Raw genomic sequence first — 218,940 nt, 5'->3', positions numbered from 1 at the left:
AAGTGTGGGCACAACAAGCACATCCACACTCCAGAACCAGGCTCCACTCAGTAAGGATGGAGTTTAAAGAAGAAAAAAAAGAGGAGAAAAAAAAGGAAGAAGAAGAAAAAGGAAAGAAATCACCTCTCTCCTGTGGGTGGATAATACAGGCTGAGGGGGAGGGGGGTCTGGATGGGAGCCAGAGAAAACAGAGAGGAGACGGAGTCCTGGCTGCAGGCCAGAGCTGGCAGGCCCGCATTTATGAATTAAATTCACATTTTCACGCGTTTCAATGGAATCCGGATTCCACAGAGGTGAATTCATTCAGAATTCACCTCTGTGGAATATGAGGCTCCTTGTCCCCGAGTCAGGACCCAGACACAGAATACTCACTGCTGTTTTGGTGTTTTATAACATTTAATCCATTAACAGACTTTTTGATTTGCAATAATGAGTGAATGTTAATTGCACATGAACTGGACCTGCTGGTTGGTGGAAGCACAGAGACCTCCAGGCCGCTGGTTTACAACCTTTTCTAACTCATGACCCACTTGGAAATGTCTAAAACGTTGGCGGCCGACAGCCAACCCCTCACCAGTATGGAGGCCAAATAATGCCACAGAGCTGTTCTCATTGATAAAGACCATCAAACTGTAGCAGGAGGAGCTCAACCTGGCTCTTTACCTGCAAATCCATTTTAATAGAACTATTTTTTATTATCAGCGCTCAGTTGCAAGCTAAACAGTTACCACTGTGGCCTCATTATGTTATTTTTTATGCCAAATGTAGTGAGGCCTTAAATATTACTCACACTTTTTACATAATAATGTTGAATTTGCATAAAATACTGTATTCTACATTATTATCATTTAAAAAAATATTCCTTGAAGGTACATTTTAAACGTGTGATGAAGTTGCAATTAATCATGACTAACTGGACACAAATGTGACTCATCGATTCACAGCCCTAGTTTTACAGATGACTTTGTTTCAAACTATTTAAAAACATCCTATTTCATTTTTGTTCTGTTTTGCAAATGATTCATCGGCCTGTTTTATTACGGCACTGGTTGTAAACCGGTTTCATAACAGAAAACAACAGCCTTACTATCCCTTATGAAACCTTCTACACATAGTACAGTCACATTCAAACCTTATAAGCGAACAGTGAAATTTCATGTTGCAGATGTGGACTTGAAAATAACAATCAAAAGCCTCCAGATGAAAACAGTGCGTTCACATGTAAAGCTGAACTTTTTAATTCTTTTTAACAGAAGTTTCTGCCTCTTTCGTTTTCAGTCTGTGTTTCAAACGACCACATTCCTGTAACATTCCCCTCAGGTTCCTGTCTGTTAATATTTCTTTAACCTTCACCAAATTATTTGCACAGCACCTTTACCACCCTCCTTTCTTGATCATACAGTATAGTCTTCATCCTCCATTGTTCCAAGTCCACAGAATTTTTTATTTTTAAATTCTCATGGACGTTTCCAAACAAACCAAACATGTCAGAATGAATTTTGGGGAAAATGATGCACGAGATGTGGTGACTGCCCCCCCCCCCCCACCTCCACCCTCTCTCTTGATGTAACCGTGCAGGCGTAAAGAAGTGTGGCGCTTTGAAGGACTGCACCGTGGACGTGGAGTGAGATCAATTACACAAGAACAACAAACACAAAGAATAAAGTGCCTTACGTGGAGGACCTTTCCCACGATCCTGCAGCCTGCTCTCCATGCTCTCCCTGCATAACACCGGCCACTGAGCTAAAAAAAAAAAAAAAGAAAGAAAAGAAAAGAAAAAAGAAAGAAAGTATAGCTTAAAGCTGAGTGAGGAATCAGACACATTCACGGCTTTGTGACATTTAACAGGAGTGCGAGCGGCGTGCACATTGTTGTAGGAAACATTTATTTTCATAACTGCATAACTTCCTCCCACGGAGGCAGTCGATTTCTGTAGTGTGTGGTTAATTTGTAGCTGCTATTCACTTCATTCATAAGCCCCATTCACAGCCCCGAGACCCCCAAAGAAGGGGTTTCTGTGCAGACCCCTCCCTTTCAGACAGAGCGGCGTCAGCACCAAACCAATACAATCAATGGCTGCACAGATCCATTACCTCAGGGTGGTTTCATGCGTTCATCTCTGCTGGGCACGCAGCTCACTTTGAGCCAGCTGAGGCACAATGAAACAGGAAATAAATGTGTTATTGCACTGAAACGGAAAGTTTTCTGTGTGTGTGAGTGTGTGTGATGTGTGTGTGTGTGTGTGTGTGGCAGAGTGAATATTCATTTCAGCAGCGGAGACACACACAGGACTGTGGTTATACTGTGTAAAGCCAGTGACCTTTCACCTTGTTTGGCTGAAGTGCCCTTCTGGACCAATCAGAGACATCGGATAAGTCGCTTTTTTTATGGTTGTCGCTGGAAATATTCATAGAGTTATTATGTTTTACAGAACATTGTGACAAATCTGTTAGAGCGTTGAAATTTGCATTTCTGTTTTTCCTTTGATAGAAACTTTATGAAGTGTCACTGAGCGCGTGAACAAATCATTCACAGGGGGATTTAAACCCTTAGGAAACATGTATTCATAGACATATGTTGAGCTCCATGCTGCATTCAAGACCAAGAAAATGGATAAGAACAAACTGTAACAATTGTTACTCAACATGGTCTTATTAAATTTCCCAGCAGGCTTAGAGTTTAAATTCATGACCAACAGGTGGTGTTGCTCAGTTGCATAACACGAGACGGAATAAATACTTAATTTATATATATTTTACTTGTGATTAATGGCAAAATAAACAGCTGATATCCATATCATAAATATATATAACAGTACTTTGACTGTATATTGGCTTCATTATTCATTTCTACACTCATTATATTACTATGTAATTTCAGCAACGAAAGCTACACAATAAACAGATAAATCCCTGTATATCTGTTTATTACACTTACTTCTAAAACACACACGTTGAACCATTCATTATGGTTCATGTACAACTCCTATGGAAAACAGGAAATTGAAAATAAAACAGCACAGTATGTTTCCATAAGCTGCAGCAGGGACGGTGAAGCTCTTCATTCTGTTACCTTTAATTGAAACATTTTTTCTCACTGTGTAGCAGCATCGAGTATCACATATCAGCTGCTCTCAAGATCCAACTGTTCAGTGACACTAAACAATGTTTAAAGATATAACATTGGACTTTTGTCCATTTTAAAGACATAGTGTCTTTTTTTTATGGCTGCAGTACTACATCATCATAATATTCTGAGTATTGTTTCCCAAACAGAAATGCAACATTAAACACACATGTGCCTGTGTCAAGACTGATTCTGCTATATATTATTAGCACTTATATACAGTACAGAATATAAAGGTTATAACATAACTTCTAACCATATTAAATTTAAGGTGGCTGTAACATATATTTTTTATAACATGTTCTAAGTATGTGTTGCTGCAATATATTAAATTTGCATATACAAGTTTAATGTCTTTTCGTCTTCCTCCCCATTCAGACCTTTTCCCTCTATATATAATAAAAATATGTATCGATTCATTGTTGTACATATGCATTCAGAAATAAATAGATATTTCAGTGGGCTAGACATGTATAAAGTGTTTTGTCTTTACTTTTAAACATATTTCATATATATGTATGTATGTATTTCATAGATGGAAGTTCAATACATGAACTGTATGCAGATTACATTTGCGTTTAGGGATTTATACACAGATTCAGACTGAAAACACTTGAAATCAAATCAGTGCTTGGGGTGAATGTTTCTTCTTTCTCATGTAAAGACCCATTATTCCTAATCTTTGTTGAAAAAAACAAAACATTTTGAGCTCTTTTTAAAGGTTCATGTCTTCAATAGGAAATAATGGAGCTGACTGTGGAAGTCAGAAAGTGCCAACAGACGGAGAGACACATCCAAGGTTTGGGTCTTTTCATGGAATTTGTTGACCATAAGAAAAATATAGAATAACTCCAGACTTATCCTTTAATTTTAGAATAACCTCCAGATATGTTCCTCCCAGCAGCAGCAGCAGCAGCAGCAGCAGCACATGTGTGATGCATTTATGGTGCTGAAAGGCCATCTGCCAAACACTTCAGACTGTTTAAGGATTTCTATTTCTATCTGCTCTCGGGTTACTTTATTTTCCAAAATATTTTCAGGGCATCGCAACACAATGGCGTCCTTTAGCCAATTAAGAGCGGGTCTCCGGTCCAGCTGAAAGCCTGAGCCGGACGGCAACCTGCTCTCAGCTCAGGTCCTGTAGAGAGAGAGAGGAGCCGTGTCTGTGTCTCATCCCCACTCCCACAGAGGAAATGAACAAATTAAATATAGAAGCGGGTGGGAGATCCACATGTTAGGGTTGTCTGACACCAAGTGTGTGTGTGTGTGTGTGTGTGTGTGTGTGTGTGTGTGTGTGTGTGTGTGTCAGAGGTCTGAACAAATGATGATCCGTGCCTGATGGCTTCTTCCTGGGCAGTTAGGACACAAACACATGAAGGCTGAGTACTCGGTCATATAAACTCCTCTGTGCTGTTGTGTTTTGATTTGTTTGACCATATCTGACATGTTCATAAAACAAAATAAGTCATCAGCAGATTCGGCGTGCTCAACTCCAAAGAATAAGAAAAGTAAATCGGGTGCCAGTCCCAAAAAATCAGCAAAAAGTTTTGACAGCATAAAACAAAATAAAACACTATCACAACTACAATGATCACATCATCATCATTTGACTTTTTTTACACTCACTTTCTCCAGAAAATGAACCATTCATATGAAATTTTATCATAATTGTTTTGTGAAGTCTTGAATTTATGGCTAAAAGTGTTTGGTGAGGTCACACTGACCTTGACCTTTGACCTTTGACAGACAGCGAAGCACCTTCTCCCACAGGCCACATGCCATCACACTGTATAATAACAGCTGAAAAACTCTGGTCATAACTTACAGTCACTGCGCACATTTTTTACTTTGCACTAAAATCAACACTGCCAATTTGTTGTACATTGAATTTTATTTGCTATTGCTATTTTGCTATTTTATTATGTATAGTTTGTTCTTTATATTCTTATCCTATATGTTGTTATCGTCAATGTGTATAATGCTGCTGCTGCACTGTAATTTCCCAGCTTGGGATCAATAAAGTATATCTATCTATTGAATTGAATTGAATTGAATTGAAAACGTTATTGAACAATTAGACAAGTGTTCGTTCGTTCTATCTATCTATCTATCTATCTATCTATCTATCTATCTATCTATCTATCTATCTATCTATCTATCTATCTATCTATCTATCTATCTATCTATCCAACCAACTTTTAATAAATTGAAGTGAACATTTGTAAGATCTGCCAAGACGTTATATCTGATATTGCATTATAAGATCTGGATAGAGGACGACTCTGGCTGTCAGAGGGATAAAAACCTGTTGTTTTACACTCTGATGTGGATTTGTGCTGAGGCAGGCGATTGTCAAGTCAACAACTTGAACCGTAGACGACAACAGTCCAGACTGGAGGTGGAGGTGTGATGGTGGTGAAGTGTTTTCTGGAGCCTTTAGGTAATACCAGTCAATCCAGGTTTGACTGCCTGTTTCATCTCTGTTACTGACCTTGATTTATCTAAATGACAAGATTTACATCTCTTTATGCTCTTACCTATAATGCTGTGATAATGATGCAACAAATATTCTTCCTGATTTGGTTCTTGACCCACAAAAAAAGAAAGACATGAACTACACTACATACTAAAAAGCACAAAGTACAGATGAGTCAGTGATCATAACAACTTTCTTTACGAGCACTTGACTTGCATCATGTGCAGACATACAGCAGTGAAGCAACAGTTCATTTGCAGTCTCCTATAGAGTCTATAATAAAAGTCTGTTTCATAGATTTTCACAGTTGTAAAACTTAGGGAAAAAAAACTTCATAATGAGAAACAGTCCACCTGCTCCAAAAACTATCAACACTTCATTATGTTACTTTTGAGTCAGAAATAGTACATGATTATATAAATAATAACTGGACTGGGGAAGTTTACCTAATCTGTTGATACTGAAATCAAAAACAGAAGAAAAGAACATACAAATGAAAACTTGTAAAACTTGGGTTTTGTTCAGTATAAAATAACTCATCACTGTATAATTGATTATTTGATCACAGGGTAAACTGAGCTGTCTGTGGAATTCATTATTTTATTTTATTGTTGTTGGATGTATATTCGTCAGGATTGAAAATAATGAGTTTCACATTACTGTAACAAGCATTTCTGTGATTTCTGATTGATTTAACTTGAGTGTTTACCTACACTTCAATCACATCTCTTACGGTAGAAAATGATGAATGGGATGTGAAGTGTGTGAGAATGGAACAAATGAAAGGAGCAGGATCAGCTGCAGCAGAGAGGAAGCAGCTTGTGGAGCCGCTGGAGGTGACGCTGCTGCTGCGTCTTTAACCTGCACTGGTGGCCTTTCTGTCAGGATTATTTGTATATCTCAGTTTAAAGCCCCAGTGTGTAACTTATTTGTCTTTTTATTAGCAAAAATCAAATATTGCGTTCATAAATACGTATTTCACTGAAGTCAAATCACACCCGCATATAAATGAAAGTTTTCTGGTACCTTAGAATGAGTTGTTACAAGTCGTTACAAATACATAAGTGGACGACGCACCGAACCGAGGCGGCCATGTTGCGGTGGCGGACCACTTGTTTACATATAATTAGACGCCTGTTTATCCTGTTACATGCAGCGTCTGTTGTCTGTCTGACGTCTGCCCGATTTCACGTGAATGCAACATCAAGAATAGGCTACGTTCCAATATGCCACCGCACCACTACATGGGGGTAATTCCTACACATTATACCTTAAAACAATTTTTTTAAATGTTTTTTTTAATTTCTCAACTCAAATCACCTGTTTAATATGATTCCTCTGTTCAAGGTGACTCCAGCACCTGTTAATAAACACATGCACAGAGTCTGAATCATTAATGAATGACTTTCAGCCAACAGCAGTCACTTCATCCTTTGTCTTCACACATCATGCACACAGACTCATACCTACTCTTCTGCAGGAGTAGGCCATGCTGCAGTGACTGTGTTAATATCATTACAACACATGGGCATAATAAAGTATATGAACGTTATATTGTTCAGTGTCATGAACACACATCATTTTACAAACACATCAATATGTGCTTTGACTTGAAGCATCATATTATATTACCTCCTTGTAGTAACGCTGCTTGAAAACAACAGTATTGAGTTCATATGAATTGAACACTTAAAGGTCCAGTGTGTAATGTGGGGGTAAAACCGTGATATATAGTTTGAAGCGCTCACTCGAACTCACCCCTACCATCAGCAAAGTGACGGTGGCCTCCGAGGACAAAAAAACTTGTTTACCACACCTGGGACGACCGTACAAACATGGCGGTGCAAGATGGCGACACTCTCTAAAGCAATACCATTGCTAAAAGAAGAATTATAATGCTACGAAAACCAAACAAATTGTATTTTATAGCGATAACACCAATATCTTCATGGTATTCAGATTTTGCCAATAAACCTTGCCAGTTATTACACACTGGACCTTTAAGTTTCATCCAAAACATGTCATATTTCAGTGGACTTAAGAGCTCAACACACTGCAACTTCAGAAAACACATGTAAATACAAAAACCACACAAAAAAGTCAGGCTGGAAAGCAGCTGTAGTCCAATGTTTTGTGACTTTCTAAGTGAAAATCTATCTCCTGCTCCAGTCAATCAGCTGCCTGCAATGCATCCTTCTGTTTGCTTTCAGTTGAGTTAATGTTGAATGATGCATTTATGTTTTCTGAATTTGTTTGTGTATTATCTATTTGAATGTATTGTCATAAGCTGCAGTGTATTGAGCTCTCAGGGCCACCGTACCACACATCTCAGACATGAAACTACACTAACAGCAGGTAGTTGTATTAGCTACAATAAGTATCACCATTGATTCTAATGGATCTTTAATTTACCTAAATGTTATCAAAACGTCTTCAATATTTTTGCAGAATAAATCAACATTGCCAATGCTATACATAATTTACATGATATATAAAAATTGAAATTGTGTTTCTCTCTGTTGGCAGTGCTGTTAGAATAAAAATAGAATAAGTAATACACTATATGAGAGGCACACATTTAAATACAAAAGCTAAAAAAGGAACGTAATAAAATAGAAAAAATATGTATGTATAGTGTAATAGGTATTTACTGGTATTTACTGTACAGGTATGGGTTCTGTAATGTAATATGAATTAATTTTCAATATGGATGTGCAAATATGTAGCATTTTTTTATGAAAAGTGCACGCTCCAACACTACAGTGATACAATAAAACTCTACATCGACCCTACACATATTGTTCATATAGATCCCAGCACACTCTGTCCTCTCCTGCAGCACACTGCGGAGAGATTATTTTTGCCTGTCTGATCCGTCCCTGGCAGTCTCCTGCAGATATGTCCAGACGTCCAACACTGATTGTGGCCAGGGGGAGTCATGTGATCATGTGGCTGGAGGTCGTCAACTTTCCACCTCCACAAGGAAACAAAATTCCTCTGAGGAGCGGAGGGACCGGAGAGTTAAGGTGGAGGGGGAAATGACAACATCCGAGGATGAGGAAAAACCACATGGTCCCCGCACAAACACTGCACTCTTCCTCACCTGCCTCTTCCTCACCTGCTCCGTGTTTTTCACAGAGATAACCAGGGAGTGAAAATATGCTTCTCTGTTGTTGTTATTTCTCTTTAGATGTGCAAAGCAGAGTGTAGCAGATGTCAATCTAGTGGACTTCCACAACACCACCACCACCGCCGCCGCCGTGGTGGTGTCTGGGGCCTCGCAGCAGTGACTCTCCTCCTGCAGCGCAGACACGACGTGTGTTTTCTGTCACAAAGTGGTGTGTTTACTTCCTGTGGGAGATACGGAGGAAACTGAAAAAAAGAAAACAGTGGCCTTTAAAGGGCTGCAGTTGAACTCCAGTGGATCTGCGGTGGTGGAATCCAGCCACCACACCCACAGAGGTCAGAGGTCACATTGCAACATAGAAGTCTCTCCCAAGGGCTCTTTGTCAGCACCCTGAACACACTTCTGAGAAAAGGTAAAGTGTCGTATTGAGACAGGCTCAATGACCATGATGTAGTGCTGATATATACACATGGTTAATATCCTCTTACTATTAATGTATCATTAGTTATAAATATAAGTATTTAAGGCTCTGAGCAGGACCTGGTTCTGGTTTGTCTCTCTAGTTTACAGCGTTCGCTGCTGTCTCTCATACAGCTGCAGGGAGAAGGCTCCATCTGCTGGTGCAGGTCTGAGTTCCTGGACAGATTCAATATGAGCAAATCGTAAATTTGAATTTCATACACCCTATGGGTTTTCTTTCTTTTTCTTCTGTTTTAATACTTAAAATACTGGGTATTGTGTTCATTTTAGTGTGAAGCATGCCGTGTTTTCAACACCATATAACTACCATGGCAAGTCCACATTGTAGTGTTAATGTGTATCTGTCAAACCTGAATATTGTTTCTAATCTGAATAGGATTTTTGCACTGGTTTATTACTGTTGAAAATAAACTGTGTGACAAACAACGGTGACACATTTTGTTCAGCAAGATCATTTAAACTAATGAACCTCATTTATTGATGTTTAAAGGTCGACTCGTGACTTGATCAGTTTTTATGTTCACTCACTGTGATGATGTTTAACATCCCTGACAAACTGATCAGGACCAGGCTATAAACTATGTTTTATTTTGCAGAATACAACATTAAAACATCACAAGCTTATTCCAGCCAATTTTCCAAAATCACAGAAGATCACTGACATCATCAGGATTTGTGCTGTGGAATATACTATTTCTGGACCAAGCAGATGATGCCAAGAAAACACCTGCAAACACACAAACCTATTTAATATGCATTTATGAATGAAAAGTGTCATCATGAAAACTCCTCAGAGTTGGAAAATTCTGTCAAAATAGGCTTTATGCCGAGCCCCACTACTTCCTGAGCTTAAACAAGCTCCTTTATTTCATTTCTTACATTATTGGACAAACTGATTAATCCAGGTGTGTCTGGCCATTGTTGTGACTACTGAGGTCAGAGTCAGACACACCTGGATTAATCAGTTTGTCCAATAATGTAAGACAGGAAGTAAAGGAGCCTGTTTAAGTTCAGGAAGTAGTGGAGCTCGGCATAAAGCCTATTAACACATGAGGTAATCAGAGGAGGGAGAGCACAGGAAGACAAGACACTGAACTTCAAAATAAAACACAGCATGAACAAGGAACAAAAGACAAGCTATAAGAACGTGTTGATGTCTGTGTCTGTGAATTGAAAACCGTTTAAAGCTCCTTCTTCCCTCAGTATCTGACCTCTTTCTATTCCTGGTGTTTTGTTGTTGAGGGGGAAGAAGACGCAGCGCCGGCCGGAAACGTTGGTTATTGTGTGGAGCAGACAGAGGTGAAGAAGTGACAGCAACAGCTGCTGCTTCAACACAATTCACTTCAAAGCTGAGAGTGGCTCTTTTCACATGTTCCAGGCCTGTCTGCACCAGAGGATGTTTAAATTTACACTAATCCACATTAAGAGTGTTCAGGTCAACTTCCTAAACACACACACACACACACACACACACACACACACACACACACACACCATACTTATAAGAACTGACGACATTCACTCCCATAACCATAACCTTAACTATCTCTATACATGTCACACACACAGTATATATTTCTTTTTACAATGCTGCAAACACACTGCAGCTGTGTCCAGGTCAGGGGCTGCAGGCTGCAGAGGACATTCACATTCACCAAACTGAGATGAGACAGTCCCGTCTACACTGGTTGAACATTATCACCAGCTGCTGATCCTGGATCACCTACTGTAGAAACCAAAAATACACACAAAAAAAACGTTCTCAGGTTTTAAGAACCTTGGATTGAACGCCTGCACCATGATTTGCTGAACTGAGCTGAACAGGACTTCAACATTTAAAGGCCTAATCCGCTGTGTGCTTATATTGACAGCGCCCGATGAATACTGGGATAGTATCCTTTGTAATGACAATAATAATTTCTTTATAGCACCTTTAACATAACATATGGGTTTAACATAATATGATATGGAATGACAGAAGAACAATGGCAGCTGAAGCCAACGACAGTCACATAAAACTCATAAAAGGAATAAAAAGTAAAAGCAATAAGAAACAGATAAGCTGAATAAAGCAATGCATTGAAATAAAACAAAAAAGCAATGAAAGGAAATAAAAAACAATAGAAAGACATAAGAACATTCATAAAGACAGTGGGGAATAAAATATGGATAATAAGGCCATAAAAAGGAATAATAAAACAATATGAACAGACTGAGGGGGCTAGGGAACTAAAACAACATAAATAAAGTAAGAATATAATAAGATAGGGAATAAAATGTGAGATAATCACATAAAAGCAAGTCTGTAAAAGTGTGTCTTAAGAAGTGACTCCAAACATGCCACAGATTCTGCAGAAGAATAAGACTATTTATTCTGCGTTAAATGAGATTACTTACACTGCTGCTGTGACAACATAGACTATGATATATTGATGTATGATGATGCTGACAGGTCACCAGCCTCTCACAGGACTCGTATAAACAAGCTCACACTCATTCACAAATGAGCCCTGGGATTCAAACCCAGAACCGTCTTGCTGTGAGACAGTAATGCTAACCACTAATCCACTGTGCCGCCTAGAAGACAATTAACAATGGATACAGTGGGTAAAACTGGGTGTAGTATAGGTTTGATTTCAGCAGCACTGAACATTTAACATTTCCATGCATGCATCTTGGTTTTGCTCTCGTAAACGCCTCTGTTGTTAAGGGCAACAGGTCAGTCATGCATGTGGACAATGACAAAGATCAACAGGAGCAAACCGGTGCATGTGGGGCAGTTTTGGTTTCCATGCTCATCACCTCGGCTGGCGAGGAGAGGAAACAGGTTTGTTTTCTTAGAGGTGAAGCAAAGACGTTCTCCAATCACACAGCAACAGCAGCTCCGTCCGTTTCCTCTTCACCAAACCGAGGTGCAGAGAGGGCACGCTTAGCGCTCTTATTTTGGCGGGAGCGTGGACTTTGGACCACAGGGCTCAGGGTGTTTTTTTCCAAGGCAGGAACGAGCGGGTGAGAAGTTCCCATCATGCTTGTGTGTCGTCTGTCTGTGTCTTTGTCACTGACAGTTTATCATAAACCAACAACCTCTGTGTCAGACGGCCTTTGTTTAGTCAGTTAGAGGAGTCTGTTAACGGAGGTTGTTCCTCTCTCAGCTGCACATTCCTGACCAGACCACCCCAGACCACCCCAAAACCTCCACGCCTGGACCTGAGCACAAACACACCTTCACCCAACACCACCCTCCTATACGGCAGAACACTGCTCACTCTCCAACCACAAATGTTCCTCGTTGGCATCTCTCACCATTTTACGAACGTATTCATTCTTCAGATTGAATGTAGCATCAGTGTTGATGTCCCGTTGCTGTAGAGCAGTGTAACGTTAAAAATAGTAACATCATCACTAATGCCGGGTATTTTTACCCAATATAATATACCCATAAAAAAATATTTCTCATCAAAGTATATTAAAATACAACAATACATGGCAAATTGAAGTACACTTCCTTAATTTTCCACTATACAATGTTTCACAAAATGAAAAAAAGGTATCATGGAGGACCCTATAAAAAAATGTCCAAAATTTGTGATTTTTTTTAGTTTTTTTAACAAAAACTTCCTTTAAAAAACTAATGGAGCTGGGACTTTGTCCTTCAGACCACCCATTTGTGGGACATTTGAGCCTTATTTGGTGGAGTAAAAAGAAAAAAGAAACATTTTCAGCATCACCAGAAACGGTCGCCAGATTTAGATACATAAACACTAACGTCGGGTGAAATCCACCCGAACATGTGCCTGCTGAACAAACTAGGGATGGGAGCAGGGTAACATGCCGACCTTCAATGACGTCAGTGAGCAGTATGAAGCTACAGGGACCCATGAAACTCAGCATCATCAACAGCAACATAATGAAAATTATGAAACAATAATTTAATGGGTGAAAATCACCCGACGTTAGTGTTCTAGGGTTAAACCTTGGGGTTGGGACCCCACATGGGGTCGCCTGGAATTCAAATGGGGTCGCCTGAAATGTCTAGTAATTGATTTTTTAAAAATAATGATAAAAAAATATTTTTTAAACTAATAATTATTCTTTTTAATATTATGATTAAGACACCACACACAATCTTTGACAATTGTATTCTATACTTTCACTTTCTCAAATATAAATCGAGTTCAAATAAAATGCAGCATATAAAAATATCTTGATTGAAATTTCTGCCGGCCCTGCGATCACGTGACTGCACGTGGGTAGCCAGAAATTTGTGATGTCAAAATGGGGTCACGAACCAAAAAAGGTTGGGAACCACTGCTGTAGAGTATTCACTCAAGACACAAGTACGGTGGCCCTGAGAGCTCAACACACTGCACTAACACAGTCAGAAGATATCTTCATCGATTTGACAATGTGATTTGACAATGTGCTGAACTAAATACAGAAACACTACATGCAACATACTTTGTTTTACATTTAGGCCCCTTGTATGATTGAATTTGAGACCCGTGCTCTAGATGCACATGGATGTATTGTAGTACATAACATTATATTAAAGCAGAAGTAAGTGGTCCGGTCGTTTTCGCTAATGCTGCGTTCCAGGCAGGCTTTTGAAATCGTAAATTACAGCTTCAAGTCACAACTTACGACTTTGTAGCGTTCCAGGCAACCCACTCGTGTTTTTCCGACCTGTTTTACCGGTGAAAGTCACTATAACGGCCACTCGTAACTTCCGACCGGTGAAGTCGTACCAGATCGAACTGGTACGACTTCACGGTCGGAAAAATACGAGTTTCCTTGAACGCACCATAACAGTCCTCGTCCCTACGTCGCCACATTCACGGAGTCCCTTGGCTGCACACACAGCCCTGCATGCCGTTCTCTCTCCTCATTGGATAAAAACTGTAGGATACGATAAATGTTTTCTCCTCGACTCAGAGCAGAGCAGAGTGACTGACAGACCCGTGTTTCAGACCAAACACTCTATGTAAGTGATTGCTGTCGGAAGATATAACTATTTAAGACTTATATTAACACAAATATATCACTTACTTCTGCTTTAAAACACACTTATTGCGCATGTTTCTGTATTTTCTTATATTTCACATATTTACATTTCATAGATTTCCCCTAAACACTGACATCCAATCTGTCAGGTTAAACTCCAAATTTTACAGATGTTCCCTGAATGCCTCACGAACAGCCTTACAGCTCCCATCACCAGAGTTCACTGTGTAGTGTCTTTATGAAAGGGTTAAAGGAGTTTATAGTTGTCATTGCAAAATGTGCCAGTGTGAGGGCTGAGGGGGCATTAGTTGGGGCCCCACTCGCCCCCCCAGGGGCCCCAAGCATTTGCCTGGTTTGCCTTTCATGACAGTGCAGATCCACAACACCAACGACTTTCTTTCTAGGACTGTTTTTTTTTTTTTGTCTATATTCTCGATCCTGTTTCATTTTTTCCGTATTATTTTCTCAGTCATAACTTGTGAACTATAGGTAACAATAAAGGAGTTGAACTTGATCATATTGATCCAGCTGTTTAGCCATTAGGTCAATCTTCATGTAACTATTTCACATTCCATTTCTCTGAACATTTCTGTCATTATTTGTGACAACATCCAGTATTTTTCAGATGAGAAACAACGCACACCGTAGGTTGTAGTAGTGCTGGCAATGGAAAATACTTGAAGAAAGAAAAAGAGGAACGCCACACACTCAGCTCCAGTTGCAGAGAGTTTTATTAGACTACGTTTCGGCCCGTTTGGCCACTAGACTTGACAAAGGCCGAACGAGCCGAAACATTGTCTAATAAAACTTGGAGCTGAGTGTGCGGCGTTCCTCTTTTTCTTTCTTCAACATCCAGTAGCTATTTGACATATTTGTACTCATCAATTACTCCACATCCAGTCTCTATAGAGTCTTCCTTCTGTCAGCCAGGGGTTGTAATGCAAAGTCTTACCTGCTTTTCAGGCCGAAGCATTTTCATACCACCCATCAAGATTTAATTGAACCAGTACGAGTACGTGTGTGTGTGTGTATGTGTGTGTGTGTGTGTGTGTGTGTGTGGGTGTGTGTCCGTCCACAGCAGCTCTGCCCCTGAGAGAGAAGTGGTGGTGGTGGGCGGGGGGGCTGTGAGGTGGAGGTGGAGGTGGTGGTGGAGGTGGTGGGGGGGGGGGTGCTGCTGCTGCTGCTGTGGGGGAATGTGAGGAATGTGAGAGCAGACTTCTTGGAGTCGACAAGGTCACAACCCAAACAGTAGCAACACTCACCAGTCCAGACAGACATTATCAATACACCGCTCCGAGGCCGGAGGGAGAGACGGCTGCTATCAGTGTTTTCAGTTTGTCTTCTGGTAGTGGTGGAAGGAAAGAGAAGGAGGAGGAGGAGGAGGAGGAGGAGGAGGAAGAAGCTGTACACAGTTCAGAACCGTGTTTCAATACTCGTCTTTTAAATCTGTCCTTCCACAGAACTATGCATTATTTCCCCCAAAACAAATATAAAGCCAGCCCCGAAATCCACAGAGCATCATCCACCCTTCACTACTGTGATACATGCACAAATCACAGGCATAAATATACAAAACTCACCTTTAATCATTGTGATCATGATCATTTTTTAGTCCTCTGGCTTCTGTAGAACAGCCCGGTCTGTGTTCGATCCTGGATTCATCACATCTTTTCCATTTGGTTTTTCCATGTTTGTATTTCAACTTTCAATTTTACACATTTATTCGCAGCTTGGTTTGGTACAGAAGAGTATTAGGGCTGGTGTGGGGGGAAAGTGAGTTCGAGTGATGACCCTTTTTCTCAGAATTCTGACTTTAAACTCAGAACCTGACTTTTTTTTTTTAAATCCTAGACTGGACATCCTGGACATTTTTTCTGTTTTCTCCAACAACAAAAAATCAGTTTTCAATGTTATATCATCATAATCAGTATCAATATAACAACAGAAGGGCTTTTGGTTAAGTAAATGCTTCATATAAACTACTACCAAACAGTTAAAGTACTCCTCTGCATTAGAAATGCCATGTACATGTAAATACTATCATAGTGTAATTATAAAGTATCAAAGAAATACAGAAAGATGCCCCCTGTGACTGTTGGACTATTATATATTGTAGGACTTCATTCCAGAGGATGATGATAGGGGATAATAACAAAAGGTGATATATGGCAGCATCAATACAGTATGTGATATATTACAGTACAGCTGTGGGGTTACATAAAGGTTACACATAAACTAATGTAAATCTACTGATCCCTCCCACTATTATGATAAATGTCTTTATAAAGACCAAACTGTCACTCAGTCCCAGATTCTCAGAAATCAGGAGTGGGTAAGGAGAAGGCTCCAGAGCCCCCAGACTCATAATTGATCCCTGCTCCTCCCACTAAGTGGCCCCCCACCCACCTCCACCACCAACATCCTAAGCCTCTAAATTAATCAGGTAACATGAGTAGCTAATGTATCCCAAACATCCTCCGCTCTAACAACAACTTGCCTCTCACTTCTCCTTCCCTAAATCTGTTTCCACTCTGGCCCCATCTCTAATTGTCATCAGTGCTACAATTTCCTCCTGCAGACAAACCCCTCCTTTGTGTCTCCCGTTCCTGCGTCCAGATTGAGACGACTCAAGCCCTTGTGCCGTCTACAACGAGCAGTAAGACCATCAAACACCAGCCTGTCCCTGGGGGGCCTCAAAGTGCTGCAATCACATTCACCAACACTGGTGATTTCTGCATAAGGCACAAATACATGTGAGTGTGACGGGACATGGAGCCTTTCTGCTCTGTGTTCCTGTCAGGATGAGTGAGAGACCACATTGTGTCATGATGGAGGTGAGGAAGCTGGGACCGATAGAGTCTTCCTCTGATACACTCTCTTCTAGTGTGTATTGCTGCTGTGACCCTGCAACTCCACACCATCCTGCTCCTCCAGGCTTCAGATCAGGGTCAGGTCCACCACCACATCCAGCTCTCCAGCTTCTCTTCCCATCACCGCCACAGTCTAGACCACTGTTTTTCAACCTTAGGGTCGGGACCCCACGTGGGGTCGCCTGAAATCCACATGAGATCGCTTGAAATGTCTAGTGATTGAAAAAAGAATAACTGATAAAAATATATTTTTTAAACTTATTATTTTTCTTTATGTTATTAAAAACACCACACAATCTTAAACAACTATACTTTCACTTTCTCAAATATAAATCAAGTCCAAATAAAATGCAGCACATAAAAATCATGATTGATGGCAGCAATCACGTGACTGCACATGATCGTTGCCAGAAATTTGTGATGTGAAAATGGAGTCACGAGCCAAAAACGGTTGGGAACCACTGGTACTAACCACAGTACTGAACAACGGCATGATGCAAGTAAAAAAAACCACAACAAAAACACCCCACCTTCCACCCCAGAAAATGACCTTTGACACTCAGGTTGCACACTTAAAGGAAAAGCAAGACTTGGAGTGTGTAGATATTTTATTCATCCATTAAATATTTTAATCCAAGCTGTGAACAACTGAAAATATTTTCTACTGCAAAGAAGGAACAAATACTGGAAGTAACCTAAAGGCCACAATGTGTTTACCCATAATACGATGCATCTGTCCAGCTGTGTCACTGCCTGTGTGACAGAAGCACTTGCATAGATATCCTGAAGTCAACCTCTTGGTATCAAATGTCATTTCAACATAGTGATATTTACATATACTATAAATATATAGATATATGTGTGTGCGTGAGTGTGTGCGTATACAACACAGCGCTTCATCGAGAGCTGGGAAATTAAAGGGAGAAGATCCTGGTATTAGTCATGTTTTTTTTTTCTTTTCATTCACCAGATGTTATCACAACTATAGTGACAGAAGAATCAGATGTTAACACCCAGGCTGACAAACACTCGGTTGTCTTTAAGGCAATCAGCTGACAGTGTGTCTGGCAGCGCCCACTCTGACTACAGATTGGCTGTTTTGGAAAACATGCACTTTTCTCTCGTGACAGATTTTACATCAGAGTATTTGGTCTGTGTCTGAGGCCTGAGCACCTTCCTTCCTTTTGCTACGTTATCACCTCACTCTGTTTTTTTCTTTACTTTGTGAATCAAAACCACAGGACTCCTAACTATTTTAAGCGTGTGAACCCTCAGACTCTCGCTCCACGGTCGTCGGTCTGGTCTGGTTCTCACGTCTGTCTTTCAGAGCTCCGTCTTCCCATCGCTGGCCGAGCTGCTGGCGGCTCCGCCCTCAGCTCCAGAGGAGGAGGAGGAGGAGGAGGAGGCCGTGTCTTTGGGCTGGAAACCCAGCGAGGCTGAGTTAATGCAGTAGCGCTTCCCTGTTGGTTTTGGTCCGTCATCAAACAGGTGCCCCAGATGAGCTCCACACTGCAACACAACAGAGACACACAGGTAACATGCTGGTTGCAGTTTGTAATCTACAGTAACAGGAAAGTGGCTAATGCTCTATCCATCGTACCTGACTGCAGGTCGTCTCCACTCTGTGCATCCCATAGGAGAAATCATCCGTCAGAGTTACAGACTCCTCCTTCACCAGGTCAAAGAAGGACGGCCAACCTGAGCACAGGACGGACAGCGACGACTCAACACAGAGCAAAACTACTGGATTCCATCTGAACTTTCACCTCATGCTTCTTTTGTTCACAGGAAACAACATTCAACACACACACACACACACACACACACACACAAACACACACTACAGTACAGATACAGTTTTTATTCATTCTAGCTGAAACTGTGATTCTTTGCCCGAACCTGAGCCAAAATTTGCTGCCATAGGTCAGACTCAGGCCCTGTTTACACGACAACGTTCGTGGATTAAAACGGCAAAATATTTCATGGGTTGTGCCTTTCGGCGACGGCATTTTTGGGTTTTGAAAACGCAAAAAAGTGAAATGTAAAGGGTGAAAACACAAAAGTCTGCTCTGTGTTTTCATCACAGGCATGCCCCAGCACAGGAAAATAACAACAAACACAGACACAGACTTCTGCGTCACCGTATGCACACAGATTTCCTCCCCAAAAACGCTCGTCTAAACGCGAAATAAAAAGTGAGAACGCAACGCCACTTTTGCGTTTTCTGTTCAGATTGTTTCCACGTAGCAGTCCGGTCTCAGGCAGAATGATTTTTATTTTTTTATTTATTCAAGTAATGTTTGAGCTGTTGCCATCAACCCATTAACTAATGGAAAAAAATGTGAATTGTGCGGTTTACAAGTTTATAAATAGAAATTGCTGTTTTGCGCTCACATTCTCATACACCTTATAATGCTGACACTCTGTGTGAACATCAGTCAGTTGTCAGTTTTTTTTTTTTTATTGCAGGTTTTGGGCCGGGTTCGGCCCCAAAACAGCTGCCGTGATTCCGGCTCTGACATATTTTTTGAGCCCAATCAAAGCTCTAATTTTAGCTGCAAGTTTATGTGATATTATGTGTTGATGAGTTGATCCTCCACTTTGGTACAATTTCAACAAGTGGATGAACTGCCATTAAAATCTGTACAGATATTCATGATGCCCAAATTCTCCTCACAAATGTGTTTGATTCAGCTCCACCCACAGGTGTCTCATCAAGATGCTGATTACACTGCGCAGGTGTGCCAGGGCCTGGTCAGTTAAAGGACACTGGAAAATCTCTAGTTTTACATTTAAAAAACAAACATATATTAGGTATTTCAAGGGATACTTCACCCCAAATCGATAATTCACCAATTTTCTACTCACCGTCATGCCAAGGAAGGGTTTGGAGAACTTTCGGAGTTATCAAAACGCTTTAGGAGTTCCAGGGGGGTCCGGCTGGCAACAGATTTTCATATAATGGCGGCAGATAGAGTTCACTTTTGAATCGTCCAAAACACACACTATGAAACATCCAAATACCTCCATACTGCTTGTCTGTACTGACCCAAGCATTAATAATTTAATATAATAATAATAATTTGATCTCTGTTTTTAGCCTTGTTGTAGTAGTAGCTCCCAGTGGCTCTCGCAGCATGTGCAAGATTTGCTGTGAGATGTTCTTCCGTGTTTACATCAAACATCCAATGGTTTACAATGACAAATAAACATATCGCAGCAAATCTCGCGCATGTGCACAAACCTCAAAAAGAGCCACTGGGAGCTACTACTACAACAAGGCTAAAAACAGAGATCACATTTATTTTTTCCAAACAACTTTTCCATTATATGAAAATCCAGCCTGACCCCCCCTGGAAAGCGTTTTGACAACTCCGAAAGTTCTCCAAACCCTAAGTTCCTTGGCATGATGATGAGTAGAAAATTGGTGAATTATCGATTTTGGGTGAAGTATCCCTATAACTGTGTGACTTGGCAACAGAGATACATCGTTTTTTTCTGGAGCTGTGTGTGTGTGTGTGTGTGTATATATTAAATGTCATGAAAACAGGAATATATATATATATATATATATATATATAAATATATAAATAAAAGTGAATGTGAACTCATCCTCATCACTAAGGAGCAACAGGTCCCACACACAGTGGTGATGCTACATGAAGCTGAGTGTGGAAACAGGGCTGTCAGATAGAGAAGCAGCACCCTCTGCTGACTGACAGACTGTTTTCTTATCTAGGGCCTGGAACTGGTCCATGAGCACCTCACAACACACAGGGACAGTTAAAGTGATAAAACTGCACATTTTACAATGGCCTTTTATTGTGGCCAGCCTAAGGCACACCTGTGCAATATTTGTGCTGTCTAATCAGCATCTTGATATGCCTCACCTGAGGTGGATGGATTATCTTGGCAAAGGAGAAGTGCTCACTAACAGAGAGGAATAGGCCTTTTATGTACATAGTTTTAGATCTTGGTCTGAATAACTGCTCTCAGCAACACAAACAACGTGCATGTTCTCTGGTTTACAGAGTGAAAGCACCAACAGATCCAATGGAGGCTTCATGACCTTCCCCAAAACATCCATTTTAGTCACAGCAGATTGAGTCATTCTGTAGCTGTGAGGTTTGTAGCTTTAATGACATAGACATGAAGTCAGAAACAATGTGAAACCATTACTGAAAAAATCACTACACATGAGAGGGAGCGCATAGTACAAGTGAAGCATCCTCCTACTGTGAAGATGCGACACAACCAAAAAAGAGAAAGTGCTTTTTCCTCCGATGAGAGGCGTTGCAGTGATTCAACTTACCTGATCCTGAGTCAAATTTAGTGTTGGAGCTACAAAAGGAAACAAATGTGTCAGTTTGGTTCTGTTAATTAATTATGTGGATTTCATACTTTTAAAAACAACAGTGCAGCTCTTACTTGAACAGCACGGTCCCGCACACAACACAAGTGTAGCTCCCGTCATCTTTATGATCTGCGAACTCGCCGCTGAACGCACTGTGGAGAACAGCTCCGTCAGTAAATGATGGAAATGTGACCGACATAAAAGCTTATTATAGTCAGAAGGAGGCTGCAGTGGAGCGTCTCACCCCTCAGTTCCTCTTTCCTGAGTCACATGGTACTGCTTGGGTGTGAGGCGCTTCTTCAGCTCCTCCTGGGAGAAGCTCACCGGCCATGTCTTCTTTGTCCTTCGTGCTCCTGAATGGGGCGAGGCAGGGAGGAGAAAAAAATACTAACTATACAGGAAGAAAGAGGAGTCGCCATCACACTACTATCCCTGATGTCCAGCTACTCTTCTAAACACAACAATTAATGTCTGTAACACAAAATATAAACAGAAGCAGGTGAACCAAAAGCTCCTCGCTCTAACTTATTTTCTCTTTTCAGATCAGTGTGACTCGTCTCTGCTTCATGCTTCAGGGTAACTGACTAAACAAACGCTCATTTCATTAAATAATAACCCACGAGCGATTAACCCTCTTAAATTTGAATGTATTGAACAGAAACACAAAACACAAACTGCAAACCAAAGCCAAGCAGTGAATCATTAAACTGTTGCGTTAGTCATTTCAGCTGCGTGACAACAACGTGTGACTACGGCTACGGACTCAACAGACGCTGACATGGACCGTTTTAACGCTACAATGTGGATGTGTTGACCGCTGCATTGAGCACCGCATTGTTTGTATGTGACGCAGGTTTCTGCCAACTACAGAGTGTACACTAATGCTACTGCTCTGTGTTTGTGCGTTTAGTCTCTTCAATATCTAACCAGCGGGTCAGGTGTTTGTTTTGCACTATTTTAAATCTGAGGGGAGTGAACACACACACACACACACACACACACACAAATGTCAGTTTAGGTTATAAACAATGGTCCCAGTCATTTCTGTGCTCAGATTTAGAGCTTGGTATGATTTACAAATCCTGAAGCCACTTTGTCCTCCTGAGTTTTGGTGCAGATACAACCAGTTATACACAGGGACCTGTTCCAAGACGCAGGTTTACTGTGGTTTTCACTTTTACTGTTTTTATATCACCGGGAATTAGACTCAAAAACAAAAGATTACCCTATCTGTTAATATATTTTATATCCAAGGAGTATCTGTGATTGATGGCTGATGTATTAGCCAAAACAAACTGATAAGGTTAGTCAGTTTAGATGTCAGTCATGTGTCTCTAGGAGATTAGGTGAAGTCTGTGAGGGTGCAGGGAAAAAAATGGTTGATGCTGATTTATACGTTGACTAAATTATTTTCTAATTGATGTTAACATGGACCTGATCTTGCTAGTTAAATTAGTTAATTTTTCAAATGTATCTTGGTTAAAGTCTGAAAGTTTAACTTCTTTAAAATAAGAAAAATAATGTAAACTTGTGGACTGTTTTAAATGCAGGCTGAACTACTATTCATTGTGAGATGTATTTTTCAAGAACTTCTGGGGAAAAAATACAATAGCTTGAGTGGTTATCTGTAAAATGTAAGTAATATGTTGTCTATAGAAACATGCATACGGTATGTCTGGACTTTGCCGAGATAAAGGCACATATATATGAAAGATTTCAAACGCATAAATAAACAAATGGTCTAAAATACAAAACTTACAGTTTGTATTTAATACTTGTGTTATATGCATTTGTGTTAATGTACGGATCTAGTCAAGAACACATGTTAAAAATAACTAAAATGATTAGCCTTTTGCCGTTAACATGGGAATGAATTGTTTTTCATGCTGCATTAAAATCACAACACACACAAGGAATTGGTGTAGTTCATGTCAGTGTTGTCCAGTAGAGAGCAGCAAAGACCTGCCAACACTGAATGCAAAGCAGTGTCATTAGTTTGCATGCAGAGGTGAAGAGGTGCAGGTGTGTTTTTTTGTTTTTGAGATGGAGAAGCACCTTCCATGCTACACCCAATCAGAATTAGACCTTAAAGGTAATCAGGCAATATCTGATCAAAGATAAGGCAACAGGATTAAGAATCTCACCAAGCAATGACAAGTAGAACTGCAGTGCCTGTGAGTTTTAGATCCTCACTGCTAACAATACAAATCAATAGGGGTCCAATAATCAAACCCTGTTCAGGTTTGGTCCAATTTGGGATCAGTGAAGCATCGCTCAGTGCTGAACACTGATTGCTGTTCCAAATCAAAACGTGAGGGAAAAAAAAGAAGTGAAAGCAGCTCACGTCATTCTGACCACACGCAGACTGGGACAGTAAAGACATGCTGACACACCAGCCAGGTGTTAAGGCTTTAGAGAGGCAGAGCACAGCAGGCACACAGCACCCAGTCAGTGGACCTGAGGGAAGACTGCAGGACCTCAGAGTTACAGGCTGACTCTTGGTTATTAGATGCAGCAGATTGAAGCCCGACATGGCTGCTGGACAGAGGTGCTCCACCCACCACTAGAAACAAACACCCCTCAGAAGGGATACACCAAGGACTGGGCTGGATGAAGGGGGGCAGATAGAGGGAGAGATATGACAACACATGACAACACTGCTTTGTAAGTGAACAGCATTAGAGACGACAAGATGAGGAGTAATTGGTCGCCTGTTTGGAAAGGTTCTGGTTAACAGGCGCGTGGGACATGGACACACACCTAGAAGAACAAAACATACACAGCATACAGAAGTGGAGCCGATGTTGTATGAAAACAAACAATGTCATGAAATGGTCAGAAATCATCATTTAAAACTGAAAGAAAACGTTCAGGGAGGAAACCAGGAAACATCATCACAAATATCAATGTTGAACTCATGGATCCTGCTTCATCAATTTACCTGGAATTACAGTATCTAACATCATATTTCCCAGACTAGCTTTTTTCTAGTCTAGTTTCTGGTAAAAAATAATTAACTACAATTCAAAGAAAAATAGAAAAGATTAGAACCAAGTACAACAAGGATATTAATAATAATAATAATTAATAGGATTAAAGATGTGGAAATTGTACCAGTTGTGCAACTTACACTTATTTTTTTTAAATGTATTTCAGCATGTGATTCTTCAGCACAGGGGGGAGGGGAAATAAATTTAAAGAATTACACTTTGCACTTGATTTTTCATTTCACACTAACTGACACAACTGCAGATTAAAATAATAATAATCGGGGGGGAAAAAAACAAGTGTTAAATGTGCAGCAGTTCAGCAGACAAACACACACAAAAGAGACTGTAGAGAGCAACAGAGATATTATACGGTTAATTGACCAAAGCTCACCACTCACACCACAACACAGGACAAAAGAGCAGTTTTTCAGGCTCCCACAGTTAGCTCATGACTTTACTAATTGACAGAAGCTCCAGTGTGATCATGTGATTAAGGCACTGGGTAATCAGGTTAGGTAATTTAGGTTTATGCACAATTCTTTTCTTTATTTCCCCCTAACAGTTTAAAGAAATTTGTTGATAAATCCTTTAATTCTATGGACATAAATCTTAGCAAAAGTAACTGACCCTGAACCAGTACTCCAGACTCAGCAGCAGAAAATGTTAGTTTCTTGATCCTGTCACTTTTAAGATGAATGCAATGTGCATCAAGTCTTACTGAGCAGCACAATATGCTAATTGCAATGAACTGCAGCAGAACTCATTTACAGCTAAAGGGAAAAATTGTGGTGACAACATTCATGGCCCTAACAGCAATTTTGACCTAAGACAACGGTGAAAGACCATATCGGTCTAATTATTGTTGATACACTATCACTGTATATTAGAGCACAATGACTTCTAGTTTCTTCTGCCTGGCCTGAATCACACACCCAGTGCACTATTCCTCCCACATCAAACTCTAGGTGGTAGCACTCTCCAGGCATCTGCCCAAAACAGTCCATTAGCCTGTCTGAGAGTGAAACATGATTCATCGTGATTCATCAAAAAGCACAGTTCCTCTGCTCCAGAGTCAAGCAGCAGGGAGCCTGGTGCTGTGCACAGTGATCTGAGGTTTGGACATGGACACAGTGACAAACCTCACTAACAGTGATTCTGCCTAGAGGCAATTTTGAACTTTGTAGTGATTTTGGCCACATAATACAGTAGCTAGTGACACATTAAAGGTCCCATATTGTTTCTTGTGTTTCTTTGATTATAAATCAGGTCTAGATTCTGTATCAATACTGTGAAAGTACCAAAGCCTCAGTCCACAGAGAAATCCAGAAACTGAGTTAATAAATCCAGCCGACAAAGCTTCTGTAACTTTGTGATGTCACAACAAAGCAGTAACTGCTCTCAGCCACGCCCCAGGCCCTTTCCACCCAGACCTAACATCTAAGCTTGCAGGATTTGGTCTCTCTGCAGTGTTTACCTGCAATCTGCTCAATATTTATTGCATCACTGAGAAAACAGCTAGTCAGAAGTGATGCCCAGAGCCTCCTCTTTTCTGATTGGCTGGCTGGCTAGACCCCAAGAGAGAAGCCTGAGAGAGGAGATTGTTTTTGGTTCTTAAAACCACAAATACATCTTCTTATGGATCAAGACAAAAAAACAGTAAAAGTGTTGGAAATGTTGATCAATATAGCTTCTACAATGCTAATGCTATGCAATAGATAGATATGCATCACAGTAGATGGATTAAAACATTGTTTTAACACTGTTCTTTTAATGTGCACTAGTCACAGCTAGACATGTGAACGCTAAAGCTAACAGGTTACTCTACCTAGAAGAGCGACGCGCGGCGCAGGACGGCAGACAGAGCTGCTCACAGCAAGACGCACAGCCACGAAGACGCCACGTCTGAGGAGGACGTCCATGAGACTAACAGTCAGACTGAAGAGAGAGAGACAGAGAAGGCGAGAGAGAGAAAAGCAGAGAGAGAGAGAAAGCTGCCCATTTCTGTAGATAAATATTTAATTACCTTGTTAAACATAACCTCTCTATATAGTTAATCTCTATAGATGAACACAGTAAAAGGCACCTGAGAGAATTTTCCCATAATAGAAACTCATATTCAAAGCCAGACAGAGAGAGTGCGAGAGGAAACTCTCACTCTGAGCTGCTCTGTGATAAAAAGCTCTGGCCTTATATGGCAGTGATTCCAGCAGTGTTTTGGGCAGTGTGTGAATTTCATCCTGCAGGAAAACAATTTTCTACCACAGTATAAACAGAGGCTCCACAAAGTATTCAGGCCCTTTCACTACGATACACTTAACTACGCTGTAGATTTCATTTCAAATAGATAAAAATGTCATTTTTACACATCAGTACTTTTGTTAAAGGCATTTCAGACATTTAGTACAATTAGAAATTATATAGCCTAATAATAGCTGATCTACAAATCAAAAAGTAGTCACATAGCTGAGCTAGCCTCAAAATGGGGAGACACCAAAGTCTGACTGATCAGAGTCTTTGTGCAGCTAGCAGGCAGCTAATGCTGCTTTGTTGGTTGCTGTTTGTGCAATGTCTGTGAGAGGAAATAACTGGTCTGTGGTCTGCAATATTAAATACAGTCCCACGGTGAGCCTGTGTAAATGCCCAGCCGGCCTCTCATGTGGGCCGACTACTGCAAATACCACAGAAAACAACAGGCAATGGTCAGCCACAGACACCGTGAGTTTTATGTGTCTCATTCACAAACCTTCTCTTGATTTCTCCATAAAAACTGTGATAATGCCCCAAACCCACTCAAAACTTCTTATTTATTTTTTTTAAACTCGATTTAATTCTGATAAGCATTTGAAGTTACAGAGCTGTTGTTTTCTGTGTAGTTTTCCTTTTGCATTTTCCACCTCACATAACATTTCCAAAAGCTTTTCAATTATTTAAAACCATTCTGTGTTTTTACCCTCTCTATATTTTAGTTAGGGATTACTTAATAAGCAAGCAGTAATGATTTAACATTATAACAAGCCTCAATAATCTGAATAATGATGTTATTGACATCTATGGTAAGGGAAGATGCTCACCAATATTTGAACTCTGTGGCACTCTGTGCCAGCCAAACAAGGCCATAGGTACAAAAATAAATAAATAAATAAATAAATAAGCTAAAGATCGATTACAGTGCTAAATTACAGGTGTGTCAAACACTTTGTTTCACCTGAACCATATGCACATTAAACAAAGACTTGGAAAGATATATCCCTCTGCAGAGACAGGGATAATTACTATTATGTGCATAATTCAAGAAGCAGCTCATTTACACAATGCTTTTAATGAGCTGAGCTGCAGTGACAGACATCACCACTAGATGTCAGCTCATGTAGAAATACCAAATACCTCAGTGAGCTTCACCATTACGTTGCAACTTCACGCGAATAACAATTAATAGTTACTTCTCGATGTGACGCAGCATTTATTACACTGTAAACCATGAAACACTGCGAGTTTCACTTATACTGAACTCTCGCGTTAGTTTAATAAACTTAAACCCCCACTCCACCAGTCAGACAGACAGAGTGTGTTGTTGTGTGTTGTTATCATCTCAGACCTCAGACAGGGAGCTCCAGTCCAAGTCCTGTCCCGGGTCAGCTGACGATGCTCAGCGTAGAGAAACGTCCACACAACCCTACATTGTAGGCTACAACATTGCGTTATGTAACGTAGTGGCACAGTGAGTCCGCCATGTCTAATATGAGCTTTCCACGGCACGAGCCTAAAAATAACAATAAGTGAGTCTTTGTGTTGCGTCTGTTTCTACTTATGAAGTTTATGTAGTTATTCCAAATGTCGTTTAGTTGAATGTTTTGACATGTTATAGTCCTCCTAACCTACAGTATACTCTTTATAAACATACCCCCACCATCACTGTGCCCTTCAACTACACAAACACAAACACACCAGACGGTAGGCTACATACCGGAGGGGAGCAGCAGCAGCAGCAGCAGCACGACGCCGACAGTGAGGTGCAGGGTTCCCGGTGGTAATATGGCGGTGTCACGTCGACTCATGAGCTTCACCTGGAGCAGGAGGACAGGCAGACACACGGTAAAGTTAGCAGGCAGCAGCACACGGAGCTAAGTAACACAACAACAACACTGGTCTGACTCTGCACCGCCGAGAGCAACAGGCTGCAGCCCAGTGTGTGTGTGTCAGTGTGTGTCTGTGTGTGTGCGCGGCTAGAATGACAGGGGGACCTGCTGCTGTCCCGTCCCGCACATCTCCAAATATGGGCAGGACCCCACTCAGCTTCCGTGTTGCTCATACATAGACGCCTCGTCACATCGTAATGCAATAGGAATTCAACCAATCAGCTAGAGTCGTCGTTTCATTGAAGTTGTAAACATTGACTTCAAACCGTTAATATAATACATCCATGCTTCAAACCAACCGAGCATGGATGAGACATGGAGAAGGCAGGAAACAGCTCAGACTGATGAAGGTGACTCAATTATATTCACACACAAACACAAACACAGAGCACATCATGGCCATAATGCACTCAGATACTCTTTTTTAGGTTGCTAAATAGGTTGCTACCAATAAACATCCAAAACATGTTTATGGTCAGAGAAAGCATATGATTTAAGAGGGAATTGTAACTTTAAACAATCTACCATCATTCTACCCTGAAAAGTTTTAGCATCTATTTTTGTGGTGTTAAAATGTGGAATAGACTAGATGAGGATATAAAAATGTGCAATAACTTAAAACAATTTAAAAGTAAGTACAAACATACACTCTTGGACAGCTATAAAGAACTTGACAGCTAATTTTACTCTTTTTATTTATAATCATGGTCTTATTTCATATTAAAGCAATATGTTTTTAATCTTCTGAATTGTATGGAACTACAGATGTACTGTATGACATGAATCACAATGTAAGGGGGGGCTGAACTTGATCAGCTTTGCTTCCTTCAGCCCCTTCTCAAACTTGCACAGTATCATTATTGTTTTGTTTCTTGTTACATAGATTGTTTGTCTTTTGATGTGCTTGTTTGAGACAAATCAAAATCAAATCAAAATCAAAATTAAAATTTTTATTGAGAGTTAAATTGTTTTTTTTTAAAACTGTAGTAAACAAAATAACCAATATGATTAAGTAGTTTTAACAGTTGACACAATTTGGTCTGTGATAATCAACCACCATGAGTACAGTGTAATGATTCTGATTTACATTGTGCATGTTGCTGAAAGCTTAAATGTTTTTGAAAGTGTAAAAACTGGATTTGTTTTTTTTTTGGAAATGAAGTAACTGAGGGAGGTATTGAGCTTTAACACCAATTGAATATTTAAGAAGGATTCAAATGTAAAAAACTGAAACAGTCTCAACATAAAAACTAAACAAGCCTATCATTTTTTTTGTATGTGTGCAAATGATAGTAAACCACAACAAACAAAATGTAAAAACTCCTAATAAATCTTTAATTTGAGCTGTTTGTACAATTGACAAATTACATTAAAACATCTATTTATTTTTTAAATGTCTAGTATATTACACCTCCCCCCTCTGGCTAGCAGGTTAGGGATACTGGTCAATCCAAACATACAATGCAATGGAAATAAAGCTGCATATAATGGTACATACTACACTTATATCAATGTACAGTGTTTACATAAAATACATCAGGAGGAAAAGGATGCATCCATGAGGATGGATTCAAAAGGTGGAGCACAAGCCCGGAGAGGTGGCGTCACATCTAAACCAACATTTACATTCAGCCTCATGTACAGTCAGTGTGAGGTGAGACGCTGCAGCTGCACCGTTCTGCTGGAGTACAAAAATAGATTACAGTGATGCACTAACAACTGGCTTATTTCTTAAAGTGTTCACTTTATTTTTGTTGTTTTACACATCCTGACAAATTGTTTGGAAGTGGATGTAAGGTTTGATTCTCCATGAAATAAAGTTATGACACATATGTAACAGGTACTGTATAGTGACATTAAAATAGTACATCACCATGGCTGTTTTTTTTTATTTAAAAAAAAGAAATAAATATTGAGAAGCATTTGGTTTAATATCAAAGGAAACTGCTACAAAATACCAAATCTGAAGATGTAAAACTCTAACAAAACTACATCTATGGCAGGCCTTACTCACCCTTTGAACTGTTTCTATCTCTTAAATCCAGTATTGTCCAGTAATGCAGTGCCAGTCTTAAAAAAGCACAAATTTAAGGCACTGTTGGGTTTGTCCGCCGCCTACTGTGGCAGATTGTTGAACATTTGAAATGTGCATCATTTGTACAATTTCACACTGCAAATACTGAATCCAACTTTCAATTCACTGCATTGAAAAAAAAAAATGTAATTACGTCGTCTAGCATCTCCTGGATTCTTAGCATTTTTTTTTTTTGTTTGTTCGATTTAGGGGGATGCTGTAAAAACACACAAGCAAATCAGGAATCCCTAAGTTCAGTAAAGTCTCCTTACAGCAGGGAGGGGAGGGTATTTAGAATTGAGTATTACAAACTGTCAACATTCTCACAGTACTCCTTATGACAAAAAAAAGGGAAAAAAAAGTGTAGTAGCGTCATTACGAGAGGCTGATATGATCAAAGACCAGTGGGGGGACTGAGCCGGACCCCCGTCATGACAGGAAACATCTGTGGGATGAGCGCAGACTGTAACCTGGACATGAGCCGTCCTGACCCCGCCGTCTTCCTCTGCTCTGTTGCTCATGTACACAAAGAGATTGACAATAAAAAATACACACCAGCCGTTCAGAACAGGCGTGGAAATCCAATTCAGGTTGGGAAGGGAGAAGAGGAGGGGGATGGGTGGGGGGGTTGCACCACAACTTGAAAGAGGTAAATAATAAATATAATAAGTGATAATAATAATAATAATAGCTTGGGGGATATATTGGATTATATCTGCAGTAGAAAGTTTCAGATGACTGTAAAAAAAAAAAAAAAAAAGTACACTCCCTGATTTTGTTATATCGCTTGAAAAAAAGTTGCGAACATGGGAGCACTGCTGGACGCCGTAACAAAACCCAGGACAAAGGGAAAGAAAAGCCCATACACGGAATACATGGAGCGGCCGACGACACACACACACACACACACACACACACACAAACACACACGCATACACACATACACACACACAGCAGCTGAATCGGCGTTTCTGTGCCGTCGCCTGAACTGTCCCGTGTGCGTCTGTGCTATCGCCGGCCTCCCGGGGAGTGTTTGCCTCTGGATACAGATGTGATACTCTGCTGTGGTAAGTGAGCAGCAAGAAAATAATAATAATAATAAAAAAATAAAAGTGAGCTTATGCTTTGCTTTTTAATACAGGAGATGTAATAAAGCTTGTGCCACCATTCACATGTATTTACAGGACGCCCTCTGCAAATCTGTCCATGCCTTCCTCGCTCGACTAAATAATAATAATAATAATAATAATCAGAATAATAATAATAATAATAATAATAACAAGGAGTACATCGAACATCTTCAGGAAAAATCAACATCCACACTGTGTTGTATTGAAAGCTTACATAGAGGCATACTCTGAAATAGAGGCATACGTTGAAACATGCAGCCGTTTTCATACAGTGCCCAAATGAACTGGTGGGTCAGTTAGTTACACTGTGGGAGGAGGGAGGGAGGGTCGGAGTATCTGCACACATCTTAAATATTCCAGAAGAGCTTCGCTTCCTTGTTAAATCCATGACATTTCTAATACAAAGATTATAGAAAACAAACACTGCAACGCTGAACAGCTTTTCTTGCAAAGATCCTGTGTTGAGAAAAAAAAAAACAACAACGAAAAAAACAAAAAAAAACAAAAAAAAAAGCTCTCCCATGGCACAGACTTAAGTCTTCCCCGTTATAAAGCAGTGAAGGAGCAGCAGCAGACCGGTGCTGTGATGCTGGGAGGGCACAGAAGAGAGAACTCTAAATCTAATGCTCTTTGACGGCGGTCTCATGAGAAGCCTGAAGAGTTGGCCGAGCCGTGCTGCTGGGGGCCGCCGGCCGTAGTGTCCACCGCCGTGCTGGGGTGCAGGCTGGACGCCTTCAGGGGCGTGTTGCAGCCGTGGGCCTGGGGGAAACGCTGGTGGTATCGGTCCAAACGCAGATACTTGACTGTCACCAGCTTACCTGTGAAAAGGAAGAGCAGAGAGAGGGAGGGGGGGGGGGTGTCATTGACCAATCACATTAAGAGCTCTTTAACACAGGCTCAACCCAGTCAGTCAACAGCTAGATGCAGAAAGAGGGAGGAGGGAAGTCTGAAATAATCTGATTTTTCTCTATTTATCATTAGTTCAAGAAATTAAAAGGTGTTAGCTACAAGTCTAATTCCTCCTGGCCAGTAGGTGTCGCACTCACACTCGCCCACTCTCACTCCAACCTTCACTTGTACTGGTCACCAGGTACGCCTCTAGGGAGAGGCTAGTAGCTAAAGCTAAGCTAAGGCTAACCGTATTCAACGAGCAGCAGCTCAGGTGTTGACAGCGACTGGAAACACATCTGCACCGGAAACGTTACAGTACCGACTGACCGTTAGTTAGCATTAGCATTAGCACGATGCCATTTCTCCACAGAGCTATCACGACCTGGCTCCCCCTGAGCTCGGCCTCACGTGACATCAACGTACTAATGCTGTTGGTGCAGAGATCATTTCATGCCGACGTTGCCAACGTAACCAGATGTAAATATTTATATATTTTGGACCCGTCAAAATTTATAAAACAAATATTTATATACTATAAAAAAAATTTCAGTAAAATTTATACGTATTCAGCACCCCTCTAGACGTTCTGTCGATGTATTATTTTTGAAAAATTAAATAGTTTTGATGAAAAAGTTGTAGCTATAACCTTTAAATGGTTTGATTGGAGGAAGATGGTCATTTTTAAAAATCTAAAAACAATCTACGGCAACCCAGATGATTAACTAACTACTAATGTTACAAACCAAACATCAATATAATTTAATGCGTATGATCATTTCAAATAGCTGCAAGTAGAAATCTTTCATGTGGTCCAACACACAGCAGCTATATGTGCTATATATTATATATGAAACATGAAAAGAGGAAGACACTGAAACAAACCCCCACTATGTCTTTCAAACAGCAGTGACACACTGCACCACTGACATCAGACCACAGTGCCAGTCTATTTGCTATTCAAACAGCGTTGGTGCTGGACAGGAAATGACACTGCGCTGGCCTGAAATCAGCAAAGACACTGGCTTTGCATTTCGCACCACTTTGCATCAGGTGTATACAGCCCTGCATGTCTGATTGAGATAAGTGGTTGTTGCAGAAATAAACGCATTTGATGCTTCCTCTGTTTTCTGCAACACACACTCTGTCTCCACTCTCACTGTAGCTGCTAAAATTGATGTTTCCACTTGTCTATGTGAGGTTAGTAACCCAGGTGTTTCCTTATTATTATTATTATGTACAGTAATTTCTCATGCTGCACCTTCTCTGAAGTTCTCTGGTCACCCCTCACAATACACATAATAATTCACCACGTAATCGATTGTATTGACTATTATCCAATCAGGATCAGTTGTAGTGTTGCTGTCAGTGTGATCAGGGTGAAACAGCATGTTAAAGCTCCTCCACCCAAATGTTTCCACCACTGAACCAGGAGCTACGTCCTCACGTCCTGTCACTATCCAGAACAATGGAGCTGTAAAAACAACTTTTCCACTTCTCAACCTTTTTTTTCCCAAAACTTTATTCAAGTTCCTCTGTTTTTTGTTATTTTCGCATCTGCACCAAAGCCTTCCCAATTCCCAATTGGTATGAAGCATATATTGCCCTCCTCTTTGACAGCACTGCCTGCATGCCACCATGTTGGAATCAACTATTCAACAACATGATGATGTGCTATCACGGGGGGGGGGGATCGGACTATGAATGAATGAACGGAACGATATTACGTTTGTCGAGCCAAAAGCCGAAAAATCTATTTGTGGCGGATGTAATGAATGCGTGGGAAACACTGCTTGTTTATCTGGAACTAACCAACTCACTCAGTATTCCTCCACACACTGCGGAGGAATACTGAGTGAGTTGGTTAGTTCCACATAAACAGGAGGTTATGGTTAGAGCGTTAGGGGGGTGAGTCCAAGTAATATGACATATCTGAGCATTTTATTTTTTTAAGAGTATGCAACAGTTACTTTTCCTGGGAATTAGTTACTTTTATAATGTAGTGATTCAGTTACTAACTTGGGGAAAGTAGCCAGCAACTATAACTAATTACTTAAAGTAACGTTCCCAACTCTGGTGATAAGTCTTGGATAAATAAATGGAACTGGACTTCCTCTGTGATTTTAAGTGTTATAAAATGTGAAGTTTACCATCAAACCAGGAGCCGTGAAGTGCCTTGAAGGCTTTCCCTGAGTGCTCTGCAGAGAGACACTTGACATAGACGCAGCCCTGTGGAGAGAGCAGGAAGCACAGAGTTACATCCTGACGGCCCAGCAGCCGCGGGGCTGGATGTGACGTGACGGTTCGTTCGTGTCTCGGCGGGAGCGTACCTCTCGTGAGTTCTTGTCGACAGTGATGTGGACGATGCCGTCATTGTCGCTGCACTTCTCCAGGATGGCCTGCTGGATGGCCACGTCCCAGTTCTCCCCGACCTCCCTGGAAAAAGACAACACGCGTGAGGAGACGTTACGGGCAGGAAGTCAAACAGAGGGAGAAAGAGAGAGACTGACGGCTCATTCAACGTGTGGCAGAGACAGATACTCACATGACTGGGTCGAACATGTTTCTGATCTTCAGACATGGAGTCAGGCTGTTGGGAGGAGAGTTCCTCCGGTCCAGAGGGAAAGCTGAGGAGAGAAAGTGAACAAACTGACATGTTAACCAGAGCCTGTGAAATACTAAGTACAGGAAGCTAAACTGGCTGCATGTGTGTTGTCTTGGACTTTACCAACATGGACCACTGGAGATGTTCAGTAAATTCAACCTGGTTAGATTTAGGCCCATCACAATTATTACATAATCACCTGATTCCAATCAGGCTGCTAAAATCTTTTCCGTTCATCTGTATAAAAACAGGTGGATGAAACTAACAGAAATGTCAGACTGCATCACTATTTCCACGTTTTTTTTTCTGCTACGGTTTAATGACACGAGTGGAGCGTCACAAACAGGAGCTTCATTTCTGATATTCAACAACAGCATTTCCAGAGCATCTGTTGACATCATCATCATCATGGATTTAGCTGCAAAGCCTAAACTCAAACAGATAAGGTTATTATATAAGGGTATTATTAAACTATGTTTAGCTTGTACTATTTTGTGGCATACCGTAAAACACCAAATAAGGGCCTGGGCGTTTATTTGCTTAAATCGCTCAAATCAACAGGCGTTTATTAGGGACCTGCGTTTATTAATAGTGTTCAACCTGGACCTCCTTCTGGGGAAAGAGGCTTCACTCCGTGGTGGCAGGCGGCGGTGGAATGATACGTGCGTTTCTCAAGGCATTACTGTAAATACGGCCAGGGCGGACTCGTTCTCTGTCTCGCTGACCTCCGCGGTCCTGGCCCGCACAGGTACCAGGAGACTGAGACCCCCCGTCATGTCGGTCCTCCGCCCTTACTGATCAGCCGCAAGTTGCAAAAACCCTGCGGACGCCCAGTCTCTCCACTCCTCTCCCACACTTCAGCACCTGTGTTGGCTCGCACCACCGTCCTTTTTTTTTTTGATTGAATGAAGTAGGCCTATAACTAATAATAATGCAACGTATAGCCTAACTAAATACGCGTATGAGTAATCAGAGAACAGTAGGCTGTTTACGCTACTTTTAAAAGGAGTAAAGTCATTTAAAACGAGGAGCGAGCCGAGCCGACACTGTGCAGCCCAGGACGGTGCTGAAGTGCGGATGAGAGGAGTGGACAGACCGGGCAGGAGCAACCAGCTGACGTCTCGTCGGTCCTCGGCCGTCTTTAATGTCACGAGACACCCGCTATATTTGCATAGAATATTTTTTGGCAACCAGAAAAACAATGTTTGACCCGGCGTTTATTTGGGATGGGCGTTTAATATAAAAAATATTTTTCTACACCCGGCGGTTAATTGGGACCGGCGGCAATTTGGGACTCGGCCATTATTTGAAGTTTTACGGTAAGATGAAAAAGTCAATTACATTGTTAATCGCAATTATTTGTACAGCAATTAATCATCATCTTAAAGTAATAGTTCAACATTTTGGCAAATTGGCCCACTGCCATTATCCCTATAGGGATTCACGTAATAGGTTTGTTACCTTTAATTGTCGGTGCAAGCTATTTTTAGAACGGTGGAGCAGAGCCGCGAGCTGCTCAGAGCTACACTACGGGGGCTATTAGGATTTCTTGGTTTCCCTCATCAAACTCATCAAATTTCGTAAATGATGCGAAGACTGCGGAGCTAGTTCAGGCAGATGAGTCGACTCAAGCTGCGCCCACATGCTCATCCAAATAGGGCGGGCTACTTAAACCCCAGAGTTTACCTGCTCAACCCTGTCTATGCTGCTGCTGCTGCTATTTTCTGCTCTGCTGCTGCATACATCTCGTTGCTGCTGCTGATGCCGCCCATGAGGTTTTGCAAACCCACCTCCTCCCCAGCATCCACCTGTGGGCTCTGTCTCTATGATCCCCTGGGGGGTCTGCTTCATTCCTTGTAATGTCTGGCAAACCAGATCATTCAGGAGTCAGAGCCTGACACCAAACCTGCTGCAGCCGCCATGCTCAAGGATGCCTGTGCTGTGCTTCAGCTTGCAATGCTTATACTCAATAAATTATTTGTTCTCATTTCAGAGTTGTCTGACTGAACTGTCTCGTAACGTTGTGTTATTATTAGGGCTGTCAGAGTTAACGCGTTAATCGCGATGAGATTAATTAAAAAAATTAACGCGATTAAATTTTTTAATCGCGGTTAATCGCGGCCCATTTTGTCCTCTGTCTGCTGGACTGGAGGACTGGAGTGTGGGACCTCCAGTCCAGTAGGTGGCGGTAAGGCACCTTCAAGTTGGTTGCTACACTAATATACATATCCACAGCTCCATCCATTGATTTTTTGACGGCTTTGTTGTCAACAAATGCACATGGCCATGTATTGATTTTTTTGAGGTGTCGGTTGTCAACAAATGCACATGGCCAGAAAAATTAATCGTTTGACAGCCCTAGTTATTATCTCATAGCGTGGTGAATGTGCAGGTCACAACTTGTCCACCAGAGCGTTTTGGAGTTTGTTGTTTTTTTTGTTTTGCTCGCGGCTCTGCTCCGCCGTTCTAAAAATAGCTTGCACCGACAATTAAAGGTAACGAACGTACTCCTAAAACTATAGGGATTATGACAAAATTTGCCAAAATGTTGAACTATCCCTTTAACCTTCATGCCAGTGACAGCCCTGGTTAGTTAGCTTCTTAGTGGCTGCACCTGACTGTGACAGTCTGAGCCTCTGACTGTCTCTGTCAACACTCAGTGTCTATTACACCAACGAAGTGACAACAAGACGGTGATTTTATCTCCAGCCTCCCTCTCCCTTCACCCTTTTCTTTCCATTTCTGTCTCAACACTGATATTTATCTCATGTTACTGTTGACATTTACTGACAGAAAATCTGGAGTGGCAGCAACGGTGCATCTGTCAGCTCTGTGTATCTGTTTACCTGTGTTATCTAGATACTTTACAGTTTGAGCGAGCAAACGCTGAGAGGATGTTACCTTTCCCCTGCCAGACTCTCAAGGGCATCGAGGTCTTGTCGCAACTGAGCGAGGGCTGGATCCACCTCCAGACCAGGAAGTCCGCTCCGCCCAGCCGCTGGCTCTCTGTTCGGATCCTGGACTCGTTGGCCGAGAGGAACTTCACGGCTCGCTCCCAAACCTTCTTCATCTTCTTCCTGTAAAAGATCAGCACGTGTGTCACATCCTCCCCACCTGACACATCAGCTACACAGTTGATAGACAGTCTTCGGATCACTATGCTGGCTTCCTGTGACCCAGAGGATAGACTGTTGGTCTACAAAGCACTAAATGGTCTTGGACCAAAATATATTAGAGATTTATTAAATCCATATGAAGCATCCAGACCCATCAGATCTACTGTGTGTTCCCAGAACCTGAACCAAACAAAGTGAAGCAGCATTCAGTGTACCTGTACCATTCACCTCTATTGTGATCACTGAGCAGCTCGCGTCTCTGCCCCACTGATCTCAAAACAACATGCACCGATAGTTAAAGGTAATGAACCTACTCCTATGACTATAGGAATTCTGGCAATAGGCAAATTTGCCAAAATGTTGAACTATCCCTTTAATCATGATATTTGCTATTGTTTACTGTCTTATTTCCTTTAAAATGTATTTTTCTGTGCTGCGTAATTTGAATTGCCTGATGTATGAATTGTGCTATACAAATACGTTTGCCTTTGCCATGTGGCTTGATAGAGAATCTGAATGAAGGATCCAATTAAATGTGTTGTTGATGAGGAAAAACTACATTAATCTTCAGCAAGGACATTTTAACTCTCATTCTTTGCAATTGCTTTCAGAATATCCCCACATTTCATATACCATGCCATATATGACCATGAACAATATTGGATCATACATATTACTGTATTTCATATATCAAGTTATCAGCCCAAGCCTAAAGACAAGCGTGTGGATATCAGGCTTTTTCCTTGAAGGAGGTGTGGGTTGTTGGTACTGACCGGTCCTGAGGCTGGACCAGGGAGTCTCTGACGTGGGGGATGGGCAGGTAGGGCTGCACGTCCTCGTTCTCTTGGCAAGCCTCGCTGTGGTTCTTCATCACGTCTGGACGACAGAAGGTGGTTAGAAGAAAGGATTCGAGAATGAGGAGCAAATACAGTGTTCAGAGAAGAAGCTTTGCTGCGAGATGTTCTTCCGTGTTTACATCACACATCCAATAGTTTACAATGATGAACGAACATCTCGCAGCAAATCTCGGAGCTACTGCTACAACAAGGCTAAAAACAGAGATCGAATCAATTTTTTCCTGACAACTTTTTCATGTGGCGGCTTCAGGACACTTGGGTCAGTACAGACGAGCAGTATGGAGGTATTCGGATGTTTCATAGTGTGTGTTTTGGACGATTCAAAAGTGAACTCTATCCGCCACCATTATATTGAAATCCGTTGCCAACCGGAAGCGTTTTGATAACTCAGAAAGTTCTCCAAACCCTTCCTTGGCATGACGGTGAGTAGAAAATTGGTGAATTATGGATTTTGAGTAAAGTATCCCTTTAACCCTCAAATACAGGACGTGACTGTATTTCAACGGACAGGCAGAAAACTCCAGTGGCAACACAGACTGAACACACAGACGGGCACTACCTAAATCATGTGATAAAACTAATCACGCGTTATTGTTCCTGGATTATTCGCATGCGTTAACTTTGACAGCCCTACTTATTATCCGGTTGTTAAGTCCTGACGTCACAACTTTAATTCCGGGTCCACCGGCATTATCGGGCCCATCGCAAACACAACAAAGTAGCCTACCACATAGTCATGGTCCCATGAAAAACAATGAAAACCAGACATTTTCATGACTGTATATACACAGAGACGTTATCGATATCGACACATATTAAGTTTGTTTATCTGCTAATCGATGTAAACACAGTTTACGCCGAGTAGCCGCTCGGCTACAGGCAGCGTTAGCTGCTGTTAGCCTGGCTAATAGCAGCTAACGCTCATATCAAAACGTAGTTGCCAGTCACGGCAATTACGGTGAAGACGGCTTCTTTTATTCTTTTTTCAGTCGAGTTTGGACTGAGAATTGTCGCTAATTAGACAGACCACGGGACCGGGTTTTAATTTTCAGGTCCGTTATAACTGTAGCAGGTAGGGGAGTGTGGCCCTGATTTCTTTGGAGGCACCGGAGTTGAACCAGTTAAGCACGGCTACACTCGCTACTCAATTTGAATTAAATGAATTCAATCCCTTTTTTACTCTCAGAGATGTGTCATGGAGGAAAGAGGTTATAGATTCACCGGTTCTGCCATTGTTTACAACTTGCTTGGAACCGGAAATGGAATATTTGCCACGCGTGACGCCACGCTCAACAGCCGGATAAAGAAATGTTGTTCTGCCACATGTGTTGGTTCTGAGCACAAAGATCAAAGTGACGATGATGTTGGACACATCAGCCTGTTTCTAAAGTGTGTGTGGTGTCTTCTTACCGATGATCCTCTCCACCATGTCGTACATCTGCCTGGTCTCCTCCTCCTCTCTCCTCCAGCGATACTTGACGTACCAGACCACGCCCCACACGCAGCCCACCACTGCACACACACACACACACACACAGAAGTGACAGGTTAAATAAACACTGCTGCTGGAGTCTGCTGGTAGGATGCTTGGAAACGCGTTCTCACCGAGCGCGATGAGGAAGACTCTGCTGACGACGGTGAGGAAGGCTCGGCGGAAGCGGCACGTGAAGGGCATCTTGGGGTGTGTGGACTCCAGCCGGGAGATCTCGGACACGTCGGTCACGGGATCGTCGGCTGCCTGCCCGGTCAGCCTAAACACACACACACACACACACAGAGTGGAGTGAGTACAGACGACACAGTGAGGAGCTCTGCAGAGCCAGAGATCAGCGTGAATCCTCAGATCTCCTCTCACCTTATGCCGACGTCCTGGCCCGCCCGGATGACCCACTCCAGAGAGGTGAGGATGAAGTCTTCAAACTCTGCATTCTGGGCCTGAACACAACACAGGGTACTGATGAGAGAGGGGACGAGCCGGAACAAACCAGTTCACACTCCACAGGCGGCTGCTATTTGAATACTGCTCATCAGTGATCGTCCGTCCTCTCTGGGTTTCCTTTTTCTTCTGACACCACAAACATACAGCTACGTCTCCATAAAGTAGAACAAGATGGAGGTCGGCAGTCTTCTCCGTGACAGTGGAGCTAATCAGCTGATTAGAGTGTGACATCATTAGGTTACAGTAATGAACTTATTCTAATATACTGAAGATACGGTATTTTGGGTCCATTCACGTACTATTCCACCTGCTTTTTTGACTTGTTATCCGTTAAAAACTAAAGCCAGACCCGCATGCATAATAACCACCACAGCTTCCAAAATACGACCCTGAACAAAAGTGTGGACTCTTCTTTTTCTCTTTTTGATTGCTGTTTAAAGGGGAACCACGCGAGTCCGGTCGCTTTCCCACTGTGTTGCTAACCCTCCTCTCGGCCATGTGCATTTGTTTACAACAAAGCCGGGGAGAAATCAATCAATAGAGCGGTGCATGGCGTTATATGTCATATACGATGTTACGGCATGTATATTTGTGTAGTCCTACAGTATCTGTCATAAACAAGAGATTACGGGTTACAGGGCGTGTTTGTGTGGCGGTGCCGCAGAGATGAGAGCTGGGACACCGGGTCGAGGCTCTGATCTTACACGGTTGGTTTTCAGCCAAGAGACGCTAGGTGGAAGGCAGAGAGCCTCCATTCTCCTTGTAATTAGTTACAAGTCATTTATTTAACCATCACAATTACTCTGAAGCTGTTTAATTAAGGTAAACATTTAGCATACTTCCTCTTTAATGTGTACACTACACCCATGTCTATATGTTGTTTTATGTGTGTTTGTCCCGATGTTGCTCTTTCCTCGTGGTGGAATGAAGAGGTTCTGTGAAAGAGAATTTCCCTAACGTCTAGTCTGGGTTTTCCTTAAATGTAAGCCAGAATCTTTACAATTAAAAGAAATAAAGACATGAAATATTTCAGCCTGTGTGTAATGAATCTGTATAATATCTGAGTTTCGCTATTTGAATTGAATTTGTAAATAAATAAATTAACGTTTCCATGATATTCTGAATCATGGAGACACACTTTATCTACCGCGTTGTTTTAATGCTGTTGCATTGTTTCATCCCATCTGAGTACTGTGATCGATATTTTATTTACCTACTGTATTATATATCTTACTCTGACTGTGTAGTGTACTGTTATCTGTATTTTATTTATTGTATTGTTTTTATACTATGTAGCGTACTGTTAGCTGTATTTTACTTATTTATTAGAGACTGCGGATGCAAATTAGCGGCTCTGTTATAATACGGCATATTTACAACAGTATTCTTTTACACTATTGTTCATCAATATGCACTGTCCCTATCCAAATAAAGTATTATGGATTAAATAAATATAGGACGTTAAAAAGAGCTGCTTCAAACAATAAAACACACTGATGCTCCTCAGCATCACTCTCACATCCTCCCCTCAGACCGTTCTCAAACCATCTGATGAGGAAAACACACTCTACTCCTCCGTAAAGTCCATACACTTCATAAAAACTCAACAAAGCTCACTGCTTACAGCCTGACAGGCAAAGACACAGAATGTCAAGGCCACTGAGATACCCGTTCATCGCTGTGTGAAGTGTTACAGTAACAGTAGTGATGCAGACGGCGTTGGGCGCCGGTGTGGACGACGTACCGCTAGATAGGCGTAGGCCTCGTCCATGGACAGACTCCTGTTGGGACTCCTCTGGTCTCCACAGTCGTGCTGACCTGAAACCACAGCATCAAACCATCAGTGGTGAAAACAAACTGCATCAACACAATGTGTCATCGCATCCTGTTTATCTGCACTTCAGCACTAACATTTACATGGGAGGCTTCGACGGGGACAAAGTTAATATTTTTAACCACAGTACATTTTAAATATTTGGCTGTTCATGATGTAGCGAGCTCTTTATTAGGAACACGGCACTATTACTGGATGGAGCCGTTTGTCCTCTAAACACCACCACACCATGATCAGATACATTCATATTAATGAGGAGGTTCTTAATTAACATCAATGAGTGTGTGTGTGTGTGTGTGTGTGTGTGTGTGTGTGTGTCAAAGTGCTGAATATATTGGAGAGGATGATATGAATGAAGTGGAGCAGCACTCTGGATAAGGAGCTGCTCATTAACGTATCATCACCTGTTATTAGTCAGTCACTCAGTCCTAATTACAACATTAAAAGCTGCGTTCAACCGCTCTGCCTCACTGATGAACTCTCCTGTCTGTGTGACACTGTCAACTTTTCTTAACACATTGGTTTTGTCTGTGCATAGAGGAAAATAATAAGCAAATAAAAGTGCATTAGTTGCTTATTAAATCATTAAAAACACAGAATAACAGCCTAATTAACACACTTAAACATTATCTATATTGTCTAGTTACAGAGTGTGTTTCCACAGTTATCAGGTTGGGTCAGTGTTCCTCTGTATTGATGTAAAATGATGTTTGACCTACCACCAGACCAACAGGTGGAAATGTGTGATGACTCAACAACGTATTTATGCAGAAAAGAATGTTGATCAAACACGATGAGTGTAAATAATCACAGCTACAGTGAGTAGATGTGCAGCAGTGTGTATCTACCAGCGATGTGGGCCAGGTGGTCGTGTAGGTTGAGCAGCAGCTTCAGGATCAGGCTCTTCACTGCGTCGTCCTGCAGACATGAGAAACACACACAATGACAGACTGCACGACAACACAATCCAGCTGCACGGTCCTGCACGCACACAACTATTCAACAACAACGACAAAGTCCTACACACACTGAACTCAAACATGTTAGGAGCTGCAGCTGACAGGGTGATGTCCGGTTGTCATCGCTGATGTGACCTGTTGCCGATGACGACCGCTGGCTAACACTGGGATTAGGATGCACTGGTCCGGCTTTTTCAGTCCCAATACTGATACCTGGGCTCAGCGTATCGGCATATATCAGATGCCGATCAATACCACTGTGGAATTTAACTTTATTTTTTACATTTTCTTATTGAAAATAGTGCTGTTTTTGTACTGACACTTTATTTTTACATTTTTGATTGAAAGCAGTGCTGCTCTTGGGATTGCCACTTTTGAACTGTTTGCACTTCACTAGTGCAGAGCCATTACACTTTATACAAGTTATTTTATTCGTTTTATTGTTTTTCACTATTTGCTGAGTTTGTTGAATTTTTATAAAACAATATTGAAGGTTTGGACATATAAAGAAAGCGACAGGTGTAAGCTCTCAATTTTGTTTCTATCTGCTACAGAGGCTGAGAAATCAATTATTTAGTAGGCGTTGACACTTGTGTTGACTTCAGGTTTTAGGGGGGGTATTTTAACTCATTGAGTGCCAACCACGTAATTTCTCGTTTTTCGTTCCCATGCGTTGAGTGCCAAAAACGAAATTTTTCGTTTTTTGCTTTTTTTTTAAATTATGAAAATAGACACTTTAATACACATTATATGTAAATTTGGGGACTCTACGACGAGGAGAACTGAAATAGATGACGATCAAAGTCACATGACAGCTCATGATCTGGAAGTTTTTATCATAACTCAGCTTCTGCAAACGGAGTTCTGCATGTGGATGCAGCGCAGCTGCTGCGCCGCTGCTCTGCTCTCACCCGCGAGGCTGCAGCAGCTGGGAGCTGAACCAGGAAGCTCTCAGCCCACTGTCCCGCCCGGTCTTCATCTGGAGCAACACCGTGTCCTCCCCAAAGTCCTCCCGCGGTAAAATCTGATGGTCTCTGGGTCAAAGCAGACCGGCACCACCGACCCGTACCACAGACGGACCGCGACCACCGGCGGGACCGGTGTTCGCGAGCTGCTGTGGCCGACAGAGCCTCACGTTCCGCGGCGAGAGGCTGTGACACGGCACGGTGCGTCTGTGTTATTGTTGTTTAGTGGCGCCCCCCCCCCCCGCCCCCGATGGTGGTTTTGTGAATAGAACAACAATTGTTGTGTATATTTATCTTATACGAGCCCTTTGATCCAGAAATGCGAGTGTCTGAAGAGCGACAGACACAAACAGCGCAGCTTTCATAAAAGACGCTCTATCTCCTTTTCTAGAAAAAAAGGAGGGATTTTGGTGAAACCCAGCCATGTTTAGCTTGACTTTTCTCAGGAACGGAGGCACGTAGAAACAAACGGTTTGTGGCCATTTGAAGGATAAAGTTAAACCTTTCAAATGAGCCACAGTATGTGTTGGTGGCAATAATATAGAATACACTATGGCTCTAAAATAAAAAGTCAAATATGGTCTAATTTGCCGGTACACTTGACTAAAACTTTGGAAAGGAGCGCGGCACTCAATGAGTTAAAATGGCCCATAGGTTTTACAGGTGTTTTAGGCCTGAATGGGCTCTATGCACAGCTGATTAATGCAGGTGTGTCTTAGTAGTCACAATGGTCAGACACACCTGGATTAATCAGTTTGTCCAATAATGTAAGACAGGAAATAAAAGACCTGCCTTAAATTCAGGAAGTAGTGGATCTGTGCATAGAGCCCATAGGTTGATAAACTGTAAACCTCACCATGTGGAAGAGAGTGAAGGCATCAGGCTTGATTTTCCTAACTTTGTAAAACCTTGTGTCTGTGTTTGTTATCTACCAACATGCTGCGTGTCCTGCTGATACCTGATGTAGCGCCCGTCACAAACAGAGCTGAAGTGAATAGATGGGTGTCATGGATCAGCTTCATTATCCAATACCTGATCTGTCTATTTAATCAATATCTGGGCCGATGTCTGATCGGTGCGTCCCTAATCTGAACTCAAATCACTTTCCACATTTGCGCCCACTCGTTTTCAGTGACATGTGCAGCACTACAGAATGGATTTGATCAGTTCTGTTTTTGCATTCTAGTTGATATCTAAACAGATTAGCACCAGTGATTTAGTAAAGCCTTTAAATAAATGTGGAACTTATTAATAAAACTCACTTCCAGTTCAGTTGGACTGGTTTTACAGCTTGGCTCTTTGATCCACCTTTGTTTATACAAGGAGGGGAGGGGGGGCTGGACAAAAACATATAGGACACCTCCCCAGCCAGACAGATATGGACTCTTTCGCTTTCCAGTTGACGTGCACATCACAACAAACACCCGACGCCTGCGAGGGAGCAGCGTTCCCGGGCCGGACCAGGAGAGCAGGCTAAATTCATTAACAAGCAGCACTTAGACTGTGTTCACTGCTTACATTCATTACGCTTCCAATCTAATTCCGGGTTTAAGTGTACACACACACTGCATTTCCTGTGCGGTTTAAAAAAAAAAAAAAACTTAACTACACAACTTTATCATGCAGACAAGTTAGAAGAGGTGTCAAGGAGAACGTATACTTACATTAGAGTCGAAGTCCTCGCCGAACGGGTGGCTCTTAACTGTAACAGAAGAGAAAGCGGATCAGTGAGGTTCGTGGGGGGGGCAGAGACAAAAGCCTGCTCATCGACACTGCACTTAAAAAAAAAAAAAGGCGCACGCTGGAATAGTAGAAGGAAAAACTTGGTCTGTTTTACAGTAAGGCCGGCGTGTTTGGAGACGTGAAATCCGAGTGGAGCTCAGACATCACACGTGAGTCAGTGTCTGTACATGAGGCTCGGCCCTTGAGAAAAAAAGAAAAAAAAACCTCACCACATTCAAGCTTGGCACTTTGAGGGCCTGAATTAATTCAGAGCAGAATGACACACATTATATTCTGGCTGTTTATTCATTGAGCAATTTGGGAGCCATGAAAGTCCAACTTTAAAGCCATTTCTCTTCTTTTTTTTTAAGGACTGCACAGTCATATGGGAATACAGTGCTGACAGGCCGGGGACAGGATGAATAATACTATCACTGGTTTGACTGTGTCGGGGCAGAGAATTAGAAATCAAAGCACGAATACACTCATTTTAACTAAGTCCACGTTTCTGTGGATAAAAACATTTAACGCCTTATGACTTGGTTTGTTTCAAATAGAAGAAACTGAATTCCTTTGAGTCTGAGTCCGCTCCCAAATATGCCGCTCATCAAGGAAACCATTGTCAGAAATATGCATCTTATACCTGCATGCTCATCAAGATGCATCATCGTGGGCGTGCACCTTGCCTTGCCATGCCATTCAGCAGAACATCAAAGTTGTAAAAAGATATTTTCCAACACTTATTTAAAAGTTCTTAACACTAACTTTGATTTTAATTGTGCAAATGTTAAAATGATTGAGTATTGTAACCTCTCCCTCTCCTCTCCCCACTGTCTTGTTGATCCTGGTTTGCAAATATCCGTCATCTACCCGGACTCTTTGGAAGTCTGGAGAATGTAATCTGATTCACCGGTTCTTGGGAAGTTGATGATGGTGACTTTAGCGGGGAGTTTGAGCGGAGACGGATGCATCAGAAAACCGTACTAACTGTCTGGAATCTGTTTGGGTCGGGAGCTGAACTCAGATCTGCGGCAACAACACTTCTCGAGAGAGGGATGGATTCATGTTCCTGCATTTAAAGAGCAAATCTAGTGGGTGCACCTGAAGGAGGGAAGAGACTGAAAACAGCACTGTGGACGCTCATCTGAGCTCCTGAGCTGTGTTTGATGACAACACAATGGATGCATTCTGGTTAGTTTAAAGGGATAGTTCAACATTTTGGCAAATTGGCCCATTGCCATAATCCCTATAGTTTTACGAGTAGGTTTGTTACCTTTAATTGTTGGTGCAAGCTATTTTTAGAACGGCGGAGCAGAACCATGAGCTGCTCAGAGCTACGCTACGGAGGCTAATGAGATTTCTTGGTTTCCCTCATCAAACTCAAATCAAATACATAATCCAACAACTCCAAAACGCTCTGGTGGACAAGTTGTGACCTGCACATTCACCACGCTATGGGATAATAACAGAACGTTACGAGACAGAGTTGTTTTCGAGGTAAATTCATGCAAAACAGCTGATGTGTGTTCCCGTCTGGGGCAGTTTTTCAGCAAGCAGTCTCTGCATTTACCTCGAAAACAACTGTCTCATAACGTTGTGTTATTATCTCATAGCGTGGTGAATGTGCAGGTCACAACTTGTCTACCAGAGCGTTGTGGATTGAGTTGTTGGATTGTGTATTTGATGAGTTTGATGAGGGAAACCAAGAAATCCCATTAGCCTCCGTAGTGTAGCTCTGAGCAGCTCACGGCTCTGCTCCGCCGTTCTACAAATAGCTTGCACCAACAATTAAAGGTAACAAACCTACTCCTAAAATGTTGAACTATCCCTTTAAGTAATATATGGGGTCGTCTGTTGTTGTTTAATAGACATGATGATCACAGATTTCCCAATTTTCCTCTTTTCTCCCCCCCAAAAAAGATGTTTCCTGTGATGCTCCTGAAGCTTTCTAAACAACTGCAGTGTGAAGGTGAAAAGCTAAATTGTCAGAAAAAGAAAAATCCCACAACCACTGCACGTGGGAACAGAAGCTCTACTCCAATCTATGGGTTTAAATCGCCAATGCACGTTTAGTCCACGGGATAAACATTAGTAAAGCTGAACTTGCACATCTCGTCAGGTACTTACTGACTGAATCCACCTCCGAGGACCCAGAGCCCCTCATCCTCAGGTACATGAGGCCTAGCAGCAGGAAGAAGAGGCAGGCTGCCGTGAGCAGGAACATGGACAGGTAGTGAGCGCTGAAGCTGCCCGAGGAGGCCACCTCTTCCCTTTTGAATTGCTGCAGCAGCTCATCCTCCGGGACGGACAGCTTCTGCTTCAGCGCCGTCTGGCTGTACGAGTGGTTGGGGGCGGTGTGGTTGGAGTGGTTGCCCCTGTACGGCTGGGACAGGCTGCTGTAGTTGGAGAAGCGCGGTCTCAGCCCGATGCTGTACCGATTCAAGCTGCCGCCGCCGCCGCTGCTGCTTCTGAACGAGCCGTCCTCGCTGTCGACGTGGTTGTTTTTACCGGCCTCTCTTCCGTGGTTCTCGGCGAGGGAGACGTAGATGGACTTCCTGGGAAAGTTGTGGCTCCGCAAACCTCCTCCCGACGGGTCCGAGTCCCTTCTCCTTAGCTCGTCTTCCTCCCCCTCCTCCCTCCGTCTTCCCACCATGTTTAGACTCCCGGGCGAGTTCAGCTCCCTGCTACTAGCCGCCCCTCCCGTCTGAGACCCTCGGCCGACTCCGTGGGAAGGGACCGCCGCCTTCGGGTGGCTCCGTCTGGACTCGAGCCGATCCCGCTGTCGGTCCGCGGCGCCGCCGAGGCCCCCGACCTCCTCCTCGTCCGAGTCTGAGTAATCCCCGGCTAACTTGCTGCTAGTGATCGAGTGAGACGCCCCACAGCCATTTATCACAGAGCGAGAGTTCTTCTCCGTTTCCCCCTCATAATCGTCCTCTTCTCCCGACTCGTCGTAATCCCTCCCTTTCGCCTCGGGGCTGGGTCTGGCACGAACCCCCCAGCCCAGCGAGACCCCTCTCTGTCCGTCCGCACCCGGGGAAGAAGTGCTGCTGCTCAGCGGACTCCCGGCGCCATACTGGCTCTTGGCGGCCGCGGTCGGCGCTGTAACGGGCCTTATCTTCGGCTGGTGTTGAAACCCGGGGCTTCGGTCCGCCCTACCGCTGTGATTGAGGCCCTTTCTTTTCAGTGGAGTTTCGGCGTCAGACTCGTCGGAGCTGAAGCCGAGGACGGAGGACTTCCGGCCCGGTCTCCTGCTAGAGCTCAGGTGCGTGACGTCATGGCTGGCTGGCCTGGGTCCCGCCGTGTTGCCGCCGCCAGTGCCGCTGCTGTTGATGGCCCCGCTGCTACGGGTTTTCCCGGACCGGGAGCCCCGCTGCTGCTGCTCTTCCCGAAGCTTCTTCAGTTTCTTCAGATATACCGGCCGGGTGTTCTCGGTAACCGGGCCCGGGCTGATACCGAAGCGCTTTAATTCGGAGAAAAGCTCCTCATCCGTTAACTGCATTGACGCCATCTTAGACAAAACTCTGGGAGAAGGTTGTGTGGCGGAAGTGACGTCGAGGTGAAGTGGCAGCGGACCAACTGGGCTGCGTTCAAAACCACCGGCCAACTGTTGAAAAACGGTCATAAGTATCAAATTCGTAACTGTTGTGGCGCTTTAAAATGTTACAATTAAAACTACCGTTATTCAGTATAAAATGATCTATATAAAATAATAAAATACTCCAATCTTTCTGAAATTCAGTAGCAAAACGTGGCCTTTTCCCTATGCCTTTTCCATACAAATGTGTCGTTTTCTGCTGTGTATTAACATTAATAATAATAATAATAATAATAATAATAATAGCATACTTAATTTTAACTAACTTAAACGTTTCATAATCATCAATAAACGTGTTTTTCTTTTTTGTAAAGCGAAATCTGACACAATAAAACTTTCTTCTTTTTTTTTTTTTATCATGGTTGATGTATAACAGTCTGCTGGAGAAAACTGAGGGACTGGTTTGCAAATAAAACAAACCATGTAATTGAGTTGGAAGCCAAGCAGAGGCCATTTTTTATGAAGAAAACAAAGGAAATTCCAGTGAGAAAAATTTGGCGACTGCTCAATGTACTAAGCTCATATTTCTTATATAAATTTGCCCTGTAATATATCAAATCTATTAATTTATCATCACCACATTTGAAAAATTACAGTGAAGTCTGAAAGGGATAAGAACAAATGTGTGCATACAATTCATCTGGTGTAGGAGTTAGGAATTAAATGATTTCAAAGTGATTTTATCTAACCCAATTAATGATGATATTAATATAATTTTTGTATTTATTAGTAGTAGTTTCTCATTTTTTCTGTTTTTTTTTTACAGTCTATGGTTTGTACTCAGTTTTTATAAAAGCTCTCACCCCAGAAGCTATGATGATCATCAGAAACACCCAAAACAGTGAATTCATACACAATGGTGAGCATATCAAACTGAAGTAGTTGTAGTTTGAAAATGAAAAGCCAAAACATTTACTCTGATACTTGTAATTATTCAGGATAGAATTACTTCATTTATTTTCACAACTACATTTACACCATAAAATTACAGTATGTACAATGACAGCTATTAATGGCCCCACGCATGCGCTTAAACTTCATCAAAATAAACAGACTGTGCGTCGTCCTCTTGCCGTTGTACAACGTGAACAGATATGGAACATCAGAGGGCTGCAGCAGTAGGCTACAGTCCAATATAAACAACTATTTTTTTGATTACACCAAAAACATTCAACAATAAATTCAATCTGAGAATGGATTAGAATGACAGTTCTGAAAACTCTCTGAAAAATAACTTAGAAAATTGGAAAGTGTTTCTAAAACAAGGCAAGCAGCCATGGCACCAGCTGGTGGTGCCAGCAGGCTCTTTATCATATTAGGTTCTGCAGGGTTAAGACTGATCTGTCTTGAAACATGATGATAATATTCCGGTTTCAAAACAAACTTCTCCACTGATACAGATGTTTCAATACAAAAGCACAATCAGTTTGGGTTGAATAAAAAGAAGCAGCCACCTGGAAATAGTTCACCAATGACATAGGTTTGTTAGAATTATACTGATGAAGACTCCTCTCTAAACCTTTATTTTTGATGAACCACAGGATCAGGACAGGAAAACAGGTTAATCACAGCACAGGCGTATGAGTGGGTTTTTCAGTGAGGCTGGGTAGGATTGGCAGCTTTTCAGTGCTTCTTCATGGAGTCGAGGATACGCAGGATGTGCAGGAAGAGATTGACGATGTCCAGGTAGAGGTTGATGGAGGCCAGGATGTGCTCCTCGGGGGAGAGCTGTTTCATCAGCAGGTGGGTGTCGTAGATGATGAAGCCGCAGAAGACCAGAGCCCCGGCCCCGGCCAGAACCAGCTCTGTGCTGTCACTTTCAAAGAAGAACTGCAGAGAGAGAACAGAGAGTCAGCACGAGGTGAGTTGAGGCTGAAGCCTTCTTTTTTTTTTTTTACAGTTTTACTAGTGTGTGGATGGTGAGAGTAAAGTCGAGGGACTTTGTCTGCAACGTGGATTATCAGTGGATAATCCTGTTCCACCACCTCCACTCGAAAAGTTATCAAAATCTACGTTATTATGAGCCCCGACCAACCTAATTTCAGTAACCTCAATATGTTTGTTCAATTAATTCTGTTAGACTGGCAATGAATCAACACTACAGGCTTAGAACACCAGTGGATTTGTGGACCAATGCAATTAGCAGTGTATGTCGAGTCAGAAAGACAAAACAGATCAAATGTAATAGAAATAGTGTGTGTGTGAATGTGTATCTCTGTGTGTGCATGTGGGGGTGGGAGGGTTGGGGTTTTTTTTGTCGTTTTTAGCCTCTGTGAGGCACTTTGTGTTACTTAACGTATGGAAAGTGCCATATAAATAAAGGTTGATTTGATTCAATTTGGATGCAGTTGACCACACACACAGAAAATGAAGTCATGTCAGATGAGTGGGTAGACTTTAGACCGCTACATTAACTCAAACACCAAATGAACCTGAGGAGCAGCTCAGCTCAGTGTGGTTACACATAATACAAACCTCACTGAGCAAAACAAGTTTCCTTCAATTTGAATGCAATACAAATGGTGAATGTACATTCATTCTAGTATTTCATAAACATAATGAAAATATCGCCATGAGTCATATTTAGCTTTTTTTGGCCTCTAGAGGCTTCAATGCCTAGAACAAGGAAGAAGATGAATAAAGTCTCAGTACTGGAATATGTCACTGCTGTGTTTATAATATTAGACCTCATTTAAAGGGGAACTATGTAAGTTTGGTCTCTTTTCCTCTGTGTTGCTAACCCTCCTCCTGGCCATGTGCATTTGTTTTCACTGAAACCGGCGAGAAATCAATCCATGGAGCAGTGGATAACGTTATTTATCATATACAATGTTACGATGTGTATATTTGTGTAGTCTTATCCGTCATAAACAAGAGATTATGGGTTATGGGGTGTGTTTGTGTCACAGTATCATGGGGGCGAGAGCTGGGACACCAGGTCAGAGGCGCTAATCTTGCAAGTTGGTTTTTCAGCCAAGAGACGCTAGGTGGATGGCAGAGCCTAATTTTCCAATTTTGTCATTGATTTAACCATCACAATTACTCTGAAGCTGTTTAATTAAGGTAAAAATTTAGCATAGTTTTGCAAAAAATCTTGCAAAGTTCCTCTTTAATAATTGATAATAATTCTAAAAAATGTGTGTCTATCTATGATATCATGTAATTGAGCTGTTAAATAGTCACTTTAATTATGGTTCTGTTTGTTTTTGTGCACAGTTTATTATTGAACATACACTTTTTTATCTGTCTCTTTTTCCATTCACTCCCACCATCTTTCCATCCTTTTTTCATTCATAGGAAATAGCTCCACACTCACCCTCATGCAGCCCGCAATGATGAGGATCCACAGGCAGGCGAACAGGCTGAAAGAGTCAGAAAAGGGCAGATACTGTAAGTATGATGGTGGCTCCCTCTAGAGGAGGGACACAGCAACTGACAAAAGCCACTTTACAGTCAGACTCACTCACCCTACTCCCATTTTGCTGAAGTCTCTCTTTGACTGGAAGGTGTAGGCCGTCAGTCCGGCGAACACGGCGCAGGTGAGGAACAAGGCTTGCAGCACAGTGGAGTATTCATAGAAGGACACTGTGGAGAGAGAGGAGCGTCCCGGTCAGGGTGGTCTGTCTACAGGTTCACAGTGTGTGAGCCGACAGACTCCTTCAAAGATTTACTCACCAGCTGTGGCCACAGAAACGGCTTCCAGTAGAGTCTGCACACAACACACAATTACAATTACACACTACAGCTAGGAGGCATTATTATGTCATCAGATTCACCGAGCAGCTGATTCGTCATCACAAAATGAAACAGTAAATATAGAAATAAAAGAGAGCAGTAAATATATACTGAACTCCAAACAGATGTTGCATTCATCTGCTGCTGGATAAACCTAAATGTTACAGTTCATTAAAACTCAACAGAATGGAAATAAAAATACTTACAAATGCAAGCAGCAGGTAGAGGTTGACTGGGTGTTTGTGCCTGAACACGGCCAAGGCCAGCAGGAGGACCAGGGAGCCCAGAGCAGAACCCAGAACCACAGCAGGACTGAGGGAGAAACACAAAACACAGGTTAATCACAGGAGAAACACACAACTGACAAATTCAAAAGGTTATACAAACACACATAACCTACTGTAGCCTGTAAACCCCTTGTATTTATTTTTGTTTAAATGATTTATTTTAATTTTTTTTATTATTTATTTTATTCTCCTCTCATTCCGTCTTTCATCTTATATCTGTTATATGTTTGTTTTTGATATGTGATATACACTACCACAATAATTTTCAGTTCGAAATATCAAAGGAGGTGTGAATGTATGTTAAAATGTAAAATAATTCTGATTATGTTTGAGTATGTCATCGTTCATGTAATGTTGCATGTTTAAATAAAAGGGGAAAACAACACATACATTCGAGCTGTGGCGAAATTATGGATCCAATCCGACTATTATGAGCAGTGGAAAATTGGCAGTTAATATTATTAGTAGGTATTAGTAGTATTGGAGGAATGCTTTACAGTTGCAAGAAAAATGGTGTCTGAGCTGGTGTTATGCAATAATTGTGATCCTCATCTAAATTTCAGTGTTCCTATATCACACAAACCTTTATACTCTTCAGTGTCTTTGAAGCATTTAAAGGTAAGTGAAACCTTTGATTAAATCACTGGTCAGACCTGTTGGGATGTTTTCATGTTGGCATACAGTCATCTTTTTATATCACACACAGAGCTGCATGTTGTGTCTAAACCAATCAACCTTTTGTTTTATTGTCGTCCCAACATGAAGTAACCACCACAAAAAAACACTATGATTTTTTTTTTGTTTTTAGCTTGGATGAAGGTTGTTCCAAAGGGCTATCTAACGTTTTCTTGCCACTGTGTTTTGAATTAAATTATTGTTTATTTAGGCTCACAAGGTTGACATCTATGGTCTGACCTAGGCTTTTGATGTTCAGTGGGCCAAGAAACTGTCACATATCAGTGTTGACTTGACATAAGGCAAAATTCCCATCTCTGTTTGACGAACCATCCTCACCTTGCATGGACAAACTCCTTGATGGTCTGAGAGAACATGAAGAGTGCAGTGGTGGCTGTGGTCAGGATGATCTGCACGCTGAGAAGGCTGTAGACCTTCTTCAGGAAGTCTGATGAGCAAAAGATGCAAAGAGTTGACAGTGGCTGCACCCTCACAATGTAGACTTAATTTGAACCATATGTTTACAGAGGATACCAGCATAGATAGATAGATAGATAGATAGATAGATAGATAGATTTTATTGATCCCAAGCTGTGAAATTACAGCAGTCTGCTGTACTAATGTTACAATTATTTCACTTTCAGTTATTATTTTTACTTGTGCATTTATTTAAATTCACTTGAACGTGTGCAGGTAAAAAAAAAATGGAAGCTAACAACGTCAGGTAGGTAAAGCTTCACAAGCTGCGTAATCAGACCTAAACATAAACAATGATGACAAATGATACAACAATATAGGCTATACATGTTGACAGCGTTGCTAACGGGTTGCAGTGAAGTTTTCACATAGCTACGTGCTGTTTAACTAACACTTGGTTGTATTTTAACGTTAATAAATGATTAACGTCGGTCTGACTCTGTAATAACAACAGTACAATGGCAGTCTATGGTCGCAGTTAGCTGACGTTAGCATCGAGCTAACGAGCTAAGGAGGCGACACAACGCCACGACCCCAACACTGCGGTACTCACCCATCCGTATCTGGATGCTGGCGGTGGCCACGTTGGTGCCATAGTTAAAATCGTCTTCAATAGAAGAACGGGGGTATTTTTCTGTACTCATCTTGTTGCTCTGTCGTTTCCTCCGATGGATTTCGAAAGAGTCTGAGGACTGAGGAGAACACGGAAGCTGCTGCTGCACCCTGGTCGACGTAAGGTGACGTCGGTCACGTGACGCAGCTTTTTTCCCTTTCCAGCCTGTAGGCCTGAAATGTTATATTATATAATACTGAAATATATTCATATACAAAGAAACAAACCACACACCGACAGTAAAATAAAATAAAGGACAATGAAAAACCAATGAAGAAAATTATAATGCAGCATATAATTGTATATTTTTTATATTTGAAGTTCTCGATAGCTTTATTGCTATAATGCTCCACACGGTGGCGCTCTTGAATAGCTCATAGTAAATACCAAACTTCTTATCCAAACAGAAATCTGACCGACTCCATTCCCAAATGGTCACCTTTTGACTCTGAACTAAATCATCTCTTATTAAACATTCAAAAGAATGGTAAATCTTTTATAAAAGTGGGGAAATTTTCTTATTGGATGGATATGTTAATATGTTCCACTGTGCCATTTTCCTTGCTTTTTAAATAAACATTCTTTTTGCATTTTTATTTTAGATACATTTTTGTACTTCTGTCATAGAGAATCCAGTTTTTTTCTGTGGTGTTGCTGTCTATAATTACTGCGTTTCATTTGAATTAGAATCATTGCAACATTGTACTACTTCACCCTCTGCACCTGACAAGCACAGAGGTGAAATGTTACACGTAAGGAAAGAAAATATTTTCCTTTTACTGCATTGCATTTATTAATAATAATCATAATAATCATAATAATTCATTCAAATTGAATAGCGCTTTTCAAGAACCCAAAGACGCTTACAGAGAAACAAGAAGGGTAGTGACAGACGGGGGGACAAGCAAAAGACAACACAAACATGTAGGCCTACAACGACGGTTACAGGTGATGCGGAGGGTTGCGAGGAGAGTATGGAGGGGAGAAGGGGTGAGGTGGTTAGGGGGGAACTTTAATATTGCAGCGACTCTTTAGATCTATAATCAAAATCTGAATTAAATGTTTAGTTATAATGTATTGGTACACTTTCTACAGCTCAGATCTACACCAAGTTGCTTAAATCTGTTTGACATTGAAGATCTCTCCTGGTCATTTAGTATTGTAGCTACTTAGTTGAGATTCTCATTAAATACAAGCCAAACCATATATAGCAGAGGAAAAACAGCTTTTGGGAAGACATTCAACAAAACAGTAAAGCAACTAGTTACAATACACAACCATACAGTGAGTAGAAGTAGAACACACATTTGCCTGCTTGACTATCTATGCAAAAGATCTGTGTGTGTTGGTTGTCACCTGTCAGGCAGTGCATGCCAGCAGTGTGGTGACTGAGCTGCATCATAGTTTTGGCTGCCAGGCTTTTACAGAGGCAGGCTGGGTGTTTGCTGCTATCTCTGGAGTTCATGCCAGTTTGTTGCGACTGACAGAGAGAATTAATGGACTATGTGTTGTCCTATCTTTGTGTTTGTGACTGCTGGACTGTAAACTGAATTGCCCTAGCTATTTGGGATAATAAGTTGTTTGAACTTTGAACTTGGGCAGCTGTGGAGGTTGGTCAGAGCTGTTCACCAAATCTGTCCAGGTTCATCTTCATGTCACTGGCTGGAAAAGGAGCTTGATTCTCCATACTTATCGATGACATTGATTTGTTTTCATTTTATATGAAGCCGTTTTGATTTGTGTTATTCAACTATCCTCCTCAGCAGGTGTTATCATCAGCATGTCTATGATTATCAGTACTGAAGCCCTCAGGGGGTTAAAATCTGGGCTCGTCCGGGATTTGAACCCGGGACCTCTCGCACCCTAAGCGAGAATCATACCCCTAGACCAACGAGCCACGCGTTACTTACAGATGTATTCTGACTTCGTTTCCATAAAGCTGTCTATGCCATACAGATGTAAACTTCCAGGGTTTCTTAAATGCCGTTACTCTGTCCCGGACTCCCGGTCCCGGACATGGTCCCGGGCGGTGGCCTCGGGGCTGCCTGTGACTTTCTCTGCAGTCGATAGGTTTCATTCATCCATGTTTTGCCCCGCCCCTCTCTGCCTCTGATTGGCTCTGAAGTTTTCCTAAACTGGCATAACGTTAATCTGTGCGTCCTTTGTTTCTCCCAGAGCGACCTCACAACCTCAAACATTATTGTTTTGTTTGTTTATCAAGAAAGTGTCGTGTCCCCGTCCCCGGCCATAAACCACCAGACCAGACGCCACCGTCAGGAGGTCACCGAACCGCCTCAACCACCTCTCAACCCGGTGAGGTGTTGGTCGGTGTCAGGTGTCAGGTGAGGCTTCATGTCCCGCGCTTTTTACAGTCTATGGCGGTCGTCTATGATGGCGGTATGTGACATAGAAAAGCACCTCTGAGAGTATGTGTGGTGCTTTACAAAAACACAAGCCTCTTGGTTTGTGTTTTACCAAACTATGACTTTACTGTGTTTCTAAATCGTCTGTTTTTACTAACTTTAGAATCATAGTAGGTAGCCTAGTAGTAGTAAGGGGAAAATTGAGTTGCAGCAGATCACACTCTTGACATTTCATCTAAAAAAAACAACAACACAGATAAAAACAGCACAGTACAACTTTCACACATAGATTAACACTCATCATTAACACTCATCATCAGTGAGTCACACTTTTTATGTTTATCTCAGCCTTAACCTGGTCAGACCAGCTGAGCAGGCTATGAGCTGACCAACACTAACAGTGACTATCGATTATTATTAAGGGATTTAATGGCCTGGGGCACAAAAGAAAATTTTGCTCTGTTTTTAGTAAACAGGGGGGGCGATATCGTCGCCCGGATGGTAGAGGGTTAGTGGGCAAGGGGGTGCCTTTGGTCACCTATATTCCTTGCCTTTTTCTCTATCCTATCTCTGTAGATGCCTTCCATACATGGCAGAGTGATGCGCAGCAATTTACTAGATATGGTTATAATTTCTCTAACCCTCTTTTTCTGTGCCTCTGTGGCATTGCCAAACCAGCAGGTAATAGCTACAAAAAGAAAGGACGCTTTCAATAAAGGCACAGTAGAACATTTGAAGCATTCTCCTTTCAACATTAAAGGACAGGAGTTTCTTTAAGTGGAACATTCTTTGTTGAGACAAAATAAATAGTTATTTTAAATAACCTTAATTGTACAATCATTAACAAAACAGTATGAAGACATTTTTGGTAGTCTAATAGTCGTAGCCTACTGTCATTAGTAATTTCTTATAGCAGGATCTAGTCAAGTAAACAGGATAGGCTACATTAATATGAAACATAGCCTCACAACAATTTAATAATCTTAAAATATTATTAATATATGCTTGTTCACTTTTGGTTCAAGCTTCCTGAACTAAAACTAGAGACCATCTTTGAATAATATTACATTGGATAAAATTCATGTGTAAGGTTGTAAATGTTTTGTTTTTTAAGGCCGGAAGAAAAACAGACAGAGCAGACGTATCAAAGTTATGACTCAATGGCACATGACCAATAAGCGCCACCTCCAAGAAACCATTGCTCCAAATACAGTTCACCAGAGGAGAAAGAAAAACAGTCTGATTCCGTGGTGTAACGTAATATGATTTTTCAGGCATAACTGCACATGAAGAAATCTGCTGCTAAGAGTTTTGTCTTCTTTTTGTTTTATAAGTTGCCACAATAAGATAAAAAGCAAACAAAGTTAAATTTCAGTTTCTGTTTGGCTTTCTCTCTCTCTCTCTCTCTCTCAGTTGGTCTGTTTCAAACCAAAACACACCGTTTAGGACACATGTAATCTGAGACTTGTCAAATCAGTATCAAATGAGCATTCTGCTTTAAGTGTGCCTCCTCCGACACTTCCAGACATTGTCACTGACGGTCGATCACTGAAGTGTGCTGCCTCAGTCGAATGTTTGCAGGGGAAATCCAAAATCATAAAAAGATAAATTAGATTAACTCTAATAAAACCACCTTCGTGTTGTCTCCACCATGCAGGTCAGTGACATCAGAGGTTAACTGAGGTTTTGTGAGACGATATACACAACACAAGATAAAATCTGTTAACAAAAATGCTTATCGTCTGCTTTACGCAAAATAGAAACAGTATGAAACATGTCTGTCTTGTTTTTAATTTGGTGGAATTCCCCTCATCAAACAGGATTTAGTTTCTTTTTCTAGTATAATCAATCTAACACAGCTCTGTCCACTGGCATGATTCTGCCTGGTCAACATTGTTTAGAGGAAACCAGTATCCGCCCAAACTTCAGACGTATCGTATATGATCAGTGAAACAAATCCCTACATGATCAGCACATGTCTGTTTTGTTAGGAAGTTAATCATTTTCATACGAATAATTCACTTAATGATGTAAAATGGACAGAGACAGGCTATCCATAGTCTAACAAACATATCCAAAATAAGCATACAAGATAAAAGTGCAAATAATGTGTTAACATACTTCTGGGTGTCAGTACAGTAGCACCACAACATGGCGGTTCTGCCTGTAAACAAATGACATAATGAGCACCACAGGCAAGATGTTACTTGAAAAGACTTTTTTTTTTTCAACTAAAAAAGTTTCATTGAATTTACAACATAATGAGTGGGAAAGAGTGAAGATGAAGGGAGGGAACAATAATAAGGAAGATAAGACGAAATAAGGGACTAAGGAGCTGTGAGAGTAGGAAGGAAAAAAACAATACAAAAAGCAGAGGGGCTGAGAATGACCCCTAACCTGATCCCTCCTGCTGAAGGTGTGTTGTTGTTAGATTGACTAATTCTTGGCATCACCACACACAGAAAAAGCTTTTTCTCTGCCGTTTTCAACGTCATGGTGAATGTGGGTCGCCCGGTAGTTTCCTAAAACCGTCCCTCCTCCACGAGGAACCAAACCTCTTTTGCCATATTTTACCTAGTGACAGTATGATGAAAATTACTGATTGGCTGATGCGGTGAAGTGGGTGGACCTAGATGACTCCACAAAGCTGCCTCCCTCCACACTTTCACTTTATTCCAGCACTTTGAAAGAGGTGAACACACGTCTCATCGAACTACTGAAGCAAGAGATGCAGGCCACGATGAACTACGCTCTGTGTATCGCTGCTCTAGTAGCAGTTTTCTGCTCAGTGGACTCCAAAACCAGTAAGTATTGTTTTTAATCTACCTGTTATGAATTTTATCTTGTTTTTGGACTGAAGAATTGCAGACACCATATCTAAGGTGAAGCTGCCTTTGTTATGGCGACCCAGGCGACATCACAAATAGGTTAGGGATTTTGTAAACTAAAGCAGTAATCTGTGAAATAAAACTAAAGGCTTATGGAAGAGACATTGTGAGAGTCACATGCTAAAGAGAAACGGTATAAAACGTCTTTTTTTAAGTCGGTGGGATTCCCCTCATCAGTCTGATTTAGTTTCGATTTCCAGTAATATCATCTCTGCTGTGATAGCACCCTCCTCTGGCTTCAGGGAGGTAAACCTGCATCTGAGTGTTTACAGGAAACGGCATCTGCCCAAACTACAGAGGGCCAGTGTCTGAATTCTCAGTGAAATAAATCCTTGTGGATTAAAAACAAAAACACGATGTGTTTGAGGTTCTGGAACATTTCGACTATCGTCCGTTGCATTCTCACCTTGTGATTAGTTTCATTTTTATTTTCTAATTTTATCTCACAAGTAAGTGCGCAGTATAAAAATCCCCCATCGGTTTTCTTTTGTGGCGAGATCAGGTGACTTTGAAGGCCACATTGTTTTCATACTCACTAAACCAGTATTATTATATATCAGTATAATCACTGCTATTTATCAATTGAATATTTTATGTGCACCCAATGTTGTTATAATTATATTATGAGTGTTTTCATCCAGGAAGTACCGTAGCGTCTGGTAAAAAAAAAAAGGACTGTCGTTTGACGTAATTCCCATGTTGCCTTCAGGTCCACCCAAGGTTCAGGTGTACAGCCGTAACCCAGGGGAGTACGGAAAGGGGAACACCCTCATCTGCCACGTGAGCAACTTCCACCCCCCTGACATCTCCATCCAGCTCCTTCAGGATGGAGTGGAGATCCCCAATGCCGTGCAGACAGACCTGGCCTTCAAGCAGGACTGGCACTTCCATCTGACCAAGAGCGCCGGCTTCACGCCCAATGACGGCCAGAAGTACAGCTGCAGGGTCACCCATGGGACGAATCAGAAAGACTACGCCTGGGGTGAGTTGACATCAGTCAAGAAACTGGACAGAGATTCAAAACTGTATCAGCAGGTGATAACACAGCTATGTAGGCAATTAGATGAGACAGAAGGAAGACATTAAGAACTTTACATAATGATAATAAACTTCAAAACAGTCAGAGGGTGCACCGTGCATGCATTTAGATAGATAGATAGATAGATAGATAGATAGATAGATAGATAGATAGATAGATAGATAGATAGATAGATAGATAGATAGATAGATAGAAACACACGAGTGACAGAAATTCGTCTTTAACAGGCTCGTATAAAAACACTAAAAAACAAACAAACATGTTGTGCAATCATGCTAAAAAGAGGAGGGGGGGCTGTTAAAAGCAGCAGCACTGAAACTTCTATTGTAATCTATTGAGATTGGAAAAAAGAAAGAGAAACCTCAAAACAGAAAATTGAAGAGGTCACATGTCAAATCATCAGCCTTGATACACTACACAAAAAAATATAATGTAAATCAATTGTAAAACAGAATATCAATCAAATTGTATGTATATACCACCTTTCAAACAAATCAAGTGTAATTCAAAGTGTTTCTATTTACTTCTGAATATGTTAATTAAATACACTTGTAGATGAGATAGATTATAAATGTGTTTCTGCTTCTTCTTAATTTTTTACAGAGCCCAACATGTAAGGCCCCGCAAAGGCTCAGTTTGGTAAGTTCATTTCTCTGTTGTACAGCGACGCTACTCAACCACCCCACACCAGGAATGTCATTTGATTGCCTCAGTAGATGCTGACTTGCTGTTGTTCTTTTTTCTCTTTCCAGATGACAACCAATATACCAGCCTCAGCAGCGTTTGATCCTCACATCTGTAATCAACAGATTCCCCACAACTTCTCACTTTTCTCTCCATAAATCCAACTATCAATATCTTGCTGAGGGAGATGTAAATGTTCAGTTTCTACTTTAATATGACAGAATACAAGGGCTGCTGGTCATTTAGTCTTTTCTAATTTAGCAGCATTCCATACATTGCTTGCACCTTATTTTTCATCCTTTTCCCTTGTCGTTAGACATTGTGTTTATATAAAATTAAAGCAGGGAATGCTGTTGTTATTTGTGTCTATCACACTTAGATTGATTGAAACTGTTTTCCTACCTAAATTATGCATTTAAATAGGAACTGGTGAAATTAATTATGTGTATGGGCTGTCCTATTTGAAGTAAATAGAAGTGTGTTCAAAAAGTTTGATTTGTTGGTCGACACTTGTAAATTCATTTGTCTAAATAAAGTGTCTTAAAATATACTGATGTTTTAATTTTTTAAACACAAAACTCTACAGGTTATTTATTAAAGGGATTTTGATAAGTATGCAATGCCTTCCAAAGCGTCAAAAACCCTCAGGGTGTGCTTCAGACAAGACAGCTTCCAAAACGGCAAATATTTTTAGCCACTTTGGTCGCTCGTCACGTGGCTGACGCCAAAGTTCGATCGTGCTGGTCAATGAGGAGCCGAAGGACATCTCTAAAGTTAACCAAGGCTCAACTTCTCGCCTGGTGACGCTTTGGACACTATGGAAGTGCGGTGACGGCAGTTGACGCTTTGGTCGCTCAGGTCACCGGGCTCTCATTGAAAATAATTTGACTTTACCAATTTGACCTGTGCTTCACTGGGTGGTCTTAACTCATCCCTTCACTGCCACACGTCACACATGTTCTGAGGAAAATGAATGTGAAAATACTATTCCAGTTAATTTGAAAATACTTTGAATTCAACTTGATTGATTAAAAACACATGGGATGTTGGCTGACAGCCAGAGGACTGTGGCTGAATGTAGCCTACTGTCTTTGGGCAATATTAGTAAATATTCAGAGTAGCATATGACAGTCATTGTATGTAGCCTATCCTGGACCAAATCATGGCCGAGGACTGGAGGATTACTGTGCCAGAAGAAAACAAGCATGTTATCAGGGGTGAGCTTGATATTCACATAGGTATTTACGCAATTAAAGGATATGAATGTCTCTGTCTGTCAATTAAGTATTCCTGAAGTTCAAATGTCTAGCTCCAATTTCACACAATAGCTACATGACAGACTTTTATTTTGGTAGACCAGCATTAGGCCAGGTCTATGGACGGGTGCTTACTAAGAGGTATTCATCTTAAAGTGTCACTACTTGCCCCGTTTACATGAGAGGGTTAATTCCGAATTAAAATCATTTAATTCTGAATTAAAGTTAATTCCGCTTTAAAAAGATCATGTAAACACTTAATTCCGAGTGAAAATATAATTCGGATTTAAACTTAATTCCGAATTAAGTGGGTGGTTTATTCATATTTTAAAGCGGAATTAATTAATTCCTCTATCATGTAAACGTTTATTCTTTTTAAAATTAATTCCGGTCGTTCTGCGCATGCGTATTAACTGACTCGCCGCTCTATGTGTGTGTCGCGCTGATAATTTAACCGTGAAAAGTAGGTTACAACACACACAACATAACGTTACAGCCGCAGTGTTGTGAGTGAATCATGTCGGGACAACCAGGCTTCATGAACCCGCTCCACAGACCCCGGTGCCCGGCCGCCGGTGGCTCACACACCGGGGAAGGCGATCCGGGCAGTGAGGGTGTGTGACGCCTGGTTCACACTGAACGCGGAAATCGCGCGCGAGCCGCGTCCCTCCAGTTCACACCAGATGCTGATTTCTCCGCGGCGGTCGCGAGCGCCTCTGCTCCTCAGCTGTTGTTTACTCACATTCAGAGCTGTGTTTTTTACATCATGGATAAGTAAATAACCTCATATAATTATAACACCGTGTGCTGTGGGTCAAACAACTCCCTGTACTTCACTTCCAAGATGAATTTCACGTCGTCCTTCACTTTACAACAACTCGTCTCTGCCTCTCTCTCTCTCTCTCTCTTTCCCTGTTTGTTTGTGTGTTTTGACCCCCCCGCCCCCCTGCAGCCAGCCTACTCCGTGTCTCCCTATCCTGTGTGTGTGTGTGTGTGTGTCTGTGTGTTTTCATCTCTCTTGATCTCTGTTGAGAGTCTGACAAATATAAATACGGTCGCATTTGTCAATCGCTGTATTTTATTTTGAAAAGTGCTTTATTTTGAAAATTGACCGGATTCTCTCGCTGTTTCATGTGTGACTTCCTGCCAAGATTGACACGATTGCTCGCGGCTCGTGCACAAAATAGAACAGACGCCGAAACGATAAATGCACGGCGCGAGCAATCGCGGCACGTCGCGTCTGGTCTGAACTACAGAACCTGTTAACTTGGCCGCCGAAGGGAAGCGGTCTCCGTTCCGCGGCTATTCGCGGCGCTTCGGCGTCCGGTGTGAACCCGGCGTGAGCCCGGGCCGCCGGCAGCGCTGGGGGCGGTAGCAGTAGCGGCGGAGGGTGCGGCCAGGCTCACACACTCAGGGAAGGGAAGGCCATCCTTAGCCTCGTAAACCAGCCTCTCACGAAAATGCATTTCATTTCATTTCTCAGAGAGTCTGGCCTCATCCCCCCTCTAAGCGTTTGGGGTGGGCGGCAGCTGGGCGGGAGTAGTAGCAAAGACGGTTTAATATCTTTGGTAGTAGCATTGACAGACAACCCCATCCAGCCAATCAGCAAGTTGGTGTAGTGACGGGGCTTTGCACCAGTCGGTCCCTGATTGGCCAACGTGCTGTGTCAATCACAGCGGGCGACGCTGATTGGCTCGGCCTTCTGAGGGTTTCAGTTCAAACGCTTAGAATGGGGATGAGGCCAGACTCTCCCTCGGAATGAAATGAAATGCACTTCCGCGAGAGGCTGGTTTACGAGGCTAGGTTAAGAGGAGAAACTTTCTGCTTCTAAGTTGTTGTTAAGTTTAGGAGCAGCGGAGCGGCTCGCGGCTGCAGCTCTGTTCACTTCACACACTGAGAATGGAGTTTGTTTTCTTCCGGTAGACGTAAATACGTAAACACGTGTACCCTCTGTCCAATCAGAACGCTTCCCGACCTCCAGACGTTGAGCGGAATTAAATAAAGGCGATTTAACGTGTTTTCCATGTAAACCCTAATTCGGAATTATTATGTCCATGTAAACTCGAAGGAAAATATTTTAATTCCGAACTATTTAAAGCGGAATTAATTAATTCCGCTTTAAAAACATCATGTAAACGTGGTAACTGTTCCCTAAAGCAGTAGCCTAAATACTGTCCCTATGCTCCAGAGGTCATAAGATGGCTTCAAGGTACAAACCAAATTGTTTCACAAAACACAACCAACAAAAGAAAACACATTAGGCTATATACAAAACAACAAAACAGAAAGTATTAGTTATCACACAACTGAAAATTTAACAGCAAAAATAATTCAAATAGGAACAGCATAACTTATCTAAATATTTCTATCTCTTGTTACTAATACTTTTAAATTTGTGTTACACATGATTACATGATTTGTAATAGGGACCAAAATATTGCAGTTGACAGACACTGTCATTAAGACACAAACACGATGGAGTGGGCCCTCAAGACTTGCAGTCAGGATTACAGTAAATACAACTGCGCAACAGGAACATGTCGGAGTTATTTCTACCTAGCAACAGCTGCCCACGATTTTTCTATTGGTGAAGCTGGAGGTGACGTAATGCCTCGGGGGGCGGGGCCTCAGCGCGCTCCTGCCCTGGCTTCCTGATTCGTCACTTTAAGCTCCGCCCAGTGCTGCTGTCTCGACCAGGAAACGACCGACGACAATAACACCCAGCCAGGGATACTTTCGCTTTTGGCCGCGGTGAACTTTTGACGTCTCGTTTATTCGAGCGAAGACTAAATAACTTTGTCCAGGACATTAACGTCTCAAGGTGACAGGATGAAGACCCTCGTCGTCGCCGTTTTGGTCGGTCTGCTTTGCCTAATCGACGCGACTAAAGAAAGTAAGTATTTTACTGTAAATACGTATACGGGTGTATTTAGAAATGGCGTAGTGTCGCGGATAGTCCTGAAATGGCAGGTCTCAGCCATAGACTGGTCTCAGGCTTTACTGGTAATGTTAGCTAACCTTCAGTTTACCGGAAACTATGAAGCTTTAACCCTGGAAATAATCCTCCTAAAACTACAGTGAAACTTAGATTAGTTGTGTTTTAGATGTTTAAGTTCAAGTTAATGTCTTTTGTGAAGCTCAATAAGTTATGTCCCTACGTGACGAGAGAAATCGAAACAATTTGAAACCACTCGAAAACCTTATTGTAGTGTTATAACCACCATGGGTCATACTGAAATAATAAAGATACAAAAAATATAATAGACATTTTACTACAACAAAAAATGAAGCAATATTTCATCGGTTAAAATTAAAATGATAGTATTAAATAACACAATGTTACCTTTTTATTGATAGTTATATAATAATTAATAATATAGTAATAGTCTGTATATGTTCTTAAAATATTGTCATCATATCATGTCTGTAAGTTACATGTGTGAAACGTTTTCCATCTCCTCTTCAGTTTCGCCCAAGGTGCAGGTGTACAGCCGTTCACCAGGCCTGTATGGACAGTCGAACGTGCTGATCTGCCATGTGAGCGACTTCTACCCACCTGAGATCACCATCGAGCTGCTCAAAGGTGACGCCGTTATCCCAGGAGGCAAACAGACTGACCTGGCCTTCGAGGAGAACTGGAGCTACCACCTGACGAAGCATGTGCCCTTCACCCCAAACAGCGGGGAGCACTATTCCTGCAGAGTGAAACACTTGGGGAAGACACAGACGTTCGAATGGGGTATGTGTCTGTCTACATCTGTCTAAATTACACAACCACATTACTGTGTTCAGTTTCAGCTTTTGTAAATCTTATGCACCACATGTTTTGGACAGTTCCTATGTACAGACACCATGTAATTATTTCTTATTTATAATTTATAATAACTTACATTTGCTAATTTCCTGTGCTGCTCCTTTTATTTTATCACACCATGTTTTGTCATTCTTTTATTTTATTTTTTCACTTTCTTTTAAATTCAGTTGATTATGGAAATAACACATTTGCATATGTTACACAGGACATAACATACATTTCTGTGCTATCCCCTATTGATAATAATACTTTTACAACACAGGTTATGTAGTTCTTCATATAGAAATGAAACAAACACTTTGTGAGGAGCTCACGCTGCTCATAAACACACATTAGGTCACGTCTGCAAACCACAGCTAGTGAGAAGAGGAAAGAGTGTGTTGAAGATTTGGTTTCATCTGTCATCTTCATTTTTTTGCCAAACAAAAGAGAAGAAAAGACACTAGCCTGTTTAGTCTAATCATTTTTAGTTTTTCTAAATTTGAATCACTAATTAAACAGGTCACATGAACTGAGAAATTCATTCCGAACGATACGCATTTTCTTTTTCCAGCATACATACAAATACATAACATTTTTTCCTTCAGGAATGAAGATGTGTCACTGTAGCGTTTCTCTGTACTGCTCCAGAATCACACTGTAACCTGTACTGGTCCGAGGTGCTAGAAAGTTCAGTCGCTCACTGTGATTTTTTTCCCCTCTCTGCAGAACCAGATATGTAAGTTCTGTGCTCCGCCCTGCTTCAGGTATGTACCATATGTCAGTGTCATCTTTCAGCTCAGTAAACAAACAACTGGTGCAGTAACTGAGTGATTACACACTTTTAAAAAAAATATCCTTTCATTATCACAGGACTGTTCAGGCTCATGACGATGAAGAAATTGGACTGTTTCATCTGAAAACTTTGGTTTGACTCTGAACTTCAACAAATGAGGGAAAATGCATCAATGGAGCTGTGAACAAAGCTCCATGGAAGGATGTGTTGTGTCGAGGCCTAAAACAATCAAATTCTCACAGTAACAAGCCTTAAAATGATTAGATTACATGAATTAGTTCAAAAACTATGTATACTGTCTTTAAAATACAGCTTATAAATCTGTATCCTCCTTCTTTTCCCCTCTTTTATACTCTTGATTTACCTTTACCTGCCTGTTCCTACCAAACACAGCCTCAGAGAGATTGACTAATGTGAAATCAGTTAATTTAACAATCATAAATTGGCTTTGAGTGTCATTTATTGTGAGAAAATATGTTAAAAGAAAAAAACAAACAAACAGATTTTTTAATATAATTGTCAGCAAACAGAAACACACATCCAGTAGGAACATAGAAGCCTGGTCATTAATGGATACTGAATTTAAGTAGTGTCAGTAACATGATAGTATAATTGAAAACGCAGCACTTACATTGCAAATTTGAACACTGGATGAATAGTTGTGCGACAGTGAGCTATATGTGTATGCCAGGCAAACTGCTGATATGTAAATATACTGTATCTGAAGTGTATATGTTCTTCTCTCTGTGTTGGTGTGCAACATGCTAGAAACAAACTTGTATATCTCCTAAATAATGTGTACAAACCAAATATTAAATTAGGTTTTAGTTTCCTTAATGAAGGATTTGTGTATCTCACATGGCTCACGCTGCCATCAGCTGTTGACTTGTGACGTGGTTGTGGCTACCCACAAAAAAAAAATAGCACGAACTTGGAAATCTTGGGGAATTTGATTTATTCATGTTCTGTTAACCTGTTCATTGCTGTGTGCTTTACGCTAAGTTAGAAATGCTGAGCTTAATAAATTACGTTGATTTTTTATTTTGATAGACAAGTAAGTTGTTTTACAGAATTACTCAAAACCAGAGCACTTTGTTATGTTGTTTCTGTGGTTGGCTAGTAGGTAGTATGTACCAGTAACACATAAAAGGTATTAAACTCATTAAATGTATGTGATTTGAAATACATGTGGGTATAGCAAACCCATCCTTGGTGAATGCCTTAAGATAATGTTGAGATTTATTTTTGGTATATGGAAATAAAATGCAATTGAGTTGAACCAATTCAAGTGTTTGTGTCTCTTCATATGAGATCTGATGTAACCTGTAAGTAAACATGATAATGTTTCTGTTGTCACGGGTTGAATCTGAAACTGTCCTTCCTGTTGAGTGCTTTGTGGTCAGAGTCAGAACATATTTCACAGCGTCAGTGTGTTGGGACCGGGAGGGGCCCTGAGCTGCACTTTAGACTTTATAGTTGTAGGTCCAAAGTATTTTTATGTCTGATTTAATGTGGACTATTGAAACCGGTGTTGGTAAATCAGTTTAGATGGAAAGTCCCTGACTCAGGTTCATTTTTTTTATACTGATCACAAAGAGCTGCCACGATGTATGGTAGCCCAGTGGTTCAAAACACAGCAACAAAACAGAAACCTAATGTTCCACAGTTCAGATAAGTTCCTTATAAATGAACAGAACCCAACTCAATTCAGATGATTTAGAAACAAACATAAATACCCTTATACTGGCTGTGAATGATTAACAGCTGTCATTCATGATAACGTATCAAAATATGTCAGGAATCATCTGATAACAGTCGTTGCAGCGCCTTGAAATGCAAAGACGGGTTTATGGTAAATACTTATGAACATAACAAGGAAACAAAAGCAACAGAAGCTGTTGGATGATGGTGTGTGTTTAAATACTGGTTGGATCATGAGAAAAGGTGAGCTCATGTCAGCTGGCTGAGACAAAAGGACAACAGGAAGAAATGTCTGGAGACATCATGTGGTAGGAAGGAGAATGGCAGGAGTGAGAGGAAAACATGGAGATGAGGGGAGGTGGATGGTCTGAGAGAAGAGGCAGGGAACAGGTGAGGGGCCGGGACTATATACTGGTTCTTATTATAACAAACATGTCTATAATGCAGATGTTAACTGAAACTAATGATGGTTAAAACATGTCTGAGAGAAAGACCGCTGCTGTAACTACTGCTGACAGAAGTGGAGTTCAATATATTGGGATACTGCAGGCTAGGTGATATATTGTGGTATTTGTTTTTCTAAAAATCTATTTATAGACAAACTCACAATGTTGTACACACAAACAAATACGGTTTATTTTTATACATTCAGAGTCAGAACAGTTGTTGCATTTCACAGTTCTTTTAACTTAAAACACCTTTTGTCTAGTCTGAACATAAGACTTAAATGCAAGCAGGAGGTTAGGTCTTACATAACATTGCATTTGTTACATTTATATTTTGGGAAAAGTCTCACAGGAAATTAACTTAATTTTTCAGGTAACATGCAACATCTTTCAGAAGCGGTAGCCTACCTTCTTTTTCAAGTCTCCAGCAAAAACCCCTGTAGGCCTTCCTGAACCACCTGCTGGGCTGTATAGCAGACTAAGTACATAGAAGTCGCTGCAGTGTTGATTGGCGCCCCCAATGCTCCTTGATTTTGTTCTATTGATCCAGCTGTGCGGTCCCTGACCCACGTGTAATGTCTAAACTGTAAAACCTTCTAACTATCCATGTAAGGTCCATTATAGTATTGTAACACTTTTGTTTAATTTTTTCCCCCTCATCTCTTCTTTTATGCCATTATGTGTATATGTTTATACCTACAGTTGCTGTCATGTATGTTCACTGTTCTGTTCCTGCTTTAAAACCTGATAAAATATTGATTAAAAAAAGACATAGGAATGTAACTTTTTTCTAATGGGATGCTGCATTCAGGTTATCAGGATAATGTTGTTTTTTTCAGTTTGACCTCATGGTGGGGCTGTTATCTCAGTGTCGCCATATGAATAGGCTACTACCACTATGGTGCAGCACCCGGGTCACAGGTTAAGTGCACAAGAGTGAAGACTTGTCTTATTAGCTGTGACAAGAGAAGTTTGATCTGACGGGAAAGCATCATGTGGTCACCTCAAATGCCTCAACCCTGCTGCTTTAAATGGACAGATCCATTTTCCAGTTTTGGGAAGCCATACGATATTACAAACCCACACTCACTGTCTTGAAGAACTGGCATGACATGTAAAAGGAAGAGGCTCCAAATAAATAAATAAAGTTGCTGCATGCTTTAACAGTCTTATGGTCTGGAGACATAAACAGCAGCAGCAGAAGACCTCCCACAGACACGTCACAGAGGCCACATTCACCAGTTTTCATAATGGGAAGTGAAAGATTGTTGTTGGTGGGCTTTATTTCTGAATGATTTCCAGTTTTTCTTTTTCTTCTTTTCTTGAATAATCCTTGACATTTGAAAAACAGTAAGTGCATTTCTCAAAACAATTAATGCAAATAGCAAAACACCATGGATTACCTGCAAAAGCCAGTCTCTTGCTCAAAACCTTAGTTCATCTCTCAAAAGTCAATGAACATGTCAGTGCCATCAGAATGACAAGTCATTGTGTACGGATAAGACTGTCATGTTGTCAATATAACAGTGTAGCTACTCTGGAGGGATGTTCTGATGTAAACTATGGCTAAGGTTTTGCTGACAATTATTGTAAATTGTAGGTTACACCTTAGTGTATGTAGATTGACTGCAAGAGACTGGACAAGACTCACACTTACACTATAGGCTACTGTAATTTGTTGACAGCACTGCATAAAAAACAAAAGGAGAAATGTGAACATAGGACAATCTCCTTGGGGAAACTGTAGTGCTGTAGGAATACAGTGCAGTCTTCCTACAGTACACCTCATTGTCAGGGCCGTTGCTAGGAATTCTGGGCCCCCAGAATTTTCTTAGACTACATATGTATTATCATTTTTTATTTAGCCTCCTTTGTTTTGATGCTAATGCAACATTAGTCAGCGTCTTATGCAGAATAAATCAGTCATACAAAGATTAGACTACTGGGGTTTTTTGTGGGCCCCACTGGGCGCTGGGCCCCTAGAATGATCATCACCTTTCTCCCCTATACAACGGCCCTGCACATTGTAACATAGTGTTGTGCTCTGGCTATCTACTGTATATACTTGCCAGTTGATGGTTCATGAGATGCACCTTTGAGATATTTCAGAAAACTGTTTGATCATTGGTCGATCTAATGCTCCTCACATTTCCCTACGTTAGAGAAAGTCAAGATTCACCTGGAAGCAATTTACCAATTTATGACAGATTTAGAAAAAAAAGAAGTCTAATGGAGATGTATAGAAACATGCTTGACATATTATGACAATGATAACTGGTAAATTTTCAGTTGCGTTCACACTGTTTGTCAAAGAAGAAAACCTCATGTTCAAAGCCAAACCTGAAGGCCCAAAGTGAACAGTTCATATTGTAGACTGAAACATTGCAAAACAGTTGATTGTGATTGAGCTCCTGCAAATACATCACACAGCTGATTCTTATTTTTTAGTTTAGTTTATCCTGTTTTATTTGTTTTATTTCAATGTTTTAGTCGGTGCACAAAATTATTCTATTTCACGTTATTTATTTGGTCTATTTTATACATTTTACTGTTTTATTCCCTCACGTAGCTTCTTCCTCACCTCAGATCTCGGTGCCCAGCCATGTCTTCTCAGCAAAAGCTAGTGTATGTGTGTGGGTGTGTGTATGTAATTGTGTATCTGTGTGTATATTTGTGGGGGTGGGAGGTTTGGGGTTTTCATGGTGTTTTGTTGTTGTTGTTGTTGTTGTGTGTCTGTGTTTAATTACACTGTGTGATTTTGAGCATGAAATTAACTGTTTCTGAAAGGTCAATTGTGTGTTTTAGATGTGATGTGTGTGAAGAGTTTTGAAAAAGTGTTATAAGTAGCCTATAGCGATCGTAAAAACACTGTAATACACTTTGATCAACATGACATAATTGATTATGTAGGAAACAGCAGATAATTGTAAATAATCATTTGCATGGATGAACCAAAGCATTTGCAACTTGTTCAAAGAAATGAGAAACTGCTTTTTTCATGTGCACAAATGAGAAACGTACCAAAGTGACTGAGAAAACCTGTAAATTGACATGGCTTCTGTCCAATCATGGGCAGTCCCTACCTTTTCCAAGAAACAACTTGTCACATTTCCTGTTTTGCTGTTTCTGCTTTAATTGGTTGTTTTGTTTCCTGTTTTGCTGGGGCAGATTTTCTGATTTCTCATGTGCAGTGTTTTGTTGATTTGTATGATATAATGTGTGTGTTTTTCTTTGTTTGTTTTGTTTTGTTTTGTTAATGACCTGCAGCAAAGAGGCAGTAGGCCAATCAACTACAAGTAGTGACAAGTAGTGAAGTAAAGCACACAATGTTCTTGGATGTAAACGGTAGTAACACCTACCTATGTGCTGACCTGCCAAAATAAAAGTCTGTCAAGCTGAGTGAAAGTGGAACTAGGACTCCAATATAGATAGATAGATAGATAGATAGATAGATAGATAGATAGATAGATAGATAGATAGATAGATAGATAGAACGATAGATAGATAGATAGAACGATAGATAGATAGATAGAACGATAGATAGATAGATAGATAGAACGATGGATAGAACGATAGATAGATAGATAGAACGATAGATAGAATGATAGATAGATAGATAGATAGATAGAACGATAGATAGATGGAACGATAGATAGATAGATAGATAGATAGATAGATAGGGTGAAGTCAGGTAAAATGGGCCACTTTTTGGTAAACGACTAATAAGACCATCAAAAACGCTATGCATGAAATCCATTGATATTTTTAAAAATCGACATAGGTCTCTTAAATGTTTCTGTGTGAAAAAAAAATTAAAAAGTATCATTATTTTGGAATTATGAGAGTTAAAGTATCGGGATATTCCCTCTCGAGGTACGATGAAGGTTCAGGTAAAATGGGCCAGCCGTTCAGTTAAATTGGGCCAAGAGAGAACAACACAGTAATTTTAGCAGAAATCATTAAAATTTTAATAATTAATTGACACTACTACTAAACTACAACACTAAACTTAACATTAACAGTAAAAACATAAGAGGTTGAAGACATTTTTTAATCTTAAAATGCATTTGAAGATTACATGATCATGTTGTTGCTATGCTCTTTGTTAACTGACTATGTTATAGGCTCTTTTACTGTGTGTGTATGTGTGTGTGGCATTATAGATGCCATTTTTCCCCCACAGTGCTAATGGCACCATGAGTGGCACTGACCACCCTTGGATATATATCTAACTGTGAACATGTGTTGCACCATCCAATTCTGTGTAACTTCAGTGTAAGACTGTGTTTTGTATGTTGGCCCATTTTAGCTGAAATGCATGGCTCAATTTACCATGATGCATTAAGGTAAATTGAGCCACCCACAAAAAATGCATTTAAGCTTAGCAAGAATTTTGCATTCTATCCAATGGGGGGAATCACAATGTGTATTATAAATCACATTTTTTATTGTAGATCTGTTTTTCTACGGAGTTATCAACCTTATCAGTTTCAAGTGAAATTTGTTTGCCAGGCCACTTTTCGCACACTTCTCCTCAGCAGGCTGGATATAAAGCATTCAGCAACCAGAGACCACTCAAATCAATTGTTTTTTTTCAAGTACAGTTGTAGCAACAATTTGAAATCATTTACAGCCATTGCCTGTTAAAACTTAAAAAGCTAGGAGGCTCAAACCTTAACTGGCTCATTTTACCTGATGGCCCAATTTACCTGATGTCACCCTAGATAGATAGAACGATAGAACGATAGATAGAACGATAGATAGATAGAACGATAGATAGATAGATAGATAGATAGATAGATAGATAGATAGAACGATAGATAGAATGATAGATAGATAGATAGAACGATAGATAGATAGAACGATAGATAGATAGATAGATAGATAGAACGATAGATAGATAGATAGAACGATAGATAGATAGAACGATAGATAGATAGATAGATAGATAGATAGATAGATAGATAGAACGATAGATAGATAGAACGATAGATAGATAGAACGATAGATAGAATGATAGATAGATAGATAGATAGATAGATAGAACGATAGATAGATAGATAGAATGATAGATAGCCTAGATAGATAGATAGATAGAACGATAGAAAGAACGATAGAAAGAACGATAGATAGATAGATAGATAGATAGATAGATAGATAGATAGAACGACTAGATAGGGTGACATCAGGTAAATTGGGCCATCAGGTAAAATGAGCCAGTTAAGGTTTGAGCCTCCTAGCTTTTTAAGTTTTAACAGGCAATGGCTGTAAATGATTTCAAATTGTTGCTACAACTGTACTTGAAAAAAACAATTGATTTGAGTGGTCTCTGGTTGTTGTTGTGGATGGGACAATGCTTTATATCCAGCCTGCTGAGGAGAAGTGTGCGAAAAGTGACCTGGCAAACAAATTTCACTTGAAACTGATAAGGTTGATAACTCCGTAAAAAAACAGATCTACAATAAAAAAATGTGATTTATAATACACATTGTGATTCCCCCCATTGGCTAGAATGCAAAATTCTTGCTAAGCTTACTTATTTTTAATTTAAATGCATTTTTTGTGGGTGGCTCAATTTACCTTAATGCATCATGGTAAATTGAGCCATGCATTTCAGCTAAAATGGGCCACATACAAAACACAGTCTTACACTGAAGTTACACAGAAATTGAGGGTGCAAAACATGTTCAAAGTTAGATATATATCCAAGGTTGGTCAGTGCCACTCATGGTACCATTAGCACTGTGGGGGAAAAAATGGCATCTATAATGCCACACACACACATACACACACAGTAAAAGAGCCTATAACGTCAGTTAACAAAGAGCATAGCAACAACATGATCATGTAATTTTAAAATGCATTTTAAGATTAAAAAATGTCTTCAACCTCTTATGTTTTTACTGTTAATGTTAAGTTTAGTGTTGTAGTTTAGTAGTAGTGTCAATTAATTATTAAATTTTTAATGATTTCTGCTAAAATTACTGTGTTGTTCTCTCTTGGCCCAATTTAACTGAACGGCTGGCCCATTTTACCTGAACCTTCATCGTACCTCGAGAGGGAATATCCCGATACTTTAACTCTCATAATTCCAAAATAATGATACTTTTTAATTTTTTTTTCACACAGAAACATTTAAGAGACCTATGTCGATTTTTAAAAATATCAATGATTTCATTGCATAGCGTATTGTTATGAATGGGTCTTATTAGTCGTTTACCAAAAAGTGGCCCATTTTACCTGACTTCACCCTAGATAGAACGATAGATAGAACGATAGATAGAACGATAGAACGATAGAACGATAGATAGATAGATAGATAGATAGATAGAACGATAGAACGATAGATAGATAGATAGATAGATAGATAGATAGATAGATAGATAGATAGATAGATAGATAGATAGACAGCAGGAAATGTGACTGACGTGCAGGTTGTTAGGTGTGTCTATCTACCGGTGCTGCAGCGGTCTGTGCAGCTCGTTGTGGTGTAGTGAGTCTGCTGTTTGACTCAGTGCTGTGACGTCACGGGGGGGGGGGGAGTTTCCGTGTTTGAGCAACCGCCGCTGCAGTCGCATTATTCGGGTCCCGGGTGTCGGTGACAGCGGCTGTTCAGGATGAACTCCTTCACGTTCCTGTACGACGTCCCCCCCGCGGTGGTGGAGCGGCTCAGTCTCATCATGGACACCGGGGGAGACAGCCTGGGATGGCGGGGACTGGGTGAGGACATGGTGTGGTGTTGTGTTGTGTTGTGTTGTGTTGTGTTGTGTTGTGTTGTGTTGTGTTGTTGGGACAGGGACCGCGGACTGAGTGACAGAGTGTAAACAGCTGACTCGTGGCCAGTGTTGTGTCTGTCTGATTGAAGAGATAATAGGGTCTTTAATACTCTGCCTATAGGATAAAATACACTTTTATCAGTTTCCTTATGGACATGACTCAGTCTCTTCTATCAAAACTGATGAATATGGTGAACAGATAGACTCGTAGCTTTACTACTGTGTATGAAATACTTGCTTTTATCACATAAAGTAATTTAAACTAGATGATCAAGTGTTACTAATACATTAGGAATGAATGAATGAATTAAAGGGATAGTTCACCCAAAATTCAAATTTCACTCATTATCTACTCACCCTCATGTCGACTAAAAGCTGTGAGAATTTTCGGAGTCCTCCGTTCCTTCTCTGAGTTACGGGGGGGTCCGCGCAGCAGTATTTGTCTATAATGGTTGTCAATGGATACCAACTTTCTTCGTCCAAAAAGACACACCAAAAAACATCCAAATACCTCCATACTGCTTGTATGTAATGTCCCTCTCGTTTATTGTCATTTGCACAGTGTGAAACATGTTTCAATGAAATTCTTTCTTGGTTGTCCACACAAATGCCACCATAGACAATATAGAAACTTAGTAGCTATAAAAATAGAAAGACAATTTAAGAGCAACAATAATAGTAGGCTATAGTAGCCTATAGCCTAATAATAATAATACAAAACTGAAAGCTAAACACAGACAGGTATCGGTTGTACACAGTATTAGAGAATGTTTAGTACTTGCAATATGCATGTAATAATAAATAATGTGCAAAGTAGGCTATTGTGCGTGTGCAAACTGAAGGTGTTGTTACATGAGGTAGTGGTACAGTATGAACTGCTAGTAGGAAGATAGAGTTTTTCAGTCGGAGGTTCTGTATTTCACACCAGGGCCGTTGTAAAGGTGATGATAATTCTAGGGGCCCAGCGCCAAAGTAGTCTAATCTTTGTATGACTGAATTATTCTGCATAAGACCCTGACTAATACTCATAGTAATGCTGCATTAGCATCAAAACAAAGTAGGCTAAATAAAAAATGATAATACATACGTAGTCGTAGAAAAAAGTGGAAAAGTCAGGGGTCCACTTTAGTATTCTTTCAGGGGCCCCAGAATTCCTAGCAACGGCCCTGTTTCACACTTTTTATTTATAAGGCGCTTTTACAGGTGCTCAAAGACACTTACATAAAAATAACAAAACAATTACAATACAGAAACAATGTGGAAGGTCAAAAGCAGATATGACATAAGATAGGATAGAAGAACAATTTACAGACTGAATACCTCACCTAACTCTTTGTGTACACATTGCTTTCCTCTCATGTCCACCACTTTCTCCTATACACTCCAGCTGTCAGGATCGCCTCCAACCAGCTAGAGGTCCGCGAGCTGGAGCGGCTGCAGGCTGCGGGCCGCAGTCCCACCAGGGAGCTGCTGTGGTCCTGGGCCCAGCAGAACACCAGAGTGCAGGACCTGTGCACGGTGCTGCAGGACATGGGCCACCAACGGGCCCTGCAGCTCTTCCAGAGTCCAGCTCCAGGTCGGTGCAAAACTCTTGCTCATGTAATTTTAACATTGTTTATGTCTTAGGAAGCAGAGCACATCTAAAATATCTCTGATGAAGAGCGATTATCTGTTTGTTACCATGTGGCTTTGGGGTTCTTCCAATTTGCATGGGTCAATATTTGATATCAAACATTGCAACATTTCCTGCCACATCCAATGTTTTGTATTTTTGCATAATGCATAGTATTTAGTTGGGCAGTTTTGCAAAGCATATCTGCTTTCTTTACTATACACTGTACCATGACATATGGCAGCTGATACATAAACATAAATTCCAATCATATCATTATATTATAAACCCTGTGCCCAGTGATAATATCATAGTGATATTCAAGTATGACTGTATCGAGACTGAAGATTAGATAATGCACAAGCCCACACATTACAGCTTTTATCTCATCCTCCCTTGATGTAAAGTAACTTTGACATATGGGTTGTGCAGGCGTCCCGTATATAGAGGCTATACAGTCCTCGCTGCAGTTTGAATCCCGCATCTCCTACCGCATTAAGTTCTACCAAGGTACTTACTGTCTCTCCCCCCCAATTTCCCTGCCCAACTGTACTGTACAGTTCATAAAAGCTAAAAAACCCCAAAATTATACTTTACCATTTAGTTTGTGAGATCAGGAAGCTGTTAGCTGCCCTGCATTATTTCCATTGTCAGCGGTTTCAGTACAGCTGTACATTGGCCCCACACCGGAACAATGGGCCTCTCTGGCAAGTTCATATATTCAGCACACTGAAAGAAGACAGAGTTTCTCTCCTTGTAACAGTTCTGCAAACTAAACTCAGGGCAACGGCCAATATAACCGCTTCATACAGTAGTATTTAAATTTTGCAAATGTCACGACGGGATGAAGATGTAGGTAACTTCAGACTCTAATGGTATGTTTTATTTTCCGAGTCTTTACTACTTTTATTTTATTTGAGCTTTTGTGCAGGTTTAAAATATCATTTTTATGTAAGCAGGCAGGATCAGTGGAATTAAAGTATCTTTTTTTTGTGTACGGACCACACACAGTAACAATCTCACATACAGTGATTGTAGTATGTGATATGTGATATGATATGATATGATATGATATGGTATGATATGATATGATATGGTATGTGCTTGTGCAGTAGTTCAGTGGTCCCCAAGCTTTTTCATCTTGTGTAGGCCTACTCCCTGAGCTTTTGTGTCACACCCTCACTCACTTGATGATTCTCCAACAGTGGTCATATGACACGTAACAAGACTAGAATCTTTCTAATTTCTCTCTTTAAAGCAGTAGCTACTAAAGAACTTTCAGTTTTGGTTGAGTTTGGCGGCGCCAGTGGCCCAAAGCGGTAGTGTTTTGCCTGAAGGAAGACTCCATTTCCCATGAGCACTAGCACGTAGCGCCGTAAACATCCTGATCTCCCGGTGCATGGAAATTAACAGAAGACGTCCAAACTAAGTTTCTGTTTCCAGCGGATCATTTCTCAGTAAACACACATACACAATCCGACAGAAAGGTGCCGTATTGCTGCTCCCTCCTCGTCGTGACTTGTGAAAGTGAAACTTAAGTGAGAGCCGGTTTCCCACCATGCTCCTCAAAGCTGCTTAGTGCCAGTGAAGGCGATACAGACCATAATGATACAGACTCCCTCAGGCCATGACAGAGGTGTCATTCAACCTGTTGTAAGTCGATGTACCATCACAAAAGTTCTGAAAATATTATATGAAGGTTGAAATGTCCTTAGTGTTGCTTTAATTTCTACAAAGATATTTTACTCTTATGGTGTATTGTGTTTTTTTTTGTGTGACAAACTTTTTATTGAACAATTTAAACACTGTATTACAAACATAGTGCCATTGCCTTGCCATTTAAGACTTTTTAAAGAAAAAGGAAGAACATACAGTATAACATATACATATGCACATAGTTCTAAATATACAATGACAATTGGGGGGCCAAATATTTCTCTCAGGGTGTACAATGATGGCAAATACGTGTTAACAGAAGTCTTACAGTATCCTTACAGTATCTTGCTTGTTCAGTTAAATGTCTATGATGAGAAACCAAATTTTACACAATTTTACAGTTCATGCGACACACAATGTACCAGACGAACAACTTTTGCAGTCACCAACAAAATATTCTAGATCTAAACTGCCAGCAAGTCAGACCCACACACACTAGCAAACCCTCATTTCTGCTCAAACATGGATCCACACATTACAGCAAACCCACATATACAAACAGATGTCAGATCAAAATGAGCTAGGGTGCTCTTATCTTTACCATTAATTCAGAGTGAGAAACATATTAGACTTGTCTTATGAAACAGCTCACAAAGTTTTGATTTTGAGGGTCCCCAATGTTTACATTACTCACAAAGGTTCCAACAGTCTTAAACCACCACTCAAAAAGACTAAACAATTTAAATACAATATTAAAATGAAATTATAAAACATTTTTTTTAAATGTTCTACATGAATAGGCTACACAAGCCTGACACTGCGCTATAAACACGCAAACATCCACATTAAACTTCTCATTCACTAATGTTGTTTCCAAAAGGGGACAACTGTCAAACCTGGCAACGCAGCTTGTGGCTTTGTTTACAACCTGACCGCAGTGCACGCTTGCTGGTTACGATAGCTCCGCAAAAGACACACACAAGTGAATCCATACAAAGTCTTCACAGATTTGTGTCAACGGTTATTATCTCCCTACCTGTGTTGGCACCATTTTCGTAATGGGCTTACGACATGACTGGGAATGATAACTAATCATCTTAGAAATGAATTTAGAAATGTTTCCACGTACCACCTGCAATGTGCTCGCTCGCATATCACTGGTTGGGAATCACTGCTGTAGATAACCATTATGTGGGTGCCAGTTATAGTAAACCATGTGTCAGCGATGGTACAGTTAAGGTCTGAGGACAGAGATGAGGTTTGAAGATTTAAACTGCAGCAGATGTGTGGGAGTTCAGTGGGGAACACGTTTGTATTGAAGCTGGTGCAAGTTTTTAAAGTTTGTTCTCTTTTTACACAATGGAAAGTGAGATTCACGTTTACGCCAACTTCCTCCAACAGCAGTTAGTTATAGACTTTGTAAATAAATCGCAAGCCCTTGTGACACTGAGTAGGAGGGGAAACGATATGCCACAGGAAATCTGAAGGCCTTTCTGGGTTCCTGCCTGTGGTGCGGGCCTGATGTCACCAAACCACACTGATGCAGTCATCACCAGACGCTCAACTTAGAAAAATGCATGTTTGGACAATGTCTTCTGTTCCAGAGTCGACACCGCCGCCCGCCCCCAGCAACAAACAACCAGAATGCAAGGCCGAAGTGAGGAAGGAGGAGAAGGAGAAGGAGGAGGAGGACGAGAGGGAATCCACCCGGCCAGAGGAGAGCCCCTCGGGTCAAAGGTCAAGCCCTGGTAAGCCAAGTAAACACTGTAGCGGATACCGACGGAAAAAAATCTTATTTATTGTGGAATTCCCCCTTCCACTACAATTGAATCATGACATATCGAGTGGGATTTTGTGGTGGGCGGCTCGGTGGGACTATGTGACATTTGACTCATCTGTTTGCATTGTAGCATTCACCAGTGAAAACCAGTCACCCAGCGTCAGCGTCACCCTCCAAGACATCAGAGAAGGAACCAGAGACTTCCACCAGGAGCGGAGGATCGCAGACGGACACTTTTCTGACGTCTACAGAGCCCAGATCAGAAACCAAACATTTGCGGTCAAGCTTTTTAAAAAGGTTATTACTGACCCTTCTGCCTCTTTACATGTGTTTAAACTGGAAACCTCTGATGTAATACAGGTATCTGATGAAATTCTAATAACATCAGATAATTCTACTTATTTCAAGTGAAAATCTGCTTGAAAGAAGTAAAAAGTGTCTAAAAACAAGCTACTTTTTATTTGATGAGTCAGACGTATGAAGTATGAGATTTGTATTTTCTTCTACATAATAACAATTCTGGTAGGCCACTCCAAAAACTCAAAATCTTTTCAAGAATATTTGTCCTTTTTCTTGTCAAAACGTCTCATTTCTAGTCAAAACTAATCTCTTTCCACTTAAAATAAGACTCATCACCTAAAATTAACTTGTTTTCAGACAATTTTCACTTGAAATAAGTAGAAGAATCCCAGTGAAAGCAAGTTTTTGGACTTGCTCCACTATCAGATTCTTCTACTTATTTCAAGTGAAAATATGCTTGAAAGAAGTAAAAAGTGTCTAAAAACAAGCTACTTTTTATTTGATGAGTCAGACGTATGAAGTATGAGATTTGTTTTGACTAGAAATGACAATGACATAGATAATATTCTTAAGACAAATATGTTGTAAGTATTTTGAGTTTTTGCAGTGTACTCTTGTTTATTGACACACACCAGTGTTTACTGTTTACTGGCCGCGGGGAAAAAAAGCAATTCATTGGGAAAAAGGGAGTGATACAGCACGCCGCGGAGCCTGATGGGGGAGCAGGCTACTGAGTGAGTCGGTTAGCTCCAGATAAACTGCTTTTTCCAACCAGTTGTTACACTGTAAAGGTTTTGTATATATCCAGAAGAGGATTTGGGCTGCTGTTCTGACTTTTTGAGATTAAAGTCAGAATTCTGAGTTTTTGTTTTTTAAAGTCAGAATTCTGATATTTTGTTATTTCATTATCATGCAGGTAGATAATGTGTCCTGGAAGAAGCTGTGGGACATCTTCACCAAAGAAATGGAGGTTCATCATTTGTACGTGACGACTTCTGCTCCTATAATACCTCTACAGCATCTCTCTCTCTGTGTGTCTGATAGTGTGTTCAGTCTATAACGTACTAATGTGTTCCAGGTATCGACATCCTAACATCATAGACTTGTTGGGCTGTTTTTCTGATGAGGACCACTACTGTCTGCTCTATCCTTACCTGCCCGGCGGGTCGCTCTCCCACAGACTACACCAGCGGGTGAGTTCTCTATTGTTTACTATACAGCCTCTGTCCGTTATGACGTGATTCTGCAGGGAGTTCCTGTTTGTGATTTGCTCACCAAATAGCGTCTAGGAAATTCTTTAAATATCACAGGATAGGAAGTGAAAATGTGTTTTTAATATCACAAAACTCTGATGATTATATGGTAAATCTGAGTCAGTTTTGAATAGAAAGGGAATAAAATTCCAATGGGGGAAAAACAATCCCACTAACGCAGTAGCTCAGCTGTCTTGAGTCTGATCTGACTGTATTGTGTCTGTGAACCACAACGGCTTGGAAGATCTATGACGCCCTTCCTCTGAGTCGACTGAAGCAACATTATGCAACTATGCATTATGCAACAGCTGTAATATCATGTTGATATAGGGAGAGTGCCATTGAACATTTGCACTATGTGACTCGGGTTGAATACAGTAAACAAGTGTATAAAGCTTTACGGCGTTGTGGCACAACTCTTTGCACAAGTTTAGGTGTTTTCAGTCAGTCAGACGTCAGACTAGCTAAATGCTCATTTGTAATGGGTGAACAGTGCGACTGCTGACTCCTACTGAGTTGACCTGTAGTAGCAGAGGTCAGTGTGCGGTGATGACCACCTGTAGCTGCAGAGGCTGCTGTAGTTGAAGTTTTTATTTAAAGCAGTTGTAGGCAGAAATCTAGAAAAGAAAGAAAGAAAGAAAGAAAGAAAGAAAGAAAGAAAGAAAGAAAGAAAGAAAGAAAGAAAGAAAGAAAGAAGAAAACACCTGAAAACACGCCGTCCCTCTGCAGCTCTGCCCCCATGCTGGGCTGCAGCTGCAAGACTTTGGCTACAGCCACTTAGCAGAAGGCTAAAATGAAAAGTATTGCCTTCACAGTGAATCTACACAACCTACAATTACAACATATTAAGATGTTATGAGAAAATAAAGTCGGTAGCTGTTACCTGTAGAGGAGAAGAACAACAAACTCTCTACACAATAGTAGTGGTACCCAATACAGCCTGATAAGGCAGACAGGGCAAGGCAATTCTATTTGTATAGCCCGTTTTTACAAACAGTTTGTCTCAAAGGGCTTTACATGGCATCGTAACAACATCTGTCTTCCAAACCTCACATCCACTGAGGAAAAACTCCATGGAAACCCTTTTAACAGGGAAAAATTGGAGAAACCCCAGAGTGAGCAACAGAGGAGGGATCCCTCACCCAGGACGGACAGACGTGTAATAGATGTTGTTACAGACAAGAAAACAGTTTATAACAGAGAATGTGGGAAACATGGAAATGTTAACAAGAGCTGATGGAGGCAGCTTCTGGTGGGAGGAAAGGCAGGGAGAGCAGACCAGGTTAATGGGAAGACTGGGTGGCAGACTGGTTCATGGGAAGGGAGGGCAGGCCGGTTTAACAGCAGGGGGGGGTTGCACGCAGTGGTTGGTGTAGAGAGATGGAGCTCCGGTGGATCTGTGGAAACACAGAGAGAGTGTGAGACACCAAGGCCAAACTACAAAGTGCAACAGATACAGTAATGATAATGACAGTTCAAAATGTGCGGAGAGGAGAGAAGAGGAGAGGAGAGAAGAGGAGAGGAGAGGAGAGGAGAGAAGAGGAGAGGAGAGGAGAGGAGAGGAGAGGAGAGGAGAGGAGAGGAGAGGAGAGGAGAGGAGAGAAGAGGAGAGGAGAGGGCTCCATGTAACCGGATGTGTCCCCCAGCAGTCTAAGCCTATAGCAACTAGCTACTGTAGAAAATGGTTCAGAGCTACCTGAACCAGCCCTATAACTAAAAGCTCTGTCGTAGAGGAAGGTCTTAAGCCTAAACTTAAATGTAGTGGGGAGCATACATCAGTCCGACTGCCCAAAAGTCCGACGGCTCATTTCTCCGACTACCCATTCTACAGTGTTAAGGTTAGGTTTAAGGTAAGGTTAAGGGTTAGGGCTACTTAAGTCGGAGAAGTGGGAGGTCGGACTAATGGGCGCGAAAATAAATGTTGTCGGAGAAACAGTATGGGTATCGGACATGCGCCAAATGTAGTTAGAGTGTCTGCCTCTCTGGCCCATGGAGAGAGCTGGCTATTGTTAACTGGCTAGTGTTAGCATACTGGCTGTGCAGTAATCACAGGTTTATTGTTGCAGTGTGGTTTGGTCCTTTCTGGTTGTAGCTGTCTGAAAGTATCATTATTTGATTGTGCTATGTTGTTGTTGTCACTACACAGGATGGAGTGAACCCTCTGTGTTGGCAGGAGCGTCTCAGCATCATTAAGGGAGTTGCCAAGGCTCTGCATCACCTGCACACGGCCCAGCCCTGCCCAGTCATCTGTGGCAACATCTCCAGGTACCAGACACCAAACACACCCAAGGCCGTCTACCACTGAGGACACCGAGGTCATGACCTCAGTGGGGTTTTTTCCGGCCTAATGAATGAAATGGAAAAAACAAAAAAACAATTAATTTGTGCGGTGAAAGTACGTGGTAGGACAGATGGCGGTGACTGAGTGACTCCTCTCTTCTACATAATAACAATTCTGGTAGGCCACTGCAAAAACTCAAAATCTTTCCAAGAATATTTGTCCTTTTTCTGGTCAAAATGTCTCATTTCTAGTCCAAACTAATCTCTTTCCACTTAAAATAAGACTCATCACCTAAAATTAACTTGTTTTCCAACAAATTTTCACTTGAAATAAGTAGAAGAATCCCAGTGAAAGCAAGTTTTTTGTACTTGCTCCACTATCAGACTCTTCTACTTATTTCAAGTGAAAATATGCTTGAAATAAGTAAAAAAAAGTGTCTAAAAACAAGCTACTTTTTATTTAATGAGTCAGATTTTAAGTATGAGATTTGTTTTGACTAGAAATGACATTTTGATTAGAAATAAGACAAATATTCTTGGTAAGATATTTGAGTTTTTGCAGTGTGCTCTTGTTTATTGACACACTCACGCCAGTGTTCACTGTTTACTGGCCGCGGGAAAAAAAGCAATTCATTTGGAAAAAGGGAGTGATACAGCGCGTCACAGAGCCTGATGGGGGAGCAGGCTACTGAGTGAGTCGGTTAGCTCCAGATAAACTGCTTTTTCCAACCAGTTGTTACACTGTAAAAGTTTTGTATACAAAAGACGATTAGGGCTGCTGTGGGAAAAAAAGTGAGTTCTGACTTTTTTCACAGAATCCTGATTTTAAACTCCAGATACAGTCTAGGAGATTTTTTTTTTTTTAAAACAAAAAATAAAAGTCAGAATTCTGAGAAAAAAGTCAGAACTCACTTTTTTTTGAAGGAAGTCACCCCAAAGATAGTATAGCTATGGTAAAAAAAAGAGTGCACAACCTAGAAACTCGTTCATCTTTATGTTAACAACCGGGACCTTCACATTGCATTTTCGAGCTGAAATATAACTTTATTGCTACTCTTTGGCTGCTCGGAGTGTGAGAGGCTAGGCTCCTGTTTGTAATAGATGGTGTGTTTCATCAGGATTCATTGAAGTTGGGTCTTCTCTGGATGGTCACAAGTGATAATAATATCATAAAGATGGGATTAATCTATGTGTGTAGTTCTTGCACCAGATTGAAGCCTTTTAATATAAAATTTACAAAAATGTCTGTGTGTGTGTGTGTGTGTGTGTGTGTGTGTGTGTGTGTATGGCTTCTCCTCACAGTGCTAACATACTCTTGGATGACGCCCTGCAGCCCAAGCTGTCTGACTTTGGGTTGGCTCGTCTACGTCCTAATTCAGCCAATCAGAACTGTACCATCACTCTGGATAGGAGTCTCCAACACAACCTGGGATACCTCCCTGGGGAGTACATGCGAGACCACAAGCTGTCCTTCAGCCTGGACGTCTACAGCTTTGGAGTGGTGATTATAAACTACATCATATGAGCCGAGCTAAACTTTCAAAGTAAAATAGTGCACTGTAAAAAATATCCTGAAGGAAAACTACAGAGTCTGATGGTGAATCTCTGAGGGACAATGAGGAACATTTTACATATTCAGTAGAGTCCATGGATGTGCTGTCAGAATAAAAATACAGATTTGGCACCTTTACATTGGATTTCCATGAATGTAAATATAGAATAAACACATACATGTAGAAATTACATATAATACCTATTAGAAACTGGAACAATGAAACAAACGAATACAATACAATACAGTACAATACAATAAAACTTTATTGTCCACCATTGTGGGAAATTGTCTTCGGCTCACCATAAAAGAGATACATATTTCATTAAAAACACAAAATACCCCCTACAGATATGTGTAATTAACAGAAATTGATTACTGTAATAAAATAAATAATATAATCTAGATTAGAACATATAATCAGGGATGGGCAGAAATACATCAAAATGTATTTCCAAATAAAATACTAAATACCCAATTTATAATTGTATCAAAATAGGCTACAAAATACTTTTGTATTTTCCAAATATAAATTACAGTGCAAAAAAATGACTGGCAGCCTATGGGATAGAGAGAAGGCAACGTGTAAACAAATAAGTAAAAATACAGATATGATAATTAGGAGAACATAACTTCCGCTAGCAATAATATTAAAGCAAAAGTAAGCGGAATATTTGTGTTAATATAAGTCTTAAATAGTTCCTGTTCCTGTTCTTCCGATAGCAATCACTTCTATAGAGTGTTTGGTCTGAAACACGGGTCTGTCAGTCACTCTGCTCTGCTCTGAGCCCAGGAGAAAACTTTCCTTGTATCCTACAACCTTTATCCAATGAGGAGAGAGAACGGCATAAAGGGGCAGTCCTCTCTGTGTGTGGAGCCAAGGGATGCGCGTGAATGTGGTGACGTAGGGACGAGGGCGGGGACTGCTAACTCCATCGGCTGACAGGGAGTTAGCCAAAACCACCGGATCACTTACTGCTGCTTTAAGGATACAGTAACAAAATCTGTATAAAATTATAAGGAGAAGACATAGAACATATGTACAGTAATTAAGTTAGTGCAGGATGAACAACTGTGCAATTTCATTCAATGTACAATGTCAATGTCAATGTCAATTTATTTATATAGCACATTTCATATGGCAAGCATAAACTCGGTGTGCTTCAGAATAAAAGCAAGATGCAATACATGTGAGTACATATTAAAACAAAAGCTAGTGCATATTAAAACAGAAGCCAATGTGTTAAGACAAACAAACAAAAAAACAAATTAAAGTGCAGGTGTGCAACTCTTTAATAGTAATTATTATGGTAATGTATTAAAGAGTCTGATGGCTCTTGTTGGCTTATTATTACCAATGCATTAATATGAAGGCTCTGCCCTTGTAGCAGCTCAAGGTGAAACTAATGTTTAAATAAGTGTATGCATCAGTAGGTAGTAGGTCAGTGCATCCTATTATATTAAGTGATCCTCATACCTTTCTTTAAAAAAAAAAAAAAAAAATCAGTAACCAGAGCTGTCAAATAGATGTAGTGGAGTAAAAAGTAAAACCTGTCCCTCTGTATTAATGGATATTAATAATTTGCCTCTTATGCTCCCATGTTTCCTCTGACTCCACTATTGGCCAAGAGTGGTTTTTCCCCAGCACTGCTACACAGCTGCTGCAATGTCCTCAACTGGTGCATGTACCATCACTAAAAGTGTTTGCTCTGCTCACTGCCTGCTTCACACTGTTACAATGTCTGCTCTCTCTGGCAACATTATTATATGGACCGAGTTCCTATGAAGATAAATCACTTTGAAGAGGAAATGACTATTTGTTTAACTAAGAGAGCAGCAGCCATTATATTATTCTGTTCAAAGCTGTCCCCCCTACACAGGAGTTGCTGCTCTGTCAGTTACTGTAATAATAATCTGATGTAAACTTCAGTCACTAACATTGTGCTTGCTCCTAGGTGATAATGGAAACGATAACAGGGAGGAAAGTCAGAGAGGATGCACCTAGACAAACACTGCTGGTGAGTCAACACTGAAGTAGCACAGTAATCACTTCGCTTTTTATGAAACCCACTTCCATATCGTGTTTTATAACAGTTAGTCATAAAGACTTTCTATACAGATTCACGAGGATAAGTTTTCTTTTCTTTTTCTTCTTACTTAGTTCATCTATTTTATTAAATTTTCTGATCTATTGATCTCTGAGAAACGTTTCCTCCTTTTGTTCTTACCTCGGTAGGAACAAAATGACAATAAAGTTTGATTTGATTTGATCTAATAATGAAGACTCTCTCTGTGTCTCTGTGTCCCTCTGGTCTTTCAGAGGGAACTGCTGGTCACTGAGGTGGAGAACAGCGGTGGTGTGGACTCTTGTCTGCAGTTTCTGGACCAGGCGGCTGGTCAGTGGCCCACCGCCTTGGTCCTCAGTCTTCTCACTCTGGCCTTGGACTGCACCGCCAGTCGCCACCGCAACAGACCCAACATGGAAAATGTGAGTATAAATAGTTCATTCTGGACAGATTTTTTTTATCTCAAGCAATTTGCCTGGTAAAATAAAGGTTAAATAAATAAAAATAAATAAATTTGGCACCAGTAGGATCTGCAACAGCATCTCAAATCTCATCAAATGTTAACTAAAATACAAAGAAATTATTTTCAGTATGTACAGAAATGAGGGTGTCTGACAACCACAAGGTGCTTACTATTATTTATTTGGGTATTATTTACCGACTTGTTGCTCTGTTCGTGTTACTTTCATTTTGTCTTTGTATGTATGAATGTGTTTTTATATGTATATGACTATATAGAGAGATAAAGATTAGTAATCATATGTTAGAATAAATCTATATGTATATAAATATGATAATATATTAGAATAAATCGTATAGACTATAATGACTAGATAGCTTGATAGATAAGGGGTGGGAGTAAATAAGTTTTACTTCTTCCCACTCCTTTTCGGATATGAAAAAAACAAACAAATAAAAAAATCAAATTATTTTATATTTTTATTTTGTTTATATGTTGTCTTTGCAAAGTTTTTATTTGTTATGTCTGTCCATTTCTGTATTATGTTTTATTTCTTTTAACATGTCCGAAATAAACTAAACTAAACTAAAAACTAAAAAACCAACTGTCCTCAGGTACTTGGGACACTGAGCCAGCTGCTTCCTCCACCCACATGCCCACCTGCCGACCAGCCCCGAAGCCTGGACGACACAGCTGCTGTGAACGGCCCAGAGAGCATCTCACCCTCCATACCCGTGGAGCACGACGAGCAGCTCAGCCTCCCCGGCTCTCTGGCCCAGGAGGGGGGGCCCTGCGAGTGCAGCCAGTCGGAGGTGACGTACCTGAGCGGCTCGGGCTCGGAGGCGGCGGTGGACCTGTACGGCAGCTGGCCCGTACAGTGCAGCTGCGCGGACGAGGCCGGAGGTCTGGCCTGTGAGGACTGCAGGGCCAACGGCTTCACCTCCGACCCCACACAGAACCCTCAGGGTAAGTCTTCAGAAGATACTGCATCACTCATTACTGAGGCAGGATGTGGGAAACTTACAAATCTCATCAAACCTCTTTCCAAGATGTGAGGAAATCCCCCATATTTACTCTACAAGGTTGTCTCATGTCTCAACAAATCTTTTCTTCCATCTATTTTTTTTAAATAACAAACACAAAACAACACATATTCAACATAAATCTGCAACAAAATATAACATATTCAACAACATACATCTACAACAAAATATACTTTTAACGTCATAGGAATAGATCAAAACCTATAAACAGTATGTGCATACAGTACTACATACATGTACTACATATGTCTCACTTTTAATACACGCTCCATAAATTCATATCATAACTCAAATAAATAAATGATTAAATAATTCACTCTACAGCAACCCCCCCCAAAAAAGAAAGAAAACAAACAAACATTAAACTATATAAAATCTTCATCCCAAGTTTTTGTTTCTCCCAATTACTTCCTTTCATTTTACTTAACAAACTTCTGGACAAAAGATGTCACACTCCCCCACTCATCCATAAAGATCCACTCATAACAGTCTCCTGGAGAGTCATCCAAGAATGAAGTTTACGAAGAAGAATACATGGTCAGGGGTAAAGCGTTGCTGTGACCTCACAAAAACACGTTTTTGGCCATGACTCGTGATGATATTTAAGATCCAAAAGGTCAAAGGTCAACTTCACTGGCTTCTTAACATCCAGGTCAGGCGATCTGATAATAAGTGGTCATCTCAAAGTTCAGGTGTGAACGCACCCAAGATGCATTCAGGACACACCTGAGATCTCAAAACTCACAACACCACTCTAACCCTAACCCTAACCCTGTCCCGACCCTATGACCTCTTCCTAGTCCATCAATTAATGCTGTGGTTTTTCGCTATTATCATGGCTATTTCCTTCCTCATGGCCCCATTATTTAATTGTCCTTGTCGATCCTTGTGTACGTATTAATATCTCTAGTTTAGCATGTCCTCATCTGATTCTAACATCAAACTATATGTGACTTATACTAATAGTTCATATTATCCTAGGTTGGTTACAGCCTGTGCCCGTGCTTGCTACTTCAATAATTTGAAGTAGTATTTACCTTCCTCAAAACCTAACCCTACCACCACTCACTAACTGACAGTACAAACTGAGCAAACTGAGAATTGAGCGAACCAAAGGAAAGTAACAAAACAAAACAAATAAAATAAAACAAAACAAAACAAAACAAAAAAAGGACAAAAACAACTCTCCTCGACCTCTGACCCATGCATCGTCCTGAGCTGCGGGGCCCAGTGCCCATGTCAGCAGGGGTGTGTCCAGACATTTTTGATAGGGGTGGCCCAAGTGGGGCACTGACTTATGGTGGGGTGGCATGAAGCGTGAACATGAGCGCCTGCACGCACACAATACGTACTCACGTATACACATACACATACACATGCAAACACACACCCACACAGGCTTTGGCCATACCCAGTTTTGTCTGCAAAACTAATATCTACTTAATTTACTAACACTGCAAGAAAACTAGACCTACTAGACAAAATACAGGAGTGGCAACAAACAATTGTGATAGAAAACCTCAATATTTTATTCTTGAAAAAAAATGACTTGACAAAAGCCAGTATAAAACACTGTATAAAATGCCTCTGACTGGGCATATAGCCCATCATAGTTTGGGGTGGCACCTGGGTTGGCCACTTCCTGAACACGCCACTGCATGTCAGATGGCACTCTCTGCTAGTGAAGGCAACCCTCTATAATTCTTTATAGAATTATATACAGTACAATGATATATGTATATTTTTTTATTTATTGCCACGTTACTATTGTTTGTAGTAATTTTACTTATCAGTATTATTATCCAGCCTTACCCTGACCCAGTTCTATCACACCATGGCTTTGTTTCTGTCATGTGTTGTGACACAGTTTGCCTCTGTGGCCTGTGTTACTTTGACACTTAGTTAAACCACATAAGGGGAACTTCATAAGGCGTCTTGCAAAGTGGCACAATATTAAACATCCTCAAATAAAGTCATGTGCAGTCTTTTATGTTTCTGTAATGTGTAATTGGAATATACTGTGTGTAAGTCAGTCTGATGTTGTGTGTCGTGTGTTTCAGCTGACTTCAGTGCTGCGTCTGCGGTGGTGGTGGTGGAGAACCCAGTCAAGGAGAGGCTGAGGCACAAGCTGAGTCTTTATAACAGAGGGCTGATCCACTCTGGGGAGCTGTTCTCTGAAACCACACTGTAGCAGAGAGACTTCACCTGTTAATACTGTGGCATTACAAGTCAACACACCTCACACCTCACATCACACCGGGACACTTGAGGATGTTCTCATAGCCATCACAGTTACTACAGTACTAAAACACGGTGTCCTGCGCCGGGACGAGGAGGTGATTGGGTGGACGATGTTGGATCTTACAGCTGATTTCCTCCTGTTGATGTCCGTTTTAGCCATTTCGTTGTGTCACAGCACAGTTTTCTTCGTATCCTGTCTCTACATAGATCTGTTGGTTTGTTATTTTTGGTCTTCGTCCAGTATTAATGCAACATCCTGTCAGTTTATTGTAAACGCAACAGCTATTATCCACAGACGGGAGATTTTGATCACCAGCGGTTCTGCAGATAAATATTCGTTCTCATATTTTATACAGTGTTTTATATCAGCTCTTGAAAAGTGAAATAAATGAAACCAGAAACAGTGTAACAAAAATGTATTTTAATTTATTTAACTGTTGACAAAAGAAACAACTAATATTTTTTCTTTTACAAACCATTTTGTATGAAGTCTTGTTTTTTATATATTCCATTTTATTGCTTTGTCACATTTGCATGTTTTGATCTCAAGAGTTACAAACAGTGAATGAACAGGTTTATATTCAAAATCAGAAGTTATGACTGCTGACCTGATGCTGCCACACATCATTCCTCCTCTAACTGTATTGGCTATGGTCAGTTTGTTTTGACACATTTGCATCATTCTTTCTATTTAATTATGTATTTTTTCTCTCTCCTCTCCAGTGTATCTAAAGTATGTGACAGTGTGTGAACATATACACACACATTTTGATGTCAGCCGCTTATCGTTTCAATTTTTCATTTTAGAAACCTGTTTTCTTTTATGTCATTTGATGTGTCATCTATAACACAGGATGTGTTTTACATCCTGTGTGCAAACATCAACTGTGCATACAATTCGAGTGAGTAATGTGAATGGGAGTTTAAGAGAAAATGACACAGAAACAATTTTGAAGATTAGAGTTTAGTGAAATTTAGAGGATTTGCGATTTCCCCCGTTTCATATCACTGTGAATTGACTAGATCTGAGTTTTTGGAGTTTGTCCAATAAAACAAGCAAATGTAACAACTTATTTTCCATTCTTCAATAAAATTTCATAAACGAAATTGATCTGTCCACATCACTCCCATCAGGTTGGATGATGCTAAGGGATTTAAAAAGTAGCTTCTTTTTTTTTTAACATCAGTCATTATCTGTATTGAACATGTTATGCATTAGGCCTACTTCAGAACCAACACTATCAAATCCATTTATGTGCAAATGAAATTCAGTGTTCTATCATTGTGTACCAATGGGAGATGTTACCAGCTGGATGTGCGTCATCATCCTGCTGCCCAGGGTAAATTAAAGTCTTAAAGGGATAGTTCAACATTTTGGCAAATTGGCCCATTGCCATAATCGTTAAAGTCATAGCAGTAGGTTTGTTACCTTTATTTCTATAAATGTAAGCTATTTTTAGAACGGCGGATCAGAGCCGTGAGCTGCTCAGAGCTACGCTACGGAGGCTAATGGGATTTCTTGGTTTCCCTCATCAAACTCATCAAATACACAATCTAACAACTCCACAACGCTCTGGTGGACAAGTTGTGACCTGCACATTCACCACGCTATGAGATAATAACAGAACGTTATGAGACAGAGTTGTTTTAGAGGGAAATTCATGCAAAACCGCTGATCCGCGTTGCCTTCAGAGACAGTTTTTCAGCAAGCAGTCTCTGTGTTTACCTCAAAAACAACTCTGTGTGGTAACGTTCTGTTATTATCTCATAGCGTGGTGTTTGTGCAGGTTACAACTTGTCCATGAGAGCGTTTTGGAGTTTTTGGATTGTGTATTTGATGAGTTTGATGAGGGAAACCAAGAAATACCATGAGTCTACGTAGCGTAGCTCTGAGCAGCTTGCGGCTCTGCTCCGCCGTTCTAAAAATAGCTTGCACCGACAATTAAAGGTAATGAACCTACTGCTAAAACTATAGGGATTGTGGCAATGGGCCAATTTGCCAAAATGTTGAACTATCCCTTTAACATAATGATAAGAAAAATGTTTACCCCAGGATGTCAAAGTCTTTGCAGCTTGGAAAATACTGAAACTGGAGTAAAAGCTTAAGCAGCTTCTTTGTGACACAAATTGGTCACAAATCAAAGTGACTGCAGTGTGTGTTTGTTTTCCAGTCTGTGGAGGTTACAGACTTGGCTGCGTGGCTGCGTGGGTGTGTGTGTGTGGAGTGGACGCCGACTCCTCCTCATAGCTCCATCCTGTGGGCGTGCAGCGGCGCCTTCTCCTGGATGAGGCTGACGAACTCGTGTTTCTCCAGGCAGCCGCGACACTCCTCCCCCCACGACGCCAAAATCTTCCTCAGCTCCAGAACCCGCAGCTTGTTGAGCCCGTCGCTGCTCAGGTCCTTCAGCTGGGTCTCTGCAGAGTAGACACACACACACACACACACACACACACACACACACAGGCGTCACTTTGTGTCCCACCACACATTGGTCAGGCTGTTGTGTATTTGAACACACTTTACCGTATTTGAGCTCACAGATCTGTGTGTCTGTGCTGCTGAGGCGCTGGCAGATCTTCTCCACGGGGACGTGGGAGGCCAGAGGTCGAGACACCGACGCTGTGACGCGTGTTGCTGCATCGCTGCTGGCCCCCAGGTAGTAGCACTGGGATGGTACAGAAACATCCTGTCATTTAGGCTCATGCTGCTTAAAGGGATAGTTCAACATTTTGGCAAATTGGCCCATTGTCATAATCACTATAGTCATAGCAGTAGGTTCGTTACCTTTAATTGTCGGTGCAAGCTATTTTTAGAACGGCGGAGCAGAGCTGCGAGCTGCTCAGAGCTACGCTACGGAGGCTAATGGGATTTCTTGGTTTCCCTCATCAAACTCATGAACAGAAAAGGCTCGCGCACATCCAGAAGTGCAGCCAGGTGCTGAGTCCAGGGAGACGAACATCAAACACTGTAGGAGCTCCCAAATATACAAAAAATTATTGGAGGACTATAAAAAAGGACAATGTTTCGAGCAGTGCTCTCTTTGTCAGGTCAATAAGACTTATTGAGCGCACTGCTCGAAACGTTGTCCTTTTTTATAGTCCTCCAATACATTTTTGTATATTTGGGAGCTCCTACAGTGTGGCGAGTCCCCTCATCAAACTCATCAAATACACAATCCAACAACTCCACAACGCTCTGGTGGACAAGTTGTGACCTGCACATTCACCACGCTATGAGATAATAACACAACGTTACGAGACAGAGTTGTTTTCGAGACTGCTTGTTGAAAAATTGTCCCTGAAGGCAACGCGCATCAGCTGTTTTGCATGAATTTACCTTGAAAACAACGGCAATGGGCCAATTAGCCGAAATGTTGAACTATCCCTTTAAACCTGCAGCTCGTGATGTAGAGACTGATGCACTGCACTGATCAGTGATATCATATAGAGACATTTGATAAAATATCCATAAATGTAATTACTTTTAGAGTTGAACATATCTGTGTCTACATGTCTTAAAGGGAGAGTTCAACATTTTTGGCAAATTCTCCCATTGCCATAACACCCATAGTCATAGGGGAAGGTTCATTACCTTTAATAATCCGTGAATGTTGTTTTGAGATGAGCGGGGCAGAGACGTGAGCTGCTCAGCGAACACAGTGGAGGTGAATGGTACAGGTCCCCTTTCCCTCAAAACTCATCAAATACACAATCCAACAACTCCAAAACACTCTCATGGACAAGTTGTGACCTGCACATTCACCACGCTATGAGATAATAATGTAACATTACAAGATGGAGTTGTTTTCAAGGCAAATGCATAGCTGCATCTCAAAACAATATGCACTTATAATTACCCCTATGACTCTTAGGGATTATGACAATAAGAGAATTTGCCAAAATCTCAAACTATCCCTTTAAAGACAACTCAATAGTCAAAAATTAAATTGCTATTATCTTGTACAATTAGCTTATCTCCGATGTCTGTGCTGACCAGTGGCTGAAAACCAATAAATAAAGTTAATAAGGTGAATCACTTGAGATTTGATACCAGTCTTAGATAAGGTGGCTGCCTATGACAGATTTCATTGTTGTGTTCCTGAGAGCTCACCAGCCTTGCCTCCTTCCCCTGGGCCGCTCCGCAGGCCTGGACCAGCTCCTCCTCCACCAGGGCCGGAGTGAGCTCCACGTGGGCTGAGTTCAGACTGCCATACAGTCTGTGGAGGAAGCTCACACACACTGCACAACACTTCACTGTTAGTAGGGCTGAGCAGCTCTCTCATCAGTTCACATATCAGGTCTGTCAGTGTGAAACAGCCACGAAAGACTGAGTTTGGGTTTACTTGTAACAGCCTACCTGTGAATAGCTATTACAGGTAGGCTTTATTATTCACTGTAGGCTCTGAGCCTCTCCTCTGATTGGATGATGATAAAACACAGCAGATATCAGGCAATAAAACACTCAGAGACACCGAATCCAAGGTTGGATGGCAGGTCCAGGTGGGTGTGACATCACAAAGTTACAGAAGCCCTGACAGCTGGTTTTTTTTTAGCTTGGAAGCTATTGACCTAAAATGCTCATATTTACATTATGAAATGACTTAAAAAATATATGAGGAGTGTTAAAATGCAATAGAAAGAGGTGTATCTCACATAGTCAGTGTAGCACTTTGGCCCTGCACTGGTTTGGGGTCAATAGGTCAGGTGACTTGGAAGCTATTGAGAAAGTAATGCTACCATTTTTTCCCCATAAAATTGTTGATATAAAATAGTGGGAGCACTAAAATGCCATAAAAAGTGGTTTACAACTGCAGGCTAACGAATATGGGTATGCCAAAATTAAGAGGTAAATTAGCCTTGTCCTTTTATCACAGTTAATGATAGTTAACTTAATTAGTTGCACTTTTCCCCCACATTAGGACACATACACTGACTTTTTCTCTCTTTTTTGGATTTAAAAAATGTCTTATATGGACAGAGATCTTTACCACCCCCCCTTAATGTGAAATCCAAAGTTACGTTAAGCCCTTGTCTGTAACTGCAGGTCAATTCCCAGTACCATATTGACACAAATCAATACAATCAGCCAAGCCCACAGAGGAGGGAGGCGGCGCCCCTCGGCAGCACATGCAGCCCGGGCTGACACAGACATGCGGGGCTGTTTTTTTTTTAGGCCTGGAAGCTATTGACCTAAAATGCTCATGTTTACATTATGAAATGATTTTATGAGGAGTGTTAAAATGCAATAGAAAGAGGTGTATCTCACAGTGTAGCACTATGGTCCTGCACTGGTTTGGGGTCAATAGGTCAGGTGACTTGGAAGCTATTGAGAAAGTAATGCTACCATTTTTTCCCCCATAAAATTGTTGATATAAAATAGTGGGAGCACTAAAATACCATAAAAAGTGGTTTACAACTGCAGGCTAACGAATATGGGAATGCCAAAATTAAGAGGTAAATTAGCCTTGTCCTTTTATCACAGTTAATGGTTAGTTAACTTAATTAGTTGCACTTTTCCCCCACATGAGGACACACACTGACTTTTTCTCTCTTTTTTGGCTTTAAAAAATGTCTTATATGGACAGAGATCTTTACCACCACCCCTTAAGCCCTTGTCTGTAACTTCAGGTCAATTCCCAGTACAGTACCATATTGACACAAATCAATACAATCAGCCAAGCCCACAGAGGAGGGAGGCGGCGCCCCTCGTCAGCACATGCAGCCAGGACTGACACAGACATGCGGGGCTGATTGAGACATTTCAGATCAGTTTGAGCCATGAAGGTAACAGCAGTGAACCTGTCCTCACACCATGCTGCCTGACCTTCACAGTTGTCTGCTGTGGAGAGAGTGAAGCCTCTGAAGAGCAGCAGCATGGACAGAGACAGCACCGACATGGTGGCTGCCTGGCTGGTCGGTATAATTAGCAGCGGGAGCCCCGGCCAAGGGACCCCGGCCCAGGAGGAAGGAGAGGCGGGGGTTTCTGACAGTAAAATCAACCCACTTCACTTTTAATCAGGTTCACTGATAAATAAAGTCTGTTCTTTGTATTACTTGTAAAAACACGCTCCCTTTCCGTTTGTTGCCTAAAACTTTCACGCAGACCTGAAAATGGCCAGACAACGTCGCAGTTCTGAGTCTAGGGAACTTTAATGCTTTTATTCTGAAAAGGCTCAACCGGAAGTTGTCGCCGGGAGCGGAAGCCGGGTCGCATGCGCGTGTTCCGGCCGTTTCAGCTAAGTTTTTTCCAGCATGGCCGCTATAGGAGTTCACTTCGGCTACACCTGCGCCTGTGTGGCGATATTTAAGGTGAGTTTAACTCCACCACCGACCCCAGCACACACCGGACTGCTGCTGCTGCTTCACATAGTTAACACGACGGCGGACTCGACCTTTAATGAAAGCTCAGTGAAGAGGCGCCGGATGTAGCTGCTAGTGAACTGTGTGAGATGAATGAAGTCATGAGTGATGGCTCCTCCTAACGTGAGACCACATTACAACTCAGATAATGTTAAATAATGTACCTTTTATCCAGTCCCATACGGTACACCTACGCAGCGCACTTATACATCAAATTGCAAAAAAGTAGAGCCCACTGCACAGATTTCATCTCTCTAACCACTGACGTCACCTTGTGGTCTCTGGCATTTAGTTTATGAGTTAGTTTATTGACTGTAGTGAAACAGGGTAAGTTTTGGAAATAAATCAGACTGATGCAGACTCATTACAAATGCTGCACCTCCTCTTAAAACGCCCCTGCAGCCTAAAGTTGGTTCAACATCACACTTCAATGACATGCAGATGTTGCAGGATCATTATCAGTTTATCCACCAATTAATGATAAGTAAATTGTTAGTTAACATCCTCTGGCACTGATCCTGGTCCAGGCCAGGGCAAAGCTAGGAAAACATCCTACTACTCCCTCAGGTACCTTCAGGTCAGGTGTTCCCAGGCTGAAATCCCTCCAGCTTCTTTAACTTCTTTGTGGTTTCCTCCAGAAACACATCCAAAGTCTTGTTTAGAAACTGAAGCATCTCCTGCCAAGAGGCTGCTGCACCTGCTCCAAATGAAAAACATGCGTTGTCCAGTATAGACTCTCATTCTTCTGGTCATTAGGTGCAGAGGGAGCATTGGTTGGGTTTATTGCTAATTGTTTAACTTCCTAGTCAGGCTCAGCTGTCTTAACCAGGACAGTCCTAATATAATACATCCATGGGACAGTCATACAACATCCACAATACTGCTGCAACTGAATTGTGTGTTTCACGTGTGTGTTGTTTAGGACGGACGGGCTGACGTGGTGGCTAACGATGCAGGAGACAGAGTAACTCCAGCTGTGGTCGGCTACAGGGACACTGAAAAGGTACAGTACAACCTGAAACTGTGTTCCACTTGTCTGCACAGGAGGACTGATCTTTTCCTTTAAGGGATAGTTCGACGTTTGGTCAAATTGCATTGCATCGCATTGGCATTGCAATAATCACGATAGTCTTAGGAGTAGGTTTGTTAACTTTAATTGTCGGTGCAAGCTATTTTTAGAACGGCGGAGCAGAGCCGTGAGCTGCTCAGAGCTACGGAGGCTAATGGGATTTCTTGGTTTCCCTCATCAAATACACAATCCAACAACTCCAAAACGCTCTGGTGGACAAGTTGTGACCTGCACATTCACCACGCTATGAGATATGAGATATGAGATATATATGAACAGAACGTTACAAGACTGAATTGTTTTCCAGACAAATGCAGTGACTGCTTGCCGAAAAACTGCCCCAGACGGGAACGTGCATGAATTTACCTCTAAAACAACTCATAACGTTCTGTTATTATTTCATAACGTGGTGAATGTGCAGGTCACAACTTGTCCACCAGAGCGTTGTGGAGTTGTTGGATTATGTATTTGATGAGTTTGATGAGGGAAACCAAGAAATCCCATTAGCCTCCGTAGCGTAGCTCTGAGCAGCTCGCGGCTCTGCTCCACTGTTCTAAAAATAGCTTGCACCGACAATTAAAGGTAACAAACTTACTCCTGAAACTATAGGGATTATGGCAATGGGCCAATTTGCCAAAATGTTGAACTATCCCTTTAAAGATCAATCATAGACTTGGTTCAGAGATCTTGTCAGCAGACCAAGTGAAACCTGGTTTATGTCATTGACTCTCAAGGTCAACGAACAACAAATATTTAATGTATAACACTGACAGTATATTATTACAGTAAAAAGTCTGTAGTGAGCGGTGTGAACTTCTGAATGAATATGTCTAATAGCTGGACCTCTGTCATTCTGCTGCTCGCTGACTGATTGTTTTGTTTGTCCTCCTCAGATTGTAGGCATCGCAGCAAAGCAAGGACGGGTCCGCAACGCCGCCAACACAGTAGTCAAAGTGAAACAAGTGCTGGGGAGAAGGTGACATACTTAATGCTGTCTTTTCTTCCTAATATTAAAGCTACTGCAGACACCGTTTAATGTTAGCTTGGGTTAGTCAAAATAATATGTCAGTAGGCAGGAAAATGTGTTGTAAATGATCTTGCAGTTGTCCTCGTGCTAGACAAATACAGATTTGTCGTGTGTCACTGAGTGAGTTGTTGACAGTGACCTCTGATTCTCTCTGTCGATGTGCAGCTTCGATGATCCAGAGACACAAATTCACAGAAAAGAGACAAAGTGTCAGGTGAGTTTTTTTTTTAACTTTTTATTTAGATCTTTTGATTTTTCCACAAAACAAAACATTCACTGACATGGGAATAAAAAAAATATAGTATAAAAAGTAAATGAAATACAATTAAAAAAAATAAAATAAAGGTAAATCAAATAGATAACAGATATTTGTACCATAAGGGGAATTTACAGCAATACAATATCAATCATAGAGAAATACAACAATATTATAATAACCCATATTCCTCCATCAGTCACCCAAATACAGAATAACACAGTTCCACCTCTGCTCGAAAGTGTCCGTTTTCACTTGTGGACTTGTAGTCATTGGCTCCATTGTGTCGACCCTTTTTCAGCCTCTGTTTTCTTAGCAATCATTAAAAGTATCCATAACATGCATCTTTGTTTTTTGTTATTTTTTAACCCAAAATTGCTTTGTTTCCTTGATTAAAATCACGAGTAGTTGAGTTTTCATGAGCTGTCCTCAGATCAGAGCATCAGCTCTTGTTGAATTGACCACTGGTTATTTTTATTGTTGTGTTCAGGTGGTGAACAAAGCAGAGAAGCCTTACTATGAGATCACAGCTGGAGATCATCCGGAGTTCGTCGCTCCAGAAGCCGTTGCAAAACTCATCCTCGCCAAAATGAAAGGTAACACGCACACGCGCACACACACACCTTGAATAATCACACACCATTGATAAAAACAGTCATTTAAATTTGCACACTGTGGGAATTTTCTGTCTAATATCGCCTCGTTCCGCTGTTTTTTTGGGGGGTTTTTTGTGTGTGTGTTACTGTGAGACTTTCAGCTGAGACAGAAGTCTTCAGAAGTGTCACACAATGACACAAATAAACTGTAACTGTTGAGGTAGTGATAGACCAGCAGCTCCAGTGTGGTAAAAATGACAGTTTTTATCAATGGACTTTGAACATGTCAATGAAACAATCAGTTCCACCCTTTAACTAAAAAGGTCCAACTCTGTCTTTCATAGCAGACTTATATGAATAACACAGAGACACACACACACATATTTACATACACTTGATAAACAAATGTTAATGGATCCTCTCCGTTTCCACAGAGACGGCCCAGTCAGCTCTGGGCTCTGACGTCACTGACGCAGTCATCACCGTCCCTTTTGAGTTTGCACATGCTCAGAAGCGTGCTCTGAGGTAAGACTCATCACTGTCCACTCTGCTGAGAGAGTCCAGATCTGTCCTTTTGCACCTTCTGATAAGGTGTGTGTGTGTGTGTGTGTGTGTGTGTGTCTGTGTGTGTGTGTGTGTGTGTGTGTCTGTGTGTGTGTGTGTGTAGGGAGGCAGCTGAAGCAGCAGGTTTCAACGTACTGAGGCTGATCCACGAGCCGGCCGCTGCCCTGCTGGCCTACGACATCGGACAGGACTGTCACTCTGGGAAGAGGTAGGAGGAACACCGGCTCACCTTGTTTTTTCTCTTTAGAATAATCAGCCAATCAGGTGGCAGCAGCTGGAGATGATGCAGTTACAGGTCTGCAGCGTCATCAGAGCGAGGAGATGATGTGATCTCAGTGACTGTGACTCAGTGACCGACCGAGTGTGTGTCCCGTCCTGTCCTGGTTTGAGGATTTTCACACTCAGCCGCCGGGTCACGACTGTCGTCACATGTCGTTACGTGTTGTTACGTGTCCCTGCCGCACTTATTGTCGTTTATATCACTTCCACCTCGGCTCAGTGGACTCATTATGACATCGTGACGTCACAACGGTCCGGCCCTCACTCTGACGACGTGTCCTTGTGTCGACAGCCACGTCCTGGTGTATAAGCTGGGCGGGACGTCCCTGAGCGTGACGGCCCTGCAGGCCAACGGGGGGATGTTCCGGGTCCTCAGCACCCACACCGACCACAGCATCGGAGGGGAGAGCTTCACCCAGGCCCTGGCCCAGCACCTGGCTGCAGAGTTCAAACGGTACTAGTAGTGTGATTGTAGCTCCTCCTTTTCTTTCTTTTCTCTTTCCCTCTGTTTTTCACAAATCAATCAATCAATCAATCAATCAATCAAATTTTATTTATATAGCACCTTTCAAAGCAAATAGATGCCGTTCAAAGTGCTTTACATTTTGACTGAACAAATGTATATATAGGAGGTAAAACAAGAAAAGCAAGGAGACTAATGCACGAAGATTAAAAACAACAAGAGAAAATAACAACTTTAAACAACAATACAATTTTATTTTAAAAAAAATAGAATAAAATGCAGGATAAAAATAGGAGAAAGATAACAATAAGAAAGAGAGTATAAAACTGTAAAATAGAATAAAATCACTGTGAGACTATAGCATAAAAACCAGATTAAAAAGATGGGTTTTTAGCCTACGTTTGAAAGTGTCAATGTTTGTAACTCCTCTCAGATCCTCCGGCAGGCTGTTCCACAGCTTTGGGGCATAGTGGCTGAAAGCAGCATCACCAAATGTTTTGGTTCTGCTCTGAGGGACAGTTAAAAGAGAGGAGCCAGAGGATCTGAGGGGCCTTAAGGTTCATACAATAAAAGCATATCTGAGATATAATCTGGTGTAAGTCCATGGAGTGCTTTAAAAACTAATAAGAGAACTTTAAAATCAATACGGAAACTAACAGGCAGCCAGTGTAAGGACTTTAAAATTGGCGTGATGTGTGCTCTCCTAATGGACTGGTTTTCATGAGAGATGTAAGAGGTGTGGTTAAGCGGTGCTGAGGTGGAGATGACCTCACCTGGAGAGGCCTCCTGCCCCTGAAATCAAGGAAAAGACACTCACCTGTGTGTGTGTGTGTGTGTGTGTGGGGGGGGGAGGGTAGCACATGTTATGTTTACATAAATCTCCCTAGACCCGCTAGTGCGTAACAGTATGATGATGATGATGATGATGATCTTAGAGACAATCGCATAAATTTACACTGACAGGTGTTTTTATTTTTCACTTATTGAATCAGAATCAGGGTTGTTTTCATTGCCAAGAGCCAATTACCAATACCAATACCATTTTTACTGTTTGCTATCAGAGATTCTGTGAATGAGGCTACTGGTTTCAGCCCTTCTGAGCTTGTTTATGGCCATCAGGTCAGGGGAGGATGGTGAAAGAGCTGTTGCAGTCGGCTTCCCAGACAGATGCTCAGGGTGGTGTCCTGCAGGATGTAGTAGGGCTGTTCGATTAATCCATTTGAAATCGAAATTGAGATTATTTGGTTAGAACGGTGTTAAAAACGTGAAATCGGAAAAATCGATTTTTTTACTCTAACTAGGGTAGTTACGGTACAGACCCCGTTCATGAATCTGGGCTGCACTGAATTACCTTAATGACTGCTGCCTCCTTCCTCCCATCACGCTCCCCCCCATAGACTGCTCTCTCCCCACACACTGGAAACAAGCATGTCGGCATTCTGCTAAGACCAGCGAGGATTTCGTTGCCAAAAAGACCAACGGCCCTTTTCCACTACACAGTTACAGCTCTGCTCTGCTCTGCTCGCCTCAGCTCGACTCGGCCGTCATATCACTGTGATATGACAGGGATTAGCTCTTCTACAGCTGAGTTCTTCAGCGGGGGCGGGGTCGTCATATAACAGCGGCTACGGCCGTGTCGTCTCGATTACGGACCACCGCGTGGTTTTCCACACAGCAGACATTAACTCAGGCAAAGACGGTAAATAGAGTATCTTTGACTCAGGCGACAGAATAACGACAGTTTGTCAGTGTGTTTTTAAAATGAGCGGTATTGATTCTCGTGGCGGACGTATGGTCGGACGTCGCGCTTGCAACTCTTCCGGTGACAACGCTCTGGCCAATCAGTGGAAGGCAGTCAGTTGACGTCACGTTTTGAGAGAGAGATTTTTAATTTTTGGGCAAAATCAAACAGCCCTAGCTTCAAGGACCGGCTGCATGCAGCTTGTGACCTGGCCAGGAGAACTTTGGAAGCAGCTAAGGGGAAGATGAAAACCCAGTATGACAGGAAAGCAGTGAAGCGGACCTTTAACATAGGAGAGCAGGTTTTGGTGTCGTTACCCATGGGTGGAGACAAGCTGGGGTGAAATTCTACGGTCCGTATAACGTTGTCAGGAAGGTCAGTGATTGAAACACCTGACCGGAGACAAAAATCTCGGCTATGTCACATTAACCTCCTGAAACCTTATTATACTTGTGACGCATCCGTAGTCTGTTAACGTCTCAGGTTGCTGTGGAGGATGGAGAGGGTGAGGATGATGGGGTTGGGTCATAGGCTTAACAACTCCAGCGCCCTGGCCGATCTCAGAGAGTCACTATGTTTACATGAGCAAAATTTCTTAATCAGATTAAAAATTTGAGGGATCGGAAAATCCGAATCCACTGTTTACATGGGCGCAAAATCAAATAATCCGATCATGACGTGCGTACACATGCACCGAGCTTTATTCAGAATAACAGCATTTTGACATGCGCAGAGCTGTCTTTTTCCCTAAAACAACAGCAGAAGAAGAGTTGTACTTCCTGTACTACTACTCTGTAGCAAACAAACCAATAAACGCGGAAGTGGCTCAATTTATCCCATTCAGTACTCAAAATGGACCTGCACCAGATTTTAAGAGCTGTTGTTGTACTCCTATTGTACATCGTTATTAAGCAGACTCAGCAACGTGAACTACTGTTCCTGCCATTGATAAATCTCACCGGACCCATGAAAAGTGCGGATGTGAACACGCCATATATGGTCAATGCAAAACAGCACGTGCATATTAATTAGCCATGTGTGCTCTGGAAATTTGGGGAGTTACGTCAGTGGAAGACGGTGAAGACAACAGACAGGGAGTGGGGAAAGAAGCGGGATTACTCTGAAAGCGAGATACACAGCGATATCGGGTCGGTAGCCTACTACTCGCTCTCTTTTTTCTCTCCTCTCATCAGCTCCAAACTCACTCGTCCACCTCGTTAACTCAGGTGACAGAATAACAAGTCTCAGTAGATCCGTGTGCGCTGCTGCCAGGGTGTTTTTAAACTTAGCGGGTTTGATTCCTGTCGGACGTCACACTAGAGTGTGTAAAAGCAAAAATTAATAGGCAAAATAAATAAGAACCGAGTAGAACCGTGTACAGCCGTGTCGCGCTCGTGGGAAAGGATGTAATGATCGGAATAAGTGTTTACATGGACGTCGTTCGGAATAGCGATCGGCATAAACCACCCCTCTCGATCCGAACAGAATTTCTTTCAGATCGAGCCAAATCCGATCAGAATCTAACAATTGACGTGTTTACGTGACACATTTTTATTCGGATCAGCCCTTGATTCCGAATATTTGTGTCCATCATGTAAACGCACCTACTCAGTCATCTCACCACAGAGCAGAGAGAGGATGTCGTACATCTAGTGGAGCAGTTTAGTCCTCTGTTGATAGAGTGATACACCTGCTTTAACAACGTTAATAACTCATGATGTCGACATTGGCGAGGCAACACCCATTGAGCAGCGTCCTTACAGGATTAACCCACAGAAGTAAAGTGGGCTCAGGTGAGACCAGAGTTACTGTACATGGAGGAAATTGAGGTGGTTGAGCAGGAGTTCTCCTTTAGTCCTTGTTCCCAAGCCTGATTTAACTGTACGCCTTTGTATTGATTACCCAAAGTTAAACAATGTAACTAAAACTGATGCATATCCTGTCCCCAGACTGGAGGATTGCATAGACAGGATTGGCAATGCTCAATATGTGTCTAAATGTGACTTATTAAAGGGCTTGTAGCTCCTCCTTTTCTTTCTTTTCTCTTTCCCTCTGTTTTTCACAAATGAATGGACTGGTTTTCATGAGAGATGTAAGAGGTGTGGTTAAGTGGTGCTGAGGTGGAGATGACCTCACCTGGAGAGGCGTGTGCCTCCCGCCCTGAAATCAAGGAAAAGACACTCACCTGTGTGTGTGTGTGTGTGTGTGTGTGTGTGTGTGGGGGGGGGGGTTAGCACATGTTATGTTTACATAAATCTCCCTAGACCCGCTACGCTAGTCCGTAACAGTATGATGATGATGATCTTAGAGACAATCGCATAAATTTACACTGACAGGTGTTTTTATTTTTCACTTATTGAATCAGAATCAGGATTGTTTTCATTGCCAAGAGCAGTAAAGATCACTTTACAGAGCAAAGAACTTGGCCTGGTGTCATGTGCAGACACAAAAAGGACAAAAAAACTTTTAAAAAAAGTAGCATATGCATATACTATATACAATATAGGATTTATATATAATAGAATAAAATAGAAAAGAATAAAGATAGATTTATACAGAATACAGAAAAGTTATTGTGCAAATTGTTGTAATCGATATCAATAGTGCAGATTCATTCATTGTCTTTTCATGTGAAACACTTGGTGCATGTACATTTTTGGATCAAAATATTATTTCAATTTTCAAGTTAGAAGAAAAGAAGTGAGTGAATAATACCAAGGCACAGGGGGTGTACATATAGATGATACACATTACTCAGAAGGATGCTGACAGACAAGACGCACACAGAAAATAAAACAACTTTAAAGTAAATTGAAAATGGAAACGCTGTTGTGCCCTGACTTGAACTCTGTCTCATGTGTCTGGTTTTACATCTGAGTCGCTGTCTGTCTGTCTGTCTGTGTGTGTGTGTGTGTTTGCTCTGCAGCTCCTTCAAACATGACGTGAGCACCAACGCCCGGGCGATGATGAAGCTGATGAACGGAGCGGACATGGCCAAACACTCTCTGTCCTCGCTGGGATCGGCCAACTGCTTCGTGGACTCGTTGCACGACGGCCTCGACTTTGAATGCAACGTCTCGAGGTGAGCCGCGAGGCCGACACACACACGATGACCTGACGTGTGCGGATGAGGCTGCTGAGTGTAGGTCCGCTGAGCTGGCAGCAGCGAGAGGAGAGGAGGGTATGATGACGACAAGAGTTCATGAATTAAGGAAATGAGCCGAGGCAGAGCTGCAGAAAAGAGGAAGCTGGTGCAGATAACAACAGATGACATGTGCTGTGTGCATGTGACAGACACCAGAGATAAAACACAAAACCTCAAAGGGGGTGAAATCAGTGACGCACTGTGGGTGAATCACATTATGACCCAAAAAACCCCCCCCAAACATATTACCAGAGTGTTGTGTGACTCTACAGCTGTAACATCATGCAGACAGAACAATGAGACAATGAGAAAATATCAAGTTTGGGTAATGAATTAGCATGAGATTATGGGAGTTGTTGTTTTGTTGTCATTGCATCTGAAAATCCATCATCCATTAAAAAAACATGGTTCACAACAACAACATTTTTAGAAATGTGACTTTTTAAAATGACTGTATAAAAGTGAACATAACACTGATACATACACGTAATTACATAAATACATACAACATTCAATAAAACAGAGTGTCACTGAGCATTAGGTCAATTCGTTTTTGGAAATTAGATATTATAACTTTAAAGGTCCAGTGTGTAATATTTGTCAAGGTTTATTGGCAAAATCTGAATATACTACCAATGAATATATTTGTAAAAGTGTATAATCGCTATAAAATAAAACCCGTTTGGTTTTCATAGCCTTATAATTCTTCTTTTATATTTACATATAGTGAGGGTCTTGCTTAGAGAGTGTCGCCATCTTGTCACCCTCATTTTACACACTGGACCTTTAAGTAGGCATTAATGCACATAAAATAAATCATAGATGTAAGCAGGACACAAAGGATAAAACACAAAAGTGTACAACAAAAAAAGTAAAAGGTCACATATTGCGTGTTAAACAAGCAAAGAACAAACACACACACACACCACTGATCCACTGCAGCTGAGTAACAGATTAAAGTCAGATTTCGTGGAACCTCATGTTGGTGATTGACCCATGGAATTTGTGAATCACCTCCGTGATAACTTCACTGTTGTGTTTCCTCAGAGCTCGGTTTGAGTTGCTCTGCTCGTCACTCTTCAACAAGAGCATCCAGCCAATCAGAGCCCTGCTGGAGAAGGCGGGGCTCTCCACCAGCAGCATCAACAAGGTAGCGTGTGTGTGTGTGTGTGTAGGAGAAGAGTGTGTGTGTGCAGCCATTCATGTGCAGCTGAAATGAGTAGCCGACAGTGACCTCATGACGTGACGGCTGTGTGTGTGTGTGTGTGTGTGTGTGTGTGTGTGTGTGTGTGTGTGTGTGTGTGTGGTGTGTGTGTGTGTGTGTGTGTGTGTGTGTGTGTGTGTGTGTGTGTGTGTGTGTGTGTGGTGTGTGTGTGTGTGTGTGTGTGTGTGTGTGTGTGTGATATATGCGATATATGCTTTCTCTGACCATAAACATTTTTTGGATGTTTATTGGTAGCAACCTATTCCAGGCTTTAAACAAAATCTGACCTGTTTTGAATTTGACTAGGTCCTCAAATCTTAAAATACCCGATTTTAAAAACAACGGATTTGTATGATCAAGGTACCCCGCATGATGAACCATCCTTATGACTCTTTTTTGTAAAATGCAAATCTTTTGTAAAGTGCTTTTATATGTGTTTCCCCCATACCTCAACACAGTAGGATAAGTACGGATCAATGAGTGCATAGTACAGCATTTGTGTGTGTGTGTGTTGTAGGTGGTTCTGTGTGGCGGGTCGGCCAGGATCCCTCGTCTGCAGCAGATGATCCGTGACATGTTCTCCTCCGACGTGGAGCTTCTCAGCTCGGCGCCGCCGGATGAGGTCATCGCCGTGGGAGCGGCGCTGGAGGCGGGCATCCTGGTGGGCCGGGACGACCTGGCCCCCGAGGAAGAGGCCGTCACCGTGGACGTCGCCGCCTCAGACATCCTCGTCAAGGTAAACGACAAAAACCCACTTTGAGCGGGTTTTTATCTTTGCATGAACTTGATTTGAAGTCTGACATCACAACGTGTGTCCCCGCAGGAAACGGACGAATCGGGGGCCGAGGTGTTCACCGTCCTCCTCCCGTCGGGCACCCCCCTCCCCGCCCGCAGGCACCACATCCTGACCGCAGGAGGGAAACTGTCCTCCCTCTGTCTGGAGATCTACCAGAGGATGGAGACGGAGCAGCCAGAGAAGCTAGCTAAGGTACAGGAGAGTAAATGTGTACTTTAAAGGGATAGTTCAACATTTTGGCAAATTGGCCCATTGCCATAATCCCTATAGTTTTAGGAGTAGGTTTGTTACCTTTAACGAACCTACTTTATGAGATAATAACAGAACGTCTGAGTTGTTTTCGAGGCAAATGCAGAGACTGCTTGCTGAAAAACCTCTAAAACAACTCTGTCTGGTAACATTCTGTTATTATCTCATAGCGTGGTGAATGTGCAGGTCACAACTTGTCCACCAGAGCGTTTTGGAGTTGTTGGATTGTGAATTTGATGAGTTTGATGAGGGAAACCAAGAAATCCCATGAGCTTCCGTAGCGTAGCTCTGAGCAGCTTGTGGCTCTGCTCCGCCATTCTAACTTAAAATAGCTTGCACCGACAATTAAAGGTAACGGACCTACTCCTAAGTATAGGGATTATGGCAATGGGCCAATTTGCCAAAATGTTGAACTATCCCTTTAAGTTAGGGTTGTATTCTATTCTATTTCATATAAAAATTGAAAACACACTGTTCAGAGCTTGTAGCTGCAGAAATGTTTTTTTCTAAAATTCAGGAAAAGTCTTTTTGGGAGATGCGCATGCGTGGCGTTCGAGTGAGTCTGTTGGAGCTCCGTCATTTTAACTCATCTTAAACTGCTTTTTAAACAAATTCCTATGGTTTTTAAAACGACCTCATGCACAAATCCAGTCTTTTAAACAGTGTACTCCTTTTCGGGTTGCCTGTTTTAGTAATCAAATAGACTGATCGCTCGTTTTTTTAACCAAAACAGTCGTCAGTGCCACCGGCCTGAGCCGCCATTGACGTATGGCCGGCTTTTAGCTGTTTTTACCCCCTTTCTTGTTTTTCTCCTCACCTAACGGGCTGGGCTGCCCGTTTGTCTTAACACATTGGCTTCTGTTTTAATATGCACTAGCTTTTGTACTCACATGTATTGCATCTTGCTTTTATTCTAAAGCACATTGAGTTTATGCTTGCCATATGAAATGTGCTATATAAATAAATTGACATTGACATTTTTATATTTTCCCAAAGCCCCTGGTCAAGTCAGTAGTGCAGTATACAGCTGGTGTTGTTGCTGCTTCAAAAATCTCAAATCTATGTTTATCTCCCAGGGGTGACCAACACTTTGCATGTGATGGTCCATGTGGTGGTTTGTTGCTCTAGTGCGGTTGCCACCACACACACATACACACACACACACACACACACACACACACACACACACACACACACACACACACACAGTCAAGGTTTGCATCTTGTGGTTCTGCTCTGAAGTCCTGTATTGATCGCTGATGTGAAGCCGTCTCTGCCCACTTCCTGCAGAGCGCTGCTCACCTGCTGTGGAGCGGTGGGGGGTTTTTTGGCAGCAGGTTTTTACGGTCATTCCCATGCTCGTCGCTCTGCTGGGTCTCTTCACTGTTTTTAGATTTCCTGTTGGCACCTGCTCTTTTAGAATGAAACCAAACATGTTTTGACCAACCAGCAATATTCAATTTCAAGTTTTTAGCCTCATTATTATCTTCACTTCCACCTCAATCACAAACACACCCAAGAAACAATTAGTTCTCCATTTAATGGAGTCATGTAACTTCTAAAATAATAATTAGAGTCTAGTTACATTGCCGGTTCCCCTCCGCTCCTCTCACCCACACTTCAGCACCCGTCCAGTGTTGGCCTGCTCTGCTGTTCTTATTTTTTAATCTAGAAAAAAGGGAATGGAATAGCAAGTAATGTCTGTAAAAAAAAAAAAAAATGTAAACAAAAAACTTTTGAAATAAAGTAATCAGAACAGTAACGTGATTACTATTAAGAATAGAGTAGAATATCCTTTATTGTCATTGTCACTTGTATAACGAAATTTTAAATGCCAAACCAACCAGATGGTGCAGCCATAAAGATGAATAAAAAAAACGACTGTAAATGAGCATAAATGCTAATAATGAGATAAAACAAAGCAAACACACAAACATACACTAGTGTCACTACACCGAATTAAAAGGAGTAATCAGAAATCAATAATTCAATCACTTTTCCTGAGCAATTTGCAAACACTGGACCAACACAGACTATCTTAAAGGGATAGTTCAACATTTTGACAAATTTGCCCATTGCCATAAACCCTATAGTCATAGGAGTAGTACAAGTTGTGACCTCCACATTCACCACGCTATGAGATAATAACGGAACGTTACGAAACAGAGTTGTTTTAGAGGCAAATTCATGCAAAACTGCTGATGCGCGTTCCTGTCGGGGGGCAGTTTTTCGGCAAGCAGTCTCTGCATTTACCTCGAAAACAACTCTGTCTCGTAACGCTCCGTTATTATCTCATAGCGTGGTGAATGTGCAGGTCACAACTTGTCCACCAGAGCATTTTGGAGTTGTTGGATTGTGTATTTGATGAGTTTGATGAGGGAAACCAAGAAATCCCATTAGCCTCTGTAGTGTAGCTCTGAGCAGCTTGTGGCTCTGCTCCGCTGTTCTAAAAACAGCTTGCACCGACAATTAAAGGTAACAAACCTACTGCTATGACTATAGGGATTATGGCAATGGGCCAATTTGCCAAAATGTTGAACTACCCCTTTAAAAAAAGAGAGAAAATTAAAAATGAAGAATTGTTGACAATTAAAATTTACTGTGTGTGTGTGTGTGTGTGTGTGTACAGATTATCTTGAGAGACCTGCAGCCCAGGGAGGAGAAGCACGACATCGACACCGTGGTGACCATGAAAAGGTACAACCCGCCCCCTCCAGGGTCAGAGCATGAGGCCGGGTCATGTGACTGCTGCACAGCTACATCATCATGTGTGTGTGTGTGTGTGTGTGTGTGTGTGTTGCAGGGATGGCTCCGTTCACGTTTCCTGTGTAGAACAGAGCACCGGGAAGTCAGAGGTCGTCACCATAGCAGCCTCATCATGAAGCCACTGAGCCGCGGTCCAGACCACACATCAGTACAGCGTCAGTGCAATGCTTTTGTTTTTGTTTTCTATGTTTCTCTCAATAAACAGAATCACACTGCAGAGACGTGTTCAGAGTCACTACATTTATTTCAGTTTTAACCTCACAGCAACATAACTTAAAGGACAATTCCAGGCGAATTCAACTCGGGGGTGTATTTTCCTATCATTTTAGGTCTAAAAGAAGGAATCTGAAGATTTTCAGTTTAATCGCTCCTGTTTTGCGGTAGTTGCGTCTGTCCCTGCATCGCCACGGCAGCAATGAATGGGAGTGGATGTAAGTTCCGCTGTTTAGACTGTTTCCATCCCTCAAAGCCGCAGACAGCATCAGATGGAGACTCAAACATGCACCGAGAAGTTTATTTACTTCAAGCAAGCCGACATGTTTGTAAAACTAGATCTAATTCAAAGTCTCCCGGAGTCTCGCACGAGACCCAGTTGCCGTGCTCGGTGTGTTCAGGTGCAGTCGGAAGCTCCCGTTTGTGTCATAAACACAGGAATATCAACTCTTGACTTGCTTCAAGTAAAAAAAACTTCTTGCCGCATGTTTGAGTAGCCACCTGACGCTGTCTGAGGAAAAAAATGTACACTTGAAGCAAGTAAAGAGTTGATATTCCTGTGTTTATGACACAAACGGGAGCTCCAACTGCACCTGAACACACCAGCACTGCAACTTCGGTCTTGCGAGAGACTCCGGGAGACTTTGAATTAGATCTAGTTTTACAAACATGTCGGCTTGCTTGAAGTAAATAAACTTCTCGGTGCATGTTTGAGTCGCCATCTGATGCTGTCTGTGGCTTTGAGGGATGGAAACAGCCTAAACAGCGGAACTTACATCCACTCCCATTCATTGCTGCCGTGGCGATGCAGGGACAGACGCAACTACCGCAAAACAGGAGCGATTAAACTGAAAATCTTCAGATTCCTTCTTTTAGACCTAAAATGATAGGAAAACACACCCCCGAGTTGAATTCGCCTGGAATTGTCCTTTAAGATCAAAACCTGTCAACAGCCAAACTACTGACCAATCAGATCACTGGATAATCATTGCTACAGGATCCCAACAAGGAGGAGAAATAAAGAGTTGAAGAAGAAAGTGATAGATAATATAGAGTGATGGATAAATAATAAAGAACAGTACACTTATAAAAAGAAGTTGAAATGTTTTGCTTTAAAACAGCCTCTAATAAACAAAGGGACATTTTATTTCACCAAATTCCTAGTTTGGTTTTAGTGGTTAGGTTCCTGACCCTGTGGATGCTGCTATGATACAACTCTCTGATGATGATAACTGGAAGTAGCAACTAAACATCAGATGTTTGTTGTTTTAGAACAATGATACACACACTGTGAAATCTGCCCATGGTTATAAATAAACATTTCAGTCAGTTTGACTCATCAGACATGAGCTGTCATGAATATAAACTGTTCATCTTCTACATGCATCACATCACCAGACAAGAGAGATGAAGTGAAACGTCATGATAATCCATGAATTTGTGTCTGGACTAAATCTTGGAAATGATTTCTAGTCTTTGTGTTTGTTTTCTAGTCATGTGAGTGTACTGGTCACATCTGACCTTAATGTCATTATTTACTGTCACGGTAACTGAATGTCATAGTATGTTCACTAGATCATTTTGTTCACGTACTCATACTTATAGCATAACATGCGTGATGCTATTATAAATTATTATAAACCATTTTTAATTATGAAGTTAAAAATAGTTGATTCTAATAATAAAAGTCTTTATTTTATATTTATAGGGAGCTGTTGATGTCAACAAACACGAGGGACATTAAAGTATAAATAATTATACACAAGTAAAATGCAAAATAAACTCATTTTGTTACTGAAAGTTGCTTTCTTTATTTTTATTTTTATTTATTCATATATTGCTATATTCTAATTTACATAAGTTGGTAACACTGGAAAACAAACCAGTCAAGTCAAGTGAAGGCAGCAGGAGTAGATCCATCCAATCTACAGTATGACACTGCTCCAACCAATCCAGCTTTAGACTGACCTTCTATTGAACATATGGACACAGAAATGGCTATAGACATGTAATTAAATGTAGTAATAAATGAAATAATAAATAAGGGAACAGAAATGTACACAGATGAAATACATGTAACCAAAATATTTAGTGTAGAACTACAGAAATACAGCAGTAAATAGATGAATGATCATGGTAATGCACAATTAAACAAATACAGAAATGAAAATGTAGATGTAGAGATACCCCAAAAGATTAATATTGAAATACTGAAAATACATTTTTAAATCAACAACATTTCTTTATTTTGCTTTGATATATGGGTTGAATATTTCTACCTCCATTCATTCTTTCGTTTCTTTATGACCTATTTATTACTTGTTTTGTTTGTCATAATCTCCTCTGTAGAAATGACAAAAAGAAAAACGAACAAACATTGCCTCCATGTTGGTGAAATGTTTTATATGATATGACTATTTAAACATGATTCTGCATCCTACAAGAGTCAGTAATGACACTGATTACACATCTGTCCACACTCAGTCACATCTGTCCACACTCTGTGCAGCGTCAGGCCTGAAGCAGGGGGCGGGGGGGCGAGAGTCTTTGGGTTCCAGTAGCACTTCATGAACATGTGTTTGCATCAGTTCACATCCCATATAAAACACAACAAAAGCTACAGCTTCAATCGTGTGGTCCTGTGTGTGTGTGTGTGTGTGTGGTTGTGTGTGTGTTGGTGGTTTTGGAAGTTGAAGTGGGCTCCCCCCCGGCCCCTCAGCACCCGTGCTCTGGAACGATGCGACACTTGAGGATCTTTAGGTAGTTCTGGACCTTGTTGGAGTCTCGGCGGAAGCAGTAGAGGAGGTCGTAGTCCTTCATCAGACGCCACTCGGCGCTGTCGGACTGCAACGACACCTCGGGGGAAGACTGGCTGCTCACCGAGTTACTGATGATCCCCAACATCTGCAGCTGGAGCAGAGAGCACACACACACACACACACACACACAGCCGTCACGTCATGAGGTCACTGTCGGCTACTCAGCTCAGCACCATCACAGCAAATACACTGAAGAGTACTGTAATGATAGTTTCTAAATGCAGATATACAACAGAGGTTCAGGAGGAAGAATATTACACCCAGAGGTGTTTCTGTTGTTTGGCCTCATTGAATTCAATGCAGTGGACAAAATAACAGAAACACCTGCTATGATTTTCATTCATTCATCAGGTGAACAGCAACACAGCAGTTTGGAGCTAAACTTTGTCATTTGTGTTTCTTTGTAATTCAATATGAATGTGCTGACAAGACACGGCATTCCTGATACACATGCCCTTAATAAACTATACTATACTATACCATACTATACCATACTATACTATACTATTCTATACTATATTATACTATATACTATATTATTCTATACTGTACTATACTATACTATATACTATATTATTCTATACTATACTATACTATACCATACTATGCTGTATTATTCTATACTATAGGCTACTATACTATAATATATTATACTGTACTATACTATATACTATCGGCTACTACTGTATACTATTACTATTTTTTTTATATATGGGCATTTGCTCATATACATTATAAATTACATAAATATATACTTCCCTGAGAGATAGACATGTTTGAAATTTCCTAAATCCATACACAAATTAAGAAAATACCATTATGCCATATGAAAATTCACATTATAACTATTTCTAGTAAATGTATAGATGCTAATTTTACCATGGATTTCATATATGTAATGAACTTATTATATAGAGCTGAACATATCTGAAGCACGTGTAGTACATATGTGACAATAATAAAGTTGACACATACTGTATGGTGACATTACTCTGGATAAAGGGACAGACAGTTCAATATCAGACTGTACCTTCTCAGCCACTTTCTCTACACCTTTGCGCAGCTCGTGCACCATGTCGCTCATCTCCAGAGCTTTGTTGGAGCTGAAGTTGTTGAAGTCGTGCTGGTGAGCCATGCTCTGGTGGAAATGCCACAGAGGATCCCTCCACGCCATCAGCAGCTTCAGGATCACCTCCGTCAGCTCCTCTCTCTGCAGCAGCAGCAACAGGACGCATACAAGTCAGTTCAAACTCAGGCTGAGACTTTGAACTGAACTGAACACCACAACATAAACTGTTCAAACAGCCATGCAGAGGTGAAGTGCACAGAGGACGAGACATCTCCATGACGAGGAACAGTCTGTGCTTTTGAGAGGAAATACCTTTCAGAGAGGTCAACTCACCGCCATTCTCTGAGCGTTCTCTTTGCCATTTGGGGTGAGGATGGTGGAAGTGTGACAGTTGCGGCTGACCCGGCCAATCTGATTCTTACTGGGCAGGAAGTACTGCTCCTGAGAGGACGAGACACGAAAGCACGGATGAAATGTCAGAGGTCGGGTGTCGTCTAAATGTCAGCTGTGGGTCCGATACAAAAGTGATGAATGAAATAGTAGAATGGGCTGCCATCGTTAATAAACACAATCCTGATCACGCACAAACATCCAACATCAAATGTCATTAGGACAGCAAGCGTCACACAAGCACGGGGGGGGGGGGGACTTACAAACTCGGAGTGGAGGTCGTTTGAAATGCCGTGCATCCTGGCTGAGTGTTGGATGACCCGGTCAAACAGATTGGCCAGGGAGAGGGCATGGCACCCAGCCTGGGCGTTGGTGCTGCAGATGGGTGCTGCACCTACACCGGTCAGTCTGCAGAAGACCAGACAGACCGACACCACCCACGCAGCCGACACTATGGGAGAGGAGAACACAACTAAATGAAAGAAAACTTTGCTGCACTTAAAAAAACAATAAAAAACAGAAGCAACAGTCTGCATGTCTACTAACTTAGCAACTGATTTCATATGAGAGAGGAAGAAGGGAAGGTCAAGAAATGAAAGAAATATTGCAACAAACTAATGATGGAGTGATGGGTTGGGAGGAAAAGGATGATGACATGCAGACTGATGAAGAGCGATGCATCGTTCTTTACCTGATCTGACGTGTCCGGGCATCCTGCAGAGAGCAGAGCGGCTTTGGTTTGAGAGCAGGAGGTGCAGGAGGTGCAGGAGGTGCAGGAGGTGCAGGAGCTCTTCTATTCTACTCTACTCTACTCTGTGGCTTCATGTGAAGGTCCCTCACTCACCATTTCACTCTTACACTTTAATATCTGACAAAAAGAGAGGGAGGGAGGGGGAGAGAGAGCGACAGAGAGTGGGCGGGGGCAAAGAAAGTGATGGGCAGCAACTGTCCTGTGCTGTGTGAGTCATAGTGTATGAGGGCATGACATAATAAAAGAGTCCAGACTGGTGGACGTCTTCAGCCTGTGATGTCACTGTAACGTATATACAGTACGGAGCAGTGACGTGTACTACTGTATGATTCACTGTTGCCCTCTGGGGACAGGTCCACTTTCCTGAATGGAAGTGAAGTGAATGTTTTGGGGGGTGTCGTTGTGGAGCTGTTGGTGTGTCTGTTATTTACACCTACATACACCTGTGCTTTTATTATGTTAATTAATTGTGTTGCATTTTCAGTTGTATGAAAAGTGCTATACAAATAGAATTTGATTGATTGATTGATGTAGGACACCCATTTATGTCAATCTAGATTTAGTTTATTTGATAGGGATGATGCAGGTTACTAACATAGTAACATACACCCGTTACAAAGGTCAAAGGTCAAAGGTCTTTATTTGATCAATTTGCACCATTCCAGTGTAATGTAGACAATGTAGACAAAATGAGATGAGACGTTTCTCAGGGACTCGAAATACAACACACACACCCCCCCCCCCCCTCCCACACATACCCACTCACTTATAAAATAAAAAATTATAAAGTAAAAAATTTGATAAAAATAGAGTAAGAATCTGGATAAATTAATAGAAGAAAAAAAAAACACAAAAACGTCAATGTGACTTATGTTCTGCATACAGAGATTATAGCTAATGGTTTCCAACTCTTGCACCTAGTTAGGCTTTTAGTGAAAGAAAGAAAGTAAGTAAGAAAAAAGACATCAAAATGACATACCATTACAATAAAATGTACAATACATCTAAAATCATTCCAAGTCATGACCAATTAAAAATGCATACAGCTCTGATTTTGTTTCAGCCAGACTTTAACATTTTTATTAAAAATCCTAATGTCTCGGGTTAGTTTTATTTCAGTCGGTAGTGAGTTCCACATCTGGGAACCCTTTATAGAGAAGGCTGACTGCCCAAAGGAGGTCTAACGGCGAGAGATTTTACAGTTACCACTTGCTGTACCCAGGTGATACTATCACTATTTTGTCTGCTAAAAAGACTGCACAAAACATCTGGCGCCAAATTCTGCAAACACTTAAAAAACAATTTAAGAAATTATCAAAACTAAGCAAATGATACTGCTTCAGAATGTGACAGTGATGACGCCTTATTGGTTTCTTGTCCATTATTTGTCAAATTTGAGTCTGGAATCCAGAACTACACTCAAATATCTAAAATCCTTTACCATCTCAATTTCCTCTCCCTGCAATGTTAGGCAAAAAAATTTCAGATTGTGGTGTGTTTTTGATGGAGAAGAGCACATAGGAGAAATCTGGAGAAGTTGCTAGGCTATTTTTTTCTGTCTGTATCTTCTCTTCTCTTCCTTCTTTTTTTCTTTTCTTTTCTTTGTTTTAGCCATCACCATCAAAATACAGTAGAACAAAAACTAGTTACATGTGTCTGTCAGTAAGTTATTGTCAGTCATCATAGTAGTGAGGAGGCATTTGATCACAATGTTGAACCCCTGCTCACCAATTTCAACAACAGAACATTTGTCTGTGTGTAGCCTATACTGTTGTTCATTCTAACCCAGACTCTTGAGTCTTCATTTGGGAATAAAACACAATTAAGTTTGAGGTTTGGGTGAGAGTGGGGTTAGTGTTTAGTTATTTGTAGTCTATAGCGGTATGATGAATATACTTTGTATAGCAAACTAGCTTGTAATGCTCCTTGAACTCTTGTGCCCCCTGCATCATCAGCCGACGACGTCATCCCAACAGAGCCTGATTGGACTGTCTGTCTGACACGTCTGGATAGTGGATGCATGAGGTTCACTCAGCAGCAGCCTACCTATGAATGAATGAATGTTTATATGTCGTCCAGGTTGAGGTCGGAGCGCTGCAGGCACTAACAGGAAGAGAAGTGTGGCCTGATGACTGAGCTGCATAGACACTTACAATGACACCACGGGGCAGCAGTAGAGCCAGTTGAATGACGTCAAGCAGATGTGGAGTAGATCGTTTCATTTCCGCTATAAGCTGTTGACTTACTTTCTCTGTGTTGGTCAGGTTTCATTGGATAGCTCATATAAGGTTATTATAGGACAGCAACTGTGCCTGATGTGTTTTGAAAAGATATCACAAACTCTATTGACATTATATTAGTAGATGTTTTAATGTTACTGGCAGTAGCAGTGGTAATAGTTATAGTTACTAGACCACTAGATAGATAGATAGATAGATAGATAGATAGATAGATAGATAGATAGATAGATAGATAGATAGATAGACAGACAGACAGACAGACAGACAGACAGACAGACAGACAGACAGACAGACAGACAGACAGACAGACAGACAGACAGACAGACAGACAGACAGACAGACAGACTTTATTGATCCCAAGCTGGGAAATTACAGCCCAAAGGTCTGAAACCTGAAGCTATAGAATAGTATTAATCCTTTGCAGTAAATGATGGCAAGGCAAGGCAAGGCATCTTTATTTATATAGCGCATTTCATACCAAGGCAACTCAATGTGCTTTACATAAAGACAAAACATTAAAAAAAAAAAGAAAAAAAAGAAGAAGCATAAGACAGAATAAAAACAAACAAAACACTGAAAACAGAGTTAAAAGCAAGAGCAAATAAAAGTAAAATAAAAGAAAATAGATAAAGTTTTAAGTTCTCAGCTATAAGCACGTGAAAAGAGAAATGTTTTTAACCTGGATTTAAAAGTGCTGACAGTTGGGGCTGATCTCAGTTCTGCTGGTAGTTTGTTCCAGTTGTTGCAGCATAACAGCTAAATGCTGCTTCACCATGTCTGGTCTGAACTCTGAGCTCCACTATCTGACCTGAGTCAGTAGATCTCAGAGCTCTACTGGGTTTATACTCTACTAACATGTCATTCATGTATTCTGGACCTAAACCATTCAGTGATTTGTAAACCAGTAGCAGAACTTTAAAATCTATTCTGTAGCTGACTGGGAGCCAATGTAAGGTCTTAAGAACTGGGCTGATGTGATCTGATCTCTTTGTTCTGGTTAAAACTCGAGCTGCAGCGTTCTGAATGAGCTGCAGCTGTTTGATGCTTTTTTGGGGGGAGACCAGTCAGAAGACCGTTACAGTAGTCAAGTCTACTGGAGATAAAAGCATGAACCAGCTTCTCCTGATCAGTTTGGGACATAAAACCCTTAATTCTGGATATGTTCTTAAGTTGATAAAAGGCTGATTTGGTGACTGATTTGATATGGCTGTTGAAGGTCAGATCTGAGTCTATCAGCACGCCAAGGTTTCGGACTTGGTCTTTAGTTTCTAAAGACAGTGACTCAAGGTGTTTACTGACAGCAACCCTCTTCTCTTTATTTCCAAAAACAATGATCTCAGTTTTTTCTTGATTTAACTGAAGGAAATTTTGGCTCATCCAATTTTTGACTTGCTCTAAACAGTGACATAATGACTCTATTGGACTGCAGTCATCTGGAGACAGTGCAAGATATATCTGTGTGTCATCTGCATAACTATGATAGTTGACATTAGAGTTCTGTAGAATTTGACCCAAAGGCAGCATATACAGGTTAAACAGAAGGGGTCCAAGGACTGACCCCTGAGGAACTCCACACGTCATAGCCACTCGATCGGATTGATAACTACCAATGGTCACAAAATAACTCCGTTCCTCTAAGTAGGACCTGAACCATTTTAGGACTGTCCCGCTGAGTCCTGCCCAGGTTTCCAACCTGTCCAGCAGTATACTGTGATCCACAGTGTCAAACGCAGCACTGAGATCCAACATGACCAGAACTGACACCTTGCCTGAGTCAGTGTTCAACCTTATGTCATTTAACACTCTAATAAGAGCTGTTTCTGTACTGTGGTGAGGTCGGAAGCCTGATTGAAATTTGTCGAAGAGTCCACTGGAGTTCAAGAAGTTGCTGAGTTGATTAAAAACCACTTTCTCAACGATCTTGGCTATAAAGGGAAGATTTGAGATGGGTCTGTAATTGGTTAAAATGGTAGTATTCAGTGTTTTCTTTTTTAAGAGTGGCTTGATGGCAGCTACTTTCAGGGGTTTAGGAAACGTGCCTGATTGAAGTGAGCAATTTATTATTTGTTGCAGATCTGTTTGGACAGAGCTTATAATAGTTTTAAAAAAGTCAGAAGGTATTGTGTCAAGACAACATGTCGATGTTTTAAGATGCTGAACTGTTTCTTCTAAGGTTTTTTGGTCGACTGTATTAAACTCTGACATTACCGTTGATTTATTCCGAGGTGATTTTAGGGATTGCATCATTGTATTATTTTGCTGATTTGTGTTGATATTTAGCCTTATGGATTTGATTTTTTCATTGAAGAAGTAAGCAAATTCATTGCATTTTTCTGTGGAAAAGAGTTCTGAAGCTATCTCTTTTGGGGGGGTTGTAAGCTTATCAACCATAGCAAACAGAGCACGAGTGTTGTTGATGCTCACATGATGGTGTCACAGCAGCTCCAATAGAATAGGATTTAAAAAATAAATAAAGATAAGATAACTTATAAGAAATAAAATAAAATAACTTAGGCTAATAGGCCTAGTATTAAGAGAAAAAAACGAAATAATAGGCCTAACATAATCTTTATAAAGACATAAAACATATTTACACAGTTAATGCAGAATGAACAATTGTGCAATGCAATGTAATGTACAAAGTGCAGGTGTGCAAATGTTTAATAATTATAATTTTACTGTAGGGCCTATACAATTAACATGCTAGCAGCCATGTAAATCTCAATCATACGCGTGATTTACAGTGGATTTTATTCTGCTCCATAATTGTTTGTCATCATTTTAACAATCCGTCCCTAACTTCATTTCCAGTGTTTTACTGTTGCTATTTCTACATAGCTAACATTAACAGCTCTTTGCTTTCAAGTCTAGAAAAAGCCTACCTATGTTTAATTGATGATCTGGTAATAATTTCATCATCTATAACAGTAAGGCAACCACACACATAAAGATGATCTGGCTGATTATGATGACATCAGCACAACATACAGTAGATGTGGCTGCTAGTATCGAAATGAGTTGAACAATCTGCAGTCAGTCAATCAAATGAACCATTTCACAGATGGATGTAATTAAATATAAAATAAATTCTGTGGCCTACAACTGTAGTAGCTACTCTCTGCATTGAGTCTGACACTGTTGTTCAAAGATCAGTTTAAAACAGGAGTTTTTGGTCAGCAGGTTTGTCTGGGACAGTGATGACAATGCACCGCTGTAGGTGTCACCCTCAAGATTTGGTTAAAAGATTTGGTTAATGAAAACCTCAGAGGTGACGAGGGGCTGATGCTCCACGTGACTCTGCTGCACGTCCTTACACACACACACACACACAGACGTAGACACAGGAGCGTAGTGTTGTTGGGCAGATGGCCTCGTGTTGTCATATTCAGACTGACCTGCAGAGTAACAGGGTGACTGTACATGCCCATGGGCCAGCACACTCCCACACTTTGGCCTTTTGCTCCCATTTAACTAACTTTGTCTGTGAAGATTGACCAGTAACCAAAACTACTACATGAAGATTTTATGTCTTTCATGTGAATTTTTTTTTTTGTCTAAAAACATAGAGATTCAGTTCTCAACCTTCACTGCCATCAGTACCTACTGTCATTTTGGGAACTCATTAAAAAAAAAAATGTATTAATCAAATTAGCGGCCTCTTTATCAGTGTCATGTGGTGACTTTTACAGAGTTAAAGACCAACTACAGGCATTACTGTTCCTTAATGTTCAGGGAGAAAAGAAGTTGAAGAAAATGAGATAATATTCTATTATTTATTTCCATTGGTTCATGTGAAGAATAATGCGTGCAGTATGAGTGATTTCAGAATGGGGGAAGCTGAGTCAAGGGCTGCTTGTCAAATGCACTTGTTTGGTCATGCATCAAAGATCAGGAATTGTTAATATAAAGCATTATTCACCATGGCATTCATGAACTTTCAACAAATGCTGCTCCGCCCTCTGCTTGTCACGACTTTGTCAACAGAACATGACCACACACACGCACAAAAGTGTATGACTATTTTGGCCATGGGTTATTGTCTGTAATGAAATATCTAAAAGCAAAACCCCTTTCAGATGTGGCCGGTTTTTGGTGTGAGATAATGATAATGATTTCAGAAATGTAGCCTCAAAATGTAACAGAGATAACAGAGGTAATAGGCCTACTCATCTGGTTCTTCAGGCAAAGCTTTATTTGTCTAGAGATGGCTGTGTAGGTTTGGCCATCTCTGTTATATGCTACAAAAAGAAACATTTCTTCAACTTTGAACCAGATTTTGATTTGGAAACTTTGAACTCATACATTCTTATTCTTAACATACACACACGCTTGGGTTTTTTCTCGTAGCCTACATGCATTCTATGATGTATGGGGTGGGTCCATGCCTGTTCCCACAGCCTTATGTTCCCTCAGCCCTATGTTCCCACTGGACTCTCTCTACCTATCTGGACTCTATCTATCTGGCCTGTCTAGCCTCTACCGGGGCTTTTTACTAAACTTAACCAACTCCTTTCTTAATTGCCTAAACCCAACCAATGGTGGGACCAAAGGGCTGTAGGAACATAGGGCCTAATTTTCAGTGACAACAAAAGTTAGAAATGTGGGAACATAAGGCTGTGGGAACATAGGGCTGTGGGAACGCATGACCCCGATGTATGTAGGAATGTATATGTTTGCCTTGTCATTTTGTATGATACAACCATTTAAACGCAGTGATAGAAAATATAAGTAGATTAGTAATTAGTAGTAAGTACTAATTACTTTGATTCGACTAAATAAAGTTTTTTTCTGATGGAGGAAACTGAAAAAAATACATGCAAGTATGACGGTTTTTTTTTTTTTGCAAGTATGACGTATCATTGTGGACGTGTGGTCTATGACGTGTACGTGGACTCTCGTGCTAACTCGGCTACAGAAAGGTGTCCTTGTTTCGCTGCTCGGCGTGTCCCACGGGACAGAGCTGGCGGCGGAGCTCTAACACAGCATCCTGCGTTTTAACGAACAGAACAAAGCGAGGCGCGGGTATTGACTTCACTTCGTTTGAAACCACAGATGGACGCGGCGTAAATTAAAATGTGAGCACACTTTACTGCTGTGGACCCGTATGGACCATGCCACGTAACCAGCCGTGTCTCCGCCCGCTCGTCACGCCCAGAGAAATAAAACGAGCGTCTCCCCCTTTTCCGTTCCTCGGAAGTTTGTTGACAGCGGTGGCGAAACAAAGATGGCGGCGCTCAGCGCAGCAGCAGCAGCGGAGCAAACTGGGACCAAACTGGCACAACCTCCTTCCAGTCCCGTCCGCAGCTCGGATGACGAACCGGTTTCCTTGGACCCGGACCCTCTGCAGGACTTTGTGGTGGATTTCCTGGAGAAAGAAGTCGGCAACGACGTGAAATCCCTGAAGAATGTGGGCAACCTGCTGAAGAAGCTGAGGGAGGAGAACAAGCTGCTGGAGGAACAGGTGATATGTCTATGAGGGGCAGCAGCCTGCAGCCATAGACCTGCAGCCTGCAGCCATAGACCTGCAGCCTGCAGCGGAGGAGTTCATGTTGATGGACTAGAATGAGTCTTTGGTGCTCCGTGGTGTTTTTTTCCACTGTCACATTCACATAGAGACACAGTGAGAACATTGTTATATCCAGATGTAGCTCATAGAATCCCACTATGAGGATTTTGCACGTGTTGCCTAACTGTTTGGACAATGTGCTCTTTAGTTGCAAATATATTCAGTAGTGTTATTCAGCAGTCTTATTTGGCGATGCTGCATTCACGACAGTGTGGTGGTTCATGTAAAATGCTGCTCTGCTCAGCCATTCATTTAACATCCTCCTCAGTGCCCACAGTGCTCTCACTCTCACATAGCTCTTCCTACTAGGAATTCATGTGAAACAAATACATTTTACAGACCCCCAAGAATGTAAAAAGTGCAACCCAGTAAATATGTGTCTTTATTTTTTTTTCCTAGCAGGAAAGTGTTAGTATTTAAGTATTAGCTAATAGCTTTTTAACCCACCTGTTGTCCTAGGGTCAAGGAAGGAAGAAGGGTGGAAGGATGGAAGGATGGAGGAAGGGAACAGATAGAGTCAATTTGACCCAGGAGGACAAACAGGAGCGTTAAGAACATGAGCAGTGACTCTGTATTTTCTGTCTTCCAGGTTCTGACCGTGTCCAACTCGGTGCCTCCTAAAGTCTCTGAAGCTCTGTCTGCTGCCGAGGAGGCCAGATGTTCCCTGGAGGACCTGCAGCAGAAAGAGAGGCTCATCTCCAACACGCTGCAGCAGGTAGAGACACACACCACCCACAGAAACTGAGGGAAAAAGTAGATCTGCTCTGTTTAATAAGATTCATCACCAAATGTTCCTGTAATGTCATTGAACAGAGAGGTGAAACCAGAAGTCCAGTTTCCTCTCTCTTATCACCCTCAGCAGTTGTTTGTCTTGGTTAATGATTTGTGTCTTGCAGCACCTGCAGGGGGCTCAGCCTTGGATGGATAATCTTGGCCAGACGCTAAATCAGGTCGACACCATAGAGAGACACATGAAATACCTCCGCTGCCTTCAACATATAGAAGAACTCAGGTACTGTGGTGAACAGACAATGAATTTATCTTGCACATTGCAGAAGTTTCAGAGATTCTTCATAGGTCTGTTCAACATCTTCGCTTCTATCTTCCTAAATGCAAAGCTATTTGGCCACCTGCATCACCCCCATTTAAAATGATATAATACGCTTTATTTATGTAGCATCTTTCTACACACAGCTACAAAGTGCTTTGCAAGACAAAATAAAAAATGAAGGACAGGAAATGAAAACAGTTTAAAACATTAAAGATTTAATTTTAAGAATGTCATGTAAAATGACAAAAAAAAAGTAACCCTGACTCAAAAATTTGAAAGTGAACTCTGACTCCAACCCCTGTTTTGATATATTTTGGTAGCGAAAGCCCAGATGTTTTAAAGTTTAAAGGGATAGGATTCAACATTTTGGCAAATTGGCCCATCGCCATAGTCCTTACTATGGAGGCTAATGGGATTTCATGGTTTCCCTCATCAATTCAATCCCATTAGCCTCCGTAGCGTAGCTCTGAGGAGCTCGCGGCTCTGCTCCGCCGTTCTAAAAATAGCTTGCACCAACAATTAAAGGTAACGAACCTACTCCTAAAACTATAGGGATTATGGCAATGGGCAAATTTCCCAAAATGTTGAACTATCCCTTTAAGCTTCAAGTTCCGGGCCATCCAGCATTTGAGGTCAAGTTTTGGCCTAAAAGACAGAGTATATCAATGAAAACTCCCATAATTCCTGGAGATGACCTACAGAGAGACCCAGAGAGGCTGGAGAACAAATTCTGCACGTCATCTTCACACAGGAAGACCGTGACGTGGCCACACCAAGAAAGAACCAGAATGAACCCAATGTGAAAGTGAACCTGAGGTGGCCCCCTCCATTGTTGGAGGTGCTCCAGTAAACTAGGACACTGGGATCTAATCCCAGCAGATCATTCATCACTTTAAGCAGGGCAGTCAGTTCAGCACTATCTCTTTCCGAAGCCCAGCAGAGAAAGGGCAGTGAGACATGCTGAGTTTACTATGACCTTTAAAAGAAGCAGTCTCCCTTCCTTCAGTCTGCTGTGGGCTGACAGAAGCAGTAACGTGTTGTTTGCCCACAGTGCTGCGGTCCAGCAGTGTCTGATGACCAGCAGTGTCTGGGAGGCCATCAGGGCGGTAGACAGCATGGCCTCGCTCGACACCGGCCTGAGCCAGTCTGGCTGCTCTCACCTCCGGGACTTCCTCCGAGAAACGCTTCACTTCTGGCACAAGATCATCAAAGACCGACTGACCAGGTGAAACCTCCGTGCAGGGCTTTGGTTTACTCACATGTAGACTGTGTGTGTCCTTACCTTGAGTTCACCATCACCTCTTCAATTCTTCCCCCCAGTGATTTTGAGAAAGTATTGACTCAGCTCCACTGGCCGATCATCTCCCCCCCGACTCAGTCGCTGACGCCCACCGCCAACGGCCAGGAGATCAGCAGTCAGCTGGAGCTGCTGGTGGCTCAGCTCCTGGCCCTGCAGACCTCGTATCCTTCACGTTGAGCTTCTGCACATCTGATGTTTGGTCTGTAGATATTAGGCAGAAATTAAAGCAGAAGTAAGCGATCTGGTCATTTTGGTTAACTTCTTGTCAGCAGATGGAGTCACTACCCCGTCCCTACGTCACCACATTCACGCGCCTGTGTGTGCATCCCTTGGCTGCACACACAGAGAGGACCGCCCCTTTATGCCGTTCTCTCTCCTCATTGGATAAAGGTTGTAGGATACAAGGAAAGTTTTCTCCTGGGCTCAGAGCAGAGCAGAGTGACTGACAGACCCGTGTTTCAGACCAAACACTCTATAGAAGTGATTGCTGTCGGAAGATATAACTATTTAAGACTTATATTAACACAAATATTCTGCTTACTTCTGCTTTAACAATCGTTACCATTATCATTGGCATTTTATATATCCTTTATTTGATATTGTGCTAACTGCTTCAGAAAAGCTACTCTGAAGCAGCTCCACTTAGCATTCTCAACTTTTTTTTTTTTTTTTTACCAAAACTCCTCTCCCAGATTGCTTAGTTTGCCCAAGGTGTAGAAACATCTCAAAGACGATGGAGAGCAGTGGGAAAAACTTGAGATACATATAAAGTGTCTCAGCAAAGTGTCATGACCTTCTGAAGTTTCTTTAACGTCCCCTGACAGCGATGACCTCATATCTCAGAAGGCTTTGGCCTCTGCTCAGGGAGCTCCATCCACGCAGCCTCCGTCAGCAGCCACACCTTCCTCCCCCGCTCCTCCCCTCTGTTTGCCCATCCAGATCATGCTGCTGCCGCTCAGCAAGAGGTTCAAATACCACTTCTACGGGAACCGACAGACCAACTCCCTCAGCAAGGTCTCTCACACAGAAAGCACACAAACACACAGAAATGGTGCTAAGTGGAGTGATATCACAGACGCTCCAACTCGTCCCCTGTCTGTGCTTCTTGCAGCCTGAGTGGTACCTCACACAGGTTCTCATGTGGATGGGGAACAGCTCCACCTTCATGGAGGAGAAGATCCAGCCGATTCTGGAGCGAGCCGGAGCCACCATCAATGCCAGGGTAATAAATACTGCTCCATAATGACTGTCTGACTTTCAAATGGGTCTTTTTTCAATCAGATGTGATCCAGGCCAGACCACTGTGTTATATTCTTGGTACTAATGAGAGGACATGTAAAAAATACCGGTTCCCATGAGCCTCCACGCGCACGGTGAAATACTTGGACAGGTGCAAGACGGACGAAAGCGAAAACATTTGCCAAGAATGTTTTCATTAATCAAGAATGAAAGTCGGAGGTTTAAAGAATCAGATACCGTCGTAGTCCCGACCATAAACGATGCCAACTAGTGATCCAGCGGTGTTAACTAAACTAGGAAGTCTGGGTCGACCACTAAATAATAATATCAAAATAACTATAAAGATAAAACGATATATTTAACGAAAATGGACCCATTAACAAGTGTAGGTAATATAGATTCATCCACATTAATATGAGACTCTTTAATAACCAAAAGCAAACTTCTTGGAGTCTCTTTAATGTATATTATTTTGGATTTGATCAAGAATATCTATGATTTTTTTTGTCTGTTTTGATACTTCATATGTAGATTCTATCATAGATGCTGTATCTACTAATGTAACTAATGTAGCTATATTATATGTAGTTCTGATTATTCTCCTCTTAATGATTAAATAAGGAGCCCAGAAGCTGCCCACTGCAGATATGATGATCAGCTCTGTTTTGTCAGTTGGATTTGTCCACTACTGTCATATGTGGTACAGTATACGGCTGTAGTGATGTGTTGAGGTTGAAGTGTCTAATAGCTTTGAAAAGTGAAAATTAACATGACTGTGTATTTGAATATAAATTCATCTGGTGAAAGACCGAACAAAAATTAAGTCAAGCAGACTAAATGTACGTGTGTGTCCCTCTGTGTCTCCCTGCTCTGTCTCTCTCCTAACCCTCTGTCTGTGTGTGTGTCTGTGTGTGTCTCTGTGTGTGTGTGTGTGTGTGTAGGTGGAGCTGTGTCGTGGCCTGTTGTGTCTGGTCCAGGACAAAGTGGCCAGCGATGCCTCCAGGCTGCTGTATGACGACATGCTGTTCTGCCACTTGGTGGAGGAGGTGCTGCAGTTTGAGAAGGAGCTGCGGAGCAACCAGAACTACCCGGCGGTGCTGCCCGGCCTGCTGCACCTCCTGCTGGACGACGCCGTGCTGCAGAAGTGGCTCACCGTGGAGAGGAAGAGTAAGTCGTTGAGTGCAAGGCCAGTTAACTGAGTTCATACGCTGTGTGGTTATTAGTCAAAGGATGAACTGATGACAATTTCCTGGTGTAAGGTCAAAGACAGAACATGTTCTTGTCCATAACACACAAATTCATAGACTATCACACAATTTAATGTCTAAAAGCATAAAAAGGTGAAAGGTCATTGTGACCTCATAATGTCCTGTAAAACCACGTCTGGCCATTATTCAGTGCTGTGACTCTGGACTGTGACCATATTTGGCAATAATTGCAGTTGACTAACATTCGTCTTTATATTAAAGGGATAGTACAACATTTAGCAAAACGGCTTATGCACGTTCCTGTCGGGGGCAGTTTTTCGGCAAGCAGTCTCTGCATTTGCCTCGTAACGTTCTGTTATTATCTCATAGCGTGGTGAATGTGCAGGTCACAACTTGTCCACCAGAGCGTTTTGGAGTTGTTGGATTTTGTATTTGATGAGTTTGATGAGGGAAACCAAGAAATCCCATTAGCTTCCGTAGCGTAGCTCTGAGCAGCTCACGGCTCTGCTCCACCGTTCTAAAAATAGCTTGCACCGACAATTAAAGGTAACGAACCTACTGCTATGACTATAGGGATTATGGCAATGGGCCAATTTGCCAAAATGTTGAACTATCCCTTTAAACATAATGCTTTAAAATACAAACTGTCACTGATTTCTGTCTGCAGCCTCTTCACTTCACGAGCTGATCACACAGTAAAAGGAGTTTTATAAAATACAATGCAAACATGCTACAAGTACCTTGTTTAGGTATTGTGTTATTCTAACCCTGCGCTCCTCTGTGTACACAGTGGCCGTGGAGAAGATGGACGCCATGCTGTCTGCCGAGGGAGCGTGGAGCTCTCAGTACAAAGACATCAGTGACATGGATGAACTGAAGGCTCCAGACTGCGCTGAGACCTTCATGACTCTGCTGCAGGTCGTCACAGGTCAGTAACACTGTCACTTTGCCTTTATGGAAACGTGTCAAAACATGTGCATCAGGTAATAAACTTCACAAGTCCCCTTTATTCACAAGCTTTCATTAGGAGCATTACTGTCACACAAGACAAGCTGTGGATAAATGATCTGCACTTATAAGTAGTTTTCCTAGCCTTGTTGACCCGTCTGTGCTTTACTCTAATACTTTATCCATCACTTACAGTATACACTCGCACAACACCCATGATGCATTGGGAGAGATTTGGGTTCACTTTGCTCTCATAAAATGCACAACATGTTGGAAACTTTGCTCAGAGACTTTGCCTCATATCGACATTTTTGATGGTCAAATAGAAAAAACCTTTCATTTAGAAGCCAACTATAGCTATGTGAGTAGGGCAGTGTTTTTCAACCTTAGGGTTGGGACCCCACGTTGAGTCGACTGAAATTCACATGGGGTCGCTTGAAATGTCTAGGAATTAATAAAAAAATTACTTGTAAAAATATTTTTAAACTAATTTTTATTCTTTTTGAAATTGTGATTAAAAACACCACACACAATCTTAAACAACTGTATTCTATACTTTCACTTTCTTGAATATAAATCGAGATCAAATAAAATGCAGCAAATAAAAATATCGTAGCTGGCGCATGATTGACGGCCGTGATCACGTGCAGTCACGTGATCGCGGGGTCGCCAGAAATTAGTGATGTCATAATGGGGTCACAAGTCAAAAAAGGCTGGGAATCGCCAGAATGGATCTTTATGAACTGGAGTGTGTGCATGCATCATAAAAACATTACACCACAGCTTTACCACTGGTCAGACTTCACAGGGCAGTTAAAGCCACACAGGATGTAACGTTTACTGTCAGAGAATATAAACCATGTTTGAATCTGGTGTTTTCTTCTTCTTTCTTCTTCTTGTCCTCTTCCTCTCAGAGCGGTACCGGGGTTTACCCTGTCCTTCTGCTCAGCTCAAGTTCCTGGGGCTGCAGAGAGAACTGGTGGATGACTTCCGCATCCGACTGACCCAGGTAATGACGACGGAGTGATGAGATGAAAGATGGTGAGGCTTTCAGTGGCACTGCTGAAGAAGGAGGGAAGAGCAGAGCTCAGGGGCCGTATTCACAAAGAATCTTAAGGTTAAAAGTAGCTCCTAAGGGCCGAATTTAGGAGCAACTCCTAAAAAAAGTGGGCGTGTCAGTCTTAAATTTAGGACTCCTAGTTTTTTAAAATAAGAGTAATTCACAAAGTATTTTATGCCTAAAAGTAGCTCCTAAGTCTGGGAGAGCTTAGAAGTCCTCGTGAGGACTCCTAACTCAGTAAGACCTATTCACAAAGAATCGCAAATGGCTGCAGCCAGGCAAATGTATGGAGGACTGCAAATTGCTGCAGAGGCGGGTGCTGGAGCACCTGCCCCTTTGCCCTTTGATGCCCAACGTGCCTTTTTGTCGGTGTTTTTTTTTTTTTTTTTGGGTCATCACCAACATTTTCGCTATAAAACGGGAGTAGTGACGGTGACGGACTGTCTAATATAGGCGTCACAACGGTCGGACCGAGGTAACTGCGACTGCTACGATGCAGTCGTGCTGATGTGAGCCAAAAATATTTTTAAAAGGTTGGTGGGTACGCTAGACACACACATCTGTTAGTAGTAATAGCTCATGTGATAAGGCTGCTCCCCCAGTAAACCAAACTTATTGTTAGTCTGGGTTCAAATCCTGCTATAGGCCACAAATGTGGGTAATGCATTTTCTTTTCTCATCATTATGATCACCATATAGGGCTGTCAACGAATGTGAAAAATAATATTAAAATGTGGGAAGAAAAAAAACCAGCGGCTGCTTTGCGAGTGGACGCACTGACCCTCATTGCATTTGCACAGCGTCACACTGCAGAAAGTGAGACGCGACAAAAACTGTAGCAGAAAGATGCAGATGGCAGAGCGAAAGACAGAAAGTTCAGAGCCCAACTGAGCAGCAGAGACAGTGGTTTGGACTCGAAGCAATCTAAAAAGCCCCGTCGGACCTGACGGCAAGAAAAAAAAAAAAAAGTGGAGCGGAGCGGCCGGCGGCGAGGAGGAGGAGGGAGGGAGGGGAGGGGAGGGGAGGGGAGGGGGGGCGCCGCCGGCACTCAACAACCAATCACCGTGTTGAGCGCCTTGAATTCGTGCACGAGAATTGACGTAATCCATAGCAACGGGGCGTCACCAGGGGCGTGACTCTTAGTTTGCTCTTAGTGATTTATCCTTAGTAAGAGTAGGTCTCAGCGGCTTTGTGAATAGCTTTTAAGAAAAAACTCCTACGTAAAAACTTTTAGTGCGAGTTAGGAGCACTCCTAGCGGTAAGATAAAAGGCTTTGTGAATACGGCCCCAGGAGTACTGAGAAAATGAGAGAGAGATTCATCTCCTCTCTGACAGTTTCAAGCCTGTTTGTGGCAGAATTGCGAGGGAAACTGTTTAATTCATCTGCTGCTTAATTGTGCAGCTGTAAGAGCTTTAATCCATCTGATTTACTGAAGAGCCTGACATTGTCAGAGTCTATTACTGTGAGGGAATTTAAGTCTTTACGAATCGAGGAACAAGTTCTCACAATCAATATGTCTGCTCTGAAATGTACACAGAGGTCGATTTGGCTGTCAGTTGTATTTATCTGTTAGTACTTTTTGTGTTCTGCACGCTCAGCTTGAAGAAGGGATTTTAATCTAAATGAGACTTTTAACCTGCTTGATTTACGGATATGATAATATAATACTGATGATAGGGATGGGCAAGTCATTCCACCAAGGGCCGCTGTGGCTGCAGGTTTTTGTTCCAACACACTTTGACCAGTCATCTGTCTGAAGACTGAGACCAGTTGATTAAATGAGTCAGGTCTGGTGTGCTGCTGCTGCTGCTTGGTTGGAACAAAAACCTGCAGCCACGACGGCCCTTTGTGGGATGAGTAATGATTGTTCATTTCTGCCTACAGCTTTTGTGTTTATTTTGTCTCTGTTGTTTCTTCTCATTCTTTGTCTAATTATTTTTGAAGAGAGAAAGCATGAGAGGAAATGAATGAAACAGACGTAGTTGAATTAGATTTTTCTTTTTTTCTGTCACCAGGTGATGAAGGAGGAGTCTCGCTGTCCCCTCGGTGCCCGTTACTGTGCCATCCTCAATGCTGTCAACTACATATCCACCATACTGGGAGACTGGGGAGACAATGTGGTGTGTGGAGTTAATTCAGTTTATTTTATTTATTCATTTCTGTTGTTTGGGTCATTTGGGTCATTTGTGAGTTGTTGTTTTTTTTTTTAATTAAAGGGGACATATTTGAAGACTCTTCAACATATATTTGGGTGTTTGTTTTGCCTTCCGGCCCCCAAAATGTGAGAATTGACAAATAAATCTGTAATGTGCAGACTCCTTAGGTTGAAATCCATGTGGTTGTATGAGCTGTTCCCTCAGTTGTCTTCCAGTGATGTAACTAGTTTTCAAATTTGCATAATCCCACCCCTACCTGGTACCAGTAGAAGGGGTGGGGCAAGCAGTGGTTCATTTGCATTTAAAGGGACAGGCACTGAAACCAGCCGTTCTGAACAGGGCTGTTTTGAGAGGATGAAAAGAGCTGTGATGTTTTATCCTTGAGGTATTTTGATCAAAGCATGTCACAGACATGTCTTTGAGACACCTGGGAACTATTTTAATTTGTGGAAAAGAGGCAGAATATGTCTCTTTTAAAGGAAAATTGGTGGAATCATGATTTGATACAGAATCTGATGCGAATCTGATCAGGGATTAAATGTCTGTTTTTGGTACCTGACACTTCCTTGGTCCTCTGTCCTCAGTTCTTCCTGCAGCTGCAGCAGGCGGCCGTTTCCCTGGGCGACGAGGCGGTGCTGGGCGAGCTGGGGCAGATGGAGGTGGGCCGCCTGGCGTCTCTGGAGGGCTCTCTGTTCGAGGGTCTGCTGGCTCTGCTGGACCGACTGAGAGGAGACATGATGGGGAGGCTGCTGGAGTGGACCATGAGAGAAATCATGCAAAAGGCCAAACCATACGGCCAAGACAGGTGAGACGGGGCAGGTTTCTGTTCTGCTTCCTGTGGACTTTTATATTTATAGAAGAATAAACACCAACAGTCACCTGTTCTCTCTTCTCCAGGTGGTTGTCTCTACCGTCCCAGCACGACCAGTCCACCATGTCCCTGTCCAGTTCAGCATGTCCCATGATGCTGTGCGTGAGGGACAGACTGTTGAACCTTCATCAGGTCCTGAGTCTTTCTCTGTTCCAGCTGGCCTGGCAGGGCCTGGCGGAGAGACTCGACAACTTCCTCTACCAGGATGTAAGACGTGATTCGGTGGCACATGCACTATTTAAAACTGCAAATACATTGAAAAACCTCAAACAGGTGCAGGGAAGCAAAAACCACACCTGCGTAACTGCTCTGCTCGTTCCCTCGTAATGTTTGTTATCAAACAGCTGTTATGTTATGTTATGTGTGGTCACCTAGCAACCTGGTACAGTCAGCTCAGTACATGTCCCCGTGTCTCCGGCAGGTGATCCTGTCCAACCATTTCAGTGACGGTGGAGCGGCTCAGCTTCAGTTCGACATGACCAGAAACCTGTTTCCTCTGTTTGGTCACTACTGCAAAAGACCTGAGAACTTCTTTAAACAGTAAGTGTGTGTGTGTGTGTGTGTGTGTATAACACCGTTCTCAGTCTCCTCATCCTTGGAACACAGAAATCCACGACTAAATAGTGGATGATCCTCGTGTCCCTGTCATCATAGGACGTCTCAGATTTATGCAAATACTGTATAATGACAAATAACAATAGAAATATTGTATATATAATAAGTATGAAAAAAGTACAACAAATTCACACAATAAGGTCATTGGTTATAGTGATAATGTGTAAATACACTGTTGCCCATAAAGTTGGAATAAAATATATTTTTTTACCTCTTCTCATGAATGATGATAAAAAGAGGCATGTGTCTGAAACCAAAATTATTCCAACGTTATGGGTTTTATTACCTCCTATTGAAAGATTTGCCTATTTGCAGTTGCTAATTTAATTTAATCTCATGCCTGTTGCTCCGTTTAGAAGAAAATAAAACTCATATAATCAAGATGGTTCTGTTAACGATGGATGACCATGCTTGGTTATCACCACACTGTTGTTTACAGAATAACCAAAAACATGGCGGACCGGAACAAACTATGCATTCAGTGCTTTACGTCAGGCATAAAAACATTACAAAGGGCACAAAAACAATTAAAAAAAAGAATGCTTTAATGTATTTGGGCATTTAAATGCATTTAATTGATGTTGTACGTTGGTTCTGCCTGGCTGCAGATTGTTGTGTGACATCAGACAACTGATGCGCGGGCCGCAGCGTAGTCGGGACTTTTTTCTTCAGGTGGCGTTCGATTGCACTTTTTCAAGTTGGAAGTCGGAAAAATCTGAGTTCCAACTCAAACGCAGCATTAGAAACAGTTGGCTGAGATTGAATATTGGGATTAGATTCACCAGCACCTTGAGCTGTCAAACACTGTCTCTAAGGTCAAGACAGAGTCATCAGGCTCAGTTATATGTGCGTCTGATGTTGTTCCCTATGTTTGGGACGTATGGGACTATTGAAACAAGAAAATGTAGAATGTGGATTTTTAGTGAGGGACATAGTTAACTCCTAAATGTTTTGTGGAAGAAAAACACTGAAAGAAAATATTAATCAGGCAGATAATTTTCATACTAATGTGTTGTATCCCTAAAACATTAAGACAAGTGAAGACAGAGATAAATGAGGAGAACCAGCATTCTGACTAGTTTTGTCTTTCTGCTCTCTCCTCTCTCCACAGCGTTAAGGAGGCCTGTATCATCCTGTGCCTGAACGTGGGCTCTGCTATTCTGCTGAGGGATCTCCTCAAAGAGTCGGAGGAGGAGACAAGAGACGTTGGAGGTATAGAGGATCCTCCACCCGAGTCTGCCCTCAACGAGTTGGGGGTTTTCTGCTTGGCCCCCTGTGATGTGCAGATTCTCCTCAAGCTCAGAGCCTCCTGGCCTGGACAGTGACATTTCCCCTCCCCCGACAGTGTTTGTTGCTAGTGTGGAGCGTGCTGGTCAGAGTTTTCTTAATCCATTTGTAACAGCAGCTTTAATCTTCTTTGTAAACAAGACAGGTAAATTATGTAAATTATATACAGTAAGTTATGGCTGTTGAGACCGTGTTCACCACTGGACAGTCACTCTATGTCATTAATGCCTTGCACTTATTTTTTTGGGACCTACTCACCTGTCACCTTCATTGACCTAAGAAGACCACAACGGTAAATAACACTATACAAGTATATAACAGTTGTCCTTGTAGATTATGTAATAAACCCAACTGACCTGCAATACTCCATTGTTCAGCTGCTCTGTAACTTATTTTTTGCAATACATTATAATAGCAAACTGAAGGAAATGCTTTTTCAAATATCTTTACATAAATTACAAAAAAGTTAACACAAATGGCCAATTGCAACATTTGCTTTTTTGACAATCATAATGCAATTAAAAATGGCACCAGTCACATAGTGAAGAAGAAGAAAAAGAAAAAGTGCTTTATTGCACATAATTTTTTTGTAATAAACGACATTTGTGTACAATATGTTGCTGAAAAAATTAAATTTGTTATTCCCAGACTCCATTTTTGATTATTATTCAGGGACCAACTTATATTTTTCAATGTTTGATCATAACAATAGATCTACTCTGGCCCCGCCCCCTCGGTGTGATAACCCGGAAACGAGCTCCTCTGTTCTCTGCTCTCATTGGCCAGTTCTTGGATTTCCGCCATATTCAAAAATAGTCACGAGTCTGCAGTAGTAGTACTAACATGTATTGTTATTACTGTGTTTAACCCTTTCTGTAACCTGTAATTACCACTGATCTGTGTCGTCGCTGACATTTAAATGGGTGAGAGCGGTGAGGTTGTGGAGCAGCTGAAGCGACAGCCGAGCGGCCGCAGCCTGAAGAGGAGGAAGTGTTCAGCCGAAGATGAGCCGCCGTCCCCCGAGGGCAACAACAGCAGTCTGCGCCGGTGAGCCCACGGTTCTCAGTCAGGCTTTGAACCAAGCCCTTAAAACTGCAGTATCAAAAAACAATAACACCAACATAACCGCGGCTACACGCCATTATTGGCTATTAACCCTGAACAGCAGTTATTGATAAGCTAACAGCAGCTAGTGTGTTTTAGCTCGGTACGTCACTGCAGTTAGCTTAATGCTAAATGGTCCAAACTCTTTAATCGACAAAATTATTTATTTTAAATAGCACAGAGTACGATATAGGTTTTAAATGATATAATTAGAGCTATATACACTGTGTTTTACATTGTTTTTAAGCGTGTGCAATTATTATCAGTTGCGTCGAGCCGCCACTAGATGTCAGCAGAGGCTCAGTGTGGCGCCACCGCCTGTGCCTCGACTGCCACCTGAACCCTTTTATTTCTGCACTGGGTTAAATTTCCTGCTGTTTATCTGCTGTCATTGGTAGGGTTTTCGGCCGCAACATTAAAATCAATATGCCCTTTTTTATTTTAACAAAGTATATTTTTATTTAAACTCTCTATAGCACAAGGATCACACAATTTGGTATGCACTAACACAGTTTATTTGTATGACTCAGCTACACCTGCATTTATATTTCAGAGTTCGTGTAGCATCCTACATCCCAGTAAATATGTTTTGTGCCATCTGCACAGTGGATGTGCCCTTATTTTATTTTTTTTAGGCTCAAGTACAACATAAAACCACTTTCACCATGTAAACAATTGTTAAATTATCAACAGAGCACTTCAAAGTATCAACACAGTATCACCTCATAAAGTAGGCTATTGCAACATTTTAGTGTATTGATATTTTCTTACACCCCTAGTTGACATGTCCATATAATTTTTGCATACTGCATATTAATAGGGGCATTAGGCCTACTAACTATTTGATTACATATTTCATGTTGCTTTTGCCCGTTTTTAGTCAGACAGTTAGAGATCAATGATTTTATTTATTTTTTTGAGCCCGTTTCAAAACGAAACTTACATGCCCACCCCTGTGTATGACAAACCATTCTGGGGAAATCTTGTTCCAAAGATAATCTATATACTATCCGTCTTTGCTTGTTCTAAAACAGTGGCCGTAATCTGACGTCTCATTTCAGCAGAAGGAGAGCATTTCTTGGAAGAGATCAATCACATCTAATAAGAGCAACCAATAGTCTTATGAGTTTTGCTTCAACTTGAAAAAAATTTAACCCAGGCATTCTGTGAGTAAAACTCCTAAGAATTATTAACAACAACAACCATGATGATTAGAAAGTAAAAAAACAGTTCTACAGATAAAGCTCTTAGCTCTTAGCCAATAAAACTGACTCATCTCCATTTATGGAGAGACGAGACATTTGAAATTCCCATGGTAGTGCTCATAATAGTAAGCTCAGTGTGTGGGCATTGGTATCCAACCCTACCTCTGTTGATCATTGAATCAAAAAAATAAAAATAAACGTATCCAGGCAACACAAACATAACCTCTCCAGACCAGTATGTATACATACATGTGACCAGATCTTTAGTGTCCTGGAGTTCAATCATACACAATGAAATTTATTTGGGGGGGTAGATTCTCAGACTGGTGGGTAACATCAGAGTAATCAGTAATGTTTTGGAAAAATAAAGCACTGGGAGCATTTATGTTGGACTTTTCTTTTTTTTTTTTGGAACAGTTTTCCATATCGTGTGCCAAAGTGTCCCAGTGCTGCCCAGTGCCCAACCAGCTCTGCAGACAAACATGGAAAAAACATCACCCCATAGTTGACCCCCCGCCCAGTATTTGACTGCAATAAAATGGCTAATGGAAAAAAAAAAAAAAAGCATAAATGTTGAGTGAGAGAAAATCAGTCTTGAATATTCCCATGTGATACTGACATTAAAATACGAGACTGGCAGCGGGTTTATTGATTTCTGAGTGGTCTCGTTGCCAAACACGAGCAGATAAAGTTCACAGTGGAAATATGTTGCTTGAATAGCAGTTTGCTTCCTTTATGCAGCACTAAATACCTGCACCGTGTGAGTGACTCCTACTGTGTTGTGTTGTGTTCCTGCTTGTGTCGTCCGCGGTATCAGTTGAAAAAGACACAGGAGAGGACATGTGGGTGGAGGTGGGGTGAGTAGAAAGTTCAGTTTCAGATCTAGCCCGCTTTAACAAACAAGGGCTGGGCTAAGTGGGATGCTAATGCACTGACTCACGGGCGGCGGGGTCCACTAACACTTCCCTTCACACATAGGAGCAGAAACAACCTTTGTCCCCCTGACTTGTGGCGGCCAAGGAATGTGTGGTGACATCAATCACGTATTCGTGAATAAATTACACGTATCGGGTTTCTAAAGTGCTCGCCGTACGGGGACGTCGCAGTGTTTACCTTTTGGTTGTTTTTCTTTTCTTTCAGCATCAGTGCTGTTGTGTGTGTCCAAACGCTGGACTGGTACTGATGTGCGTCAGTGAAGAGACGACATGAAGTGACATTAGAAAGTGGGTTGTTGGTGTTCACCCTGTCACACGTGTTTGTTTACCTGTCCTTTGGGGAATAAGTGAAGTGATGAGCAGAGTGCAACCTTTGTTGGACTGCTGGATGGTGACGTCGCTGCGTGTCAGTGTTTTTGTCAGTGTGTGTGGGTGTGTTGTAGGGTTTCCTTTGTTAGATACCGGTCTCTGTCAGTAGAGTACATTATGTAGTTACTTATATCATGGTGAAATTACATGCATGGAGTGGAAAACCACATATCTAATGAAACATAATGATGTCATCGTTTGCGGAGATGTTTTCATTAGTTGTTTTGTACATTGCACAATACACAGGTAATGGAACCAGTCATATGTATATATATCTGCTTCTCTTTGAAGAACCTAGTTGCAGATGTTTAGTTGTTGCTCATCTGTCCACGGGCAATTTACAAAGAGTGAGCAGGGATTTGGTTTCTCTCTTCAAGGCCCATTGAAAGAAAGAAAGAAAAAGAAAAGACAAACTGTTGACGTACTCACTTGAAGCGAACCTGCAGGTTTGTAGCCAGGATGATGTCACCAAAGAACCAGGCCACTGGTCGACCTTTAGTCTTCGACCTGTAGTTACAGGAGATGTGAGAGTGAGATCATATATTCGCTGCATTATCAGGAGCTTTCGCTTTCTTAGAGATTCGAGGACAGAAAAGGCCAGGTTAAGCCTTTATAATACACAGGACATTAACACACACTAAACAAAGATAAACAAAGAGCTCCAAGGATACTAATCAGTCTTTAAGTCTCGATTTGCCAATTTGCTATTGAGATAATGATCAACTTTGTAAGAATGAATTAAGTACAATATCAAGGACTGCACTGACCATATTTTGATTCTTTAGGACCCAGAGCCAATAACGTACTTTAAAGGAGACATATTATGCTGTTCCATATTTTAGAACATCCTTACAATGTTATAATGTTATAATGTCATATGTCCATGCTGAACCTCTGCAATCCACCAACGAGATTTCACATGGTTTCCAGTCTCTCTGAACGCTCGGCGACGGGATCTCAGCGAGATTTGTGCAAAACCTGATGTCAGGTTGTGCCGTGTAATTAGGACCAATGCCCAAATTGTAAGTGATCTGCCCACAACACCTGCCCACAACACAGGGCTTCAGACTACCATTTTTCACTAGGAGCACAGTGGCCCCTAACTTGAAATTTTACAAAGTTTCAGCCAAAACAAAGCGTTTTGCCTTAACCCTAACCCGGGATTTTTCTTGACATTCGTACAAGACAACTGAGGAGTTTTTGGAGCTGAAAATCATGCAGAACTTCTCTGTAGGCTTTCAAAACTGACACAATGGTAAGCAAAAAGCAGTAAAATATGCATAATATGTCTCCTTTAATCGTTGATACTCATACCCTCGGCCTCCTAATAAGTAATTTCTGCCTCATAGTCTCTTTATCACCTGGTTCTACCCTGGTCTTCCTCTGTCTAACGTTAACACTGCTGCAGCCTCGAGTTTCTCTGAACACCTGCTGATGCTCTCTCTCTCTCTTGACAGTCTACAACTGTCCAACGAGAGCAGTATAGCAGTTGAAGGAGGAGGAGGTGGGGTTGAGGGTGTGTGTGTGTGTGTGTGGGGGGGGTTACATCTCACTGGTGGCCTTCCGATGATGAGTTCACTTCCTCAAACCTCCTTTATTACAAATATGCTCATCCGCTCCAGCGCCGGCGGCTTTTACAACCGTTGTTTAGGCTAACAGTGAGATGAAGTCGATGAGCAGTCGAGTGGTTTACAGTGAGATTCCCGGCACGTCTGCTGACACCACAATGACAAATATGCTAATGTGTTGAACTCGGGTATGAAGATGTCATACAGTGAGTGTGTCCTGGCTCGTGAACCAGTGCATGTCATTTTTCAGCAACGTCATGACATTTTTTTGTGTAGTGATTGATGATCAATCATCAAATTCTCCCATTTGAGAGCCTGAAACCAGGATATATTTGAGGTTTGTGCCTCTATGATTAAAAGGGATATTTCACCATTTTGGCAAATTCACCTATTGCCATAATCCCTATAGTAGGGGTAGGTTCATTACCTTTAATTGTTGGTGCAAGCTGTTTTGAGATCTGTGGGGCAGAGACGTGAGCTCTGCACGGCAGCACGCAGTATTTCTGGGCTTTCTCTCATCAAACTCAACAAATACACAATCCAACAACACATTCACCACGCTATGAAATAATAATGGAACGTTACTGGACAGAGTTGTTTTCGAGGTAAATACGTAACCAGAACTACATTACCGACACGGCTGCTCGGCAGAGTGACTTCAAAAGCGAAAGTAGTTCTGAGTATTTGCTTCATGTGTCGTAATGTTACATAATTATACGTTATTTCATAGCGTGGTGAATGTGCAGGTCACAACTTGTCCACAAGAGCATTTTGGAGTTGTTGGATTGTGTATATTTAGTTTGATGAGGGAAACATAGAAATACCATGCACCTCCGTTGCGTTAGCTGAGCAGCTCGCGTCTCTGCCCCACCGATCTCAAAACAGCTTGCACCAACAATTAAAACTAAGTGGCTTATGGCAATAGGCAAATTTGCCAAAATGTTGAAATATCCCTTTAAATCTGATTATGTCGCTCACATCGTTTAAAGATCAACAGAATAAATCGTTATGTTTAGTGGCTAAACGGAGATTAGAGGACACCGGTGCTCAGGAGGAGTGTCACATTAATTCAGCACTGACAGTTAAATCTGAGCAACACCTGCAGCGACCTTTGACCCCTCACTTGTCTCTCTAGGTCGGACACCCACGGAGCTTCTCATTTTTCCTCCTCTCCCAAAAAGCTGTTGCTGTTTTTCCACAACACATGCTGTTTATCCTAAACACCTTACAGGAGCATCGGTGCATACGGCCCCAACATGGGTGGTCCCAGCTGGAACTCTACACCCACCTTAGTCAAACAGAGCCTCGGTCCTCGGTTTCACCCACCTGTCTCCTCATTGTTGCTGATAGCACTTAGTTATGTAAGGCTCTCACACAACTACAACAGTGCTTAACACTTGTGGACTTGAGAATATTATTGTTTATTATTTCTCAGATGCAATCACACCCTTTTTTAAATTTATTTAGTTGCACATGTATAAACCAAACGGTAAACAGTTCATATAGAGTAGGAAGGTAGGTGAGGTCAGAAACCCAAAGAGAGATTATAGAGTGACCCCACCCTGGTGTTACCAGTTACTTATGTAGAGAAAAGCTATTTAAAATACAGTATATAACGATACAAGAAAAAAAAGAGAAAGAGGGAAAAAAAGAAAGAGAGAGAGAGAAGGAGCAGATACAAACATAGTCCAAGTTGCACACCTCATACTGTTGAGATGAGTTGGAGCTTTTAAACAGCTCTCGGTGCAGCAGGATGAGTGTCTTATTATTAAACACCCCGTTAACCTCCACCTCCAGCTTCTCACTCGCTGCTGTTACTATAAATGTCATCAGTTAACAAGCAGCTCTAATAAACCAAAAACCGCCACCCCCCACCCGCCACCACCACACAAACCGCTGTTACTGTTACCGAACCGTAAAATGTCTCACTTCCTGTGGAGCAGCTACTGGACTCAGCGGGGTTGTGTTAATTGCTGCCAGGCCTTTTTGTTCTGCAGTAACAGTGGTCCATTCAAAAGTGCTGATACTAACTGCTGCTGATTGGCACTGTAGTGATGAGTAAATTAACTGTCACACAGCTCAACTGAGTTCTCCGTGGAGCTAAAGCAATTAACAGTTAATTGACATAAAACTGATAATAGATTGCAAGTCAGTTGTCAAGCTGTAAATATTAGAAGATTAAAAAAGATTTATTTGTCACATGCAAGTACAACAGCAGTGAAATGGTGTTGCGACTAATCTGTACTGTGCAAAGTAAGATAGAATAAAAATATATTCTATAAAAAAATAAATAAATATGTAGGCTATATGAGTCAATTACGTGATGCTACCCAGTGTCATGTGGTGTAACCGGATTTTTCCCCCCCCCTATGTACAGGAAAATATATTTGGACTCAAATGTGGAGTTTTTTAATGCAACTATATGTTTCTTGACAAATATTTACATAATTTGTCACACTTTCTTTAGAAAAGAAATGGTTTTAGAATAAATCCTGCTCAGTGAGAAGAAGAAGTATAGTTTTTAGAAGTACATTTAAATCCACTTTAGGTGGATAAAATATTTATTAGGTATTTATCATTCTTTTGTGGTTACACCATGTGACATTTTCAGGGCATTCAGTCTTACTTTAGTTAAAAAAATGGTTTAAATGTCATTTCAAATGACATAAAACCAACATGAATGCAAAGTGTACATTTTAACAAATGTGATGCATTGCATGCATTTTTTTTTTCATTTATATAAAAATATTTTTTTTATTTGTCACTGACCCATATATCTCTAAGAAGAGGGAGAGCTATACATTTTTATCTACAAAAAATCTTGATACATTGGGGTTGGAATATTTTGGCACCTTTGCAGCATCTTTTATCAACCCCATCACTTTGCCCATCTACTATGCTATACGAGCTCTACGTAACATCCTTACCAATATGAAATGGCTAGATAATAAGTGAGTCCAGTAAATGCTGATGGACGACCCCCCCTCTCCACCACCAGCCCATGTTAGGGAGGTGTGAACGGGTGCAGGCAGCGCAGCAGCAGCCAGCAGCGCTGACTGGAGGACAGCTGCTGTCTCGTTTGATAAACGCCGCCTGAAGCAACAGAAGCCCAGTGACAGCATGACTGGAATGACTCAGCCTTACGAGCAGCGCTTGGCCGACACACACACACACGCACACACACACGCACACACACATAGAACAAGTGTTTCTGAGCAGCTCAGCATTCTCTGCATGCTCATGGTTCTGCAGCCCCCCCCCACTCTCCCCCTGTGACATAAGTCTTCAGTATTATAAACTGTTCTGATACCATTTCTGATAAAGCGTGAGTCCTGCATGAGAGTGAAGTTTGATTCACGGCGCAGGGATTCGATGAGCCACGGTTGCGTGATAGTTCCTTTAAACACACTCCGTGGTGTCTCAACATGTCGTCTTCTGTTTGCATTTTCACATCAGTTCAAATATGGGCTCGTGTTCCCAAATTAGTGACATTAAAATTCATCTTACTGGTGGTGTTTTACAGATCGTCCTGGAAGAAACTTGGAGAACCACCCGGTTTGAGATCGGGTGACTGAATTATGTAACGTAGCTGCATATGAAACGATGTCAAATAGGTTGCATGACACGGTTATGGAGAATAGTGGGTTGTTTGGTTGTTGGAAGAGTTTGCATTATGCACACTGTTGTATAAGTGGCATTAATATAATAAAATCAAAAGTCCAGGTCATGAAAAGGTCACACAAAAACCTCCACCTTGTCTTCTCTTACACAGTTTCATAAGTTGCTCTGCTGTGGCCATGTATGGCTGTGTGAGGCACGCCTCTCATTGAAAGGATCTCATCAGTGTGAAATAGCGCTTCAATAAAACAAATCCAGTGTGTTGTTGGTACATAACAGGACAGATCTGGGCTCTGCTTTGATGTTTTGTCTCAGGTCCGTGTGTTGTGTAATGGGCCCCAGCGCAGCCTGATCCAGGCCTAACCTCGTTGTAACACTGTAATAATCACAGGGATTGAAGATAAATTGTTTGACATGAGAGGGATTTACAATACGCATGGCTGCAGTGCTTTTTTGGAAGGGGGAGTGTTCAGACCGGACGATCCCCCCACCACCACCACCACGGTGTAGTCCCAAAAAAGGCAAACCTCTCCCCTTTCAGAACATCTCCCAACAAAAAGACATCTGGGTGCCGTCCAAGGTCTCAGGGAGGGAGGAAGGTGTTGGATAAAGGACTCCTCCTTCAAATGTCACCGGGGTCCTCGGTCTGAGGACGGCTTAGTGGGCTGACCAAGCAGACTTTGGAGGGGGGGGGGGTCATGTTGCCCTTTCCGCTCTGACTGACTGGGTGCATCCCGATCTGGTTTTTGGAGGACCGGCCGGCGCTGCAGCGACGCCATGCTGAGGCTGTGGTAGGTAACGGGAGGTGGATGGATGTTTCTTTCCCAGGACAAACCTCTGTTCTCTGAGTCACAGTTCCCGTCTTATCGCCTCACGAATGCTTTGAACTCACCGAGTTAGAGGCTTTACTCACTCCCCGACCGGGACTTTAGGTCAGGGTGCAGTCCAGCCGTGGTTCACATTCATTTGAAGCTTCTCCGATGTTCTCACAGTTGGGTTGGAGTCATGTTTACTCACAGCACAGTGGGGCCCCCTCTTGAAATAACACTGAGGCCTTGAGAGGCCGTGATGAAGTCTGTAGACTCTGTGGTTTTGATGCACTGTAGTCTGACCCTCCTTTTATCTTCTTTATTTTGATTATCACACAGGTCTCTGCGAAGAGGAAGCTCCTTCACCTTCCTCACCCCGGGGCCGCAGTGGGACTTCAGTCTGGTGAGTACCAGTGTTGGGCACGTTATTAGTTATAGTTACTAGTTACTGAGTTAGAAACTGAGTTACTACATGATAAAAGTAATGAATTACAATTAAAGTAACTATTGTTATCTCAAATATGTCAAATTAGCCTACTTGGACTTCCCCTCCTAACCCCGTTTATCTAACTACTGCACTAACCAATGCACTCAGCCGCTGATCTTAAAGGGATAGTTCAACATTTTGGCAAATTAGCCCATTGCCATAATCCCTATAGTCTTAGCAGTAGGTTCATTACCTTTAAATGTTGTTGCAAGTTATTTTTAGAACGGCGGAGCAGAGCCGCGAGCTGCTAGAAGCTACGCTACGGAGGCTCATGGGATTTCTTGGTTTCCCTCATCAAACTCATCAAATACACAATCCAACAACTCCACAACGCTCTGGTGGACAAGTTGTGACCTGCACATTCACCACACTATGAGATAATAACAGAAGGTTACCAGACAGAGTTGTTTTCGAGGCAAATGCAGAGACTGCTTGATGAAAAACTGCTCCCGACGGGAACATGCATCAGCGGTTTTGCATGAATTTACCTCTATTTCTTTTCTTGAGTCAAGTAACAGCGTAACAATGCATTTTATTGTCATAACAGCGTTGTAACGGGGGAAACTGTAACATTTTTGATTACTTGTTACTGAAAAAAGTAGCACCGTTAGTAACGCCATTATTTCAAACACTGTTATTCCCATCACTGGCGAGTACAGGCCTCATCGCACCGGTTTGCACATCATATTCGACCACCTGCAGGGCACAGACACATTTTAGCTCGTTAATCACAAGTCATAACAACCTACAGCAGAGGGGTGACCAGGAAGTAAATAATATATAATATGAACCAGGTCCACCAAAGCAACAAAAGGCACCTGCTTTATTGGCTCCATATGTGTGATGTACAGCACATGTATCATCCTATGTACATTTATGGTCTGCTCATTTCTCTGACTTGGCTCCTGGTTGACTTCTGTCCTCTCGTGCAAACACACTTGAGCGCTGCTTCCCATCATAACAGCGTCTCTCGGCTTTAAATCTCTCACCTCGGGAGTTTTCAACGCGGTCCAGGAAGCCGTATCGCTGTTCCCTGTCACAGTGATGAAAAGGCGGCTCCTCGCTGGCCCACGGCCACGGTAACCCAGATAAACCACCCAGACTGCAGGAGAAATGTCTGATTTACTTCTGCTTGTTTTGGACATGTTGAGCATCGTCCAGAATATTAAAAAAAACAAAACTAGATTTGAACAATTTGAGTTATTTTTGAGGATGAGTTTGAGCAAATTCTTCAAATTCAATAAGCTAAATAAATCTTAGTTATTGTGATGCAAACTGAGAAAAGACAACGTCACAGCAGCAAAACTCATCCGTCCATGATAAAAAAGAAACTCACAAACTGTCTCTTAGTGCCTGAACCCTACAGGCTAACAATACACCAGCTGCTATTCTTTTCTTTAAACAGGGAAGCGGAGCATAAACAAAGATTTTTGATAAGTGTCCCTCACATTTATTAATTGTGAAGCTCACGTGGAGAGTGGGTGCACGTTTATTTTAGTGTTTTACCTCTGGTCTATTATCCTCGGTGCTGAACAGCTGCTTTGAGATGTAATGGTGAAGCCTCAGCCAAAAACCTCATAGCATGAATTCTTAATTCTGTGTTTCAGCTTCAAACTACTTGTAAAAATCAGACATGTTTCAGATGAACTGGCTGAAACTGTCCTGACATGAGAGTCTGATATTTTTTTTTACCATGATGTCATTCACCATTATGTCATAGCCAGGTATAATGCCATACAATTAACAGCTCATTAGTTTCCCTCCACTGACAGTTTCTTATAATTACAGGTACAGGCCACGGCATCAACCAGCCTTGTGGGCAACTTACTTAGCAACAGACAAAGTGCAAGTACATGTTTTATAGTAGCTGTCTGCACTTTACAGATGAGGTAGGAAATTATAGGCTTGTTTCATGAAATCAGGTTTGTAGTCCAGCACCCAGCCACCTGGAGCAGACTGACTTCCTGCAACACAACCAGGCCGCTGTCGGACCTGAAATGGTTTATTATCACTTAAGTAGTGCTCTGTGGTAGGGATGTCATGATTATAGATTTTTCTGGTACGATTATTGTCAGAGAAATAATCACGGTGTTAGAATTATCACGATTATTATGCATCAATATATTTCACAACACAATTAATGTGTAAAATCAAATATAGTTAAAATACATTACTAATCTCTTATAGGACCAGATATTATTAAGTGTTTGAAAGTAATTTAAGTCATTTTTTATCATCTATACCAAATGTTTAAGTTTATTTTAATCATTTTTTTTTAAATTACAAATGACACACTAACATTTAAATTCCTAATGTGTTATGTTACATAAATGGACCAGCATCTGTGCATTTTCCTTTACTTTGGTGCACATCTGCCGATATGGTTCCGACATAATCTTTTTCTGAAAGTGACGGTATTTAGGAATCTTTACGATTAATTAATTGTGGCGTTTAATACTGCCATTAATTGTGAAAACAAGTAATCGTGACATCCCTACATGGTCAGCTGAACTGATGAATATATACATGCACAAGAGCAAACAGTAAAGACTGAAAATCTGTTTTTACAGAATTTTGTACACAAGAGACCTTTGTCTGTGTGTTTATGTACACAAATAAACAGCAATTACTTTGTTTATATAATTCTGATTATCAATATGGGTGTGTTACTGGGATTTTTACATTTTACTATGCACAAATATCATTTTGATGCCCTCACAACCCTCACAAAGCTGCAGACAAAGCTCTGCGAACCCCCTGAGATCTCTGGTGCCCGAACCCCAGGTTGGGAAACAATCCAATAGGTCATATAAATAAGGGGAAATGGTTTATTATCACTGGAGTAATGCTCTGTGGTTAGCTGAACTGATAAAAATACACACACACACACACACACACACAAGAGCAAATGGTAAAGACCAAAAATCTGTTTTTACTATATTTAGTAGAAATTCAACACAAGAGACTTCTGTCTGTGTGTTCAGACTCTTTCGACTCATTATGTAATGACCGTTGCTGTGGTGTTTGTGCATGTAACCAACCCTGTCAGTCAAATCTGGAGAAGCCACACCCACACAGTCAAGATAAAGCAGACCATTAAGCTCTTAATGAATATTAACAAATGATGCTCTTTTCTTTTTCTTCTCAAATTTACCTTTGAATTGTTACTTATTTAGTCATGAATATATATTGTTTTCGAGAATCTCTTAAAATCAGCGTACAAATGTGTGCAGGCATGTACATGTTTACAGGAGAACAGCACAAAACACGTAATCATGGCATTAAGATAAGGAGGAGCACAGCTTATCTTGTGTGTTTTGTCCAGTGTTGCAGCACTGCTCTAGTTCAACCAGTCAACCAACAACCAGCTCTGTAGCGCAGCTGTGTGAGTATGAACTGACTCACTATGGATTTACTACAAGATCCTGCTCTCGTAACGCTGTTATCACACCTTTACTCTAACTCATTTGCAAACATGAACATAGCAGCTCCTCACCTGTAGTTGGTGCAGGCTGCTGCTTTTAAAGGGATAGTTCAACATTTTGGCAAACTGGCCCATTGCCATAATCCCTATAGTTTTAGAGTATAGGTTCGTTACCTTTAATTGTCGGTGCAAGCTGTTTTTAGAATGGCGGAGCAGAGCCGTGAGCTGCTCAGAGCTATGCTACGGAGGCTCATGGAATTTCTAATGGGATTTTCTAAAAACAGCTTGCACCGACAATTAAAGTAAATGAATCTACTCCTAAAACTGTAGGGATTATGGCAATGTGTGTGCAAAATGTTGAACTATCCCTTTAACAATGAGAAGGACAAACATTAGCAGTGACTGGCCCCAGAATAATCTGCTGATAAACGTGGTGACAGGACTCATTTAAACTGGTTTGATTAGACTGCTGTGTGCAGTTGGTGTGTGTACTCAACCAAAGATCTTTTGTTTTGTTTTGTTTTTTCAAGTATATTTTGGGGGTTTTTAAGTTCACGATTGGCTCTCGTCTCGTCTGGCTGCTGCTCAAACTGCACCTGAGAATATTGTATTGTTGGTGTGGCACTTGTTGAGCCTGTTGGGCGCATTACTGGCACAAGTCTCGCTCACATTGTCTTTGTTTGAGTCAGACGTGTTGTGTTTCAAACATTTCCCCGGCTCGTCCTCTGGCCTTTTCACTAATTGCCTCACAGCAGTCACCAGCCTCGGTCCTCGTAAAATTAACTTTAAAGTCAAGTCCAGTTTTTCCCTCGGCAGCTGTCGGCACCGAGTGTGTGTATCTCCATCTAATACCTCACTCCTCATAGCCCGACCACGGCCCTGCTCATGTGGCCCCGGACCAAAACGCTGGATCAAGGAAATCCAGCCCTGCTCCGATTTCTTATCCTCCTCCACTCCAGAGGAACATAATGACCTACAGAGAGCTGCTGGCTCTGAGAGGCCGGCGCGGCACTGCTGCCCGCCTTTTCTTTTTTTTTTTTTTTTTACAGTCGGCCTTAAATGAAACGAGCTGATTAGAAACAGAAAATAGCGTACAGATTAGAGGAGCGAGCAAAACATGACGAGAGCGGCGGGCATTCCAGGGGTTTTACAGCTGCCGAAAAACACAACCCCATCGCTCTTCTGAGGAATAAAAAGCGAAGTAGGCAGAGGGCCAGCGGCTCTTTATCTCGTGCCAGCCTGCTGCCTTTGATTCACAAACATGGCACGCTTAGCTCATCCACCAGAAAGCATGTGGAGCTCATTAGGTCACCCTTTCAATCTACTCACCCCCCCCTCTTCAGCTCTAATTTACCTGTCACTTATAAATCTAGCAGCGAGCAGCAAAAGGATCCCGGAGGACTCATTGTCTGGTCGCCCCCCATCGCCCCACCTTCCCCCTCGCCACTCTCCGCTTGATTTTGCCAGACCTTTAAATACATCTCTACCCAGGTCTTTGGGCTTTGAAGTGGTGTTTAAACTGCTGTCTGCTGGGCTGGAGCAGGGCCAGGTATAGGTGGGGTGGGGGTGCGTTGGCCCCCGAGGCGAACCTTTTTGGAAGCAGGCGAGGCGAGCATTCCCCGGGCACTTGTTGCATTCTCTCTGACTACATCAGACGCGAGGCCTTGATGGGCTTTCTGTCATGGCAAGAATGCGAATCAGGTTTCCAGCCCAGTGCCAAGGTGGAGCAGATCAAACCAGACTGCCATTTGGTGGAATGCGAAGGTAATTAACAAGACCGAGAGAGTCAGATTCAGAGTTTTTTTTTTTTTTAAGTCTCGTCGAGCAACAAGTTCAGACGGCCAGAGATGTCAGCCCCTCCAGAGTGGCTGGTCTGATAAGAGGCATTCCTGCTTTAATCAGACGACGTGATTTAATGTGGCTGTCGGCCGCCGGGGCGCAGCTGGCTGTTTCACCACAAACATCGATAATTATTGTGGGAAGGATTTGTCCCCGTATCAACAGCAATTTGTGTTCAAACGAAGAATTATTTCCTTTGCTCTGAAGATTCCTCGGCATTCCTTAGACGGCGAGGATTTATTATACCACCTGACCTCGATGACTCGCAGCATCCCCGAGGTGCCGCTCCCCTCCATCCCCGTCAGGGAGTGGACCCCGGCACAGCTGCATCATCCCCCTGTGGATGCATCACACTTTGATGTTGCACTGCAGTTGTCCAGTTATCTTCAATTAATGTCTCTAAATAGTTGATAAAACGTGTGAAGTGAAATTCATTTTTTTTTATTTCATCAGCGTTCTTTGATGTTTTATAAGCTCTCGATGGAGGATCATAAAGGCGTGTTGTAATGCTGCGGTCACGGTCAGAGGTCAGATTTCAACAGAGACCCATCGTGATCCAGGTGTTTTAAGCCAAACTGATATTTTAATTGGCTTTTTTAGGGAAGGAAACACAATACAAGAATGAAAGTGTGGTGTGTTACATAAAGAGATTAAATCATTTTTTAGCATATTTGTGGAAACAGTGTCATAGCCTCAGGAAAGATGATTTTCTGCAGGGTTTTTTTTTTTGACTGATCCGATACCAATTTTTAAAATCCTAAGATCTGCCCTATTTCAGTAAACATAAATCTTAACTGCTGAATTGTTCTGTAAACAGTGGCCCTTTGTTACATTCTTCAGTTCAAAGCTGCATCAACTACTTTGTAAGAATCGTGTTATTACATAGGTGCACAAAGAATCAGTAAGTTAAAGGGATAGTTCAACATTTTTGGCAAATTTGCCCATTGCCATAATCCCTATAGTCATAGCAGTAGGTTCGTTACCTGTAATTGTTGGTGCAAGCTGTTTTTAGAACGGCGGAGCAGAGCCGTGAGCTGCTCAGAGCTACGCTACGGAGGCTAATGGGATTTCTTGGTTTCCCTCATCAAACTCATCAAATACACAATCCAACAACTCCAAAACGCTCTGGTGGACAAGTTGTGACCTGCACATTCACCACGCTATGAGATAATAACACAACGTTACCACACAGAGTTGTTTTAGAGGTAAATTCATGCAAAACCGCTGATGCACATTCCCCTCGGGGGCAGTTTTTCGGCAAGCAGTCTCTGCATTTGCATCGGAAACAGCTGTCTTAGCGTGGTGAATGTGCAGGTCACAACTTGTCCACCAGAGCGTTTTGGAGTTGTTGGATTGTGTATTTGATGAGTTTGATGAGGGAAACCAAGAAATCCCATTAGCCTCCGTAGCGTAGCTCTGAGCAGCTCACGGCTCTGCTCCACCATTCTAAAAGTATCTTGCATCGACAATTAAAGGAAACAAACCTACTCCTAAAACTATAGGGATTTTGGTAACGGGCCAGTTTGCCAAAATGTTGAACTATCCCTTTAAAGAGTAGGTTTCTGTGTCCTGAACAAGAGTCTTCCTTAGTTTACAGAGGGGGCAGACTGAAAACAGACACTGTGCACTGGTCTGAGCTCTGTGTTTGTGTTTGTTGAGGAGATATTATCTCCGACTACAAGATGTGAAGCCGTGGACTAGACAGTGTTTGAGTCTGGCTGTCTGTCTCTGCTGGGCAACTCGCTAGCAGATAACTACACATGTGATGTCATGACAGACAAAGAAAAAGAACAAGCGAGAACCAATGATAGAAGGAAGAATTTTTACAGTAAATATTATAATCAAAGCAATTTTACGGAGGTAAAATTCAGGGCCTCATTTCATCCAGTACGACTAAAAACACTGAAGCCTGTACAGCCTGTAGCTGGAGTCTCTTGACTTCAGAGAGATTTAGAACAGATAACGACACCAGTCAAAACAAACATTAAATATATTGGACAGAAGTTTTCAGCTCTTCAGATATTCAGATCATTATCCATCAGGGAGACGTCCGCACTGTGTTGTATGAGTCCAGCAGCAGATGGTCGGCCTGACCCCCACAGAGCTTTGATATCAACGTCATGGACTCAGTGTCTTCTGCCTCTGAGCCTGAATCTACACAACATCTGTGGCGACTTCTCCAAGCACCTTCCTGCCAGATTCATGAAACCAGAAAGACTGGTTGTGATCTAAAGCTAAAGGCCGGTCACCTTTTTCTCCAGCTTGTATGAAATCAACGTAGCATCATGCCAACTCTGATTGCCTACACAAACATCTGCATGAATCTCCAATGTATACGTATGACCCCCGGGATACCTGTAGCTCCACACTTCCCCTTGTCACCCGCTTTTTGTTTTACTGTCATTTACATGTGAGTGAAGCAGAACAATGACGACTGGGAGAGGGCTGGTGGGGCAGTGGGGGGTAGCTTTTTTTCTCTATGCGCACCTCCTCACAATGCATCTCTCATTCTCTCTGACTAACTCAATACACTCTGTTAGGTCGCACCGCTGCCAACCCCCTCCATGAATGTTTACATTTGATTTGCAGACATAAACTTGTCTGTTTTTTCCTTTTTTGTGGCTTTTATTTATCTCTCTCTCTCTCTTTCTCTCTCCCTCCACCTCTTCCTGTCTGCTCAGTAAATATTTATCCTCCCCTTTCTCACCAAACTGTGTGTGTTGAACCTTTCTTGGCTGGTCGGCCTCCTATCTAATACAGGGTTCGGTCAGAGCGAGCAGGTGGTCAGGTCGGAGGATGGATTTAGCTCTCTTTGAAGCCCCGGCCTCATGATGTCATGGCAACATGAGACGTGTATGTAACATATGTGATGTTGTCTGAGTCATAGCAGGCAATAAACTCCTCAGCAGACAGGGAAAAGCAAAAACCTCTCATTGCCGGTGTCTGAAAGTGTGCGTGTAGCTGTAGCGTCATCAGTGTTCCTGTTGTGTGTAGACTTCATTACTCGTTTTTTATGCAACACACAAATCTGTCAGTCGCTCCCCAGATGAGTAACAATGCAACCTGTGAACGCTCCTCTATAGCCTCAGTGTGTGTCTGTAATGAGCGCAGAGCGGGAGTTGTGTTAGGTTGAGTCAGAGTATTTACATTGAACCCAGGCAACCCTTGGACAAGTCGCTGCTTGGAGTGTGTTATCCTATCTGCGAGCTGCTGACGGAGGGATTTCCAGAGGTGGGAGGAACGGGACGGGCTAATTTTCTTCTCCCTCTGCCCCCGTTGTCTTGTTTTTGCACAGAGATTACGCCAGTGTGGGTTTTTATCTTATGTGTAAGACCGAAGCTTAAGGCAATATTTAACTTGGAGGGAGCTTTCACACTTAGCACGCACGCTTCACAGACAATGAGCTGCTGACCTGCTGAACTGTACCTAACACCACTGTGGAGACTTGTGTTTCCATAACCCCCTCACATCCAGTATATTTACAGCATACAGTACTGTACAAAAGTTGTAGGCACTATTAGTAAAGTAAATGCTTTCACAATAATGCCATAAATAGTCTTTACTTATCGATTAAAGAGGAACTATTTAAGATTTTTAGCTTAACTATGCTACATTTTTCCCTTAATTAAACAGTGTAGGAGTAATAGTGCTGGTTAAATAAATGACTTGTAACTTGTAACAGGGAGAATGGAGGCTCTCTGCCTTCCACCTAACGTCTCTTGGCCAAAAACTAACCTTGCAAGATCAGAGGCTCCAACTCGGCGTCCTAGCTCTTGTCTCTGCTGCACCTGTAACCTGTAATCTCTTTTTGATGACAGATAAGACTACACAAATAAACAACAAGTCATAAAGCGTATTTATTTATCCACTGCTCCATGGATTGCTTTTTCGCCAGCTTCATTGAACACATATGCACACGGCCGGGAGGAGGGTTAGCAACACAGAGAAAAGTACAAAACTTCATAATTATGTAACTTTACGACACATGAAGCAAATACTGAACTACTTGTACTTTTGAAATCACTCCACCCAGTAGCCGTGTCTGGAATGTAGTTCGGCTGCACATTTGCCTCGAAAACAACTTTGTCTCGTAATGTTACATTATTATCTCACAGCGTGGTGAATGTGCAGGTCACAAGAGCATTTTGGAGTTGTTGGATTGTGTATTTGATGTGTTTTGAGGGGCAGGGGACCTGCACCATTCATTGTTCACTGAGCAGCTCGCGTTTCTGCCCCGCTGATCTCAAAACAACATGCATTGATAATTAAAGGTAATGAACCTAACCCTATATGACTGTAGGGATTATGGCAAAATGTTGAACTATCCCTTTAAAACAGCTCACAGTTTTTCAAAGTGCTTGACTGGCAGGTTGTTGAAGCATCTTGCAGAACTTGCTATAGTTATATCAGGACTCTGCGGGGGGGGGGGTGTCATGTCATCTGTTGCAGGACTCCATCTTCCTTTTGTGAATTAAAGGGATAGCACCCAAAATTCAAATTTCACTCATTATCTACTCACCCTCATGTGGACTAAGGGCTGGGAGAAGTTTCAGAGTCCTCCGTGCCTTCTCAGAGTTACGGGGGGGGGGGTCCGCGCAGCAGTATTTGTCCATATGATGGTTGTGAATGGGGCTCACTTTTCTTTGTTCAAAAAGACACACCAAAAAACATCCAAATACCTCCATGCTGCTCGTCTGTAATGTCCCTCTGGTATTGAAGCCCCGACATGAGAAATTGTTCCGAAAAAAAATTAAATAAGTCTATATTTCAAGCTTGTTTGTAGCGGAAGCTTCCAGTGTGTCAGTTCACTGCTCTTGCTGTGTCAGTTCAAATCTCGCGTTTGCACTGACCGGCGGAACAATTTCTCTTGTCGGGGCTTCAATACAAGAGGGACATTACAGACGAGCTGTGTGGAGGTATTTGGATGTTTTTTGGTGTGTCTTTTTGGATGAAGAAAAGTGAGCACCATTCACAACCGTTATATGGACAAATACTGCTGTGTGGACCCCCCCGTAACTCCGAGAAGGCACGGAGGACTCTGAAACTTCTCCCGGCTCTTAATCGACATGAGGGTGAGTAGATAATGAGTGAAATTTGAATTTTGGGTGAACTATCCCTTTAAACTAGTTAGTTTTGACACTGGCTGTAATTTTTGGGTCACTGGGACGGTATTGCATAATGGATCAGAATCTAAACATCTGAAGTGCTGCGTATGTGCACACATGCTTGTGTATGTGCACGTGTGCCACATAGTCAGTTTCCACAGCAGCAGTGAGTCTGTTGTGGTGGGCTGAGGCCCTGAATGAGGGTCTGCTGCGTGGAGGAGAATTACACAATCTTTTGTCATGTGCAGCCTCCCCATTGTGATGCACCCAACTTTGAACAAACCCTGCTATTCAACAGGCAACAGTGGGTCACAGCGCCACCTGAAATGCATGCTGGGGGGGGTGATATTTCTAAAGCGTTTAAGTTGAATTTGTTTGTTTAGCTCTTAAACTTTATGGTTGTGGGAAAACAAACAGTTTGGCCCTGCGGAGAGGAAATGCCCCCACACCAACACAAACAAACACGCAGCCCGGGCCATTCATCGCCAGCCACCCCTGACCATTATGTTTCCATTTTGGCCGTCCTCACCTCACTGGTCAATCAGGTCCTGACATTCTGTGAGTCACTCCGGCCCCCATGGTTAATGGAGCGCAGTGACCGAGGCCTGGGGGTCCCCGCGGCCACCGCTGCTGCCTCCCCCTCCCCTCCCCTCCCCTCCCCTCGGGGGCTTTTACAGCCCTCAGACTGCTGTTCTCACCTGCTAACTGACTCCCATGACTGACAGTCGGCATGCAGGTGTTAAAGTGTCCCTTTGCCTAATTAACCCTTTCCTGTGCTCTGCAGGACCTACAGCATTGATTTACAGCAGCTTTACAATAGAGCTACAGGGGCAATGAGCATAACTGGCCTTCAGGTACAAGTCAGGAATGGGGTGGCACCCAGACAAGGATGTGTACTGCAACACAACGCAAGAGAAATGTTAGTTGTCCCCTTATGCAAGTGCTTTTTTTCCATTAAAGGGACAACAAGGAGTTTCTATTTGGTTATAAAAAAGTCTCACGTTAATGTGGATGAATCTACGTTACCACTTGTTAATGGGCCCATTTTCAATAAATATATCGTTTTGTCTCTATGGTTATTTTGTTATTATTAGTGGTGGTGGAAATGCTGGGCGAGCCGACCAGCGTTTCTTTACTTTCGGTTTTGTGGCGAGTCATGAGAATAACGCCGCCGAATCACCGTTTATGGTGGGAACTACGACGGTATGTGATCGTCTTCCAACCTCTGACTTTAATTCTTGATGAATGAAAACATGAGTCTGTCTTGCGCCGGTCAAAGAATTTCATGGTGCGGAGGCTCATAAATGTAGTGTGAAAACGCTTTGCTTTTCCAAAACTCCTCGTTGTCCCTTTAAGATTAAGGATTTAAAAAGAAATGCAGATGAAGTTGTGAAATCCAGGCGTGTGAGTTTCTGTATTACTACAGTTAGTTTGGAGGCATACCCTAGTCCATAAAAAAATCAGCGTATTCTAGAGAAATGCGACTTGTGTAAGTGTTGACAACAGTCCAGACTGCACACTTTGCATCACAATGTTTATTCTAAAGTCAGATGGTGCAACACTGTATTCTCTCTAATCTTCTCTGTTCATCTCTTTCTACAGAAGCGAAAGCGACGGGAGAAGGATGAAGGTGACGCAGTCAGCCTCTGCAGCTTCGACTTCAAGGTAAAAAAAACACGTCATCATCAGGGTTGTGGTTAACACCTCAGGTTATACAAACCAGAGTTTCCTACATTTCCGGTGTGGTTTACAGTAAATGCAGTACAGTTGAGTTTAGTTTGGAATCGTAAATCACAGCGTTGTGCAGCAGCTGTGTTGTGAAACCAGTCTTCTCGTAGAGAAAGGTCACATTTCACTGGTACAGATGACTCCTCATGTCACAGACCACCCATACACCCAGGCAGTTATCATTCACAGAAAATGAAAGCATTTTTATAGCATTATAGACTGAAGCAGAACCTCCAAAACACTATTTCTATACGATATGTTAATAGACACATTGTTAACAGAGCTGTAAAACAGTTGCCTTGCTGAAAAGGAAGGCAGAGGAGAACACAAGCACAGCTGGCTTGTTAACGTGGCTCCTTATCTAATGTAAGCTGGAGCTTTTCTCAAGCTTTATATAAACGGCCAATCTCACTAACTTCCCCTCATTCTCTGCTACGTTTAAAGTGCTCGTCAACGATGTCCCCTCATGATCTGCTCCTCATGGGTCTGAGGTTCCTTAGCTGAAACCACACAGAGAGACACAAACATGACAACAATGTAACTACAACTACTATGAGCATGTTGTGCTCCACAGCGATGCTAAGTGTAAACAAGCTAGTTTAGTAGTGATCCCAAAACATACTTTATTTTTCATTGTTACGAGAACAACGAGACAGCACAGCATCTCTAGCCAATAAGGTAAGAAACTGCAGTACCAGATAATAAATAAATAACATCATAGACAAATTTGAAATTGAAATTCAGTAGTCATAGCAACATTTGCAAGAGAATTTGTTATATTGGTAACAGCAAGATAGTTAAAGTTGTCATGGCTGGTAGCCATTCCTAATGAAAATGGACCAGTAACATAATGAACATAATGTTAAAGGGATAGTTCAACATTTTGGCAAATTCGCCTATTGCCATAATCCCTATAATCATAGGAGTAGATTCATTACCTATAAGTATCAGTGCATGTTGTTTTGAGATCAGCGGGGCAGAGACGTGAGCTGCTCAGCGAACACAATGGAGGTGAATGGTACAGGTCCCCTGTCCCTAATCAAACGTATCAAATTCACAATCCAACAACTCCAAAACGCTCTGGTGGACAAGTTGTGACCTGCACATTCACCATGCCATGAAATAATCATGTAACACTACGAGGCAGAGTTGTTTTTGAGGCAAATGCATATCTGGAACTACATTCAAGACACGGCTGCTGGGCGGAGTGATTTCAAAAGCGCAAGTAGTTCAGAGTATTTGCTTCATGTGTCGTAAAGTTACATAATTATAAATGATTATTTCATTATTTATTTATTTAATTTAATTACTTCAGTCATTGTTTTGGACCACTGTATAAACTGTAACGAGTCTGTGATCAGGCTGGTTTATAGAAATTCAGGAGAGAGAAAAAAATCTCAAACTGTTATGTTGAAATTATCAGGCCTCTGTTTTTTTGTTTTGTTTTGTTTTTTCAAATTACTAAATGTTTTCCTGTAATAGACCACGCTCTTGTTCTGTGACTGAGAGTGGTGGAAGCGTTTCACTGATAAAGGAATTTGATAAAACATCCTGAAAACACTGATATGCCTGAAAGTTGCACATGTAAACAGCTTCTCCAGTGTAAACACGGCCCATCACCTCTGTCCCATCTCTTTCCTGCTGCTCCAAACGTTGTTCCTGAGGGGCTCCGACTCAGATTAGAGAAACACTGATCCCAGTGCAGATTTGTCTCACGTCAGTCTAGTTTATAGAAACATTTGACGGTCACAAAAAACACCTTGTTGCTCAACCGACTGAATATCGCAGTCCGTATCTAAACTCTGGCTGGATCTGAGGTCTGTGCTTGTCCTGTTTATCCAGCGCGTATCATGAAAACATATCACCGGAAGACGTCTAGATAAAGCCTGTGTTTGTTTGGTGAAGAGCTCGTTGAGGTCGGCTCAGCTGTTTGTTACAACCGAAGCAGGTTTTCTAAGAGATTTGACAGACAGGACTGAACGGGCAGGAACATACACCTCACTGGTGCGTGGGTGTTAAATGAGCGCACCGACACGGTTGCACAAAGATCTGTCAATGCTTCTCACAACTGAACACCCTTCGGCTTCAGGCGTGTCTCACTATCACACCGACTATGTCAGAATTTACTCCTGTATGTGGCGTAATGTCAGACCTGACTTTCTTTGGTGGCTGTCTCTTATTTGAAGCGTGGGAGGGCTGAAGGGGGGACGTCAGCGAACCCCCACAGTTTACATTCAGCCCGTCACTTCCCTCCATCCATCCATTCTGTCTCCATACAGGCTGTGTTTTGTCCTGCGCCCACGGGGAGAGGGATTAGCAGAGAACCTACAGCCTGCACTTCTTTAACCAGTCGGATCAGTTGCAGTGATTTAGCCAAACAATGTTTTTTTGTGTATCTCCTTTTCTAATCGAGCCGCATCCAGCACGGCCTAATCCCTGCACACTCTGTTGCACACGCAGAGACAGTTGTTTTTAGAAATCCCTGGTTAAACATATGGCACGCTGCTGCCCTATAGGTCGGCCTCCAAATGGACCTATGGAGGAAAATCAAGGATTACAAGGAGCGGGCTGAGGAAGTCTGGCTGTCCAACAATTTGGTTGTGCAATGTGCACTGTTTGATTTTTTTTATGTTGTCATGATGAGGGCTGCAACTAGCAATGATTTATTATCCATTAATCTTTTTAGATCAAAGCTTACGGTGGAAAGTGACTGCTTTTTAGTTTATTAAAGTGACTACGAGGAGTTTCGGAAAGCAAAGTGTTTTCACACAACATTTCCCATGTAAGACGGACGAAAGCGAAAACATTTACCAAGAATGTTTTCATTAAGCAAGAATGATAAGATGCCGTCGTAATTCCGACCATAAACGGCGATTCGGCAGTGTTATTCCCACGACGGCCGGGCAGCGTCCGGGAAACCGAAACTAGGAAATGCTCGGCAAGTCGACCAATAAATAATGATATCAAAATAACTATGAAGACAAAATGATATATTTATCGAGAATGGGCCCATTAAGTGTTGGTAACGCATTCATCCACTTTTATAACCAAAAGCAAACTCCTCAGGGTCTCTTGAATCACCAAGTCAATCCACTAAAAATAGCTCTTTTGGGAGCTGATTGTTCACAGCAAGAATTTATCAAATACAGCTTCTGAGAATGAAAGATTTCATGCTTTTCTTTTTTTCATACTCAATGGTGAACTGAGTATCTTTATATTTTGGGCTGTTAGCTGAACAAAACCTTGGTCTGGCATAACAGACTTTCCTATCATCATAACATTTTGTTCACAAAACAGATGAACTGATAAATACAAAAACAGGAAAAACGTCAGAAAAGAGGGAAAAGTTGAGAAATACGCTCATTAAATTACAATCTGCATTTGGCTAATTCACCATCTATCATTTGGATCGGGAGCTGGACTAAACTGTACGTCCTGTAACTATTTGTTCAGACACAGACGAAGGCCGGTTCATGATTTACGTTTACTCATGGAGGGACACCGACATGGTCCTGCCTCCGTTTCGTGCTGTCGTGTCCTCCTGGGAAATAAACAGTACACACGTGACACGACACGTACAAGGCAAGATACAGAAACGCCCAGTTAGAATAGTTGTCTGCAGCCTGTGGAGTCGACCACTCAGACCCCAGACTCCTCACAGCTGCATGTGGTTGTTCTCACTGACGCTGACTCAGGCCAGACATTTACTATTTAGTTGTATAGAGATGGGTTTAAGTCACTGTATGTTTAATTTGACCACCATATTATTGTGATGTAGTATAAAAGTAAAAAGAAATCAATTGGGAAACAGTTCATTGATAAAATAACAGGAATAATGATGATAATCAAGATAATATGATGCCATTAAGGTTCTGTATGCTGGTCTGCAGCATTACTCACATTCAGTTCATATACTTCCAGTCAGAGATATTAAAGTCATACCTACCATGGAATGAAGCTCATTGTTGATTGGCCAACTCACATGATCTACCTGCACACTGACTGAGTGTCCAGCTTCCTGTGTGGGAACCGAAGCCGTACCCACCCACCACAGGTCTGGTCCTGCCCACCGCAGGTCCTGCCTGTCTCTCTCTGGTTGTCATCACAAGAAGCAGTGTATCGTAAATGAGGCAGAGCTAATTCGTTCTATTGGTAACAGCAAGGTAGCTAACGTTATCGTGGCTGGTAGCCATCGCTAATGAAAACAGACCAGTAACAATAATAATAACGTCAGTGTCGATCACTGAGCTGTTATGAGAACAGCCAAAATATCAAATAGCAGGTAACGTTAATGATCAATGCACGTCACTATTTTATACCGCTATGTAAACTGTGTATTTGTCAGAGGCTGTGATCAGGCCACTGCAGCTGGTTAACAGAATCTCAGAACAGGAAAAAAAAGAATTAAAAAAAAAAAAAAATCTCTAACTTTAGTTCAAATGATCATCAGGCCAAATTCAGGGTTTTTGAAATAGTCTATTATAGCGGTGTGTGGTAGAATATAAAAATTCTGCAGATGTAGGTGTGCAGCATTCCTCTCTCTCAGCTCAACTCCCAGTCAGAGAAATCACAGTCATATCTACCATGGAATAAAGCTGATTGTTGATTGGCCAACTCTACGGCGAACCCCGTAATCTTCACTCACATCATCTACCTGCACAGTGCACACTGAATGAGTGTCCAGCTTCCTATGGGGGTGACTATGCCCCCCCCCCCTCACCACCACCACAGGTCTGGTCCTGCCCTCAGGCCATGCCTGTCTCTCTTTTACCTGAGGGGGGAGATTGTCATCACATTGTAAATGACGCACATACATGCAGTTTTGGCTTTGATCACCCAAACTGTAACTTGAGTCGGAATTCCCTGAAAATCTAAGAAGATTCAAAACGAAAACAAAACTAATTGCCCTGTTTCCATTTAACGGGAAAGTACCGTATATGACATTTTGACGTATGTACCAACAAGATCTGTGTTTGTGCTGTTGCTCTGGCGTCATAACTGCAGAACATCCCTGTGCCAATCACCAATCTGTTTTGATTTACCTTTAAAACGGTTTGATATTTACTTGACAGATTGTGTTTTTAGGCTTCTATGTGTGCGTGGGCCCTCTATCAGTCGTATCAGTTTATTCTGTCTGCACAGCGTTGGCGGTTTCATGGCGAGTCTTAGTTACCGCGCCGTGTTTGTTAGCAACCAGGGCAGCGTTGGGCGTGAACGCTGACAAAACAAAAACCTGACTAAAAAAAAAAGAACAGAAAAACTATTGAGTAACCTGGGATGTTAGTCTGGTTTGAGAACTATGGTTTTCATTGTCTCTAGGCTGTGGTGTGATCACTGTCTACTTCTCCCTGTGTCCGTGAAGGTATTTATAGTCCTGCCCTCAGAGCACTAACCTCAGAGATTAATAAGAGTTAATATCACTCCAACATGCCCAAACTGAACAAATGGACTGTCTAAACCCTTTAGGAGGGTAAAAAAACAACAAAAAACTGGTTTGTTAGATTCCCTCTTAATAATCAACACTTGTTCTGTACTATTTAAATTAGACAAACTGTTGCAGATGCTGTATGAAAAACAATGTTCATCATGTGTTGCTTCATTCAGACTTTGAGATTTGAGTCAGATTAATGTAAATGCTCAAGCAGAGAAATTAAAAACACTCGCTCTGTCTTTTTACTAACTTTTTAATTATATATAGGACATATATATATATATATATATAGTAATAAACCACAAACCACTGAACATTTGTTAAAGGGATACTTCACTCAAAATAATTAACCAATTTTCTACTCACTGTCATGCCAAAGAAGGGTTTGGAGAACTTTTGGAGTTATCAAAATGCTTTTGGAGTTCCAGGGGGGGGGGTCCGACTGGCAACGTTTTTTTATATATAATGGCAGCGGATAGTGTTCACTTTTGAATCATCCAAAACACACACTATGAAACATCTAAATACCTCCATACTGCTCGTCTGTACTGACCCAAGTGTCCTGAAGCCGCCACATGGAGAAGTTGTTCAGAAAAATTAATTTGATCTCTGTTTGTAGCCTTGTTGTAGTAGTAGTAGTAGTAGCAGCAGTATGGAGATATTTGGATGTTTCATAGTGTGTGTTTTGGACCATTCAAAAGTGAGCTCTATCCGCCGCCATTATATTAATATCTGTTGCCAGTCGGACCCCCCCTGGAACTCCAAAAGCATTTAGATGACTCTGGAAGTTCTCCACACCCTTCCTTGGCATGACAGTGAGTAGACAATTGATGAATTATTGATTTTGGGTGACGTATCCCTTTAGGTTGGTGATGAAATTCTTCTCATGTCGGTTCCGGCCACAAAATGAAAACCTGTTTTCCGTTCCTACTCACAGGTAAAGAAGAACTGCAGACCTCATTTGTCTTACCTTTGTTGATGATTATTTAAGCAAATGGGAATTAAAGTGAAACTGGGAAAACGTATCAGTGGGCTGTGTGTCTGTGTGAGGGGATTAGGCCAGCATCACTCTCACTGGGTGGGTGTTAATCAAGATGAAATGAGTTTCAAACCATCAAGGACACATACAGCCTCAGGAAATGAAAAAATAACTTGTGCTGAAGCTGGAATAATCTTTTATGTAACACACGGCGCTCAGGTCTGAGTGATAGAAGTCGTTCAAGGCTCTTCCATCACCAAACACCAGATGAAAGGACATGTTTTTTCCACCCTCTTTTGCCTGTTTTCCTGTTTCCACATGACATTAAAGCCAAATGCAGGAGAATCGGTCTGATTGATAACAACAGTGTGAGATGTGAGAGGCCGCTCCACTCGCTGCTGCTTTAGGAAGACGGAGCGTCCACTTCCTGTATGTTCTGCTGCTGCTGCTGCTGCTGCTGACCTCAATCAGCAGAGGGCAGCAGCTCCTCCGCCGCGCAGGCTGCTGTTGTTTCAGCAGCCCCCCCCCCCCAGAGCTGTAATTACACTCTGAGCGTCCCGTACTACTCAGGCCCCCGGGGCTTCAGTCCATCCCTGGCACGGCATAAGGTTAGACAGCGGTGAAGCCCCCCCAACCCCCCCACCGCCCGCCGCTCGCTGCATTACTCATCCGTCTCTCTCTCTCTGTTTCTGTTTCTGCGCTCAGACGGGCATGTATGTGTGTGTTTTGGAGTGTAAATCACGACCTGCGCTCCAGCTGCACCTCAGCGAGACTAAGGGGATGGGTGGGGGTGGGGGGGGGGCAGACAGGCCTGGCCATGTTGTGTTTAGTTTTTTATAGCGGCGGGGCCCAGATGTACAGCTGATTCAGCCCAAGGTCTCCCCCTGTACCCGCGTGAGTAACAGTAAGGCTGCACAGACTACACACAGACACACACACAGACACTTTTAATTTTTTTATTAGATCCTCTCTGACTCCTCAGTCTGCTCAGCCGTCCACCGCTCCCACAGGAATCCACATCCAGATCCTGATTCAGCTCTGATGTGAACTCTCCTGATCCGCGATGATGCACTGCAAAAACTCAAAATCTTTCTAAGAATATTTGTCCTTTTTCTTGTCAAAATGTCTCATTTCTAGTCGAAACTAAACTCTTTCCACTTAAAATAAGACTCATCACCGAAAAATGTACTTGTCTTTAGATCACTTTCACTTGTTCAAACAAATATTCACTTGAAATAAGTAGAATGATCTGTCAGTGAAGGCAAGTTTTTTGTGCTTGTAATAAGGAAGAAAAACTTGCTCCACTATCAGATTTTTCTACTTATTTCAAGTGAAAATCTGCTTGAAAGAAGTAAAAACTGTCTAAAAACAAGCTACTTTTTAATGTGATGTTTCTTATTTTAACTATAATGAGATTTGTTTTGTGACTAGAAATAAGACAAATATTCTTGCTTGAGTTTTTGCAGTGTGTAAGTCCGACTGTGTGTAGTGTACCTGTTGGTCGGCAGCAGATGAACTCTCCGTCAACAAAACGCCAAAGAACGAGGTGTCAACGTCCACACACCTCCATCAGCATCTGTGTTTTATCACCTACACACACACACACACACACACACAGACACACACACACAGCAGCATGAAGCCTGTGCTCTAGCTTCTTCACACCTCGGCGTTGACCCAGGAGGACGAAGCAGAGTCTTGAACGGCCTCGTCCCATTTGCCCAAAACACATTCACACACATTTCGACACCCTGCCTCGCAGTACACATGAACCGCTCCATCAGACCTGACACCTTGTTGTTGTGCATTTGTGCACCAGCTGCGTGCCAGGGTGTGTAAAGGCTTCAGGTGTCTGGGTGAGCCGTCTCGCCATGTGTGTGTGTGCATGAAAAAGAGCCACAGGTTTGATTTTCTACTTTGTCTTTACTGAAATTGTTAAACATTTCCCCCTCTCTGCCCCCCCACTATTAGACCAATCAACATATGGGTGACAGTTGCACCCCCTTCCCCTCCTCCCTGCAGTCTTTCAATATACAGGTTTCAGTTTAAACATCTGGCTGAGTGTGTCACTATTGATATTCTAATTGATCACCCCCCCCCCCCTCCCTTTCAACTGATGAGACTGATAACAGCTCTGTTAGAGTAAAGAGCAGAGAGTGCCGGCCCCCGGAGCGCAGGGCCCCGCTTTGATTAATGAGCCAACAAGAAACAGCAAAGGAAAAAAATGACTTTGTAGTTTAGTTTTTTTTTCATTTGAAGTTTATTAAACAGAATTAGTCGTTTAGTTTCAGAAGCTGATACCAGACATGAGAGAAGATCAATGGGCTGCAGCTTTAATGACTTCAGTTTCATTAGAAGCATCGACTACTGAAACATCTGAAAAACTGCAGCATTAAACTTCCCTTAGTGCCACTGTTAGAGATAGTGATTTATACCTGATTATATGACCACAGTAACGTGATAAATGTTATCATTCTAATAGCTGCAACATAAGAGGCTAATTATCTACATATGCTGTTTTCATTACTGTATTAATGATCAAGTATCAAGTATTTTTTTTTTTTAGTTATGTTGCATCAATCAGCCTTTTAGAATATATTTTAAAAGTCCAGAAAGAGTGAGTATCAAAGCTGAGTTTCACTCCCCCTCCCCTCCTCTCTCTCTCTCTCTGTCCGTCTGTGTGGTCACATGCGCATTTTCTTTCTCAGTTGTATTGATATTTAAATGTTGGTATCAATTAATTAATTTCTAGTCCCGGTCCAGTTCACCAGCCTGTGACCTGTGTCCAGTTCTCAGCTGATGAGACATGACATGTGTCAGTAGAAATATGATGATGATGAAAAGTTGATTTAGCTTGATGAGTGGATTAAATAATAATAAGAGCTGTTGCCACTTATTTTCTATTAGGGATGTCACGATTACTTGTTTTCACAATTAATCACAGTATTAAACGCCACAATTAATTCATCATAAAGATTCCTAAATAGCATCACTCTCCAAAAAAGATAATGTCAGAACCATCTCGACAGATGTGGCGCCAAAGTAAAGGTAAATGCACAGATACTGGTCCATTTACATGTAACATTGAATTGGTCGGAATTTAAAAGTATGCGTGTCATTTGTAATAATAATAATAAAAACAAACGATTTAAATAAACTTAAACATTTGGTATAGATGACAATTAATGACTTGAATAATTCAAACACTTCCCCTGGGGAATATACTTAGTCCTTTATTAATAGATACTGTGTAAATAATTAGCATTGTAATTATTTACTATATTTGATTTTACACATTCATAGTGTTGTGAAATTAATGAATGCATAATAATCGTGATAATCGTAATACTGTGATTATTTCTCTGACAATAATTGTACTAAGACAATGTATAATCGTGACATCCCTATTTTCTATTATCAACTAATTGATTCATCTTGATCTTTAACAACTTCCAGGTAAATTAACTTTTAAAAAGTCCTCTATATTTGCTCTTACTGCAGCACCACTAGTATAACTTTTATTAATAAATGTGGGGAGTCCTCGCTCGTAAGGTTTCTGTCATAAAGAATCAAATCAAAAGAGCTTTTTTTGAGCCTTAAATGCCAGTTTTATACAGAACTTCATTATTCTTTTTAAATCCTAACCCAATTTCTCCATCTCACCCTGTCCTGTATTATGTCAGACAGGGTTCAGCTGTTCTCAGCTTTGCGTTGGCTTCATGGGGGCTGTTTGTGTTGTAAGCTTTACCTGTGACCTTCCTCAGACTTCTCACTACTGTTTTCGGGGGAGTGGATGGAACCGTCGGAGCATGCAGGCAGCCTGCGCTCCCTTCCAAGTAGAAACCCAGTCCCAGTCCCGCCTCATCTGCAGCCCTGCAGCCATGAGGGCCGAGCTAGGCTCCTCCCCGTCTCTCCTTCCAGTATAAAACCTCTCCCCCCTCACTACACCTCAGACCAAAGTTTAGAGAGAGTGTGAGGAGAGCTTTCAGAGAAGCTCTGCCCCCCGAGGCAAGAAGAAGAAGAAAGAAAAAAGGATCAGGAGGGGGAAGGTGTATTTATTTATTTAGGTTTTTGTGACTCTCGCACAGCCTTTTGACTTTCATCGACTTTTTTTTCTCTCTTGTGGATTACTTGAAAAACCGACTCGCCAGGATTAAAAAAAACGGATATCGTGTTTTTACTGAAAGCTATGGTGGCTTACGATGAACTGGGTAGCTTGGTGCCTATCAAACGGACTCTGCAAGTGATAGACTGCCAGAACCAAGCCAACAAAGAGTCAGAGGTGAGATGCTGCTGCTGCTGCTGCTGCTGCTGCTGCTGCTGCTGCTGAGAACATGTTGTATCTGCTCTATCTGTCTCTATCAGTAAATGTTTGACATGGACTCGTTTAGATGAAGTCATATCTTTTGTGTCATGTGTCAGATTGCGAGTGAATCAGCGCCTAACCCTGTTCTTTATCTGAGCCGGGGTGTGCAGTGTGGGTTGTTGTGCGTTGTGTGTGTCCCTGTGGGAGCAGACTTTGAACCTTGAGCCCGGGCGCTTGTAGAACAATGCTTGAGATACTACCTAACCTGGAGAAGTTAATCATTGGATTACACTGCACCTGAATGGAGCTGTAAACAGTCAACTACCACCAGCACCTCCACCTCAGCGGGCGGTGGGATATGGAGAGATCAGGATAAACAGTGAAGCAGCAGGGGGGCAACTCTCAGTCAACAACTTTGCATCCTCTTCATCTAGAAAACGCTTTTTTCCCTTTGAGCTCTGAAGTCAAAGCTCTTCAGGTTGTCTGATGCAAATTGAGCACAGAGAGCATTCCTCCTCGCTACAGATACCGTTAAAGACACGCAGGTGTTGAATAGCCAGGTGTGTGTGTGTGTGTGTGTGTGCTCTCTCTGCACGGACGAAAGCCACAACTTCCTTCCCCCTTTTCTGAGGTTCCCCCTTTAGGATGATGTGGTTTCATTGACGGTAAACCGCTCCATAAAGGAGAAGTCTGACAACAATTTGTGAAGTGAGATCAGAGACAGTCCCGGCTTCAGTCCTGCGTTTTTTTGTTTTGTTTTCTTTTTTGGTTTTCTTCTTCTGTGCTGACCTCCACTCTTTCATTCAAGGCTGCTAGTTGTGCGCTGCAGACACACACTCAGGGACACATCTGGGGATTTAGCTCCCAGCACACGAGGTCACATCAAAGAGAAAGCGCAGGGCAAGCTTTAGGGTTCCCCCTGGAAAAAATAAAAAACACACTTTATGAGGTCTAGGAGTTTAAAGAGCACATATGTGTGTGTGTGCGTGCTTCATTGTTTCACTGATATTTGTTTTGCGGCACAAACCCCGGATCCGTCTGGTTTTCCTGAAGTGAACCAGACTTATTGAAACTCCGCAGAGTTCCTGGGTCAAACTGCCAGGAATAGCAACTTTCCCCCGTCTGCGCTGGTTCACTTTACAGCTGATCCACAATGAGAGGCTTTAGTGGCCTTTTGTTATTCTGGGGCCAGTCCCAAAAGGACAGGAAGGGCATAATGGCCAACACGCTTTTCCAATGTTGACTTTGGGAACCCCCCCACCACCACAACCACCACCCTCCTCCTCGTCCTCCCAACTTTTACTTTTTGTTTTTTACTTTTTTTTTCTTTGTCTTTGATATTATTAAAAGGTCACAAATTAAAAGCAGGAAACCTCCCCAGCCTCAACTTTTTTTTGCGTCCTGACTTGTCCCAGCGTGTCTTGGCTGACCCCCGCCACTAGGGGGCTCGGCCAGGCTTTTGTCTGGCTCTCCCCATGCGGAGACCCCGGGGCCACGGCGGGGACCGTGACTCAACCGCAGCCTGGGCTGTAGCTCCCAGTCAGGCCAGCACCAGACTTAAAGTGGATGTGTTCTGCAGCTGTGTGTCTGCACGGCCCCGCGGCCTCCATGACGGCTCTGTTTCCCAGAAGCGCTGAGCCAAGGCAGCAACTCCCATTTGGCCTGAGTCAGGAGAAAAAAAAATAGCACAGGCCACTGCTCCAACGCTGCTCCATTTCCACAAAATAAAAAGCAAAAGGCTTCATTAGTGTTTGGATCATATTTAGAAAAGAAATGTTTTGTGGGGAGTGCAAACTTTCAAACTGTGGAGATGCTAATTACGGGCTGTGGGTGTCTCATCCTGTGGGCTGAAATCATTACTTCAGATCTTCACTTCTTTTGATTCCTGTGGCCTGTTGTTGTTGGCAACAGGCCCAGCAGTTCTCTCCTTTCTCCCAGCCTCGGGGCTGTGTGAGGGGAGGAGTGCAAGGAGTAGGGGAGGGAGGGAGAGGAGGGGAGGGGGGGTCACCTGGCCCAGGTGTGGTGCTGCTCTCACGCGAGGCTTGTTGAAGAGCCTGTCTCGACTCGCAGCCGCGGAACCCCCCCCTGCGTCGCCGCACTCTGTAAACACTTTCGGGGGATTCACTGTCTTGTTTATGACAGTGAATCCCCCCCCGCCCCAGACTCACACAGAGGGTCTGTTTAACTTTAAACACTCCTGACACACTGCCACACTCTCCCATACTGCTTTGTCTCCACGGGAAAAGGCAGCAGAGTGTTTTATCTCACACTGTTTTGAGTGACGGAACAGATCCATTCTGGAGTGGAGTTGTAGCTGCTGCCGGGCCAGATAGTAGCAGTGTGTGTGTGTGTGTGTGTGTGGGGAGGGGGTGTTGAACAGCTGAGAGCAGGGTCTCGTGCATTCCTGGCATTCCACCAGACCTCCTTCCCCTCTGCAGATCAGCAGTCAGAGAGAGAGAGAGAGAGAGGGTCTTTGTGCTCAGACTCTTCACATGATGGAGCCAACAGCTGCTGCAGCCGCTTCCTGCTCCTCCGTATCTCCGTCCGTCCGAGGGTCCGCCAGTCTGTCTGGGCCCTCGCCCCCAAAGCGGAGAGTGGAGAGTCAATAATTAAAATTAATGACTTGATTTACTGCGTTCGGGTCGCGAGGGAGCGTCTGGATCGGCGGCCGAGGTCTTAACACTTGGCATCTCCGATCGATTTGTTCTCTGTTGTTGCACAAAGAAAGAAAGCACATTTGCTGTGATAAAGCTGCCTGACTAATCCCTCCTTCCTTTCTTTTTTTCTCCTTCTTTCCTCCAAAGGAACCCAGCAACAAGCGTGTCCGTCCTCTCGGCAGGGTGACGTCGCTAGCCAACCTCATCTCTCCGGTGAAGAATGGGGCCGTCCGGCGCTTCGGCCAAACCATCCAGGTAGATCTTCCACCGCCTCCCTGCAAACGGACGCTCCTCTTTGCTGTTTAATGTGTTGTAATGAACTTGCAACATGTCTGACATCTGGGGTTTCCTGTTTTCCCATCCACAGGCCTCATTTCGGGGCGATGGCAAGTCGCCGGGCGTGCCCCAGAAGCCTTGCAGCAAGGCAGCGGCCCCAACACCGCCCAAAAGGAGGAACAGCACCCTGTGGTCGGAGACGCTAGACGTCCACCAGAAGGGGACGTTCTCCACAAAGGAGATCAAGAGGCAGGAGGTGAGAATCTGCACCGGGTCGTTTACATACAGTAGAAAAAGACAAATAAGGGAAAGGAGGGGGGGGGGGGTGCAGCTCTAGACGAATGAGTATTGAGAGTCAGACGCCCAGAGAGCCGTGGATTCTACCTGTCTGCCAGAGTAGCTCCACATATCCCTGTAGTATTTGTGTCAAACGCTACGATCGGTGCCAGAAGTCCTCCAAAAACCCCCTTCTGTCCTGCACGTGTCATAAATCGTATCCAACTGTCAACATCCATAAAGTTTTCACCATGGAGACAGAGAAGCATAGTGAGCGAGCGGCCAGACAGACTCTGGGAGTTTGGACCTCAGTCGTCTGGCTCCGCCGGAGCTTCAGATTCAGTCTAATCACCGTCAGTTGCAATCATGTAATGACATCCTGATTCATGTGTTTTGCTAAAAAACCTTCTCTCTGCTCCTCCTCCTTCCTCAGGCCATATTTGAGCTGTCTCGTGGAGAACAGGACCTGATTGAGGACCTCCAGCTGGCACGCAAGGTTTGTACTTTTAAACCTCCGAGGCAAGAGGGAGTACATGCAAAGCAAACAGATTAAATCAAAGTCTGGCAGGCTCTGGGCTCAGCCCGGCCAGGAGCTATAAAAAGACAGGAGCTATTCCTCCGTCTTTTTTTCTGCCGTACCCCTCTTGCTCCTCGCTCAGCTATTCTTAGCATCTCGATCCCCCGTCGGCCTGTTATTTGTTGTCTGACCGCGTTGTGCTCCGCTCCCGTCCGCAGGCGTACCACGACCCCATGCTGAAGCTCTCCATCATGTCCGAGGAGGAGCTCACCCACATCTTCGGCAACCTGGACGCCTACATCCCTCTGCACGAAGACCTGCTGACCCAGCTGTCCAAGGCCACGGGCCCAGACGGGACCGTGGGCCAGATCGGACGCATCGTCGTCAGCTGGGTGAGCGTCTTTTCATTTTCACAGACTCTTTCACAACTCTTCGCTTCTGTTTGATATTCTGTATTTCAACCGAGGCAGACAGTTTTGTTAACATGTTTCTTCTTCTTTTCTATCTGCAGCTGCCCCGGCTGAACGCCTACAAAGACTACTGCAGCAATCAGCTGGCAGCCAAGGCGCTGCTGGACCAGAAGAAGCAGGACAGGCGGGTGCAGGACTTCCTGCAGCGCTGCCTGGAGTCGCCCTTCAGCAGGAAGCTGGACCTGTGGAGCTTCTTGGACATCCCGCGCTCCCGCCTGGTCAAATACCCACTGCTGCTCAAAGAGATCCTGAGACACACTCCGGCCGAGCACCCCGACACCGCCAGCCTGGAGGAAGCTGTAAGTCCAAGACACAAATACAGTTTACCACAAGAACCAGCATCATCTTAAAATATGACTGAAGTTAATCATTTCATTCCTCCTGCTCTCAGATCACCATCATCCAGGGCGTCCTGTCTGACATCAACATGAAGAAGGGCGAGTCCGAGTGCCAGTACTACATCGACAAGCTGGAGTATCTGGACGACAGGCAGAAGGACCCTCGCATCGAGCAGTGCAAGAGCCTGCTGTGCCACGGGGAGCTGAGGAACAAGAGCGGAACGGTGAGCAACACACACACACACACACACTTCCCTCTAAACAACACATGGCCCCTTTGGCCGCCAACACACATCAACACAGTAGTAGTCAGGCGGTTACTACCTGCTCTCCCCAATCCCCCAACCAACCCATGATATAACCGTACGAGCATGAGCCGTAAAATCTTCCAGGAAACTTTTGTTTTGATGTTTATGTAATATATCAGCGTTCTGGTTCTAATATTTCTCCTTTTTATGATCCCCCCCTCCCCCTCCCACCAGAAACTGCATGTGTTCCTGTTTACCGAGCTGCTGGTCCTGACCCGCCCCGTCACCAGGAACGAGCGCCAGTGTTTCCAGGTTTACCGGCAGCCAATCCCAGTGCAGGACCTGGTGCTGGAGGACCTGCAGGACGGAGACGTCAGGATGGGCGGCTCCTTCAGAGGCGCCTTCAGCAACGCAGACAAAGGTGAGGCGGCGTCCCGCGTCCAAGAAGAAATACTTACACACCTAACTGAGATTTATCTTTTGTCTCCTCAAATATATCAAGTTGCTGATCTCATCTTTTTTTTCTCTCGATCTCCTTCAACAGCCAAGAACATTTTCCGTGTGCGCTCCCAGGACCCGAGCCAGGCGCAGTCCCACACGCTGCAGGTCAACGACGTCTTCCACAAGCAGCAGTGGCTCAACTGTCTCCGCAGCGCCATCTCCGTCCACCGGCCCCTCGCCGAGCCCTCCACCCCCACGCTGCCCGCCAGCAGCGCCCGCACCAAGCGCTGCCCCTCCTCCGTCTCGGCCATCGTCCACATGGAGGAGGTGGACGAGAACCGCCTGCAGCCCACGTCGCAGTCGGCCCCCAGCTCCCCCTGCAGCACCGCCACGCCCAGCCCCACCTCCTCGTCTCCCTCGTCCTGCTCCTCGGCTTCATCGACGACATCGTCATCGTCCTCGACGTCGACGTCCCCGCTGATCTCGTCCACGTCGCAAAAAACCAAAAAGGACAAGAAGTCTCTGTGTTCTTTAGGGAAGAGGAAGGAGACGATGGTGTGAACTGAGCTCACGGGGAGAAAATGGACTCCAGGGTGGACTTTTTCTTTTTGTACATAAATTCAAAAACAGCGCAAGTGAAGCGCGGGACTTGTATTTATGTATGTCTGCGTGTGTGCGTATTATTACAACAGTGTTCTGTGTTACTGTCCTCTTTGGCAGCTATTTACCTCACCCCTCCTTCTGGGCGCATCCCACAGAGATGCAGACTTTGAGGGGAGACGCAGGCCCTCCACACGAGAAAGGGAAGCATAACGAGAAGCAAACACACTTTGCTCACACATTTTTTTGTGTCATAAGTGAGTTTCTTGAAGGTAGAGGTGGTGCATCAAATCCTGTTTACTCTTAATTTGATATTTAAACATTATTTTAGACCTTTTTGGGGGGAGATAATGAAAGTTTTACATTTTTTATATCCTAAAATCGATTGTAGTATTATTTTTTTTTAGATATATCATAAAGCAGCACTGTTTTAGCTTTTAGGTGAAGTTATTTGAAAATTTGAGTGTGTTTAGGAGGGAATAAAGAAAGAGAATCCCCAAACAGATGAGATGTACTACACAAAGCTACACACCTTACTCTGTAAAAGTCTGATTTTTACATTAATGAGATCTTATTTTTATACATTCCTGAAATGACAGATGTTTGGACCCAGACATTTTTTATTTTTTTGCAGATTCTGCAGTCAGAGGCATTAATTTAAATCCCTAACAGATGAGATTTCATTCTCTCTCGGTTAGAACAATAACAAATCATCAAATGTTGAAATCGTGTAAGAAACGAGGAGTTTTGTTTCCACACAAAAAAATTTTTTGAACTGAGCCATGTTGGTTTTTTTAAAGCTGACTTTTCAGAATGAAACACAATGAAACTTTTCAGTGTAGCATCTTGCATGGAGCTGTAGTTGTGGGCACTGCTTGCGCCCGTCGAGGCAGCAGGACGTTTTAACTTGTCCTCAGAGGACGGGACAGTTAAACATGTAAAGGACTTGAAATGAAATGAAACTAGGAGAATGTTGTCAGAAGGCCGAAGAGATAAGAGACGAAATGGATAAAGCTATGTTTTGGAATGTGAAATAGATTGTCACTGCGAGATGTGTAAATCCAACAACTTTCTCTTGTGTAAGTTGAGGTGATATCTTGTCTGTGTATGGATGATGGATGGTAAAACTCAAGTGAGTGTAAACATTGGGAAAAGTATGTAGGGGAAGAGATATGAAAAAGAAGGTTTTTGTATGTGCGCAAAAGATGTTTTTGTCAGTGAGATGGAAAAAAGAAAGGAAAAGAAAAGAAAAGAAAAGGCAATTTGCTGCCACAAACTGTATTTAATAAAAGAACAATAAAAGTCTGTGTAAGATTTGCATCTGAACTTTTGGTTTTGTGTCTTTATGCTTCACTCTGACTTAACATTGGTGAGAAATGAAGGAGTGCCCCTAACGAAGGGAAGAGCAGACCACGTCCATAGATTTATGACAGCTTAACTCCAAACTAAACAGCTAGTTTCATGTAGGTGCCAAGAGAAACATTTCCAGTGAAAGAATTAGTCAGGATTTGCTTTTTCAAACTGCGACATCCCTGCCTGGTCCCTGCTGAGAGAACTTATTTGTTGACAGAGTCTTTACGGGAGGAAACAGCTTTTTATCAGGTCTGTGCTTTTTGGAAGAACTGACAAATGGTCCAACAGACACCGTCAGACCGAGGTCCCAAACAGGTCCATTGTTTTACATTTCTCCTGTGTTTTATCTAAGTTATTTAAAGCTTCTCTCTGGAGCTCTAGTTAAAACAGGTTGGTGTCAGCCAATCAGAAGAGACGAGGCTCTGAGACTCTCTTCTGATTGGCTCACTGTTTTCTTAGTGATTGAATAAAAATAGAGCAGATTTCAGGTAAAACACTCAAAAAAAACAAGTCCTTCAAGTGTTAGAGGGTGAATCTGGGTGGGTGGGGCTTGGTGACTGTTTTGTTGTGACATCACAAAGTTACAGAAGTTAAGGCTCAGTTTGTGAATACAGGCTTTTCTCTGTGGACTGAAGCTTTGATAATATCACAGTATTATACGACCTGGTTTAAAATCAGACTATACATGGACATCTAACTTCATATTGTATGGGGCTAAGCTTTAACAGACAGACTGAGGTTTAGACTGGAGGGACTGCACACTTCACAGTGGTGTATCATTTGGTGATGATTCATCATGAGAACAGTGATCACCAGACAGAAAATATAGACTGTGAACTCTTTAAGTGCAACATATAAAGTATTGGCCAGAATGAGGCAGATTTTCTTCCTCTTTAATTTGTCCACTTGGCTCAACCCAGATGCTGCTTGTGATTTTTATTATGTATGTTATGTCTTACGTCTGTCTCTCAGAAACTGAGACATTCTCCAAGCATTCGCTCATGCTCTCCACACAGTCGCCCATTTACTTTTAATGGAAGTTGTACACAAACCAGCTGTACAGTTAATGAAATGGATGTTGTTAAGTTCCTGGGTAGCCTGTGACGAATGTCAGACAGTAGTGAACAGAAGAGGCTCACAGTGTGTTTAAGCTCTCCTCTTTGGGACATAAAACTTATACATCACTTCAATAAAGTAAAGTATAAAGGAAAAGAACTAAGTGCGCTGTCTCTTTTCTCAACTGTCTCTGCTACAACAAAATCACGGTGGTCACAGCAGAAGGGCGTAAACAAACCATCATTTAAGTCTCGTTATTTAAACCACAAAACCAAAAGTGACTCAGATGAAATGTTGCTAATTAGCTAGCAAAGTTGCAGCTAACATTTAAACCTGGTAATGTCCCACTAAAAATACTAACTGTGCTACAAAACAAGCTAAGAGCTAATACTAAACAGTGGAAAACTGTGAGCTAATCACTACAGTAGGTCACATAAACTGATGGATGTGCGCTTTAAAAATGTTTCCTGTTCCACAAGTTGGATTTAAACCCACCTTTCTCATGTTTCTGTCCATTACTTTTCTTTTTATGTGATTTTGCTACATTCCCTGATCTCAGCCGCTTAACTTGATGAAAACGATGTTATTTTTGAAACGGTGCCCAAAACTCAAAGTTGGATAGCCTAGGCTCCTTCTGATAGCCAAGTGGTATGGTGGTACGATCGCTACCCTACAATTAGGCCCATTATCCCTTGGAAACGCATCCCACTAGGACGATTCCACACCTCACAATCTACATCCAGTGCCAATGTTGAAGTGCCAGTGCCGTAAGCAGCGTGTTGTTAGGCAGATAGGTCAGAGTGATGGATGGGCATGTAGCACATCTGACGTTCTTCAAGGGGATAGAAGAGGCTGTCCCATCAAAAACCTGCAATTAACGTAAGCCTTCACCCCTAATCCTTCCCTGACCTTGAACATCACATGATTTATAGCCATTTGCAGACACTATGAAGCTAAAACCCTCTCTCGACTGCCAGCGGCTCACAATAAAGGCTAAAATGTTAAGTAACATCCAACTTTTCAGAATTGACAATTATCCTTTAACTAAAATTCAATCTGTAAATCCAATTGGTGGGAAATCTCTTTTTAAAATCACTTTAATGAACCTTTATTTTACCAGGAAGTCTCTTGAGATTACATTATCTGTTTTGCAAGGGAGGCCTGGCCAAAATAGCAACGTAAGATAAGTATCAGATAGATACACACAAGAACACACATCATTCATTTGCAACAAATGAAGCACAACAGCAAAGGCCTGAGAGGTCTGAGACAAAACCGCCCCTCTAAAACAGTTACATCCCCTCTGAAACTGTTTCTGAATGTGATGTTTGAAATATTGATATGAAAACAATGTTTCTCTTTCCAAGAAAAGTCTCTGGGGGCCACTGTGGATGACTCTAGATGATCAGGTCTGATAGAAACATGAGAAAACATCTCACTAAGGTAAACAGGAAGTTTACAGAGGACGGCTCTGAAGTCCAGCCAGTTCATTTGTGTAAATTGGAGTCACATGTTGTTGTTCCAGCGTCCAAAATAAAAGATATGAGATACAAGTGAATGATAATAGGACCAAGGGATCAACATTATCTAAAACAGTTACAAAAGTGGGCTGACCAAGATGCTGCCAAGGAACTCTTTTCTGCAGAAGGAGAAACATTTGCTTTTGGTGCATTCAAGGTGAACCTTATTTGATGAAAGCCCATGCAGAGAACAATGTAAAGCTCATAGTGGTCACTGCAGGTGCTGAGTTGTATCATGTCTGAAACACAGAATGTCAGGATAAGAGATATTTAAAGAGCAGTATCCAATCATAGAAAGGTTCAATAGGTGCTCATCCTACTGGTCTGAACTCTTTGTTCCTTTGTCCCTGAGCAGGTAAGATTACTGCGGCTAAACTCCGTTTGTTTGCCTGTGATCCATAAAATTAAATAAAAACTCTTTGTTGTTTATTCGAGTGTTCTGCTGAATCAAAGTTTTAGAGATTAGGCAAACAAAGCGACTGAGGTTTATTTTACGATGCCACACACCAGCTGCTGCTACATAACAAGGCTGCCTCTTTTTTCCACTTTTTTTTGGAGATGTTACAGGTTATGCAACAAACATATGCTTCTTCTAACCAGCACCATAACAGAAAACAACCCAGGCTGAGGAGCAGCCAGAACCCAGAGGCATCAGGAACCTCCTCTCTCAGCAGCTCAGCTGTGTGATTCACAGACCTGCAGGTCAGATTATTGACAGACAGGGAGCTTAGCCTCCTGTCAGTGATATGTCACTGTCGCATCCTTTGTCACTCAGTTATCTCCGTTTTAGAAAATTCCACAAACACACCCCGATGGTCACTGACTGCCCTCCTCATGAAGGATCAGATACCCGGCGGGAAACTGAAACTTCCCTGACTGGTCTGACTCAGGCCCGGTTTCCTTATTACCATAAGTACAATGTGGATGTGACTCCTGATACCGGACATTATGTGTCAAGGAGCTGAGATGACAGAAGTCACCAGCGAAAGAATCAATGAACAGCCTGACTCACTTCAACCGGGCCTAAAATAGATCTAAAATAGATCCTAATATGTACAAGATGTCGTCAGAGTGTTTTACCAAGAAAACTCATCATTTTTCCCACAACTCTTGAACTTGGTCTTTCTTCTCTTTCTTCAGCAGTGTGTTCCTGGTTAGAAGTTTTTGTGGGTTTTTACTGTCCTGGATTAGTAATTAAATCTGTATTACTCAATGTTTTTGCTCATCAAGAACTGGTCAGATTACCAAATTATAGCTCAGCTCTGCAAAGCATTTTAGTGTCTTTTTCATCAACCTTATTCAAAGCACACTGGTGTTTTCTCAGCATCCAGACAAGTTAGTCAGCAACCGGCTGGGGAACAGAGAGGAGCATTTAGCTGGTGGAGACCAACAGGAAAAGGAAAAAAGGAGAGAGGATACTGCACTTAGAGAACCATGAATGTTAATGTTGCTCTGGTAAGTGGGTAAAACTGTTTGGTAATACATACATAGTCAGTTGATAAAAAGTCAAGCTACCTCCAACACCGTAGGTGATATATTTCCCTACCAAGACTACCTAGTCGAAGCAAAATGAAATAAAGGCATTCAAGACATTGGGACAGATGTTTGTTCATGACAAAAACATCCAGCTTCTTCCATGGTGCATGGAGATGGGAAACATTATCAAGAGAATCAAAATCGAGCAATACATGAAGCAGACACAATGACTTCATCTGTCTGTCATGGCCCTGAAGGCGATGACCCTGCTGAAGGCCACCTGCTGAAGCACACTGGTCTAATAAAGTAATGCAATCTGGAGCTTTGACCTCTTTATACGACCTGTGATGGCAGCTACGCCATAAACACAACGCTTTTATCTAGTTGAAGTTGTTCTATCCACCGGTTAGTGCAGCTGTTGTGCAAACCATGTCACAACTACAATGACGTTTCCAAACGAAGACTGTAAAAGAAAATCTAAGACAAAAGTCAGATGAGGAGATTGAGCTAAAATCACATATTAAAGGGATAGTTCAACATTTTGGCAAATTACAGTACGAGACAGAGTTGTTTTCGAGGCAAATGCAAAAACTGCCCTCGACGGCAACGTGCATCAGCGGTTTTGCATGAATTTACCTCGAAAACAACTCTGTCTCATAACGTTCTGTTATTATCTCATAGCGTGGTGAATGTGCAGGTCACAACTTGTCCACCAGAGCGTTGTGGAGTTGTTGGATTGTGTATTTGATGAGTTTGATGAGGGAAACCAAGAAATCCCATGAGCCTCCGTAGCGTAGCTCTGAGCAGCTCGCGGCTCTGCTCCGCCGTTCTAAAAACAGCTTGCACCGACAATTAAAGGTAACAAACCTACTGCTATGACTATAGGGATTACAGCAATGGGCTAATTTGCCAAAATGTTGAACTACTGTATGCCTTTAAAGCAGGTTTCCTCCAGAATCTTTGAGGTTGATGCTGAGCTCCTGTCTTGTCGCAGTAGAGCGAGGACACTGGTCAGTCTAAACCCGAGGGAACTCGTCAACAAGAAGGTCAACATGTAAAGCTTCTGTTGACAAAGTGGTTTGGTAAAACAACAGTAGAATCATGTACACGTGACGTGTGCAGCACGTTTTCTGCTGCACAGCGGGACAATGCCGCTTGTTGAAGGCCCACGGTCCGACCATGTGGGTGCTGAATTAACTCATGGCTCATGCATGTTAAAAAGGCCAAGGCAGCCCCACACACACACACACACACACACACACACACACACACACACACACACACACACACACACACTGCAGATAATATAACAGAGAGATTGTCTGTCATATTAACATGCAGACACACAGGCGAAGCAGCCCGTCTGTTTCCTCCCAATGCAACAACATCTCTTTCATTACGGCTCGTTCAGACGGTCCACGGTGCTGGAAACTCCCTGGGTTTGAGACTTAGTAGATCAATTTACACAGGCCACGCCCACAACCAATAACACAATGAGCACATGACTAAAAATTTGACCAGCAAAGTGGCGCTTGAAGGCAACCTCAGACGACCGCAGGTCAAACAGGTTCACTGCACTTCTCCGTCAAAAACCTGGACTCCCTGTTTGTGTCACAACACACTGTGAGCGGCAGCTTCAGTCGTCACCCTCACGCTGTCAGCTCAGCGTGTTTCTTCTCTCAGATAAATATCACCTCGTCTCTGAGATCCTTTCGCCTCGGGAGATGACATGTGAGGGTGGGAAAGCAAAAGAAAAAACACTTGAGCAGCCATCACCGGCTCACTAAAACATTCATGTGTTTTAAAGGGTTGATGGAGGTGCTGCCCTGCAGGGGGGGGGGGGGGTCCTACATTAAAGCTGTGTTGGTTTGCAACAACAGGGACTTGTCTTAAGCTGACAGAACCCACAGTCGACTTTTACCACTCTTAATCCCATAAACAACAGTCTTATGATGCACAATAAAATGACTGACAGTCAAGCGGGCATGTTTACACCATCAGACCACAACTGAAAAAGTCCCAGTTTTTTTTCCCATAGGCTGCATCGTTGGGTGCATGAGGTTGGTTATGAAACTCGTTATCATTAAATCGCCATTATAGTCGATAAAAAAACAAAACAAAACAAAAAAAACCCGGGGCTCAGGCATGAGCACTCTAAAAGGCAAGAGATGGAGTTTCATCAAAAATAGAAGGCGATGAGGATGAGGGGAGAGGAAGAGGGGCAGGGGGAGGAAGAGCAGGATGTGGAAAAGACGAGGAGTAAATTTATCAGATGAGACTGGAGCTGCATTAGCTGACCATGCTGTAAACCAGGAACTGACATGGAGCTTCAGCCGCAGCAGATACTGTTGCAACGTTAGATTCAACAAGAGCAGTTTAAACCCAAAATGTCTGAAACAATGTCTTTTACAGCGCTACAGGGAAGATGTAGTTCTGTAGGCAAAACAGGACAATGGGACTTTTGATTATTGCAGAAATTAAATTGGGACAATTGACAGTTTATGACACTGACGGGCTCAGCTGAGCAGGATCATCTTCACTAATCAGCCACTTTATGGTGTTTGGAGCTAATGTAATAAAGTAAAGCTATAAACCAACTCCACTAGAGTCACATGACTGCAGTGTCACCACCCCGTCTGTATTAACACAGTGAGGCTGTAAAGGTGATTCTGGTGTCTAGATCAGTTTTCATGTGCACTGTGATGATGTTTAACGTCACTAACATCCTCTGGGGTCTCATTTAGACTCTTATTAGCAATTGGTCTTTTTTTTAAAGACACATAACACTTAAAGGGATAGTTCAAAATGTTGGCAAATTGGCCCATTGCCATAAACCCTATAGATTTAGGACTAGGTTCGTTACCTTTAATTTATCTGTGCAAGATTTTTTTAGAACGGCAGAGCAGAGCCGTGAGCTGCTCAGAGCTACGTTACAGAGACTCATGGAATTTCTTGGTTTCTCTCATCAAACTCATCAAATACACAATCCAACAACTCCAAAACACTCTTGTGGCATAGCTCTGAGCAGCTCGCGGCTCTGCTCCACCATTCAAAAAATAGCTTGCACCAACAATTAAAGGTAACAAACCTACTCCTTGGGATTATGGCAATGGGCCAATTTGCTAAAATGTTGAACTATCCCTTTAAACTTGTGCTACCAGCAGAGTTTATTTCAGCCATCTGATCACACAAATCATAGGCCTATGGGTATGGGAATCTGAAGTAGTGTTAGGACTCATCTCTGTGTCACACAGTGACACTGGGATGTTTATTGTGTGTTCTGATTAGTCAGCATCACTCAGGGTGGAGGAGATCAAGGAGGAAGAAGAAAGAGCCCTGATACGCCACAGACTGACAAACATGTCTGACCACAGAACTGCAGCTACCACACCTGGACACTGATGCTTCGCTCGTCTCTATAACACACTGTTCCACTCCAACAACAAGCGTGCGTGATGTTCACCGAAGCGGTTTTCAATCCTTACAGATATTGCTTTTTGTGATCCGAGCTTTCTTTCATTTCCTCTCTCGGGGGCCCGGGGCTTCGCAGGAATGAGACAGTGACCTCTCACTCTGAGCTAATGGTAGTTTTACTTGGATGTCTCGCGATGCCAAACTCTCCCCGTGTTTCTGCGCTGTGAGTCTGTGGAAGTGAGTAATCGCTCTTTATATGCTGACATTGGCTGCGGTGAAGTGCAGCAGAAGTGCTTTAAGGGCGCACGGCCCGCCAAGAGTGGTGTAATAACTTACAACAAAAACTGATACTCATCAAACATTATAAGATGCATTTTTCCATATAACTCTGAGTGAGAGGGCACGCAGGTTCGATTTGCGAGGAATGCCTGAGCTTTAATTGAGTTTTTCCCTTTGTTACGGGAGCCATCACACAGGAATCTGCTCCACATATCAAACATTCACAAACACATTAGGCAAAGTCTAAAATAGCTGCTGGCTCCCTTCCCCGCTTGCCTCACCGCACTGACCCACTCTGTCAGGTATGAACGCTTCCTGGGTGAGCGCTTTGTTTTAAAATCTGTCACTGGATTGTTTGGTTGTTCTCGTCCCTGTCCAAGCCTCCAAATGTTCAAAAAAAAAAAAAAATTAGCTGGGAAAACAAAGCTCGCTGATCCAGAGGAAACCGGAGAATCTGGGATTATCGCAGACTGTTTCAAAGGTTTGGTGCCTCGTGGCCCCCGCAGCCCCGCTCCCACTGCACCACAAGCCATAAATGGTCCTGCAATGTTTCCATGTCTACATCAGGAGCCACAGGTAATTTTCCATATGAGACGCTCTGGCAATTTTCTGGCTCGGGAACCGGTTCCAGTATGATTTCCATAAATATTCCTTCATGGGTCTGGGGGGAATTAAAGCAGCAACAATCTCACATAATGGGCCTGGTTAAGAAACAGCTTGAGTGACAGCTGGGAGCAAATGAGCCAATCATCAAGGACTCATTGAGACAGATATTAGCTCACGTGCTGTTCCGTTCTGCTGCGATAGAGGATTCTTATCATTCTGGAAAAGGACCTGAGCTTGTGTGATTAAAAAAATAAAACATCACCTTATATGGATTATTGGACCTGGCACAATGAGAAACAACCATGTAGAAAAGGTCAAGAGTTGGTGAACCTGTTTGCTTGTTTTGTGAACACATAATTTTACCTCTTTAGAAACCAGACCTTATCTTTGTAGTTGTGGCTCATATTCCTGTAACATGTAACATCATCGCCAAAGTCATGAACAACTTTACGAAACAACACATACAATTAGCCAAACAGATCCGTCAACTTTATTTACATGAGAAAAAAATACTAATGGTCAAATTGTTAGAAGGCGATATTTGAAACACACTTATTCACATATATTCACAGCGTCGCCATCTTTGCTAACCGTCATCACTCGGGGTGGGAAGACTCAACTATTTAACGTTACAGTGTTCACCACAACATCTGATTAGGGCTAAAAAAATACAAGCTTGTTGGCTTCCAGGCTTGTAATGTGAAATGTATCTCGGTGTGCGTTGACTATCCACAGTTTTACTGCTTTTCTATCTTACATTAGCAAGGGTGCATATCAACATTGACGTTACCATTAGCAGTTGCAGCTAACGCCAGCTAATGTAATTCAAATCACCCACCCCGAGGGATGATGTAAGGAAAGATGGCGGTCAATTGAATCCATAGAATCCATAGAAAGTAGAATGTATTTGTTTTTCCAAGACCCAAAAACCGTCTCAGTGTTATACATCTCTTCTCTCTGTGGCTTGAGTAACAACAGGCCAATGAGAAGAGAGATGAGCCTGAACCTTTCTACTGATTGGCTGGGTGATCTATTACAAATAAAGCAGGTTAGATGGTGGGTTCAGGTGGGCGGGGCTTGGGTCATCTCTTGTTGTGACCTCATAAAGTTACAGAAGTCCTGATGGCTGGTTTTAAGGCTCAGTGTCTGAACATAGACTGTGTGTATTTCTCTGTGGATGAGGCTTTGATACATTTACAGTATTAACACCTTTAAATAGTGACGCTCAGAGGCCCCAAAGTGTGAAATCTGCAGTTCATTTCATTTCTAGGCCATAAGTTAATTATCTTCAGACCTCTCTGTAATTAACAAACAGACACAAAGTATAATTCTCAAGACTTTGGCAAGAAAATGAATAAACATGTTACCTAACGAGTGAAATGGAACCATTTAGAGTTAAACCAGCGAAAAATCATACTCGTAAAAGTGAAAAAATGAACAGTCGCCACGAAAAACCTCACTAATTTGAGCATCTATTTGCACCACACTGCTCTATTAACATTATATAATTGTACTAAATGCTCAGATGACATAATCAAACTTGGCTGAGAAGCTAATCATCACAGATTGCAGAGGCAGCATGCAGCTGCATCCAGGCAGCAGCTCCTCCTCCTTCATAGCATCCAGATGAGAACAACACCTTTCAGCACAGCATCAGGAGCTTCAGCGAGGCCTCTGCTCTGAGGACGCTGTGCACGTTACCTCCGTGCACGCAGCTGAAACACTGTCCTAATCTTATACAGCTCTCACTCACTTCTCCATCTCTCAGTTATGATTTCATCGTTCGATACCAGTTTCTTTCATCGTATCCTTTCCTAAATAAAACACATCTCTAACGTTTACATTCCGATTTGAGGCTTTAGGTGATGTAATGTGCTCTGAATGCAGCTGTATAATAAGTTTAAATTATTACATCACTGAGATACACGACAGAGGGGAAAGGTCAAACTCGTAACAGAACTCCAGGCAAGACTAAAGAAGGAAACTAAAGAAGAAATGAAAGTTCCACCTTAAGGAAGACAGGAAGAAAGGGAATTTCTCATATTTCTAGAACAAAATGTACCATCCGTCGTGCTTTTAAACAATATTACCCTGCAGACAAAATATTGAGAGGCACAGGGGGGGGACCTGGAGCTGAATTTACAGACGTGAGCAGGATGTCATGCCTCCCCTCCAGACCACACAGATCCCTATCTGAGCGCTCTGACCCAGGAGGAAGTGTGTAAGACTGAAACCCCCCGTTCGGTGGTGTTTTCCCCACGCTGTGTGGTCGACCCCCCAAAACGCTCAGACGTGGAACCAAAACAGGAGCTGATTATCAGAATTATGAGCTGGACTTTCAGCCTGATCCCTCACCCCGTCTTTGCCAGTTGTCAAAACCGGTGTTGGAAGTTTCTGGAAAGAGGACAGAGAGTAGGCGGTGAGATCCGTATCACCACAAATCCTGCTGGTTGTATATTATTCCTGATTCTTAATTTACACCTTCAGCTTCTTATTCCATTCTCTGTCTAATCGCTGCAGGGGTCTTCGTTCCTGGAGGGAGGATCTGGAGAAGTTTAAAGAAGTAGGTATTTTACTAAAAATGTCTCCTGGCCTCCTTATTGTTGATGCTTTTGTGTTAAGTAATATCAAATATGACGCAACCGCTGCTATTCCACTGTTCAGGACAAAAAATATTTCCACTGTCAGAACACTGTGAGAACCCAGAGATCCCGTCAGCAAATACAGACCTGGAAAAAGAACAGAGGGAATGTGCTGGAGGCCTGGTCTGTGCTGGTCTGTGCTGGTCTGTGCTCCTCTGTGCTCGGCGGTGCACAGCAGAGTTCTTGTTAGAGCAGCACTGACCCAGGGGAACAGCGCCGCTCTAATCCCATGTGGCTCTGATCTCCAGCCACAGTGTGTCTGCTCTAAGTGGGCTTTGCTCCTCTGTGTGGACACGGATTAAGAACCTGTAACTCTGAATGCAAAGGCTTGACTCGACACATTCGATAATAACAGTTCCTTGTTCTGTATATATGCATAAAGCAGGTGTAAAGGAGTAATTACGATAAAGTATGGTAATATACAATAGTTAAGACATGGGGGTAAAATACAGTTTACCTAAAGGGATTTAAGATTTGACTAATTCCAGGGTACTGATTTTAAAGGATAATTACCATTTTTTACATTCTGGACCTTATTTCTAGCATAAAATACGATCATTTACTCACCCAGATAACTTTGGTGTCATTACAAGTCGTTCCGACAAAATTAGATCCAGCCGAGAGCCGCGTATATCCGTATAATGCGAGTACACAGGGCAGCGCAATGCAGCCTCTAAATAACACATTATCTGCCGCGAAACTCGTTCATTTCACCAATATTTTGTTATGATATGCTAGTGCTATTCCCCTCTGAGTCCGGGGTGGCATGTCATCAACATCCATGGTCTGTAGGTTGACCTACTGACCTCTGACCTGGATGATGTCATCTCTGAGCGTGGCGCGGCTTGTTGCTACCGCTAATGCTACGGTTGGTTTCTGCGTGTTTCCGACTTGTCAGAACAAAATGAGCAGCTGGATGAAGTTCAGCTTCCACAGGCTTCCTCTCCTCAACCTGGACTCACTAAAGCTCCGGCTAGTTGAGATAAAAATGGACCCGAATGCAGAAGTGGAATCATTATTATCAGAATGAGCCGCACGGCGGTCGGAGATGACATCATCCAGGTCAGAGGTCAGTAGGTCAACCTACAGACCCCGGATGTTGATAACAGCTAACCCCGGACTCAGAGGGGAATAGCACTAGCCTATCACAACTAAATATTGGTGAAATGAACGAGTTTCGCAGCGGATAATGTGTTATTTAGAGGCTGCATTGCGCTGCCCCGTGTACTCGCATTATACAGATATACGCGGCTCTCGGCTGGATCTAATTTCGTCTGAACGACTTGTAATGACACCAAAGTTATCTGGGTGAGGAAATGATTGTATTTTATGCTAGAAATAAGGTCCAGATTGTAAAAAACGGTAATTATCCTTTTAGAATCACAGGAAAATCTGAACAGCTGTTCTAGTACTGTGGACAAGGGTCAAAAGTCAATTGACCAACAACAAGATGACTGAACATGTGATCATCATGCAAAACTAAAGACCTGTTGTTGAAAACTGATGTGGAACTGTAACTGTAAACAACAACATTTACTGGAAATCAGCAAAAGCTGCTCGAAAAGATACATCATGTTGATAGAAGATGCTTTAAGGGTAAATAAGTAAGTTAGAGTGTAACGTATAAGGTTAAGAGTTCCCTATTCCTCATTTTACAGCCTCTTGCAACATATCAAAAATAAAAAGCCCCTCAAGAATACAGTGCAAACCATAATGTACTGTTCCTCTGTGTGGATAATAAACAACAAGCGATGTTCATTCAGCTTCCTTTGGTGACTTAAATAACAGAGCAGCTCGTTCTGATTCTTCCTTGTTTGTGTAGCTCAGACACGCAGAGGTTGATTCTCCACATCTGGCCATAAACACGCAGTGTTATTAAGAATATTATGTCGGTGGATATCTCAAGAGCTCTCTTGAAACAAACCAAAGATGACATATTGATGATTTTCCATTAACTTGTAGCATTTTGAAACGCTCCGATCGCAGTTTACGTAAATTTGCCCGAAAGATGAATGTTTTATTGCTTTATAAGAATGTTCAGACCATTGCATTGGACCTAGTAAAACAGCTGGGACAGGGATCAGAGAGCTATTTAAACGACTCCCTACTCTACATCCCTCTTAAAGGTTAAATGAGGTAAGAGAGAGTTACATAAAGATCCATTTCCAGATGGCTGCTCCACTCTCTAACATCAAAGCGATCCACTGTCCTATCAGTCAAACGATGTGCTCCTCTCCCTGTCCACCACAGATCCTCCTTCAAACCTGGATCTCTAAACCCCCTGTTGGAGGCAGAACTAATCCTCTGTGTCCTCACACCCTCTCAATGACTGCCTCTTTTCTCCCTCTGAGCTGCTTCAGGTTCATTGTCAGATTGCCAGCAGATTAGTGATGTAACAGTTTGCACTCGGGCTGATAGTGAGTTAATTTTGAACTATTTTCAAACGTTATCAAAGTACAAAGTGTCAGTGTGATCACTGGAGCTGAAGATGTACTTGATCTGTGGTGTTAACAGCCGATGGATGAACTGCAAGGTGCTGCAGGGGGAAAAAACAGCTATCAGTAACTGTGGGAGTCAGTTTGGCAGAACTATATGAAGATATACGACGATATATTTGTGGTTTAAAGAACACATCATACATCTTCCCTCTCAGCTTCTCTAGTGACAACAGGTCGGTGTCAGCCCATTAGAAGAGAGGAGGCTCTGAGTCTCTCCTCTGATTGACTGTTTTCTAAATGATCAAATAAAATATCACAGATTTAAGGTAAAACACTCAGAGAAACCAGATATCCTTCAAAACTATATGAATGTCATGTGGGCGGGGTTTGCAGCATGGCTGAGAGCAGTGGCTGCTTTGTGACATCACAAAGTTACAGAGGTCCTTTCAGTTGGGCCCAACTGTTCAGATGTAATCTGATCAGATTTTGGGTGATGGATCAAATCTTGAAAATGGATTGTTCAAAACTAAATTCTGATGAATTCTGAGATTGGATTAGGTCACATAATCCAATGTTGGTTTTAATCTGGAACAAACCCTCAGTTCGGGCTGTTTTTTTCAGTAGGACTGGGATAACTTTGATAGAAAAATCAGGATTATTCTGATCCCAGCGGTTTGGTGGATTCAGGGTGGATTTCAGGGACAAAATGTGATTTATTGATTCATATTTTGCACCTGATTTCTAAACCATTACAATAATAAAATAAATAAAGTTAACATTTGATTATTCCACAAATTAAGAACTTTCCCCCAACTACTGGATATTTAAAAGTTTATTTATTTTGCAATTTGAAGTTTGAATTTGAAAAACAAAATATTCACAATATATTTCAATACTGTATTGCATTTGTAACAGCCAGACCAGGTGAGGTCTGGTTGTTAAAAAGACATTGAAGAAACAAAAAACGATACATACACCTCATTTCCCCTCATTTCTACCTGTTTTTTTGTTTTTTTCTGCATACCTTGTAGCCTTCAGTATGAGATGCAGTCGATTTAGACTCATTATCCAGATTTGGTAATCTTTAAAAGTTTGTATCTGGATCTGACTGATCCAATCCATCTGTGCTTTGAAGAACTGGGATAAAAGTAAGACGGATTACGTGATCCTGGATGGCAAAACAAGGGATTTTTAAAATCCGGATCATTTTGATACAGATTACACCTTTTACACAACTGGGCCCAGGCAGGTTCTGAGGCCCAGTTTCTGAACATACAGTAGACTGTGTGCAACTCTTTGTGGACTGAAGCTTTGATACTGATGTTTACACAAAACAGAAATGGACATATCACTAATATGGGGCCTAAGAGGAAGAGTGTACTCTGGGTTAAATGCGTCCACGTATTGAAATTCTTCGACGCAGCGTGGGAACCCTGCAGAGAGTCTGTTACAACACAAATGCAAATGTGCCACCTGTTATTAAGAAGTACACGAAATCAGTGGGTGGAACGTGACGCCAAACACCTCCTGTCAGCGAGCAGCTCCACCTAACGCTGTTGTGATTTAGTCGATCAGTATTGTTAAAGGCCGCATGCCAAACCACTGGGAAATGAACGCCCATTGTTACGTACAGGTAACGTAACAATTCACTCCTCAGGGTGTGGACTAACAAAGAGTACAAACTGGTTGTAATTATATCTCATAACTTGACTTTTTATTACCCTGAAACTCATTTACAACTGTAAATTGCCTCTTTTTGCCCTCTTATTATTTGCATATGAAGAGTAATGTGTCAATAAGTGAACTTAGAAAGTCGGTGTTGGAAACAAATCAGCACATAAAACCTGTGTCAAAGAGTCAGAGATACGCAGTAGGTTCATCACACCTCAGCATCGGCCTGCAGGGTGTGGGTGATGAGGCTTCATGGCTGCAGCTGCACAGACCCACAGGCTCAAGGTCAGAGGTCAAGAGGTGAGAGTTGCAGTTTTAGTGGTAATATGAGACGGTCCCAGGTAGGTGGGCAGGTTGGCAGGTGCCAGGCTTCCCCCGTTTAAACTTTATATGGTGCAGAGGAAGTTATCGTGCCTGAGGTGCAACTGTTTGTAATTAAGTGAGACAGGTTTTGAGGGGGCAAAAAAAACCAATGCGATGAGGATGAGTCACATCAGCTGTGCATGTGGCTCTGATTATCTGTGGTGACACCTGAGGATAAGTTTTCATTCATAAGTATCAAATACTCACTTTGCGATAGAACAATAGAACAAAAGGCGGTTATTATTCGTTTTGAAATGATCACTGCACCAGTAGTTTTCCTACAGAGAGGAAAACATGAGGAAATTTACTGATGTTGACGAATATGTCACCTAGGTTATATCATATATTCTGTTCATCCTCTGTCTCCTTATGGGATGATAAAAATGTATAACATACACATTACCAGTTAAAAGTTTGGACACACATTCTCATTGAATGGTCTGTCTTTATTTATTTTTTTATTACTTCCTACATTATAGATTCATACTAAGACATCAAAACTATAAGGGAACTCATATGGAATTATGAAGTAAATAAAAGTGTTATCAGTCACCTGACCTAAACCCAACTGAGATGAAGTGAAGGGAAAACAGCCAACAAGTCCTCAGCACCTCTGTCAACTCCTTCAAGACTGTTGGAAAACTGTTCCAGGTGACGACCTCATGAAGCTGAAGCTTTGAAAAGTCTAAAATCTAAAACATTTGTTCAACATTTTTTTGTTCACTACATAATTCCATATGTGTTCCTTTCTAGTTTTGATGTCTTCAGTCTGAATTTACAAACTACTAAAAAATAAAGAAAAAACATTGAATGAGAAAGTGTCCAAACTTTTGACTGGTAGTGTATGAAATATCAATTGTAAATTATATAAGATTTTGTATTATTGTAACCAGTATAACAATTTTCTCATTATTCTCCCTCCATCACCCACTGCAGATTAATTCAGTGGTTCTTCAAACAATTAGATCTCCTCACAATCTCAATCAGCCAATCAAATTGTCCCAGTTACATTTTAATTCTGTTCTCTCCTCTCCTGCTGTAGCTGTCACTTCAGCGCTTTGCTGTGACCCCCCCCCCCTCCACTCCATCCACCCACCCCCAGTCTTCACATGCAGTCAGGCTGTCATCATCACTGCCAGATCTTCAGCTTCTCCTCTTCCTGTCTTCAGACCAGTGTCTAGACCTCAGGACACTTTTCACTTATGATGAAACCACAAAAGGGGGGTTGAATCAACAAAGACTTATTGACTTCATTCAATTATAACATATCTATCTTCTCATCTTGGGAAAGTGGTCTCAGGCTTTTTGGCTTTTCAGCTTTTCAGCACCCACTGTATATTATCATCAATATGCTGACAGACTGTAGGTTTATATATGTTTACATATGTCTACAATATAAGCATACATATATAACAATACATTTTCTGTGGGGTATATACAGTATGTCAGAATATGAAACTTTTCCCATTTCTCATAGGTTTTCATGTAATTGTTACACATATGTTTTTATTTCATATGTATATATATATACAGAGATTCAGTCTAGGCACAGAACAGCCTCTGTCTGTAACCGCACTGATGTCGGCAGCTGGACTGTGACCTACTGGCCTCATAAAAACATGTGGTAGCTTTTTCTGAGGTTTTGGTGTGAGTGATGTGGAGCAAACAAAACAAAGCACATCAGTCACGTTGGTCAGCAGTTCAGTGTGTGGTGGAGTAGAGAGCAGAGAACATGTGGGGGTGAGTGGGAGGTCGCCGCTCTGCATCACACAGACCCACACTGTGTTTTCATTTGCCATTTAGTTCTCATTCATTTGCATTCATTTTGCCAGCCCACTTCATGTTTTTGCAACCATCAGACGAGGATCTAATTACAAACGCAGAGTAGAGTACACAAAAACACAGGGAGAGAAATTTGAAGTGTAATCAGCCGTTTCAGTGTCACTTTGATCTAAAGGCACATTGCAGACTGTGCAGGTCATCGGAGTCTGCTGGCGGCGAACGCACCTTCTCCTCTGACTGATGCGATCCAGCTGCTGTGTTGTTGTGTTACTCGAGCTGCGACCTGTCGGTTGTACATGGTACATGAGTCGGTCTCTTTCTCCACTTTGACTTGACTCAGACCTGTGGGACCGTTACCTCTTGACATGGAGTGGCCTCGATCTCGTGTTTGTGTTGGTTGTCTTGGATCTGCTGTCCTGACTCAGACCTGTTTGAGAAAGACTTGGACTTGTGCTGGTCTTGTGTTTTGACTTGTACCGACCTCTGTCTCGTGGGTGTTTTGACCTCGACGTGTCTCGGCCTCGTTGGTGTTTTGACTCATATGTTCTCGGTGCCATGACAGGTCCTGTCCCTGCCCAGTATCCCAGGCCATTATGCTGTGGGAGTTGGATTGCAACATCATGTATAATTTATTATTATTATTATTAACCACCACCACCACCACCACCACTAATGGGGACTTTTTTTCTTTCTTTCTTTCTCATTCTTTTTTTCCCTTTTTTTTCATTTTAAGAAAAAAGACACAATAATCAAGTGGCAGTAACATACAATCCATCAACATCACAAACATAAGGGAGGACAGAAAACAAACAAACAAATCATCATCATGTATAATTAGTTTCTAATAGAATTATATTTTACTGATTCCAATTCAAGCAAATAAAGATATTTTTAAGCAAATGTTTCTCAGTACTAAGGATTTTAGAACTGAAGTTGTATTATCCTAATAGGATAGGAATATAATTGTCATTAATTTCATCTTGGATTTAAAATAAATGCCTTATTTGCCTAACATTGTCTGGCTGTAGCTCTGGACTGGGTCATATCGACTTTATTAATCCAGTAGATTTGTCAGCGGTGATCAGATAAACAGCATTTAACCAATTTCAAAGTAGGACATCAGATTTGTTCTCCTACATTATCACTGCTTAGTGTGTTATGTCATCAGGACTCCAGTCAAACAGATTAATAGCTCCAGTTTCTAGGAACTGATAATTCAATAAACTGGTTGTGAAAGGTGATTTATCAGTGTTGGAGAGGTCAGCCCACTGGGTGTGTTTTCACTTGTTTTTATCTAGGTTTGGAGAAAGTTACCCCCCCCCTCCCTCCTCTATACTTATTTGAGTATGTGGTGCATTCCACATAGGTATAATGGTCATTTACATATAATATGAAGCATCTTGATGTGAGGCTGCAGTGTGCAGGATTTCTTGTTAAATTCCTTTTTACGTCTTTGTTCATATTTTTGTAATAAATATTTGTCGAGCACATTCTCTGACCTGCGTCTTGGCAGCGTCACTTCAGAGGTTTCCAGCACCTAAATACCATTGTCTGCTCTTCAGATGTGGTAACACCTCAGCACTGAGCCTTCGAGGGATTTGGTGTCCAGTAGGAGTCAACACTGATTTATTAGCGGCTTATTGGCACAATGTATTGGAAACTTCTCGTTTTGCCAAGTTGCAGATTTTAAACAGATATTCTGGTGACAGACAGTTGAAATCTGATTTCTGTTCATCTGGGAATACCGGATAAATACGAGTCTCAGCTTTGTTGTTGCATACAAGATGACAAGAATTCAGTGTGGTATTTCCTTTAGTGAGCAGTTTATTAGGTTCACCTGTCCACCTGTGTGTATCCTAAGTCTTATAAAAACATAATTTGAACAAAATACCTGAAATTGCTTTGCAAGGCCTTTATTGTGCAGTTTTACTTAAAGGGATACTTCACCCAAAATCGATAATTGACCAATCATCTACTCACCGTCATGCCAAGGAAGGGTTTAGAGAACTTTCAGAGTTTTTGGAGTTCCAGGGGGGGTCCGGCTGGCAACGGATTTTCATATAATGGCGGCGGATAGAGTTCACTTTTGAATCATCCAAAACACACACTATGAAACATCCACATACTGTACCTCCATACTGCTCGTCTGTACTGACCCAAGTGTCCTGAAGCCGCCACATGAAAAAGTTGTTCAGAAAAAGTTAATTTGATCTCTGTTTTTAGCCTTGTTGTAGCAGCAGCTCCCAGTGGCTCTGTTGATGTTTGTGCGCATGCGTGAGAGTACGGACAGGTATGGAGGTATCTGGAGGTAGTTGGATGTTTCATAGTGTGTGTTTTGGACCATTCAAAAGTGAACTCTATCCGCTGCCAATATATGAAAATCTGTTGCCAGCCGGACGGACCCCCCCTGGAACTCCAAAACCGTTTTAATAACTCTGAAAGTTCTCCAAACCCTTCCTTGGCATGACAGTGAGTAGACAATTGGTGCATTATCGAATTTGGGTCAAGTATCCCTTTAAGTCAAATAACTATTAAACACATTAAAGAGAAACAGAAACAATATGTGTCTGAGTGAGTGAATCAGTGTGCTGCACAGCTCTGCAGAGAAGTCATTTTCCATTGCATTGCAGTTCACCAACACTGCACACTTCATTTAAAGACCCACACTCCATGGGTGCACAGATAAGAACATGTGTCTTTGCTTTTAAAACAACATGCACACTGGAAAAATTACAACTGTGCCCGTCTGAAACGAGCAAAAACACTTTTCTTACACCTAGCGTAGCACGTTACATAAGTGCACTCCAACTTGTCAAAACACTTCTAATGGTCACAATATTGGTTATGTAACAGAAGAGAAGCAGAAGGGACCAGCACATTTTTTTTTTCAAACTTGTGGACATGGTGATCTGAGACGGAGGAGACATCATCAGTACCAACGTGGGTGGCACACAGGACAGCAGAACCTTCATTTAAACGTTGTGCTTGCATGCAAAGACTGTGATAGTGTTTTATTTTGCACAGCACTGCCCTGTAGAAACTGCTGTTGTGCTCTTACCATAATCGTGCACACATTGCACTGCATGTGATTGTTGTGCCTGACTGAACACACTTTATATAAACCAGGAAGTGCAGTTACTTAACCGCCACAGGAAGTGTGAACGATGTGATCTGACGAACCGAACTGACAGTATATTGGCTCTGAGTAACCTGCTGTAAAACTGCTCAGTGTGTGAACACGTCCCGACACATTGGTGCAGTTTAGCGGCCCCGCCCCCCGCCCTCACCGCATCAGCCTGACCCTGCTCTCCTCTGGTCGCTCGCGTGTGAGCCTCCCCTAACCCACCTGGACCTTCTCCATCACCTCAGGGAAACATCGTACTATTCAAGCCATTACTCACCTCGGCGCTGGATTACTCACACCTTCACTACCTCCCTCCCTCAGACACTTACATGTCTTCAAAACATCTTAATGTCAAATAGATGTCAGATCGCCCCACCGCCGCCGCTGCAGCGGATCCTCGCCAACGAACACACCCCGCGCCCGTGACAGACGGTACATGCAGCACCGAACAAAACACAAAAACAATGATTCACCAACAAAACAGTTTCGTAACTTCTGAAACAATAGGTCAAAGCGAAGGTGGTGCCACATCAAGAAGCTCAGACACAAGCAAAGTTATCAGGTTTCTAAAAGGCCTTTAAATATGGTGATCACCACTGTGAAAACAAGGAGTCAGGTTTGACTGCATTATATAACCTCATATAACCTGTTATTTTCCTGACGTTTGGCTGTTTGAATGTTCCACTGTCTGCACTTATAAGGCTTTATGTAAGTTGAATAAAAAGATTAAGTCGTCACTTCTGTCACGTAAAGATCACTGACGTGATATGTTCAATTCAAGGCACTTTATTTATGCCTCAAGCGAGCTGACAACTCACAACACACCGAAGTTCAAAAGTCAAACGGCTCCTGAACTAAACATCCTACAATTTGTTTTTGGCAAATTGTCCCATTGCCATAATCCATATCCATAGCAGTAGGTTCGTTACCTTTAATTGACGGTGCAAGATATTTTTAGAACAGCGGAGCAGAGCCACGAGCTGCTCAGAGCTACGCTACGGAGGCTAATGGGATTTCTTGGTTTCCCTCATCAAACTCATCAAATACACAATCCAACAACTCCAAAACGCTCTGGTGGACAAGTTGTCACTTGCACATTCACCACGCTATGAGATAATAACACAACGTTACGAGACAGAGTTGTTTTAGAGGGAAATTCATGCAAAACCACTGAAGCGCGTTCCTGTTGAGGGCAGTTTTTCGGCAAGCAGTCTCTGTATTTGCGGATGAAGGAAACAAAGAAATTGTATGAGCCTCCGTAGCGTAGCTCTGAGCAGCTCGCAGCTCTGCTCCGCTGTTCTAAAATCAGCTTGCACCGACAATTAAAGGTAACGAACCTACTACTCCTAAAACTATAGGGGTTATGGCAATGGGCCAATTTGTCAAAAATGTTGAACTATCCCTTTAACACCCAGCCAATCTTTATATCATTATCTTAAGTAATCACATGACTTCTATGGGGCTGTTGATAATCTGTAGATAATCATATGTGAGGTATCTTTGTTCAAAATGAGATTTGCATCTCATCATTGGTTCATGTGCTTTTGACAAAGAAGAGTGACCCAGAAAATGAATGAAAAGCATTAGTTTATTCAAGCAGAGCAGATGCTGCTGAGCCTTTTTACAATCACATCTGTATTTTCAGTGAATCTCAGCCTGTCATCAAACACAGTTCTCAAGTTTTTGTGAGTCTGGATAGTTTCAGCACTTTGACACAGACCATCTGTGTGTTCACTCCAAAATAGACCTGTCACACGGGTCCATAAATTATTGCGTTATGAGTCTGTGTGATTGAGAAAAGTCATAATAACACTGGCAACATTTCTCAAGATGATCCGTCTCTAGTTCTTGCATCATCAACATCTCTCTTAGGCAACTGCTCCATTTACAGCCACATGCAGTTCACAGATCTAACAGTTTCATACAGACTTTTCTTATCATGTGGTGATAATGCAGATAACAAGTCATAAAGACTGAAGACATAAAGTGCAAATATCAGGGACAATGAGAAGCAATAGTATAAATCAGGTGCCAGATCAGCTGCGGTGAAGTTTCTCCAGGATCCATCGCCCTGATTGGTCGGTTTGTTTGAGGAAGGGTCCTAACAGTTCCAACCCCCCTCCATCTAAGAACGATGCAGGCCTCTTTGTTCATGGGAACGTTCCCTGCAGCTGAAATATTTGCGTTCTGTGTGTCTTCCTAAATCACTTCCAATCGACTGAATTTACCACATTTACTAATGAGTGCAACTTTTCCCGTATAGCGTTTCATAACGGAAGACAGCAGCTCACACCCCCTTGCAGGAGTCTAGACATTCAGGCTGTTTCTAAATGTCATGATATAAGTGGATGCAGTTTGTTTCGCTCACGCACCATGCAACAGTTCCTCCAAGTCATAAAACACAGATGAACCGGCGGGTCACGCAGTCCTGCTCTCCTCGGGCCTTATTGTGCTTTATGAGGATCTGTGTTATTTATTTCTCATAGATTTCTTTTTTTTTTTCTATCTGTAATTATTGTAATTTAATCCAATAACGTTTTGTACAGTTTGTTCTTTCTGCAACTGCGTGACCTATTTCTGGATTCAATTTACTTAGAGAGAGGATTCGCTGGGTTTTGTTTTTCCCAGCCTTGAATCTGGAGGCTAAGACATGACAGGCTAATGAGCGTTGCGCTCAGTCGGGCGCGAGGAGAAGTTCGGCGGACATGATTGTGAAACAAATAACCACCGTGGCAAATCTTAAAATCACATTTGCGGCAAAGAAGATCTGGAGTATTAGTATTTAGTTGTACGCGCCAGTGATCTCTGTTAGTGTTCCTACTGGTGCGCTCAGCAGATTTCTTTTGTTTGCATCTGAGCCTCTGGAGTCATGACATCACAGAGAAGTTCAAAGCCTGCGTGAGGTGAAGTCGGCGGCGTGCTCTGACTGTACCTCCAACACCTGGATCATGTTGCGTGGTGGTACTCGCGGCTCTCTGGATGTCAGCCAGCAGGCCTCTTTTTTTTATGTGTGTGTGTTAGGGAGATGTTTCTGGGGCAAGTTTTAACAATGTCTCCTTTGTCTGCCGGCGCGCTCACCTATTTCTCCTCCTCTCTGAAGTGACAGAGCAGGTGACAAGGTAAGTACCAGGAGGGAGATAAAAAAAAGAAAAGGAAAAAAAAGCCTGAGATTAGCTTGAAAAGGAGGGAGGCATCCTGTGGTTCATCAGATGTGGAGCTGGGAGGAGGATGAAGACGTGGAAGAAACTTTGGATTTAACAGGAATGATTTAGAGATGAATTCCTCCAATAATCCCCTTCAACTACTGTGAAATATATCAGTGAATATTTGACACCTCTTCATCAAAGCCTGTCCACCCTGCAGCAACTGCTCACCTCGTCATACCCGTTGACTCATATTGGAGGCTAACCCTCATTGTGCTGCTGTTGCCTCATTGATAATTGACTTTAAGAAATGATTGACAGCTGATTCACGCCATAAGCTCTTCAGGAAGGTTGTTCCAAAGTCTAGCGCATGAGGAGACAAAACGTCTGTTGTTTTTCAATTTTTACCCTTTGAAACCGCCACTGGAGATCCGTCTGAGCACTTTGCGCTGTCATGTGGTTTATCTGAGGTTAAGCTGCCCTTGATGTGACCGGGTTTCCTGCCTTAAAAAGCACCAACGAGTTCGGGCAAAGCGGCTCAGACCGACTGTAACAGTTCACCATAAAACTATAAGAATATGTTTCTGTTTGTAGCACAAAGAAGATCATACACTAAGTGCAAATGTCAAAGCCACAATTACAATATACATTTGAAAGCTCATCTTAAATGTCACATATATTTTAAACATCGCCTGTGTTTTATTTGATGGATGAGTAGATGTGTTTGTGGTTTTAAGAACCAAAAATCCTCCCATTGTAGTTTTACAATCCCCTCTCTCAGGCTGCTCTCTGGAGCAACAGGTTGGTGTCATCCAATCAGAAGAGAGGACACTCTGAACTTCAGCCCTGATTGGCTGAATATTTTATGAGTGATTTGAAAAAAGATTTCAGGTAAAACACAATAGCAGAGCTCATGGCTGAGGACAACGGCTGCTTTGTTGTGACATCACAAAGTCACAGAAGTCCTGACGGCTGGTTTTAAGACTCGGGTCTGAATACAGGCTGTGTGTATTTCTCTGTGGACTGAGGCTTTGATACTTACACAGTATTTATATACTTATTTATGAAAAAAAATAAAAATAAAAAAAACAAACACATGGACATCTACTTTAAAGTACATCAGTAAAGTAAAAAAAAAAAGATTCCAATGGTATTTCCTTCAAATATGACGATTGTATGTCTACACTTTGTTAAAGGACTTGTTTCAGCCTGTTTCCACTGGGTCATATCTAAGTTGTGAGAACCCCCTACTGTTTTTTAAAACAAACATGCTTTGTACATTAATCTTTTCTAACACTGGATCCAAAGTCAACACAGAGAGTAAGTCACCCCCCACAGTCATCATTGCTAACTGCCTTGGCATCTCCACCAGGAGACTTTCATAGTTAATTTTTACCACAAAATCATAGGTGGTGGAAGAAGTTAAATTTAAACTCAATACCACAATGTTAAAAAAAATCCTCCATGAATGAAGAGATGAACATGTGACTTCAGTTTCATCAACCGCAGCATGAGCCACCTCTCATGGGATTAGAAACACATTTACCAACATTAATGTTCACATCACAACAACAGCTTCAGTCCACCTGACCAGGCAAAGACTAAACCACAACAAAATAACAAGTTAAACTGAAGCACCTCAAAACTGAATGGTTACTATCAAGGACCGTTGCCAAAATTAACAACATTGTTGTTAATGTAGCCATGACAACAAAGACCATCTAATCATCAGGGAGTGCTTATTAACCGCTATATGAAGTTATGATCTTTTCCAAATCCAATCAAGTCATAACTGTTAGTAAGGTAATAACAGTACCCATGGAAACAATGCTACTGTAGGTGCGCCACTTTCCATATGGTATAGGTGTGTTTATTATGGTCCCATCCGAGGGCTTGTCAGCTATTTTAGGAGACACTCCTATATTACGTATCAGAGCGTTTAAAACATTACCTACATGGTTGTTCAAATTGGAGGATTGGTTGAAATTTATAGACTTGAGCTGATTTTTTCCACTTGTACTTGACAGCAGAGCCATTGTTCACTGATCATTTATGTGGCTTACAAATTGACTAACTCCATTTCTTAACCAATAAACAGATACTGCACACAGAGGTCTGCAGGATAAAACTACATGGACGCCCAGGAACACTGAGAACACGTTCCTTGTTGTCTTTAGAAATAATACATTGCACATTACATTTCTAGATTAAGAAGCTAAAACAGACTCCAAATCTCTGCATCTCAACATCCGTCCCCATCTCCAAAATGTCACAGGCTATTACCTGGATGACATAATGAGGCTATTAAGTCAGGATATCTGATGTAACTGAGCCGACTTGGCACAAGTCAACCGGATGCAGTCGAGAGTTCCTCATCAGTTTAATGACAGTGACCTCCCCTCTACCCACAGCAACAGCACAGAGCCGTTTAAGCGTCCAGTTGGGGGTACAGTGTTTTAACAGGAGCCTGGAGGACTCTCATAAAACAGGAAAAGGAAAACAGCAATGAGAGGCTGAGATTTTCATTTCTCGGCCCGTAGATTGCAATGTTGTTTTTCATTAAATGTTCATTAGATGAAGTCATGGCTGATGGGTGTTATTATCTACAACTATTACAAGGTAGTCATTGTTCATTTCCCTGGTTGCAGCATGGGGGGGTGGTCAGAGTTGCCCTGATTTGGGTTGAGGAGAAGGTTTTAGGGAGAAAAAAAAGACACCCTGTCTTATATAACACACAAACACAGACAAACACCATAAGACTGTGGTTTAGTCAAGAGGACCTCAGTTTAAACAGTGAGTGGGGTGATGACTTCATAGTCCCATGTGTTTATCAGTGTGGGTATTTTTAATTTGTGCATTAAAATGTCCTAGGTGAACACTGGTAAAGCTGAATAAATTTAACCCAGATATTCCAGACACATGTGTGAAATGTCAAACTCATAAAGGCACCCTCTTACATTGCATCTGGGAATGTGAGAAGATGCAAATATTTTGGAAGGAACTAGTAATACATATAATTTCCCAAATAATTTCTAAACCCATTCCTATCTCCCCTAAATTCTGTATTTTAGGCCTCTATCCTGAAAATGTCTCCTTAAAATCACATGAAATGAAATTGATTAATCTCTGCCTTGTCCATTCAAAACGTCTCATTGCCTTATACTGGAAAAAATATATCATGTCCCCCTATTAATCATTGGCTGAAGGAATTATCATTGTGTCTGGCTTTAGAGAAGCTGACTTATAATATGAAACAGACATCATGAATTCAATAAAATCTGGGGCCTTTTCTTACATTTTCTTGAACGCACGGATCTGCAGTGTGCTCTTAACCCTTGAATCTCATTGCTCTACACTGACTCTGTAATCGTCTGTGCTGTTGCTGTGCTGTCTGCTGTGCATCTGTTTTTTTTTCTCTTTTTTTTAATGGCGTTGCACCGTGTGTTTGATTTTATGGCTATATGTATCATTACTTTTTCTTATTTTCCATTTGCTTATTTAGTTTTCCTATTTAGTGTTTTTGTGGACCATGATGGATGAGATCCTTGGTGGGTGGGGTATTTGAAGTTTGTGTTGTATGTTTATGTACACTCTGTATAGCTTAATCAAAATGTCAATATACATATGTTTTTTTTAAATGCTATAAGTAAAACAAATGTTTTACACTTGACTGATCAGCCATCATCAGCATGTTCCAAACACAATCAATGGTTGTTATGAAATGAGTGGAAATGCATCTTGGGACTTCTACCTCAAAGTTTTAGGCCAGTCCAGGCTGGAGTAGAGTTCAAGCTGTGAGTCACGCATCATGGTATAAAAAAAATGAATGGACCTTCCTGAGGGGAACCTGAAGTAGCTCCTCCCACTTTGCAACTTTTTCTGCTCAGCTGTTGTTTTATTGTGTTTGTGGGAAGAGGAAGCGAAAATGAGGAATGATGCCATTTACTTTAAATCAACACATGATTCACTGCATTCTGGTCCGAGGAGACGATAGTGAAACGATAGTGAAATCTTACAGTCTCTGAACGTTAGCTCAACAGTATCTCATTGTAGTATAAATAGATGGCCACACTGTTGCTCATGGAACTGATTAAATATTGGCAAAAAGAGTGTTGCAGTGAAACTTGATTGCATAATAGGGCCTCATGGCTTTCTTAGAGCTACATTTTCCTGAAACTCTTCACTGTCTCCTGCCCTCTGTCCTCCCCTGAAGTGTAGCTCTAATACTTTCTCCTGTGACCTCCATTCAGGAGCTGTCACTTCCCTCCTTTGTTCTGAATTAACTGCCGGCAATCGAACAATGATTGAGTGGTGCAGCTGATCTGTGAGACACGGCAGCGGCGGCGGGCCTCTGTAAGCTAATCCTCGGCGCTGTGGAATAACCACCCTGAGAAAAGTCATGGGAAAACCCCCTCTTTTTTTTTGTCTCGTTCAGCTCGATGCCACAGTGTCACAGCGGGAACAGGTCGGTTCAGATCTGCAGCAGCCGCAGACGTAGCTGTCAGGATAAAGGAGGGAGAAGGCAGGTCTATTGTGGAGCTGATAAGGACTGATTGCTGATATGTCGGGTGTAAGGTGGAGGTCAGATACTGTGTCATTCCTCAACAGGTTGTGACAATGCGTGACAAGTTTTTTAGCTCTAGGAACATCCTGTTTGTAATCCCTTACCCTTGTGTGTGGTGCAGAGATATGACTGCAAAGGCTGAGGATGACCTATACTACAGCCTTCAACACTGTACAGTACAGTATGTCTAATTGGAAAAGTACAGGAAAAGTACTGATTCATCACTTCACCAACACTGAAACTCCATTTACAGAAAATGCAAAAGTGAAAGTATTTGTAATCTTTTGGAAATGGTAGAGTTGTTGCAGAAGTAACAAAAGAAAGAGAGAAAAACAGATTGCTACCAATTTCATTTCACAGTTTTGGGAAGAGGGAAATAGACTTTCACTAAATGCAGTAGTAGGTACAGACTGGCTCAGACTTTTACAGTTCACATGGCCTCTGCTTTACGGTGACGCGTCGTCACTACCTGCACAGTCAGTGATGTGTCAACAGATTCATGGTGGTCTGATATTTTTACTCTGCTGATTTCTGCGAATGTGGCCGTGCTAATGCTGTGGGAGCTTTACTCAGAAACCAGAAGGTCATCAGCTGCAATGATATAAACACTGTGAAATCGCACACATTCGCCCTTATTCTAACCAGGGATCAGGGCGTTCCTGGACAGGAGACAGAGATAGAAAGAGAGAGAGAGAGATCGCTTTACTGTGAAAGTACTCTGAATAAATAGAGGTTCAAAAAATGGAAAGTTCCCACACGTGAAACAAATACGTCACAAAGAGCTGAGAGTTGACAAGACAAACAGGACTGACATCACCCATGAGTTGGCTGCGCGTTGCCAGGATATTAGAGGTATTATTAGAGTATTAGAGAAACACAGGAGATCTGAAATTAAATATTGTCTATGAGGTTCAAGAAGTTAAAGCTGAGTAGGATAAAAAAAAATGTAAGAAAGAACTGGTCTAACAGAGCATCATCTAGTAGAATACCTATCTATCTATCTATCTATCTATCTATCTATCTATCTATCTATCTATCTATCTATCTATCTATCTATCTATCTATCTATCTATCTATCTATCTATCTATCTATCTATCTATCTATCTATCTATCTATCTATCTATCTATCTATCTATCTATCTATGTAAAACGCTTACAATATATTATGCCATTCCTTAGGAAAATACAACTTAAATGAGTAAACGAACAAAGACCCTGATAATACTGGAAGGTAATTTACTGTAGCTATGGTCACACTGCGGATCTGTCAGATGTGTAGTGTGGGGTCAAATTTCCCAGAATAAGAAAAGAAGAAGGGTGAAAAGTGGTTTTCAATTGTGACTCACAGTGATGTGACAGACACAAAGACATAACAAAACCGAGAGACAAAAAGAGGATGAGACATTAACAACCACAACCTCCGTATCACCAGATAAGATAAACTCCTCTCAGTGCGTTTCAGAGATCAGAACAGTCCCAGTCCCAGTCCTGGTCCTGGTCCTAGCAGTCCTTTAATGTCTCTGTCCTCAGACTAAATCAGGGTTACGCTGTTCTCCTCTCTGTACTTTGATGTTCTGTGTTAGGAAGGAGACAAACACTCAAGGTGACTGTTGATATCAGCATGTGACAGGCACAAACAGTCATGCTGATGGCTCGTGGACCATGAAACCACTCTCACAGCTAAAGGCTAACATCGTAGCGTGCTAACATGCTCATTATGAGGTTACCATCTGATTCTATACAGCGTTTATCAGGGCATGGATATTTATAATGATGATAGTATTTGCATCCTTCACCATCACATTTTAGGTAACATTTTCTATTAGCATTGGCACAGATTAGGCTATTGGTAATGCTAGTATAGGTATTTGGTATAAAAAAAAATATATAAAAGCACTGATGGTGTTGGATTAACTTTTCATAGATCATCAAATTATGATTATAATTCATTGAATGAGTGAGTGAATGAGTTTGTCCAATAAAACCACTGATATGAACCTCACTGAGAGATACAATCAAATCTTCATGGTTCATTATCTGGAAAACATGAATTTATGTACAGTACATGTTTGTGCAGTTCTGTTGAGCAGCTACAGAGTTATCACTGGATAACTGATCAGTTAGACCTGCTGGTGACAGAAGGTCAGCTAATCACCAAAGTAATTGGGTTCACCATCCTCTTGTGTACCATGAATGTTCATCTAGAGAGTTAGCTAAGTTAGATTTATCCTACATGATCTGTAGAGGTTAAGTTAAGGTCATAATTTACTCTGAGATAGACATGGATGGCAAGGCAGGGTAGAAATACACCACTTAATGTGTGTGTCATAGCTTGATCTGTCAGTCAACATGATACACCCCCGCATATCCCAGTAGATCTCTGAAACCTGAGTGTCTTTCACATTTCCAAAGAAAGCTACTGAGATACAACATTATTTCAAAAATGTTTAGACATGGTCAACTCACCACAGACATGACAAGTACTGACACAGAACTTTAACTGAGGTAAATGGGACTGAGCGAGACGCCTCATGGCCTCAGGTCACCCACATGTCCACAGTTGAACCACCGGCTTGAGAGTGATTTACTGTTGCACTGAATCCATAGTGACAAACAACTATGGTCTGGGGGTAGGCTATAAGGAGGGTAGTTAGGTCCAAAAGTGAAAGCTGAGTAGATAATAAAAGATTCCATAACAAATAATAAACATTACCTAGTACTACTGGGCTTCTCTGAAAGCTATACATAAAAACAATGGCCCTCTGCATGCTGCTGTAATGTTATGAGGAAACAGAGTGTCATGTGTCATGAAAACCGGTTCATGGAGATAAATGTGCCTTTTAGTGAGCTCATGTCTCGGCCTGGTCTACAGTATGTCTTTTGTTCGGTTTGTCTTTGCCACATGAGTTGAGATGTTTATGACTGATAGTGGGCTTTTAACTGTGGTAATATGTTGAAGAAAAAACCACGGACAAACCAAATGTAAAAAAACAAAACAAAACAATGAGGGCCCAATGGGAGGACGTGATAGTCAAAATAAGTGAGAGCATGGGTGTGCTGAAACCATAAAACGTTGTGGCAGTATAATTTATATACAGCACTCTCCTGAGGTATAGTGAACTCACACATTAGCACTGTCATCCATGGAGCTGCTAGCATTCTGGCGCCAGGGTGGTGGTGCTGGCGGGGGGGCTGGTGGGGGGGCTGCGGGTTTCAGATTCTGTTCAATGATTCAACGAGCTGACTCACACCTGTAACCCAAGAGTCCAGTCAGGGCCTCAACTAGATAGCATGCATGTAGCACATCCTGCTAGCTCTACAACTAGAAATGTTCAGTCCATTGTGTTATTATCAGATTTGAGCCACTCTTCTGCACAGGAAATACACTGTGAACAATCATATCATCAAAAAGTGATGTGACTAACAGGTTAGCAAAGGGTTGTGTATTCATACACCCAGCTAAACCATGATATGGAACTTGTGGTAAATCTTCATAAAGAGAGGTGAACTGCAAAATTAGATAGGCTAATCTGTGATTCATCACCATGCAAACTCCTTCATTCAGTTCAATTCAACAACTTTATTGTCCATCATTTAGCAATAGAAACAGTATTTTCAGTTTTTTTCTATATTATTGTTATTAGTCACTATTATTTTTATTGTTTTTTTCATGTTATCTTGTGCTTTTGTACATTAAATTCTAACATTAATATTATTATAAGGTGGAGGCTTCAGATAAGCCCACCGTGGTTTTTTGCCTCTCCCTGCACTGTTTCATTATCATATATTATGTTTTATCTTGTATTCTTTTAATTTGTGCAAAATAAAAAGAACAAAGAACAAAATCGTCTTCAGTTTAGGACTCGACACATAAAAACAAAAACAGCCTATACAGTATGAACTATACATTCATATAGCTAGGTTTCCAGCACTATCTATATGAGATGTATTAACTATGTGCTGCTTTGTGCAGGGAGTGCAGACAAATGCACAGATAAGATCTGCCTCAGTAAAGTTATTTGGTTCCTCACAATAAGACACATAATGACACAAGAGGACAACTCTGTTTTGCTTTGTTTAAAAAAAAAGTGTTGGACAGGTTTCTACAGTCTAGCCAGTGAAAAGTAAATAAGTTTGTCCTCCTTAAATTTGCTTCTAGGATAAGCTGCTGAAATGTTCTGGTCCAGCCAAGACACGGAGCCTCGTGCAGCAGCTGCTCGATGCATTACTCTACCTTCTCCCCCTCTGCCTCAGACAAAACAAGGCAGCACAGGAAGCCTTGATTAAAACACTTCCTGTCTGACTGGCCTGGAGGATCAAGGAGCTCTGGGATTATTTTGCCCCTGCCACTCTGGGACGATGTCGCCTCTTTGACCCCCCGCTGAAGTTTACTGCTGAAATCAGAGAAGAAGCAGCAGCTGCCGAGCGCTGTCTGGAGCGTAGAGAGTGTGAGGATGTGGATGGACCGTAGTGTGTGTGTGTGTGTGTGTGTGTGTGTGTGTGTGTTCAGGGTATTGAGGTTAAAAAGACAAGGAATTTATGTAATCGGTGGATTTTATCTGTAAAACGGAAAACGCTGACATTAACCCATAAGAACCCAGACCCATTTATCCTTGAAGGAAAATTAAGTGGGGTGAAACACAGACCAAGTTGAATGCATGGAACACATTTTTGAAGTTTTTTTTGAAATAGCGCCACCTATTGTCAGAGATCTGGAATGTTACATATATGTCACATCGGGCGTTTTTGGTAACTTAAATTTTCACTTGAAAATAAATGGGCTTGACATTTTCTTTTGCTCTGTAACACAAATTTGACCTTTTATTTGCATTTCCATAACATATATCAAAATTACAAATTTGCTGGTTACTATTAACACCTTTTTAAGACAAGTTTCACAACAAAAAAGGGCAAACACTATAGAAATGCTCATATTGCCTCATATTGAAGGCTTTAACCAGTTACTGAAGCCTTAAAAGCTGTGCAACCACAATTTTCTTTCCAACTACAAATACCTTGGCATCTGGATGGACAGTTGTCTTAATTTTAAGCACCATATCACCACCCTCATTGCTAAACTAAGAACAATGCTTGGCTTTCTATACAGAAATAAGCACCGTTTTCCTACTCACCACAGGAAAAAAATTGGAGACACTATTTTTTCTCTGTTTTAGACTATGGAGATGACATCTATGGAAGAGCTGCTAGTTCCACTTTGATTCCCCTGGATGCTGTTTACCACTCAGCCTTACATTTCATTTCCAATGATTCATATAATACTCATCACGGCACTCTTTATCAAAATGTCGGCTGGTCATGTCTGACAGTATGGGGACAACAGCATTGGTTTTTATCCATTTTTAAAGCCCTGTCACAGTTATTGTCTCCTTATTTATCATCTCTGTTAACTATGAAATCACAAAACATTGGTACCCACTCACAGAACTGATTGTTGGGTCATATTCCATTCGTCAGAACTGAGCTGGGTAAAACGTCCTTCTCTCACAATGCACCACATGGGACCCTCTCTCCCATCAGTGCAGCAGTCCAGAACCCTTGTCTCAAACCTGGTTCATGACTGTTTGACTGTGTTAACTTTTCTTATTTGTTTCCTAATATTTTCTTATGTAAACTCTCATTCTTCTTTGCTGTATTTGTTGTTCTGTATACAACATCTATTACGCGTCTGATGATCGTCAGTACATCCTGAACACTGTATCCTATTTTGTTACAAAAAATACAGCAAAAAAGCATAATTACATTAATATGGGACCTGCTTGGGATACTAAAATCTTGTTCATTTACTGAGAAAAGTGTCTCTGCTAAATCTGTGGTTCAATTTCCGGACTGATATATCATTTTATTAAATATTGATTGAATTTGACATTATTTTTATGTTAACATTTTTAAATTATGTTTTAAATTGAACAACATAGAGTATATTAATTCAAAATACCTGAATCACCTAATTTAATTGAGCAGTTCTTTCCCATTTTTCTCATTGTGACATAGGCGTCACATGGTATTTTTCCTGACTTTTTTAAGGCCTTAGCCCGATGTGACGTATATGTCACAGCAATATTTTCTTAAGTTGTTTTATATGAGTTTCTTCAAAAAATGAGGTCAGAACAGGTTAAATACAACAAGGGACATGTTATAAAAGGATTTGCATTGTGAAATGGGTGGTGGCTTATTTTATTGACAGAAAGCAAGCTTTTTAAAAGTAGCTGCCTCTGTGAAATGTGCCAACTCTGCTGGCCACCATCTTGGAAATGTTGTCATGGATAGAGAGATTCACAGAGAGTCATGTGACTGCACCAGGATGTTGACTAGATGTCACTTAGGGACTTCATGATTTAAAAGTTCAACATCAATATGTGTAAGGGGCTTTCCAGGGCACTTGAAGGCGGTGTGACACCCGTGTCACCGTGGGTCCTTATGGGTTAAGAAAATCTACATAGATAAACATTTCATGTAACACTCAGACATGAGCGTTGAGTAAGTGGCACTAAACTGGAGTCTCGACGTGATGAGCCTCACGTAGCATAAAGACTGGAAACAAGTCTGGTTTTCCCTTAAGTATAAAAGAAATGGAGCCAAATGGTACTTAACCATGCAGCAGTAACACTTCTCTAACCTGTGTACACACACTTTATTGTGTAGTTTATAGGGGTATAACTAACACAGGTATGCTTTCCAATTGTCCTCATGAGGCTAATGTTTGAATTGAAATCCAATGCGTCCCCATGCTGCCCCTTATTGCCGCTGCTTATGTAAGTGTTGTGTAACAGCAGAGGCTCCTCTGACAGCTTTGATTAAAGTTTTGTGGAGGAGTGTGGTGGCCGGGAAGAGGACCACAGTCACACGTCTTTATTTATCTTCTCCTCTCACTCTGAGGCAGCGGAGGCCGCTCCCTCCGACACTCTGCGACAGCGGGAGGTTTTGGTCTACTCTGGACCATCTCGCTCCAGCAGCTAATGGACCACCGGCCTGCCAAGCTGACTGACGCTCCTGTCTGGGTCTGTGGCAGGTTCACGAGGCAATGAAAGTGTTTTCCTATCCCAGGCTGCCTCCAATGAACAATACAAGAATTTACCATACAGAGGGGAGAGCCAAGGTTGAAGTGCAGTGTGCAGTCCCCTGGATTCCCCTGGATAAAGTATTTACACTGTATTTGTGCTATTTCCTTCAAAACACTGACATAAATTTGGGTCTTTGGATCAGCTCCTCTGCCTTGGATATTATTATCAAAGTGATGCAACAGGCTCAGTATCAAATACACACATGCTCCATTTACACTGAATTGAATTTGAATAAACCTGAATAGAATTAAAGTCTTATGATGAATCCGATTACAATCCTCCCAGTTTCCCTGGACTACATTTAAATTAGTGTCAACACTCTTCCAGCCCAGGAGAAGGTCATTACTTCTGCTGCACAATGAGAAAATGTGAAAATATGCAGGATTTGGTCTTGAATCCTTCTTGTTCTATCCTTCAAACCACTACGTCTGTACATTTCCTTCTCTTTAAGATCACACACACAGTTTGTACCTGTCTGTACATCCCTGGCGTCCCTATAGGAGACACCGTTAAAGATTGTGGCCTGCATAAACAGATAAACACTCGTAGACTTTAGACATGGCCTGACGATGCCTCTTCCAAAGTCCTTCATTTCAGTCATATCTCAGCCTTTAACCACCACATGGTCCGGACCCAGCTGGGTCCTCATGGTTTGAAGGACTCTGGACTGACAATGAGCAGAGCACCACTTTAGGAAAGAATTTTCTAAAGTGCAGATCAGATTTTCAGCTTGAGAAGAGGATGAGGATCATGGGACAGGCCTAAAAAGGTTTCAGTTTTTGATTTGTCAGTGTAACCAAAGCTGCTTCTCTATCAGAAAAGCTCAACATTACACCACTGTGTACTTCCAACAACGGCTTATGCTACATCCACACTGTTACATATGCAATCTAGAGTAAATAACCCCTGCTATTGATCAATTGCAGAAAATACAATAGCCAAGGCTGTAGCATTAAAATGCAGAATTCAGAATGTGTGTCTTTCATCCTTTCCAAGTGGCTCTGATATAACCCCAGAGTTTTCAAACTAACGCAGGGTCAGCAGCTTTCCTAAAAGTCTTTAAAACTAAACTCAATTAGCGTGGATGTTGCCTTAGGAAAGTTTGACTTCAGCATCTTGAATGTCATGAGTGAATTTAACAGAGTCATTTCTGTTTTCATGGTCATTACGTAAACATTTACTGTTTGCAACAGTCGGCTAATTGGCTTCAGGTTTTGATTACCGCTCATCTGTCTTGGGTTTAGTTATGTAACTTGTGTGAAGCTCCTCAGTGTCTTCACACCAGGATGCTCTGTTTTTTTACAGCCCATGTGCCAAATGACACAGACTTTCACCACTGCAGGTGTGTACGGGAGGATTTATCTGGATGTCAGACGTCTGGAGCAGAGTGTGGAGCTCTGCTGTTTTTATCCTGCCTCATACTCGAGGAGTCAAAATACTGGTTTTCAGGCAGAGCTGAGCCCGAATGCTCCCGGGGCGCACCAGAAGCCTTCCATACCGTCACACTGGTGTTATTCTCTGGTTTCTCTGCCTGAGCTGTGGTTGTGGTTTGGTGATTAGTTCTGGCAGAGAGGAGAGAGCATACCGTTCCCTACCCACACTTAGCTCTCTGGGTTGCCAGGTGGAGTCTCTCTTTTTTTTATTTTGGTTTTGTCTGTGGGAGACTGAGAATGGAAACACACGTGACATCCTTATTTTCACTAAAGCTGCATGTAAAATCACTGTGTTGTCTTTTTTCTGTTCTTTTTTTGTGATTTGCATTGAATCATCAAGTCTGGTTTTTTATTTTGTTTCCATGACTTTAAAGATATATTTCTAATCATTTGCACATTGATGTACTTTTTTCATATTTCACCACCTTATTTTGTTTCTTACATGAACAGACTCCAATATTCTCACAGTCAAAGGAAATTCAGCTCTGAAAGCTTTTTAGCACCGAAACACCACAGGAAAAATGAATAAATAAGTGGGACACCCAGCGAGTGGAAACATCTGGCAAGGCCAACGCCAAACAACAGACACTAGGCTTAAGAGAAATGAGAATTAAATTCCAAAGTCAATGACCCGGTTCACTACTACACTACAAACTTAAGTGGTTCTTGTGCGAGTACAGGATTGCACAGTACTGACTGAGCACTGTGCAATCCTGTTGACAATAAAACAAACAAATCAACTTTACAGCGGAAATAAACATGTTTACGGCCCTGAACAAAAACAGTCCACAGATAATTCTCTCCTCATGACGAATCCACAGGGACGAACTTTTATGTAACTCATCCATTAAAAAGTTCTGCACAACTGGAGGTGTGGTCTCTTTGAGTGACAGGTGGGCGAGTGTATGTCTGCCACTTCCACTTCTTTCAAACCTCAAACTTTATTTATTTATTTAGTTTCTTTCATACATATAAAATGCAACACAAAGTGCTTTACAAGTTAAAAGACACAACCCCTCACTCTCACACACACTCACTCATTCACTCACTTTTTCCATGGAGGGCCCCCCATGAGGAAAATACTGGAGCTAGAAGGTAAAAGGAAAGCAAAATGAAATCAACACTAAAAGTAGTTAAAAAATAGTTAGAATCAACATTAAAGGAAATTTGACAAGAAATAAGATAATATTCCTAAAATTTTATCCTGAAAGTTACCAACACAACCTAATGCTATAAGATCTTAATTTAAAGGGATAGTTCAACATTTTGGCAAATTGGCCCATTGCCATAATCGCTATAGTCATAACAGTAGGTTTGTTACCTTTATTTGTTGGTACAATCTATTTTTAGAACGGCGGAGCAGAACCACGAGCTGCTCAGAGCTACGCTACGGAGGCTGATGGAATTTCTTGGTTTCCCTCAGTAACTCAGAAAATACACAATCCAACAACTCCAAAACGCTCTGGTGGACAAGTTGTGACCTGCACATTCACCACGCTATGAGATAATAACGCAAAGTTGGAAAAAAAACAGGAACTGGAGGACCTTAAGGTCAGAGGTCAAGGTAAAAACTAATAAAAGAACCTTAGAACCACCTTGTGTGAGCGTCAGGTACTGGCACGACGGTTCACTTTGAGATTCAAAACCATCCATCTTTATTCACAATCTAAAAACTCATACACTCGGAACTGAAAATCAGAAAGTGAATCAATCTCCATAGACTTCCATGTTAAAGTATCGACTGAATTAAATAGGTTTACATCCTGGAACAAAAACTGTTTTGGTGAAAAGATGGTGACGGCAGATCATCCCACTCCCAGCTCCAAAACTGTTCTTCAGAAATCTGTGGGTGACTAAGGCTTCATCCACCTTTATTAACTTCCTTACCTGAATTGTTTTAACCATCCACCCACAAAGATATTGCAACAATCAAACCATCATTACTGGCAATGAGAGACAGAAACAAAGATTTATTGTCTTTGCTTATTAGCCAACAGTTTTCATACGAACACAACACAACTCATTACTAGAATAACAGCCGTGACAAGGCCCGACACTCCTTCACGTCACACATACAGTCTTATTTATTTATTGTCCTTAGTCTTTGTGCAAGACAGCTGTCCTCCAGCTGCATGCATTGTCTTATTGCTGTGTTGAAAAAACTCCATGGTTACTGTGTAATTTTAGTAGTTGCATGTTGAATGAAATACTGATGTAAGCATTCATAGATACAGGAGTGTGTAATGTGATTTTTTTCATGCAACATGACTTCATTTTTGTGTTGCCAAAATAACTTGATAAGATGCAGCGGTGCAGTGTGATGTCGATTCTATTCGTAGCTCTTTCTCTCCCATTCTCTATCTCTCTCCGTTAAATAAGTGTTGTGTTATTCTGGATTCATTCCCTCAGCACAGACACCAGTAGAAATACACCTCCAAACAGAGGCACACACACCTCATCTGCTGATTTTAGCCTTTCCAATGGCACCAGTGTCTGTGTTGGAAAAGCCGGTTACGTCACACTGAAAACTCCCCTTGTTCTTTTAATAGAGCCCTCCACTTGTATTAGGATGGTGGTGTAGAACAATAAACTCCCTGAGGGGCGCTTAACACACATGCCAGCACAGCAACAATTTAGCACCAAGCTGTATGTGCATAGATCATTGTTTATAAATGGACAAGTTGTCCCGTGTTGTCACCGGGCTGGAGGTGCTCCTCCTCTGCTCTCCGTCTCTTATCCTCCTCCTCATCGTTCTGCTGTCTGCCTCTTCACAAATGAGCCGTTGTTGTCCCCGTCCCCGTCTTGCTGCAGTCGCTGCAGGTACGTCTCGGCCCCGGTGACCCCAGGTTGCTGATGTAGTACAATAGGTACAGTCTGAGGGGATGAGGGTGAAACAGAGGAACATGTGTTTTATCGCCTGTGATAATCTATCAAGACAAAAACAGCCC

The 218,940-nt window shown here is 41.9% G+C and overlaps 11 protein-coding genes and 1 non-coding gene across 19 annotated transcripts; 6 read left to right on the top strand and 6 right to left on the bottom strand.

Annotated features, from left to right (window-relative positions):
* Positions 1 to 17,670: 17,670 nt before the first annotated feature.
* msrb3 (methionine sulfoxide reductase B3) lies at positions 17,671 to 28,603 on the bottom strand. 4 transcript variants are annotated; one of them, XM_085768960.1, is made up of 8 exons: positions 28,389 to 28,603; positions 26,250 to 26,359; positions 23,892 to 24,040; positions 21,679 to 21,787; positions 21,509 to 21,586; positions 21,393 to 21,421; positions 18,681 to 18,778; positions 17,671 to 18,589 (listed from the first exon to the last, which is right to left on the bottom strand). In XM_085768960.1, the coding sequence occupies exons 3-8, from the start codon at positions 23,965 to 23,967 to the stop codon at positions 18,404 to 18,406; spliced, it is 576 nt and encodes a 191-aa protein (XP_085625086.1). In that variant the 5' UTR covers positions 23,968 to 24,040; positions 26,250 to 26,359; positions 28,389 to 28,603; the 3' UTR covers positions 17,671 to 18,403. The 4 variants fall into 4 exon arrangements, with proteins under 4 accessions (XP_085625086.1, XP_085625084.1, XP_085625087.1 ...); XM_085768958.1 differs by lacking the exon at positions 23,892 to 24,040; XM_085768961.1 differs by lacking the exon at positions 26,250 to 26,359.
* A 3,144-nt stretch (positions 28,604 to 31,747) lies between these two features.
* On the bottom strand, positions 31,748 to 50,189 carry lemd3 (LEM domain containing 3). Its single transcript, XM_085768813.1, has 13 exons — positions 48,777 to 50,189; positions 46,592 to 46,629; positions 43,852 to 43,921; positions 42,914 to 42,987; positions 41,086 to 41,165; positions 40,836 to 40,981; positions 40,641 to 40,742; positions 39,147 to 39,249; positions 38,159 to 38,334; positions 35,198 to 35,279; positions 34,983 to 35,088; positions 34,803 to 34,881; positions 31,748 to 32,582 (listed from the first exon to the last, which is right to left on the bottom strand). The coding sequence occupies exons 1-13, from the start codon at positions 50,155 to 50,157 to the stop codon at positions 32,407 to 32,409; spliced, it is 2,613 nt and encodes an 870-aa protein (XP_085624939.1). The 5' UTR covers positions 50,158 to 50,189; the 3' UTR covers positions 31,748 to 32,406.
* Positions 50,190 to 51,141: 952 nt separating this feature from the next.
* Positions 51,142 to 56,112, bottom strand: tmbim4 (transmembrane BAX inhibitor motif containing 4). Its single transcript, XM_085769320.1, has 7 exons — positions 55,972 to 56,112; positions 55,281 to 55,389; positions 54,186 to 54,291; positions 53,920 to 53,953; positions 53,712 to 53,829; positions 53,561 to 53,606; positions 51,142 to 52,074 (listed from the first exon to the last, which is right to left on the bottom strand). Exons 1-7 carry the CDS (start codon positions 56,060 to 56,062, stop codon positions 51,868 to 51,870), a joined length of 711 nt encoding a protein of 236 aa, XP_085625446.1. The 5' UTR covers positions 56,063 to 56,112; the 3' UTR covers positions 51,142 to 51,867.
* Positions 56,113 to 57,856: 1,744 nt separating this feature from the next.
* Positions 57,857 to 57,928, bottom strand: trnap-agg (transfer RNA proline (anticodon AGG)). The gene has a single exon. It is a non-coding gene; the product is annotated as a tRNA-Pro (tRNA).
* A 3,098-nt stretch (positions 57,929 to 61,026) lies between these two features.
* Positions 61,027 to 63,555, top strand: LOC146962919 (beta-2-microglobulin-like). Of its 2 annotated transcripts, none has more exons than XM_085769536.1 (4): positions 61,027 to 61,198; positions 61,992 to 62,264; positions 62,925 to 62,960; positions 63,074 to 63,555. In XM_085769536.1, exons 1-3 carry the CDS (start codon positions 61,123 to 61,125, stop codon positions 62,936 to 62,938), a joined length of 363 nt encoding a protein of 120 aa, XP_085625662.1. In that variant the 5' UTR covers positions 61,027 to 61,122; the 3' UTR covers positions 62,939 to 62,960; positions 63,074 to 63,555. The 2 variants fall into 2 exon arrangements, with proteins under 2 accessions (XP_085625662.1, XP_085625663.1); XM_085769537.1 differs by having other exon boundaries at positions 62,925 to 62,955; positions 63,074 to 63,088.
* A 3,371-nt stretch (positions 63,556 to 66,926) lies between these two features.
* On the top strand, positions 66,927 to 70,133 carry LOC146962918 (beta-2-microglobulin-like). The gene is made up of 4 exons (XM_085769136.1): positions 66,927 to 67,154; positions 67,728 to 68,000; positions 68,784 to 68,821; positions 68,928 to 70,133. Exons 1-3 carry the CDS (start codon positions 67,091 to 67,093, stop codon positions 68,795 to 68,797), a joined length of 351 nt encoding a protein of 116 aa, XP_085625262.1. The 5' UTR covers positions 66,927 to 67,090; the 3' UTR covers positions 68,798 to 68,821; positions 68,928 to 70,133.
* A 7,452-nt stretch (positions 70,134 to 77,585) lies between these two features.
* Positions 77,586 to 95,040, top strand: irak3 (interleukin-1 receptor-associated kinase 3). Of its 2 annotated transcripts, none has more exons than XM_085769371.1 (12): positions 77,586 to 77,717; positions 79,161 to 79,349; positions 82,646 to 82,789; positions 82,952 to 83,118; positions 84,038 to 84,102; positions 84,200 to 84,314; positions 86,521 to 86,639; positions 87,957 to 88,155; positions 90,162 to 90,224; positions 90,527 to 90,694; positions 91,347 to 91,698; positions 93,836 to 95,040. In XM_085769371.1, the coding sequence occupies exons 1-12, from the start codon at positions 77,615 to 77,617 to the stop codon at positions 93,964 to 93,966; spliced, it is 1,815 nt and encodes a 604-aa protein (XP_085625497.1). In that variant the 5' UTR covers positions 77,586 to 77,614; the 3' UTR covers positions 93,967 to 95,040. The 2 variants fall into 2 exon arrangements, with proteins under 2 accessions (XP_085625497.1, XP_085625498.1); XM_085769372.1 differs by having other exon boundaries at positions 91,347 to 91,702; positions 93,846 to 95,040.
* Positions 95,041 to 96,022: 982 nt separating this feature from the next.
* cdnf (cerebral dopamine neurotrophic factor) lies at positions 96,023 to 99,979 on the bottom strand. Its single transcript, XM_085769535.1, has 4 exons — positions 99,841 to 99,979; positions 98,128 to 98,255; positions 96,541 to 96,682; positions 96,023 to 96,431 (listed from the first exon to the last, which is right to left on the bottom strand). Exons 1-4 carry the CDS (start codon positions 99,911 to 99,913, stop codon positions 96,259 to 96,261), a joined length of 516 nt encoding a protein of 171 aa, XP_085625661.1. The 5' UTR covers positions 99,914 to 99,979; the 3' UTR covers positions 96,023 to 96,258.
* Positions 99,980 to 100,246: 267 nt separating this feature from the next.
* Positions 100,247 to 114,748, top strand: hspa14 (heat shock protein family A (Hsp70) member 14). The gene is made up of 14 exons (XM_085769534.1): positions 100,247 to 100,325; positions 101,299 to 101,379; positions 102,339 to 102,421; positions 102,638 to 102,686; positions 103,219 to 103,324; positions 103,759 to 103,849; positions 103,992 to 104,096; positions 104,460 to 104,621; positions 109,298 to 109,453; positions 110,564 to 110,666; positions 111,238 to 111,456; positions 111,544 to 111,708; positions 114,395 to 114,462; positions 114,569 to 114,748. The coding sequence occupies exons 1-14, from the start codon at positions 100,269 to 100,271 to the stop codon at positions 114,645 to 114,647; spliced, it is 1,524 nt and encodes a 507-aa protein (XP_085625660.1). The 5' UTR covers positions 100,247 to 100,268; the 3' UTR covers positions 114,648 to 114,748.
* Positions 114,749 to 117,257: 2,509 nt separating this feature from the next.
* Positions 117,258 to 119,777, bottom strand: prl2 (prolactin 2). Its single transcript, XM_085768982.1, has 5 exons — positions 119,714 to 119,777; positions 119,286 to 119,473; positions 118,966 to 119,073; positions 118,594 to 118,773; positions 117,258 to 117,654 (listed from the first exon to the last, which is right to left on the bottom strand). The coding sequence occupies exons 1-5, from the start codon at positions 119,733 to 119,735 to the stop codon at positions 117,460 to 117,462; spliced, it is 693 nt and encodes a 230-aa protein (XP_085625108.1). The 5' UTR covers positions 119,736 to 119,777; the 3' UTR covers positions 117,258 to 117,459.
* A 7,436-nt stretch (positions 119,778 to 127,213) lies between these two features.
* Positions 127,214 to 139,964, top strand: rint1 (RAD50 interactor 1). The gene is made up of 15 exons (XM_085769043.1): positions 127,214 to 127,474; positions 128,169 to 128,294; positions 128,476 to 128,591; positions 129,682 to 129,855; positions 129,951 to 130,091; positions 130,755 to 130,944; positions 131,042 to 131,152; positions 132,111 to 132,336; positions 133,168 to 133,305; positions 134,240 to 134,334; positions 136,402 to 136,506; positions 137,127 to 137,347; positions 137,440 to 137,620; positions 137,835 to 137,953; positions 139,140 to 139,964. The coding sequence occupies exons 1-15, from the start codon at positions 127,238 to 127,240 to the stop codon at positions 139,351 to 139,353; spliced, it is 2,394 nt and encodes a 797-aa protein (XP_085625169.1). The 5' UTR covers positions 127,214 to 127,237; the 3' UTR covers positions 139,354 to 139,964.
* Positions 139,965 to 140,106: 142 nt separating this feature from the next.
* Positions 140,107 to 179,371, top strand: net1 (neuroepithelial cell transforming 1). 3 transcript variants are annotated; one of them, XM_085769893.1, is made up of 11 exons: positions 140,107 to 140,362; positions 149,263 to 149,326; positions 161,381 to 161,443; positions 175,027 to 175,134; positions 175,247 to 175,411; positions 175,865 to 175,927; positions 176,167 to 176,340; positions 176,460 to 176,717; positions 176,810 to 176,980; positions 177,239 to 177,425; positions 177,549 to 179,371. In XM_085769893.1, the coding sequence occupies exons 1-11, from the start codon at positions 140,235 to 140,237 to the stop codon at positions 178,004 to 178,006; spliced, it is 1,839 nt and encodes a 612-aa protein (XP_085626019.1). In that variant the 5' UTR covers positions 140,107 to 140,234; the 3' UTR covers positions 178,007 to 179,371. The 3 variants fall into 3 exon arrangements, with proteins under 3 accessions (XP_085626019.1, XP_085626020.1, XP_085626021.1); XM_085769894.1 differs by lacking the exon at positions 140,107 to 140,362 and adding an exon at positions 148,877 to 148,905; XM_085769895.1 differs by lacking the exons at positions 140,107 to 140,362; positions 149,263 to 149,326; positions 161,381 to 161,443 and adding an exon at positions 171,868 to 172,198.
* The last annotated feature ends 39,569 nt before the right edge of the window (positions 179,372 to 218,940 follow it).

The sequence above is a fragment of the Trachurus japonicus genome, chromosome 23 (assembly GCF_045865225.1).
Source record: "Trachurus japonicus isolate A0001 chromosome 23, Traja_1.0".
NCBI classification, from domain to species: Eukaryota; Metazoa; Chordata; class Actinopteri; order Carangiformes; family Carangidae; genus Trachurus; species Trachurus japonicus.
The sequence above is the reverse complement of the archived record's forward strand: the minus strand, read 5'-3'. Positions and strand labels throughout refer to the sequence as shown.

What these genes read in the sequence shown, in the direction of transcription:
- net1 (XM_085769893.1), top strand. Translation starts at nt 140,235, where the DNA reads ATGGGTGAGAGCGGTGAGGTTGTGGAGCAGCTGAAGCGACAGCCGAGC. An exon ending in GACGCATCGTCGTCAGCTGG is followed by an intron (nt 176,341 to 176,459) that starts GTGAGCGTCTTT and finishes TTCTATCTGCAG; the next exon opens with CTGCCCCGGCTGAACGCCTA. An exon ending in CCGCCAGCCTGGAGGAAGCT is followed by an intron (nt 176,718 to 176,809) that starts GTAAGTCCAAGA and finishes TCCTGCTCTCAG; the next exon opens with ATCACCATCATCCAGGGCGT.
- lemd3 (XM_085768813.1), bottom strand. Translation starts at nt 50,157, where the DNA reads ATGGCGTCAATGCAGTTAACGGATGAGGAGCTTTTCTCCGAATTAAAG. An exon ending in CTCGGAGGTGGATTCAGTCA is followed by an intron (nt 46,630 to 48,776) that starts GTAAGTACCTGA and finishes CTTCTGTTACAG; the next exon opens with TTAAGAGCCACCCGTTCGGC. An exon ending in TCACGGCTCCTGGTTTGATG is followed by an intron (nt 32,583 to 34,802) that starts GTAAACTTCACA and finishes TCCTTTTCACAG; the next exon opens with GTAAGCTGGTGACAGTCAAG.
- LOC146962918 (XM_085769136.1), top strand. Translation starts at nt 67,091, where the DNA reads ATGAAGACCCTCGTCGTCGCCGTTTTGGTCGGTCTGCTTTGCCTAATC. An exon ending in AATCGACGCGACTAAAGAAA is followed by an intron (nt 67,155 to 67,727) that starts GTAAGTATTTTA and finishes TCTCCTCTTCAG; the next exon opens with TTTCGCCCAAGGTGCAGGTG.
- LOC146962919 (XM_085769536.1), top strand. Translation starts at nt 61,123, where the DNA reads ATGCAGGCCACGATGAACTACGCTCTGTGTATCGCTGCTCTAGTAGCA. An exon ending in CTCAGTGGACTCCAAAACCA is followed by an intron (nt 61,199 to 61,991) that starts GTAAGTATTGTT and finishes TGTTGCCTTCAG; the next exon opens with GTCCACCCAAGGTTCAGGTG.
- hspa14 (XM_085769534.1), top strand. Translation starts at nt 100,269, where the DNA reads ATGGCCGCTATAGGAGTTCACTTCGGCTACACCTGCGCCTGTGTGGCG. An exon ending in CCTGTGTGGCGATATTTAAG is followed by an intron (nt 100,326 to 101,298) that starts GTGAGTTTAACT and finishes TGTGTTGTTTAG; the next exon opens with GACGGACGGGCTGACGTGGT. An exon ending in CCACCAGCAGCATCAACAAG is followed by an intron (nt 110,667 to 111,237) that starts GTAGCGTGTGTG and finishes TGTGTGTTGTAG; the next exon opens with GTGGTTCTGTGTGGCGGGTC.
- irak3 (XM_085769371.1), top strand. Translation starts at nt 77,615, where the DNA reads ATGAACTCCTTCACGTTCCTGTACGACGTCCCCCCCGCGGTGGTGGAG. An exon ending in CACCTAGACAAACACTGCTG is followed by an intron (nt 90,225 to 90,526) that starts GTGAGTCAACAC and finishes CTGGTCTTTCAG; the next exon opens with AGGGAACTGCTGGTCACTGA. An exon ending in ACAGACCCAACATGGAAAAT is followed by an intron (nt 90,695 to 91,346) that starts GTGAGTATAAAT and finishes AACTGTCCTCAG; the next exon opens with GTACTTGGGACACTGAGCCA.
- rint1 (XM_085769043.1), top strand. Translation starts at nt 127,238, where the DNA reads ATGGCGGCGCTCAGCGCAGCAGCAGCAGCGGAGCAAACTGGGACCAAA. An exon ending in AGACCAACTCCCTCAGCAAG is followed by an intron (nt 130,945 to 131,041) that starts GTCTCTCACACA and finishes TGCTTCTTGCAG; the next exon opens with CCTGAGTGGTACCTCACACA. An exon ending in GCTCACCGTGGAGAGGAAGA is followed by an intron (nt 132,337 to 133,167) that starts GTAAGTCGTTGA and finishes CTGTGTACACAG; the next exon opens with TGGCCGTGGAGAAGATGGAC.
- cdnf (XM_085769535.1), bottom strand. Translation starts at nt 99,913, where the DNA reads ATGTCGGTGCTGTCTCTGTCCATGCTGCTGCTCTTCAGAGGCTTCACT. An exon ending in CACAGCAGACAACTGTGAAG is followed by an intron (nt 98,256 to 99,840) that starts GTCAGGCAGCAT and finishes AGTGTTGTGCAG; the next exon opens with TGTGTGTGAGCTTCCTCCAC. An exon ending in GATCTGTGAGCTCAAATACG is followed by an intron (nt 96,432 to 96,540) that starts GTAAAGTGTGTT and finishes TCTACTCTGCAG; the next exon opens with AGACCCAGCTGAAGGACCTG.
- tmbim4 (XM_085769320.1), bottom strand. Translation starts at nt 56,062, where the DNA reads ATGAGTACAGAAAAATACCCCCGTTCTTCTATTGAAGACGATTTTAAC. An exon ending in CAGCATCCAGATACGGATGG is followed by an intron (nt 55,390 to 55,971) that starts GTGAGTACCGCA and finishes TTTGCTCATCAG; the next exon opens with ACTTCCTGAAGAAGGTCTAC. An exon ending in TCATTGCGGGCTGCATGAGG is followed by an intron (nt 52,075 to 53,560) that starts GTGAGTGTGGAG and finishes CTCTCTCTGCAG; the next exon opens with TTCTTCTTTGAAAGTGACAG.
- msrb3 (XM_085768958.1), bottom strand. Translation starts at nt 26,343, where the DNA reads ATGGACGTCCTCCTCAGACGTGGCGTCTTCGTGGCTGTGCGTCTTGCT. An exon ending in GCCGCGCGTCGCTCTTCTAG is followed by an intron (nt 21,788 to 26,249) that starts GTAGAGTAACCT and finishes CGCCCCATTCAG; the next exon opens with GAGCACGAAGGACAAAGAAG. An exon ending in TAAATTTGACTCAGGATCAG is followed by an intron (nt 18,779 to 21,392) that starts GTAAGTTGAATC and finishes TCCTGTGCTCAG; the next exon opens with GTTGGCCGTCCTTCTTTGAC.
- prl2 (XM_085768982.1), bottom strand. Translation starts at nt 119,735, where the DNA reads ATGCCCGGACACGTCAGATCAG. An exon ending in ACGACCTCCACTCCGAGTTT is followed by an intron (nt 119,074 to 119,285) that starts GTAAGTCCCCCC and finishes TCGTCCTCTCAG; the next exon opens with GAGCAGTACTTCCTGCCCAG. An exon ending in AGAACGCTCAGAGAATGGCG is followed by an intron (nt 118,774 to 118,965) that starts GTGAGTTGACCT and finishes CTGCTGCTGCAG; the next exon opens with AGAGAGGAGCTGACGGAGGT.